General features: G+C 43.3%; 2 protein-coding genes across 2 annotated transcripts; one reads left to right on the top strand and one right to left on the bottom strand.

Moving 5' to 3' along the window:
• The first annotated feature begins 21482 nt into the window (after window positions 1–21482).
• EFNA5 (ephrin A5) lies at window positions 21483–249537 on the top strand. The gene is made up of 5 exons (XM_088521865.1): window positions 21483–21607; window positions 215278–215570; window positions 242563–242628; window positions 243027–243107; window positions 247897–249537. Exons 1-5 carry the CDS (start codon window positions 21483–21485, stop codon window positions 248016–248018), a joined length of 687 nt encoding a protein of 228 aa, XP_088377991.1. The 3' UTR covers window positions 248019–249537.
• LOC148595237 (uncharacterized) lies at window positions 180085–181614 on the bottom strand. Its single transcript, XM_088521864.1, has 2 exons — window positions 180901–181614; window positions 180085–180168 (listed from the first exon to the last, which is right to left on the bottom strand). The coding sequence occupies exons 1-2, from the start codon at window positions 181612–181614 to the stop codon at window positions 180085–180087; spliced, it is 798 nt and encodes a 265-aa protein (XP_088377990.1).
• Window positions 249538–257067: the final 7530 nt, after the last annotated feature.

Raw genomic sequence — 257067 nt, 5'->3', positions numbered from 1 at the left:
TCCTTCCTCCCTTCCTTCCTTCCTTCCCTCCTTCCCTCCTCCCTTCCTTCCTCCCTCCCTCCCTTCCTCCCTTCCTTCCTCCCTCCCTCCCTTCCTCCCTTCCCCCCTTCCTCCCTCCCTTCCCTCTGTTGGGTCCAGTATCCGAATTGACAGGGAGAGAGGCAACCACCATAGATATATATTGTCTTTTATGAATAGAAGAAAGATAATAAGTATTACCAGCCATCTGGGGTCCACACTTTCCCACGCAGGTGTCACACCACGGACCCCGACCACTTCGGGCGCCCCTCTTTTATACCGTTCTTACCCAAGAGTGTTCCCCCTCCCGTTTTCCTGTTTTGCATTCTTGTTAATGTTATCTATTTTGCTGAATTAAAACATCTGGATAAGCAGCCCCTCTATCATCCTGATTCAGGGCAGGGCATCCTAACCCCGCCACCTATCAAGGGTCCAGTCCTTGCCATGAGCAGGACATCCTGACTCTGCCATCTATCAAGGGTTCTGCCCCTGCCATGAGCAGGACATCCGGACTCTGCCAGTTATCATGGGTCTTTGTACTCTAAGACTCAGCATATTCTACATTAGCTATTTAACCCCTACATTCCCCCCTTTTTCTTTTGCTAATATCAGAGAATCCTTTCTCGATCCTTCTGAGTTTGTTGCATGAACATTATGTGCATAGAATTAACTCGATTTGTAGCTTTTTCCATTACCCCCATTACACATTTCCACATTATACAGATACACAGTAACAGTAATAACAGAATTACAAATACGCGTAATCCTTCTTTTATCAGTCCTGATATCCACCCAGGTAACCCTCCAAACAATGACTCTAGCCATCCGTCCATCAGTCCTTCTTCCCGTGTTATCTTCTGAGTGTGTTCCTTGAGCCAGCACAATTGTTGTTGAATCGATTGGCTATGGTCCGACAGGTTAAAACAACATAGTCCTTCAAACTCTTCACATCCATGTTCATGCGCGAGGAGCAAGAAGTCTATAGCCGCTCTGTCCTGTAGTAATGCATGTCGCAGGCTGTTCTGATCGAGCAGGAGTTGTTCCAATACTTCGGTTGTCACATTTGCTTGCTTCTCACTCCAACAGGAGTAAATCTGTACTCTTATGTACCTGTCCTGATGGATCCCCCCCATATGCTCCTAAGGGTAATCCCATAGGGAACTGTTGTTGTAACCCGCCGACTGTCCCATTTATCCCACAGAATGTCCCGTTTGCATATATTGGACTGCTACCACCTGGGCTGTTTCTTGCTTAATGGAAAAGGCCTCCACCCACCCTGAAGAGGTGTCTACTAATACCAACAGATATCTATATCCGTATTTACCTGGTTTTATTTCCGTAAAATCTACTTCCCAATGCCTTCCAGGTTCACCACCTCTTTCCCTTATACCTTCATGCACCTTTCTGACCCTCGATGGCTTCATTTCCTGACATGCTTGACACCCTTCTATTATGCCTCTTAATATTTTCCTCTGATCTTGGAATCTCAACCTGAACTTTTCTATTAACAGTCCCATTTTTCTTTCCCCCAAGTGTGTGGTACTGTGTAACTGTTGCACCATCTTCTGTCCCAACCGCTTAGGAATTAACATTCTTCCTTCTGTATCGTAATGTCCTTCTCCTGCACTTTGCTTTTCTGCAACCTTTTGAATCCACTCCCTCTCCTCCGGGGTGTATTCATCCTCTCCAATTTCCTCTTCTTCTCCTAAAGTGTTGTGAGTCAGGGCTAGTACCCTTTGTATTTGTCCTTCTAACGCAGCTCGCCGGGCTGCACTATCTGCAGCTGCATTTCCTCTACTTATCGTATCGGTTTTCTTCTGATGTCCTAAGGTATGCACAATTGCCACTGCTTTTGGTTTCTGCAAAGCTGACAGCAAGTGCAAAACCTCTTCTTTGTTTCGGATTTCTTTTCCTGCGGAGGTAAGAAATCCCCTTTCTCTGTATATTGCTCCGTGCATATGCACTGTCCCATATGCGTAGCGACTATCTGTATAAATCGTCACTCGCTCTCCTTCTGCCATTTCTAGTGCCTTAGCCAAGGCTATCAGTTCCGCTCTCTGAGCCGAAGTGCCGTCTGGTAAACGCTGGCTCCAAACTATTTCTCCGTTCTGATTTACCACTGCAGCTCCCGCCCTTCTTTTTCCTTGCTCGACCAAGCTACTTCCATCTGTAAACCACACTTTTCCCCCTTGCAGCGGCCCATCCTTTAAATCTTCCCGCACTGTTGTAGTTTCAGCTAACACCTCCTGACAATTATGCACAGGTGTTTCATATTCTGGGTTAGGCAGGAGAGTGGGTGGATTTAAAGTCGTTGGGGACGTATACATAATCCTTTCTGGGTTTAAAAGTAAGGCTTGGTAATCAGTCAGCCTAGCATTTGTTATCCATCTTTCAGGCGGTTGTTTGAGTAATGCCTCTACGTAATGAGGAGTCGTTACATACAGCTTTTGCCCAAACGTGAGTTTGTCCGCGTCCTTAACCATCATTGCCACGGCTGCAATAATTCTAAGGCACGAGGGCCACCCTGTGGCGACTGGGTCTAATTTCTTTGATAAGTACGCCACTATCCTTTTCCAAGGTCCTTGCTTCTGAGTTAGCACTCCCTTAGCAATTCCCGCTCTTTTGCTCACATATAAATGGAAATCCTTGGCTGGGTCCAGGAGTGCAAGTGCAGGGGCCTCTAGCAGGGCTAATCTCAGTTCCTCAAAGGATTTTCTCATAGCTTCTGTCCACTGCCAGTCTGGCTTCTCTCCACTCGCCTCATACAGAGGTATCCCATACAGAGGCAAACCCAGGTATCCACAAACGGCAGTATCCTACTGTCCCCAAGAATTCTCGAACCTCCCTTGGAGATCTAGGTTCCTGAATCCGAAGAACAGTCTCTTTCATGGCATCAGTTAGCCATCTCCTACCATCTCGTATCTTATATCCCAGATATGTTACTTCCGGATTACATAGCTGAGCTTTCTTAGCACTTACTCGGTAGCCTAGTTTATTTAATTCTTGCAACAACTTCCTCGTACCTTCCTCGCACTCCTCTTTCATTCTTGCTGCTAGCAGCAGATCATCCACATACTGAAGCAATTTCACACTAGGATTCTGTCTCCTGAATTCACTCAAATCTTCCTGCAGTATTTCATTAAATAAAGTCGGTGAATTTTTGAACCCTTGTGGTAATCGGGTCCAAGTTAACTGACCCTTGTATCCGCTCTCGGGATCTTCCCATTCAAAAGCAAACATTTCCTGGCTCTGTTTTGTCAGGGGGATGGTAAAGAAAGCATCCTTTAAGTCTAAAACTGTATACCATCCCATATCTGGTGGCATCGTACTTAACAGAGTATATGGATTCGGGACCGTAGGATGCACATCCTCCACTCTTTTATTAACTTCTCTCAGATCCTGGACCGGCCTGAAATCTCCTCCGGGCTTCTTTACTGGCAGTAGAGGAGTATTCCACGGAGATTTGCATTTATGCAGAATGCCAGCTTTCAGTAGCCTTTTAATGTTTTTCACTATCCCTTGTCGGGCTTCAGGGGTCATTGGGTCAATACACACACATATATATATTTATATTACAAAACAATAAACCTGAGCTTATTATATTACAATTGTAATATATACCAAAATTAAATTTGCTTGAACAAGGGGGAAAAAATGAACTCTCGAGGCAAACTCTTGTTACTGAAGGAATTACCCATTCAGGATGGGCTCAGCTGCTTAACTCCTCATTAATTATTTATCAATTCCTTGGACGGAAAAATATGCTATACAGTAAATTCCCATCAATACTTAATATAGCAGTGCCTGGAGCGCTGGACTGAGTTTCTCACTTGCGCCAATGGCATAAGCAAAGTGTATGCTGCCACATCCCAGTGTAAGCATAATGGGGCAAATCTCAGATAAATCCCAAGGTTTCTTTCTTTCGCTAAGGTTTACTACTCTATATACATCTTAGATTCATTAATGGCCTGTTGCTGAGCATTTCTGCAGGGCTCATGTCAGTCCTACATTCAGAGCAAGTGCATTTATTGATCATCAAGCATTTTCATCTGAAAGTCAGGAATGCACCATATTGACTTAATGCTACCGTCTTCTGGTTTGGACACTACCTTTGCCATCTTCATTGGTTGTCCGTTTGTTTGGATTTTGTTGTGTGATAAAACTGTCACATCTGAGGTTTTTGGTCTTACTGCCCTGGTTTTGGTCCCCAATATATGAAACAGACTGTAGAAAAGTAATTGAGACATCTTCATTAATGTTGTTTCCTTTCAGTTTTATAACCATCCATCACAGTCAGAAAACTTCAGCAAAAGTTTGCTAGCTCTTTTTCTATTTCTATATTGTCTGCCTGCCTGTCCAGTTCCTAATTTTAGGCATTCTGCCATCCCTGTTAAATTTACAGCTGCCAGATTACAGCTAAATTGGTTTTCCAAGCCTCACTTCTCAAACTCTTCCATTTTTCAGTGTCCAGGACAAAACTATTAAAATAATCCAGAATCAGGAATGTTTCCCAGAGGAATTCTGTGTATTTACTTTGAGATCTTTGCCTGCAAGGAGTTAAAATAAACCTAAGCCTGATCTTAAGCATATCAGTCATCTCCACTATTTACAGAAGTTCAAGAGAAGGGGCCATAATCCATCTAAAGAGTGTAGGAAATTTTTTTTCTAATTTTTGGACTAAAAGGTTTCACATGTCGCACAGATGCTACAGTCAGTGGCCCTGCGGATGTTCCTGTTGCATTAAGAACATGAGAGCAGCTGCACTGGGTCAGAGCAAAGGTTTGCCTTGTCCACTAACCTGTCGTGAGTGTCCTCGGGGTCACTTAGAAAAAAAGGTGTCCAAGCAGGATAAGCATAAACAAGTCTTGGATGGCAAATGAGCACTGTCTTCACTGTTAGAGGTACTCAGTCTAATGTATACATCTCTACTGTATTTTTAGTATGCTTTCTGCTTCTTCAGGATGATGTGACACGGGCATAACAGCCTGTGCCATCTCTGCTGTTTTCTTTCCTGATGACCTCACTGATGCATTAGCTAAAGTGTATGTATCTTAACATAATTTTTTCTCTCTCTCTGTGGAAATAACTGCAAAATCGCTATGGGTCAGGTTGCAGCAACCTGGTCCAATAAGAGAGTCACAACTAGTTTTGATCATTTTGATTTGAAACTTCTTCTAATTAAATTCAAACACATGTATTGAAAGAGTGTAAACCCTGTGAAGGGAGAAGAATTCTTTAGGGATATAGCTAACAAGGATGGCAAAAGATTAAATTAAGAGGAAATGTAGTTTGAATGTCAGAGTAAAAATCTTTATGGTTAGAGCTATAAGATTACGGAACAGCCTCTGAAGAGAAGGTGAGGATTCAACACCTGGCATTTGAAAATCCACCAGTAAAACCACTAGAGAATATACCAGAGGGAGCTTTTCTTTTTCTGTTTTCTACAGCGTATAAATTATTTATTTTAAATCTACTGTATTTGTTTATAATACTGTTTCTACCTAACTCTGGGAGTCTTTGTTTTTCTTGTCTCTGATGTCTTTACCATTATCTTAAAAACAAGACAAAATTATCAAGAATACCATTTATGTTATTAAATATGAAATATATTTCCAGGTGGAAAATATGGCTAACCAATGCAAGGTAAAGAAAACTGAATCAAATGCAGCTTATTGTTTGGATGAGCATGAAGATGGCAGTCCCAAAGGAATAGATGCCACTGGAAAAGAAGGAGATCACGTTCCTAAGGAAAAGTGACAAAGCAGGGTGAGGGGGAGAGGACTGTTCTAGTAAGCTTGAAACAACACAAGAAGCAGGAAAGGAGTAGAGGAAAAAGAAAATGTCAGGGGAAAAAAAATCTTGTGAAAGAAAACCTTGCAAGATGCAGACACCCAAGGCACAGGATCAAAAAAAGAGCTAAAGCATATAAATCTACAAAAATATGGTGCAGAGAGAACAAGGCTACTTACTCATGTGTTTAGCATCCCCAAACATTCAATATATATATATATTTCTGGGATAGGGCAATATCTCTGGATTGTCACATGCTGCTGCTGTGAATGAAGAGTCTGGTATTACTATTTACAGTGCCTGAGGGGATTAAAAAGGGGCAAAGTATTAATCTATGCTACTATTAAAAGCATAACATATATGCAACAAAATGTTGGTCATTTTGACAGACTGAGAGGTTGTGTATCTCTTTAAAGAAGAGCAGTGGCTTTTAGGAAATGGGGAATCACAATGAATAATCAAGCAATTATTAAACTTTTTATTTGCTTATCTATTTGTTTTCATTTGCTTATTTGCTTATCTATTATCATAGAGGTAATGCAGTAGTCAGAAGCATAAGTAGGGAAATGCATATTTGTGAGAAGCAAGACTGAGTCCATTTGCATTTAGTTTTAATAGCCACAAAAAAAAAAAAAAAAAAAAAAGGAAATGTTCAGTGAAGAACTTCAGGAATGAATGGGAAATAGAAAAGCAAGTTATTACTGACCTCCCATAGTTGCACTTTTGGTTCAGTTTATTAGAGAAGTTTTAGTAAGAGGGAATCAAAAGCATCACCTAGTGGAGAAGACACTGGATTATAAAAGAATACTTTTTTATTTTGTAGCTGACAAAAGCTAAATGAAATCAAAAGGGATAAAAGCTGAAGCACAGCAAATTTGATCCAGCTGTGTAACAAATAGTTTTATTGTATTACCAAGTTCCAGCTGCCCAGGGATATCACATTGTCCATCCTCGAACTTTTTAACCTAAGATTGGACATAATTTTAGGAGAGAAACTTTTGTGCAATCACATGATCCATATGAAGAGGAATTTGTATGTGATATGCAATATCAGACAGATTATTGCAATGGTCCTTTCTGGTATTTAAAAATATGAGTTTATTTTTTTTTTAATTTGGTGCCTTTCATCTGAGGGTTTTAAGTGCTTAACGAACACTAATGAACCACTCAACACTTGTGAGAAGTAGGTAATTATTATTATATCTACTTTGCAGATATATAAACTGTGGTTCAGAGGCTAAGTGATTTGCCCAGGATTGTGAAACAAGCAAGAATCAGATAAAGGGCTGTTGGAAAAAGTAGGCTCTGAGTACTGCACTGGAAGTACAGTAACTACACTATCCTGGGCAGAACAACTTTCGTCTTCTAATTTCTTAATGGCCAGGTGGCATTAACTAAGTATTTACAATGGTAAAGGAATACATCTGAAATTAGGAGGTGAGGGGCTGAAAGGTGGATCTGCATATCTGAGAGATTAGTGACAAAATATCAGCTAGAGAACAGAGTTTAATAAACCAAAAAAAAAGTGATATTAATAGTTTGAGGTGCAGTGTTTTCTTTTCTAAAGAAGATGGTGGAACACATTTATAAAGTCTCTAAAAGGCACTATTTATTGAAGCTACTCACCACCGACAAGCACTCTCTGACTCTCCACTCCCAATCTGATTAAATACAGCTTTGTGCGCTCTGATATCACTATGCAGGGTGTCCATAAATCCTGGCCTGGACTATGTGTCATTAAAATTTTGGGGCAAAATTCTGATTTCACCACAGTCTGTGGCAGTCAGTCTGTGCAGTCAGTCTTTTAATCTTGTGTTGCTCCCAAGCCTCAGTCCAAATTAGAGTTTTCACTGCTTATTACATTTTATTTCTCCCCTTATGCTTGTCTGGGGAGTAATTTCTCCCTCAGCATCCTGTTAAATTGGCCCACTGAGAGCCCTGGGAGAGTACAATGAAAGCTCCGTGGCATGCCTACTGCAGTGTTTTCTGTCCAGCGTAATTCCTGATTCCAGGAGCTTGGTCTTAATACAGCTCGTGGTGGAAGGATATTTTGGGTACCCCCAGGGAACGAAGCTGGTACAGCTTCCACTGCTCTGCTTTCTTAATGGGATGGGTCCTCCAGGACCCATGATAGCCCCAAGCAAGCCCACCACAGGCCACCCAAGAACAACAGAGGAAAAGTCACAAAAAAAGAATCATAGTTTTCAGAGTGACACTATTGTAATGCCGTGTTTGTGGGTGACAACTGGCTGAGCTGGCAGAGATCGGTGATCCAGAGCCATCCCTACCTCTGGGAACCTACAGAGCTGGCACAGCTGCAGATGTGAAACAGATGCTCTGAGAAAAGTACCAAACTCAAATGCCTCTGAGCTTCCAACAAAAGGAGGAATATAACACTGTTTATGATCTTCCTTTTTAAAATGCATTTAAATTGATGAGTATCTAAATGTGACACTTAATAATTTTTGTTCCTGTGAGGCCATGGAGTCAGTTTGTAGTCCAGTAGTTATTTTAGAAACTAAGAACATGTAAGAGGAAAGGATCTCCTAGCACTGAGGCCACGAATCCAATGCTGCCATAGGTAACCATGTCACATAACCACCTTTACAGATTTGCTTCCCAATATTGCTTGAATAACCATAGGCTAATTTATCACTGCTAGATTGCTATGACTTCTGTGCCTCTTTGAATCATCCTCTGTTTGCATATAACGTCGAGTAAAACTGCTAATATAAAACTAAATATAATGCATTATTTCATTCCGATTCACGTTCAGCCTCATATATTTCCCCTTGTCTACAACAGTTATATTTTCCATGTATTCTACTGCATACTTCTTGACTAACCAAGGTCTATTTTTGATACCTGTAGCGTGCAACAAATCAAAGAATTTTCTCCTCTGGACTAAAAATGTCAAGCTTCTGATATCCATTAAAATGTATACATTTTTTAGGCTAGTTGTGAATAAAACATATTTACGTTAGGTGATCTGGCACAGTATTCTGAGATGCAATGACATTTAGCTGCACACGACAGATATTCTCTCTGGTGCTGTTAGGTTACTTACTCTGAGTGAAATCCAGATTTACTGAAGTCCAGGAGGAATTTTGCCTCTGTCTTTCTGAGCAGACCAAATCTAAACCTCCAACTGTAAAAGGTCTAGTCCCATATACATGACGGAGAAGTTCCTGGCAAGGAAAGCCAAATACTTTCAACCAATTGTTATGAATATGCCATGCAAATAATCACATATTGTGTATGTAGAAACTCTGTGCAAGTCTGAGAGCTTTTCCTATCTTTTGATGTTAAACTGCCACTCCTTTTAAATGTACGCTACCAAATTACAGTCAGCTCTTATAAACCAGCAACAAAAGCAAAAAGAAACTAGAAGCTATCAGAGAAAAAAAAAAAAAGAAGCTATCAGAGTAATACAAGCGCAGCTATAGCTGTCAAATGTAACCTGACTTTTTTTAAGTGCAGTTCCTTACATGAGTATAAAAAAAAAGATAAATACAGTAGATGAGGAAAAGGAGAAAGAACAGTAGAAATATCTTGGGAAACAATACAACAAAGCATCTGAGTTTCTTTAATTCTCTAAAGGGCTGTCATGCAGGGGTCCTATTCTTTCCCAACCTTTTTTTTTTTCTTTTTAAATACTTCCAAATAGTCTTAATATATTCCATCTATGCTCAGAGGAAATAATGAACTGACAAGTAGATTATACTTTGAAGGGGTTAACTGACTGCTGCAGAACAAACTAGATCAGCTGCAAACTAAACCAAAAACTTATTATTTATAGTTCCTTTCTGATAGAAAAGCAATATAACCAAAATTAAGTTTTTTTTTGTTTTTTGGTTTTTTTTTTTTTTTTTGCAAATTGTAGCTATTTTGATAAACAGTGCTGTCAAAGCAACAAATATGAATGCCACAAACTCTAGATCATTCACTTTCCTGTAAGGTTTACAAGGGTTCTTATGAGAACACTTCATAGTTAAAATATGCCTTCCCTTGGGGATCACACAAGCATTTAATTTTTGTTTTGGCATTGGGCCCATTGTGTTCATGAGGTTCTTTGGAGAAGGGGAATTGATGACCACAAAGCAAAATTTGAGTTACTTATTTTAAACCATGATTGTAACTTTTCAAGATTTTCAGGAGAAAAAAAAAACACACACCCAAAAAACCCTTTCTTCCAGATATATACATATATAAAAAAGAAATTTAGTTACCAAAAGGGTTTGGAGTTTCATATTTAGCCTACCAATATAAAGAGTCATATCAGGCTTTATTCCAAAGGTTTATTTATTGTGCTGTAATGATACTCTTTGCTGTCTTGCGCAGTAATTTTAAAATGCCATGTACTACACTTTCTTGATCTACAACACACATTTCTGTTGGCAAGCACAAATTTGCAGGTAAAACTTCAGCTCAGTTGATTATTCCTGGATTTTTCCATGTAACCTTTGGGCTATGAATGGCGACTTATTGTATATTTTATCAATCTTGAGTTCTCTTTTATACCAGATTTCAATTGAAAATTGCTGGCATTCCCTCCTAGGCCCTGTGCTGCAAGACATGATCTTAGAGGCAAGCGCTGTGCAAAATAAATCCTGCTGTGGCAGGTCTGCAGGACACTGCCCAGGCTCTGCTAAATTCACTGCTATAGCTTTTCTTGTAAGCCGCTTTTCTGATATTTTGCACGGAGTCTGGGCTCAGGTAGGCATGTTTTCTAATGCACCCCTTTCCTTCCAGCATAACTCGCGGAAGATTTAGGTGCTGTGGGCCTAATCTTGTTGAATTTGGTTCGTAAAACTCTAGGCATCCTTAGCTGCTCTGGAGGTTAATAAGAAATGAATGTATTCAGCGGGCAAGGGGCTCCCCCAGTGCCTTCCAGAGACTGAGGTTTGAGTGCACACGGATGCAGGGCGCTTGCAGTGCTGGAAGCAACATCCCTTCGGCTGCTTCGTAGGCCACGCAGACAAAGGCGGAATTTAACCTTGCAAATTTGCTAAATGAGAAGATGTGGCACTAAGTTACCTGGCAAATTTCTGACGTTAAAGTTCTGACAGAAGTCACCTTCTTGTACACGTTAAAGAAATGCCAAGCTGGTGAAATCTTAGGTAACTTACATTAAAAAAAAGTGATTTTTGACCTCCACTGTCATATTCTGGTTTGATTTAGTATTTTTTTCTCTTGCTTTCCTTTTTTATTTCCTGAATTAAAGTTTAATAGTTGTGCAAAATTAATTGTTAATCCTGTTTCCTGGCTCAGAGAAAATGTAGCAATATTTGCACAGTAGACAACATCAGTTGTCAGCCAAAATGAAAATCTCTTTACTGTCATCACTGATATCAAATTAGTTGCAACCTTTACAGTTACATGATTTTTCACTCTGTTTCTGCTGTATTCCTGTTGACAAAGGATTTCAGAAGTATAAAACAATTAGAGTTTGTTTTCTCTTGTTTATGCAAAAATACTAAATTCTCTGGCATAAAGAATACATAGCGGATTTTACAAGTGGGTTTACAACAACCCCTTCTCACTAAGAGATCTACTTAGGAATTCTTTTTGTGATCTACCCTTTTATGATTTATCAGTAATTACTCAATTCTTGACTTTGGCACAGACCTCTACAGTTGTAAGATAGTCTTATATTTCAGAAGTGTTCTTTATTCTTCTACTAGCTAGAGTCCACAATCTTTTCTGTTTTTTCTTTCCTAACTTTGAAATGCAAGTTTGATATAATTAGTTCCTGAGCACACCCTTCCAATGCCAAATATGAGGTGCATGTCTTTGGAGTGCAAGTACAAGTTTTCTATAACTTCAGTTGCAAAAACATTTTCATGAACTGTTTGCACTAAGCAGCACAAAAGCAGTGCAAAAAGTACACTGGTATGGACCACATATTTAAAAAAAAAAAAAAAAAAAAAAGCATAATAAAACCAGAGGGATTATAAGTGCCCAAAAAAGTACCTTCACTCTCTCTCTAAGTCCACCATGTGGCCTCATGCCTCTTGACTTTATGGCATAGGAATATTCTCACAGATAATTTCTTTTCTAATGGTAAAATTATCTTTGGAACAACCGACAATAAGGATAACATGCACTCAGAACTGATACAAAGCAGACTACATTATTCAAACTTTTGCAATGTTTTCATAAGTTCATTCTGCATGACATCCACAGCAGTTTCACTGACCATGAGACTATAATCAAAGTCTATCCTTAAAAAAAAAAGTAAAGCTTATTTCTTTTCTGTGTCTGGCTTTCCATGACCATTATCAGACTGGCATTTTTCAAACTGAAGTCTGTTTTGTTGGCACAGATCGTGCAGGGAAGCTATCTGCTGTGCTCTTGTTTGGTGTCGTTCCATCTCTTGGAATCGAAGAGTTGGTCACACTCAGCACTCTGTATGTGGAGGGAAGACTGCATGAAGAAGCCACAAGGCTATGTGCGACACTAGTGGCTCTTCCTGATTTAGGAATAAAGAGGATGAACAAAAATGGTTTCCTAGTCACTTCTCTCAGGCCTCAGTCCTGAAAGGTGGGGTTTAGTTGTCTTCGAGAGTTTATTTAATAACTCTCCTCTTTCTATTTTATATTGCTATTGACACAAGCACAGGACTGCAAACCCTACCCAATTATGAATTGTGGTCTTACATATTTGCCTTAATATTTAAGAATGTTAGGTATTTAAGAAGGCATTTAAGAACACTCACTCTTCACACTCATAGAATCATAGAATCATAGAATGCTTAGGGTTGGAAGGGACCTCTAGAGATCATCTAGTCCAACCCCCCTGCATACGCAGGGACACCTAAAGCACGTGGCATCCAGGACTGCATCAGCTCTGCAAGAGGCACAAAGTGCATTTTTTAAATGAAAGGGTGGATTTTCTCTTAGTCAAATGATTCTGAGAATCAGCTCTTCAAGAGAAAATGCTCTTGTAATACAGTCAGAATAGTTGAAACCATTGCAAACGCACTGCCTAAAGGAAATACAACTTCAGTATTTCATCATTGAAACCTCTGAGATTTCTCTCCTCCAACTAACACTTACATTCCTGGGTGTGTAGCAGCACACAGACTTCTCTAGAATTTACTTTCTAATTGATTGCATTAATATATACCAGTCTAGTTTCTGTTTGCTCTTTTAACCAGATAAGATTTTCTCTGCAACATAAAGAATCTTGTCCATTTGCTGCTGTACTGTTGGAACTGTTGTGTCTACAAAACCAGAAACTATGGCCGATATCCACAGAGGTAACTTTTATTCCTTGCTGACAGGCATCTCAAAGACCACTGCTGGCACAACGGAGCCAATCAAGGCGCATGCAGCTCAGTAATACCTTGCTGTCTCTGTTAAGAAAGCAGCTCCTCTGCAAACAGCTCTGTGCAAACACACTGCACACAAAGCTTGCACTGCCAAAAGAGCTCTAAAGTCTCCTAAACAGAAGGGCTAATTTTTTCCCTTTACCTAGCTTCGTGTACAACTTTGTAGAGCAGTCTTTGGATTTTAAAATACCACCTAGTATTGCTTGTGCTACCTACCGGGGCAGCCAGAGTTGTGGCCTGACCTGTAATAACCCACATTGCATCTCTTTGTTTTCTTTCTGTTGCTTCATTATCACTAATGTGAGTAATGTTAGTTGACGGGTGCTGCTGCATAAGCGGGGGATGGTGTCAGAGCCTGAGAGTTTGCTCTGCACTGAGAGTTGCGCACAAGCAAGCACAGAGTTTTGCAGCAGTTTGCAAATTGTTTATGATTTGATGGCTTGTGATTCATATGTGAAATGGGCCTGCAGGCAAAACTGTAGCACTTCTGCAAACTTAAACTGGAAAAGTTCCTGAATGTTATTTTCATTCCGAAGAGCATTAAAGGGCATCTTGAAAATGTTTTTAACTCTTCCAGTAGGTGCTATTAAAATTTACAACATAGTGCTTGAGCCAGGCAAATACAGGGTTTCCATTCTACTAGGTACTACACAAACTGTAATAGTCCATGTCTGCCTTGACCTTCTAATACTTTTCTTTCTTCCCTTTTCTGGACAACGAAGGAAAAAGAAAATGCTAATTCTTCATCCCAAGCAACAAGAACCAAACCAGCAAGGGATAAAAGATGGCACGCTCATTATCAAGGTAACACTGATTAACATACTACTACAAGAACAGGTACCTCAGTTATCTAAAAACATCTATTTCTTTTCACGTGCTATTGCTTCATCTTCCTCTTTTTTTTTTTTCTTTAATCTGCTCTGACTATTTTGAAAAAGACTGCTTAAAAACAGAACAAAACCCAGAAACAACCATTGATGTTCTAGTCTGGAGCAGCTGCAGTTACTCGCTGCACAGAAAGCATCCTGAAATGCTAACTTTCACCATGTGGTGAATTCTTGAAAAACACAGTCTCAGCATGGGCCTTTGGACAGCATGTACCACAAAATACCACTTAAAAATATCACAAGGTCAAACAGGGCGTTTGTTTGCCTTAACTGGTCTCAATTCTGCCGTGTCATCATAGGAGAACACTGGATCTGCACAGATGCTGAAATAAGAGCCCGCTCCTGTAACACAATCTACCTAATGTGGTTAGTGTTTCTGCTCAGTAGAGAGGTTTTTGCACAAGTGATCCGGAATCTTTGGGATGACAATATTGTATAGGATATCCTGTATCTATTTGCTCTTTTCCCCTTAAACTATAGCTTTACATTATGATATAAACTCTTCTTTGTACCTAACAGCCATAAGTACTTATTTCTAGAGCAGTAATATCTAAATTGGAGTTTTTCCGAGATACTGTCTTCCTGTAATACTTTACAATCAAGCAGTATCTTTGAAAAGTCTCTTTAAAAGATCTTTTAATTAATATTTTTAATTTGGAAAGTGTGGAAAAAGTAGAGTGGGTATAAAAGAAGGAAGACATATGCTTGCCCTGGAACTATGGATTCTCTAGCTTTGGCACTACCCCAGGCTATTTCAGTTATTCCCACTGACTCACTATTAATGACCAATCAGCATAATGAACTTTTCTTTCTGTAAAGCCAGAAACTGTCCTGAGAATCTTGACTGGACAGAAACAAATGCTTTTACTTGGGCTTCCAGAATGTCAGTATTCAAAATATTTTCATTTCATACAGATATAAGCTTAATGTTCTTATAAATGTATCAACGAACTAATTCCTCAGAATTAGAAATCTAGCAAATGTGAAAAAGCATTTGGAAAGACAAACAAACATAAAAATTGAATGACAAGATGCAATATCTAAGTTTTTAGCCATTCATATATTTTTCTCTTGTCTCAAAGGGCAGCTAAGTACTCTGCTCCCATTTGCACTTTTGAAAATCTCCTGATTTGTGATTCTTTTTACACCAAAGTTCAAAACGGTTAATAAAATGTCATTTTATTAGCCAGAAATCTCCCGCTTTCTTCTCAAAGCCTTCCCCAAAATATTAATCTTCCAAAGTTTCCAGACTAACAGCCAAATAGCTATGTGCTGATGTCTTGTGCAATTTGTGAGCTCGTTTTGAGCGCTGAGACAGACATGCAGATTTTGAACTGACAACTTGATATGGAAACAAGGCTGATAGTTCTAGATGATTTTCATTAAAAACAGGAATAAATTCTAAGAACCATCTGCAAAAAGAAATATATATGTTTTCTGGATGCAATAACAAGCTTTAAAATGTTCCTGGATAATCTTCCCCAAAAAAGTGGCCCAGAATTCCTCATGGTACTTTGTGTTAGGGCAATTTCTCTCTCAAACAAGGATCTCAATTTTACCTATTTGAACATCTAAAAACAGTAAGGGATTGACTGAGTCTGAGTCTATCATAGTGAAGTAGGCATATATGTTATCTCTGATTGGTAGAGTGGAAAATGGGGCTTAGTGAAGTGAGAAAGTTGCCAGACAGTTTAATAAGTAGATCCAGAATCTTCATATAATTCCTCCACTCTAGACAGCAGAAAATAATCAGAAACACAATTAAATAGTGAATGGAATTCATCTGCACTCTTTTCTTCTGTTCTCTTCTGTAAAATTGTCTCTTTCTCTCTCTCTCTTTCAAAAAAAGTCCCTGTATACAACACACACACATATACAGTCAAAGAGGCGGGGGAAAAAAATATTCTTAAGTCAGAAAGAAACCTCTTATCTGACTATTTGTCTACACTGTAATGAAATGATAAATATATACATCTGTAAAGAATGCACTGGTTCCTTTTAACATTATTATTTATGCTCTTGGAACCTCCTCCTCTCATATGAAAATCAGTCTGAGACTTTGTTCTGTTATACTCTTTGACAGCTTATGGTAAGGAATTACAGTAAAAGATGGGAGGATATATAATTTTTAAGCATTTGGTTCAATTATTAGTTTACAAAACTTGCAGCTGAGATTGCTTCTAAGTCTTTAGCAACAGATTTACGGGATCAGAAAGGGATTATAAAATATAAGAAAACCTGATGTTTTCAGGTCCTGAAAACTACATTTCTGTGGATACTACAGGTAAAGAAAAGTTAACTTTGTACAGTTCTTTTAACGAAAATAAAGTCAAAGACAATTTAAACAGAGAACAACCATAGGCTTATATATTTTCTATTAATCTAACTTCAATGAAATTCTATTGAAATGGAAATATATAATTTTTAAAAAACACATTTTTATAAAATGTTGACAACTTTTAAGAAATGCAGCTACATTATCACCAGATTGCATTCATTTTTTCCAAAAAGTTCTTCCTTTAATTCCTTGTATTTTTACAAAAGGTAAAATCAAAAAACAAAAAAACAGAGGTTATTTATTCAAATCGCTTCAAATCATTGGGTTAACTTCTGAAAAAGAAACAGGATTGGGCCCTACCAGTTAGTTTTATTTCTAAAGCATGCAGTCAAATTTCTAAAAAATAAAAACTATACATAAAAGTTAGAGGGAAAATGTGTCTTTTTATTTTATTTTATTTTATTTTATTTTATTTTATTTTATTTTATTTTATTTTATTTTATTTTATTTTTTGCATTTCATAGGTGCTAAACTTTGAATGGAAATTGGGAAATAAGCAAAACAAGTCACCTTAACAATGCTGTTTATACGAGTAACACAAATGAGCTTTGCTTCCAGAAGTCGTTTCTATCTGTTTAAGAGAGCGAGTATTCCCTCTACTCAGCCCTGGTGAGGCCACATCTGGAATATTGTGTCCAGTTCTGGGCCCCACAGTACAGGAGGGATGTGGAACTGCTGGAGAGAGTCCAGCGCAGGGCCACAAGGATGATCAGGGGCCTGGAACATCTGCCCTATGGGGAGAGGCGGAGGGAGCTGGGCCTGTTCAGCCTGGAGAAGAGAAGGCTGAGAGGGGATCTAATCAGTGTCTATAAGTACCTCAAGGGAGGCAGTGAGGAGGATGGTGCTCGCCTCTCTTCACTGGTGGCCACCAACAGAACTAGAGGTAATGGCCTCAAACTGAAGCACCAAAAGTTCCACAGGAACTTAAGGAAAAATTTCTTAACAATGAGGGTGACGGAGCACTGGAACAGGCTGCCCATAGAGGTTGTGGAGTCTCCTTCTCTGGAGATCTCCAAAACCCGCTTGGATGCAGTCCTGTGCCCCGTGCTCTAGGTGACCCTGCGTGTGCAGGGGGGTTGGACTAGATGACCTCTAGAGGTCCCTTCCAACCTTAAGCATTCTATGATTCTATTCTATGATTCTATTATGAACAGTGATGGGAAAACTATAGAAATGCCATGTGTATTTTTAAGGGAAATCACCAAACAAATAAAACTTACAGATTTATCACTTTGAATGCCTTCTGTCTGAAAGAAAACCTTAAGAAAAGCTTAGTTAAACTGTTTTGAGGTATGTGATGGGTTAATGGAGTATCAGCAGCACAGCACATGCAATCCATTGAAAGTCTATGCAACTAACATAAAATACATGCTGGAAAGAATATACTTATCCCTGATTAACGCTACAAAGCTAAAGATGGAGGGGCAGCTACTGAGGATTATCAGAGGAAGACTGAGACAGGTTTTGTGCCTGTGTGTTATTATTTTTTTCTAAATATTTAAAATAGTTTAATTCATGTTAAACTGTTAAACATCTTCTGTTTCTGCTAAAAGAAGGCTGTGGTCAGACACTCCTTGCAGACAGAAGCAGCTTATACCTCTGATATCAGTAATTGCTTAAACATTTAATCACAAAAATGGACAGCAGAGAGGAGGTTGCCATGTTCTTTGATGCTGGATATTTGATGTGCGAAGTATGTTATGATCTAACAAAAGGCTCACTTTTTGTTCATTAAAGTATTATGTTTTTACACACAGAATTAATTTATTTTTATTTCAGGTCCAAAGGGTTTATGTCCCTGTATTGTCTATAAACTAATAAGATACAGCCACCTACAGCTTGCTAAGTAAAGCAGGAAAAAACACATCTTCCTGTTTCAACTTAGTCCTTTTGGAGGAGAGTTTTTTTCAGTTAGTGAGAGCTTGGCTCCTTTTCAGTGCTTCATCCTGTTAAACAAGAAAACAAATACTATATTCATGGAAGGATGTTTTGTATGCAAGATAAAGCTTGAACTCTGCTATTAAAAAGTATTTTAAGTTAAACAAGACCTTCGCTTCTTCCACGTGATGCTTCTCAGGAGACATGAGCAGAGAGAGAAAAAAAAATCATTACCTCTCTCTTACAAACTTAGCTGAGGGGATTCTTTGAAACAAGTTTGCTATTAAAATGCTATGTTTCCTGTAAAGACAGTGATTTCAGTATGTCAATATTAGAAAAATATGAAGGAGAGTTAACATTGGATGTTAAATTCTTATTCAAATAAATCAGTTTGGATGGCACAAAATGGCATTTTTGAAATGAAAAAATAAGAAAAAAAAGTGATTTTTTTTCATAAAAGTGACTTTTGTTGTCTCTTACGTCTTCTGGCTTTGGCTATTTTTTTGCATGTCCTACTTAACCTTTAGACTGTAGAATTAAAAAATGAAACTGTATATATATATAACAAAATGGTAAATCTTAAAGCCCTTGGATAACAAAGTTCTTAAAATTATGCATATTCTGTTAAAAAAAAAAAGTGTACAAACATTGGAGTGTTTCTTTTTAACATCATTCTCTTTTTAATATTTTTTATTTTCGTTTTTTGGGGAGAAAGGAGAGACGCAGGTCCCTTTCCCCCGGCAAAGCAGCAGCTCCGTGAGTGCGCGCGGGTGACACGGCCTCCCCTGCTCTCCCCTTCACCCCGCGGGTCCCCTGCAACGAGGGGGCTCCCTTCCCTATCCCCTGCCCAGGCACCGCACGGCGCGGGCCGCCCGCGCCGGGGACCCGCCGAGTGCCGCCCCCGGCACTCCGCCCCCTTGCGGAGCCGCCACTGGAAGGAGTCTGGGCGCTTTCAAACGGCTGCGAGGCGGGCGCTGAGCCTGGGCCTCCCCCTGCCCCACTCCGCCGGGCTGCGGGCCGCGGCGGAGGCGCCATCGCGGGTGTAACGCGGGCGCCGAGGGACCGGGCGCAGCCCCCGCCGCTCACCGAACCCCAATGGTTGCCGCCAACGGCCCCTCGGCGGGAGCGGCTCACCTGGCCGCGGACGGCCGGGCGCTCGCGTGGGCGGCCCACGGCGGCCCTATCACCGCCTCCCGGCGAGGGGAGGCGGGAACGCGCGGTGGGCTTTGCCGCATTGGCAGCAGCGCCGGGCGCGCCTGGCCAGAGCCGCGCTGAGGGAGCCGGGGATGGGATGCAGCGCAGAGGGGAGCGCGGAGCTCCTTGCGGGCTCGGATCGGTTACGCAACCCAGGAGTGGAGCTGCAGTGTGCAGGCGGATTCCTCTGCTCCAGCCGGCTGCCCTCCGCTCGCAGCCGAAGCCGCGCATCACCCGGGGCGTACACACCGCACATTCGGGCTTAACACTGGGGAGAAATAATTTTTTTAAAAAATGATTTTTCTTATTGCAGTTGAATTACCCTGCGCGCGGCTCCCCTTGGCAGATGGGAGATCGTGGCCACACCGCGGGCGCGCAAGCGGCTGGGGCGAGCAGCCGCGCCGCCTCGGAGCCGCGGTGAGCTCCCCCTCATTCCATTAGCCAGGTTTCGGCAAGATGGGGCTGGGCGGGCGGGCGGGCGTTTTGTGGCATGGAGGAGGAGAAGCCGAGGAGGACGGACACCTTCCCCGCGCTGCAAACCAATCCGACCGAGGTGTAAAAGGAAGGGCGGGGGGGGGGGGGGGGGGCGGAAAGGCCATCTGTAAGCAAACAGTAGGCTGTCCCCTGATTGGCTGCGCCAGCGAAGCGCCCCCCCCCTCTTCCCAAGTAAACTGCACGCAAAAAAAAAAAAAAAAAAAAAAAGGAAACATCCCACATGATCGAGCAGCCGCCGCGCTGCCCGTCCGCCCGCGACGCCTCCTCCTCGCCGCTGCCGGGGCCCGCGTGTGCCCCGCGGCCGTGGGATTTACGCGCGGCGAAGGAGACGCTCACTGCGAGAGGGGGCGTGACTGTTTAAAGGCTTTTTTTTTTCCTCCCATAAAGTTTTTTTTCTTTTTTTTGGCAAAACTGACTTTTGCCCCTCCAATCCTCGTCGCTCTTTACGATCCCTCCCTGCCTGCCGCTGCATTCAAGTTTATTTATTTGCCTGCTGGCGTGGTATATTTTTCCTTGCTGCTCTCGCTGCCGCTGCTGCTTCGGAGAGGAGGGGAGCAGCTGCCGGGCAAGACCGAGGAGGAGGAGGCGGCGAAGGCGCAGACGAAGTGGGGATTATTTTTTCAGGGCTCCTTATGTAGTCATCGGAGGGGTGGATTCCTTTTTCCTCCCTCCCCTTGGCTGCTCCTCCGAACACTTTTGTGCTTCCGCAGAAGTTGGTGGTGCCGGCGCGCAGGCGGCTCCCGCGCAGACCCGCTCTGGGAGGCCGGCGCCGCGCGCACGAGCCGCGAGCGGAGCCCGCCGCGCTCCGCGCCTGCAGAGCGCTGCCTTCCCCCGCCTCGCCTGGGTGTCCACGCCGCAGCATCGCTTGGATTGGCCTCTTTTTTTGTGTTGTTGTTGCTTTTTATTATTACTATTTTTTCCGCCTTTGCTGTTGCTCAGTCCATGGTGCATCCACCGCCCAGGAACAGGAAGGACAAGAAAACCACTCCACAAAGTCTCCTTCAAGACACTCCGCGTGCTGCAGAACAGGCTCCCCAACTCCGCCAGTGCAGCAAACAAACTCCTCAGGGTTTTTGCTTCTCCCCATTTTTTTTTTTTGCTTTTTTTCCTTTTTTTTTCTTTTTTTTTTTTTTACAGGGGGCGGCGGGCGAGGCAGGAGGACACAAACTTTGCGCTCCTCTTCCCGCGCCCTCCGCCGGGCGCTTGCCGCACGTGGATCGCGGGGGCGGCCGGGGGGCGCCCCGGTGCATATCTCGCCGCGGGCTCCGCACGGCCCTCGCGGTGAATGAGTGCCGCCCGCCGCCGCCCCGCGCCTCGCCCGCCGCCGCCCCGGCCCGGGCTGAGGCTCCCTGAGGGCCGCGCATCGCTCCGATCCGCGCCGCTCCGCGCCCGGGGAGGCGGCTCGGCTCGCTGCGGCACCGGCGGCAGCAGCCCACCCTCCTCGCCGCCCACCCGCCCGCGCGCGGGATCTCAGCCACCCCGGCTCCGTCCCGCCCACTTTTTTATCCCTGTCAGTTTTCGCTGCCGCGCGGGCGGGCGCCGCGGCGCGATGCTGCACGTGGAGCTGCTGGTGGCGGCGGCCGCGGCGCTGTGGGTGTGCGCGCGCGGGCAGGAGCCCGGCGCCAAGGCGGTGGTCGACCGCTACGCCGTCTACTGGAACAGCAGCAACCCCAGGTACGCGCCGCGCGGGGTCGGCCTCTCCTGCGCTTGCTCCCCCTCCTCGCTCGCTCGCTTGAGGCGGCGGCCGCGCTTCGCTGCCGCGGCACGCGGGCAGGAGCAGGTAGGTCGCGCCGAGCCTGGCTGAGCCGCCTGGCGCGGGACTGAGGCGCCGCTGCGCCCCGCGTCGCCGCCGGCTTCGTCCCTTTGCCCGGCATCGCTTCCTGCTCCAGCGGAACGCGCCGGCCCCACGGATGGCGGCCGGGTGGTGGGGAAGAGTCACCTGGGCATTGTGCGTCCTCCCTTTTCTCCCGTGTTAAAGTGCCTGCGAGCAGACCCTCATTACCCCCCCCCCCCGCTTCCTTTTTTTTTTTTTTTTAAACCTGTCAAGCCACTCTTAAGTAAATTTGAGGATATTTTATCTTTAGGTTCTCTCTGCTCTGTGCTCCCGATACCGCTGTTTGGGCCGAGATTAGCGCATCGATTTTGTCACGGGTCATGTTTTTTAATGGACTCGCGCTGCCCGCAGCCGCCTGCCCTGCCCGGCATTCCCGGTTGGCCTTGGGAAAGGGGCGACCGAGGCAGCATCTCCAAGCGGCCCGGGCTCAGTCAGGCTGCCCGGCGCTCGCTGCGCTCACGCGCTTGGCGCAAAGCCTTGGCGCAAGAAACAAAACAACAACAACAACAAAAACTCCAAAACACTTCTTCACCCAAAATACGATGTTCGGGAATGACAAAACTTTATAGGCTTAAATGTCTTTCTCTACATTTTCACTTGGAAAAAAAATAGTGTTCAGCATAAACAAGAGGAAAAGTTACATCACGTGTCAAAGAACATACCCCTCTCAAACTGCTTGTTTCTCCAAGCAGAGATTTTCATTTAGTTATTTATATATTTCTCTTGTTGTTAGACAAGCTGAAACATAGCTGCCGGGAAAAAAAAATAAAGTAGTACTTGCAAATCCCACTGTGCAGAAGGAGGACGGTTGAAAGAGTTTTTTTAGATGGTTTCCACGTGTTGTTAGCGTAGCAGTTAAAAATGCTTCAGAAAATAACCTTCCATTCAAGAGTTTAACTTCTGCTCTGTGTGATGCGGTTGTGCATCAGCTGCGTGCACGTAGAAAAGGTAGTCGAAGGCACAAGCAGTGTGTATTTAGGTAGAAGGTATGAGGCGTTGAACGGATTTGTAAGGATTTTAGTAAATTTAATGCTATTTTATTTCAGTAAGTGAAACCTTCCGTAGTCAAATATCAAGCATCAGCAGAATGAAAAGAAAACTTAGCTTTGTCATTTCTCCAAACACTAGAGGAAGAATTAATTAAAATATTTTTTAAAAAAAATCTCCTTCAAAAACAAACACTTTCAGTGTCTTAAAATAGGCAGTGTGCTCTCACAATGAAAGTGTCTATTTGGACATGTCATATTTATCCATGAGTTACAAATATGAGAAAGAGCAGAGCACAGACATATTTCTCCTTTGGTTTTGTACAGTTTGCCAACTTTTGTGTGCCTTTCAAGTTAGGTGATCGATGCTGATAGTGATAAATGCTGATAATGATCAAAGGCGATCTAAAATTAAGTTTCTTAAAATCTTTGAAGAATTTAACAATGATTATATTTCTCTCAGATGTGATGATGTGTATAATTTTTTTAGGTACTGAGCGGAATGCTCAAGTTTCTGTATTCATCAATAAGGGGGTTTCTCCACAGTTTGGCTGAAGAGCAGGACAAAGGGAGGGGAGACTGAGTGGAGCCATGAGCCCAGAAGGACAAAAAGAGCCATCTGCAAGGAGATGGGGCCTTTACAAAGGAGGGAAATAGGGGAATTCCCCCACATTCTTTAGCAAGGGGGACAAAGGAGTTGGTGACCTTAGATGAGAACAGATGGCGGGAGGCCGGAGTTCGGTGTAGGCGGGCCGGGAAGGCTGTAACTTCTGAGTACCTTGGCCAATGGGGAAAAGGAGAGGGCGTCCCTCGGTCGGGAAATTAGGATAAAAGGGGGGCTGCGTCCCCCAGCAATTTGAGAGACCCCACAGGGATATGCCCGGAGGACTCTCCCTTTATTCGAATAAAGTTTTAGGACTCCTCTGTCTCCTTTTGGACATTCAGTTCTTGACAGCGAGATTTTCCGCACAGTACGGAACTTCAGGGACTTATTGAAATATATATATACTGCTCATCCTTATTAAAAGGCATATTAACAGATTGATGAGTGGCCTAATTTGATAAGTGTTCCTGTGTGAAGAACATTTCCTTAAATAAAAAAAAAGTCTGTTAGCAGAGTTTATATTACATTTCTTGAATAGTCGCCAAAGTTCTGCTAGAATAATTAAAAAGTGTCCTGTGTTCATTATTGTTCCTATGCATGAGTGACAGAAACAGCCATATACATTTAGTCCCTAAATTTATTTTGTGAAATGTTTTAAGTATTCTTGTGCCTTCTTTCTCTTACGCTTTTAATAATCTACACACAAGACTATAAGTGCCGTAGTCTACATCCAGATGAGCTACATGTAGGTATTGAGCTTTTGAGATGGCATAAAATAAGTTTGTTTTATCCCTTTTTGTGGATTGACAGTTATTCATCAAGTAAGCTTGGAAATGTGTTCTGATAAATTTTGTTTATGTAGCCGTAGCACTGAGTGCTGATAAATTCTGATTATGACCTTAAAGTGCATTAGTCTTTCATCACTGTCCGCATGCGCGTCCTTACACGGGAGAGCAAAATGTTCTTGTCATAGCGCTGCTTCTGAATCCAGCATCTAGACATGCTCAGAGGGCTTGTTTGGTCAGACAGCACATGCTTTTGATCCTGACTACTGGTGTCCTTGTAATTAGAATTAAGTCAAAATGTCTCCTATCTGGGCCAGATTGGAAAGCTCTGCACTTCCTTACCGCTTGCTACTGTTCGTAATCTTGTCAAAGTTCAGCTTGAACTGCTTTTGTGGTAATTATTATTGCATTTTACGGCTTGAGGGATTGTGCTCTGAGATTGCAGTCTGTAACCCCTGTAAGTTATTTCAATGGCAGGTTATGTAGCTTCAGAAATCATTATTGGTTTCAAGGCACTTGCATTTCAAGTCTGATTTTTGGTCATAGGTAGAGGCCAAACCTTGTGCCTTCACAAAGACAAATATTTTTTTCATTAGGAGTACTGTTGGGTTTAGCTGTATCATATACGAGATAAAAAAATACATCCCCAAGAGAATGATGGCAAAGACATAGGATGCTGATACATTTTTGCATGTCTACATTTATGTGGAGAGTAACATCAATAAATCTGCTGGTAATTAGGGAATTTAACGCAGCAAAATCATTTCTAATTCTGCTGGTTAGTTTCCATTATTAAGTCAGACACCATAATTTCATCAGCTTGGCTGGAGTTCTTGCTAAGATAGATACTTGAGTTTGGAGCCGCAGGTTGAAAAATAATTTGAGGCTGCTGAAAGTTCTGTGCATAGGCCAGAATTTTGCAGCCTGGACATGTATAAACTTGGGTGAATTCTGAGGTAGAGGATGTTCTGGCTCGAAAAAGCACCTCTCTTCACTAAAGGACGAAGCGACATGCCCAAGTTGTAGTTGTGCTAGATCCCACTATTTAATAGGCATTCGATAAATTCACCATGTCATGTTGCTTGCATGTGCTCAGGCCAGGTGGCTGTTTTTTGTTTGGTTTTGATCTTGAAATAGTTCTGCCTATGAGCAACGATCAAGGAATTCACGTAGAAATGACTGGAATGGGAAGAAGGCAGTTGCCTATGTTAAAAACAGTGAAGGAATTGAAATTAGCTGGGGGCAAATTGTGACAAAGTCAAGGCACTTTGTTTTTGCCTTCCATATAATCTTTAAATGTCAAGGGAAGCAATAATTCCTTAAGTACATGGGTATTTTTTTACTTTTGGATATCTTGCATTTTGAGAGAGTTGTATCTGGCAACTTGCTCAGAGAACAAAAAATCTCTGACTTTATATATGTATCTTGTAATTAAAGATCAGGCACTGAGCCTTCAGTTTGCTGCACCTACTTGCTGGGGTTTTAATAGTTTCTCTAACACCTTGAGTCTCCAAAGGGTTATTGGTGTTTATTTTAAAAGTGAATTTTTGAAGCATTTTGAAATGTTCTATGGAAAAAAAAGAAAAAAAAACACTATACAAAGCACAGTAGTTTCATTGGCTTCCACCTTCATATGAAAGGCACCTTGTAAAGCAGTAAATGGTCCTCCTAGAATTCTTATTAAATCTTTTCCAAAAGCGCCCGGTGAATTCTCTTCCCTGCGTTCTTCCCACTTGCCCTCTGTCTTTTTGGAGTGGGGCAGGTGAAGATGAGCCTGCCTTTCTCTCCTCTGTTGCTGTGATCCCACCAATCTACCCACTCCGGGCTGGGCTGAGAGAGTGAATGACTGCAATTAGTCTGTCAGGAGTCTGGTCTCTGCAGGCTTACTGAGAGGCATATGTAATACACACGTGTATATATATATATCTATGTGCATGTGTGTGTACACATTGGAATGGGTCATTAGAAGGTGGTGTGGAGCAGAGTAAATCATAAGTGGGTAAAAAAAAAATTCAAAAATGATTTTTTTAAAAAATAACTGAAGTCTTACAAATCTCCAAAATGCATAGCCCAGCACCCTTCTCTCACAAAATTTGTAATCAAAAACTGAAAAAGACACGTTTGTAGAATCTGTGTTTTAGTCTTTGTGCTGTTTCTTCACATGCTAGTGGTCCCCAGGTAGGTGGATAGGGAGGTGTGCAGGCCTGCAAATGTGAAGGGAAAGGGAAACGATTGCAGGCGTGTGTTTTGAGAACTCTTTGTGCTAATTAGAGTACCTCGTTCCTGCTTATTCCCAAAACAGTCTGTCACTGGGCATGGGGATGCACTCCTGAAATACTCGACTTGTAGAGAGCACGGGAAGTAGGCTGGTCATCGGGCATCTGCAGTGCTGTGAAGCTGCGCATCGCCTTCGAGAAAAAGACACAGCTTTTCTGTGTCTTTTTCTGGAGGAACATAAGTAGCCTGTAGTTCCTCCATGAATGTGAAATGCACTTCTCTCGCTTTGGCCCCGCGTTTGCCTTTTATATTTTTTAGTGCAAAAAGAAACTGGGATTTTCTTCCTATAATTGCTTTTTGCTCTGCTTCTCAGTTCTGAGCATTGTTTTAAAAAAAGGTCTTTAGTCTCATGATTAATCTAATCTTCCAGTGTTTCCGAATGGTGTAATTCACTGTTGAGAACAAGGGGTTCTGTTTTGTTTGAGTTTTCTTTGAACTTGCACTTAAAATGTAGGCAGTCAGCAGCACACCAACATAATGAAATTGAAATGTTTGGTTTAAAATAAACAGACAAGTTATTGAAACTGCTTTCTGGTGATATTGCAGTTCTTGTGAGCAAACCCTACTGTAACGTACTTGGACCACCCTGCTGGGAAGCATAGGCTCCCTCACGTCTTGGAAGTCTTCTTAGTGTTTTTGCCTTCTCCCTATTCCTTGCTCTCTCTACAGGTGAGATGAGAGTTGCACTTGCTTAAAATGGTGGGTAGCGTTTCATAGTGTGCAAACATAGATTGGCTCAAAGTCCTTGTTTTTAAGACGCTGAACAAAGATTGCTATGTTAACAAAACCCCAAGCTCCCGCGCAATTTTAAAAAATGTGTTCAAATGGAGTATTTAAAAATTATAAAAGGGATGCTGTTCAGCGAAGACTGAGCTTTTATTTTGCTCCTATAGGATGCTATGGTTTCCAATAGAGGAAAAATAACCATCTCTTTTTTCATTTATGTGGGCTTATCCCTCATATTTTAATATTGGCAGGTTGATAAAAACACAATGTTAGATCCCAGCTTCATCAAAAAATGAATTTGTTTATTTCTGCTGCAAAACGTAGAGAAAGTATTTTTTTTGATGCACAAGTTCTGTTAACTGGCACGCTAAGAGTTTCGTGGCCTGTTTTGTTTAAATGAATGACCATTAAAAATGGTATCAAAAGAAATCAACTAACAATAAGATAGCAGGAGCCCTGTTAATTCGCTAGATCTGCTTGAATTGCTAATCCCAACTCCTTATAGCAAATTCTTCAAGTTAGCTGTTTTTGCTCGAAAAGCCTTGAAGATTATAATTCTTACTCTATCACTTGTGCTGAAATCTGGTAGAAGAATTTATCTCTGTGCTGGTATAAGGTGTAGAAGAACACTTTTAGTCTGGCAAAACCCATCAGTATGGTATTAGTTAAATTTTACCTTTTATATTTTCTTTTCTGAAATCTGCATATTAATCCAATAAGGAACTGTTCAATAATAATTACTACAATAAAAACCTTTACTGCATGTTTATCACTGAGTCACTTGTCTATGTTTTGTTGTTGTTTTCATCAGACACTTGAAGAGCCGTTTTATTTGCTAGGCACCATATTTAGTTTATGATGACAATAATGAAATGATGCAGAAGTGGAGAGAGGAAATTATTTGCTCGGGAATCATCTGTTGAGGTAAAAAAAATGGAATGGGAGATATGTCTGCTTTGTGTCTCTGATGGGTCTCTGCTTAAATGTCTTTGTTCCAGTCTCATAGTTAATATCTGTCCTCACGATTATTAAAAAGATGCATATTTTAATAGAAAGTGTTTTCATGCCATGATTAATCTTCACTGTGTAGCACTGGTAGTCTTTATTCATTAAAATAATGTAACTTTTTCTCCCCAGATTATTTGGGATTTGCTTGTTGAGTGCATCTTGGCCAGAGGCGAGCATAGGCACATTGTGTGCGAGTTGTTGTTGGTCGGGACTAGCCTTTTCCTAGAGAGTAGCAATGAAACAGGGCACTTGTGCTTCTGTGGGCATCAAAAAAGTATTTCTCATACTCAGATTATGGTTTAGAGGAGCTTCTTCCTTCTACAAACATTCTTTATACCACAAAATTCTTTTATATAATCATACAGGGACCTATTAAGAACTATATATTATTTTTTATTATGATACTGTTATCCTACACAGAGTTTTTATTTAATTTTTGGTTTGAATTTGTTTTTATGTTATAAGTAAATCTGAATATTTTATTTCAGTCTCTGCCTTTGGAAGTGGAACTGAAAATATTCTAAGTCATTGCATCAAAATTAAACAAAACAAATCCCTGATCTCTCTGTTGTTATGTATTTTATTTTATTTTATTTTATTTTATTTTATTTTATTTTATTTTATTTTATTTTATTTTATTGTGGTGTTGTGTAAATAAAATATAGACTTTTTGTGAGGAGAAAATAACTATTTCATCTACTCGTTCATCTGATGATTTTATCTTTGTGATACAGCCGTTGGGTTAATAGGCTAGATCACCAGTATAAGGACTGCTAAGCAGGTTTAGTAATAGTGATGTTGCTTTCTCTGGAGTTGTAAAAAATGTTCTAAAGAAATTCACTAATTTCGTTGATAAACAGAAAAAAAAACAGCTGCATTTTTTAAATTGATGTTTGATCAGTTTTTAAAAAGTTATGTATTCATACAGGCGGCTCATTTATTTTCACGTTTGGTGAGCAGGAGTTAACAAAGTAGGAGCTATCAATCCTACTCTCTTTCCTATTGTTTCCAGCAAAGAAGGAAATAAAGAGAGACTCTGGAATTTGAAAGTATTGACCTTCTGACACACACACAGCATGGTCACTGCACTGGCACATAAAGTGCCTTAAGCCACCATAATGGCAAAGAGCATTTCTGAAGTTACTGATACGAGAGACAGCTAGCTGGGGGATGGAGAGCCAACATTGACTCTGCAGCTATTTGCAAGTTTTCACTTTAGAGTCAGACGGCTCTACTTCTAAATTCCCAAACTTGCCATTTAGGAATAATGTTGCTTTGTTTGCCTTAGCCAGGGATTTGTGACTGCTACATAGACTTAGTATCGTTTTGTCCCGAGTTCCACAGTCTTTCTTCATAGAGATCTGCTTCACAGGGCAATGTCATTCATCTGCTGATGGGGGAGGGATGAGGAACAGCAAAAGGACATTTAAATATAGCATTCTTCAAGGAAAAGGCACATACACATTAGTGAGTTATTAAAGCTTTTAAAAGATGAAGGCCAAGATTTGGATCAAGTAGTTAAGAGCCAGTTCAGAACCCTGCCTCCAGACTATGTGCGATCTCCTGGATGGGCTCTCCAGGGAAAGATCTGGAAAAGACCTCATATTTTATGTACTCCAACATCTCTTCCCCCCCCGTCCCCCGCCTTTTTTTGGTTGTTTGCAGTTATTGCTTCAATACACTTATACATATTTTTATAGTTCTCTTGGGGCTTAGTTTATTAAAAATTAGTGATCCATCACTAAGCGGGGTACAGTACAATGTATAATGGTATAATGGTATAATGGTGCTCCTGTGCGGAAAATCTCGCTGTCAAGAACTGAATGTCCAAAAAGGAGACAGAGGAGTTACCGGGCATATCCCAGTGGGGTCTCTCAAATTGCTGGAGGACACAGACCCCCTTTTATCCTAATTTCCCGACAGAGGGACGCCCTCTCCTTTTCCCCATTGGCCAAGGTACTCAGAAGTTACAGCCTTCTCGGCCCGCCTATACCAAACTCCTGCCTCCTGCCATCTGTCCTCACCTAAGGTCACCTGACTCCTTTGTCCCCCTTGCTGAAGAATGTGAGGGAATTCCCCTATTTCCCTCCTTTGTAAAGGCCCCCACCTCTTGGCAGATGGCTCTTTTTGTCCCACTCACTCATGGCTCCACTCAGTCTCCCCTCCCTTTGTCCTGCTCTTCAGCCAAACTGTGGGGAAATCCCCTTATTGATGAATACAGAAACTTGAGCATTCCGCTCAATCCCTCCTCTCTTTTTTTTTTTTTTTCCTTCCTCCTTTGGACAATATTTGTTTTTACAAACCCCTATGCCCATCTGCCTTTTTGGCTCAGATCTCGAAGGGAAGGGCTCTGGAGCGGACGCTCGTCCCGGAGCTCCTTGTCTAGAGGCGAACAACAGAGCGAGAGGCAGCCCCAGCACCGACCCCCGTGCGGGCAGTGCTGAGCTCCCGGCCAGAGGCGGCTCTAACTCAGCGGGGGCGGAGCCGGCAGGGCAGGCGGGAATTTAAAAGCTGCCCCCAGGGAGCGTGGTGACCAGGAGTGTGGTGTGGCAGTTAGTGCAGGCAGGAGGTGTGGGCAGGGGTCAGGGAGTCTCCCAACGGTGTGGAAAAGAATCTTTTTCCTGGACTCTTCTAGCTGCGGGAGATCAGGTAAAGACATGGTCTCCACTCGGCAGAGAGCTTCTGCCAGGAAGACTGTGGCGACCCAGACTGAACCGCCACAGAAACATGCAGCGGTCCAGGTTTCTGGCTGCGGGGAATGCCTGAGCCTCTCCACGTTACCGGGGAGTGGCGAAAACACCGTTTGCCTTAGGTGTGAGCAGGTGGATGACCTGCTCAGCCTGGTGGTGGAGCTAAAGGAGGAAGTAGGATGACTGAGGGCCATCAGGGAATGCGAAAGAGAAATAGACTGGTGGAGCTGCATCCTGCAGTCTTCCCAGGAAAGCCATCCTGAGAACCCCCCAATTCAGTCAGGAAATCCAGTGCTCTCTTGCCCTAGGGTAGAGGGGGTGGAATTAACAGTATCCAGGGATGACCAACAATGGAAACGGGTCCCCACTCGAGGTGGCAGAAGAGCCCCTCCACGGCCCACCTCACCTCCACCGGTGACCACGTTCAACAGGTACAAGGTCCTGGAACATGTGAATCAGATAGAGGAGGCCTTGAACCAAGGCCCGTCTAGGGGGCTCTCTCCTGAGAGGCAGTCTAATCCATGCTGCAAGGCTGCTTCCCCCTAAAGTGAAAAGGAGCACCCGGAAGAAGCGGCGGGTGATCGTTGTGGGTGACTCCACGCTGCAGGGCACGGAGGCACCGATATGTAGACCGGACCCCTCATCCAGAGAGGTCTGCTGCTTGCCAGGGGCCAAAATAAAGGATGTCACAGAAAGGCTCCCAAGAATTGTTCAGGAGTCGGACTATTATCCTCTAGTATTGTTTCATGTGGGTGCTAATGATGCCATGGGGAAAATGAGGGACGTCAAGCAAGACTTCAGAGCCCTAGGGATGGCCATCAAAGGTACAGGTGCCCAGGTAGTATTCTCCTCTATTCTGCCAACGAGGGGAATGGACTCAAGGAGGAGAAGGCGGATATGGCAGCTTAACAACTGGCTGCGCCGCTGGGCTTGGCAACAGGGTTTTGGCTTCTATGACCATGGGACTCTGTTTGATGACCACCAGCTAGTGGGGAATGATGGGACCCATCTTAGCAAGAGGGGCACACGTCTCTTTGCCAAAAGTCTGGCCAACCTGGTTAGGAGGGCTTTAAACTAGGCAAGAAGGGGGAAGGGGAGTGGCACACTGACACGGCAAGCAGTACCGCACAGCCCAGGTCAGATGGCGTCCAGCGGGAGTATGCTAGTGGGGAAGTGAGGATAGGAAATGATCACGGAGGGTCCTCTTTCACCCCTCCTGGGAAACCTGTGGCCTCTGTTGCTTCCCTGAAATGCCTGTATACCAATGCGCGAAGCATGGGGAATAAGCAGGATGAACTGGAGATCTGTGTGCGGTCCCAGCGTCATGATCTCATTGGAATCACAGAGACGTGGTGGGATAGCTCGCACGACTGGAGCGCTGCCATGGAAGGCTATGTGCTCTTTAGGAAGAACAGGCTGGGAAGGCGAGGTGGTGGAGTTGCTCTTTATGTGAGAGAGCAACTGGAATGCATGGAGCTCAACCTGGGAGTGGAGGATGAGCGAGTTGAGAGCTTGTGGGTAAGGATTAGAGGGCAGGCTAATGTGGGAGACACTGTGGTGGGTGTCTGCTACAGGCCACCTGACCAAGACGAGGAGGTTGATGAGGCCTTCTATAGGCAGCTGGATATTGCCTCACAGTCACAGGCCCTGGTTCTCATGGGGGACTTCAACTACCCCGACATCAACTGGGAGGACAACACAGCCAGGCATAAGCAGTCCTGGAGGTTCCTGCAGAGCATCGACGATAACTTTTTGATGCAGGTTGTGGAGGAGCCGACGAGGAGAGGTGGGCTACTGGACCTCGTGCTATCAAATAGGGAGGGCCTAGTAGGAGATGTGAAGGTGGGGGGTAGCCTCGGCTGCAGTGACCATGAGTTGGTGGAGTTCAGGATTCAACGAGGAGGAGGCAGGGCTGTAAGTAGCCTTGCGACGATGGACTTCAGGAGGGCCAACTTTAGCCTCTTCAGAGACCTCCTTGGTAGAATCCCATGGGCTAGTGCTCTAGAAGGCAGGGGGGTCCAAGAGAGCTGGTTAGTTTTCAAGCAGCACTTCCTCCACGCCCAGCAGCAGTGCATCCCTGTGTGTAGGAAGGCAGGCAGAGGGGGCAGGCGACCTGCGTGGATGAGCCGGGAGCTTGTGGCAATGCTCAAGCAGAAGGCAGCGGTATACAAAAGGTGGAAAAAAGGACAGGTCCCCTGGGAGAAATACAGGAACGTAGTCAGGGAATGCAGAGATGTGACAAGGAAAGCTAAGGCACGTCTGGAAGGCAAGCTGGCAAGGGACGTTAAAAATAACAAAAAAAAATTCTTCAAATACATTAACAGCAAAAGGAAGATCAGGGAAAACGTGGGTCTGCTGGCGGACGGGATGGGCACCCTCGTTACAAATAACACAGAAAAAGCAGAGTTGCTCAATGCCTTCTTTGCTTCGGTGTTTACCAAGGGCAGCCCTTTAGAGCCCCAGGCCCTAGAGACAGGAGAAGAAGCGAGTGGAGAGGAAGACTTGCCCTGGGTAGAGGAAGATTGGGTCAGAGAGCACCTAAGGAAACTCGATACCCACAAATCCATGGGCCCTGATGGGATGCACCCCAGAGTGCTGCGTGAGCTGGCAGATGCCATAGCTAAGCCGCTCTCCATCATCTTTGAAAGATCCTGGAGAACGGGGGAGGTGCCGGAAGACTGGAAGAAGGCCAATGTCACGCCAGTCTTCAAAAAAGGCAAGAAGGAGGACCCAGGCAACTACAGGCCAGCCAGCCTCACCTCCGTCCCCGGAAAAGTGATGGAATGGCTCATGCTGGCCGTTGTCTCCAAGCACATGGAGGACAAGAAGGTGCTCAAGAGTAGTCAGCATGGATTCACCAAGGGGAAATCTTGCCTGACTAACCTGATAGCCTTCTATGATGGAAATGACCAGCTGGATAGATGAGGGGAGAGCGGTGGATGTCGTCTATCTCGACTTCACCAAGGCTTTTGACACCGTCCCTCACAACATCCTCCTGGGCAAGCTCCGGAAGTGTGGGATAGATGAGTGGACAGTGAGGTGGATTAGGAACTGGCTGGATGGCAGGGTCCAGAGGGTGGTGATCAGCGGTGCAGAGTCTAGTTGGAGGCCTGTAGCTAGCGGGGTCCCCCAGGGGTCAGTCCTTGGTCCAGTCCTGTTCAATTTATTCATCAATGACCTGGATGAAGGCACAGAGTGCTCCCTCAGCAAGTTTGCTGATGATACCAAACTGGGAGGAGTAGCCGATACCCCAGAGGGCTGCGCTGCCATCCAGAGGGACCTGGACAGACTGGACAACTGGGCGGTGAAAAACCTCATGCAATTCAACAAGGCCAAGTGCAAGGTCCTGCACCTGGGGAGGAATAACCCTAGACACCAGTACAGGCTGGGGACTGACCTTCTGGAGAGCAGCTCTGCAGAGAAAGACCTGGGTGTCATGGTGGATGACAAGTTGACCATGAGGCAGCAGTGTACCCTCGTGGCCAAGAAGGCCAATGGGATCCTGGGGTGCATTAAGAAGAGCATCTCCAGCAGGTCGAGGGAGGTGATCCTGCCCTTCTACTCAGCCCTGGTGAGGCCGCATCTGGAGTATTGTGTCCAGTTCTGGGCTCCACAGGACAAGAGGGATGTGGAGCTTCTGGAGAGAGTCCAGCGCAGGGCCACAAGGATGATCAGGGGCCTGGAACATCTGCCCTATGAGGAGAGGCTGAGGGAGCTGGGCCTGTTCAGCCTGGAGAAGAGAAGGCTGGGAGGGGATCTAATCAGTGTCTATAAGTACCTCAAGGGAGGGAGTGCAGAGGATGGTGATGGTCTCTTTTCAGTGGTGGCCACTGATAGGACTAGAGGAAATGGCCACAAACTGAAACACCAAAAATTCCATAGGAACTTAAGGAAAAATTTCTTGACAGTGAGGGTGACAGAGCACTGGAACAGGCTGCCCAGAGAGGTTGTGGAGTCTCCTTCTCTGGAGATCTTCAAAACCCGCTTGGATGCAGTCCTGTGCCACGTGCTCTAGGTGTCCCTGCGTATGCAGGGGGGTTGGACTAGATGATCTCTAGAGGTCCCTTCCAACCCTAAGCATTCTATGATTCTATGATCTCTAGAAGCATAACGGACTCTGCATAGGTTATTAACTAACAACCTGCGTTCAGTAGGTCTAGTACCCATGGGTAGTCTTCATATCCTCCTGGACACCCACAGACCCAGCAACCCAGCATTTATTCTCCGGAACCACTCCCAGCCAGCGGTACAGATCTACGGAGAGTTAGCCGGGGCTTTCCATCCTCTTCCTTCAACTGAGAAGTCCAGACTTCTGGAGTCTTGGAAATCTTAACTCTGGTATGATGAGTCCATCCATGCTCAGCTGTCTTGATTGATGTTTCTGTGGTTAGTAATACCTGATAAGGTCCACGCCACTTTGCTAGCAGTGGTGCTTCTTTCCATTCTTTGACCAAGACCCAATCCCCTGGTTGGATATCATGGACTGCAAAATCCAAGGGGAGGGTCTGTGCCAGGTGGGCTTCCTGTCGGAGAGACTTCACAAGAGAATGTATTGCTTTAAATATATATCACTTATCTCTACCTCCTTGCCAGGTTGGGTGTTAGCAGGATAGGGAATCCCAAACATTATTTCAAAGGGGGACAGCTGAATGTCTCCCCTCGGTTTTGCTCTTATTCTTGCTAAAGCTCATGGTAGAAGTTGTGTCCACAGCATCTTAGTTTCTAACACCAATTTCAAAAGATGCTTTTTAATGTTCCCATTCGTCCTTTCCACTCTACCAGAGCTCTGGGGATGCCAAGGGGTATGCAAGTCCCATTGAATCCCTAGGGCAGTCATGACACCTTGAAGGACCTTTCCTGTAAAATGAGTGCCTCTGTCTGAATCTATTGCCTCTACCAACCCATATCTTGGAATTATTTGTTCTAAGAACACCTTAATTACAGATCCAGTTGTTGCTGAGGCAGTTGGAAATGCCTCAGGCCATCCCGTCAACTGACATACTATTACCAGAAGATACTTAAGTCTCCCTACACGGGGCATCTCAGTAAAGTCTGCTTGGCATTGTTGGAATGGGCCTACAGCCCAGAGTCGTCCTCCACTTGCAACTTCTCTTGTGGCTCGGCCGTTGGCCTTAGCACAAATCAGACAGCCCTCAATAGCCCATTTTGCCAAAATGGCTGGACTACCGGGAAGAGAGGGAGGATCTTAGATACTTCTGGTAGGCTGGTAGGAGTGCTGCTTTTTGAGCTTCCTCATCAGCCAATCGATTGCCTACCTCCTGCTCTGAGTGTCCCGTCTGATGTCCCCTGATATGAATTATTGAGACCTTTTTGGGGAGGTTCACCACCTCCAGCAGGCGAGCAATCAGATCCTTATGCACCGATGCCTTTCCTCGGCAAGTTAATAAACCTCTTTCTTCCCACAGTTTTCCAAACACGTGTGCCACCCCATATGCATATTTAGAATCTGTAAAGATATTCACTAGCTTGCCTTGATGTAATTCACAGGCTCTTATTAGAGAATACAATTCTGCGGTTTGGGCTGACCAGGTAGACGGCAGCTTTCCTCCTTCTAGCAGCTCCCTTCCCTTAATAATAGCATATCCTGTGGCCCGTTTCCCTTCTATTACTCTTGAAGATCCATCAATAAACACATTGTCCCCATCTGGCCAAGGAATATCTCTCAAATCTTCCCTAGGTCGAGTCTGGAGATCCACCACCCTCCGTGCTTCTCCCCTGGGGCCAGTCAGGCAAGAAGCTGGGTTAAACCCTCCCCCGCTTCTTAATTTTAAATCTCGTCATCCATTCAGAAGCCCCTTCAGGTAGCAAGGTCCCGACCAGGTATGGGACCTTGACAACATGGGATCCCCCTGTGGTCAGTTTTCGGACCTCAGTTACCATTAGGGTCGTACCTGCGCAATTCTGCAGACAATAAGGCCACCCCTTAGCCACTGGGTCTAACATTTTAGAAAAATAAGCTATTGGTATTCGCATGCCTCCATGCTTTTGCACTAAAATTCCCTTGCCATGGCCCTGTTTGACATCCACATATAATTCAAATTCTTTCTCTGTGTCCCGAAGAGCTAAAGCCAAAGACTTGGTCAATTTATCTTCTAATTTTCTAAAGCTCTGTTCTCCTTCTCATGTCCATACCACAACATTGGGGCTGTTTTGGGTTAAACCTGCCAAAATATGCCCCAAATATATATATAATACACATATATATATTTTCCCGACACCCTAAACCCTTTTTGGGCCAAGAAATTCAGTAACTTCACAGCAGTTTCCTTCACCACCCTCTCTTGTTCACCTGATAGAGGCAAGTCATACTGCAATAACCTGGCTCCTGGGAGTGGGATAAATTCCTTCAGTATTTTCTGCAAGGCTTGTCCAAATAGGACCGGTGCCTTGGTATATCCTTGCGGGAGGACTGTCCATGTCAATTGCTGTTTTATCATTTTTCCTGGAACCGCCCACACTTCTGAGTTCACCTCAGCCTAGCTTTATCAGACACTTTGCACAAAGTTACAGTAGTGTTAACTTCTTTATCATCCCCCACAATATCAATTGACATTCCCAATCCAGCCATCAACTCCAACCCCTCAGCAGATTGCAATCACAGTTTGGGCGAAAGGGACAAAATGTCCCATTCCTCCTTTTCTTCACTGTCGCTACAAGCAGGAGGTAGAGAGAGGACAGGAGCTGTGGCTCCTGATAGATTTTGGTGATAAAATGGGGGAGGGTACTGGAGGACATCCCACACCTCCCTGTTTTTTTTTTTTTTCCCCTTTCTTCAGATTCCTGCTTCCCTTTTTCTCCTCTCTCTTTTGTTACATAGATTCCTCTAGATGTTGCCCTTAACCATATTGACGCACATTCTTTCTCGATGAGACCCCTCTCAGTATCACTGAGATACTGGCACAAAACCTGACAAAGACTAGGATCGTCGTCCGACCCTACAGGGGGCCACCTAAATCCCCCTGGTAACTTATATTCTGGCCAAACAAAACAATATTTTATCATTAGTTCCTTGGTTATTTCTGGGGGAATGCACAGGTTATCCCAAACCCTCAAAAGTCTTCCCAAGGGACTATATGGGGATAAGTCGAGGTTGTCATTCCTTTTCCCAGCACCCTCTTTTGACTTCCCTTTGCTGCTCTCCCTGGATGTCCGTGTCGGGGTCGTCACCCCTTTTGTTCCTCACTGTCCCATAGTACTCGCCAGTGAGATTTCAATGGTCCTTTCCGTCAGACCTGGTCCTTTCCGTCGGACTTAGCGCTGCCTGGAGGTCCTTTGCATCGGACCTAGTCCTTTCCATCGGACTACTTGAGGACCCCCTCCCGGTCCTACCTGCAGATCCCTCTGATCCGCTTCTTGTCTGTCTCTGGACAGTCTCGGGAACCCAATCAGTCGTCCGGTGCAGGCTGCCGTCGAAGGGAGTCGATCACCAAAAGCTTTGGTGAGGCACGCCATCGACTCTAATCGCCGTCTGCCGTTCCCAGAAGGTGGAAGGATCCCAGACGAGCCCCCAGTTGTGCGGAAAATCTCGCTGTCAAGAACTGAATGTCCAAAAAGGAGACAGAGGAGTCCTAAAACTTTATTCGAATAAAGGGAGAGTCCGACAGGCATATCCCTGTGGGGTCTCTCAAATTGCTGGGGGACGCAGCCCCCCTTTTATCCTAATTTCCCGACAGAGGGACGCCCTCTCCTTTTCCCCATTAGCCAAGGTACTCAGAAGTTACAGCCTTCCCGGCCCGCCTACACCCAACTCCTGCCTCCTGCCATCTGTTCTCACCTAAGGTCACCTGACTCCTTTGTCCCCCTTGCTGAAGAATGTGGGGGAATTCCCCTATTTCCCTCCTTTGTAAAGGCCCCCACCTCTTGGCAGATGGCTCTTTTTGTCCCACTCACTCATGGCTCTGCTCAGTCTCCCCTCCCTTTGTCCTGCTCTTCAGCCAGACTGTGGGGAAATCCCCTTATTGGTGAATACACAAACTTGAGCATTCCACTCCCAAAAGAGTGTTTTTGTGCCAAACCAGAAGAAATAAGTGGGATGCAAAAGCTGCCAAAAAGCGTGTCTCCCAGTTGCTAATTAATCAGGCAAAAAAGCAGCTCAGCAGCTATAGTTGAATGTGGGACAGTTTATTGTAAATATTGAGAGAGGATATGTTAAGGGGACATAATATCTTTTCGTTCGCACCTGTGTATGTTTCTTTTGAAAAAGGAAGCAAATAAAAATATCCAATATGTGCCCGCACTGGTTGGAGTTTCGTTTACATTGATGGCATTGTCAGTGGATAGAGCCCTTTCAAAAAACTCTTGTCTACTTTTAAGGTATTGGCTGTTAATAATTATTAATAATAATTAATTGGTTATTAATAATAAGATCTATTGCCAATAAACCAAGCTTTAGAAAAAAAATGCTTTAAAAGCCAATCTCGTCAATAATTTGGTTTACAAGGTATGGGAGAGAAAGAATCATTGCTGTGAATATCTGGTATCCAAAGCTTCCACTCACTTCTGGCACAGCTCCTATCATGGTTGCTGTGTCCATAATTAAATGCCTGTCATTAGTGTATTTTTACATAACATTTACAATGGAAAAGGCAAGGGATCCTTGCAGAGCTATGGCTGTCAGAGGAACAATAAAAACTAATTACACACTCTGCTGTCACCATTGTCAGCTCTGCTTTTGGGGGGAAAGAACATGGAAAGTGTGTGTCTAATAATTATATATATATATAATTATATATATACAATACCCATTTGGGGAAACTCAGTCACAGTGAAGTGACATTTACTTGCGAGTTTATTATTCCTGCCTTCAAAAGGTCTTAATTCTAGGGTTTTATTTTTCCTTTCACTTATGCCGGCGATGCTCACACTTTTCCTTTTGCGTTTCACTCACTTTTCCCTTTCTCTCTCCTTTGCACACTTTCTGGTGAACTGAGCTTCCCAAGAAAATTGCCAGGATCAAAGCTGGGATTTGCCTGCATTTATTAAGTGGGTGCATATCATCCCATCCTTTGTATGCTTTTGCCTATGCCCTGCATAGTAGACTTGATGAGGAAGCTGCATGGGAGCAGCCAGCTCCTTCAGATTAGTGTGCGTGTACACCTTTGTTTCTGCTTTCTGCTTAAATTCGCTGACATTGAGAGGAATTAGTAGGTGCTAAACAGTGATGTTTGGGGCTATTTTGGAGGAGTGGAAGTGGAAAAAGGAAATGGCTTTTGCCATCAGCAGGCTCAAGAGTGATACTGCTATACATGATAGCAGAGATTATCAAGAATGTGTGTGCACCATAAACTGTTTATGAAAATTTTAGATATACTGAAAAAAAAATCATAGATTTGAGATATTGAAAGTGAAGTTCATCAGATATAGTAGTACAAAGGCTAGAATAACCAATATGTATTTTCCAGAGCATTATACTGCTCTGTCCCTTATAATATATATTTTAAGGACCAGATGGATCATGTGAATGTCTAATTGCGATAAAGCTGCTTCTTCATGGTAATAATTAAAACACTATATTCAGGAAAATGTGGGTTTCTGCTTTGTCACAGAACACTACTTCTTGCAAATAGAAACTGTTTAATGTGCAAATGAGGATATTTGTTACCTGTTTATTAAAATGGTAAGCAAGGATTCTTGTCTTGTGGTCTGTATAGTATATTTTGAGAGTGCTAGAAAAATTGCTAAGAAAGCAATTTGTCTTTAAGCATTTCATTTAATGGTGTTTCAGGTACTAAATTGTTGCTGATTTCCAATGGACTTGCTAATGCCTAGTGGTTATGAGATATAATGTAATGAGAGGAAGATGCAACTTTCAGGGTATTGTTCCAGATGGGCTCAGGATTCGGCAATAATCACGCCAGAACGAGGTGACTACATCAAGCATTTATTCAGGAGAAAGCACATAAAAGAAACAAAGTATGGATAACTACTCACGAGGTGACACCTGCTGGTGGGATACTGGACCAGAACATCCTCTCGAGCTGACAGATCAGAGAGAGAGAGAGAGACCGGCTCCTGCGGAGACAGCGTAGGCCTCAGAGTTAGCAGTTTCTCCTTCCCGCCTCCCCCCGCTCTCTCCGCACTGTCCTCTCTATGCCCGGTGCATCCTGGCATGTAGGGTCAGTACGTAGGGGTCAGTAGTAGTACGTGGGTCAGTACGTAGGTCAGTACGTCAGTAGGGTCCTGCCTTCCTCCTCTTCTTCCTCATTTCCGAGTGTTTGGCCTCCAAAGCTAGTTTGGAGGACGTCTGCGGTTAAGTTGGCTACAAGCCCGGCCGAGCGGCCGGCTTCAACAGGTTTCCGGAGGGGGCTGCCTGTGAACCGGGCTGAGCTGCTGCATCCCTGCTCCTTATCACTCAGCCTAGGCAGGCAAACATTTTTTTTCTCAAGGTCTGGCCTCTGCTTCCCATGGGAGATTTTTATGACTTTACAGATCACAGAAATTTCCATCTCCAATACAGGTATAGAGTGTGTGTTTAATTTGAAAAGACAGATGTTCATTACATAAATCTGTTTTTTCTTAAAATTTGAGCATGATAAAAAGATGTAATTCTTAATTCTAATTCTTAAACCATGTCCATTGTGCATATGTTTGAAGTCTCATCATGCTTTGCAGCCTTTGTGTTGGTAGATGCAATTGCAGAATAGTGGGCCTAATTTAATGTTATTTGTATGTATTTGTAGCTAATTGTCTTAAAGTTCCCAGAAATCTCTGAAAATGTTATTTGAAGTTGATTTTTTTTTCAAAAAGTTCTGTAAATTTTCAATAGCCTCACTATGTTGATGTGCGGAAAATCTCGCTGTCAAGAACTGAATGTCCAAAAGGAGACAGAGGAGTCCTAAAACTTTATTCGAATAAAGGGAGAGTCCTCCGGGCATATCCCTGTGGGGTCTCTCAAATTGCTGGGGGACACAGCCCCTCTTTTATCCTAATTTCCCAACCGAGGGACGCCCTCTCCTTTTCCCCATTGGCCAAGGTCCTCAGAAGTTACAGCCTTCTCGGCCCGCCTATACCAAACTCCTGCCTCCTGCCATCTGTCCTCACCTAAGGTCACCTGACTCCTTTGTCCCCCTTGCTGAAGAATGTGGGGGAATTGCCCTATTTCCCTCCTTTGTAAAGGCCCCCATATCCTTGCAGATGGCTCTTTTTGTCCTTCTCGGCTCATGGCTCCACTCAGTCTCCCCTCCCTTTGTCCTGCTCTTCAGCCAAACTGGAGAAACCCCCTTATTGATGAATACAGAAACTTGAGCATTCCGCTCATTGAGTTCATGAACCTTTTTAAAAGATGCATGCATAGTGTTATTGTAGAGCATATGTAGGCTCCAGACAAGCTCCATTTACAAAAGTAGCAGGAACGCTTCCTGCAGAGAACATTGTTTTGTAACATGCTTAATAGCATGATTCTCATTTAAAAACATGAAATAAAATCAGTCTCTTAACACATGCTACAGAAGTTGTATTGCAGATAGGTTATTTCCTTCACTAACAAAGTTCTGTATGTTTACTGAGGGTTTTGAGAGTGTAGTGAAACTCTTCATCAAAATAAAGCAAAATAAAAACAATGTTGGTACTTCCAGTATCTTTAATTAAGGTTAAGATGGACATTAGCATAACAAGAGACAGTGTAGGTGAAGAAGAAAAATTAATTAGAGAGGTAGATCATGCTTGTTTTTTATCATATCATAGCTGGTTATTCACTGCATTTGAATGCAGTGCAAACCCTTTCTCTGTATCTGAATTATACAAAACTTACTTGCTGGGAGCACTTGAAGCGAATCTCCATATTTGCTGTTTACAGGGCAAAGCATGATAGTTTGCCTTTTTTTTTCTTTTTTTTTTTAAAAAAAAATGTTTTGTGATTTACAGCAACCCTTAAATGTTACTTTTTCAGACCCTGTCTCTGACTGAATGACATTTTATAGCTTACTGTAAAAAGAAATCTCCGTTTTTCATTTTTCATATTAGCTGTCTTGATTTACTGCTGATAAAATGGTTGCTTTTAGAACAAAACATTTGGAAGAGTTTCATAAGCACTTTATTTTAGGTGTAGAGTTTTAGAGTTTTTATTGACCAAAGTACTTTTGCCTTAGTAAGTTCTTTGAGTAAATCAGACTGTTGCAGTGCCCAGTGAGGACTTGTGTGGTGCTCTTTGGTTCTCATTTGGGAAAAGAGGAAAGATTGCATCTGCTTTGATTTTGTGTGGTTATTTTCTTCAGAAAACTAGTGCAGTGGATACCTACAAGGCTGGATTTTTAGATTAGAATCAGTATTAAAGAGATTTAACCTAATCTTGAATTATTTGTTTTCTTTCATATTTGAGAAGATGTGCTCTTAAGACAAAATGTCTTCAACTTTGCACATGTTAATCAAAATGACAGGGAAAAAGCAAGTCTTGGGAGTTTCACAGTCCCCAAAGTGTGATGATGTACCTGCTTGAAGTCATTCTTTGGTTTTAAATTATGTGTACTGGAGATTGGTGCTATTTCCTGCGATTTCTGTTAGGACTTAGTGCTCTAAATACTTTTGACTTGAGAAATGATCCCAATTCAAATTTATCAGTTTGGAAGATAACCTCTCCTGCACTATCTACTCCTTGGTCCCTATCACTGCAGTAATATTATTATTTAAATAATATATCAGAAGCAAAAGTAGCATTTACACAAATCTATCCTGTCAATTGAGAAAATATTCAGGTATACAGAATATTCTGATATGTGATAACATGGGATCAATAGTTATAAAAATAAGGAATAATTTATTATTCCTTAGTGAATGTAAATAGACTGCAAATGGTATCTGCAATATTTAATCTAAAGCACAGAAGGTAAAAGGGATAGTGTGTTAACAGATATTCTGGACAGATGCTGTGATGCATGTTTGCATGAAGTCCCCATTGAGTTTAGTGGATCTTGGAGGAGGGCCTAATCTTTATTTTTGAAGTTCAAAAGGGATTGAGGTAAGTATCAACTGTTAAAGTGGATGATTCTTCATTGTACCTCATTCTCTTCTATCCCTTTCTGAACTTCAAAAACATTATTAGCAATGCTAACCTATTTTAAAAAACTAAAACATGATTAAAGCTCTCCAGAGAGGTTTACCATCTACTTGTCATTTACCACTTTGCAAAGTCTTTTATCTTCTCTTTCTATTGCTATTTACTGTGTTTTTTTTCCTGCTTAAAATTTTGATTCCATCTTAGCTATGTTTTGGATTACCTATTTATTAAATTTTATATATCCACTTGCTTATTAAGATTTGATGTAACACTTCCTTAAAATCCTCATGCAGAATATGGACTTGGCAGACTGCAATATGAAAAGTGTGTAGGAGAAGTTTTTTATAAGCTGATTCTGATGTAAAGGAGTCTCCACTTCTTTGCTGAGGACTGGGAAGTCTCATGGCTTTCTTCTTTTGAACTCCGTTAGAAAAGCTGTTCGCTTGCAGCATTTCTCAAGAATTCTCAGTCTTATCTGTTACAGATGTATTTGTGTTTTCCTTTAATTATACTGATTAATTATGGCTTTTTTTTTTTTTTTTTTTGGAGGTACTTACAAGCCTTTGTTTTTCCTTTAAAATGAGAAGACTGGAATGAAAGGCAACGAGGAATCCCGTTTATTAGCAAATTTTAAAAATCAGATGCCGTAAGTAAAAAAGTTCAACATTCTCAAACAAACCTGTTGCAGCTTGGAGCGGGTCAGGAATGCCAGACAGCAACTTCATAGAAGCTGGAACTGGCTTCGTTTATTTACTTACATGCAGTACATTTATATGATTCTTAACAATTAGTGATGTAATTACACAGGCTCCTAATTGGTAGACAATGATCTAACTCAGACCCTTACAGCCCCCCTTACTTGTTTAGCTCATCCTTTTAGTTCAACAGCTCTTTTATTCCCTCTGACCTTGGTCTACTTCCTCATCTCCTAGTTAGCAGTCCCTTTGTTCTTTCACTGAAACCTGAAAGCCCGGATTGAGCAGGCCGCCTGGGCAGCCACATCTGTGGCTCTCTAACCATTCCTCTACAGTTCCCCCTGCCGAGGCCCACCCCGCAAGCTGGAGTGAACAACACTTCAATATGAAGCAGGTTCAACTCACTCTGCTGTCATCTGCAACAGAGCTTTATACCAGTACACATGGTCATGCGCTAAGCAGCAGCATTCTCATTGGTCGGTCTACAAGCTCGCAGCTGATTGGTGCTCTTCATGCTTGGTTGCTAGGTCTCCCAGGTGTCTATCTGGCAAGTCCAGTCCCCTTGAATTGCTCATGAACACGTTCTTCTTCTCTGGGTGACCTTGAATCCCATTACCCCAATTCTTATATTCTTCCAAAAGTACTAAGGCCCCAACGAGGCCCCAACATTTCCCCCTCTTTTTTTCAAAAACAGAATTAGCAATATCATGCATCAAAACATTACAAACAAAAAACAAGCAACATAGCTGCAAACACAAGTATAATCATTCTGGTCACTCATAAGTGGTACAAAATTTCTGTAATCCGTGGTCCATTAACTGTTCCTGTCCTTCTGCAACCACGGTCGTACCCACTTGGCTGGTACCCAGGTCGCTCCGTCTCCTGCAAGTACGCAAGCATAACCCCGTCCCCACGTAACTAACTCGACTGGACCTTCCCAGATCTGTTTCTGTGGCCAGAAAACTTCTACCTGCACCTTCTTTCCTGAAGGATCAGCTGAATTTTTAGAAAAAATGGGTGAAAATAGGTATGTTACCATTATTTCGAGGGTTAAGCCAATTCAAAACATAGCATGCTTTACTGGTTAATTCGTAGGGACCCATCTCCCCCTCTTTTTTCAAAGCAAACAATAACTGTTTTAAATTTTGATGGTGACGCTCAATAATGGCCTGACCACCAGAATTATAAGGGATACCCATCTGATAGATTATTCCCCATTGCTGGAAAATGGTTTTACAGGTGTTACTCTTATACGCAGGTGCATTATCTGTTTTTATGATGTCCGGCTTTCCTACAACAGCAATTACCCGAGTCCAATGTTTGCAGGCCGACTTGGCATTTGTAGAAGTGGCTGAGGTCGCCCAGAGAGCCTTCGAGCAGGTATCCACAGTAACATGTAAATACTTTAGTCGCCCAAAGGGTGCAAATTCTGTAACATCTGACTGCCATATCTGCCTTGGTTGTAACCCTCTCGGGTTGATACCCATTTCCTGTAAAGGGGTCAATCTTGCACAATCAGGACAGGCAGCAATGATAGCGCGAGCTGTTGCTCAGGAAATTTTAAATTTGCGTTGTAACGCTCGAGCAGATTGATGGAAAAATGAATGAGAAGTTGATGCCTGCTGTTCCACCGAACAAGGAATACCTGCTGCCGACACGGCACTATATGACTGTATTACCTTCTGTTAAAGGGCCAGGGAGTGCAGTATGACTACGGATATGTGACACCCAAAAGGCATGCTTCCTTTGTTGGATAATGTTCCAAAGCTGAACAAACAAAGCTTGAAGACTATGGTTGCTTACATGCCCTATAATTGCCCTATGAATTCGTTGAACAATGCCTACCACATATAGGGAATCGATAATTATATTCATGGGTCGATCATGAAAAGTTAGAAATGCCCAAACTACAGCTTTTAGTTCTAGGACCTGCACGGATGCAGTCTCCCTCCAAATTTGAGTTTTCCAAAGATCTGACTCCCGGAAAGCATACCTGTATTTTCCAGTTTTGCTACTAGCATCCGTGAATACAGTAATCGCATTTGACAATGGTCTTGAGCTCTGGATTTCTTGTTCTTCCAGCTCCAAAGAGGTGTGGAAGAGAGGATGCTTAGGATAGTGATTGTCCACTCTAATTCCCTGAACGGCTAAGGCAAATTCTACGCTTTTCAAGCACCATTCTTCAACTAGCTCCAGAGCCTTTAGAGGCAGGATAATACTGTCAGGCTCTCTGCCGGCAATTGTTCATACGCGTTGCCGGGCTTTCAAAATTCCCATCCCAATTGCTTCATGCCTCCGAGTTAAGGTGCGTCGTAGGTGACTTGGGAGAAAAACCCATTCGAGTACAAACAAGATCCCCTTCTCGTCTATCTGGGCGATGATAATCGCCACCTCCCTTTCCCGGAGGTAGACCACCAGGGATATTGGTAACCCTTCCTGGAATTTGTAGGCAGCTGTTTTGCCTATCTTTTCCTCAATTCGTTCTAGGGCTGCGGCAGCCTTTGGAGTTAAGCTCCGCTTTTCCACAGGCTCTTTAGCTCCCCTGAGCAGTTGAAACAACGGCTCCATTTCCGCATTCGTAATGCCGTAAAAATTCCTAATCCATTGGATGTCTCCCACTAATTTTTGTACACAGTTAACAGTGTCAATTTTTGTCTGCAATTTAAGCTTCTGGGGTCTAATTCTAGCCTCTGTGATAACCATACCCAAATAATTCCAAGGAGCTTGCCTTTGAACCTTTTCAGGGGCAATGACCAGGCCAAATTCCTTTAAACAGTTAATTAACTCCTCTTCCTGCTTGGCTGGTAAAACTTCAGGGCTTGCTATTAGGATATCATCCATATAGTGGTACGTAATCAAATCTGGGTGCTTTTCCCTTCCAGGGTTTCAGGGCCAAATTCACAAACCATTGACAGATGGTTGGCGAATTTTTCATTCCCTGAGGAAGAACTACCCACTGGTATCGCTCTGATGGGCCTTCCCTGTTGAAGGTAGGAACCGTAAAGGCAAATTTTTCACTGTCCCCTGGGTCGAGGGGTATTGTAAAGAAGCAATCTTTTAGATCAATTACTAGCAAATTCCGTGCCTGTGGGAGCATAACAGGTGAGGGCAACCCTGGCTGTAGAGCTCCTATGTTTTCCATGCATGCGTTAACAGCTCTGAGATCATGTAACAACCTCCACTTTCCTGATTTTTTCCTAATGGTGAAAATAGGAGTGTTCCAAGGACTCGTTGATGGTTTAATATGACCTCAGTCTAACTGTTCTTTAACTAGTTCCTTTAGGTGATGCAGCTTTTCCTCTGGCAGCGACCATTGGTCCACCCACACAGGGTCCTTCGTGGTCCATGTTAACTTTAAAGTAGGGCGGAAGCTGCCCCTAATGGCCGCTAGAGAAAATGTGTCTGCAAGATGACTCCCCACTGGGCCAGAACATCCCTTCCCAGCAGCCACAGTGACGTGCACATCACATAAGGCTTTATCATAGCTCTGTTTCCCTCTTCATCCATAACTGTTACAAAACATTGACTAACCTGTGTAGGAGATTGCCCCCCGATACCTGTCACAGGAGCATCAATCTCTTGCAGATCCCACTGTGGTGGCCACGCAAATTTGGGAACGATAGTGATATCTGACCCTGTGTCAATCATCATAGCAACATCAGTAAGACAAATACCATCTGGTCCCACCATACTCACAAGTCTTGTCGGACGCTGAGCAGTTATCTTTTCACAAAAGGCAACCTGGGGGGGGGGGGGGGGGGGGGGGGCAGAAAATCCAAAGCCCTTATTTCCACACTGGGCCTGTCCGGGATTAGGAACTATGGCTCAAAAAGGTATTAATTGGGCTATCCTGCTCAATGCTGGAATAGTAATAGGAGGGTTGAAAATTTTTACCATTATACCAATATTTCCAGAGTAATCAGCATCAATACACCCTGGTAGAACAAAAATGCCCATTTTTGAAGTTGAAGAACAGCCAATCACCAAAGCAGATAGGCCCCTCCCCAGGGGACCAGTGCACATAGACTCTAATATGTGCACATCAATCTCTAATTATTGTGGATTTTGCCACGGCCAAATCGACTCCTGCACTCCCGCAAGTTGCGGAGGAGAGTTCGCAGAGGCAGCCATCGTTTGGGGATATTTGTTCGCTGCGTCCCTCATAACGCGGCGGCTCCCGTTTCCCTGCAACGGTGTACCGTTCTTACAAAATCGTGACCGACACTCCGCTGCCTTATGCCCAAACTTTTGGCATTTTGCACAGTTCCCATTAAATCCTTTTGGGCCCATACCTTCAATCCTAAATTTGTTAAGACACTTCCTTTTCATATGTCCTAGTTGGCCACATAGAAAACATGCTCCGTGAAATCCCTTATCCCCCTTTCCAGACATTCTCCCCTCTTTGAAGGCTGCGGCCAAAGCCATGGCATGTATTTTAGCCTTCTGCTCTTCCTCAACCATTGGTGCTCGGGAACATACTTCTATCATTTGAAGAATTGAGGCCCCTGGTGGCAGGGTAGCCAGTAGTTGTTTACAGGATTGATTCGTGTTTTGAATTGCCAATTCTTTAGCCAATATCGCTTTCATCTCTGGAGGCACATTAGGTGCCATATCCAGGGCATCCTTTAGCCGGTCGACAAAGCCAAAAAAAGGCTCGTTTGGCTTTTGTACTATTTTGGTATATGGTAATTGAGGTGTCCCTATCTGTGGCAGGGCAAGAAAGGTTGCTAAAGCTGCATTTTTCAACTGTTGTAATATTCTAGGATGAAGCGCTGCTTGGGCCTCGGGTGCCCGATAACGCCCATTTCCCATCAGTTGGTCGAGAGTGGCGATCCTTAATGGATCATCCATACTACAATTTAAATTTTCCAATTGCTTTTCTTCCAACCTTTCTTGCCACTTTGCTAGCCAGAGCATATAAGCAGTGGAGGAAAGCAGAAGTTCCATTATAGCCCTGCTGTCCGCAGGAACCATATTAGAATATCTAAACAAAGCAGAGATTTGGTTTCGAACTAACTTATTATCATGTCCATATTGCATCACTGTTTTTTGTAAACCTTGCACCAATTTCCAATCTAAAGGTTCCCACTTGGAGCCCTGGGCTCCCACTACTACAGGGGCTGCTAGTGGAGTTAATACAAATTCCCCCTGTAACCGAGCATTCTCTATCAACCCCTTATAGCATGCTCCCGCATTAAAGGTTGGATCAACAGGTGGTGCCACACCCTTACACTTTCCCCCACCATCATCACTTCCACCTGCAGTGGCTCGGAGCCACGACAACAATCCTTCTTCAGCTGGGTCGCTTCCTCCAGCTGCTTCCCCTTTCTTTTGAATCTCCCATAACTCCTCTACCTCCCTGCCCAAAAGGCAGCCCTCCAGGCCAAGCTTTGCCTGTAGATAACTTTTTGCTTTATCAACTGTCATATTCCCTTCTTTGACCATTTGCAGTACCCATTCTTTTTTCTGTTTCAAAACCTCTTCATTCGCCTTAAAGCTAGAAGTACCTTTTCACGCCTCCCACTGCCCCAATTGTTTATCCACATTCTCCAACCCCTCTATTATAGCCCTATGGGCAGCCTTATATGCTGCCTTCACATCTCTTGCCCTGGACCCGCTGTCTAACTGCCGCATCTGTTCCAATAACTCGGTCATCCTCTCCGCTTGCTCCTGAAGTTCTCGTCGCATTCCTTGGACAATGGTGTCATCGCCGTCCGATCCATCCGGGAACGGTGCTTTAATAGGATCCACATCCATCTCGGGCGCTGTGGGGGGTGGTCGCTCCTCCCCCTCCCACTGTGGAAGATACTCATCCACTCCCCCATACTTCACATTCAGCTAAAGTTACTGGGCACGCCTGCCGAGATGAAGCCCCTTTTTCCTTATCGTCCATTTCCCCACATAGACTCAGCTCAGTAATTTCAGTCCACTCAGAGCTTCCTGAATCATTCTCCCCTGCTTTTCCTCCGCAGAATGCTTCCCGCAAAGCGGCAGCGACTTGAGCCTCCCTGTGCAACCGTTCAAACATTAGCCGTACAGGACGATATATTTTCACGAGTCGCCGAGCTTCCTCTGAACCTATTTGCACACTATCCCACAGTTCCTTTCCCACTCGCTCCCATGACTCAAGCTTATATACCTGGGAAGTTTCTTCTATGAGTTTTTTCTGCTTACAAAACAGCAGTAAGTCGATTAAATCAGCTTTTGAGATCTCAGTCTCAGTTTTTTGAGCGAGCCTTAATAAACATTCTACAGTAGCACGCTCCGTTGCTGATGCAGCAATTTCCATTCTAATTGCTGATGCAGCAATTCCCATCCTGCTCCCTGACTCACCAGGTCAGTCCTGACTCACTAGGTCAGCCGTGGCCACAATCCGCCTTTCTTCGGGCGCCCAGCTCCTTCTCCGCTGGCTGCAGGATCCCTCGCGTTCTCGGCTCCACTTTATCCACAATCACGTCGGGGTCAGCAGATGCCGAGGCCCACCCCACAAGACAGAGCAAACAACACTTCAATATGAAGCAGGTTCAATTCACTCTGCTGTCATCTGCAACAGAGCTTTATACCAGTACACGTGGTCATGCGCTAAGAAGCCGCATTCTCATTGGTCGGTCTACAAGCTCGCAGCTGATTGGTGCTCTTCTTGGTGCTTGGTTGCTAGGTCTCCCAGGTGTCTATCTGGCAAGTCAGTCCCCTTGAATTGCTCATGAACACGTTCTTCTTCTCTGGGTGACCTTGAATCCCATTACCCCAATTTCTTATATTCTTACAAAAGTACTAAGGCCCCAACGAGGCCCCAACATCCCCCTTTTTCTTTAGATTAGGTGACCCCGGGAAGCAAGCCAGCCTTGAGGTGTCAGATTCGGATTGCGTGAAAAAGCAGTTAACAAACGTGACATTAAAGCGCGCAAACAGGTACAAGCAATCATTAAGCCAATTACAAGCAACAGTCCCCATTGTAACAACATTAACAGCGATTTCATCAACGATTTTATCCATCCCCCAATTCCTAACTAGTCCGTTATTCCGTCTAGACCGAAAAATCCCACATCCTTTGTTACTTTCTCCGTATGCTTGATCAAGTCGTGGATCTGGCGGTGTATGGCTGCCGAATGATCCTTCAAGTCCATGCAGCACATGCCGTCAAAGTCCTGACACCCATGTCCGTGAGCAAGAAGCAGGAAATCAATAGCGGCACGGTTTTGCAGTACAGCGTGTTGTACCTGGGTTAAATCATCTGACAACTCACTAAGCACCACACTGGTTGCATTCGCCTGCTTGACTGCCTAGCATGCAAGACGTTCAATATTCCTGTGAGCTCGGGCGGCTGATACTCCAGGACTGAAGAAAGACGCCACTATCACTTCCCAATCACTCCATAAATCAACATCATCAATGCAATCACTACTTATAGTAACCTTTGTACTTCTTTGTCGCCTAACTGCTATTTTCCGGCTCCCAGGAGGCCCATGTGGCCATATCATACTAAGGCGACCGATTGTGCAAGGTCCTCCCATAGGCTGGGCTGGAATGCCGGCCCAGGCTCGATTTCCACATATAAGAAAATATCCGGAAGGAAGTTTACGAGGCAGGCATTACCTTTAACCTCAGGGACGGACCCGGCACACCAGTTTTCCCAACTTAAACTATTGCCAATCGGATCTACGGGGGTGGTATGATTAGATAAACGCATTGGCCAAGGCAGTGGCACTGCCTCAGCGCTGGTATCCAAGAAAGCGCAAGCAGTAGCATTAAGAGAATCTAGCAACTCTAACTCCTGTGGCGGGTTATCCATATCCAGCTGGCCGTTAACCCACCACTCGAACTGCGACATCACGACAGACGTTCTTATAGTCACACCATTTGCTATTTGCGTTCTTACAATTGTCATCATAGTGAGCCGCAAAAACCGCAGCTTCACTGTCATCAAGTGGGACCCCTACCAAACAGGTCACAAAGGGTGTGCTGGGTGTCACCAAGCTAGCACAAAATTGTGTAGTATTTAGCTCTCTGGCTAATGTTACCCATATATTTTGACATGATTGGCCCGCACACAGTCCTCTATCCTGCACTGATAAGCTTGTTTACCGGTTCTTCCTCTCCTACTTCTGGTGGTGACTTTCCCACGATCTTTTCGCCTTGGTCTTAGTCCAGCTCATTGTATCCATCTTCTAGCGGGAAGCCTCGGTTACTTAGATATGCTCCCACTATTCCCCCCCCCCTTTTTTTTTTTTTTTTTTTTTTACACTGATATGATGTATTGAGTAGGCTATAAGGATTCAGGTCTGTCCAGTTGCTTAGAGGAATACCTAACACCAGTGCATCAAATTGGTCTGCTGTCCCACAAAACCAACAACTCTTAATTTGGGTATAATTAACAATATGCCTAAGAAGCATAACATATCCATTAGTGTTAAAAGTAGCATCAGCTTCTATAATAGCATTAAAAGTAACATTACCTCCTAACAGCCACAATATACAGCTAATAATAACAGTAACACCTCTTCCTCCCATGTTGTTGTTCTGCAGGCTCACACTTTCCACAGCTAGGGTACCGGCTGCTTGCCTGCTACGTCTGATGTATGTGAGTCTGCTTCCAGCCAAGGTCTCACCCATTTTTTCTGGCACCCATCTGGTTCCAGCATCTGTAATGATACAAGCATACCCTTTTCCCCAGGTTATCAAGTCCAAAGGTCCCCTCCCTTTTCCCGTGTCCCAGTCTCTCAGCATCATCTTACACGGACCCGACTTTACTTCTGTCAGGGCTCCCTGTAGCCCAGCCCTGTGTTTGACCATCAGAGGGGCTAGGCTGTCCTGGGGTAATCTCAAAAATTTAAAACATATTCTGCTCTTGCCAATTTTTCTGCAGGCATAATTCCCAATTCTCCTCCTTTTTTTTTTTTTTTTTTTTTTTTTGTAGCTGGCATTTCAGCGTTTGGTTCATATGTTCCACTATGTCATGGTCCTCAGGATGCAATAGTATGGTGAAAAAACAATCTTTTAAATCAATTATTAAGATGCACCAATCATTTTGAAAGGTTCTCGATTTCCATTTCTATTTATGTTTGCATAGCTTCAATTTGGTTTCCTCCCCAGAAATTGCTTGGGATTTCTATATATTAAGGAGGCCCCCGCTCCAGTAGCATTGAGGCTTTTACAATTTGTAAGGACTGTTGCAGGTCCTTCCGTGCCAGTTGCACTGGAGCTTGGCCGTCACTTCATTCTTGTTTCCCATGCTGAAGTACCTCCCTCGTCTCTTTCCAAGGATACAAGTCAGAGTACGGCTCCCAGTCCTCCACTGGTTGGGGGTGGGGGGGGGGACGTCATAGTCTGAGTTATTCCTGGCTTTCCCGCTTTCAAATTCTGCACTTTCCTGTTGTGCTTATTCAGCCCTCTCTGCTGATATATAAATTACACAATAAAGATCTAAAGACCACACAAACAAACAGCACAAACACAATTTCTATCCAGTGGCACGACCCCACGTAGCTGTGCACTCCACTAGTGAGTTCCACTGTCTCAATTGCCTAACCCCATCCTCGTTGCCAATTAGGTTGCGAATGGGTTTGAGATTCGGCAATAATCACACAGAACAAAGTGGCTACGGCTATTCAGGTGAAAGCACGTTAAAGAAGCAAAGTGTGAATAATTACTCGTGAGGTAATACTTGCCGGCAGGACACTGAGACTGAACATTCTCTCGAGTTGGCAGATTAGAGGGTTGCTGACAGGCTCCTAACGCGGCGGGCGTCCCCGCAGAGACAACATGGGTCTCAGTGCTAGGAGTCTCACCCCTCCCTTTCTCTCCGCACTGTCTGTTTATGCCCGGTGCATCCTGCCACGTAGGGCCAGTACGTGCCAGCAGGCAGACCAGGGGGCGGACAAACTCCGCCTTCAGTCACATAACCTTCCCTCCTGGGTGCACAAGTGCGCATGCCAGTAAGTGGTCCCAGCCGTCAGTCCGAGGGTCCTGCCTTTCTCATCTCCCTCCCTCTCGGATGTTTTACCTTCAAATTAATTTAGAGGATGTTTGCAGTTAAGTTGGCTACAAGCCCGGTCGAGCAGCCGCCTTCAGCTGCTTTTGGAGGAGGTCGGCTCTGAGCCTGGCTGAGCAGCCGCCTCCATGCTCCTTATCACTCAGCCCGGGCAGGCAAACATCTTCTTTCTCAAGGTCTTGGATTCTATTTCGCACAACAATTTTATGACTCTACAGATCATACAAATTTCCACCTTTCAACCATACCTCGTGTCGGCATCAATATACAAAGGATACAACACATAATAGAGATGAACATAGCAAACAGAAATAATAGCCCTAATAACGGTTTCTGTCCTCACTTAAAGCATTACAATTCTTCAACCCCCACTTTAAAAGACAGATCAAATCCCCCTGCACCTCCCCCCTGGCTGTTGTCAAGCCCTCAGCAACATAAGTCTCCTTGATCTCATTCGCCTTTTCTTCCCCGGCCCCCCTTATCCTTTTTTCAAGGTGATCTAACAAGTCCTGGACCCAGCCGGGCCGTTCTTAGGCACGATGGGGCAGTCCGGGAGTGGGGGCACAGACAGTGCAGGCGCCACAGGCACACATGAGGACGCGGGCGGGGGGGTTGGCAATGGATCTCCAGACACCAGCGGTTTTCGGTGGCGTGGCGGTCCCGATCCTGAAGTGCTCGCAAAGGCTTTTACAGGTACACTGCTCGCAGCTTCGGGAGGCTCATGATCCGGCGGTGGCCCTGTGATGTCCTTTGGGCGATGGTGGGGCTCAGAACCCCCTCGCTTCAGCTTGGGTCTTTGCAAGTGTCCCTTGTCTCTAGCCCATTTATACAGCTCATACAGCTTCTTCATGCTCACTGCTGCCTCCCTCTTTGCTAATAAGTCCGGCAGCAATTGTACAGCAGCTTCTCACTCCATTTTGTACGTACACCGGGGTCTCTGCTTCTAGCCCTTCCCTGACGCTGTCTTTCCATCCCGGGCCCCAGCTTCTTGTCCCCCAACGCCGTCTTTTCCATGTGCGCAATCACGGCCGGCTTACCCGCTCCGGTCCCCGTCTTGGTCGGATCACTCGGCTGCACCCGTACGTCATCCTCCGGAATCCCGCACCGTTGTGCCAAGTCCCTGTACCGGTCCCTGTTCGGAATCTTGTCTCTGTTCGGAATCTTGTCCCTGTTCGGGCACCACTTGTTGCAGCTTGGAGCGGGTCAGGAATGCCAGACAGCAACTTCATAGAAGCTGGAACTGACTTCGTTTATTCGCTTACATGCAGTACATTTATATGATTCTAGCAGTTAGTGATGTAATTACACAGGATCCTAATTGGTAGACAATGATCTAACTAAGACCCTTACAGCCCCCCTTACTTGTTTAGCTCATCCTTTTAGTTCAACAGCTCTTTTATTCCCTCTGACCTTGGTCTACTTCCTTATCTCCTAGTTAGCAGTCCCTTTGTTCTTTCACTGAAACCTGAAAGCCCGGATTGAGCAGGCCGCCTGGGCAGCCACATCCGCGGCTCTCTAACCATTCCTCTACACAAACCAACCCAAAAAATTAAACCACTGTGCATTTAAAACTGAACAAGTAAGGGGAAAGGTAGTGATTTGCTGTTGTACACCCTTTTACTCCAGGGCTGACATAAACTACAGTTTTCAAAAGATCCCAACACGTCTGAAGTTAAAGCTGTAATTTCTCCTGTTTAATCAGTGGCTTGTCAGATTCTTTGACTCAAAACTTTCAGTAAAAGGCAAACATAGGAAAACATGTTCAGACAAGATGCCAGCCATTCTAACAACAACAAAAAATCATACAGCTGTCTTCCAGTTTGAGCAGGCAAATGATTGTTGTCAATCTGGTTGTACTTCACCCTCAAAAATGTTAGTTTTTTTGTTTTGTTTTGTTTTGTTTTGTTTTGTTTTGTTTTGTTTTTGTTTTTAAGTAAGAAGGGGTACTTGCTTGCTTTTTTAAGTAAGAAGGGGTGAGCTTGTATAAATGACAATCTGATTTTTTCACTAGCACGTTTCATTTGGTCGTGTTATTTTTATTGCAGTTCTGCAAATTTCTGGAAATGGATGAGTTCTTCAACAGAAGAATGATTGGAGTATTAAAAAACCCTCAGTACTTACAAAAATGCTTATTTAAAAACATTTAATTGTACTTCTGTTATGTGTGAAGTTAAACGTTTTTGTGCTGGTGATACCCAAGTCAAATGTAAGAAGTTATTTAATGTGAAAAATGTGCATTCCTCACCCTTTCTCTGTCTTCTCTTGATGACCTGAAAGTGTGTTTTCACTTGTGCTTTTTATACACCAGAAAGTTGTATCTCTCCGTGCTGTGAGTGGTCATGCTGTAACCTGGGTGCTGCAAAGAGAACAGCAGCTTTAGATGGTTGATGGGGTGAACGTTGTTGCATATTTCATTTACTTTGGTCACTTTAATTGGATTTGCATATAGTAGATTTGCTGTCTGATGCATGATTGTCAAACTTGGATAGTTTTAGGGGAAAGATGACTTTCTTAGCTATAAATGGCTACTTATTCTATAGGGTTATTTCTCAAGGGTTCCCTACTGGTGAGTCCCGCTTGGAAGGAGCCCTAAGCTGGTGGCTCCAAAGAGCAGTAAATACTGACTGAGTCTCTGGGGTGAGCCTGGCTCTAAGCTGCTCCGCTGACCCAAAAGGCTCCTTTTGTTCCTCCCGTAGTGCTCCATGGGCAGGGCTGAGGCTATGCAGGCCGTAGGGAGAGGAGAAGGGCAGGGGGGAGGAAACAGGAGCACGGCTGAACGCCCAACTGCTCCCTGTAGAGACCCCAGCAAAAAAGGGGTGAGAGCTCGTTGGGCATTATAGAAAGCTTCGCAAAGCGCACTGGACCACACAGTCGCCCTCGCTCCATGTGGGATGTTGGATGTGTGTTGCTGGGTAGGAGCTGGGCAAGGTGATAAGATGGGATACCCGCCTTTGCCTTCGGGGAGCAGCTCCTGCTGAGGGTGCTCTAACACCCTATGAACAGCTCAGCAGTGAGCGTGGATCCTGGACAGCTCCCTTCCCCTCAGTGGAGATCTATGAAGTATTTTGGAGAGTTCAACTGCTGCTGTTTTGCTGCATGTAGCTATTGCCTTGGCTGTGCAGGAAGGAGGGTGAGGTGCAGGGGATGCAGTTTAATTAGGCCATGGCTTTTTATTAACTCATTTGGGAACACTGCTTGGCAATAAAGCACAACCTGCAGATCACTGAGCTTTCCTAGGCCAGTCCTCCCTCACTAGGGAAGATTCTGCCAAATGGTGCTGGAGGGAACTGAGGGCAGTGAAGGAGTCCCCTCTAAGGCCAGGTGGGGAGCTGGTTCAGCTGTTAAGACCCTCCTGTTCCTTTCTGTTTTCCTTAAGTTTTCAGGATATATCAATTCTTTATAGGATTAGCACCTGCATTGGATGGATGAGTAATGTTGCCAATTACATTAAGCTCACCTGAATATAATCTCTCTGCATATAGATTGCTGACCTGCTGTGATGAAAATGGAATTCATCTCACCAGGTTTCCTAACTCTCTCCTTCCCCCCAGGGTAAAAAAGCCTTCAAAGAAAAACATGATTAGTATTGTACCTGATGCCAGTCTTAAAAATCACTCCTGCTTTGATTCATTTCTGCTTCTAGATAAGAGCTTCCCAAATGCGGTGAGAGAGATCTGTTGCCTTCATTTCACACAGGTCAGCTGTCCTCATCCCTTTCACTTGCATTTTGTCTCAGTTATGTTCTTCATTCCCTCCTGTCCTTCAACCCAGATGACATAAGGAAACTTCAAAGGAGCCATGACCTCCTTTACTTCCTATTGGTGAGACAAAGCTATCCCCTCTGTGTTTAAGATTAGGGAAATGGCAGTGTATCTATCTCATTATTGTAGAGCATATTGGGATCTTTAGAATACGAAAGGAGCTGTATGAAAGCAAATTCTATTTACACCCCGCAGATGAGAATAGGATTCAGCTTGTTTCTGCACTAGCCCTTTATTTGGGAAGAAGTGCTTGACACCACGCTGATAGAAATGAGTTTGCGCTGTGCTTTGCTTGTGCTCTCTGGCAGCACAGGAGCAGCAAGCTCGCGCTTCAGAGTGGGGCGAGAGAATTAGCTAAAGAGGGACAGGAATTAGCTAAAATACTAGAGTACTGTTGATAGGAAACTTCAAGTACGGTACTGTATTTCAAAGCCAGAAAAAAATGGACTTTTGATAAATAAGTAGCTAGCACATTGTTGTAAATTACTGTGGAGGGATGTGATCAAATTTTAGTTAACCAGGATTTTGGTTCCACTAGAGATAACTATTTTGGTGTGTAGAATACTTAGGGATATAAAAACTGCTTTTTAGGTTTAACCATGTAGGATTTTTCTTTGCTCACATTTTTTTTTAATGTAAAACTAACACTATGTAAATATTATGTATTCTGGTTTCTAGATCTTGTTCAAGTTTCTTTTTCTGTTCTGAGCTCAGAATACATAAATGAGGCATCTGTAGATAGGATACAAAATAGGGGAGTTTGTTTTTTTTTCTATCTTGGAGTTTAAACCAATGTCTGGAAATATGTTTTACTGAAAACCATTACATCACAAAGATCAACTTGCATCATTAGAAATAATTTTGTGTCTGCCTCAAATGCAGAGTGACTTTCAATAAAACTAGTATGAGGAAACAAAGTAACCAGACTCTAGACCATTATTTACATTTGCATTTTTATTTATATTTAATACACACATATATATAACGAGGGAGTTATACACACACACACACACACACACACACAAATAAATGATAAGGATATATATGCAGTTATATATTCTTTCCAGTTGTTTGCTTGCTTCTTTGTTTTTCACCTAACACGAATTTAATGTTATGATTGATGTCTTGCAGGAAAATTCAAGAAAATCAGAGTTACTGCTTTGGCAACAAAAAGCACGAAGCATAACATTTTCTTTTAACCTTAAGCATTTGTATATGGAATAACTTTTCTTTCTACAGTGCAATATGCCGTGTGGCCAAGCTACGACTGCTGTGAAATTGTATAATTTAAGATCTTTGGTTTTGTGCAGGTATAGTATCAAACAAATGTCTCCCACTGCACTTATATGTATGAGTTTTCTCTTCAGCTGTTTTCTTGATTAGGAAGAGTGTTTTTTGACACCTTTATTGCAGTGTTCTAGTATCCCGGTGCCATCACTCATTATAGATAAGATATTTGGTATATGTTGTATTTCACATGAAGGCAACATCACTTGCTTGCTTGTGCAGGTATTGATTTACAGATGTGTGTGTACACACTTATTTGTGGCAAATTTTGTGCAACTTCAGGGCCTGATTGAAGGGAGTGGAAATTTTTAGGAAATTTTGAGAGGGAGAACACATAGGTCCTACTCAGTCAGCAGTGGAGTAAATGTGCACTTGTCCTTCCCTTTGATAAAGGATCATTTGGATTGGAAAACAACATATTGTCAGACAGTGGTGCTCAGGGCAATATTTTTTTTTCTTGACAACCTGATACTGATTTTTCATAGCTATATTTCAGGCACAAAGAGAGGATAATTTAGGAGAAATATAGCACAATATGCAGGTGTATTTTTAAATTATGATATGTTTCAATTATTCTTGAGGGATTACTGGAATTACTGCTTTTACCCATACTGAGGAGATGTACGTGGTGACTTAAACCAATGGAAAAAAAAACAATTCTTACCAAAGTTTTCTGCATGCCCATGAGAGTGCCTGTTACCTAGCTGGTTCATAAGGGTCCATTATAGTCTATAGCTGCTTACCTGCATTACGAGTTAAGAATATTGTAATTTTTGTAAACAGAATACGATGTTAGTTACAAGTCCAAACCCTCCTTAAAATATAAATGTGTAGAGCAGAATGGTCACCGATTCGATACAAGCTTTTATTCCTATAAGCTGTAGTAGTTCTGTCTCATGGAATAGCAGAATTGGGCCCGTCTTAAAATTAGGTTTCTCCTTGTGGTGCTCTATGCAAATTTCTGTAGATACAATTCATCAGCAGTCTGACTTAATAAAAATGATGTGCCCTGAAATCTTTACATTTGTATGTGAGAGCTGCACATAAATTTTGGTCATATATAAAAAAAAAAAAAAGAAGTTTTGAAATTCCAATCTAATATTTGTAAAAAAAAAATTGTTCAAAGCACACATGCACTGTAGCAGTTTCTTTAGAAAAGTGTAAAATGGTAGAGGGCTGCTTTTATTTATCTTAATTAAGATACTGTGATTTCGTAAATACAAAACCACCTCAGCATACAATAAAATACAATTTCCAGGTAGAGAGATGGAAAGTGATTTTATCTTTCGGGCTTTAGGTGGTGAGTTAACATTCACAGTAGTTGAAAAATAAATAAACATAATGTTGTTCAACTTTATTATGCAGAATTTTTAAATTCTGAGCTGTAGATTTCTTTTTTCTTGCAAACCCTGTGTAAACTATTGTCATTTTTGAAGATCCTCAAAATACACCAGCAATTTCAGTTCTGAGTGTGTTTCTTGCACTAAACCTAGAGTAATTGACCTATGAATATCCAACTATTCATTTTTTTCTGAGCCTCTGCTTTTCAGGTAGGTAATTCACTAATGTCTTTTCAACAGCTTATCTAAATAATTGTTGAAATGAGAGAAAGCCTTCACTTGGTGAATTATAAAACACACACAAAAATCCCTGCACTTTGGAAGGGTTAATGCTTTTCACGAAGGTTAATAGAAAATAAAGAAGTGTAGCAATGTAGTGTTTGTCTGAAGAATTTGCGTCAAGGTGTCTATTTATCTCTAATGGAGGATGACAACGAAGGACTTAAGAAGTCACCCCGCTTATTGTTTTCAGCACAAAAACTTTCTGCCCGCATCTTTCAACTTGTTTCACCACTTCTGAGGGAGTCATGGGCAAACTGCTGAATTTTTATTAATCAGCTTAACCTAATGAGATGAAAAGACCCTTTTGAAATTACAGGGAGACAGACATGCACATACAGCAAAAACCGTTTTTCAAATGCTTTCACGTCTAGAAATTTTCCTTACACCGTTTGGGAAAAGACCCACCTCCGTGTGGTGTCTGGCTTCCTCATGTACCTTCTTCCTTTGTCTTTCCTGATTTTAGCCTTTCTGCGAGCATCTGTTTGTGAGGTGTCTTCCCCCTCGCTCCCCCCATGCCAGGAGCCAGCATAAAGGAGACTTAATGAGGGTTTGGGGTGGAAATACCTTTGGGAATTGAGGCAGGAAAGACTAAGCTTCTTGCTAAAACAGGACTCTTCTGATGGGGGCCTTTTTTGGATAACTTTTCTCTTCTAGATTTTTCTTCCCTTGCCTCCCTCCCCCCAGCTCCCTCTGCTTTTCTCTCTCTTGTCAAGCCCACTTCATAAACGGTAGCAACTGGAGATCTTTTTAGTGGCATTCAGGGATTACTGCCCTTCAGGATTTTAATAAGCTTTACTGCCTGAAATGCCTGTGCAGATGCTCTCCGAGACAATTACCATTCAGGGCCGGGATTGAGGACCCTTCATGGCCCAGATGGCCCCGGCCCAGGGCGTGGGCAGATAGCATTCCCCCAACCAATGGATCACTGGAGCAAAGAGAGGAATCGGGCACTTTGGTTTGCTTCTGCCCGCAGTATGACATGGTTTCTAGAAGTGTGTTGGAATGAAGTGCTGGGCTTCTGAAGAAACGTACTGCTTGGCTGAGCTTTGAGACCCTGAAATGAGAAATGCAGAGTTCATGGGAGAAAGTTTTGGATTGCCTTTGCCATGAGCATTCCTTTGTGACCAAGTGGAAGAGGCTTGTAGAGCTAATTTCACCAAAGCTGGAGCTTTTTGGTCCTGCAATCCTGTGCAAAGGATGGGAAACGTTGGCTTATTAGTTGAACAGCTGTTCTCTGTCTGGATGGACAGACATTATTTTTTTAATCCTTGCACCCCCCCCCCTCCCCCCGATGGCAGAAAAACTCATTTGTGCCTCTTCAGATTAAGGTTAATATTTGTGATTACAGAGCTCATTTACTGCCCGCTTGCTTTTGACTTGGGCAATGAATACTTCATTCTTTTAAATCACATTTAATAGGAAAATAAAATGCATCATGTCATAAAGGAGAGAAATTGCCTTAAATAGAAAGCATACAGATGGACTGTCTTATGGCTGAACAGTTTGGATGAATGGGACTAATTCTGTAGTTATTGATCTTGAGGCTTCTCCCATACCCCAGGAAGCTGTAGCAAGTTAATTTGTGGAGCTGCTGAAACTCTGAAGTCTAAAAAGATTAGTTGATTGCTTTTCTAGGAAAATAATAAATATGAATTGGTGGTAGGATTTTGCATGGCTGATGATGTATATGTAAATAGCTTTACTTCATAAATGGTTGGTTTAAAAGAATTACTCCAAAAGGAAAACAGAATGGTAATTTCTTACTTTTGAGGGCATGGAGCTGGCTGTGGCAAGGAGAGAGGACCTACTGTATGTATTGACAATACTGAATTTGTCCTCCTTCCCCTCTATATTCAGCTGTAGTTGTTTATTAAAGTAGTTATACTGAGCTCTGTTGAGGTGGCTAAGAACTCATTTATAACAGGAATAGCAATACAGGAAGACAGTCAGCTCACCTCAGGACACTGATGTTTCATAAGCCGTTTTCAAACTGCTAAGCATGGTTGCTTGAATATACTCCCCTTTAGAAAGTGAATGAACAGTTTTGTTCTCTCCTGAAGTCCTGTCAGAGGGTTTTTTTTTTTTTACTGAAATTCTGCTTGCCATGCTTTTGTAAGTAGAATCGCTGAAGTGATTGCAGTGATGATTAAACCGTATAAGGTGAGTAAACTTTGGCCAGTGTTAGGAAATACTTATTTATCACATATTATATTTGATGAGATCTTAGATGAGATACAGCATTGTAAATTAGGATAACTTACATTGAAGCTTGAGTCTTCCGTTCCATTTGGATTGATAAAACTGCAGCTATGGGTTGTGGGAGTATCATTTCTTAATGGAATATCTAGGCTTTTTATTTTGTAATAGAGTTGCTTAATCTTACGTATATTGGAAATTATACTCTTTAGGCGAATTGGTACATTGAACAGATTGTTTTAGAGTTGGGTGAATACGAGACTATATTAATAGTGTCATGCTGAATCAGGCTAAAACTTTGGGTAGGATGTACAGAAATATTTATAACATCAGTGCAGTGTTTGTTTACAGAAAGACATTAGACTTGTGTTACGGGCTCTTGTTTTTGATCAACATGTTGAATCATTTCACAGTGTTCTAGTATGCGTGATACATCAGGAATGCTGTATTTTCACAATGGCTTCTGGTCTGTAAGTTCATTTAAGTGCCATGTTCGTCTCCTCGTCAGTTAATTAGAATTTGTGCATTTTTCCTAATTAATAATATATGCCCTGAGATACATGATTGGATCCAAATGTCATAAAGATATGATAAAAACTAGTTTTCTTTCATTTAACAGCAACGTTGATTGTCCTTCTGTGTGTTTTGTGCTCCTGAATAGTTGCAGAAATCAGCGTGAAAATATTTGCAGTAGGTTGAGATCATCTGGATAAAATAAAAATTGAAAAAAAAAAGGTGTTGATAAGCATTGCCGGAATCTGTAGATAATATTTATGAAATTTAAGCAGCAATTTTGAATTTTCTTTTGGAGGAGGTAATAGCTTAATATTCAAATAAAAAATTATTTAAAATGTTTTTCCTTCAACCATTGTTCTGTTAACTACACAATGACATTGCGTAAGTACTAAAATATTATTAGGTAATTTTACTTCAGAACTTATAAAATTTTGGACTTTTGTGTCTTTAATAAGGTCTATAGTTTTTATCTTTCTGATAGCAGAGAAGGGTTTTGCTATCTGTCTCAGTGAGCATGTTCAGACCATGCTGTTCAAAGTGCTGTCCTGCAACATAATCCGATATGCTGTAAATGACTGATATATTTCGGTGTTCTTTAGCGAAATGAGATGATAATGTTAGTCTCAGTATGTGGGAAAATTAAGGGGATCCTAAAAATACAGTAGAATTTAGTAAAGTGGCAATCTTTTTCAAAGCCCTTTAGAGATGTAGTTCTCTATTTTTAAATTACAGTGGATTTGTGCGAATAACAGTGTTTTTCCATTTTATGAATGAAATCCATTTTCCTCATTAAAAAAAATAACATGTAGAAAGGTAGAGGGGAAAACTATTTCAAAGACTTCAGAAGAGCAGAGGTTCCCTGATATAACCAGTTTAGGCCCTTGATATTGGACTTGGTTTTATGCATCCTTGAACAAAAGGCTCTTAATTGGTGTTTGTTCAGTCCAAGCGTCCCAAATAGTAAAGAGGAATAAAAGTGTTCAGAAGTGTCTGCACTTCATTTCCTCACAACTTGCCATGACTCCCTGGTGCTTCTGGTTTTGTCGGATTATTAGTCTGCGAAGGAAGAGATAAAGCATTTCCTTTCCTTGTATTGAATTTGAGCACGCTCTGTGCTTTGGGCTGAATGAAATATTAAAGGCTGTTTGCAATCTCACAGATCATAGAATCATAGAATGCTTAAGGTTGGAAGGGACCTCTAGAGGTCATCTAGTCCAACCCGCCCGCACACACAGGGTCACCTAGAGCATGTGGCACAGGACTGCATCCAAGCAGGTTTTGAAGATCTCCAGAGAAGGAGACTCCACAACCTCTCTGGGCCTGCATCCAAGCAGGTTTTGAAGATCGCCAGAGAAGGAGACTCCACAACCTCTCTGGGCAGCCTGTTCCAGGCCTCTGTCACCCTCACTGTCAAGAAATTTTTCCTTAAGTTCCTGTGGAACTTTTGGTGTTTCAGTTTGTGGCCATTACCTCTAGTTCTGTCGGTGGCCACCAGTGAAAAGAGGCCAGCACCATCCTCCTCACTGCCTCCCTTGAGGTACTTATAGACACCGATTAGATCCCCTCTCAGCCTTCTCTTCTCCAGGCTGAACAGGCCCAGCTCCCTCAGCCTCTCCTCATAGGGCAGACGTTCCAGGCCCCTGATCATCCTTGTGGCCCTGCGCTGGACTCTCTCCAGAAGCTCCACATCCCTCTTGTACTGTGGGGCCCAGAACTGGACACAATACTCCAGATGTGGCCTCACCAGGGCTGAGTAGAAGGGCAGGATCACCTCCCTCGACCTGCTGGAGACGCTCTTCTTAATGCACCCCAGGATCCCATTGGCCTTCTTGGCCACGAGGGCACACTGTTGCCTCATGGTCAACTTGTCGTCCACCATGACGCCCAGGTCCCTCTCCGCAGAGCTGGGCAGGCAAAGTTTCACACACGCACGGCAAGGGGAGCAGGGGGAATGAGGTCGAGACATCATAGATTCCTGAATTTAGGTGATTTGTTCATTGTTGCTGGTAGTATATCCCTTCTACATACAAGGAGGTTCCATCCGCCTTGTTTTAAGTAACTAATTTTAATTGTTTTCATAAGCATCTGTAAACCATAGAATGTAATCCCTCCATTAATTACAGCTGCTTAAACCATTAAGTACAGTAAACTTAGTAATGGTGATGAACTCTCCCCATGCAGCATTGCTGACATGGGAGAGCCTGCAAGAGGTTCTCTGCGGAGAAGAGGACATGGGCATTTTCCTCCCGCTACATCGATTGAGCAGCCTAATTGCAGTTAGGAAGGAAGGCAATCAATGATGGAGTGAACTAGGGGAAGCAAAACGGGTTGGGATACCATGAGGTGGATAAAACATAAAGGGTTGAGTGCATCATCTTCCCTTATTTTTCATTTTTGTAAATATGTGTGCTTTTTATACATGCTTACATAATAACCTATTGCCATGACATACACCCACATGTGGCCGGTTTAAGAAGGATTTCCGTAGTGTTGACTAACCCATTTAATACTGTATAATACTTTGCAAATGATAATTGTCCTGTAGAGATATTTTGTCCGTGGCAGTCCTTCCTGATGAAAATTACCTTGCACACTGCCTCACTGCTGAGACCTTCCATTCCATGGATGGCTGGTTTCGTGAGTTTGGCCTTATCTGTCAGTCTGTGTGCAACTGAACTGAAATGTATCTATATTGCTTAATGAGAAACTTTGTCTTAAGTATAGGGAAGTCTCTCACTGTATGGCTGTCAGTTACCTAAGGCTTAATAATCCATGATAATTGCCACGTCTATAAAACGCCCCTCATTATGGCACATAAAATGCCTGGCTGCAAAGAACTGCTGTGTGAACATTGTTTGCTGCATAAAATAAAACTCATGGGTAAAAAATAACTAAATGGGCATTATACTCAGTTTCATTTCCATGTTTTTTGATGAAGGATATATCCAAGTTGCCCGGCTGTGGTACAGCTGCATTTTAATGCTTTTAGTCTTCACCGCAGAGGAACTATTGCAGTCTTACAGGCCCTTCCAGTCTATTACAAATAAATGGGCTGGCCCTGGGGAAAGCAGTACACAAGGAGTTAAGCCAGGCTGTTTGTAGTAGATCAATACTGGGAAAACATGCAGTAAGAACCTAGTAACCTTCCAGAGAAGTTGGCTTCGAAATGTTCATACAACAATAAAGGTGCAAATCTCCCTTTTTATTTGAAGAGAACTTAGCAAGGATGCACCTAACAGGAGGAAATATGAAAATGCTTTTCCTCAATTACCAAAGGTTAGCTGAAAGCAAGTAATGAAATCATTTCAGAAAATAGCTGCAAGATTATTTATTGACTTTGGCCATATTGATTTGCTAAATCATATGGATGCTATTAAGGGTTGCTGTTTTAAGCAACAACACTCCCTGCCCGCCCTTCACCCTTTTCTTTAAATTGACATGGTCAAATCCCAGTACATTTTTGAAACCACACTTAAAGAGCGTGCATTTCAGTATTACGTGTAACGGTTTCTTATTTCTTACTCCTATCCCTTTGGCCTTCCCCACCCTTTGCATTTGGAGTATGTCTGTGCAGCATGACCCCCATCTCACTTGCGAAACCATGAGCTCTATTATTGTATATGTGCTTTTTGTTCAAAACTCATTTAACTGGAGCATGGACTATGTTTTTCAAGTGGAAACATTCCATGTATCCTGTATTACAATGTCAAATTATTAGTGGATTTTCAAAGCAAACAAAAATGTAGTTTAAAGCTATCTCTCTCAATTGCATGTTATTATAAAGATTCCCTGGTTGTTTTATAACAACATGTGCTGGAGATATCCCACATCTTATTACCTTGAACAACTGGTGACAGAAATGCTGAATCATGCAAGTGATATTTTAGCAAACATGAGGCATACCTAAGGTAATCCAGTATTTGACTCGTTCCTTAGCTGGCCCTCAGCTTCTCTGAGCAAGGGCCTTTCTTGAGCTTTACCTGTTGTGAAAATGTTGCAGTTTGAAAGCCGTAGTGGTAGTGGTGGTGGGGGGGAAAGGAGATATCAAATCAGTATCAGATTCACAAACAGTCTGTGGACTGTAGGTCCGATCGCCTTCCCAGGAGCGAATCGAGTCCCCAAATAGTATAATCAACTATAAGCTCGACCCTGGCAGTATCGGATTCACGAACAGTCCGTGGACTGTAGGTCCAATCGCCTTCCCGGGAGCGAATCGAGTTCCCAAATAGTGTGATCAACTATAAGCTCGACCCTGGCAGTATCGGATTCACGAACAGTCTGTCAACTGTAGGTCCGATCGCCTTCCCCCAAACAAGTAGTCGAGTTCACAAACAGTATGATTTATTCAAATGCAACATTTACAAAGCAGGTTTCAGGTGTCAGTACAGGAAATTCTCTACTAGAGCGTGGGGTTTTTAGCTAGCTCTGATGTACAAATGTGCAATCATCACTCACCCCAGAAGATGGGAGAGGACTCTCAGTCTCGAGTCTCCTCAGGCGGCATCCTGACGCAAGAGGAGGAAAGGGGGGATCAGCGCATTAACTGATCCAGAATTTATGATGGATTCTTCCCTCTCACTTCTTAGTCTCTTCAGGCAGCGTCCCAGCGCGAGGGGAAGGAAGGGGGCTCAGCCTGTCGACTGACCCAGGAGTTACGATGGTTTCTTCCCCTCCAGACTTTTCATCCTTAGTTCACCTTTTATACTTTTCTTTACATTCAGGTGGAGCTTGAGTGACTAGAGTCATACTTAATATTGTTATTGATTGGTGAAAAAGTTTCTCGCTTTCATTTAAAGGTACAGTCATCCGAAAATCTAGAGCACATGCTCAGTGAGGGGTGGTCGTACCTCGGAGGCGGGTAACTTTTGGGATGGAGGTATGGTTTTCACATTATAATGAGCAAAGTTCAAGCAAAGTTCATCATTTGCCACCTTTGCTGGCTCAGCACCTGTTGCAGCTTGGAGCGGGTCAGGAATGCCAGACATCAACTTCATAGAAGCTGGAACTGACTTCCTTTATTAGCTTTTCATGCAGTACATTTATATGATTCTTAACAATTAGTGATGTAATTACACAGGCTCCTAATTGGTAGACAATGATCTAACTCAGACCCTTACAGCCCCCCTTACTTGTTTAGCTCATCCTTTTAGTTCAACAGCTCTTTTATTCCCTCTGACCTTGGTCTACTTCCTTATCTCCTAGTTAGCAGTCCCTTTGTTCTTTCACTGAAACCTGAAGGCTGGAATTGAGCAGGCCTGCTGGGCAGCCATGTCCGCGCCTCTAACCATTCCTCTACAATTCCCCCTTTTTCTTTAGATTAGGTGACCCCGGGAAGCAAGCCAGCCTTGAGGTGTCAGATTCGGATTGCGTGAAAAAGCAGTTAACAAACGTGACATTAAAGCGCGCAAACAGGTACAACCAATCATTAAGCTAATTACAAGCAACAGTCCCCATAGTAACAACATTAACAGCGATTTCATCAACGATTTTATCCATTCCCCAATTCCTAACCAGTCCGTTAGTCCGTCTAGATGGAAAAATCCCGCATCCTTTGTTACTTTCTCCGTATGCTTGGTCAAGTCGTGGAGTTGTCCATGTATTGCCAAGTTGTCAAGTGATCTTGCAAGTCCATGCAGCACATTCCGTCGAAGTCCTGACACCCATGTCCATGAGCAAGAAGCAGGAAATCAATAGTGGCACAGTTTTGCAGTACAGCGTGTTGTACCTGGGTTAAATCATCTGACAGCTCACTAAGCACAGTACTGGTTGCATTCGCTTGTTTCAAGGCCTAGCAGGCAAGGAGCTCAATATTTCAGTGTGCCCGCGTGGCTGATACCCCAGGGACGAAGACCCCCAAGTGCTCCAGAGATCAACACTATCCTCACATTCTGAGCTAAAAGAGTTCGCTGCTCTTTTTGATCACCTTAACAGGGTCTTGCTGTTCCCCGGAGGGCCGTGTGGCCAAATCATACCAAGGCGACCAAATGTGCAAGGCCCACCCATAGGCTGGGGCAGAATGCCAGCCCAAGCTCGGTTCCCACATATCAAAAACCACCCGGTGGGAACCTTCCTAAGCCGGATAGTTCCCGTATTGTGGGTAACATTTCTGTTACACCATTCCTTTTCCCCTCTTGCCTCCTCAAGGGTTTTTGCATACTCATCTTTGAGACCTTCCAGTTCAACCTTGTATCTACTGTTCTCATTTTCCATTTTCTTCAGTCTGTTTCTCTCCCCTTCTAGTTGAGCCTGGAGACGAGCATTTTCTTGCCTTAAAAGACTATTCTGGGATTCAGTAGAAGACATCTGAACTTTAGTAGAAAGAAGTTCTTCTGTTGCAGCCCATTCTCTTTCGGCAGCTGCTGCCAAAAGGGCTTGAGATTCACCAAGTCTGTTGGAAAGATTCTTTTCCAATTTTTCCCACAAGGAGGTTTGCGCTCCCAGCATGGCTTGCAAATTTTCTATCTGCCGAAGCAGTGGCCGTGTAGCAGATGTAACACTTTGACTCGGTTCTTGGTTCCGACTCTCCTCTTCTTGCAGTCTCTGTTGTAGTTCACTGATTCCTTGCCGTAAGTAGTCCTCTCTTCTTGCTGCCTGTTGTTCTGCACGTTGCAGCGCTAGCCGCAGGTCTGCCACCTGAATCGCCAAAGCTTCTTGTTGCTGCCGTGCCTCACCCTGGGCCTTCTCCAAAGTTAAACCAAGTTCTTCCTTTGCCTTCATTTCCCGACTTAGGGCTGCCTCTTGTGCCTCACTGTCCTTTGTGGCATTAGCTTTATGAAGATCTGCAAGTTCCTTGTAAGCACTGTCAAGTGCTGCCTGGACACCTTTGTTCCTTTCTTCAAGATCTTCCACCTCTGCCTGGAGCTTATTAAGATCCTTTTCTTGTCACTCTACAACACTGTTCAGTTGTTTAAAGGAATACCTAACACCAGTACATCAAATTGGTCTGCTGTCCCAACAAAACCAACAACTCTTAATTTGGGTATAATTAACAATATGCCCAAGAAGCATAACATATCCATTAGTGTTAAAAGTAGCATCAGCTTCTATAATAGCATTAAAAGTAACATTACCTCCTAACAGCCACAATATACAGCTAATAATAACAGTAACACTTCTTCCTCTCATGTTGTTGTTCTGCAGACTCACACTTTCCACAGCTAGGGTACCGGCTGCTTGCCTGCTACATCTGATGTATGCAAGTTTGCTTCCAGCCAAGGTTTTACCCATTTTGCTGGCACCCATCTGGTTCCAGCATCTGTAACGATACAAGCATACCCTTTTCCCCAGGTTATCAAGACCAAAGGTCCCGTCACTTTTCCCGTGTTCCAGTCTCTCAGCATCACCTTACACGGACCCGACTTTACTTCTGTCAGGGCTCCCTTTAGCCCAGCCCTGTGTTTGACCATCAGAGAGACTAGGCTGTCCTGGGGTAATCTCAAAAATTTTAAAACATATTCTGCTCTTGCCAATTTTTCTGCAGGCATAATTCCCAATTCTCCTCTTTCTTTTTTTTTTCTTTTTTTTTCTTTTTTTTTTTTCCTTTTTTTTTCCTTTTTTCCCCTTTTTTTTCTTTTTTTTTTCCTTCTTTCCTTTTTTTTCTTTTTTTTTTTCCTTTTTTTTTTCTTTTTTTTTTTTCTTTTTTTTTTTTCTTATAGCTGGCATTTCAGCGTTTGGTTCATATGTTCCACTATGTCATGGTCCTCAGGATGCAATAGTATGGTGAAAAAACAATCTTTCAAATCGATTATTAAGATGTCCCAATCATTTTGAAAGGTCCTCGATTTCCATTTCTATTTATGTTTGCATAGCTTCAATTTGGTTTCCTCCCCAGAAATTGCTTGGGATTTCCATATATTAAGGAGGCCCCCACTCCAGTAGCATTGAGGCTTTTACAATTTGTAAGGACTGTTGCCGGTCCTTCCATGCCAGTTGCACTGGAGCTTGGCCGTCGCTTCATTCTTGTTTCCCATGCTAAAGTACTCCCTAGTCTCTTTCGAAGGGTACAAGTCAGAGTACGGCTCCCAGTCCTCCACTGGTTGTGGGGGGGGAACGCCATAGTCTGAGTTATTCCTGGCTTTCCCTCTTTCAAATTCTGTACTTTCCTGTTGTGCTTATTCAGCCCTCTCTGCTGATATATATATTACACAATAAAGATCTAAAACCACACACACAAACAGCACAAACACAGTTTCTATCCAGTGGCACGACCTCACGTAGCTGTGCACTCCACTAGTGAGTTCCACTGTTTCAATTGCCAAGTCCCATCCTCGTTGCCAATTAGGTTGCGAATGGGTTTGGGATTCGGCAATAATCACACAGAACAAAGTGGCTATGACTATTCAGGTGAAAGCACGTTAAAGAAGCAAAGTATGCCTAATTACTCGTGAGGTAATACTTGTCGGCAGAACACTGAGACTGAACATTCCCTCGAGTTGGCAGATTAGAGGGTTGCTGACAGGCTCCTAATGCAGCGGGCGCCCCCGCAGAGACAACGTGGGTCTCAGTGTTAGGAGTCTCACCCCTCCTCTTTCTGCACTGTCTTGTTTATGCCTGGTGCATCCTGCCACGTAGGGCCAGTACGTGCCAGCAGGCAGACCAGGGGGCGGACAAACCCGCCTTCAGTCACATAACCTTCCCTCCTGGTCGTGCAGGTGCGCATACCAGTAAGTGGTCCCAGCCGTCAGTCCGAGGGTCCTGCCTTTCTCATCTCCCTCCCTCTCGGATGTTTTGACCTTCAAATTAGTTTAGAGGATGTTTGCAGTTAAGTTGGCTACAAGCCCGGTCGAGCAGCCGCCTTCAGCTGCTTTCGGAGGAGGTCGGCTGTGAGCCTGGCTGAGCAGCCGCCTCCATGCTCCTTATCACTCAGACCGGGCAGGCAAACATCTTCTTTCTCAAGGTCTTGGATTCTACTTCGCACAACAATTTTATGACTCTACAGATCATACAAATTTCCACCTTTCAACCATACCTCGTGTCGGCATCAATATACAAAGGATACAACACATAATAGAGATGAACATAGCAAACAGAAACAATAGCCCTAATAACGGTTTCTGTCCTCACTTAAAGCATTACAATTCTCCAACCCCCACTTTAAAAGACGGATCAAATCCCCCTGCACCTCCCTCCTGGCTGTTGTCAAGCTCTCAGCAACGTAAGTCTCCTTGATCTCATTCGCCTTTTCTTCCCTGGCCCTCCTTCTCCTTTTTTCAAGGTGATCTAACAAGTCCTGGACCCAGCCGGGCCGTTCTTAGGCACGTTGGGGTGGTCCGGGAGTGGGGGCACAGACAGTGCAGGCGCCACAGGCACAGATGAGGACGCGGGCGGGGGGGGTTGGCAATGGATCTCCAGACACCAGCGGTTTTCGGTGGCGTGGCGGTCCCGTTCCTGAAGTGCTCGCAAAGGCTTTTACAGGTACACTGCTCGCAGCTTCGGGAGGCTCACGATCCGGCGGTGGCCCTGTGATGTCCTTTGGGCGATGGTGGGGCTCAGAACCCCCTCGCTTCAGCTTGGGTCTTTGCAAGTGTCCCTTGTCTCTAGCCCATTTATACAGCTCATACAGCTTCTTCATGCTCACTGCTGCCTCCCTCTTTGCTAATAAGTCCCGCAGCAATTGTACAGCAGCTTCTCGCTCCATTTTGTACGTACACCGGGGTCTCTGCTTCTAGCCCTTCCCTGACGACGTCTTTCCGTCACGGGCCCCAGCTTCTTGCCCCCCAACGCCGTCTTCTCCGTGTGCGCAATCACGGCCGGCTTACCCGCTCCGGTCCCCGTCTTGGTCGGATCACTCGGCTGCACCCGTATGTCGTCCTCCGGAATCCCGCACCGTTGTGCCAGGTCCCTGTTCGGAATCTTGTCCCTGTTCGGAATCTTGTCCCTGTTCGGAATCTGGTCCCTGTTCGGGCGCCACTTGTTGCAGCTTGGAGCGGGTCAGGAATGCCAGACATCAACTTCATAGAAGCTGGAACTGACTTCCTTTATTAGCTTTTCATGCAGTACATTTATATGATTCTTAACAATTAGTGATGTAATTACACAGGCTCCTAATTGGTAGACAATGATCTAACTCAGACCCTTACAGCCCCCCTTACTTGTTTAGCTCATCCTTTTAGTTCAACAGCTCTTTTATTCCCTCTGACCTTGGTCTACTTCCTTATCTCCTAGTTAGCAGTCCCTTTGTTCTTTCACTGAAACCTGAAGGCTGGAATTGAGCAGGCCTGCTGGGCAGCCATGTCCGCGCCTCTAACCATTCCTCTACAAGCACCAGACTTGTTATCGTATATCTCCCATTAGACAGCCACTGTGCGGCTTATCAGCAGCCCAGCACAGGGAGTGCAACAGAGTTTGGCCGCGGTGTCTTCACTCCGCTCCATCCTCCATTACTCCCCTTTGCAGCTGCGAGGAGGGCAGATTGCGTTGCCTAGGGAACCGTGGAGGAGCGGAGTCCGTGCGTACCAGCCATCCTGGAAGTGGCAACTGTGTATCACCCCAAGCAGGCCTCTGTAATGCCAAAACTTCAGTTAGGCCCTAGTTTTCCTCTCAGTTCCTGCTTTCAAACAATTCTTCCACAAACACTTCTTCCACACCTGTGCATTTTCAAGGCGGTATCAGGGGCTGTGGCTGTTTGGGAGGTAGCTCAGACTTGCATATTGCAAACAAAAGGAAGGCAGTCTGCCGAACAGAAGTTGGAAAATGTGGTACATGTGGCTAAGTGACGACAGAAATGTACCGAAAGGTCTAGCAGAGGAAAATGGGCTTTGCATTGTTAATAGTACAAAATCAATTTTTCCAATATGCTGCTCCTTACAGAAGGGGCAGGGCCTAGCATGGCTGGGCTGCAGCACAGGCCTCGCTCTCCAGGAGCGGAGCTTGGGACTTGTAAAGGGTTCAGTGCTGCAGGTTTCTTCAGCAAGCCATGTCGACCAGCAAGGACTTGAAACCTGTAGCAAGACCACGCCAGAAAGCTTTCAGAGGAATCAGAAGTCAGGATTTCCAGAAAGCCGTAGTTGGCAGTGAATTATGCAGATGGAGTGCTGACTGGTGTCAGGGCATTTTACGGCAAAAAGGCCTTAATGCTGTGCTCATTCTAACACAGGGAATTACATAGGCTGGTATATTCTATAGAGGCTACAGACCTTCCCAAGTTTTGATGATTTTATGTTACACAAGAATCTCTGACACACAAAAATAATGCACAGGCTGTCAGATTTTGGAATGACATTTGTTATATTTCGGTTCCCACAGGTGGGAATTAGTACAATACAAGCTGCATCCAAGTACTTAAAATTACAATTTATGGTATTTTCAAATGTTCCTACTAATGTGTAAGAAATGTAATATCTTCTTTCAGATATAAATATCAAGATCTTTCCTAAGGAATTTGATTGACTTACAAATACGGAGTCATAAAAATTCCTTTCTGTCCTTCTTCCCCCACTTTTTTTTTGATTTTTATTGTAAGGCAGCAGTTTTATTTTTCCAACTCTCAAGCATGCTACATGTATGTTTTTTACAGTAATGCTCCTCACAACAAGATCTGATAGAGTAGGAAGTATTACTTTTCCAACATGAAAAAAACCCACCATTTTCACTAAAAGCAATAATATGATAGTTGTTTTGCACTTTGGCCTGTATCTAATAAAGTCCATAAAAGTTTGGTACTAAATTATTTTGGAACAGCAACAATTCCTTTGTTGCTAGTTTTTCTGTATGAATTGCCAAAGAACTGGCGTTGCTTCATTGTTACCATCAGGAAAAAAGTGGAAATGTTTCTGAATTTTTTTTTTTCTTCCTATTTCACTAACGAAACAAGGAGGCTGATCAGACTAATAGCCTAAAGGTTAGTCAGGAAGTTATTGTCATTTCTATTATTGGTCCCTAGATACTTTGAAATTCTTCACCAGCAGTATGTGTCATTGAGGAAAACTGCAGTACTTGCAAGCAGAGTTCTTGTGTAAACGGCAATGAATAGCACTAGTGAATGGGACTTTCTCCACCACTGTGAAAATATGGACTGCAGCTTGTGTAAGCACTCGTAGTGCAACTGTAGTGAAGATACAGGACCTGGGATAGGTGACTGGAGTTGTGAAACATTTTGGTTTTGAATGGAAATGGCTTCACTTTGAAGAGTTGGAGCCCCTGAAACAACCATGGTGTTTTAATCCATTGAACTAATTATACATTTTCATACTAAGCAACACCCGCTTTCTGTGTTCATGTTGTAAATGACCACACACTCTTTAACTAAACCTCTGCTTATATTATCTTCATACACAGAGGTAGTGCTAATCCAGGCATTTGCATGCTAAATGCTCCCTCTGTGACAATTCTTCAGGTGATAAAGTGGCTAATAACTTTTATTACTATTTCGAAGCAGAGAAAACAAATGTTTCCTCCCCATTCATTGGTAAAGAATAGTGCAGAAATGCCAAATCAATTCATCCCCGTGCTTTAATAACCTTGTCTCATTAATACTTCCTATATTAATTCTGCCAAACAAACAAACCAAAAGCAAGGAAAGAAAAAAAGAAAAGAAATCATACAAAGATTATTATGACAATAAAAGTGAGAAAAAGGGTACAAAATGATGTTTCATATAGAAAAGGCAGCCTTGTAAAATTTAATGAAGCAACACAAATCCTTACAGCTTCTTTAATGATGACACTATAAAATACCCTAATAAGCTATAAAGAGAGAGACCTATGTCTTGTTCATAGAATCATAGAATGCTTAAGGTTGGAAGGGACCTCTAGAGGTCACCTAGTCCAACCCCCCCGCACACGCAGGGTCACCTAGAGCACATGGCACAGGACTGTGTCCAAGCGGGTTTTGAAGATCTCCAGAGAAGGAGACTCCACAACCTCTCTGGGCAGCCTGTTCCAGTGCTCTGTCACCCTCACTGTCAAGAAATTTTTCCTTAAGTTCCTGTGGAACTTTTAATGCTTCAGTTTCCGGCCATTTCCTCTAGTTCTGTCGGTGACCACCAGTGAAAAGAGGCCAGCACCATCCTCCTCACTGCCTCCCTTGAGGTACTTATAGACACCGATTAGATCCCCTCTCAGCCTTCTCTTCTCCAGGCTGAACAGGCCCAGCTCCCTCAGTCTCTCCTCATAGGGCAGACGTTCCAGGCCCCTGATCATCCTTGTGGCCCTGCGCTGGACTCTCTCCAGAAGCTCCACATCCCTCTTGTCCTGTGGAGCCCAGAACTGGACACAATACTCCAGATGCGGCCTCACCAGGGCTGAGTAGAGGGGCAGGATCACCTCCCTCGAACTGCTGGAGACGCTGTTCTTAATGCACCCCAGGATCCCAATTGCCTTCTTGGCCACGAGGGCACACTGCTGCCTCATGGTCAACTTGTCGTCCACCATGACACCCAGGTCTTTCTCTGTAGAGCTGCCCTCCAGAAGGACGGTTCCCAGCCTGTACTGGTGTCTGGGGTTATTCCCCGCCAGGTGCAGGACCTTGCGCTTGGCCTTGTTGAATTTCATGAGGTTTTTCACCGCCCAGTTGTCCAGTCTGTCCAGGTCCCTCTGGATGGAAGCGCAGCCCTCTGGGGTATCGGCTACTTCTCCCAGTTTTGTATCATCAGCAAACTTGCTGAGGGAGCACTCTGTGCCCTCATCCAGGTCATTGATTGAACAGGACTGGACCGAGGACTGACCCCTGGGGGACACCGCTAGCTACAGGCCTCCAGCTAGACTCTACACCACTGATCACCACCCTCTGAGCTCTGCCATCCAGCCAGTTCCTAATCCACCTCACTGTCCACTCATCTATCCCACACTTCCGGAGCTTGCCCAGGAGGATGTTGTGAGGGACGGTGTCAAAAGCCTTGGTGAAGTCGAGATAGATGACATCCACCGCTCTCCCCTCATCTATCCAGCCGGTCATTCCATCATAAAAGGCTATCAGGTTAGTCAAGCATGATTTCCCCTTGGTGAATCCATGCTGACTACTCTTGAGCACCTTCTTGTCCTCCACGTGCCTGGAGACAACAGCCAGTATGAGCCGTTCCATTGCTTTTCTGGGGACGGAGGTGAGGCTGGCTGGCCTGTAGTTGCCTGGGTCCTCCTTCTTGCCTTTTTTGAAGACTGGCATGACATTGGCCTTCTTCCAGTCCTCCGGCACCTCCCCCATTCTCCAGGATCTTTCAAAGATGATGGAGAACGGCTTAGCTATGACATCTGCCAGCTCACGCAGCACTCTGGGGTGCATCCCATCACGACCCATGGATTTGTGGGTATCGAGTTTCCTTAGGTGCTCTCTGAGCCAATCTTCCTCTACCCAGGGTGAGTCTTCCTCTCTCCAGGCTTCTTCTCTTGTCCCTAGGGCCTGGGACTTTAAAGGGCTGCCCTTGGTAAACACCAAAGCAAAGAAGGCATTCAGCAACTCTGCTTTTTCTGTGTTATTCGTAACCAGGGTGCCTATCCCATTCACCAGCGGACCCACGTTTTCCCTGATCTTCCTTTTGCTGTTCATATATTTGAAGAAGTTTTTCTTGTTATTTTTAACATCCCTTGCCAGATTGCGTTCCAAACACGCCTTAGCTTTCCTTGTCGCATCTCTGCATTCCCTGACTACGTTTCTGTATTTCTCCCAGGGGGGCTGTCCTTTTTTCCACATTCTGTATACCGCCTTCTTCTGCTTGAGCATTGCCACAAGCTCCTTGCTCATCCACACAGGTCTCCTGCCCCCTCTGCCTGACTTCTTACCCACAGGGATGCACTGTTGCTGGGCGTGGAAGAAGTGCCGCTTGAAAACTAACCAGCTCTCTTGGGCCCCCCTTCCTTCTAGAGCTCTAGCCCATGGGATTCTTCCGAGGAGGTCCCTGAAGAGGCTAAAGTTGGCCCTCCTGAAATCCATGGTTGCAAGGCTACTTACAGCCCTGCCACCTCCTTGTTGGATCCTGAACTCCACCAACTCATGGTCACTGCAGCCGAGGCTACCCCCCACCTTCACATCTCCTACAAGTCCCTCTCTATTTTTTAGCACCAGGTCCAGTAGACGACCTTTCCTCCTCGGCTCCTCCACAACCTGCGTCAAAAAGTTATCGTCAATGCTCTGCAGGAACCTCCAGGACTGTTTGTGCCTGGCTGTGTTGTCCTTCCAGTTGATGTCAGGGTGATTGAAGTCCCCCATGAGAACCAGGGCCTGTGACTGTGAGGCAACATCCAGCTGCCTATAGAAGGCCTCATCAACCTCCTCGTCCTGGTCAGGTGGCCTGTAGCAGACACACACCACAGTGTCTCCCACATTAGCCTGCCCTTTAACCCTTACCCACAAGCTCTCAACTCGCTCATCATCCACTCCCAGGTTGAGCTCCATGCATTCCGGCTGCTCTCTCACATAAAGAGCAACTCCACCACCTCGCCTTCCCAGCCTGTCCTTCCTAAAGAGCACACAGCCTTCCATGGCAGTGCTCCAGTCGTGTGAGCTATCCCTCCATGTCTCTGTGATTCCAATGAGATCATGATGCTGGGATCGCACAGAGATCTCCATTTCGTCCTGCTTATTCCCCATGCTTTGCGCATTGGTGTACAGGCATTTCAGGGAAGTAATCGAGCCTGCAGGTTCCCCAGGAAGGGTGAAAGAGGGCCCTCTATAATCATTTCCTATCCTCACTTCCCCACTACCATACTCCCACTGGAAGCCATCTGACCTTGGCTGTGTGGTACTGTTCGCCGTGTCTGTGTGACACTCCCCTTCCCCCTTATCTGTTGAAAATAATGACTTTTGCGGAGTCCTGTGCCATAACATTAAGGAGGCAAAACCAGAGAGAAGAGTAATTGGACATTGAAAGAAAAGAATTTCTAGCACCTGATTTGCCTAAGTGTTGCATTAAGCAAGAACTATAACAAAATAGTATTAAGAAGCACATTTACTCAATTAAAACACATTTTGAAGGACTTGCTTATGTTAAGTTGGCACACTGAAAATTACTTTTATTGGCGTGTTTTGTGATTCTGTGTTCTAAAATAAGGAAATTGTTTTTTAAGAAAGGTAAATACAGTTTGTGTGTGTATAGGTATCTAGATACAAGAGCATATGTTTGTGTGTATATAGTTATTATACAAACTTAACATTTTTATACACTCTTTCTGTAACACAAATACATGAAGATCAATGTCTAAATCAACACTTCATCCACATTTGATATTGGGAAAGAAAAGGGAAGACAAGATTCCACTTTGACACAAGATCAGCTCTCAACTTGCACCTTTTAATTTATTACTGAAAATATCTATTTAAAAAAAAAGAATTGCAGTCTTCTAGGTGAGTGAGTGAAGCATTGGTATTAATTTGTATATGAGTTGAGCAACTGCAATGGTAAGGTGTGTTATGTCAGGCTAAGTTATAAAGGTTGTATCAGGTTGTATCGTTTTTCTGGTATTCCAGTGTTTTAAAAATACAGATGTGTAGTCTGTTTTGATAACTCAAAATCCAGTTGCAGTTCATACCACACCTTAGCGAGTCACCAAATATGACTAATTGTAGTTTAAACAGCTTAGTATTCGATGAAAAGTTCTTAGAATAGGCTGTGCCAGTCTATAAAACCTCTTCAAATATGGACTGCCAAGAGGCGTGATTTCTCTAATTCGTAGCGTAGGTCAGAGGTCTTCAGTAGTCCAAAATTTGGTTTTGTCCCTAATTCATTATCTCTATGTCAGTTAGTCAGTCTTGGTAAACTTGCCTGTAAAATATGAGCTACCTTATGAAATGTTTGTAAATCCTTTGAAAATGCTATAGAAATTTTGTGAACTAAAACTACTGAGTAAAATACTGTAAAATAAAGGCCTGCAAGTTTGGACTGTATCCATCAGTCTTTGTTTGCAGAAACATTGCGAAGTTTGGTAGTGATTCTGGAAATCAGCATACTTCAGCTTTTCAGATTCACAGGTGAGAGTCATCTTTATCCTTTGATGTTTATAGAAGGTTTTAGGATAGCAGATATGCCACTTGCTACAGACATGGGCAAACTGGCTTACTGGCTTCTGTTTTTCAAAGAGAAACAGCAATGATGATACACATGCTTAGAAAATTAAATTGGAATCTTTTATACCCTGGTGTATTTAGTGTTTTGTTTTGTTTGTTTTTGGTAAGTGTCGCAATACAGGATAGTGTAGATAAATAGATTAAATAGAATCGGTTGAGTGGAATCAGTAACATTAGTGAGGTTTTGAAATGGGTTGGTAATGGAAAGGGAAGTTTGAGTTGTCTTGTGTTTCAGTGACATTTTTTATATTTGTAAAATCTTCAGTCATTACAAATATGTAAGGATGTGAAATTAGAAAGGCTCCTTTCTACTTCCCAAGCAATTGAAGTGGGACTGTTTTCTCAGGTTTCTCTAGCTGTATTCCTTATTGCATTGTGAGGAGATTGCTCTGATCCTTTAATTCTTTGTAATAACTGTTAATTAGCACAGAATTAAAGTGAATTTGTCTCATAGAGTTCTTTCTTATTAGAGTTCATTTATGAATTCATAAATGAACTCTAGAGTTCATTTCTTATTGATCCAAATTAAACAGTCAATCATATTTACTACTCAGTATCCGGTATTTATGAGAGCGTTGTGAAAACTGCCTTTTGTGGCTCGGCTGAGGAGAAGCGCATTGGGCCAGCCCGTGAGAGTCCAGCCTGGGAGATGGTGCCTGGTGGCTGCTGAGCTCTCTGCCCCAGGGATGGCACTTGGCTCTCAGCATCCCTAGACAGAGCCTTCAGGCTGGAAGCACCTCCAGAGGTCTAGAGCACAAGACCCTGCTCCCAGCGGGGTCACCTCTGAGGGAGCACCAGCCTGGTGCGGGCTTTGTCCAGCCAGATCCTGAAACCCTCCAAGGGTGGAAAAGATGGGACACCCTCCCTGTGCTACTGTGCCACTGCTGGGCTCTACTGGCGACAGAGAAGCTTCTCCGTGATACCCTGTTGGGGCCTTAGTAAGAATATATAAGAAACTGGAGTTTGTGGGGAACTGGACCGACGCCTAGCAACCAAGCACCTGGAGGAGCACTAACCAGCTGGGAATCTGTAGCTGGCCAATGAGAACGCTGCTCCTTAGCGCATGCCCACCTGCACTGGTATAAAGCTCTGCTGCAGAGAACAGCAGAGGGGAGTTGACTTCACTTCCCATAGAGGTGTTGTTCACTCTGGCTTGTGGAGAAGGCTTTGGCACTTGCCACGAGTTAAACCCCCTTCGTATTGAAGTGTTGCTCACTCTGATTTGTGGAGTGAGCCTCAACATTCGAGTGACCCTCGACATCTGGTGACCCTGACATGATCGTGCGAGAATGCGAGGGATCTTACTGGAGAAAAGCGGATTGTGACCATGACCTGGTGAGTCAGAATGGGAATTGGCGCATCTAGAGTGGAAGTTGCTGCAACAGCAATGGAACATGATACTGTTGAACACTTCGTAAGGCTTGCTCAAAAAACTAAGATTGAGGTCTCAAAAACTGAGTTAACTGATTTATTGCTATTTTGTAAGAAGAGAAAAATCATAGAAGAAGCCTCCCAGGCATATAAGTTTGAGTCATGGGAGCGAGTAGGAAAAGAACTATGGGACAGTGTACAATTAGGCTCAGAGGAAGCGTGGCGCCTCACAAAAACATATCGTCTCATATGGCCTATGTTTGAGCGGTTAGTCGCTACTGCTTTCTGGGAAGCGCTCCATGGAGAAGAAGAGGAAAATGGGTCTGAAAGTTCTGAGTGTACTAACAATACTGAGCCAAATCAGTGTGAGAAAATAGATAATAAGAAAAAGGTAACCTCATCTAAACAGGCGTGTCTAGTAATGATAGCCGAACAAGAAGTATGGGGGGGAGTGGATGAGTATCTCCCCCCATGGGAGGGGGAGGAGCGACCACCCTCCACAGCACCCGAATGGGAGGGGGAAAAGCGACCAACCCCCACAGCGCCCAAAATGGAAGTGGACCCAATTAAAGCACCGATCCCAGATGGATCGGACGATGATAATGCTGTGGTTCAAAAAATGCAACAAGAACTTTGGGGACAAGCAGAGAGAATGACAGAATTATTAGAACAAATGTGGCGATTAGACAGCGGGTCCAAGGCCAGAGATGTGAAGGCAGCCTATAAGGCTGCCCATAGGGCTATAGTGGAAGGGTTGGAAAATGTAGATAAACAATTGGAGCAGTGGGAGGCATGAAAAGATACTCCTAAAATCCAAAAGAAAGCAGCTGGAGGAAGTGACCCAGCTGAAGAAGGATTGTTGCTGGAGCTCCCAGCCACTACAGGTGGAAGTAATGATGAGGGAATGCCACCTGTTGATCCAACATGTAATGCGGGAGCACGGTATAAAGGACTCATAGAGAATGCTCAACTACAAGGAGAATTTGTATTAACACCACTAGCAGCTCCTGTAGTAATGGGAGCCCAGGGCCCTAGGTGGGAACCTCTCGATTGGAAACTGGTTCAAGGCTTACAAAAAACAATAATGCAATATGGGCATGACAATAAGTTGGTGAGAAATCAAGTCTCTGCTCTGTTTAAGGAAACAGGGCCAAGGTAAAACCATATGTGATGTGTACCTCACTGTGGTTGCTGGGCAGGGATGTTTTAGCCCAGTGGGGTGTCACTTTGCAGTCACATTTTCCCTAGCGGCCATTGGGGGCAGCTTCCGCCCTAATTTAAAGCTAAAATGGATTACAAAGGACCCTGTATGGGTGGACCAATGGCCGCTACAGGAGGAAAAGCTGCATCATCTAAGGGAATTAGTTAAAGAACAGTTAGATCAGGGTCATATTAAGCTGTCAATGAGTCCCTGGAACACTCCGATTTTCACCATCAGGAAAAAATCTGGAAAGTGGAGGTTGTTACAGGATCTCAGAGCTGTTAACGCATGCATGGAAAACATGGGAGCTCTACAACCAGGGCTGCCCTCACCTGTTATGCTCCCACAGGGATGGAATTTGTTAGTAATCGATCTAAAAGATTGTTTCTTTAATATACCCTTTGACCCAGAAGACAGTGAAATTTGCATTTACGGTTCCTACAATTAACAGGGAAGGCCCATCGGAGCGATACCAGTGGGTAGTTCTTCCTCAGGGAATGAAAAATTCGCCAACCATCTGTCAATGGTTTGTGAATTTGGCCCTGAAACCCTGGAAGGGAAAAGCACCCAGATTTGATTACGTACCACTATATGGATGATATCCTAATAGCAAGCCCTGAAGTTTTACCAGCCAAGCAGGAAGAGGAGTTAATTAACTGTTTAAAGGAATTTGGCCTGGTCATTGCCCCTGAAAAGGTTCAAAGGCAAGCTCCTTGGAATTATTTGGGTATGGTTATCACAGAGGCTAGAATTAGACCCCAGAAGCTTAAATTGCAGACAAAAATTGACACTGTTAACTGTGTACAAAAATTAGTGGGAGACATCCAATGGATTAGGAATTTTTGCGGCATTACAAATGCGGAAATGGAGCCGTTGCTTCAACTGCTTAGGGGAGCTAAAGAGCCTGCAGAAAAGCGGAGCTTAACCCCAAAGGCTGCCGCAGCCCTAGAACGAATCGAGGAAAAGATAGCTGAAACAGCGGCCTACAGGTTCCAGGAAAGATTACCAATATCCCTGGTGGTCTATAATCGGGAAAGGGAGGTGGTGATAATTATCGCCCAGATAGATGAAAAAGGAATCCTGTTTGTACTTGAAAGGGTGCGTCGCAAGTGGCTTGGGAGAAAAACCCAAACTGAAAGGCATGAAGCAATTGGAATGGGAATTTTGAAAGCCTGGCAATGTGTATGAACAATTGCCGGCAGAGAGCCTGATAGTATTATCCTGCCTCTAAAGACTCTGGAGTTAGTTGAAGAATGGTGTTTGAAAAGCGCAGAATTTGCTTTAGCTATTCAGGGCATTAGAGTGGACAATCATTATCCTAAGCATCCTCTCTTCCACACCTCTTTGGAGCTGGAAGAACGAGAAATCCAGAGTTCAAGACCATTATCGAACGCGATTACTGTATTCACGGATGCTAGCAGCAAAACTGGGAAATATGGGTATGCTTTCTGGGAGTCAGATCTTTGGAAAACTCAGATTCGAAGGGAAACCGCATCCGTGCAGGTTCTAGAATTAAAAGCGGTAATTTGGGCATTTCTAACTTTTCACGATCAGCCCATGAATATAGTTATTGACTCCCTATATGTAGTAGGCATTGTTCAACGAATTCATAGGGCAATTATAGGACATGTAAATAACCATAGTCTTCAAGCTTTGTTCGTTCAGCTGTGGAACATCATTCAACAAAGAAAGCATGCCTTTTGGGTATCGCATATTTGTAGTCATACTGCATTACCGGGCCCTTTAACAGAAGGTAATGCAGTCATAGATAGTGCCGTGTCAGCAGCGGGTATGTCTTGTTCGGCGGAACAACAGGCATCAACGTCTCATTCATTTTTCCACCAATCTGCTCGAGCGTTACAACGTGAATTTAAAATTTCCCGAGCAGCAGCTCGTGCTATCATAGCTGCCTGTCTGGATTGCGCAAGACTGACCCCTTTACAGGAAATGGGTACCAATCCAAGAGGACTACAACCGAGGCAGATATGGCAGACAGATGTTACGTAATTCGCTCCCTTTGGCCGACTAAAATATCTACATGTTACGGTGGATACCTGTTCAAAGGCTCTCTGGGCGACCCCAGCCACTTCTACAAATGCTAAGTCAGCCTGCAAACATTGGGCTCAGGTAATTGCTGTCCTAGGAAAGCCGGACATCATAAAAACAGATAATGCACCAGCGTATAAGAGCAACATCTGTAAAACCTTTTTTCAGCAATGGGGAATAATCTATCAGATGGGTATCCCGTATAATTCTGGTGGTCAGGCCATTATCGAGCGACACCATCAACATTTAAAACAATTATTGTCTCTTTTGAAAAAAGAAGGGGAGATGGGTCCCTATGAGTTAACCAGTAAAGCATGCTATGTTTCGAATTGGCTCAACCCTAGAAATGATGACAACGTACCTATTTTCACTCATTTTTCAAAAAATTCAGCTGACCTTTTGGGAAAGAAGGTACAGGTGGAAGTCTTTTGTCCACAGAAACAGATCTGGGAAGGTCCAGTTGAGTTAGTTACATGGGGATGAGGATATGCGTGCGTACTTGCAGGAGACGGAGCGACCTGGGTACCAGCCAAGTGGGTACGACTGCGGTTGCGAAAGGACAGAAACAATTAATGGACCATGAATTATAGAAATTGTTACTCATGCGTAACCAGAATGATTATATTTGTGCTTGCAACTATGTTACTTTGTTTTTGTTTGTAATATTTTGATGCATGATATTGCCAATTTTTTTTTTTGTAAAAAGAGGGGAAATGCTGAGGATTACAGCCATGTTACTTTGTTTTTTGTAAATGTTGCAATGTTTATTGCTAATTTTTCCTTTTTGGAAAAAAGAGGGGGAGATGTTGGGGCCTTAGTAAGAATATATAAGAAACTGGAGTTTGTGGGGAACTGGACCGATGCCTAGCAACCAAGCACCTGGAGGAGCACTAACCAGCTGGGAATCTGTAGCTGGCCAATGAGAACGCTGCTCCTTAGCGCATGCCCACCTGCACCGGTATAAAGCTCTGCTGCAGAGGACAGCAGAGCGGAGTTGACTTCACTTTGCCTAGAGGTGTTGTTCACTCTGGCTTGTGGAGAAGGCTTTGGCACTTGCCACGAGTTAAACCCCCTTCGTATTGAAGTGTTGCTCACTCTGATTCGTGGAGTGAGACTCAACATTCGAGTGACCCTCGACAATACCCCACTGGGACCTGCCTTGTTCCAGCTTGTGTTCCACCTGGGCAGTAATATACAAGAGGATATGTAATATACAAAGCAGTGCATGCTACACACAACCTTGTAGTGCTGTGTCCAGGTGGGGCCACACCGGAAAGTCCAACCCATCCATGGGAGTGAGTTAGTAGGCTTTGAGGGTGTGCTTCTAAGATGGTGCCTCCACCTCCCGACTGCCATTCCCACTGCGGCAGCTCCCTCCAGCAGCAGCAGATCCTACCAGGAGTGCGGCCTTGCCTTCCGCACACTATCTGTGCGGGCAGGTGCCCTGCTGATGTGGCAGGAAGAGTTAACTCGGCATTGCCTGGCCCGCCATCAGCCACAAGGCATTTGCTTCCAAAATTGTGTTTTGTTCTCTTTCCGTCAACTTAAATAGAATTATTTTAATCCTTCGGGTTCTTTCCTGTCTCTTATGAATTTGTCATATTCTTCCTGCCATACTGTTTCATGTTATCCCCTCTCAGGTGTAAATCTCCAAACATCTAGGAATCAAGAGTTGGTGTTTTTATTTATTTAATTTCATTTTTTGGTGCTTTTTAGGTCAAAAATTGAGATTTTTATAGGCATTCTGAATTACAAAAGTTGCCAGTTGCCTCCTTGGCGGCTTTTAAAATTATTCTATTTTATCTCTTAAACTTACATCTAAGGTGTGCATTTAAATAGGTACTTTCTGCCACAGGGAATTTTCCTCTCTTCTTTTCTTGGTCCTTGCATTTTTTTTCCTTTTGTGCCCAACAGTCTAGTTCTGTGCTCAGTTTTGTAGAGAGGTGAGAGAGAGGCATCTTAAGTGGGAGGATTAATAAACTGCAAAGACTCTTTCTAGGGAATCACATATCTGCATGGACAGGGTAGCTCTGTGGTATTTACTGGAATTTTTACTGGCCTTATTTTATTACTTGTGCTACAGGAGAAGACCATAAATAGCTGGGGAGAAAAACATGCAGGGAATACTATCCTGCAGATGAAAGGAGGTGGTGCATTTCAGTATTTAGCTTATTTTTTTTCTGCTGGAGAAGGAAGAATTAGGGACATAAAGGATTTTTCTGCCAGAGTAATTTATAGTGTTGACTAAGTATTTTTTTGTGTCTGCCAAGTGCTCTTTTTTATGTTTTTGGAAATAATAAGGCAGGATTACAAACTATAAATTACTATAGTGGTAGCTGCTCCCAAGCTTGCCCACCCATTCATTCTGCATAGTACTTTATGGAAAATTATGTTTAATGGCATTTAATGAGTACTTAGGACTGAGTCTTCTCAAATGCTTTGATGGGCTGTTAAATTTACAAATGTCCTGCACCTATATATTCCCATTAAAGATTAGTAGAAAAGAGTGCATTGCTGTATATTTCAAATGATTTACTTAATGTCAGAGTCATGTTTTTCCCCCTCTCCATGGGGTAGAGGCCCTCAAATACTGGGGCAGGGTTTGCCAACCATCTGTGATGATTCTTACTTCTGCGTTAAACTTTAACTGCTCTTCAGCGTTTTGGATTTTTTCAGTGAGTAACGAGAAGTATGTTCCTGTGTGTGTACTTATTAACCCAAGGACAGCAAGTGAAAATACTGTAATTCCTGTAATTAATAAAATGATAGAATCATATATCTGGATAAGAATACCTTGTATCAATGAAATGAGACTAGATAATATTTCTTATTCTTAAAATTTGTTGAATATTGCTTTCAAAAATAAAACATACTAACCAAACTTAGTTAAGGGCTTAGTCCTGAATAAACATCTTTGTATTCAAACAGCCATTATTCTTTGACTTTGCTGATATTTCTGAAGTGAAAAAGGACTATTTTTACTAGGTTAGGGATTTTTAGAGCTTGTGATCCCAATTTTTTTTTTGCTCTGATCTTTAAGTTAAGAGAAAATGTGCCTTGCACCATTTTGGATAGACAGGAGATGAAATAATTCCATTTCTTTTCTCCTGAGTATTTCCCCAAATTATATAAAATAGCTGTCAAGCTCTAGCATGACTTGTTCTCCTTATGTTTTTAAATTTCAGTTGAGTTTTCGATAAATAAATTCGGCTGCTCTGAATAATTTTTATCTTGAACATGTCATGTTGTCCTTCCTTCTGCTAGAAATAATCTTTCACTGCACTTTTTAAAATAAGCCGTGGGTAATAGTTTACTCCTAAAAATGGTATTGATTGATAATGGCACATGACCAGCTCACCGAAGGAATAATAAATGTGCATACTTACCTAACTGTATTTTAAATGTTTTTTTCTAAAATAATGTTGCTGATTATTGTCTGTAAATGTGTATTTGAAAAGCAGCGATAGCTCTGGGGTTGTGACTGAGATGGTTCTTTCAGAGGGGCAAGAGTGTTGGGGTGTGGTGCTTTCAGAGTGTGCACGCTCACAGCGTACCTTGAGCGCTCCTAAATCATCCCTAGTGCCTTTTGTAGGTCAGAGAAATTTGTTAAAACAGTGTGAGGGCTCTTAGAATAATTTTCTTTTTTCAGACGGGATGTGTATTAAAACAGGGGTACTAGTGTCTGGATCTGACTTGCATTTACTTCTGTGGTCCTATTTATACCCTGGAAAGACAATAAAAGTTATAGACAGAATTTAAATTTCCACGGCAAGATCATATGGGAGATAAATGCTTTGTTGATCACAGGTTATGTGACAAAAATAATAGTGGAGTCTTAAAACAGGGGCTAGGTGATTAATATGCAGTAGCTGCCATCTGGCATGTTCATAATTGTTGTGAAATTAAAATGCTTTCTGACTTCTGGCTGTTAGCTGTCAGCTGTCTGAAGGAACATTTTTAAAGCCATTATACAAGGTAAACCAAACAAGAATATAGATCCCCTTGTTACTCTGGGTCTGAAGAAGATAATACGAAACTCTAAAAAAAGATAGGAAAGTTTGGAAACTTAGTGATCTATTAGTGCATACGCTGATTTGAAAGTTATCACATGTACGCTTCATTCTGCTTCATTTGAACTATTTCTGGTTTAAAGAACTGTTCTGGAAAGGTGGCATGTAATTTTTTCCAAGTGGTTGCATGACACAGTTTTCACTTTATATGGCAAACGCTGCAAAATGCTGCAATCCTCTCTTTAAAATAACCCATTGGCATTTGTTCCTTAGGAGGGAATATTTCTTGTATCTGATGTTCATATAATAGTTTTAACACCAAGATGTGGGATGTATCCCAGATAGATCACAAAGTTTACTCAAAGACTTAATTCTTTTCTTGTGACTGGCTGGAGGACAATAGGTTGTGTTACTGTTCATGTAGGCTTGCTGCTGGGGAGTAGGGCTATACAGCATGTCCTAGGATACCCAGCTTTGGTTGGAAACTGAAAGGACATTTAAAATGTACTGTAAGAAACCCCAGAAAGGGCAGAATTTAAAAGCATTAGCAGGTCCATCTATTAGAATTGCTAACCAGTTAATGAGATTGTTGCCCTGTGAGCATTGCCAGATGCTCTGGTGAATAACTTGCTGAGTAAACTAGTGCATGTTGCTGGTGCTTCTGTCTGCCAGGAGGCTCAGCATTAATAAACTGATGCAAAAAGCAGGGCTTTACACACTTCTTTGAGAGATGCTGACACATACTGATTTTTAAATTCTGCATTTGTTTTCCGATACCAGTAAAAGAAGGTTAAATAGATGGTAGAGGAGATGGGTGACACTGCAGAACTCTCTGTTAAGGGCAATCTGAATATGGTAGATTTTTGCCAAGTAATTCTTCTTCAAAGGCTGTTAATACAAACAAGGTGAACTAATACCAACTCTCCTGGAATTTTCAAAGTAAGAGAGTGGAATTTGGCCCTTGATTTAGTGAAGTAAACTACCCCCCCCCCCCCCCCCCCCCCCCCCAGCTTTTTGACATTCATTTTCGGAGGGAGAGAATCTAAGGATAGTGCTCACTTTATTTTCTCCTTCTTAAGGATGTGAAGTATTACATTTAATGAAGTTCTACTCTGTCATTTTTGACAACTATACTCTGCAGCTATCAGTCATTTCTGAAAGAGGGCAATTGAACATTAATTAAGATACCATAAATATCTTTAAGATTCAGTTTTATTTTTTATATCATGAGCTGTAGGTTTTACTTGATGACAAACATTCTTTTGCCCTGTAGATAGTTTTGCTCTTAAAAAAAAAAAAAAAAAAAAAAACACCTTGAAGCCTCCACACATTTTTATTTTATTTTATTTCCTGATCTAATTTAGCAACAGGAGGCTGCTATTAGTAGGAAGGAACCAACCAAGGAGAAGGCGCACTTGTTATTGATTGCACCTGATGGAAAGTGAGGCTTTAAATGATAGATGCTGTTAGTCACAAGGGTAATCTTTAAGGTCTAAGGGCTGTGCTTGCTGAGGACTCTTAGCACCCTTGGAAATATGGGAAGAATGCTAGAGAGTGGTTTGGTAAAGATCTAATCTTTATGAATTCATTGCTTGCCAGTTATTATTTCTAATCACATGCTTGATTGACTCTAGCTAAAGGGCTCTGCTGCCCTGCCTGGAAAAGGCAGGAAGTTGAATCTAAAACTGTAAGTATGTATTTTAACTGAAAATAGGGATCATTGTGGAATGTGCTCTCATCAGTCCTGGGCACCCAGCTAAATGTGATGCTTAAAAGAATACAGAGATGGGAAAGAGCATGAGCACTGTGCTGTCCTTGGGCAGGAGAGGTGGCTGAGCTTGGAGGATGAAGATGGAAGCCCTGGAGGGGCTGTGCAAATGATTAAAAACTGAGCTGCTTGGTGGTGATGTGCTGAGTATGACTGATGCTGCATCTGTACCATGAGAGCAGAATCAGGCAACCCTTTGAACTCCCTCCTGAGATTACCAAGTCATTTTGAAGTTTCAGGAAAATACCTATAAATGAGTTAACAAAGGAATTGTGGTTTTGAATAAAATGAGACTCTTTGTAGATAGTGTCTGTGTTTGGATGACACATGATTTGGTCTTGCCAAATCTTTTCTTGGACAAAAAGATCCTAGATGTGATTTCTCATTTGCGCCCCATAAGAGAAAATCTTGAGGAGGCTCTTTTCAATTGATCCTAAATTTTATTTTCCTCTTAAGAGTTAGAGAGCATGATGCTAGAATAGAAAAAGTGTAAATTATTTTCAGGGGAAAAAAATGTGCAGCAGATTTTTTTTTTTTTTAAGTAAGGGAAAAAAAATGCTACTTGCAGATTCTAGTTTTACATCTATTCCACAGCTTTATATTTTCCTGTCCTTCAGACATTTAATTTGGTAGTTCTTGTTTTGTCTCATAATGCAGGTGGAGCCTGAGGTTTTTCAGATATTGCAGGAGCGGCGAGTGCGAGCTGTGGTGCCTGTGTCCTGAACACTGCTGATAGTCCTGGCACTGAGGCTGTCAGAGCAGCCGCGGGCCCCTTGGACACCTGCAGGTTACACAGGCTGCCCCTTGGATCTAAACGGGGTGGTGGTTTCATGTCAGCCTCATCCTCCAGTTTTGTGAGGCAGGCGCTCGAGTGGTCTGGAAATATTAAGAAACTGGTGGCTTTCATGGCGTCGAGGGCAAAGTTCCAGTTGGGTTTGTCTGGAAATTGTTCTCTTTGCAATGGTCTTAACGTGGTGCCAGGCTGCTGGGACCACGAGGTATGCTCAGCGCTGGTGCAAGATCTAACTGAGATGCTGCCATGTAGTGGGAAATGCCTTTCAGAAGAAAATTGTTAGGGTTATATAATCTAAGGCATCATGGAAATTTTTCTCTACCTGTTTTATATTCTTTTATGGCTCGCTCAAGAAAACAAGGCTTGTTTTGCAGCTTGTGAACAAGGAAAATGTGTCTTCTAAGCAACTTCATTTGGGTAACTGTTGGGTTCCTTGTTGTCTTTTGCTTGTTGGTGTGTGCTTGAAGGCTCACTTCTTTAGCAAGGTCCTGGGATCCTAGTGCAGATTTTATAGTCTACTAACCAGAAAGCATTTCCTTTTAGCAGCTCTCTCCTTTTAGCACCCGCTCAGTAAGCGAGTTCCTCTGCGTTAATGTGGTGACCGATAGGGACACCCGAAGCTGCACCTTGGCATGTGGTGCCCAGCCAGCCCTACAATGGCGCATGCTGCTGCTGCTACCTTGGTGGCTTTTGTCATGCGTGCCTGCAAAAACGTTTGGATCCTCTTTTGTGTTAGGTGTGTTGGGTGTGTTGGGTTTCCTCTCTTTATGAAAGAGAGATCTGTCCGGATGTGAAGTATGCTGAGGATGTGAAAAGTCTTCAATCTAATAGAAATGCTGAAGCACATCTTAAAAGTACATTGATCTAATGAAGGCTTAGAGAAGCCTTTTCTGCTGTACCATATGCCTTTCTTTGGTTTATTTGGATTGCTGCCTTGTAATATGTGCTTTCTAGTAACACAAAACCTCCTAATCTCAACAAACAGTCTGGGAACAGACCACATAATTTGGAAAGAGAGCATAAGGGTTGTTCAGTAATAGCTAGTATGATGTTGTTGATGTATAATCCTTTTATTTTAGGATGTATTGCATTATTCCAGGTGTGTTTTCTCCATTTTTTTTGCATTCATTTGCATTCATTATGCAGTGCATTTATTAACTTTGTGACACTTAAAGCTCAGTAAATATCAGACAATAAAATGAATGCAAGACAAGCAGAAATGCATATAAAGTGCTCTAGTGAAGTTTATGTATTATAAAAAAAGTCAATGTGGAGCATGGTATTTGAGTGGCTTGAAATTTCTTTTCAAATTTCTGTACATATGTGTGTGTGTCGGTCTCTTGCCTTGTGTGCATGTATTTTCTGAAACAATTTTAATGATATATTGATAACTTATTTGTATAGAAACATATGAATTGTGTAAAACAAATTTTCACTGTGTACACAGTGGGATTTTAGAGGGAGGAAGAGGAGGAGCTCTGATGGCTTTGATGCCCCTTGCTTTGCTTTTATTCTGCTCCTCGTGGTGGGTATAATCTGGAGGCCACATTTGTGTAGAAGAGGGGGACTAAACCTTCATGAAGGGGCAGGTGTGTGGTTTTTTTACCATCTTCTATCCATCAAAATGGGGTATCCTGGACAAAGGCCTGCTTGGTATGAGCGAGCCATCAAGCTGGGATGATTTCCTCTCTGTGTACTGCTGAGCAAGCTAGGGGTTTCCCCCCAACTCAATCTGTGCAGATTGATGCCAGTATTGTCCATGTTGTCCTGCGCTGGTGTGATTTGTGGCCTCAGCCATCCTGCTCCCCTGTCCTGCCTCGCTTTGTGCATGTGTAGCCTGTGCCAGGAAGGGGTTAACTTCCCATGGTGGCCAGACAGGAGGCTCCTGGCAGCATTTCCTGCTAGGTTTGGTGTCTGTCACTGCCCCTCTTTCATGCTCCTCTGAGGATGGAAACAATTTGAGACAGTGTTGCTGGAGGGAGCAGGCAGAGGTGTTGGTGATACACAGGGCTTAGAGGGGCCACAGCCGGTGCCTCAGCATGACACCGGCACCGTGGGGCGCTTCCTGAAGGTTCCATGTGCTCCCCTCCAGCTGCTCTCTCCTGGCAGGGTGCCCATATGGTGCTTGCCTGCATGGCCCTCAGACATGGCCCCATGAGTGCTTGGTCTTGTAACTGCCTGCAGCGGATGTGGGTTTTCATAGCCCTGGGTTTGCTGCCCCAAACGCATGCTGTCTAAAAGATGGTGGCCACCTACCTCCTCATATGTGTTCTCCTTTGCTGCCATGCAGGGCTGAGCTTTGCCCCCTCTGCCCCCCCTTCAGCAAAGTAAAGCCAAAAGAAAATGGAGAACAAGCACCCGTGAAACAAGGAGAAAAGAGGATAGTGCAGAGTTTCTGGGACTACTAAATGGAGGGTAATACCCTCAGCAGTTCTAAGGGATCATTACGTTTTCTACCTCTGTTGGTATGACCTTGCTGCAGAAAGTGTCTTGTATGAAAGCTGGTTTGTGTTCTGCAGTGTTTAGGTCTTCAGAGCCTCTCTTTGCTGTGAAATACAGAAATGTGGGTGATGTGATATTTACTAGCTGCTCTGAGATGGATATTGTAACCTCCAAACCTAGAAAAATAGGTCATGCTCCTCCACACAGCTGTGTTCAGCAGACATATACTGTGTTGGGTGTTCAGAAATGGGAGACTCTAATAGCAGTATTGTAATGAAACGGAGAATGCTCCAAATGTTTATAGCTGGCACAAAAAATCATTTCCCCCTATCCCTTAGTGTTGTTTCAGCTCTATTAAAAACGTAGTGCTATGTGTGGTGTTCTGTACCCTTATCAATCTGTATATTTAAGTCTAGAAATAAAAGATACAGTGTAAGACTATTCTGAACATTTTTTTTCTTGCGGTATTTTTTGGGGGGAGTTAGAGCTGTGTAGGAATTTTTCTAAGAACTGGTCACCTTACAGTTTTTAATTGTTATTTGCTCCTATTCATGTTGTTTCACTTTATATACACACACACATGTATATATATAATAATTATATATTTTTTTTTAAAAAAGTAGTTGCCTTTACTGCTACAACCTTTTGGATGTTCAGCTTGATTATCTTTTTTTAAATAATAAGAGGCCAGCACTGTCCTCCTCACTGCATTTTAAAAAAAAAAAAAAAAAAAAAAGATGCTAAGGGCTGAACAAAAAGCACCTCTCACTTTGTAGGGATTAAATAGTTAATGTAGAGTATACTAATCGACTAGTCTATACTTAGTCTTATCTGCAAGGACTCCTGATAAATGGCATGTCAGGATGTTCTGCATGGAGGGGTTGCTTATCCAGATGTTCCAGTCAGCAATAAAATATAGATACCATTGACATGAAAGCAGAACAGGAAAAGGAGAGGGGGAACATTCTTGGGGTAGGAAGGGTATAAAAGCACGGAGTGCGAGGTGGTTGGGGTCTGTGGTGTAACCCCTGCGTGGGATGAGTCCGGACCCCAGCTAGCTGGTAATACTTATTATCTTTCTCCTATCATTAAAAGCATAACATATCGATGGTGTTTGCCTCTTTCTCCCTTGATTCGAAAAACGGACCCAACATTTGGGGGCTCGTCCGGGATTCGAATACGAGAAAGAAGGAAGAAATAGAGAAAGACAATAAGTCAAGGGAGGAAGGGAGGCCTCATGGGGAGGGCCGACAGTAATCCAGGTGGACGCACCGAAGGATAGTCGGCTGGAGTCCGGGGGAGATGTCCCTCAGACTCCCAGGAAAGGGAAGGGTGGTTGGTTGGGAATATCATTTCTCCTTGACGAAGGGAAACCGGTTTGGGAAGGGCGAATTCCGTTAATAATCGCCCTTACTGGTTTACTGGCAGTTGTATTAATTTTGGTTTTAAGCAACGAGCTTGATACAATGGGACAAGGGGAATCCACCCCTTTGTCATTAACGTTAAAGCATTTTGGATACGTTAAGCATCGGGCACGTGATTTATCTGTAGAAATGTATAAAAACCGATGGGAGATATTTTGTACAAGTGAATGGCCAAGTTTTGATGTAGGCTGGCCGAGAGAGGGAAGTTTAGATTTAGAATTGGTACGGAAAGTAAAAGAGATAATAATGAGACCTGGGTTGGAAGGGCACCCAAAATGGACCCAACAACTTCTTTGAAAAGAAATAACTGTGTGTTTAATCATAGACCGTCAAAGGTATGGGGCTTACTGTGGATCATGGGTTCACCCACGGCTTGTTGGGAAGCTGCGTTCAGAGCTTTCTGCTGGTGCCCCCATGGGACCAAGCCCCATCTCTGCTGTTTGTGCAGCTTGGAGCCATGTTCACAGTAGTTGCGGCCTTGCTTCTGAGTGGCTGCTGGTGTGCAGGAAGGCTGGGGTCATTGTCACGGCACAGGCTTGTTGGCGTCGCCTGTTGACGCTTGTTGGGCAGTAACATGTTTGCAAACTAGGACCAAAGTGAATCATTTCACAGAAAATGCGGCCTGTGAAAGACACATGCCTGCTGTTTAATGTATCTCTGATTCATTTGGCCAGCAGGGAAAGCCAAGTGGTTTGAAGTGTTGAAAAAAGAAAAGAAAAATCTTAATTGCTTCTGCCAGCTTTGGCAGGGCAATTACATTCTGGAGTTTTTTGTAACTGCATTTATTAAAAGCTTTTATGTGCCTTTGCCTCTAAATAGGTTGGTAGTCCATGGAGTCAGATCAGTTTTTCTGATGTACTTTGCTTTCTCCATCCTTATTTTGAAGAAGGACAGAGAGTGAACATAACTTTTTTTTCTTCTTCTTCTCGTGATTCAGTTTCTGTGAATTCTGAGTTCTCTGGAAGTGTAAAATCCAGATAGTGCCATTTTAGTTAATGGCTTCAGAGAAGGAGTAATGATGGAGGAGAAAAAGCAGGCAGAGGAAAGGTGGTGAGGGAGTTGGGGAGAGAGGGAGAACCCTCTCTGGAAGAGTTGGGGCATCATCAGCTCTCTAGTGGTTTGGAACAAGCAGACTGTGCTGCATCTCACTCCTTCCTTCTGGCTCCTCTTTGATTATCTCTGATGTTTCTCCCACCTGGAAATGACCTGAATTCTCATGAAGATGAGGGCTGGGATAAGGGGTTTGGGGGGGGTGGGTGATACCTGCAGGAGAACTGGTTTAGTTGTTGGGTAACAACAGCTATTTGAAGCTGTTCTCCTTGAGTCTTATGCGGTGGCAGAAAGCATCATGGTAAGTATATAGGAAGTCATGAGGAGATATGAAAAGGAAGATTTTTAGGTAATACTGTTGAAGTTAAAAATCAAACTCTTTTTCCTTTTTTGTCTGAGCAACACTTCTGTACATGGCCATATGCCATGTTAACAGTTGGTATTTTGGAGTCTGGTGGTAGAGGGAATACAAGGAAAGTTTGATCCAGCTGCCATGCACAGAACCAAAGTGGAGCCGGGATTCTGCTATTCCAAACTGCAGCTTGCTTAATTATTATGGCTGATCCTCTAAAACTGCAAATTTGTAGCATGTTATGCTACTTGCATGAGCAAAGGTTATTTTTTTTCTTAAGGAAGTGGCTCTCCCTGTTCTTAGATTTCTGACCAAGTTGTTATACTGCTGATACTCTGATGCCTTCTGCCTGGAGGAGAAGGCCCAAGTGTTGCATGTTTGCTCTCTTGTGCATGCATGCACATACACACACTGACTTTCTCTCCTAACACCCATAATGGGCTTAAGGGAGGGAAGGAGAGGAATATAAACAGAAAAACCACATCCTGACAGCTGCCTCCAGTTAGTCCTGTTTTTCCCCCTGACTTTTAAATCTTACAGTGGCTCCTAATTTGTCCAACATGAGTCTTCTCCAAATGGGGCTGTTGTCTGTTTCCTCTCTGTTTGCTTTGGATCAAATGAAAGCAGTTAACAAAGAATATCTCAATTCAGGTAGCTGTCAATGGGCTGTCAGCTTTTGCTGTCCAGTGTCGTGGACAGGAAGAAGAGGGTGTATTATTTTGGAGGTAAGTAAAGAAAATGGGATTGAAACTTAATGCCTGTGTGGAACAGGAAAGTATTTCCAGGTCAGGACTGCCTAAGACAGCAGGGTTGCAGTTTGTCCAGGAGATGCAAAATAAAATCAGCAGTTTCCAAATGTTAATATATGTGCTAGAGTCATATTGTAAAAAGTCTTTTAGAGTAAAAGTATATGGGGTGCATGGTTCAAATAGTTCCATGTATCTAGGGAAAGGGATCCCAATATGAGTACTTTGTGAGATCTCAGGCCATGTGCCAGGGAGCTGAGCTGGAGCAGCAGGCATTGTGGCCACTACATGCAGTGGTGTTGCTTTTGTTTGCCCTTATTTTTAGGGGTGGGCAGGGGAAAGGAGGGCTAGGGGAAGATTCTTTTCTTTTTAAGATGAGGTCATTTGTTCCTGAAAGGTATGGCTGTATGTTGCCTCTTATACACAGGAGTGTTGGGAAGAGGGATAACCTACCTTACTCTTAGACATCTGTAGAGCAGTTGGAGCAGCTTTCTCCTGCCTGTCTGGCTAGGTTATTCTCTTCTAAGTGCAAATTGTTCATCAAATCTGTAAAACTCAACGAAGTCATTTATCATGTCACTTAAATTCTCTAGTCTATGTTTAAAAAGGAGCTAAAAGATTGCAGTGGCATTTCCTTCCCCACCAAAAAAAAAAAAAAAAAAAAACCCCAAGAACTCGGGTCATTGCAGTGACTTTCAGGCAAGTCGTTATTGCCTCTGCCATACAATATTAGAGTAAAACCCATCTATCTTGCCAGTTATCCAGGTCTGTTTGAGAGAACCTATCACTGTATTACTGCAGCTCTGCTCCCACTGACATTTGCAGATATGTCTACACAGACTCTCTTCCTGTCACTTCCTAGCTTTGGTGGCTCATTTTATGAGGGGATGAGGAGAAGGGCGAAGGAGGACTAATTAAGAATTTTTCCTTCTTGTCTGCAGTTAGCAGGAGAAGAATTTTTAGCGAGTTGCTTCCTGCTGTAATGACCTGCCTTGTGGTGTGGTGGTGTACTGCAGCTCTCTGGGCTTGGCGTCGTGTTTGACAGGTTCTCTCATGTCTTGGAGCCATTCATTAAAAGAAAGTGGGCTGTGTTTCTTAATTCTGATTTTTGTGTTTTTCCATGAGGTTAATATAACTTGTATCATTCTCTAATGCAATTGTCTTTGATCCCTTAAATGTTTCTCAAGCAAATAAGCTGGTTGGCTCCACCTGAAGTCTGCAGGAGAATTGGGATCTGGAAGAGACTCAGGTTCCTGAAGGGCAAAATAAACTCCAGTCTTTGTAGTAGTGTTGCAGGAAGCAACATAGCGAGGGTTAGCTGGAGCTGAATATGTCTGTCAGGAAAAGCTAGCTCTGCTGGAAGTCAGGAAATGTAGGGTGGAAACAGACCCTGAGATCAGGGAGACCTCATGAGAGAACATGCAGGTGAGAGGGAGGGCTGGGACCAGGAGAGCTGGGAAGATTGTGGGGAGTGAGGGGATGTCAGGCTTTTGAACAGGCCGACATGGAGAGACAAGGTGAAGTGAATAGGCAGTGTTGGGGAGAGGGAGCAGTAAAGCCTGTAGGTGGCATAAGGTGCCTGATGTGCAGCTCTTGGTGCAGTTGTGTGCCTGCCTGGAGAGACAGCTCAGGAACAGAGGTCTGCGTGCTGGGGATGCTGCTGGGAAACAGGGAGAAATTGGGCCTGGGAGACAGCACCTGTGTCTAGGGAAGGTGACAGCCCTGTTGCCTCTACGCTGCTCGCTGCTACAGGACCAGCTTTTATTTTTGGCTGGTTGTTTTGAAGCAAGGAGTTTGGGCTTTTTCTCAGTCTGGCTGGCAGAGCGAATGTCTCGTAGCATTTACCATGAGACTTTCTGTTACTGTGTTGCTGGGGCATCTGCCTGTCTAAATTTTTCTCTAAGTAGAAATACCCCAAATTCCTCCCTGCCCTCCTGGTATTTTGCCAGTGCCTTTGTGAATGTTTCGGTAAAGTACAGCTCTGATCATTAAATTTTTAGGGTTACTTTTCTTCTTTGCAAATTATATAAAGGAAAAAAGTTCCATGTTAGGAAATGTGTATTTACACTCATGTTAGGATTTTTTTTCCATAGTTTGGACATTTCATTAAAAATTCTGTTGCGGCATGAACTGTCAGTGCCTTATCAGAAACTCAGGATAGTGTTTTTGCTGCTTTACCAGTTGTTTTTTTTTTAAAAAAAAAAAAATTCATTTCAACAAATGTTAAACAAAAGATACTCTATAGGATAAGAAGTTTTTTTTATCTGATCTATATCTTGTGGGCAAGCAACAAGGGAACTTTAGGTCCAGAGTTGTTTTCCCTGGGGTTTTGTTTCCAGTGTAAGTGCTGACCTATTTTTTTCCTTTTGTTTTCCCATTTTATTGTCAAAATCGAGTATCTGTGTATGCTCTGGTTTGGTTTCTCCCTTTGGAGAGAGGATATGGCATATTGTTTTAATAAGTACTTCAGTGTGCACACAGTAGAGATGAGCCCAGTTCTGTAAAAATCAAAATCAGGAGTTAGAAAAAAAAAAAACTTATATAATCAAATGGCTAAGCTGAAGAAACAATTTTTTGTTGGAGGCTTATCTCTAAGTGAACAGCAATGTAGATTTTGGATTGTGGATTTAATTTCCCTCATTCATTTTCTTTTCTCTAAATAATGAAAGAAAGCACATATGCAAGTTTGAGAGGGCCATGCGAAGCTGGGAGAGGACTGGGGAGGAGCTGAGGTGGCTTTTGGAGGAGCTGGGGGTTGAAATAGAAGGAAGAGGGCAGACTTGCTGTGGGTGCTGGGCTTAGATTTTTTTTTCTTCTTTGAAATATCTTAATATTTTTGCATGTGTGCACACACAGAACCCCCTGCAGAGGTTTTGTGAAGGTAAATGAAATAAAGCTGAAGGAAGTAAAACTTTCAATGTGGTCTTATTGTCCGCTTACTGAAGTGGAGGGTGCAGTTGGATTACAGCTGTAATATATGGTAAAAGATATGGCCACTCCTTTGTGTTATTTTTGCTTCTGTCTGCTCAGTTGCTTAAGCCACAAGTTACACCTCACACTGGAAGCCAAGATCTGTATCTATTTCTGAACAAGTCCCTGGTCTAGTTAGTTGTTTCTGCATTTATTAAATGATACAGAGGACTTCCCTTTGCAAAGAGCCGTTGCCTTTCCCACTCCTTATGAAGATAAATTAATATTTTTTTCTTTTAATTAGGTTCCATCTGCTGTTCCTGTCTTGAATTCTAAAGGTTATCACTATTACCATATTCATAAAATCACCCAACTGTGTAAGAGAACTTTAACAACGATTTTAAAGCCGAGTTCCTCTATTATGCCTCATTCTGTGTCCTTTTTGCAGTCGCTCATAGGAAAGCTCATTGCATGGGGCAAGTGCTGCAATTTTTTTTTTTCCATTGTCCATAACAGAAATGTGCCACACTGGAAAGAAATATATCTGTACATGGTGTGTTATGTCCATTTTTCGAATTTACTGAGAAGGAATCAATCACCATTGAGACGAGAATCTCTTTAAGTGACTTTAATAAAAACAGAGAATAACTAAAAGATAATAAGCCTACCAGCTAGCTGGGGTCCGGGCTCATCCCACACAGGGGTTCTGCCAACGGACCCCGTACAATGCAGTCACCGTCATTTTATTTCCACCGAGTCCCCCTCCAACCCCCCTATTTCCTCCCCTCCTGCATCCTGTTTATTGTCCTTCTTGCATCTTATCTCTCCGTTCCATATGAAGGGGATCCCAATTGTTCTGTCGAGACGTTCCGCTCTTTCAATCTTGTGATCTCTGCTTACGTGATTTCGACATCCACAATTCTTTGTTGAGCAGTCCAGCTTCTAAGCACAATGTTAACTCTTCGTACTCCTCAGGTGCTTGAGTGAAGTTTCCTTTTCCTCTGAAGGTGAAAGAGTGCTGGGAATCTGCTCTTAATGTGGATGCTGCTTTAGGAGGGAGACCTGTGGCTATGGGAAGATAATTGCATCATTAGTGTTTGGCATAGGCTGTAATTTTCCCTTTATCTCGCTAGACATGCATGTACCTCCTCTTACCTTTCCCTGCTCTTCTCTTATGTTTGCACTGAGACCTTACCAAGGCAGGAAGTCAAAGTTTTCCCTTGGCTGCTTCCCAGCTATCTATTCTTCCCAGCTGAGGCTTGCGCAGTTCACCTTCTAGGTGATAGTATGTTTACAAGAGGAAATAAATTTAAGTGATGTCTGGATTGCTTTCCTGACTGATTCCCTTTCTTCAAGGAACACCTGTCTGCTCTGCTGCTGTAAAAATAATGGGGTTGCTGCCTGAAATCAACTTTTAGAAATGGGTTCCTCATTCTGTGGGTGATTCCTCATTTTATCCTGTGAGTGGCTGTCTGTTCCTGCCCATGTTCTTTTCCATCACAGTTGGCAGCACTGTGCTGTGTTTCCAGATCGATGTGAGCAAACAGGCCTCGTGAAGGGGGGTCTTTGGTAGGTGCTTCAGACAATGCTTGCCAAAGTCAGAGATCTGGGGCTCTGAGGGTTAAGGTCTAGTGGTTGTTCCCTGGTCAGTTGTTAGAGCTCGGTCCCCCAGCTGTCTGCTCTAGCCCTTTCCTCAAAACTGCTGCCTGCACAGTGTGATACATTCACTTAACCCTCCTCCAGAGGAGAGCAGCCCTGTGGCGAGTGGGAAGTGTGTGCCTGTTGCTGCAGGGCACTGAGGAGAGTGCAGGTGAGGGCTGTGCCGGCTGCAGCAGAGGGAAAGCAGTGTGGCCACTGTTGGGCCACCTCAGCGTGGCTGGCCGTGGACATCTGTCGGGGCCCTTGGTGCTCCTGGTAATCAAGGTGGTGATTTCTCATGAGCATACAGCAGCAAATTACAGTGCACTGCTCCACATGTGTTCTTGCTTGGCTTGACTTCAGAGACTTTGTGTTTGTACTGTGAGAGTGTGGCAAGGGAGTTCTCCCTTGTGAAGAGGGTTGCCTAGCTTGTTAACCACTGTTACCACTGTCATGGCCAAAAACAATGTACGCTTGTTTTCATCTACCCTTCTTGGTTGGTTCCCTGCAGCGGTGTCTGCCATGTTCCTGGCAGAGATGCATGCAGTTCAGACTGGCTTTCAGGGAAGTTTGTGTGATGTGCAGCCTGGGTTGGCTTGCGTGCTAGAAGTGATAGTCTGCTCCAGTACTATGGAGAAATGCAGAGTTGCTAGCTAGGAAAGGGCGAGTGACTGGGGCATTTGCATGCTTACACTTATTTCAGAAAATAGCTATGTGCTATGGGGAACAAAAATGAAACCCTATTTCAGTTTTTGGTGATAGTTACTTCAGTCTGTTGCTAATAATAAAAGGAACTCCAGGCACCACCTCATTAGATTTGTGTAGAATAAATGGTACTCATGCTTGTGAAAAGAGCTCTGGGACATGGATACAAATTTGACACTGAGCTCTAATTTTATTTTATCTAACAGATATTTGAATGTGCTTTAAGCATTTCAAGAATCCCATCCTTCTCAGTGCTGCTGTTCAAGTTTAGGGTTTAGGAAAAGAAATGCTCCCCAGGAGAAAAGTCAAACTATTTGGATTTTGAAGCTCAAGTATATATTTAGTGATTGATTAAAATTTTACAGTATAAGTTTATCTCTTTTTAACTAAAAAAATTATGATTTTTGCCAAAGACACTTTCACCCTTCAGCGCCCCCCCCCTCCCCCCATGGATAATATCTGTCTCTCTCTGCCCACGGGGAACAGAATACATTTGGATCCTTTCCTGTTTAGATGAAGATCCCCTGCTGCTGACCTCTTGCTCAGCCTGTCACCACTGCAGCTGTTTAGCAATGCAGTAATTTTAAGAAATACCTTTCCTATTTTGGAGAAGAAAATAGGAAGTGCATCAGCTTCCCTATATCACTCTAGTTGTACAACTATTCTATTCTTGATTTGTATTTTGCCATGTCTCTCAACTTGCATCTCTTGTTGGTTTGAAGTTAACTAGTCTGGACAGTGGTTTGCCACATGTGTACATGGGTGGCTGGCTTTGTATTTCTCTCCTGTTATAAGAGACAATTACAGCAACTACAGACTTCTTGATTTTTTTGGATTGGATTAGTAGCTATGTAGGTTGTAAGGCTGAAAAGCTGTTGAACTCCTACAAGAACATACACACTTTTTAATTATACATTAAACCTTTTGACATTGAAAGTGATTGCTGTTTGTATGTTACTTACCACTAATCTGATGTATGGCTGATGACTTTTTTTTTTGTAAAAGGAGGAATAATACAATAAAACTCTTTGAGCGTGGATCAGGAAATAAAAATTTAGGAATTAGCAACTTGAAGAAAATGTATCATTTTTGGCTTACTCTACTAGATGAGCTATGGTGTGGATGGCCCAAAGCAAACATGACTTGGTTTGTCCCAGTCCTGCTCTCTTAGGGTTAATAGCAGTTGGAGGAAAAAGTAGCAGAAACAAAGATTTAAAATGTTTTTTTATGAATATGTGATTGTGAACATAAACAGCTGGGGATTAGGACTTGAGCACAAAGTTGCCTCAAAGAAGAATACACATGAAAGGTATTTTTGTGGGTTAATTTATGTATTTCTCCACAGACCATCAATAGTAAGCAGTGCTCTGGCTGCTTTGTGACTGTACTAAGCTGTTGTATGCAATGTCTGCAGTGCTAAATGCGCTTTCCTGCAGCTTCAAAAACATAATTACATGGCCTGACTAATATGATATCTATATGATGGAACCAAGTTACTGCTACAGTCCATGTCCAAAGCGCCCCAAGTCAGTTTGTGTGTCCTATATAATGAGTGATGTATTTCAAACTCATGCTAGCTGGGCTGGCAGAGATGGCAGGAGTGAGTATGCTGTGCTAATTGGCTAGGCCCTCTCCTGCTCACGAGCTACTGCTGCTACGAGCAGAGAAAAGAGTAAGAACACCTACCAAATCAAATTACTGAATGAAACAGAAAGACAACTTAATGCAATCTTACATGTATGTGTTTTAAGCCGGGTAGAGAGCAGCTGGTATTCTGCAGCATCCCGGGGCTTCCTCTTGCTCCTTTTCAGTTTCCCCTGGTCCAGGGTGGATTTGAAGGACTCTTGCAGCTCACTGCAGGGATCTTGCAGAGATATGCATGGGAGCAGCTGAGCCATTTGAGCACAGAGAAAGCTTGAAAATGAGCTGACCTTGGACAGAACCCTTTGCTTTGGTTAGCCTCCAACCTTTTCAGCTTTATCTGTTGCTTTGTGCCAGACAGCTTGTCTATCAAAGCTAGGGCCTTAGCTGAACTTCCCTGCGGATTAGTCACGAAGCTAATGTTTTGAGCACGCAGCTCCAGTATAGGTACAGGTCTGTACTTAGTGGTGCAAAAATCAGTTTGCTTCTTCCTAATGGGAAGATTTTTCTTTTATTTTTTTTTTTCCTTTGGCCTGACGAAAGCTGTATGAAACGCCTAGCAAAGACTTCAGCAAAGGCAAGTGCAGCCCACTCTTTCCTTTTAAAGTGAGCTTTTGTAAGTACAAGGGGAATAGTGCTTTTCTAATCCAAGACGTGTTAAACCCCAAAGTCAGACAAGTGTCCCCACCCTCTGCTCTGGCCAAATGCCAACTGACAGGCATAACCCGTAGGTGTGAAAAGGGGTCCGTAGATTGTTTCAAGCTCCAGCATGCCAAGGAGATTTGTGTTTAAAGCAGGTGAAGGACACATTTTGCGTTTAAAGTTTACCCCACTAATCTTTCCTTTTAGGTCTCTACAAAAGCAGCTTTTTTTGGAGCTCAGCAGTATAAAATAAAATCATCCTTGCCTCCCCAAAACTTGGCAAAATGCTATGGCCAGGTTTCTCCCAAATAGGGAGAAGCCAGCCTGATCTCTTTCTATATTTTATAATGATATTCTTTCTCATTCTGTCTAGGACAAGTGGATTTTGGCTGCAGTCCATCTGGAATATTAGGTGCATTGTAAAAACATCCCACCGTTGCGAAGATCTGCTCTAATTTCCAAGTGCTAATAGGCAAATTAACTGATTCTGTCTACATTCTCTCTCGGGACTTTGTCTGCAGTGATGTGATCTGTCTCTCCCAAAGGTAGATGTGCTTTCTGCCCCATGCAGAAAGCACTGCTGTATAGGCAGCAGCTGTTAAAATAATTAAAAAATACAGACCCTTCCCCTGAGTTCCAGGGGTACAGGGTTTGTGTGTTTTGGATTCATTTGTTCAAGACAACAATAAGCAAGGATCAATAATGGCTTCAGATGAACTCTGAAGGACACGAGAAACTATAATGCCGCCTGGTTCTTTGAAAGTGAGGGTCTTGGCTTAAGCCTTCTGACCTGAAAAGAAGCGCTGTCAGTGAAAGGTGAAAACCTGTTTGATTGGCCTGTGGTCTTTTTGATCTGTGAGCACAATTTAGCATACTGTCTGGGGAAAATGTCTCCTGGCACAGAAGGGAAGCTAGCAACCCAAGAACAGCATCCAAAATGCACTTTAATTTCTGTTGCTCTTGAGTTTCAGTGTGGATTTTGACTAAGGGACTAGAATTCCACATCTGCGAGATACACTGTACAGCTATCCCAGCCACTGGAAACTAGATTACAAGGATGCATTTCATCTTATTCCTGTTATAATCTATTACTGGGACTTTAAAAATGAGAGGCATAAAATTAAAAGTGTGGTGTTTGGGGTTTTTTGAGGGCTAAGCTCTATTGCCTAGTAAAGAAACAGCAGTAGCAACCTCAATGTTTATTTTACTTAGCAGAGCACACGCTATCAATAACCACTATCTAAATTGTACAGGACTTGTGTTTGAATCTTGCATGGATTACATGGCTGCCTGAGTTGAGTTGCTTTGACTGTGCTGTACTGCTGCTTTTATGTAGGACTCAAGTTTGGGTTTGTTTGCTTTTCTGACAAACAATTCTGTGGGTCTCCCCATCAAAAATGAGCCTTGTAATTTATTGCTAAGGCAGACAGGCTTTTTAGAACTAAAAAGCAAATATGTCTAAGGCATTTCCACTTGTCCCCTCATCTCAACAGAGGCTTGACTCTGGAATCTACTGCACTGTCAGTCTAATACCAAGTCTTTTCTCCCTAGTGTAGGGTGCATTAGCCAGGAAGGTAAATAACTTCAAGGGGTTCAAATAACTTCAAGGGGTTAAATAGCTAATGTCTGGTAGCTAATGGCTGGTAGGGGTTAAATAGCTAATGTAGAATAAACTGAGTCTTAGAGCACAAGGACCCATGATAACTGGCAGAGTCCGGATGTCTTACTCATGGCAGGGGCAGAACCCTTGATAGATGGCAGGGTCAGGATGTCCTGCTCATGGCAAGGTCTGGACCCTTGATAGGTGGTGGGGTTAGGGTGCCCTGCCCTCAATCAGGATGATAGGGGGGCTGCTTATCCAGATGTTTTAATTCAGCAAAATAGATAACATTAACAAGAATGCAAAACAGGAAAACGGGAGGGGGAACACTCTTGGGTAAGAACGATATAAAAGAGGGGCGCCCGAAGTGGTCGGGGTCCGTGGTGTGACCCCTGCGTGGGAAAGTCCAGACCCTAGCTAGCTGGTAATACTTATTATCTTTCTCCTATTATTAAAAAGCACAATATATCACTGGTGTTTGCCTCTTTCTCCGTCGATTCAAAAACCGGACCTAACACTAGAAAGTTTGTTATAGACAGTTATTTGGAATTTTTCATCTGTTTCTGTACTACTTTGCTGAGTAGACCGGGGGGGGGAAACTGTGAAAGAAGTATTAGAGTGGTGTAGGAATGTTGTATGGTGTAACTAAAGAGGAAACAAAACTGGATGTACAGAAACTAAGGGATATATGAGAAGGAAAAAGAAAATAGCTTAAAGAGCACTTAAGTTGGGAGGGAGCCAAGTTGTCATGATGATCAGGAGAGATCTGTCATGTCAGAGGTCATTTTAAATATTGGGCAGATGATATGTTGCTGAAAGCAGAAAAAGAAGCTGCACGTGTAATCTGAACATTAAATGGCAGTTAGATATATCTGGCTTTTGTCCCTTCCTCTACTGTGCTGAATTAACCTTCTTCTAGATTTTCTTTATTTGTTAAACAAATCAAATTCCCTTTGAAGGAATTGAGGGACTTAAGAAATGTCCTGTCTTGTCTTTTTGCTAAAGCTGAGCAAGATGGAGCAGTTGGTTTCACTGTTGCTCTTTACCACTTTAATGCTTATAAAAGGATAAATGGTTCCGCAGACTTTTTAAAACAAATGCATATGCTAGGGCTTCAGTCATGATAGCCTAGGATTAAATATATATATATATACACACATATACACACACACACACACACAAACTAATAAATGCATATAGATCTGCCCTGACTTTTGGGCTGTCCCCTAGATGCTGGGGATCCTGTCCTGAAGTGTGCTACTCATGGAGCAGCCTTAGAGAACTTGAGGGCTGTGAGAGCTTATCTTTGAGAAATCGTGGAAGTGATTTATCCCTGTTACTTTGTGCTGAGTGAGGAGGTTGGGAATTTGGGGGGAATTCACGGTCCCTACCTGCTGGATCGGGAACACTGGAGCTGCTGGCCAAGGGTGGGACTGAAGAGAAACACAGTTTAGGAATATCAGAGCCATCTGGAATCTCCTTTTGTGACTATTAAAGGAAAGAAAACAGAGCCAGTTCAAAATGGTAAAAGGCCCTGGAACAAAGCTCCTTCTTTCCAGAAGAGACCACTTTAGCACAGACGTTATTTTCCCATTTTGGATGCGTACTACTAATAATTCCCTCAATTATTTTACAAATGCAACTGCAAGGCTTTGCTCTTCTCTGAGTGGGGCCTATAAAATGACCCCTTGATAAAACTGTTCTAGCTTTGTTGCTGTTGCAGCTCCTTTGGGCAGTCAGTTGGAGCAAAGGTGATGCTCTGATGTAATGCTCTTAGTTCACTTCCTCAGCTCAGGCCCGAGCTGCTTGCGTGAGTGCCAGCCTTGTGCCAGGCCACAGGCCTCAGCGTGCTGCTTGTTGCAGGGAAGCTGGTGTAAACTGAACCTTTCTGCTTTGTGTGTTTAGGAATGAAAAGTGATAATGTGCAGTGTGATTTACCCAAGGGGGGAATGGGAGCCAAGAGTGAAAACAGCATCATGGCAACAGTGATTCCATTTCGCTGTTCCTTGAACAGAGCCCAAATGTTGGTGGCTTCAAAGCCTGCTCCGGGTGGAGCATTAGTTAAGCTGGCGCTTGAGGATGGGCCTTTAACGGCTGATATCTGGTGAGCGTTAAACGCTTGGATTTACTGCAGGTCTTTGGGGACAAGGCAATTTATGCGACGCGTGAGGTGTGGAGGGTATGTGCTGAAAGGAGAGCGCCCCCTGGGATGCTTCTTGCGAGGGGAAGGTTACTGTGGTGATGCCAGCAAAGCAAAAGATGAGGTAAGAGTTTGTGGTGGCTGGAGAGGGACGTGAGCAGCTCCTCAAGATGGCTGCTCTTGATACCATGGGCACTAAAGAATGCATTTTTGATTTTTTTTAATAATTTCTTTAAATTTATTTTTCATCATGTTTAATCAGATTAATCAACTGTGAATTTCTGTCCATGAGAGTTGCACTTCGCATGGTGAGTTTTCACCTTATGATCCATTTGATCAGCAGAGGCATTATGTGAAATCCTCATGAAGGGGAGAATTTTCGCAAGTGACTTTTGCAGCTAATTACCTTGGAATGAAGCTGGAGACAACTGTTGGGTGCATTGAGGTGGCCTGACATATGCCACAATATACAATTCCAGTGCTGCAAATCTCTGGATGCATGCCAGGCCCCAATATGGTAGTTATTTGCAGATGACTCACTACAGCCTTAAGCAAATTTAATCAAATTAAGGTGTTTTTGTCCCCTCTGGAGGATTTAGTGTTGTTTTTGTTGCTGCTTTTGCAGGTTGGGGAAAGTGAGGCTGTCATCGCATCGCGCTCCCATTCTTTGCACTGGCGGCACACGTGTATTGCTGACAGCTCCTGCCGCTTGCCACAGCCAGGCAGAGTGTGTGCGGGTGGCACAAACAAGGAATGGATGTTTATAATCATTATTTTTTTTTAGCCTAGAAAGGTAACTACTCTCTCTGGAAATGGACCCGCAAGCTCTTGGATGTATTGACAGCCCTATTCAAAGAAGGGACATCTGCCAGCAGCTGCTGTTACCAAAGTTGAGGTGTATTGATTTCTGCCCCTGCCCGCCCCTCCCCCCCCCCCCCCCCCCTACACACACACTCTTTTATGAAACTTTTCATGACTTCCCTCCCATCCCCCAAATAAAAGAGAAACCATTAACTCTGATTTCTCCTTTTGATGGCAAAAGGCTAAACAATATAAAGTGCACCATTAAATCCCTTGAAGGCTTGTTATTGCAGAAAGCAGACTTTAATGTTGCATGCTGAAAATAATGGCCAGTAGAAGGAAACTATAATGTTTTATTGTCAGATGTTTCATATCCAGGATATTTTGCCAGAAGGTAAGACGTGTTTGGGAACGAACAGCATATTTGTTTCTGTCAGTACTTTCTTCTGCCCTCTCTCCCTTCCCTCATGATAGTGTCTTATCTAAACTCAGATAGCAAACAAGACCAAGGTAGAGGTTATTGATGAGTTTTGTCTCTGCGAAGTCTGTACCCATTCCTAGATCCCCCTTCAAGTGCGAGTGCAGAGATGGGAGCAGGCAGGAGACTGGTCCCTGGAGCCCAAGCTTGGCTGGGGCAGGAGGTTCTGCCTTGCAGAGTTGGTTCAGGAGGCATTGGGAAGGTACATGTGAAGTAGGACAGGAAGGAGAGGAGGATCTTGGAGGGGCAGGGAGAACCCTTGCTGGCTTGCTTGAAATTGAGGCAGAGCTGAGGGAAATGTGTTGGCAGATATTCCTAAGGAAGCATTTCCAATGGATGATGGTGGGAATGTGCTTAGACAAGCTCCTTGCCTGTGTTACATGGTTTTTTTTTTTTTTTTTTTTTTTTTTTTTGTCAAAACCACGAGGTGCTACAGGGGCGCTGATTAAAGGGGGAACCCGTGGTGGTGGCACAGAAAACTTTATCCAAAGTATCTGTGTGTTTCTGTTGAAGAGGTATTGCCTAGCAGTTTGGACAGGCAGGGCTGAGCTCTGTGCCCATTGCATGAAGAACCATGGGGAGGAGGATTGCAAGGCTCTTGCATCCTTCTATATATGGAGCTTGTTTTTTGTTTCACAGTAACTTTAGGCAGTGTACCCTTGTGGGGTATAGTGGGATTTTAAATTAGTAGCATTTCAAATTTGTTTTAGGACAGTGTCTCATGAATACCCATTTATAAAATATCAGCATTTACTTGACACAGCACATTGCCTTTGAAGAGGCCTGGGCCTGGAAAAGTGCTGTGGCTGAAGAGCTGTAGTTCAGCAAACTCACCTGCTTTCCCTTCTGTGCCTTGGTAAGAGCCTGCCCTGGCGTGGCTGCTCAGGGCGTAGCTGAGGTGGTGGAGTTGTCGACTTTGCAGATCTTCCAAACCTGCCTGGATGTGTCCCTGAGCCACGTGTTCTAGGTGTCCCTGCTTGAGCAGGGGGTTGGACTAGATGATCACAGAATCACAGAATGGTTAAGGTTGGAAGGGACCTCTAGTGATCTCTAGTGATGATCTCTAAAGGTCCCTTCCAACCTCAACCATTCTGGGATTCTGCAAGGAGGTTGAGGCCATGTGTGGCATGGGACGCAGCCCTGTGGAGCGGAATGGCAACGGGTGCCCTCAGCAGTTACACACAGATGCAGGGAGGCTATAGGATCAGCTGAGGCGGGGAGGGACCTGCAATCTTAATGTCTCCCCTTTTCCTGCGTTAGCCTTCACTACGGCAATTTCAGGTTCCTTTCCTATATCCTCCCCATCCCCCCCTTGTCTTAAATATACTGTTTCCCTTGGACAGCAGTGTGGGAATTGTACCTCCTTTGTAATATGTAGGATCCTGTCTGCTCAAAATACATTTTGGTGGGAAGGCTCTCTATTGTACTCCTCTCACAGAGATTTCACTGGGCTGTGGGGAGATTGTGGTGTGTGAATAATAAACCTCATCTTTAGGGACCAACCAACACTTTTCAGACAGTAATATTCCCAAGTTCTGTTGTGTAGTTGCTAAAATATGTCAAGCTTTTCATCTCTCAGGAGTGAGGAAAACTTGTTTCTCTGTTATGTATTCCCCCACATACAAGGGTGTGCGTGTGCTGCCTTGTCAGTATGGGAACCATTCGCTGCTCTTTGATTTGAAAAGCACTAGAAATTCCAGGAGAAAAAACGCCCTGAATTCTCCTCGCAACCCAGACTTTCTCCTCCAGGCTATCTGCAGCGAAGCTGTTTCACTCAGGAAGCAGAATGCTGATGTCGCTCCACTTGCTTTTATTTTTTAATTGGCAAATGTGTGGTGAGTGTGTGTGTGGTTTTTTTTTTCTTTTTTTCTACTGTTCTTAAAGTGTGTTGGGGATTTAGCGTCATCAAATGCAACTAACTTCTAAAAATAATAACAATAACTTTGTGGAAATTCCCATCTTTAGTTTTTAGATGTGCCGCATGTTCTCCTTAACTGGGAATAGTCCCCTCTAACAGCTGCTACCGAGTCTACTATTAGTCACTCAGTTTCACTTGCAGACAAGTCCCATCCAGAAGGGTTATGTTAGTTAAAGTTACACTTTGGTGAAGCATGTTGAAATTACATTCTCAAGACCACTGGTTACTCTTGCAGTGGTTTTCTTTTTGTATTTTTTTCAAATATTGCTAATGCAAATTTCTTTTTCTTTGATTTTTAATTGTTTGTCTTTGGAAATAAAATTGTGTGCACACCATTAAATCTGGGTAAGGTTCACACCTATTGCTCTGTAATGTGCATACAGTGAAGTTACTTGTTGAAATTCCCCATTACACAAGATTTTATTGTTCACAAATTATTGTCATGAATCCATTTGGACACCAACCAGGAACTTGTTATAATTGCTGACACATAAGTAAAGGCTTTCCCTATGCTTTAATTAGTTGATACAAGGGTTTAAGATGATTATGTGGAAGGCAGTGCAGTTTCTCTCTTAATAAAACAGGCAGTGTGGGTGCCAAGTAAGCCCTTGATCCCATTTGGGCAGAGTGTTTTGATAAAGGCACAAATCAGACCACTAAGGCTTCCTGTGGTAGCAGCAATGTAGATCATTTAGGTTTGCTGATACCATTGATGGGCAATGTGGAATATTAGTCAAGATTAATTATACACAGTGGCTATGAAACAAATTCAAGGCCAGTGCAGGGCATGCTTCTGTATGTAATTACTGACTTTAAGGTACTGGGTTAATTGATAGAAATTAAAGGACCTTCCATTTACAGACAGCACACTTCAGAACATCAGCTCAGTACACGGGCTCTTTCTTTACGATTTTGGTCCAGTTAGTTTTAAGCACAGGCCAGTTTTGTGCTGGTGTTTTACACTTACCCAGCTTTTTCCTTTCCTGTTCTGTGCTTTTCTCTTTCTCTTGAACCCTACCAGAGGCAGCAAATAATGAAATACTTCAGATAATGACAGGCAGCGTGCTCCGAGACTGCTGTGTAGGATGTCAATAGCTTGTGTTAGGCATGCAGAGAATTGCAAAAACTGCTTTGTGAATAATGCTGAGGACTGTTTGATGCAGATCAGTGTGTGCATGTTTACCATATGCATCTAATAAAGTGCATCCAGTTTACTGTTATACAAGCAAATGTATATGTATAGAACCTAAAAATCTCATAATATTGCTATCTATATTGTTGCATTTTATATATATATATATTTATAAATTTACATGTGTGTTGGCATGTATGTCTGCTGAGGAACACAATTTGGGAGCAAATAAGCTCCCAAATGAGCTTATTTGGGAAGGGTGTGAAGGGATCATCAGCACCGCTTGCCTGTAGTGACAGAAAGGAAACTGGAGTAAAGGGAGTTGGAGTATTCACTAGGGAGTTGATTGTAGGTGCTTCAATTTTTTCCTATCTTAAATTATCAGATTGATTACAGAACAGGGTAGGACTCAGGGCTGTAGCTAGAATAGTATACTGAGAGAAGGAAATTCAATAAATATTCCTCTTGCTGTTAACTTTATGCTTCTTTCTTTCTTTATGCTTCTTTCTTTCTTTATGCTTCTTTCTTTCTTTATGCTTCTTTCTTTCTTTATGCTTCTTTCTTTCTTTATGCTTCTTTCTTTCTTTATGCTTCTTTCTTTCTTTATGCTTCTTTCTTTCTTTATGCTTCTTTCTTTCTTTATGCTTCTTTCTTTCTTTATGCTTCTTTCTTTCTTTATGCTTCTTTCTTTCTTTATGCTTCTTTCTTTCTTTATGCTTCTTTCTTTCTTTATGCTTCTTTCTTTCTTTATGCTTCTTTCTTTCTTTATGCTTCTTTCTTTCTTTATGCTTCTTTCTTTCTTTATGCTTCTTTCTTTCTTTATGCTTCTTTCTTTCTTTATGCTTCTTTCTTTCTTTATGCTTCTTTCTTTCTTTATGCTTCTTTCTTTCTTTATGCTTCTTTCTTTCTTTATGCTTCTTTCTTTCTTTATGCTTCTTTCTTTCTTTATGCTTCTTTCTTTCTTTATGCTTCTTTCTTTCTTTATGCTTCTTTCTTTCTTTATGCTTCTTTCTTTCTTTATGCTTCTTTCTTTCTTTATGCTTCTTTCTTTCTTTATGCTTCTTTCTTTCTTTATGCTTCTTTCTTTCTTTATGCTTCTTTCTTTCTTTATGCTTCTTTCTTTCTTTATGCTTCTTTCTTTCTTTATGCTTCTTTCTTTCTTTATGCTTCTTTCTTTCTTTATGCTTCTTTCTTTCTTTATGCTTCTTTCTTTCTTTATGCTTCTTTCTTTCTTTATGCTTTTGCAAGTGTAATTCTAAATGGAAGAAGGAGGGCTGAGTATCTGAGCTGAGAGGCATTTCTGTCGGGGTTTTGTATCCCTGCTTTTGTAGTGAGTGTTGATTGGATGAACCAAGGGAGATGTAAGTTTTTTGTTTTGTTTTCCCCTTTTTAACTTACTGTGATCTGTATAGCTATGAAAAAGATGTTCTTTTGTCCCTATAATGCCTCTTTTAAAAATAATTGGTGCTAATTACCATTAGCACCATCTTTTAACAGAAATATTTGACTGCTGTTCATTCCATGCCATCCTTAACAAGCAGCAAACTGTTGCTGTTGTCAAAGCCCTTTTTTCATGAGGTCTGAACTTCCCTGGCATGAAAGCTGCTTGTAGGTGGGGTACAAGCCAGCCTGTTTGCATTGTCTGTGCAGAGCTGGACATGTGAGGGCCATGAATTAAGTGTCTCCTGTGCAACAACAGAAAGCTGACATGTCTGCGAGAGCAGATCTCAGTGCTGGGAGGGGACTTCTCAAACGCATGTGAAAAACAGTGCCCAGTGAGGGCCGGGCACTGTGCAGCTCATCTGGGCCCGGGTGCAGGGGAGGCTGCCGGCCTAGCAGGTTTCTACTAAGTGATCTTCTTCCAGGACAGAGGCCAGGCTTGTAAGCGAGCTGCTGTACAGCGGTGGTGCCTTTTCCCAGTGAGAAAAGAGCACCTAGGCATAATGTTTTTATTAGGCTGCGCTCTAACCTTTCCTGCTGCAAGCCTTAGGAGTTTTAGATGGGACTTGCACAGTGTCGTTTGTAATGAACCTTTTTTTTTTCCTCCATTCCCATTTGTACTTAAGTATTCCTTAAAAAGTATCCATGAATACCCTGCATTAAACATTGAGATCTTATCTCTCTTTTACATATCCTATCTGAAAACTGAGGTGAGCTTGAGTCGTTCTTGTAATTTGGGGGTGGGTGGATCGGGAGAATAATTGCTCTATTTCTTGGGGCAGACTGGTAACATTGAGCCTGAAGGGAAAGATTTTTGTTGTTGCTTCACTCCCTTCTCCTGAATTCCTGTGGACATAAGTGTTTGATGGATGGAGAACTGCGAGCACCTTTATTTTGCAACATTCTTGTATAAATTCTTTGGAATAGAAACAGTTTCTATTTAGGTACATGTATGAAACTAGACATGTACCAGCTGCTGTTAGAACATAAACTATAAATATAATGATTGTGTATATGATAACAAGGCTGTATATGAACCAAAGCTGGAGCCAAAGGAAGACTTTTGAATGGTGCATTAATGTACGGCGTTGACCTCATGAAGCAGCAGTAGCTGAATGCCATTTTCCCTAGTCTTCTGTTTAAACATTTACCCTGAGATGCTAAAAATCTTGTCCGACTGAAAAAGTGTACTTCTGACAAATACAGACTTGAGGGTGGAAGGCCAAGAATCATGTTAGCAAAGGCAATAAAAGATACCATGGCATTTACATAAAGATTATAATAAACACAAAGCATTAAGTGTGTGTACTTTTTTCCCCACAAAAATCTTGCGAACACTGATTAAACTGCAAGTCTTCACTAATATAGCGCCTGGAGGTTCGTGGTCAGCAGGCTCTGTATTATTTCCTTTTAACACTGGCCTAAGGCTAGCATGTTTTTCTTGCTTTCTACACTTACACAGGGGAAGAACCATATGCATGTGAGACACTGTCCTCTATTGCCCACTTCCTGTATGGTGTCAGTCCCCCTGTAGACTTTTTGTGGTTTTCCCAGGAACTGTTCTTGCACCCTGCTACCTCGCAGCTGTGTTGCAGCATCTGTCCTTTCCTAGCCTCAAGTCATGCTGAAGGTCACGTTGCATCTAACCCCAAGGAGCACAACACAAAGCAAAGGGTATTTGGTTTCACGAAGGGGTGACCCCACTGCACTCTGCCTCGACGAAGCTCTAATGTAATGGTAGAGCTTAATGGCCTGTGCAAGTACCCGTGGCTTGGGGTTAGTGCTGTTAAACAAATGGCAGGTTCACATTACTCACTGTCCTTGTTGTATTCATAGCTTGATACCCAGAAGAGCCCTTTAGGAAGTTATGAAGAGGCAGCAGATAGAATTGCAGAGGCTCTGTGCTTCATTACTCAGGGATGTCATTTAGAAATTTGTCTATGTGTATCTTTTTAGGCTGTGCCTGGAAATAGCTGTGGAAATTCCCACATAATAAAGCGAGCAGCACTGTTTGAAATGTGAGTAATGCTGAAATGGCTGGAAAAGCTTGCCTTACAACTGCCCCAGAACTATTGGAAAGGTACAGGTTTCTGAAATTAGGTCAGCCCTCTAATACCTTCTTTGGAGGTACAGAACTTTTATGTCCAAGTCTTACCCCCCCACCCCCAAATCCAGTAGCATTTTAGGAGGAATCTGAGTTGAAGGGAGGAAAAGCTGCGTTTGTTGCTGACTGAGACAGAGTTAACAGGAAGGCTGCAACTACCCCTAGATGCCCTTGTCACAAGGGCGAGCTCTGCACTGTAAGCGTCTTCAGGGCTATTGACAGCTGATGCTTGCTTTCTATCCATAAATGATCATGGACCACTTGTATTACCACAAGCTCTTAAGTCTCCTTATCACTTCTTGCTTGAGAAATCCTAGTATTCAGAAACCTAGCAAAAGCCTTGTGAGGAAGCCTCAGTGCTGCTATGAGGGCATGAAATGCTAGCTTGGTCACTGGTGAACTGTAATTCCTGTTCCCCCAATAGACTAATAAATCTAGAAACTGGTGCCAGTCCCTTTTTCAGTATCTAAAGGACCTGTTAAACCTTGGCAGGCCAGAAACACCACTGATGGGCAAATATCCGCTCCCTGTACTTTTGGGGATACCTGTGAAGGAAAGTATTTGACCGACACTTGTTACATCATTCATGTTATCTCCTGTTAGGAATTTTGTGCAGTCTGGTGGAGCATAGGATGCGGTGAAATAATGCTCTAGTTTCCCGCTAAGTTTAAAGCAGTCATGAACATATATTGTAAGTCACGTTGTCTCCATAAAGATGTAAACGGCTCCTGACTAGCGTGGACCCAAAAACAGAAGGGAAAAAATGTTTATTGTTTCAAAACTCCTGTTTAAACTTAGTGCTAGTTCACCTACTGTGAAAGATTTGTTAAGTATTTTTTGATATGGGAAAAGTGTACTAGATACTTAACAGCTGCATAGCTGGTAAAGAACAAAGTAGACTTTTGTAGCCTGAGTGTTGATTTATTGCTGTATTTTTTTTCTTTTTTAAAATGTAGTTAAGTGTGGACTGCCCTTTCACAATGACCTGCATTTGTGTGGTCATACTTATTTCTATATTGCATTTTGGGTAACTATAGGTGTTTTCTAGCATTTATGAAAGTAAGTTTGTCCCTTGTGGATCGCTTGGATGCTGGTGTCTTGCGGATCTGCAAGGTGTAGTGAATGCAGTGAAGTGCTGCAAAACAACAGGACTTGGACATGCTGCTGGATGGCTGTATGTGGGCCTTGCACAGCGTGCAGACTAGCTACCTTCACTTTTCTCTTGTTGCCTTTAGGCAAATATGTCTTGTTTCAGGACTCTGTTAATAGATAGATTTGTACTGTAGTTAATTTTGTAATATTTTAAAAAATGGATTTCCCAGCTATTTGGCAACTCTGGTGTTTATGTCTGCATTGTAACAATGTCACTGACGTTCTCCCTCACTAATTCCACTCATGCTGCAGAGATGATGACTGAGGCGGCCTCCTTGAGCAAGGCAGAGAGTTGTTTTAAAAACTTCTTTTCAACAATTCATTTTCCCCACTTTGAGAGAAGATATTCCATCTACCCTTTATGTTATTTAACTGAATGTACATGCTGATGAAAATGTTAAGGCAATTGCTCTGCATTTAGCCGCAGATGGATCAGCAGCGCCACAGATTATTATGAGGTTTCTCACTAAGGAATTGAAGAATTCACTGTACACATTTCTTCCGAAAAGGACATATGCTGCTGGAACTCGTGTTATCCTCCTTTTTTCCCCCTGTTTGGACAGGAGGGCAACCCATGGAGGGTTGACCACACCTGGAATATTGTGTGCAATTCTGGGCTCCCCAGTACAAGAGGGATGTGGAACTTCTAGAGAGGATCCAGTGTAGAGCCACGAAGATGATTAAGGCACTGTAGCATCTATCTTATGAGGAAAGACTTAGTGAGCTGGGCCTAGAGAAGAGAAGACGGAGAGGAGATCTGATCAACATGTATAAGTACCTGAGGGGAGAATGTAAAGAAGATGGGCCCAAACTCTTCTCGGTGGTGGCCATTAAGAGGATAAGGGGTAATGGGTGCAAGCCGAAACACAGGAAGTTGTACCTCCATGTGAGGAAGAACGTCTTTCCTGTGAGGGTGACAGAGCCCTGGAACAGGCTGCCCAGAGAGGTTGTGGAGTCTCCTTCTCTGGAGATCTTCAAAAACCCCCCTGGATGTGACCCTGTGCCCCGTGCTCTAGGTGTCCCTGCTTGAGCAGGGGGACTAGAAGATCTCTAGAGGTCCCTTCCAACCTCAACCATTCTGGGATTCTGTGTAAGGGATGGGGAGGTATACACAGACTAAGCTAAGCTTGATATATGTGTATTCCAGTTTCTTAGTCATTATTTTTCATCCCGGTCCCAGAGTTTCGGGAGGGAGGAGGGTGGTTCTCGCCTTTGGCGGTCACTCCGCAGAGTCCCTTGGTGCTGCTCTGACGTCCCCTCCCCATGTGTAGCCCGCATTGCTGTTGAAGTTCCTCGCTGCCCTACGCAGCATGCTTTTCAGGGAGAAGTTATATACCTGCTTGCTATTGCTCACGTTGTGTATCCCCGGTTAGACTAATGCACATGTCCAGGGTCTGCTTTAGTCTGCTCTCACCCTTCCTTTGTGTAAAGAGGGTGAGTGGCTATAAGCCTTTTACCCTAACATTAACTGTTAGGAGTAATCAGAATATAACACAGATTTTTTCCTTCTTTCTTCCTCTTTAAATAGAAAAATAAAGGGAGGTGAGGGAATGTTTTAACTTGATTAGCGTCAGGGCCATGATCTTGGTCTTGCAGATTATAGGGGGAGGGGAGGCTTTTCCTGACCATTAGTCTTAGCTGGAATTTAGTGCCATCTTGTCCACAGTGTAAAGACATGTCTGTCCTTGCTTCGCAGCTGTCAAGTACAAAATATGTAGTATCTATGCCTGTATATATTTCTCACCCGACCCTTAGTAGTTCTTTGTACATACTCCCGTTCATTAGCAGACGGAAACTATGGACAATTTTCATCAGTTTGTACAATACTTAGTCAAAATACCCTGACTGAGCTTGAAATAATGAGGCTGAAAGCCCTTAAGCAGCTGATACTTTAAATGTAACGTCACAATAAAGCCGTGAGTAGCAACATTGTTTAGACGGTGAGCACGGAAAGGAGTGAAGTGCGGCAGCTCCTCTGACTGAAGTTGGGCTTACTGTGGGGTGGGGCAGATGAAAATATGTCACAGTAAAACCAGACAGAAAGGAGGGAAAGGGGGCCAGGCTTGTGTGAGCACCTGGGGCTGCGGCTGGGTGAGGGGAGCGCAGCTGCCTGGCGCCTCTGCAGGCATTGGTGGGGCAGAGCAGGGGCCCAGGCCAGTTGTGTCCGTGCCCTAGTGCCCGTTGCCATACTGGTGTCTGCTAAGCCTTGTCATGACCCAGCATGTTCTTGTTCAACTACCTGAGGCCTTGCAGGAGAGCCCTGCTCGCTGCCCTCGTGTCTCTGCCTGTCCTGTTGCTTTCCCTGGAGATTTAAAAAAAAAAAAAATCTGAATTAGAAACTGAGTTTTAGGTTTTCTCTGTGTATGCGTATGTAACTTGGTCCTCTTTTAATTGCATCTGATATTGTGGATAAGCTTTTGCATTTCTAAAGTGCTGCACCTTTTTGTGAGTGTGTGGAGGGGGGACTGCTGTGCTTTGATAGGCCCGTGCTTTGTATGTATAAGCATGATAATATTAGTTCGATGTGTCAGTGATTCGTTACAGACACAAAGTGGAGAGCAGTTATTTATACTTGCAAAATGTAAGGGCTGGATGAGTCCCAGTTGGGATCCAGGCATTTAATTGCCTGTGTCCTTGCTCCCTCTTTAAATTCATCTCCTGTTGCTCAGGAATTAATTCTTCGTGTCCTATCCGAAGGATTAAAACAGTGTTCACTCTCAGTGATATTTCTTTTTAATGTGACATGGGTGACGTTTTCCTGCTCTACTAGAGAGCAGCGTAGCCAATAGAGGGAGCACAAATTCTGTCGTGTTCCTGCTCTCGCACTCTGGTGACAGCCCCAGCGCTGGGGCAGCCGGGTCTCAAAACAGATGTGGCACCCAGAGCATTCCCTGCCACAGCACTGCGTCTGGGCAGCGGCCCTTGAGCATGCACAGAGCTGTGTTATATTTCACAGGGAAAATCTACTTGGTTTTGGCTGTTTTCTATTTGGATGAATCATTCATAAGGCCCACAATACGGCTGAGGAAATACCGCTTGAAAAAACGTTCATGGAAGTATAAAAAGCGCATACGCTTGGTACTGAGCCTTGCTACTGCCATTGCGCGGGCCTGATCAGGTAAAACACATAATATGCAAGTTGTTTATTAAATAACTCGATTCAAGACTCAGGAGGAAGGGAGTGAAAGGATAGTATCTGTGCATAGTTTGAGCACATGATTTAAGGCCAGAAACTCCATTAATTTTTCTGCACAGTATGTTGGAAAAAAATGGAAAGTAAATACTCTAACAATGATAAGAATAATGCTAATGCATTACAAAATCATTTTTCCTTGAGTGGCTTTCTTTTTTAAAGCGTTAGGTTTTCCCTTTGACTTTACATCTGGTTGCATGCAATGTTTATGCCCTTGAGTTTTAAATTATTTTTGACAGTCTGTTTCAGACTGGCTCATTTTGCCCTCATATACAAATGTCTAAGCAGGGGTATAACTGTACTTACATGAGTGGCTTCACTGAAAGAAGCTGTTGGGACTGCTCATATGGGGAAAACTTTGGGTCTGTGAAAGGAACTGAAGGAGGAGAATTGTGGAATGCTTTGCAGAGGCAGAGAAGACAGGTTTATTGACTTTAATTTAAAATGTACATTTCCCCATAGACAGTTTTTTAACCCCTGAATTTACAGGATGAACATAGTGATGAGTTTGTACGGCAGAGTTGGAAAAGAGGCTTGCCAAACTAATCTCTCATATTAAGAGAGCAACTGCTAAGTATAGAAGCAGCTGAGCTGGGCTGGATTCAAACTGGGAAAATCCCCAGATGTCAAAGTCTTTGTAGCTTGTTAGTAATGCGCCGAGACACTCAGCCACCCAGTGACTGCTAATGTTAAATCTTTGAGAATGGAGCCTGCTTTCTTGACAGAGAATTTATTAAATCAAATGCTGACCTTTCTTAAAGACAGCGAAGACAGGAGGCTCCTCTAGCTGGATATGCACACACAACTTCCAGCATCCCTGTCTTGCAAGCATACTGCCCAACCTGCTGCTCTGCCCTTTGTAAAATGGGTGCCATGGAGGGACAACACAAACAAAAATCAAAATCCTGTGCTCCCAGGGGTCTCGAGACCAAAGACTTTGCTATCCCTAGCATGCTTTTAATTTGCACTGGATGAGCAACTGTTGGCTTTGCAGTAGACAGAGGAAGACATAGCAGGTAATAGTGTGAGTTGCTGCTAGTTAAAGGGAGAGATGGCGGTAATGTCTGGCACGAGCCGTGGGCTCTGCACATGTGCGCAGCGTGGGTGAAGCTGTGCTTGGCACGATTGGTTTGGCAGGTTTACTCTGCAAGGGTAGTGGGCACCTCTGTTGGTCCTGTCCTGAAAGAAGTGAGGGTCTTCCTGAAGGAAACTGGAGCAATGCATTAAATCCATTGCTTGTGGGAGAAATGCCACTTTTTTTTGCCTCTTTGGACCCCTGTGTAAATGTTACCAGGGGAATGGGGATAGTGACTGCATGATGATTTGCAAAGCAGACAGGAACTGTGCAGTGTGGATCTGAGAAGCAAGTACCTTCATATTTTTTAACCGTTGCAGCATTTCGCTTTTACCCCTTTATTTCTAAAGCGAAGAGGGAACTCCGTACAGCTGCAGCAGGTGTAAAAGAAATGCATTCTGTACTCGTAAATCATCTTGTTCCTTAAGGTCAAATTTTACTCCTCCGACTTGCGTGAGCAATGTTAAGCGCGACAAGCCACCTTGCTTAAATATGATGCTTAGGATGTTAGGATATTTGACTTTTAAGTACTTTCCCATATCTGCAGGCACTGGAAAGCAATAGAAGCAATTAGGAACAAGCAGTACAGAAGTATCATGGACCCGGATAATGTCCGCAAGGGTAATTTGGGTTTAGAAACAAGTGGCAGCTTTACCTTTAAGTTAGTTTATAAGGAGGACATTTTATATTTCATCTTTCAGCACTCAGATCATTTCTTTCCCCCCAAGCAATATGAGGCTGTAATGTGAAAAGGTTCTGGCCCTTCTTCCCTACCTGTATTAGAGATTAACAGAGTAATTACTTCAGGTGCCTTTGTGGCCCAGCGATCGCGGCAACATAATCCCACTGTACTGAAATATGGTAACAAACCTAGTGAGGTAGGATAAAGGCAAAGTAATATTTGTTTCACTTTTTACTAGTATTTTGTGTACAGACAAAGCACAAATAGTATCTATGCCCTTTTTTTCTTCACTAAAAAACAGTGGTTCCCTAAATCTGTGGAGGTGTTATTTTTCTTTTTAAATCTTGTACTTTCTTGTTTTAGAAAGGAAAGCAGCTGAAAATCATCCAAGGATTCTCAAGACCTTTAATTATTGACTTGTTCAGCAAATGTGTTATTTTTTCCTCTGCAAGATTTTTTTTTTTAATTTTGAAAAACTTGTTGCAAGAAGCTATCTGAGGAGGCTGCGTATTAACCTCATGCAAGGGGAATGCAAAAGCAAAACTGCAAGCATTTTATTTGGTGACTGATAATAGGGTTGAGGTTAGGGAGAAGGCAGTAAAGAAAAGCAGGGTAAAAATGATATAAAAGCTCAGTAAAGCATCACCTGTGTAATGGGAATTCCAGCTGTAATCAGATCTCTGCAACTGTGCAACAGTACACACATCTGCTTTAATACCTTTGAACTAACTCACTCCAGTAAGTCATGTTCAAATTGCTGGGGAAGAGCATTAAAACAATGTGTTTGGCACTCGGTGCTAAAACACACAAGCAGACCGTGACGAATGTCACAGCTTCCTGGTGTGCTGCGCTCTGGTAGTAAACACACCTAATTGTCTGGCCAGCTCAAGCCCGTTTCCCGATTAGGTTCTTGGGACTCAGGCCTGTTTGTGCCTCACTTGCAGCCGTGACTTCTGCTGGATTGTGTCACTACAGGATGTGAAATGTTGCAGTTTGAAAGCCGTAGTGGTGGTGGTGGGGGGAAGGAGATATCAAATCAATATCGGATTCACAGTCTGTGGACCGTAGGTCCGATCACCTTCCTAGGAGCGAATCGGGTTCCCAAATAGTGTGATCAACTATAAGCTCGACCCTGGCGGTATCGGATTCACGAACAGTCTGTGGACCGTAGGTCCGATCGCCTCCCTCCAAACAAGTAGTCGAGTTCACAAACAGTATGATTTATTCAAATGCAACATTTACAAAGCAGGTTTCAGGTGTCAGTACAGGAAATTCTCTACTAGAGCGTGGGGTTTTTAGCTAGCTCTGATGTACAAATGTGCAATCATCACTCACCCCAGAAGATGGGAGAGGGCTCTCAGTCTCGAGTCTCCTCAGGCGGCGTCCTGATGCAAGGGGAGGAAAGGGGGGATCAGCGCATCAACTGATCCAGAATTTATGATGGATTCTTCCCTCTCACTTCTTAGTCTCTTCAGGCAGCGTCCCAGCGCGAGGGGAGGGAAGGGGGCTCAGCCTGTCGACTGACCCAGGAGTTACGATGGTTTCTTCCCCTCCAGACTTTTCATCCTTAGTTCACCTTTTATACTTTTCTTTACATTCAGGTGGAGCTTGAGTGACTAGAGTCATACTTAATATTGTTATTGATTGGTGAAAAAGTTTCTCGCTTTCATTTAAAGGTGCAGTCAACCGAAAATCTAGAGCGCACGCTCAGTGAGGGGTGGTCGTACCTCGGAGGCAGGTAACTTTTGGGATGGAGGTATGGTTTTCACATTATAATGAGCAAAGTTCAAGCAAAGTTCATCATTTGCCACCTTTGCTGGCTCAGCACCGGACTTGTTATCGTATATCTCTCATTAGACAGCCACTGTGCAGCTTATCAGCAGCCCAGCACAGGGAGTGCAACAGAGTTTGGCCGCGGAGCCTTCACCCCGCTCCATCCTCCATTACTCCCCTTTGAAGCTGCGAGGAGGGCAGATTGTGTTGCCCAGGGAACCGTGGAGGAGCTGAGTCCGTGCATACCAACCATCCTGAAAGTGGCAACTGTGTATCACCCCAAGCAAGCTTTTGTAATGCCAAAACTTCAGTTAGGCCCTAGTTTTCCTCTCAGTTCCTGCTTTCAAACAATTCTTCCACACAGGAGAAACTATTTGCACATTTATGTAGGTTGAGTGTTAAAAGCTGCCAATTTGCGTGTTTCTAGAACAGTAGATTTCAATAAAAATATATTATGTTCTTATGAGAAGAATGCACTTACACCACTCTTGGGCATTATCAGTCTTTAGTCCTTCTGCCCAAGAACAACCTTGGAAAAGTTCATTAATTTTGTTAATTCATGTAAATGTGCATACCTACGTATTTGTAAGTGTGGTGGTGCTCTGCCTTACCACTTACTGCTCTTCTTACTGTGTCTTCCTTGCCTGGCAAAGCTGATGTGTGTGCGTGCCAGCTAGTGCCATTGCTCGAGCTGTTTGCTTCTGTGCCATGGGCTCAGCTTCCTACCCATGGGAATGTGGTGGAAAGCACCAGTAAATTCCATAATGGCCAGTAGCCAATATTCGTTGTCATGCTTATTTGGTTATCGGCAACCAGGGCTGCCCTAAGATCAGCTTCTTGGAGGTGACTCCATCTCTGAGACCTTCTGCAGCACAGATGGTTTTTGTTTGCTCAGATTTAGCATGTGTCCAGCTACAAGGATCAATGAATGCAGAGTTCATTGATACCTGCACGGTAATTAAATTTTCCAGAACCATATCCATGGCAGCTAAGACCTTCCCTTACCTGCTCTGATCCCTCCTTTAGGACTTCTCTCCTCTTTTGGAGAACTCTGCTAAAACTCAGAGTGAGAATCATGTTGCTGCCCTGAAGGTCATCTCACTAGTGTGGAGTAGCTACAATGCTTAAGTTACAAAAAGTACAGCTCTCTATTCTGCTCCTCGTCCTCCCTGCCGAGCGTGTGCTTGGGAGAACACAGGATGGAGGGAGTTTTAACCACAGCAGAAACTTGCCCATCTGCCTCGAGCTAAGAGGTGCTGACAGGATTTTATCCTCTGACCTTGTAGGACAGGCTAAGCCAAAGAGAGGGAACTTTGCCCCATCGTCCCTCAGGGGAGCCCCGTCTGAGAGGCCCATCTGCGCAGCAGGGATATGGGACGGAGGCAGATCGCTTTGGGCTGCTGAGCGGCGAGGAACCTCTCTGCTGTCCCCTCTCCTAGCCCTGCTGTCAGAGCCCCTGTTAGACCTGCAGTGCTGCCTGCTTGTAGGGAAATGGCTAACTGGCTTTTGTTAAGTATTTGTATTAAATCCCTGAAAACTTGCATATCTGGTAATTGCTTTCTATTCTTCACTACCTGTGCGTAAATATTATGGTGTAGAGTATATGTGGTATAGGCATTAGATGGTAAGGAGTAAGTCATCCAGCTAGTCTAGAAGATGTAAATAGTTCTTTGCACCAAAAAAAATGTTGAATCTGCATATAATATACTCTTGCATCTTCTCTAGCACTGCAGGCAGAATGCAGCTCATAACTTGGAGTTTAGATGAAGTTGCCTTTCTAAAAATAGTCATTTTTTGTGTGTCTAGGGGGTGCGTGTGGGGATAACCATTTGTATTTTCAATGAGTTCCAGTCTGCAGACACAGAAATATGGTGTAGTATTTCTGTGCTCTATGTTTGCAATAACAGTGCAAGAGTAGGAGAATAAAACAGAGCTACTTTTTCTCACAACTTGAATAAAACAATCCTGCTTAGATCTGCTACATTGTCAGCTCAGGCTTGTCTCTGACTTTTCCTGCTTTGTTTTTCCATCCATCATCACAGAGAGCACAGGAGGAGGAATATAGTGCTCTGTGCTTGCTTAGGCCTTGGCAAATAACAATTCATCAACATCCCGGCTTTAAAAAAGACCATTCTTTGCCCTGGTGTGGAGCATTACAATTTACCTGGTCTTCCCTGGTGGTGTCAGGAAAGAAACAAAAAACAACACGTGACCAGATCTAAAACCAAAGTGAATTCCACAATATATTCTGGGCGATATTAATAATAAAAATGGCTGTGCGCAAGGGAAAGTGCCTGTGAAAGCCTTTGTTGTGTGACCTTATTATTGCATGGGATGTTTCTTGGAGGAAAGCGTTCCAAATAATGACACCCCCCCCCCCCCGCCCCAAGAAAGCCAGGGAGGGAAAAAAGGAAAACAACAACAGAATGTTGTTAGAGGACCTTTCTGCAGCAGCTCTTTTATTATTACAGTTTCAGTGCTGTTGCACTGGGGCAGAGTAATGTAATCAGAGCCCCTGGCTGCCAGAGGTCTCTTTGAATGCCCTTCTCTGGACACAGTACATATGCTCGGTAGATAAATACAGCATTCGCATTCCTCTTGGAAGTGTCGGCGAAGCCGAGCAGTCTGTCTTCCTTGTGTAAGGTGCGTGTATCTTCCTCTGGTCGCTGTTTATCAGGCTGCTGTGCTCCTGCTCATGGGCTCAGAGGCAGCATTCGCCACGCGTCGCTGCGAGTGGACGTAGCCCAGGCCAGGGGATGGATGTGGGGCCGAGCCAAATGGCAGCACCAGCGCTGTTGGTGTTTTATGAAGCTGTTGCCACGATGGTTTCTTCTAACTGCTGTTTGCCTCGCGTATGTATCAGCATCGATGCTGATGGCGAGTGAGAGCGAACGTGTCACTTGACAAAACTGACTTTGCAAAGTTTGCCTCGCTCTTAGCCGGCGTTCAAAAAAACGTCTGGAGCTGGGTTGATTACACAGCCATTAAAGGCCTTTCTTGCCCAAAAAAAACCTCCTTTTGCCCTTGTAGGCTGGTGCCAGAGGATTGAAGAGCTAAACACATGCTGTTGAAAAGCTGCATGTGGCTTTCAAACCACAGGTTTCTGACCCCAGCCTTAATTACTTAATGGCAGTCTCTGCAATTATGCTGTACATGAGGAAAAATTGCTGCAAATAAATATCTGTCCTTCCTCAAAACAATGGAGAGGTTTGAAAGCAGGCATGCCTTTTTTTTTTTTTCTTACTCAAAGCCGAGGGCAGAAATGGAGGTCTGTGTTAGTAACCCTTGTGAGGGGACCTGGGGGAGTGGAGGGTTGTCTGATGCCCTGGCTAGGGTGGTGGAGGGGGGAGCATGTTGTGCGCGGGGCCCTGCCCACGGGATCAGTGCAAGAAACCAGCTTCTATAAAGCTAATTTTTATTTTTAATCGGCGGAAAAGCTAATTTGCAGCGGCAAACTTTACACACGTTTTCTCCAGCATGGGCTTTTTATTTCAAAATCCTTTGCAAGCCAGGAGAGAAAGCCCCTTACTCCTCTTCCTATCAGTGACGTTTTGAGTTCCTCAGAGAAGCATTCCTTGGCTGGGCGGGGGCGAGTACATGTGGCCAGTACGGGCTGGTATCTTGACTTGACGGACACGTAACGTCTGTGAAACATGGGGGTTTAATGTGTGGGTTTTCTGAAACGAACAAATGTACAATTAGGTGTGTCTGAGGTTGTGTGTGTTTTTTTTATGGTTTTTTGTTTGCAAGACCCAGCTCTGCTTCCAGCTCGTGTATTGGCAGCAACTGCTCCAAAACAAAAACTCGTTACTTTTGATCATAGAATCATAGAATGCTTAAGGTTGGAAGGGACCTCTAGAGGTCATCTAGTCCAACCCCCCGGCACACGCAGGGTCACCTAGAGCACGTGGCACAGGACTGCATCCAAGCGGGTCTTGAAGATCTCCAGAGAAGGAGACTCCACAACCTCTCTGGGCAGCCTGTTCCAGTCACCCTCACTGTCAAGAAATTTTTCCTTAAGTTCCTGTGGAACTTTTGGTGCTTCAGTTTGTGGCCATTACCTCTAGTTATGTCGGTGGCCACCACTAAAAAGAGGCCAGCACCATCCTCCTCACTGCCTCCCTTGAGGTACTTATAGACACTGATTAGATCCCCTCTCAGCCTTCTCTTCTCCAGGCTGAACAAGGCCCAGCTCTCTCAGTCTTTCCTCATAGGGCAGATGTTCCAGGCCCCTGATCATCCTCGTAGCCCTGCGCTGGACTCTCTCCAGCAGCTCCACATCCCTCTTGTACTGTGGGGCCCAGAACTGGACACAATACTCCAGATGCGGCCTCACCAGGCCTGAGTAGAGGGGCAGGATCACATCCCTCGACCTGCTGGAGACGCTTTTCTTAATGCACCCCAGGATCCCATTGGTCTTCTTGGCCACGAGGGCACGCTGCTGCCTCATGGTCAACTTGTCCTCCATGACACCCAGGTCCCTCTCTGCAGAGCTGCTCTCCAGAAGGTCAGTCCCCAGCCTGTACTGGTGTCTGGGGTTATTTCTCCCCAGGTGCAGAACCTTGCACTTGGCCTTGTTGAATTTCATGAGGTTTTTTCACCGCCCAGTTGTCCAGTCTGTCCAGGTCCCTCTGGATGGCAGCGCAGCCCTCTGGGGTATCAGTTACTCCTCCCAGTTTGGTATCATCAGCAAACTTGCTGAGGGAGCACTTTGTGCCCTCATCCAGGTCATTGATGAATAAATTGAACAGGACTGGACCAAGGACTGACCCCTGGGGGACACCGCTAGCCACAGGCCTCCAACTAGACTCTACACCGCTGATCACCACCCTCTGAGCTCTGCCATCCAGCCAGTTCCTAATCCACCTCACTGTGCACTCATCTATCCCACACTTCTGGAGTTTGCCCAGGAGGATGTTGTGAGGGACGGTGTCAAAAGCCTTGGTGAAGTCGAGATAGACGACATCCACCGCTCTCCCCTCATCTATCCAGTTGGCCATTCCATCATAGAAGGCTATCAGGTTAGTCAGGCAAGATTTCCCCTTGGTGAATCCATGCTGACTACTCTTGAGCACCTTCTTGTCCTCCATGTGCCCGGAGACAACGGCCAGTATGAGCCGTTCCATTGCTTTTCCGGGGACGGAGGTGAGGCTCACTGGCCTGTAGTTGCCTGGGTCCTCCTTCTTGCCTTTTTTGAAGACTGGCGTGACATTGGCTTTCTTCCAGTCCTCCGGCACCTCCCCCGTTCTCCAGGATCTTTCAAAGATGATGGAGAGCGGCTTAGCTATGACATCCGCCAGCTCCCGCAGCACTCTGGGGTGCATCCCATCAGGGCCCATGGATTTGTGGGTATCAAGTTTCCTTAGGTGCTCTCTGACCCAATCTTCCTCTACCCAGGGCAAGTCTTCCTCTCTCCAGGCTTCTCTTGTCCCTAGGGCCTGGGGCTCTAAAGGGCTGCCCTTGGTAAACACCGAAGCAAAGGCGGCATTCAGCAACTCTGCTTTTTCTGTGTTATTCGCAACCAGGGTGCCCACCCCGTTCACCAGCAGACCCACGTTTTCCCTGATCTTCCTTCTGCTGTTAATATATTTCAAGAAGTTTTTCTTGTTATTTTTAACATCCCTTGCCAGATTGCCTTCCAACTGCGCCTTTGCTTTCCTTGTCGCATCTCTGCATTCCCTGACTACGTTCCCGTAGTTCTCCCAGGGGGTCTGTCCTTTTTTCCGCATTCTGTATACTGCCACCTTCTGATTGAACATTGCCACAAGCTCCTTGCTCATCCACACAGGATGTTTTTATGATGTTTTTATGTTTTTATTTTCAAAATTTGTTTTTTTTTGAGGCTCCTCCCCCCCCTTTAATGCCTGACCCTGGCTTTCTGAGGAGCTGAGGTTCCTCAGAATATCTTCTGGCCTCCTTTTCAGTCTCTCAGGTTGGGCACTCCAAACTGACGCATGGAATTAATGGACATTGTGGAAATAAGACTTTTCATCTGCCTGCCCTAGTTTTCTCCTGTAAAATGCAGGTTTATACTTGATTGCATCATTTGGAAATACGGGGTTGTGAGGATTAATTAGTTAATTTTTAAAGTGGTTTACCGGTGTGAAGTGCCATATAAATGCTGATAGTGGATCTTGCTTTTTTTTTTTTTTTTTTTTTTTTTTTTTCCCTTCTACCTCCTGCTTTGTGTTAGTTTGACCTGGTTAAAGAAAAAAAGAAATTAGTCATGCAACCAATTTCTCTCTGTGCCTTTTTCCTATAGAATAGTATAGAATAGTTGATTCTTATTTTTGTTCATTACCCTACTATTTAAAATTTTTTTACACAAAGTTAATAGTCATGGTTCAGTGCCCAGGGCTTCATGAAGGATTCCTGAGTTCCCTCTCTTTCAAAGTAAAAGCACTGCTTGGGTTAGAAAATGTTGGAGGTGGTGGTGTTATTATCATTATTTTATTTTATTAGGGTTTTTTTAAAAGGTGAAAGAGTTGCAGCAGCATTGGGCCAAGTGACCTGGATTGTGTAGGCATCCTTCTGGAAGTCGGAATGCCTTTGGAATTGGGTTTGACATGAAAATGTGCCACAATGTTTTTGATAAGTAGAAATTTTTATGATTATCCAAAGGGCATTGAGTGTGCAGGCAGGGGTACCCCTCTAAACCTAAAGTGTTAGCTCTCAGAAATTGCATTGAGATGATTATTATAATACTGCTAGTATTTAAATACTATAACAGTATTATAATACTGTTAGTAAATATTATAATGCTATTATTTCAGAGCTAGCAGATATCACAATTAAATGGATTGGGGTGGGCTTTAATTAATCCTTTGGATTATTGCAGTGGCTACATTTTATTATGTGATGACAAACCATTTAATCCAGTGGGCCTGTGTTTTAGACAGTGCTCAGAATGAAACAAGTATAGGAGGAATCCAGTTTATTTGTTGAAGTAAGCTTGTTTTTGTAGCACCACAAATTGATATGCTTTAAAAATTGAGAAGGCCTTCATGCATAAGGTCAAGTAATGCCACCCTGAAGAACAGCATTCAATCCCTGCCTGTGTGAGAGTTTGTGTGGTTTTAGGGTAGTGGCTTAACCTAGACTTCTTAAAAATGATTGCTAACCCCATGTTCCTCGTTTTTGGGGTGCCTGGCTCGAAACTCTGGGGTCTGACTGGGGAAAGTGCTGCTCTTCCCCAGTTGCAACTGCAGTCCTGACTGCCCTGAACCATCACAAATCGGGGACCCCATATTGTTGGTTACTCTGACACTTCACTTTGCCTCAATCCCCTTCAGCTGACGAGTTGTTGTAATGAAAGGTTTGCCAGTATTTGCAACCCAAGTAGCTAGTGGAGTAAGTGGCACCTGGAAGTTTCTGGCACTTTTTGTCAAAATATTTTTTTTCTTAATTTTTCCCTTGAACAAAATTAACTGCTCCGTGAAAAGTTACTCTTCAGTCTGCAGACTGAATGATGCTGAGGCCCCACAGAAGAAATATTATGACCACATAGCTCAAGACTATTGTGATAGATGCAAACTGGGACCTAGGCAAAATGTTGACTTTGCGGGCATTTCCTCACTTTGAAACACTCCACTTGCAACCTGACAAATGCTTTTAACACACTTTTGAGTAAGTGCTTCTTTTTCATAACAAATCAAATTGGGGGGGGGATCATTGGGAATGCTGGAATTTGTAATTCACTCCCTAGCTCTCTGCTCTGTGAGCTAAATAAATGGTAACAGCAGCAGGTTGTCATCTTCGGCAGCATAGCACTGTGTAGGCAGGGATTTGCCAAGGGGCTTTGATATTTGCTGACAGCAGGGTAGTGGTAGGAGTTGGGAATTTCCATGCCAGGCTCTATAGGGAAGCATTTTCTAATGGGCACAGATTCATCTATCCTTCCTTCTGCCTTCTCATCTGTGCTGTCTTTTTTCAATTTTTTACCTGTTTAAAATACCCAGTAGAAATATTCCAGTTGTTTGAAGTTTAGCAAAATTAGAGGGAAATGAAAAATGGAGGTTTTATAATGGAAATGCTGGATTATCTCAAGAATACATGTTGCCACCAGTGCTACTTTGGACGCTTTAAATGTCTTTGCTGAAGCATCTGCTATATTTGCCTGTTGCAGTTCATTCTGTATTTCATTGTTTACTCCTGGTATCAGGATTATAGTAATGATAATGAGGAACAAATGAATAAAGAAATGAATGGAAATCCCAGATGTCACGCTCCCATCTCCAGAATAGTAGCTGACTTACCATTAGGAAGGTAAATGTATCCACTCTGGTATTTAACTTCTTGGTCTGGTGCTTGAGCTGCTCGGAAGACTCAAAAGTGCATATTCCTGAATTTGGAAAAATAAGCAGATTAATATCTCTAGCAATTAATATCTCGGAAGACCATGTCCATTTCCCAAAATGGTTTTGTGTTCAGCGGGAGGCTGAGAGCACCTGTGTTTAGGAGGCCCTTTTGCCAGCACACGCGGGATGTTCTCTTCAGAACCCCAGCTATTCTCATCCTGGGCCTTCTCCTGAGAAGAAGCTGCCAGCCATGGGCTTGCTGCTGCTTTCAGAGACTATTTTTGAAGTTACTGCATGGAATTCCTGATTTCTTGTTGCATTAATATGTGAAGCGTGTTGGATTCTGAGGCTTGGACTCCACTTCCTTGGCCAAGGGAGCATCGGGGCGGTGGAGATTATCTCCTCCCACGTGGCAGGAGGTTCCCAACGCATCCTGGGTGAGCCTTCCCATCTTCCCTGTGCCAGGACTGGGAACCCACATGGTCCTTTTTTCCCTGCTTTAGGCATGGAGACTCCTGGTCCTCTGCACAACAGGCTCTTGATGGGCCTACAGGACTAGATCAGAAAGAATATTTTTTTATTCTGTTCTCTCTGTCAGTGCCAGGGTACTATTTTTTCTGGGTATTTTTTAGTTATTTCCTGAGGCCCTTTAGACTTTATTGCTTCCCACAAGCCTTTTCAGGGAGTAAACCAAAAATATAGAGCAGCCGAAGCGGTTCTTTGAGAGGCAAGTGGTTAAGAAAATTGAAGAATTCAGGTAGGAAATGCAGTTTCCTCCTGCACTTCTTTCTCTCCTTCCTTCTTTCACTGAGACTTTGTAGTCCAGGCCCTCAGACTAATGCCTGGTTGAGGCCGTATCCTGTGGAGATGTGGGCAAAAGGATGGCAGACTGGGATCACTAACCAAGGTGGGAAGTTTAGCATGGCTATGATAAAGTAAAATTAACTCAAAGCCCTGACCATGTTGGACATAAACTCTACTGCTCTGCACGTGCCCAATCCATGTCTGTAATTTGCCTAACGAATTCCTGCAAGAGGCTGGCACACGGAGACGTCACCTTGAACAGATTGACATAACCACGCTGTTGTCATCAAAAATGTGATGATAATAGAGTGAAACTGCCACAAAATCCCAAATCTCAAATAAGCCTCCTGTTTGAATGCATTTATTGTGTTTATGTGCTTTGTACACCTGTGAAGTTGGGGGCTGTTATGGAAAGACTAGTTTGATACCTTGTGGCTGTAGCTCTGCTTCTCTTCACATGTGTGGGAACTGTACTGCAGCACAGGCAATGTTTTATACTGTAAGAAGTAGCTATATTTTTTGGCTTTCTTGAAATTTCCTCATTTCTGTGGTTTCATCTCAGTCTGTCAGGCCATCTGTCTCTGCGCACTGGATTTTTCAGCTCTCCTAAAATAGTCTGGAACAAATAGTCACAGCCATAGGATGGCTAATGAGTCTTTTAGTGTGAAATGCCCTGTAATAGCTGTGGCTGGTACCTGTTGTAAGTGCAGTGAGTGACAAGAGCCACAGGCTAATGTATCTTATTTTTATTTATGTATTTATTTTATTTAAATCTGTGATTTAAGGTTATTTTGAAAATGTATGGCACAAAGCTATTCAAATAGCAAAACAGCAGCAGCATTGCCTGTGGTAATATACCTGTACTCACTATGGGTTTGTCTAATTATTTGGAGTATAAATGGTCTGAATCTTTTCAAGATTTTTATGAAGCCCGAGAGGATTTTTTTCCCCCCCCCTTAAATCCCTTTGGTGTCTGGGAGTCATTTCTTTGCAGGATGGTGCCCGGCGCTGCCGGGGAGCGGAGCTACCTGTCACTGCTGGCTCCTGCAGGCACTGCTGCCACCAGCTCTTCACGGACAGGTGGCATCCTCTGTGTGTGCTGTGCCAGCCACAGCCCCCGGCCCCCCTCTGCAAAAGCTGCAGCTCCCCTAAGTAAAAACCAAACCCGCCTATTAAGTTAGCATGTGTTACGCTCTTAAACAGCCCAGCCGTGTAAAACGCTTAGTTATCTTGCAGAGCAAGCGATCATGGTTCAGAGCCCAGTGTCTCCCTGCAATCTCCCAAGGACATCTCCGTGTGGTATGACCTTTCCGGGAGAAAGGGGCTTTTAAATCCAGCCTTTTCATCAGTGTCCTCTACCTGCTTTATGCCTCACAAGTTGGAGTGGGCTTTGAAGCTGTGACTGTTGTGACAGGGGCTGTTGTTCTTTCTTAATTGGAATAGCAGGAAACCATATCAAAACAGCCCCAAGGAGGGGAATCCTGGAGGAAGCGAACTTCAAAGAGGATGTAAATAAAAAGATGCAAAAGTTGTAACTATGCTATAGAGGAATAAAACACCATATAGAGGAACCGAGTGCTATTTGTTGTTGTTTTTTTCTTTTTCTTTTTTTCTCTCCCCCCGCCCCTCCCCTTTCCCTGTATGAGGAATATGAAAGTGTTGGCAGCCGAACCACCTTCGTTCCTACAATGTGCTTTGCTTTCAGGAAGTATTTAATTCTCTGTGAAGAGCAAGAGAAGAGCAAGGCGCTGATAGCAATAAGGTGCAGTGCAGCGGCTTGAATGCTGGCAAAATGCACCATGCGTATCCGAAACGGCACGTTCCTCTCGGCGCTGCATGGTGCATAGCTGACACCAGGCATGTTTTGTAGCTAAAACAAGCAAGGAAAGCATGAATCTTAAAGTGTCTGCTTGGAACAGGCCACTGGCCTTTCTACTCACCATGCATTTGGCTAAAAAGAGGTGCTAATCCAGGAATGACCTCCCTGATTCAAGTGAACCAAGCTGAGGAGCAAAGCAGACTAAGAGTAAAGCATGATGATGCAGAAATCGGGCTGATACAGACAGCAGTGGCACTATTGCTTGGCTAAGGATGATCAGTAAGTCAAATAGGAGATACTTGAGTAAAAGTAGATTTTAAAGAATGAACTAAAAACACTTGGAAATACTTAAATCCATGATACCAAGTGGTCAAGTTGCAGCTTGAAGGCAGCATGCATTTGCTGCTAACAGAGTTCCAGTGAGTTCTTTGACTTGTATCTGCTCAGTGAGGAGCTCGTTGTGCTCCTCCAAGACTGTAAAGAGGTTGCAAGAGCAGATGAGTGAGATCTTAAGCATGATCTTTGAGCAATGTAATTGGTTTTGAAAGTAATTCGCATTTGTATTTTTAAGGCCAACTATAACATCCTCAATATCTGTATTTTTATCCCTTCATTTATTTGAGTTATACTCAGGGAGTGTGAGGAAGCGAAGCGGAACTTAAGGAATGCAACAGATGCTCATGTGGCCAGGCTTAGACGTACACAGTCTTTAATAAAGACTTATGCAAAAGTTAGGAGGAAGGTTTGCTTGTTTTCTGGTTGTTCTTTTTGATTTATAAGTGAAGTGTTTGCAAGGGTGGCTGTGAAAGGGGAGGAAAAAAAATATGCTTTTTAATGTGAGCGAGCTTCATCTGAAATGGATTGAAAGAATATATAAAAATAGTTTACGTAATGTCATTTTTGTGTATTCATTTTTCAAGGGTAAATAATATGAAAAAGTTAAATAATGTTACAGCAATGCCATGTAAATAAAGGGTAAGAACCAGAAGGATGAGCAAATTGAGTGGGAGACTCCATTCTGCTTCTCATTCTGGCATCAATCTGTTTTTCTGTGGAAAGTGCTTAGACTGGACCTTTGTACACTGTGAAATCATGTATGGTTAAATGCTAAGGGTTTTCCACTGCTCAGCTCAGATGAGATGTGATGTCTTCTGATGACATTTCAATTATAATATCTAACTTGAGGGGAAAACTGTGGAAAACAAGGTGCTTTTAAGCATGTTGCTGTTTTAGCAACATGTCCATGATTCATTTAATATGTCCATGATTAATTTAACCAGACTCTTTTCTGTATTAGCACTAGTTCCTCACAGTCCCTTATGGTTTTGCCATCTGGTATCCATTGGGGTCAACTGGATCTCAACCCTCCCTCTTTGCTCTATTCCTGTATTCCTGCCTCTTCCTGACAAATGAAGAAAATTGTATATGCGTACCAATAATTTATTTGCTGTCCCAAGATGTGCAACATCTCTGTATTCCTTAGTTGTTAAGTGTGTGTGGGAGGAAAGAAATATATATATATATATATATATATATATATATATCAGAATTTATAGCTTGCAGCCTCATCTGAGGGCTTTGGCAGCCACACTGAGAGATAAATCACGAAGTAGGTGAGGGTATGAGCAATACCAGAGAGAGATGCTGGTGAAATTGCATGAACTGCAAAGGCAAAGTAGTTCCTTAGATGTGAGACGTAAGACAGGTGCATGCACCGCAGTTCTCTTGGAATATCCGTGCTGCTGGCTGAAACTGTAAACATCCTAAAGCTAAAACAAACCTCTCTGCTGTGTTTTCCGCTTGTGCCTATGAAACCATATTTATGGGGAAAGTCAGGGCCTCGATATGCTCCCTCTTCCCAGTTTTAATTGATTTTATCTGCTGCTATCGTAGCATCCTTATCTCTGTAGACAGTTGCATGGATAATATTTGGAGATCAGAATTCAAGCCCAGGCACCCAGCGTCGGCCAGCAATTAAGCATTATTTGATAGTTCTGCCTGTGGCTCAGGTGCTGAGCAGCTCCTGTCTCTGGCTGATGGTCTTTAGAGCATTGTAAAGCACTTCTCCAGGGAAATCTGGATGTGGAAGGCTCTCCGAATGGAAATGGCTAGGAAAGCCTGAGCATGGTTCAGCCTCTAGCAGTGGTTCAGATCATTTACTGTGATTGTTAATGACTGTGTAGTTAATGACAGTTAATGAGTGTGTAGTTCAGCTCTGGAATATGCTTAATTATTTCTATTATTGCATTTTGTGAAAGAATTAAAAGGCCCCAGTCGCCCTGACATGGATGCTCGTGTGTACTATGAGGAAGAACTTTAAATGTTTCAGTATTGCTTTTCTCATGGTTGATTTAATCTTTTGTATGAGAACCGTATAAAAGCATACTATGTGTATGGGAATACTGTCTGACTGCTGTCGAGCTGCATAAATCCAATTAATTGCAATTGGGTCTCCCTGAGTGATTCACTGGTTGATTAGTCTCTGTTGTTTTAGTGGATTTTTTCCTGCTATATTTTGAGGCAAACAAAAGCATTTCATAAAGAAGCTGTGGAGCGAATGTGCCACTTGATGTAACTGCAGTTTGCAGTTCCTGTAGCAGCTTTTTGTGAGAGTGTCTCTCAATTTCCTCTATCAGTTGTGAGGGAGCGTGTAGAGAAACCCCATGTATTTTGTTTCTGGGGTAGATGTGCTAACAGTTCTGTGCATTGGGTGTTTTTAATTGTTCAGTTGTGCCTTATGGGTGGATTAACTATTGTAGCATCTCATTAATTTCCTTCTTTTTGTCTCGCGCGGATGAGGGCAGAGGTAAAAGGATGACAAATGGGATTGCTAAGTGGAGCCCTGATCAATAGAGAGTGCTGTCCGTTTGGGTAATGGACATCTCTGTCATATCAGCTGCTAAAGAATTTAGTTGAGATGGGTTCCCATATATCTACAAGCCATAAATCATCCAATACTAGAGCCATTACTCTGCATCCCTAATATATAGAGGTAAAAATCTTCGGATTTCAAGCTTTGAGATGCTAGAAGCACTAATTTGCTGAATTTATTAGCGCTTTTTTTTAAAGCAATCCTCTATTTTCTTCAAAGAGAAGACTGAATATTCACATTCACGTTGTGAAGATCATTGAGCTTATTTTATATTAAGGGAAGCAATAACTCTCCACTTGAAACCATTCCCCTGTAGCCTTAGAAAAGTCAGTCTTCTTTGGGAAGACTGATAAATAGCTTTGTCCCAGAGCACACGCAAATAAATTATCGGACAGATTCCAGCTGCTGTTCAGGAGTCCTATTTGGCCCAAAGGTGCCTGCATTCCTGCTGAGTTTTGCCAGTCAGGATATTGTGGCCACCATATAAACAACGCAGGGACATTGAGATTGGCTCTAGAAGTGTGTTCTGATGATCATGGCATAAATCCTCGCAGATACCCGGATTTTCTGGAGACGTGCTTGCTGGGGCTCCTTGGCATGGAGCAGGCTGGCAGGAGGAAGGCGCTACTCCCTTTCCCTCAAAGTGAAATGCTACTTTTGGCCCCAGATCTTTTCCCCTACGTCCCGTGTATTTCCATTCCGCTGGCTCCTGCTTCTCCATCCTCATTTGATTCTTCAAGCTATCTCCATCACTGCCTTTCCTATAGTTACTCCCTTGCAGCAGGGAAGGGAACATCTAGGAAGATCCTGCTGCCCAGCTCTTACAAAGCAGAGCACATGGTAGAAGTCCCTCCTGCTGCACAGAGTAGGGCATCTGGATGTAGTTTATTGTTTCTAAATCTGGTAGCAAGTTTGCAACAATCCCAAAGATTTGCTAGGAGAATGTCCTGTAGCACATAAGATAAAAAGTAAAGCGCTTGAAAAATCCAAAGGCAAAAAGGTTAAAATGTATAGAAAATGGTTTTAAAACATCCCCATTTTAAAATAAAATGGGCCATGTAACACTGAAGGGCCAATACCCCTTTTCTTCCTTTTCTTCTCCTGACTTCTTCATTTATTTCTGTTCTTTTTCTTTCATCCTTCACTGTTGTCACTCAGCTTTTTCTGGCAGAGGCCCTGTTAGCCCCAGACTAACTGTCTTTGACTATAAAAAGCTACGCAAGTAATGACCCCCAAGGCAGGGGCGACCTTCTCACAGTGCTGCAAGAAATGATGCTGGTACCAATTAAGGAAAATGGGAGAGAAGGAGTTAAGGGAAGGACTGAGCCATTTCTGCTGCTTTTTGAAACTATGGGCTAAATGTTAGCTTGTCTAATTGCATTCAGTGGGATAAAATTTATAAAATAGTTGAATAGACTTTTATAGAGCAAATAGTTGAATAGACTTTATTTTTGCCAAGCTGTTTTGCTACCAGTATTTTTTTCTGAATCAACTAATGCAAGCAGAAATTTCTGTGTGACTTTGCTACTGCTTTTTATCAACTTGAAAATTGTGGTTAGAGGGGTTAACTGAAGCAAAGGTAAGTTAGTAGTCCAAGTAAGCGTTGAGTACAATTAGAGAAAAATAATTCTACAGCGATTGTATTTTTCAAAATGATACTTTGAGCTAATTTTACGGTTATATTAAAGTGTGGCAGTAGGTCAGTAACTATGTGGTACCTTTGCATCTTAAGCAACTTAAATAGTTTTCTGTCAGCATAATAAGGAAAAAAATCAGGATTTTTGCTAAATGTAATATGTTGGTATCATATTCCTTATGCTTTCTGGTGGCTTTTGCTGTAAAGACTGCATTTTCTGTCCCTTTTGCTGCTGCATGTGTTTTTGTTCATTTGGGGTGGGTGATGCATATTACACTTTAATTTTAAAAGCTTCTTTCCTCTCAGAAGGGAATGAAAGGGTGGTGGTGGGTCCCATGTGAGAACAGTGCTGAAAATCCCTTGCTTTGCTTTGTGGTTCTCTGCTAGCGGATTTGCTGCATAACCGTGGATAAGTCACTTAATTCTTCTGCTCCTCGGTTCTCCAGCTACTAAAATAAAAGTGGTTTTACTTATTTTTCTCCATCGATTGTGTGGGACAGTTTATAGATGCTCGTGGTACTTGAATGCTAAGCAGACATTGGAGCTGTTGAAATGCTTAAATGATCTTAAAGACTTTAGAAAAGGAGCTCTCAACTGAACAGGTCCCCCTCCTCATAGTAGTCCACAGTTACAAAGTAGAGCTTTTGAATTTCAAATCGTGACAAGTTTTTATTTTAAAAAATAAAATAAAAATGGTCTCACAGGATTGGCTGGACTCTGTACAAACGAATTGATTCCTCATATAAAAGGAGAAGGCAAGTTTTGGGGTAAACTCGTCTTGGAGTTCGAGCCCCTGCCATGATGCTACAGTGAATAGAAGGATGATGCTAAAGATGCACTAAAATCCTTACATTGAGATTCCTCATTAAAAACATGCATATGCAGTAAATACTGGCTCCCCTTATGGTTAAGAATACATATTCAGTGAAGTATAAAGAGAGTAATCAAAATGAGGTATTTGTGTATGTGGACTTGGCCTGCTTTTTGTTTTGTGCTTTTTTTCCAGTTGCACCACTGTATGTTTTTCAGCTGTATACATTACTGTTTTCCCCCAGTTCTGTTAATTTACACCCACTTCAGCAATATTGCACTTATAAGTATGCATGATAGAGATTGTCCATGAGAAAAATCATTGGCACACACAGGCATTGCTATCTGGAAAATGTAAGAACATCCACATATTGAAAGTAAGGATTTCACATGTAGGCAGTATATACATATGTTTAAGTCATTTTGTGTAGCAGTGTCTTGTGTATAATTTTAGATTACAGGAAAGGTGTTTCTTATATATTTATGGCAATATTAAACTATTGTAATTACCGTTGTTATTGTGGAGGCCATTACTGATCCCAGTATGGATTTCTGAATTTCTTTTTTTTTAAAGACTGTTAACAAATAGAAATGGAACCCTCCATTTGTATTTCTAGGATCTATTTATACAACTGAAAAGAGATATGGCAAAAGAGGAAACGAAAATAGGGTTAATGAAAGCATAGAATCTCAAACTAGGATTTCAGACTTCATTTTTCCCTGTGAATTTCCAAAGGAATCCTGAATTCAAGTATTTAAAAATTCAGTTTAGATTTATGTGCCTATATTTCAGCTCTCCTTAGCTCAACTGCAAGATGAAACCGTTGTTACAGTTTTATTACAGCTAAGCATTTTGGAGGCAAGCTTTCCTAGTGCTCGTGTGATGTTCCTCTGCAAGTGCACTTAGACCAGGCTGCAGATAAATTCACTTAATGATGACTGCAGTGCAAAATGGAGAAAAAAAAAGCAAGCACCTAAGTTTTTTGTTTACCTTGCAGAGTACACTTCTACTTCTTGCTCCATGCAGTGTAGAGTATGAAAATTATGGCATGTCAGTGCTTTTGCCTTGCCACAATGTTCAGTATTTTCTGTAATTTATAGAATGCTGCAGTACTTTTTTTCTTTTCTGTTTATATGTAGTTTTGCATATAAAATGTTGGAGTTTGGTGACCAGCAAGGAAAGATTCTCTTTGAAATTCAGGACTATCCGGTGACAGACCTTGTGTTACCTTCTTTCAAAGCACTCGCCCCTGAGTAATGCTGTGACATAAGCAGCTTAGGGGGCAGTATTTGCTTGCAAGAATTGTATTTTTCAAAATAAAGTAGCCCTGATGATGATCCTTGAAAATACATGCCTTGCACAAACTGGGGCTTGCTTTAAGAAATCCCCATTTCCATTCCAGTATGTTTATTCCTTTTTTATATACTTTTCCCACATATTTCTGTTCCCCTGAAAAATTGCACTTCTCTATTTACCTTATGTGAGTTTTTAACCTGGATTTTCTTGTTTTCAAAGAAAACAAATGTAAAGGGCTGCCTGCACATCTAGTTTGACAGTTGAGGGCTGTTCCGGGGGGGTCCACGTAGGACAGAGGAGCAGCACAAGCACCTTGGCAAGGGCGATGCAGGTGGGTGGGAGGCTCGATGGTGGCAGTGAGTGCGACACCTCGTGAGCATGGCAAGTGGGTAGGAGACGCGACTGTTGCTGGGAGGATGGGCACCTTGCTGGTGGAAGTGAGCGAGGGGCTCTCCAGCATCTCCCGGGCCCTTTCCCTGATGCCTGCTGTCTGGGCATGGGGCTCAGGGCAGTGGTGTTGGCTTGAGACTCTAGGTGAGAGCTGTGACCTGACCCGTTCGTCTCTGGGATAACGCAAGTAATTGTGAGGCCTACTGTGCAAAAGCAGAAGGAGGTGGCTTTAGGGAGGCAAGATTATCAATTTGGAGGTTAACATGCTGTAAAATGGTACAATTTAAAATACGAAGCCTGTGAGTATTCAGTAAAAACCTATTCCATAACAGCACAAGCTCAGTGGCTTGCATGCCTGAGCTTTTAAAAAGTAAAATTCCAGGGCAAACAAGCCCTAAACAGTCTGTGAAATAACCTCACATTTGAATGAGATGTTTCCACTCTAGAAACATAGAGTAGTTTTTAAGATGTACTCTTTAGCATAACAAATGATCTGTCTGTTACTTGGAGACTAAGGCTATGAGCCTAATTCACCTCCTGTATAAACATATGAATTTTTACAACATGAACAATATGAGTTTGATTAAAGACAATGAGCCCAATTCTCAGACATGCTATTAAATCTGTGCGTTAGAATATTGTAATTGAGGTGATCCACAGTAATATGCATTTCTTGGATAGATATCCTCCTGCAGACTGTAAGCACTGAACAGTTAAAGAGTTATTCAAAAAATCATTAGGAAAAAAACATGTAAAGACTCAATCTCCCATTTGAGTAATAGTGATAAAATTAATTTCTGTGGCAGACTTGCTGAGATTTCTAGTCCACAGGGTTTGGTTTTATTTTCAAGAGATAAATGTTACTGGTAAGGAATAGTATTTTATTCTAGTGAGAATGGCTAGGAATATCTTTGAAGTCGCTCTGTGTGCATCAATGATTTAGACAAAATCATTTTTATAATTTCTGCAGAGCAAAAGAAGTGTCTGGAGAAGGAGGTACTTGTTGGGTGCACATATCAAAATACTGATGCTAAGGGCAGTTGTCTGTTACTTGTGTGCTCCGCAGTCTGGTAAGGTGTCAGAACAGACCCCAGAATTTCTTTCTAATGCTGATTTGTAAGCTAGTAAGAGCGTTATCATTTTGGAAAGGTTCGAGGCTGTGCTAGGTGTTAAATAATTATGCTCATGAGCATTTTCATCAAATCGTAATTTATCTTGATCCCAGGGAAAAATGATCACCAGCGTAGTCCTCTAAGCCCCTTCCAGGTGCAGTATGTTCAGTATTTGAGCAGTCCACTCTTACCTGTAAGCATGAATGTCAAAGCATGGGATGTAAAATGTGATCGATTGGGACTTCCGCGGCACTCACAGACGTACGGAAAGAAGGAAGCACATTAATGCATCAAGCTCCACACAGGCGGAGGGTGGCTTAGAGGGGTCATGCGGTAGGGGGCTGAGGTCCCAGCTGGAAGTGGAGGCTCAAAGGAAGTGTTGTCCTCATTCCTCGTTGGAGCCTGCCCTTAGTCAAGTCACAGCAGCAAACTCACACTTGCGTAACTGTGCAGCTCCAGTTTAGGCAAGTGGAAGAAGGTCGTATACAGGTAGGTTCAAGTTAGTGGCTATCATAGTAATCTTTAATTCAACCCTCCTAATGATAATATAGATCCCTCTTAATGATATACCCTCTTAATAATATAAAGGACCCTCTTTTTTCATAAAATTAAAGACAACTTTTAGGGTTTTGAAAAACTTCCATGTTTGGAATAAGAAATATATTTTTCCCTGTATCTTGTTGGTGCTGTGTTTAAAAATGGTGGGGCAGTGGATATCTGTGGCATGCAGCACGGTGCTGTGAGCTTAGAGCAGTGGAAATAAACAGTTCAGGGACTTCTAACTTGACTGTTACTTTGCTGTTTATGGGAAAAGCCCCGTAACTCCCCCAAAGCTGTTACGGCTTGCCAGGCACAGAGAAAGGAGTGCAGGCTGTCAGTGCTGCTCTGAGGATATCTCCATGTCCTAGATGGGTTTGCAAACTGTATTGACAGGTTTTTATATAAATTTTAGCTCGGAGAAAATGAGTGGGCACAGTAACCCATTACTGGACCAGATTGTGAGTCTCATGTTAAGACTTCCCATGTTAGGCTAGATAAAACCCCATCTGTTTACATTGCACCTTATCTAATTAAGCAGTGTTTTGTTGCTTCAAGATTTAAACATGTTTAGTTTCAGTGTTATGCTAGAAAAGAGGATCTTAAAGCTCCATTATATTGCACTTTTTTAAGATGGGTAAGTACAGAGGAACAGGTTTAGTGACTGAAGGTACTTTCCAATCATGACATAAGAGTAATCATCTTTAAAATACTTTTATTGCCTCTCATCTCCTTTTAGGAATGAGTTCTACTCACAACTGCACTGAAGGACAGATTAGGAAATCCAGCAAGAAAGCATGGAGAATAAATTAAAATTATGTTTTTATTATTACAGAGATATGGTAATAAGCAAACTTATGATGCAGCAGCAGGAGGGAGTGGAAAGAAGTTCAAAACTTTTTTAGCTGGCCTATATAAACTCCTATCTTAAATTTTCTAGACAATGTGTATAAGAAGAATCCACGTTGCAGCTTTGTGAGGGTGTGTGTTTGTTTTTCTAAGCATTTCCAGGGGTCATCTTTCTGGGTCTTCTAAAGGTCTTTCTGGAGCCTTTACTGACTCATTTATGATTCATGTGAATGGACCTGTGTTTCAAATTTAAATTATTTGTCTGCAAGCTTCTTGAACATGGCTTTGACTTCCTTCTGTCAAGCATTTATGTATTCAATTTATGTATTTTTGGTTAGTAACTGTACTTTTGAGGATATTTAGTTCTGAGCATGTATAGACTATGTGCAGAGTGACTTACTGATTTTGAGTTGTTGGCGTGTAAAGCATTAAGGCTTTTAAATTGCAGGGGAAAGTTGTATAATTTGCTTTATAATGGACAATTCAGCATTTGGGAACAAATCCTTTATCATCTTTATTCATGTTAATGTCCTCATTGTCTTCAAGCCCCACTTGATAGAAATCACAGATGCAGTCAAGACCTCCGTGCCCTTGCAAAATGAAATCTCAGGCTATTTCTGTAACTTTAAAAGTATTTTAAAATGGTTCCAAAGGTATTTTTTTATAACTTTATAATTTCTGCATTTGCTGAGAAACGTATCACTCATAAACAACTAGCTGAGGAATATGTAAATATAGTCAGGAAAACTTTTCGCTTTAGATCTTTTTTTTCCCTCTTCCCGCCCCCCCCCCCCCCCCCCGCCAATAGCTACAATGAACATCTGTATTGCTATTCACATCCCACTTTTAAAAGCATTCCTAAGCTGCCAAACTGCAGGGTTTCCTGAACTGTGTAGCTGACTTGTGCCTTTGAAAGCCTGAGGCAAGACTGCAGGCTTTGGCCCTGGATAAATAATCAGAAACCGCTCCTCTTCTGCCCATTTAAGAGTCCAGGAAGGTGCTCCTAAGATCCCTATTTAAAAATAAACTCTTGCACTTGTAAAATTGCAGGCACCAAAATGAAGTAGAAAATTGCTGTTCGCAATTAGTGTGCATTGGAATTACTTTATTATGTTAGGAGGGATCAAAGAGCTTACTCTGGGGAAAGGGGGGGAACAGGGAGATCTATTTAGCTGTGTCTTTAATCCCCCAGAAGTTCACGCCACCTGTATCGATTGCCTTTTGCCACCCAGATGCAAAAGCCGCTCTGTCCCTCCTCATCTGCATAGGGGCTAAGTAGGGGCTCTCGTTTGTTATTACGAAGGGATTTGTTTCGATGGAGAAATAAGGCAGGAGGATGGCAGAAAAGCGCGCTTAAGCCCCTTGAGCATCACAGCAGACTGGAACATGGTGGCCCCTAGTGCCACGGGCTGTGCGCCCTCCCTCGGCGAGAGCACCTTGTGCCGCAGAGCGCAGTGGCCCCTGGCAGGCTCCCTCGCAAAGCTTCTCCGGGAGAATCGCGCCTGCTCTGCAGGTTTGCTTCTGAGATCTTCCCTTGCTAACCCCTGGAAACAAGTACATGCTGTTTCCCGTGGCACAGTCCACGCTGTGTGCTCTACATGCATACATGCACATGTAAGTACCTGAGCTTTTACCCTTCCTCTCAGTTTGGGCCTTGGAGGAGATTCACCAGTGGCAGAGATCTCTGTGTGGTGAATAGGTTTAGATGGCTGATTAAGGTATGCAACAGCTTGATCCTCGGGGAAAAATGAAAGGTCACATGATGCTGCAGTTGGCCTCTGGAAAAAGACTTTCCCTATTGCTTACATAATAGGATGAGCGTAGCTACAACAAAAATTGTGGTTTGAGCTCCAAGAAAGATAACTATGTTTCAGCTTTTCTTGCTTTTGTGCCACACGGCACAGAAATTAAGTTTTCCTTCTTGGAGATTGCAGAAGGAAACAATGTGATGTTGCTTTTGTGAAGAGATGATGTGGATCTAAAGTTTTGTCTGCATCCTCCGAGTGGAAGACAGGATGCCGGTGGGATGGCAGGTCAGAAGCTGATATTAAGCTAATTTATGCACCAACTTGCTTATCCGTTCGTTCACTCAGTTTTTGGAAGTTTAGTGAGTCCATAAGCTGTTTGCTTGCTGGAATTTGTTCCCGTAAGCAAACCAGAAGAGGTGGCTCCAGGAGTGGAGTTCCAGGAGCTCCCTCCAGGCTTGTGCCAGGCAGCGGAAGGTTGCCCAGCCAGAGGGTGGCAGGTTCGGTGCCGGGTCTTCAGTGTTGGCCACGCACTATTGCAAGGCATGGCAGTTGGGCTAAGGAATTAAAATGCTATGTAAACTGTCTTCCACTGGCACTTTAAAGGGTAGAAAGGATATGACCATATATTTATACACCTAGCATATTTCCTAAAGACACTAAGAAAAAGAGCCTCTCTGGGATTTGCAAAAACACATGAAATCAAAGTGCTTTGTGCTATTCCAGAGTTCATTTAGACCTTTACCACATTTGCTAAAAATATTTGTGCATATATACTCTACTGTAAGGGTTTGTTCAGTCTGGAAATGATGACAGGTTGTTTTTTTGGGGGGTTGTGCTTATTTTTAGGTTCTTAGACAAACATCTGTTAAGTGATATGAGCAGATGATGATAAAGGATTGTGTGGCTTGGTGGCCCATGTTTGGCTTGGCGGCCCATGTTTTTCAGGATTTATTTTCATGGTAATAGGTCATCTCTGAAGATGATCTGTTTGTACCTTACTTCAGCTGGTCAACCTGCTTTAAGTACCCAAGAAAATGAATGTGTGGATACTTCTTAGTATGTGTAGAACTATGCATGCACATAGTATAGCATAATATCTGAATGTACTCTGTATGTGAAGGCAGGAGTCACTTGGTAATGGCAAAAAATATGAAGCATTAATACATAATTTCACTCTCTCATTTGTCCTCGAATATAGCTTGGTTTGTTTAAACAGGTATGCTTAAATACACACACACACACACACACACACTATTTAAATATTTTTGTCATATTTACCAGCTACTTCAATACCAGGACAGTTCCTCTAAATCAAGGAATGTGACTCTTAGCTAGTAAATTTTATTTTATGGATGCAAATAATGAATTTTTAAAACACTGCATAGAAAAATGAAAAGAGGTGAATTTCCGTATTAGAAAGTGAACGTAGTTCTGGGTGTGGGGTCATGGGGTAACTTCAGATAATGGACAAGCCGTCATTTTTAGCTGCCTTTTTTTTTTAACATAACTTTATAAGTTTAATGGTTTCTCAAGAGCTTACTGTAATTGGGTTTATGATAACTGAAGACCCATGACAGTTCAATCTAAAATGGGCTCTCTGCATCTTAAAAAAAAAAATCACCTCCGTATCTTTGAATTAACCAAGGATTGGAAGATGATATTTTTCCCATATGACAGAAACTTCTAGCTGTGAAGGGTTACAAGAAATCAGACCTTTAAATCTGTCACTTGTCCAGGACCAATTTGTGCTGGGCTCCACAGTAGAGTAATGGAGAAGGGAATTTTTTACATTCGGAAGTGAGGAAGAATTTCTCTGGTAGCTTGAAGCTACTCAGACTTGAAAATTCGGGAAGGACATAACCGCTGGAACTAGTTGGTTGGCTGAAAAATGAAATGCTCAGAAGTGAGTACAGTACAGTACCAAATACGTGTGCGAATAACCAGAGTTCATGGAGCAGTGGCAGTGTAGTAGAAACGCACGGAGGATGTTGGCGTATCCAGAGTCAAGGAATCCCTCTCCTGAAGGCATGGGGGCTTATACCCTTCACAGCACTTCACTAAGTGAAGGAGCCAGCCGTGGGATTTGCAAACTGTATCACCCAACCCGGGTAAAGAGGGACAACCTGGAGTGCCTTATGTGAAAACAGTTATTGTTATACTGAAGTGACACTGATTTATGGGTTGTCAGACAGGTGCCTCTGAAGGAGCCTGCTGTTTAGAGCTGTCTTATCTGCCTGCTTGGGTTGTCCTAGTGACACACTGTCCCTCTGGGCTCCTAGCATGGGCCTGTGGCCCAGTTGGAAGACAATGGAAGGGCCCTTGTTCTTTCTAAACATGAAAAACAAAGCTGTGAATGAGGAATTGGGAGAGAATGGGGAAGCCGGTGGCTGTGCTTAGTCACAGCAATGCTCATGTTATTGCACCTGACCGGAGCTGAGCAGTATGTAGCAGTTCAAAGGAGAAAACCAGGCCTTACTCTGGTGTTGCTTAGTTCTAGTTCCAGAGCTGCTGAAATACTAAAATGCCTCTCAAATGTGCACAAGGACTTGTTGTTGTTGTTCTTGTTTTTAAAGAAAATAGCCAGATGAAGCTGTTTAAGCAAGACTCCTTTTTTTTTTCTTTTTTTTTTCTTTAACCCCAAGCAGTCTGTGAAATAACTGTGGCACTTAATGGTCTTAATTTCACTTTTAAGCAGTAGGCCCATATTTCATGCTTCTGTGTTACAAGCTTCTCAAGGAATGTCTATGTTTTGCCAAAAATAATCACCCAGCCGAGCTTTCTAACATCTTTTTTTTTTTTTTTTTTTCCTGGCATCTGTTTTCTTGAAGTGCATAGTGTAATATATTTTTCCTTGGGACTTTGTTGCTCCGCTTATCTCTCTCATTTCTGTACTGCTTTCACATCACTCAGGGCCATGCAATAGATGGGGCACTGCTGAGCCCAGGGGCACAATTCGGAGGCAGGAGAGGGAAGAGCAGTGGTGGTGGTGCTTCAGTTTTGTGCAGTAGGTTTCAAAGAAGATGCATGAGGAAAATGAACAGTAGTTCTTGGTTCGGAAGTGGAACCCCTACCTAAGTGGCAATACTGACTTTCTTTGTAAAGCACTTTAGCGTTTCACTAGTGAAAAGTGGTAAGATCAAAGTATTATTCTTATTATGCACTTAGCACCTAAGGTGATGTTAGTAAAATACATTTTTTTTTCCCTTGCCACCTGCTGTTGAGGAAATTTTAATTGCATTTGCATTACTATTCCTCTAGCCTATGTGGAGGTTCAGTAAAGATTGAAAAGCATAGTCAATATTACCAGTTAATAGTTCTGTTCGCTGGCGGTACATATTTAAACATTGAATAGGGCTATTTTTCCTTTGTTGAACAGACACAACTGCCTTGCAGATGCCAGCTGAATGCAACTTGAGCAACAAACTAATGGGTCACACCATGCCTTCCAAGCAACGAGGAAAACAAAGTAGACTTGCACATGCACTAAGGGACAAACTCCCTCTGTGGAGTCACATCGTAAGCCAGCGCTAGGAATGTGCCTGGGGAAGCAGGTTGCTCCCTTTAAACCAAAGCGTGATGAGACCTGGTTTATACAAAGTCAGAAACGGGGGCGAATGGCCGTCTGCTTCCCCATGGTGTTTCTTCCCCTCCGAGCTGTGCCGGCTGCCAGTGGGAGGACGAGCGCCCATTTAGCAAACCCTTGGCAGTGGCTTGCGGCCGGCGGCTCAGCGGGAGCGACGGCACGAGGGTCGCCGTGCACGTCGGGGGCAGCTTCGTGTGGCTTGAGGCTGTGCTTTCCTGTCTCCATCACGCTTTGTGAAAGCCCCACCTTTGCACTTAGGTTATGGTGGGTTATAGAAACTCAAGCCTGCGCACCCTGGCTCAAATTGCTTTTCTAAACAACTCCACTGCTGTAGTGACCTGTAGAGCAAATCCTCTCATGGGAGCCCAGGCGTGTGTATGTAGCAGTAAGGTGCATGGGGAACAAGTGCTAACAAAGGTAGCTTTATGCATGAGAGCCTTGGAACGCATGTGTGGGGATCTCTACTTGCATGGGATGCCATCCCCTCCTGCTTCCTAATTGCTGCTAATTGAGGGAGAAGGCAATTTGCAGCCTCTCAGCCCAGGTGGTGTGTAGGGCCCTGCTTGATGCATTGTTCAGCCTCCTGGTTGCCCTTTGCTTATTAAGCGTGGTCAGCATTCGGAGCTCACCTCTCTGGAGACGTGTTCGTATTATCAGCCCTCCTCCAGGCACCAAAGGCTTGTCAGTCACGGTGACCTCCAGAGCCCTCTAACAAGCCCAGCAAACAAGGCATTGAGGTCTGCAGTAGGGTTTTTTTTAATATTATTATTATTCAGGCAGGCTTTTTGGAGTGGAGTTCTCTAATTATTTGCAAGTGTATGCAAACACTGAAGGAGAATTAGGAGCATCAAGTGGGGCCTGTGCTTTTATTAGGATACTCTTTCTTTTCTAAATAGATGTCAAACATATTCTTTACTCTTTAGACAGTTAACCTTTCATCCCTCCTGTAGCAGAAATTCCGCTCTCGGAGGTATGCTAATTTGCTATTTGCAGTATTCTAAAGTAGAGGGAAAATTTCATTTATGGTGCCTTCATTAAAAAGTCCTTTATCCAGATTGTACATATTTTCTACACTCCAATTGCATTTTATTTAATAGAATGAATCTGTCTATTCCCCTTCTCCTGAAAAGGATACAGCAAAACAGTTAAAGTTGAGTCTTAGCCTTAGATGACTCTTTCCCAGGCTTGCATTCAGCGTAAACTCTTCACATTTGCTAAGAGGTAAGGATGCAAAAGTCCCCTGTCATCTCTGGTGTCCTTCTATCCTTATTCTAGGCTGGAACAAGGACGCCAACTTGACCTTCTTTCAACATGTCTATTACTGCTATTAAACGTCTTTTATGCAAGCATGGATACTGAAAGGGATGAAATGGGAAAGTAAAAGACAATGTAAGGTAGTACTTGAGAAAAAGAAGTCAAACTGTTATCGCCACTCTCCCTGAAGTGACCATCTTGGTGGGCTGATCTGTGCAATATGGTAATGTATTTGAGGCAGCCCTGACTGTCCAAGTGCTCTACAGAGAGGAAGAGATCTGTCCTCTGATACGTGGCGCACTACAAGTAGCTTGATTGTCTCTCTGCAGCGCTCTGCACTCAGTGACACTGGCGTCCTGCGGTGAGTCACGGAGCAGAGTGCGAGCTTCATCGGCACGTGTTACTTTCTTGGAGCGTCTCCAAGCCCCCCTGGTCTCTCTGGAAGTTTGTAAAGGGTGCCTGCCTCCCTTCTGGGTGAGGTTTCAGCTGGCTACAGGGAGAAAACTCTCCTGGTGCTTGTCAGCGTTGGGCAAACGCGCTGCGGTTGCTCTCGTGTTAGCACATGTGGCCACAGAAGATCACTAGGCCTCTCTGCATCTCTGAGGGTATCCATCGAGGGATAAGGTAGCAGGACTTGCTTACTTTTTATGCTTGTCCCATTACCCCTTTCCCTACTCCTTACAAGAGAAGGGGTGTTTGGGGCAGCTGTGAACTACCCAGGGTTGTTTGTACCAACTTTGGAGCCCAGGATTCTGAATCGGAAGAATAAATAAATACTCGTTCTCCCAAGCCACTATGTGTGTGAGTAACTCTTCCACCCCACCCCCAGAAACTCAGAAATGAAAATACCTCTTCTCTTTGTCCAAAGTCATGCAAGGCTGTTACTTTATTCCTAGTACATTCTTCTCTTATCCACTTACTGTTTTATAGAGAGCAACACATTTTTCATACTTTTCAAACAGCTTTTTGTTGGGAAGCTAAGCCAGACTTGTGTTTTAAGGATGTACTTGTGTAGGAATCCTTTTATTTTTGCTAGACTCAAGCCACTGGGATGTTGTTTTTTTTAATAAATACTTATTCATGGATTTTGTGATACTCCTAGATAAGGTAAATCTTTTCTATAGAAAGACAGTAAAGGAAGGCAGTAGCTATTGCATGGTGGGAAGAAGTAATAAAAAATCAAATTAGTTTTGAAATCCAAGTAGTTCAAACAAATATTGTGACCATTAAACAGCAGTAAACAAGTTGGAAAACATCACATTTATTAAAACGGTTTGAAGTATCTTTAGGGCATGTACTTTGTTACATTTCATTTTTGAACTCTTTCCCTAATAAGTTAAGGGAGGCTCCGTTGTTGGGGTTATGTCTTTGTAAGCTGCCAAAGGTGTTTGCAGGCAAATGAATTTAGCCCTTTGCATGTGAATGGTCACTCCACAGTACCTTGGCTTTGTACGGGGCTGAGTGAAAAATTAGAGCTTTGTGAGGGAGTTAAGTTAGAGGTGCCGCTACCATGTTTTGTCTGCCTGCCCTGGGAAAAGGGAGGATGAAAGGAGGAGGAGAAATAATTATGGGCAGAACAGTAACCTTTTCTTCTCCCAGACATTCACATGGGCAAAGAAAAACGCACAAATGTTTCCTTGCCTATCGTGCACTTAGGCATTTTGTGAAGATGGATCTTTGTGGATTCCTAGGAGGAGGCTCCAATTTGTATTTAGTCTGAAGTAGTTTAGGGGGAAGAAAAATAAGCCAGGAACCCCGTGCAGCGCTAATCTTTTGTTTAGGTCTGGAGCACTGGCTCGGCTAAGGTCTTAACGGGGAAAGATTTCCAAACAGTTTCGGAGCAGGCAGAGAGATGATTATTTTTTTTAATGATGTGGCAAAACACACAGCTTAAACCAGGAAATTAGGAGCAGAATGGCCAGTGAATGTGATGGTCACGGAAATAACATTTTTGGCCTTGGTTTTATTTTGTTGGTTGGCTGCCTTCATGCAACACGAGATACATTATTTTTTTTTCCCTCCCTCCTTGGTATTGGCTGTTGTGGTTTGTTTTTTTTTGTTTGTTTTCTTTGCTGCATATGTTCAGGAAACCAGCTCTGAAGTTTGCACCTGAGTGACGCTGACCTAGGTGCTCCTGGCCATGTCCTGCTTTGCCGCTGCTGTGCAGATGAGTTTGCGGCTCCTTCCCCAGCCCCCTCTCTGCAGACCCATCTGTTGAGCCCTCGCTTCTGCTGGGGGCCCACTCCCTTTTGCAGGTCGAGGCTATTTGGGCAGAGGAGCGGGGGCCAGATTTCTGTCACGTCAAGGTGCCATCTATTAAGACTGTGCTCGCAGTTTCATTATGAGACCCTGTTGGAGGGGTAACATTCTGTAAAAATTTTACTTAGGGCTGAGCTTGTTGTACAGATCTGTGTTAGTGTAGAGCTTGTTGCTGGTCTTGCATGTGCATGCTCTTCTACCCCCACCGGAAGATGGGGTTGCTGGAGAGGATCTTTGTGTTGTTCTTACTTTTTTTTGGAGCATCCATGGGGTCCCAGATGCGCATGTAGATGTAGATGCACTACAAGTACAGAAGACTTGTAGTGAGGACTGTGTTTTGGCAGGCGCTCACAGGCTTTCTGAAGCCTGAAGTCAGGCTGCTGCTGCCAGCTTCCTCCTTGGGTTTTTATTCGCGTTGCTTATAACCTGTGTCTAAATTACCTTTATTTTGGATTAACGGTCAGGGTAATATTATACAATGTCAGTTTTACTTAATATTTATATTTAAGTTTTTATAAATATTTATAAATATTTGTTTATAAAAAAATAAGCATTCCTACAGTAAGCATTCCTACTCTTTTCTAGTTCCTTTTCATTTGTTTAGCCACCTTTGCCATTGGCTGCCAGGATCCCAGCTCTTCAATGAAATGCATGGAGGACTTTTCCACAGAGCTGACATTGCCTGCGACCCTATGCGTGCATGTGCCGCTCATAGCAGGTGACCACCCCGTGGCTCTGGAGCAGCCTGAGAGCGGCTCCCTTGCTGGGGTCACACCTCATCAGCTGCGGTGCGACACAAGGAATGATGCCCGCTCCTGGCTGTGGGGCAAGGGAAACCTGCGCTGGTTCCTGCGCTGCGTGGTGCCCCGGCCCGCCACAGCCTGTGGGGAGGCGACCAGGACGGTGGTGCTGCGCTCGGCAGGAGAGATGGGGCCGTGTGGCCCTGTGCCGTGCGGCAGCCCAGGCTGTGCGACAGGCTTGGCGTGCGGCTCCCCTCGCCCGCCGCCCTGCATGGGGGCTGGCGCTGGGACTTCCCCTTGCAGACTGGGAAACAGTTGTTAGCAGCTAAACTGCAGCTCTTGGGTCTTGCTTGAAGGATAAGCATTTATATCTGTTAAAAAAACCCTTCTGTCTTATGAGAGGAGAACCCCTCACATTAGATATCTTTTTATTTTAAAAATATTTCTGAACATTGATAACTATGTAGATCAAAGCAAATATTTGTATTATAACTAAACTGAAAAAGAACACAGCTGTGATCTTGACAAGGATTAAAAATCATCTATGTAGGTTGCAGTCTTTTTTTTTCCTTCTAATCCATATCTGTAATCATTTGCAGCACACAGTGATAGCGCACAGGCACGTGTACCAACCAGATGTAATAGATTGTAATTACTCTGGAGGAGAGTTTGGGGTCTATCAGGGCAGTAAGCTCTGACCTAAAGTTTTACATGACAGAAATGATAACTGCTGTGAAGGAGCTCTTGATGGCAAGGCAAGCATTCACTTGTTAAAGAGCGCTTCAAGCGTGCTTGAACCACTCATCCTGCTAACTTCAAGGGTGATACTGTGATGTAGCATCTGATCCTGCAAGTTCCTTAAGCCGCTGCTCTGTGGGATGAGTGGTTTGGCAAATCTGCTGGGTTTAGGTCTTGTTTCTTACCCTGCTGTGGAGATCCATCTGTGTGCTGGGCATTTGTGTCCTCTCAGTTGTGCTGATGGTTTGAAAGCTATGGGATGGATCAAGGGATTGATCAAGATCAAAAGTAATTCTGCAATATGACACCTGTTGTTTTAACCAGGCAAGTTCTTATCTGGGTCCCCATCATGCTCCCCCATCCCTCCCAGGTGGCTGTTTTGGTGCAATTCAGGGGGCATTGCCCCTGGGTCAGGAGTTCCTTTAGTTGAAGACAGTGCCAAAAACCTTGTATTGTAGAAATGCAGGGAGAAGCCTTGAGAGATGTTTATTAGCAATTGTGCAAATAGCTTGACTTCTCCAAGGTAAATAATTTCTTCAAAACATCATTGTTTTTACCATTTATTGGGCTTTTATTGCTAATTTAGACTATGCTTTCTGAAGAAATTGGGATCATAGGTAATGGAGCAATGCTGCATTTGTCCTTCAAGTGATAAAATTTATACACAAAAAGGTGGGTGTTTTTTGCTGTTACAATGGTTGAAATCTCTCTGATCGCTGACACATGAGCACAGTTATTTTGCATGCACCTACCATATGAAATCCATGGGCCAGGCTAGATTGGAGGGTGCACCAGTTGCAACCTACTTGCCCACAAGCTTTTCTGTTATGTATATAATGCCAGGCTATAGGATAGTGATTTTGCTTTGCTGAAGCTCATTAAAGGATCCTCTTGCAGCAGATGAGACATTTTTTTTTCTTCCCCTAATCCTTTTATATTCAATGGAACTACTAGAAGTTAGTATCTCTAAAAACTTATTTCTGTCATTAGAATTAGCAGATGAGCCTTAACATCTCTAGCAAGATACAGGGTCTAATAAGGCGATACTGTAGTAAAAACTTGTTTTAAAAGGAAACGCTTTGTGCAGAGTGAATGTGAATTTGAATATTAACTCTCGCTACAGACCCGGCGTTTGAGATTAATCTTTCTTTTTTTTTCCTTTGCTTCTGCTTGGAATTGCTATTAAATTGTAACAGGGCATGATTCCAGACTTAAACGTTGCATTCAACAAAACAGCAAATAACTTCAAGGTAATGATGCTTTCAAGGCATAGGCATATAGGCATCCAATCCTATGTTATAACACAGTTTTCCGTCTCGGTAAAGGCTTTTTCAATTTTAATTGTAGTTTTTTATTTTCTTAATGGACTAAAAAGTTGACACAAATGAAATACAAGTTTATGGTGATGAAAGCATAGCTCTCGCATTTAAAATATTTTTAGCAGAGTATATCCTGAGGGGGAAAGAGGACCGTAGGAGGTAAATGACTTAATTAGGATGCAGCTAAAAATTCTCTCAAAATAAGCATCTATTGGAGGACCCGAGGCCATACGCAGCAGCAGGAGTGTGTAGATGCAGCTTGAGGGCAGAGCCGCTTTTCACTGTAGCTTCAGACTATGGCTGCGGCCTGTGCTCATGCTAACGCTCTCTGCACCACCCAAGTTCCCGCTTGAGTTTGGATTCAGCAAAAACCTGTAATTGTGTATGTGTTTGGGGTAAATTTAGCAAGCTGCTGCTGATTGCACCTTAGCTCGGGACCACCTGTTGCAGGTGAGGCTCTCGGTGGAGTGTTTCTGGAGGCAGTGAGGGGGCAGGGGAGTGCGGTGCCATGGTTGTTGAAGGCAGATGCACTGTCCCAGGGAACGGCCTCTCGGCTGCCCACTCGCTGTACTGATGGAGTGTCGGATGCCTGCAAGCCATTGCAGCCCAAGGCAAGGAAAAGTGCTCTCCCAGGGCCCATTCATCAAGTGTTTCTGCTGGGGCTTGATGGAAAGGAATTTGGAAGACGCAGCTTTGCGTGCGAGCAGCGGGAGGGTTGGATTCTCCTGTGCTCTTACCCAGGAACACGTGTGTGTTTTCCAGTGGAGCCCCATAAAAAAGCTTTGCATCACAAATAACAGAATACAGCTGCTCTTTGTAACAAAACGAGTAATCGTGAAGTGTCAGGGTTAGGTTGTTTTTAATTCCATTTTTACTGCGGAGGTTTCTGTTAGCTAACTCAGGTGCTGCATGAAAAATACCATTTTAGGGGAACTTGTTTAGGAAATATGACCTAGGCGTGCTGGAGAATTTATAAACTCTTATGACTGGTAGTAGCAGTATTAAAGGTGCTGGGCTGAAGTGTGGTGCTAGTGCTGTGAGGATATGGTGGCTGTTTTGGGCTCCCCAGGTCTCTAAGCAGCAGCCTCCTTTTGCAGGGAGACGCAAAGGGCAGTGCATATAGGATGGCGTAAGCTGCTTCATGCTGGGTCTCAAAGCAGCTAGGGAAGAGAGGCCGACGGGGCAGCAGGATGGACTGGGCAATGAGGTGTCTGCTCAACCCTGGGAAACCCCAATGAGATCAGTGACATGAAGTGGCTGGTTTACAGTTAGATGCTATGTGGTGTATAGTAGCTCGCCTTCCATAACCAGCCCTTTGCTGCTCATTAGAGTTAGCAGCTTCATTCCGATCCCCTTTCTAAGTCGACAAGGGTGGAAAAAGAATTTTCCAGTCCAGATATCGTTAATCCTATTTGGGCAGGAGGATAGGTTTGTTGCGTAGACTTCACTTGATCTGTGGGTTTTCTTGGTGAACGATACAATATCAACACTTACATTAGCCCTCTCAAGTTTTGTGAGCCAGAAAAGGTAAAAGTGAAATAAAGTTGTGCATCCATCAAAATCTTCTTGAATCATACCTACCGCATAGGTTTAAAATCCCCATATCCTCGTTCAAGGAGGAGTAGATAATGAGTCACTAAAGCTTACAGTGTTCCTGATGTTCTGAATTAATAGCTTAATGATTGTGTGTTTGATTTAGTTTCGTGATAAGATGTTACAACTCCGCATTTTACATGAAAGAGGTGATAGAGGACCTCAGATGGCTAAACTGTCCTTAATTTCTTGTCAGTAGTTCAGTATTAAGTATTTCCCTTCCTGCAGAGGAAAGGAAAGTACCAGTAGTTTCTGGTTAGCCTGAGACAGTCCTATTTATAATGCCGGAATTCAGCAAAACCCCAGCGTGCTCTTGAGGGCACTAATCCAGTAAATAGGTGCAATTTCTGACAGTACATCAAGGGGTAAGATATACTTCCATATGTGTCTATATATAGTGCACAGGAGAAGTGAGGTGAGAGTTAAATGTGGGGGTTGGAATTGATGCTTTGATAGCTTTTTCTTTATTTAGAAAAATCAAATCTTACATTTACTTATAGTAACCAGTGATTCTAAAAGCAAATGTCAAGCTTCAAGTATTTCTACAAGCTACAGGAATTATTTGGTAACAGAAGCATTTGGCGTGGGGAGCTAGGACAGATTTATTTGTGGTAAGCGTGCTGTACCCAAGTGAGGACTGCATAGCGGGCAGAACATTTTCCAGGATCATAGGGCATGTTGGACTGGGATGTTGGATATAAACTGCTGTACTGACTCCATTTGCTAGATCGTGCTTCTTTCCTATCAGCTTGTACCTTAGGCAAATAATCAAAATCTCAGTAATACAGCTTTTCTTCTTGCTCATTTGGGCACTTTTTACAGCTGCTCACTGGCTCCAAAACAGGGCATTTATAGGTGGGCCTAGTAGTTGTGTTCATGTCCCCTCTCAGCCCCATCTGCTTCCATTGAAGTCCACAAAAAAAAAAAAAAAAAAAAAAAAAACATCCCCCTGGCTTTTGGATGGAGCTGGGCTTGAGCCCTTTGTAGATTTAACTCTGGGATTGCAGGTCAGGTCTCATGAAATGGTGCTCAGTAACTTCTTTGAAGGCTTCCATAGGTGATAGCCTAAATCATAAAACCATCTGAATAAATTTGTGCACTAGAGAGTGCTTGAAAAGTCTCTTAGCTTCATCAAAAGGAATTATTTTTTCCAGATCGTGGCAGCTGGCTGTTCATAAGGGCACTAACGCTGTCATCCTGTGCTGCATCTGGCTTGGTGATGCACGAGGAGCAGTTCAGCCTTCATGTCTGATATGATAACGTCAAGGTTACGTGGTACAACGTGGCACTTTCCTTGACGTATTTGAAGACTGTAGTTACAACACAAGATTGCTTCACAAATTCTTGACTGCTCAAGACAGTGTAAAGCTATAAACAACCAATGCATGCGGTGTTGACCTGAAACATAGCTGAGGGTTCGAGATGTTTGATTGCAGCTTTTATGGCTGCTGATATGATACAAAAGAGAAAAAAGAGACACTTAAACCTCACCTAGCAGACCAACAGTAACACAAATTCACTGTTTTCAGGTGTTTCTGAAGGTGCCTCTTTGAATGAAAGAGCAAAATACAGCAGAACAGTAAGGCACTTGGTCAGCTAGGAAATCACAGGTTCCTGACATCCCGTTGTTATCATCGTAATGGAAATATGTAATACAAGGCAAATATCCCTTCCGTACTGAGTTACAAATTATAATCTTCTCTTCTTTTCCTCCTCTCTTCCCCAATGTGGCCATTTTTGAAAGAACCCAAACCAACCTCAAAGAGCAGAATACTTGCTGCTGAGCTGTTACGAGCAGGAGGAGATAATGTCAACAGCTGCTGATGGGACCCTGCAGGCCAGGTCAGGCCGCCCAAGGCTGCCATTTGGATTTAAAAGCAGAGGGGCAGGAAGAAAAGCTCTATTCAATAGACTGTTAGAGAGCCCAGGCCCAGCTGCCTTCAAGCTATTGATCAGGAGGATTTCGACAGGCAAAATGAGCCCTGCCAGAGGGCCATAGGGTGCCCTGGGGCTGCGTCACAACTCTGGTGCTGCTTATGGAGCTTTCGCTGGCTACTCCAGCTGAGCTGCCCTGCCACCAGGTGCTGCTCTGTGCAGGGTCCATCTTTGGCAGCAATGCTACCGCCTCAGGGCGCTCATAGCCCTTCTCCCATGTGGCAGGAAAGTGTTACAATAAAAAATGACTTACCCCGGTGGGGAGAGAAGGAGCTTGGGAGTAATAAATTCTCTGTTACGGCAGTTTTAATTAAAAACAGAGGGAAAAAAATGGTTTATTCTGGTGTAGTCGTTAGCTGATACCTCTATATTTAGTGTACATCTGGGCTAAGGCTTCGCCAGGCATGTGCTTCAAGTGTTAGGGTTTATGGTTTTTTTCATCATTGTCTGTCCCTATGAGTTTCAAAATAGTTGCAAGCTATTTCAAAATGAGTTTCAAACAGTTTTAAAAATCACTTCAGAGCCAGTTTCAGCTGTCAAATGCACCTGTGCTTTGACAGCAAAGAGCAGTAAAAATGCACAGGTGTTTTGATGGCTAAGGTTTCATTTGCCCAGTTATTTCGTGCTATGGGTGATGACTGAGATGTAACATCACCTTTTCCCTCCTAATTAAAGGACTGGCTCCTAGAAGAAATATCTTTTCAGTATGTATGCTGCTCAAAGACATAGAAAAACACACAAAAAGAAAAAAAAATAGAATTTTGCAAAGTTTTTTTTTTTTTTAAGCTGACTCATATACTAAGCGACAATACTCTTTGTACCTTTAGAATATCTGAGTCAAATAGTCTGGATAATTGGAAAGGTAACTTGGAATAACTCAGAACAGGTACAACCCAGTTTCATTTCCAAGCATAACATGCATATTAGGTGCTTAAAAAAAAAATCAGCTCCCTGTTACGTATGAGATATGGTTCAAATTCAATCATGTGAAATACCAAGAGAGAGAATATTAGAGCTGAGCTGAATTGCTCCAGTTCATATTGCGATGCAGAGCAAGTGAGAGATTGGCATCCCCAGTAAATCAAAAGGATCTGTACTAGCAGCAGGTTCATATATGAAGAGATGTGGGTTGATTGATTTTGGTAGTGCTTAAGAAAGGAGAAAAAATGGAGAACAGTCTACTGCTGGTGTAGTTGATGTATCATGAAAGAAATTCACATTGTTTTTTTTTCTGATTAAATATTTATATACAGAATTAGCAACTTTCAGGGTGCCTGCTCTCATCTATCATTTCAGTTAACCTAGTTAAATTTAAAAGTATATTTGACATTCACTTTTATGGAGGGTGGAGGGGAGAAGGAGATTGAATACGAGAAGATATATATTTAGATTTGAATGTACTCCAAATCTAAATTTCATTTATAATATTTACCTTATAGATTATTAAGGTAGAAATATTTTTGATCATTGGTGTCATTAACCAAAGCTATAGCTAATAGGTCATTAAGTATATTATGAGTATTCTTGTTACTGTCTAAATAAGAACCTATAGCAAGATTTTCCTATGTTACTGCAATAGACTATTAAATTTATATTATCAGTCATTTCAAACAAAGAAAATGCTAAATCTCTTTGCATTCTTAAAGATCTTAAATACTTTTAAAAATGTGTCCTTGTTCACACGAATACAAATATGACAGTGTTTGACATGTAATGGTTTAGTATTTTACTTTTGGAGAAACTTTATTTGTGTCTCAACATTTTAGCTTATGTTCCCTCTACTCATGAGACCTGCAGTATGCTTTCAGCTGCAGTAATTACTGCGTGAGTTGGTAAAAGTACTCAGGTTCATGCGTTAAATCCTACATTAACCAGCGCTGGGGTTATGAACTAACAGGGTTCTGCAGAGATAGAAAGGGTATGAGGCATTACTTACTTGGAATAGCGTGTAAAATCTCAGAGCATCAGCGTAGCCAGAAATACAATTCACACAAACATAATTAGTCTAATTTACTGTCTTTTTATACCGGCTCTCTGCTTTGGGGAAGTGAACTTGAAGTGAGCTTCGCAGTTTCGAGTCTTTATACGTGTGAATAAAGTCCTTTTTTTCTCTATGGTAATATTTTCAACAGAGGGACTCACTGGAAAAGAAAAGAAGGTGCTTTATTGGCAGTGCAAATGCGATGGATTTGATAATGTTTTTAAAAGATGAAAATATACTTGTGAAGAAATGAGCCCTATTGTAGGAGTGCTGTTCTTCTATTAATACAAAGCAAATGGTTTTCCAACCTGAAGTAAAAAGCCGAAATGAGGCTATAAGAGCTAGATTACAAACAGCAGTAGACAGGAAGTTTAATTTGAAAGTTCAGATTAAATAACTTTATTTGAAAAGCAATGCTTACTTCCCTGATTCTTTGGAGGAAATGTGCTGCATACATTTTTTTTTTCCTTGCAAGCAAAACTGCAGTAAACCAGAGACTCTTAGGAGTGAGAGCTTTATTAGTGTTCAGCAAACACCTTTGCGCCTAATACTTGTTGTAAACCAGCTTGATTAGCAATGAATAGCCTGGTGCCCATAAACACCAAGTACAAACCCCAGTGGCACAGCCTTGGGATAAAGCTGTGCCAGGAGAGGACAAGAAACACTTCCTTGTAGTCTTTCTCAGTTATTTCTCTACTATTCTCCCCCCGCCCCCTTTTTTCTTCTTCTTTTTTTTTTTTTTAATGATGAATCTGAGGGCCTGAGTTTAGTAAAACCCCAGTTTGGCTGGGGATTTACTGATATGCACATAAATCTCGGGTCACGCAGCAGCTCCTGCTTGGACGGAGGCTGGCTCCCAGGAAGGGCAGGGGGCGCTGGAGGTGTTGGGGCACCTGTGTGCGGAGGGGGAGCAGGAATGCCCTTGGGAAAAGGCAGCTATTACGCAACATCTGCAGTAAAGCTGGGTAAAGGATTTTTTTTTTTTTTTCCCCTTAAGGGAAGAGCTGATTTTTCAAGTGTGACAGAGGCTGAAGTCTCTCCTACTGCTAGGTGTGGTCTACATCGTTCGGTTGCAGCTGTAAGTGCCTCTGACAGTAACTCCTGCTTTTAGGAATGTCATTTTGGGGCTTAGCCTTTCTTACCAGGTCTCTGTTACTAATTTTTACCAGCATCAGTCCTGAAACAGAGTGCTGTCAGGCAAGTGAGGAAGCCTTAACAGAGACTGCTTGATCTAACGAATGCTGGCCTGGGAGAGTTGCAGGTGGAGGGCATGTAGTTTAAAACTGCAGTTTATGAACAATCGTAGCAAGGGCAGCCAGAGTAAGCAGCCACTGGGTGTACAATTTGTGCTTTGAAAACATCATAAGGTGGAAAAAGCCTCCAAGAGAAGATAGTGAGAGATCGCACACCTGAAATCCAGCCAGGCTTTGACTAGAGAGGAAAAAGCGTGGAGGTGGGCCAAATATCAATTGGTTTTGGGGGAGATGCTCACAAAGTAGGTAGGTAGAAGTGCTGTGTTTAGTAGGAATGTGTTTGATGGATTTCTGTCATAGGGCAAGTTGGTGAGAGGTTCATAGTGTTTTAAGTGAAGGAAGAAGTTCTAGGTGTGCATGCGTGTTTTGCAGCTACTGTGAATTATGTAGCTATTTACTCTTGAAATAAAATTCTTCTCAAGAATGATAGGGTGAAGATGAGAAATAAAGCAAAGCATGAAACATTGTGTAGGAATATTTCATCCCCATGAATGTGTTTAAATGTGACACTTCATAAACTTTTGTCAGTCATGCTAATAGGTTAGAAAAATTGACACAACAACAAGCTAAAAGACTCATCCCTGAAGATGAGCCTATGGAGACTTGACTTTTCTGCTGGAAAATGAATTTTGATGCTACTGAGAAGAGTGGTGGTGGAAATACCTGCTTGTCAAACTGGTCTTTTCCAGCCTTAGTTGATGTAGTTCCTCTGAGAAGTATTACAAGCATCTGAACCTCACGTACTTCAGTTCCTCCCATGGGTCACAAATGCTTTCGTTACCGCGGTTGCTCCTAAGCAACAAATGATGATGATCATCCTGCTACTGTATGGAGGTGGAATAAATGAATTAGTGCAGTGCAACACCCCGAAGACAGGCTAGCAGGTGGATCCATCAGAAAAGTAATGTATCTGTTCTGTATAAGCTTTGTAGGATCTGATGAACCTCGATGTCCTGTGGGTGCTACAAAGAGAGAGAAAAAGCTTTCTGGACAGAAAACTCCGTTCACTTGTGAGCTAACAGGTAAAACAGTATGTTGGAATACACTGATGGTTATATTAGGAGCAGAAACAGTTCCACTTCAAACAGTACTAAGTATTTGAAAAAAATATATGCTTTTTCACTCTTAGGAGAGAAAGGAAATAGGAAGAATCAGACATTCTCCATTCCTCCCCAATCTTTATTAAACCAGTCTGAACCAAATCCATAAAATGAGGACAGAAATGGAGAAGCATGCAGAGTTGTCTTGTGAATAATGGGTTAAAGATTTATGTGTTTATATAACTTTGTCATTTCTAATTTTCCAATTCTCCTGGTCTGTTTGCTAGTATGAGTCAGTGTTGAATAGAAAAGCGTGTGTATGTTTAACATTAGACAGCCCTGGGATTGCATGTATTCTTAGAATATTTCTAAGCAAAACTTCAATCTGTAAAGTTGTAATCTATCAGTTTAGGGTATAAATTGAAGGTTAATGAAAGTTAATACTTTCACTAATATTTCCTCACACTTTTCACTCATTTACCAAGTTTTATCCTGTATCCTTTCATGCTTTCAGAAATATGCAAGCTGTCTGCAGCCACTGTGAAATCCCTGCGTAGCTGCAAGACTTGAGGCATCTCCAGTGAAACAGCCTAGGGATCTGGCCGCTCTCAGGGGAGTTGTGAGCATTAACCTTGGGGAGAGCAGCGCGGTCCCCTGAGCAGCGTGGGAGAGAACGCACGATGGTGTTCGTGGGTCGCGAAGTCACAGCGGCACTGCCTCGTTCTGCACTAATTGAGAGTTGCAATGAATCTTCTTGACAAGAGAGGACAAAATAAACTTCAATGTAAATAAGCGTGTGGGGACAGTAAACAGTTCCAAAGCAAGCAAAGGATCAGAAAGAAAAATCGTGCTGACACTACAGACTTTAACAACGTGCATGAAATAGGCTAATAAATGTCAAAGTTGAGTACTTGATCACTGTTCACAAATGAAGCATCATCAGGAGAGAGTTACCAAGGAAAAGGCTCAGGTACTTCTCAGTTAAACACTGCGATGCCTGATACCTTCCTTAGAAGTGAGAGTCCTGAATAGATGCAAGGGATTTTATTTATTTCCCCCTGTTATCTAGTGGCTAGGAGATTCTGGTTGGAGGATAAGGTCCTATGTTCTGTTCCTTGTTTCGCATGTTTTGGCTTGAAAAGCTAACAAGCTGCCTGGGCAAATCTCATCTCTTCGAGTACAGGTTTACTTAACCCTCCTCTTTGGTACCTGCCTGTCTTGGCATGAGCACGGTGCAGCACACGCGGTTTTCCATTTTGCATAGGGCATGGGAAGCAGGAGAGGCGGAGCAGCCACGTGGAGCCCCAAACACACTGCCCTCCTTCAGGGTGTTTTACTGAGAGTCTTACGGGATCAAGCTCCTTGAAGCCCTCGCCTCTGGTATTAGGGGGTTTGCATCCTGGTGGGAAATGGGGAGAGAAGCAGCCCTTTCCTTTTCGGAGAAGGGCACAAAGTTGCATTCCAACAGTCGTGTACGGAGAGCTAGCTAAAAGTGAGAAACAGAAATTAAAAGAACTGGATTTAGTTTGTAGTTTAGTTTCTAGGTTTACAAAAAAAGGAAGAAAAAGAATAAATTAATCTTGAAGATCTTTCAAAACTAAATGAATTGGTGCTGTTTATATTGTTCTCCCTGAGAAGAAAAAATACGGTGGGGGAGTAGGGTGGTTTGATGTCTAAATGAAGTAATTTGCAGAAGAAAAAGATTATATTTGTTAAATTGTATAAGAAAAAAACAGAAGATAATATGGCTTTGTTCACAGCATTACATAAAGAAGATTAAAGATGGGAAACAAGCTGCTTAAACACTGTAAACTAATTAGTTCAATGAATTGTTTTCCTGAGGTTCATGAGATATGAAACATTGGCACCAGTGCGTGAAATACTCTGCCTCAGTACTCTTTTCAATTTATTTTTCTGTTAGTATCATATGTGTATATAAAAAAAAGAGCAGCCAGAAAAAAAGAGGTTATGGAGGGAGACCAAAGCCTGTTGGATGATTGAAACTGACATTTTGTCATCTTAAGCCTGGTATGGTAGGGCCTCCTCCTAATATCCCTGTATAAAGGTGGGGCATCCGGGGCAGCCGCAGTGGCCAGGGTGCTTTTCTGCTGGCCCCTTGCTGGCACCTTGCATGCCACTGTGCACCATCAGGCCTTGTGCCCCCACTCGCCCTTTCGTTTTGCAGGTGCCGAGGTCAGTGCGTTAGTTCCTAATAAAAATGGGAGCATAGCCTGGAAATGTTGGTGGCCTGGGTGCTGCTCAATTAGGACTTCTAAGGAGGCAAATCAGATTCTAATTAGCACCACAGTCAGAACAAAAGTGCTGCTTTTATTACCTGTAGCCATGAGCTTGCTTGAACGCTACCCTGCAGTTTTAGACACTTTGTTGTTTTTGCTGGCCACAAAGGTAGCATTTGTTACTGCTGGTTTTTGAAGTTACCAACTAGAGCAACACTATAAAATTATTGTTCGCAAGGACATGAACAAGCAGCGCTTGTCAATTTTATGTCAGGCCCGATGAACTAAAAATCTGCCTAGTAAGGAGGACGATTGCCTCCTTGCAAAGGTGACAGTACAGTCCTGTCTTTCTCTCCTCTGGCAATGTGATTTAAAAAAAAAATGTTTCTGTACTTTGCAGAAAGGTAGAAATTTAGAAGTGAAAGCTGTTGATTTTAAACAGACATTTTCCTCAAAATTCAGAGCTACTTTATGGCCCAGTGCCATTGTTGATTTTATGTACTTTTCCTAAGAAATACATTTTGTGCAACTGCCATTAAGGTGTGATGTTTAATATGGCTTAGGAATACTCCCTTGGAAGAACATATGGTACATAGTAATGTATCATGTCAATAAGAAACAAACCCCAGCCTCTTAAAAGGAGCATATTTCATTTTAAAATGGTATCTAATGAAGAATGAGCTAATCTAGTGAGGAATAGGAGGGAATAAAACCTCAAACTTTTTTCAGAAATAATTTGATATTCAGGCACCTTTATGGGTTCCAGAAGTAAATCTGTGTGACCCTGTCCTATTTATTAAGACTGATGAACTCTTGTTAGTGTGTTTACTATTTCCCTCCTGCATTACCATTTTTTTACAAACTGTCTAGTAGTTTGCAACTTTTATGCTATATATTTTTTTGCCATCTGACTTTTATGACTTTTTCCATAAAATTTATTGGCTGCGGGAGCCTTACAAATTCTGAACCGCTCCAAGGTGCTGGCTGCATCCATTCCATAGCCGCTGCTTTTTTGCTTTATTTTTTTCTTTTACAGCCATCTGCGTAGGCCCCTACCTGAAAATTGCAGAACCTTTGCGCCTAATCCTGGCTGCTGCCCCGCACACGGAGAGCTGCCCCCTGCTTGTTGCTGCTAATTATTCCGGGTAGACCTGGGGGAATCAGGCCCTTTCTTAATGAGTTTGGGAAAGCAACTGAAAACCTCCTTTAATGGGGCCAGACTTACCTCCTGCGTTGGGTTGGTGTCTGTTAAGCCCTGGTGTCATTTGCTTCTTGGTTAATTTAGGGTGAGGGAGAGGCAAACAGAAAGGGGGCTGTTTGGCACTGCAGTGTAACAAAAACAGCTGTGTAATGTGGCACAAGTGGGTTATTAGGCCATTTTTTCCTGAGTTTGAAATCCTTCTCACATATTTTCAGAGGGTATCAGTTTAAATGTCCAGAAATCCCTCTGCAATCAATCAGTTTTGCTTCCCCTAAATATCTGCCGCTGATTGATGGCTTGTTAGAGGGAGTGAGGGCACCATGGGGAGCTCAGCCCACGCTGAGTGGACGCAGCCATAACTCCATATGCAGAGTATTGATTTGGGAAGACTTAGGCAGCGTGGCTATGTCTATGTAATGTTTTCATGATTAGAGATCTGGGTAATTGAGGACCTGACGGATTTTTAGTTCCTCTTTTGGTCAGGAATATGTGCTGTACTTATGTGCTTGGAAAATGTTATGTATGCATACTTTTTTAATGACTCTTCAAGAGAAAACACATTAACAGTTCCTCTTCCACAGTTGCGCAGGCACTTGCTTTTGAAAGCAGTTGAAGCAGCCAGCAGCTTGTGGTGATGTGGAAGAAAAGAGACTTTCGTTCTATAGGGAACACTTCCCCTCCCCCAAGGAAGTTTTTTTTTTTAAAAAAAAAAATCGAAAGATCTCTTCCTACTTTTGCATATATTTGCTTTAAGAAGTCTGTGTATCAGCAAGTGTCTTGTATAAGTACCTTATTAAGTCATGCACTAATATGCTTGCTGGTTTATGTATTTCTGCATTGGTGTATGATACAGACATTCCAGATCAGCAAAAAGGTGGGGGGGGAAAGTGTTTATTCCATTTCTGCCTGGGTTATTGGATGCCTTCCAGGGACATCGCTTATATGTAATAGAACATTAAGGGAGTGTCCAAATACTAAGATCTGCCTTGGCTTCCTGACAGGGATTTTAGGGCCACGCATTCAGTATCTGCATAAACCGGCTAAATTTTACCAGCGTGGGCTACTGATGGCGTTTCTTAGATGAAACACTGAGAGTGATAATCTTCACGTTGTGCTTACCCATACCAAAGCCATGTGTTGCTGCAGGCTGCGCTCGAGAGGGCTACAACATCTGTGCTCGCAGTTATCAGTGACCAAAGCGGGTAAATCTTTGCGCTCTTGAGTTACTACTTCCGTGCTTTACTATCACTGATGTGGGCGCTTCCAGTTGTTATTTCATGCAGCTCTCTATATTGTTCTTAAGCGCTGAGAGCTTTTTTTCCCCATAAAAAAAAACCCTCTTCTGTAAAATATATACATGTCAAAATCTGATAATTAGTTGTTTAAGTGCCACTATTATAAATTGCTCCTTGGCAATGTGATAATACAAACCTTTCTAAGCTCCAAGTGGTTAAACAGAAGAGGTTGGGATTGTAAGAGAAAGGATGAGGATGTGAGGGGTAAGTGTCATTGGTAGGAACTGGAGTGTCTTTGGGCTTGCAAGGTGGAGACTACATGTAGAGAGTGGAAGTGCAGGACAGGAGAGGGAAGGAGGAAGAGCCCTTGATTTCTAATGGGGATATAGGATGATGCAGTTGCGTCAAGGCAGAGCTATCCAAATATCTCCATGTTGTATTTGTGCATGCACTTGCCTCTACCAAGTTCTCTTCTAGCCATTCGATCATTTTGCCCCATAGTGTAGTGTGATGTGTTGAGTAGACTGAAAAAAGATCAGGACTTTTGGAATGGGAGAAATAAAAATTCCAGTTCACCTGTAAGAGATTTTCCCCAAAGTGTATCTGGTTTTGGGAGGGAGGGAGGAAAGGATTCACAGTTAAAAGGATTTGCCTGCTGTAAACTGTAGCAGCATGACCTATGATTAAACAAATCAGTATTTTTAGCTTGTCCCAAAGCCCTTAGTAAAAATATAAGGTGAAGGCTGTGTAGCTGATTTTGCAAGGGCACACGTGGAGCAGCCTAAACTATAATGCCTAGCCAGATGAATGGCATTTTGCATGTTTTTCAAGATTTCTTTTTACTGTTAAGATCCCAGTAAATCAGTTTGCTGACATTGCGATTTAACTCTCTTCATCAGCTCTACATTTATGTTACCTGAGTAGCTTTATTTCAAGGAGAGCATGTAGCTCAGATAACTCACCGGGTTCATGTAACTGATCTGTATCTGTTTGTGCTTCTACCCCTTTTACCTCCCACATGACTTGTACCTTTCTTGTGCAAATAAGCTGCTGCTCTCTCTCCATGCTGCAGATGTTTCTAATTAACTGCGCTGTGACAGGCCAGGAGGCTATGGTTACAGAGGCTGACAGGTCCCAGCATCTGTGGAGGTGCACTCCTGTTGCCCATCGCATTCCTCATGCTAACGTCCTTTTGGCAAGATCTCATACTCATTGCAGCCAAGCGGGACTGCTGCGTTTAATATGGAGAATGTGGAGTGATAGCTTCTCAAAGCCAGGGCAGGGTGCAGCCTTCCAAGGTCTTTTCTGCGGTTAAAGATCCGTGCAGTGCCATTGCACCCACATTGGGGTTTCCCTGTGTTCTGCTTTGCACCAAGGTTCTATTCAGCATTTCTTTTTTCTTATTTTTTTTTCAATTTCTTTAAAGTCTCGAATGAGATTCCTCTCTTCCCTGTGATTCAGCAAACAACCCGTGTGAGAGACTGCAAGGCCGGTGCTTTCTGGGGCTGCTCAGATGGCGAAGGTGGCCAAGCGTCAGCACCCAAGTTGCTATGCACCAGCCTCTGGGCAGTGCAGGCTCGAATGGCCACGTGCTGCATGATGCTTTTGCCTGTGCTACCCGTGGGGCTTTCCTGGCTGGGAGAGCCTGCCCACGGCTGGCGAGGACGGTGTCACCTGTGCGTGACGAGCCTCAGTACCCTCCCTTCAGCACGAGCTCAGCCTCAGGAGGCTCCTGGAAGAGGTGAACGGTGTGCAAGAGGAGGATATTGCACCCAGGGCTGGATGCCTATCCTCAGAACGTTGTCTTGAGCTTGCTGCTCGGTATTATCGAAGAAAAGTGAAGACGGATGCACGTTTCAATAATGAAAGATGGGAGATACTGTTCCTGTAAAGAAAGTCTGGTTCTGTGTTAGGCTAGGAAATGAGAGCGGCCCATCTAACGAATTTAAGAGTGGGAATCTCATTCTCTCAGAACTATCACTTGAGAATAAGAGTAATTATTTCCTATAGCTCTTCATGGAATACAGTTATAATTGCATTGCTGTAACAGTGTTCACATTAGCACTTAATTGTTAATGTCCTCCTAATCTGTAGGAAATCCATCACCTCTTCATATTTCATTGCTAGAGAAGGTTGTTAAATTGGAGGAAGAGCATTTGAAACCACGGAATAAAGAAAAACTGTGTATGACATATTTAGCTTGAGAAGTAGAATTTAGATATATATATCCTTATTTTCTTGGTATCCATTTCTGTTGTCTTTCAAGGGACTCAAGCTTCTTTTAGACACTAAACGGAGCTGATTGATAAAATTGTTTACCGTAGAGAAATGGAAGTCCCACACAGTATAAAGACTATAGCGATGCTCCCTGCAAGAGGAGGGCAGGAATTTTCTTGAGCTCATTTGTACCTTCTGCATTGCGCTGCAAGACCCGTTAGCAAAGATGGGAAGATACCCCTGTGGCAAGGTCGGGTTGCCCATGGTGGACTGCATTTTCCCCCTTCCAGATGCCTGCAGCTTGTCCCTTTGTCCCACACTCAAGTTCTTTAAGAAAACAACCCTTAGGCATGAATTTGACTGTCCACCGAGCAGCAGTGTTTGCATTCAGAGGTACCGGAGAAGTATAAGAAAATGGTCACGATGTCTCTCCGGTTTATCAAAACAAGCAGATATTTGCCTCGAAGGTACTGAAGGATTACTATCCTGGGTGATTAAAGCAGTTTGAAGCAGTAAGAGGATCTCAAGAACATTAGCAATGACTTTCACGTGTTTATGGTATTGTTTTGCCTAGTGAGACTCAGCAGAAAGAAAGGAGGACAGGGGTATAAAAACCTTTATGTAAGTAGCTACACAGCAATATAGGAAGCGGACTGTGTTTAATGTCTAAGCATGGAAGAGAGAAAATTCCTAAAGATGGAGTTGGAATAGCATATTCTGGATGCTCGAGCCATTCACTGTGTTGCTTTTTGAGCCGACAGGGATGGAGGATTTGTGCTTAACTAGTACCCGGTACACATGGGTGACAACTTGCCAGAGGTTTCGCTGTTCTGTTAGCTCTTCTCAAAGAAAACCTTTCAAAAAATATAGTTTGATTCTTCCTCTCTTGAGTGACAGAGGCCAGTAGGAAGCTGAAAAGGAAAGGAAATAAGTTGACCTGGACAGACTGGACAACTGGGCGGTGAAAAACCTCATGAAATTCAACAAGGCCAAGCACAAGGTCCTGCACCTGGCGGGGAATAACCCCAGACACCAGTACAGGCTGGGAACCGTCCTTCTGGAGGGTAGCTCTACAAAGAAAGACCTGGGTGTCATGGTGGACGACAAGTTGACCATGAGGCAGCAGTGTGCCCTCGTGGCCAAGAAGGCAATTGGGATCCTGGGGTGCATTAAGACGAGCATCTCCAGCAGTTCGAGGGAGGTGATCCTGCCCCTCTACTCAGCCCTGGTGAGGCCGCATCTGGAGTATTGTGTCCAGTTCTGGGCTCCACAGGACAAGAGGGATGTGGAGCTTCTGGAGAGAGTCCAGCGCAGGGCCACAAGGATGATCAGGGGCCTGGAACGTCTGCCCTATGAGGAGAGGCTGAGGGAGCTGGGCCTGTTCAGCGTGGAGAAGAGAAGGCTGAGAGGGGATCTAATCAGTGTCTATAAGTACCTCAAGGGAGGCAGTGAGGAGGATGGTGCTGGCCTCTTTTCAGTGGTGGCTACCGACAGAACTAGAGGAAACTGCCGGAAACTGAAGCATCAAAAGTTCCACAGGAACTTAAGGAAAAATTTCTTGACAGTGAGGGTGACAGAGCACTGGAACAGGCTGCCCAGAGAGGTTGTGGAGTCTCCTTCTCTGGAGATCTTCAAAACCCGCTTGGACGCAGTCCTGTGCCACGTGCTCTAGGTGACCCTGCGTGTGCAGGGGGATTGGACTAGATGACCTCTAGAGGTCCCTTCCAACCTTAAGCATTCTATGATTCTAAAGATTAATAGGTGATTTCTTGACTGGAGAACTCTTCCTTTCCCCTTCAGGTTGCCATAGATATTGGCCAGAAAGGTTTCCCAAACTAGAGCATCTTTTTTTATGCTGCTGTTTTAGAGTTCCTTGACTAGGAAGCACTCACAGCTGGGTTCCCTTGCACGGGAGCGCAACACCAGCTTTTTGCATGTAATTTTAGTTCTTAAGGTCTGTTGTAGCTGCTGATTCAAACGTTGTTCCTGTGTTGAAAATGTTGCAGTTTGAAAGCCGTAGTGGTAGTGGTGGTGGTGGGGGGAAGGAGATATCAAAAAAAAGTATCGGATTCACAAACAGTCTGTGAACCGTAGGTCCGATCGCCTTCCTAGGAGCAAATCGAGTTCCCAAATAATGTGATCCACTATAAGCTCGACCCTGGCAGTATCGGATTCACGAACAGTCCGTGGACCGTAGGTCCGATCGCCTTCCTAGGAGCGAATCGAGTTCCCAAATAGTGTAATCAACTATAAGCTCGACTCTGGCAGTATCGGATTCACGAACAGTCTGTCAACTGTAGGTCCAATCGCCTTCCCCCAAACAAGTAGTCGAGTTCACAAACAGTATGATTTATTCAAATGCAACATTTACAAAGCAGGTTTCAGGTGTCAGTACAGGAAATTCTCTACTAGAGCGTGGGGTTTTTAGCTAGCTCTGATGTACAAATGTGCAATCATCACTCACCCCAGAAGATGGGAGAGGGCTCTCAGTCTCGAGTCTCCTCAGGCGGCGTCCTGACGCAAGGGGAGGAAAGGGGGGATCAGCGCATCAACTGATCCAGAATTTATGATGGATTCTTCCCTCTCACTTCTTAGTCTCTTCAGGCAGCGTCCCAGCGCGAGGGGAGGGAAGGGGGCTCAGCCTGTCGACTGACCCAGGAGTTACGATGGTTTCTTCCCCTCCAGACTTTTCATCCTTAGTTCACCTTTTATACTTTTCTTTACATTCAGGTGGAGCTTGAGTGACTAGAGTCATACTTAATATTGTTATTGATTGGTGAAAAAGTTTCTCGCTTTCATTTAAAGGTACAGTGAACCGAAAATCTAGAGCGCACGCTCAGTGAGGGGTGGTCGTACCTCGGAGGCAGGTAACTTTTGGGATGGAGGTATGGTTTTCACATTATAATGAGCAAAGTTCAAGCAAAGTTCATCATTTGCCACCTTTGCTGGCTCAGCACCGGACTTGTTATCGTATATCTCTCATTAGACAGCCACTGTGCAGCTTATCAGCAGCCCAGCACAGGGAGTGCAACAGAGTTTGGCCGCGGAGCCTTCACCCCGCTCCATCCTCCATTACTCCCTTTTGCAGCTGCGAGGAGGGCAGATTGCGTTGCCCAGGGAACCGTGGAGGAGCAGAGTCCGTGCCTACCAACCATCCTGGAAGTGGCAACTGTGTATCACCCCAAGCAGGCCTCTGCAATGCCAGAGCTGTGTTAGGCCCTAGTTTTCCTCTCAGTTCCTGCTTTCAAACAATTCTTCCACAAACACTCCTTCCACACTATCCACCCCGTGACTATAGTCACTCAAGCTTCACATGAAGTTGTTTAGGTGTTAATATTACATGCCCTAAACATGATGCAGTTAAGCGAGTGATTGCACATTGGTACATTAGACGGGGGAAGTTACAGGAAAGGCAGGGAGTCTAGTTCTACAAGAATATATATATATATACAGAAAATATTGCAGTTACAATAGTAAGTAATGCTTATAACAAACTTTGTATCCACCCCGTGACTCCAGTTACCATTGTATATTGAAATTTAGTCTCAAATTAGAGTCTTAGTACTTGGGACATCAATTGGGTCATCCACCTGTAAAGGGGTATAAGCGGTGAACTGAATCATCTTTACGTTAATAGCTTTCATTATAGTAGATTTTACACAGGATATTGCTATACTTAGGATAATTATCATCACAATGAACATCACCACATATTCTATCAAACTTTGGATCCAACCAGTGACACCAAATCCAAACCAACTAAACACCTTTGCCAGCCAGGTAGTGTTCATTGATTCCCGGAGTTCATGGGTGTCTTTCGTCACCTGTCGTATCTTCTCTAATTGGATATCGAGGTCCTGTGTAACATTAGGGATATAAATGCAGCAGTCGGTACTGGAGAGGTTTAGGTAGCCACAAAGTCCATTTTGGCGTAACAGCATCAAGTCCAGTGCCATCCGGTTCTGAAGAGTCATTTTTGATGTGGCTTGTAATTGTTGATTGAGCAACTGTATACTAGTATCGGTGGCATTAGCTAATTTTTCTACTTGATAGGCTAGCTTACTTAACCATAATCGCGTTTGCACGGTAGCACGACCAAATCCAAAAAATCCTTCCATTCCCCAGGCTATGCGGGTGGCTGCTCCTGGGTCCTGCCATCCTTCTACATGTCCTGACAGTTCTATTTTTGCCCGTTTTGCTCGAGCCATCCAGTGGGGTCGGAGAGGAGTCCTCCTCCACATGGGGCACAATGTTGGAAGGCCCAAGGTACACTGGAGTTCAGGTAATCCAGCCCATAAAGAGGTATACATATTGCCATCACTGCAGGCCCAGATCAAACCAGCCGGAGCGTCACCAGAAGCTATACAGCAATCATTACGAGGCACAAAGTCTTCACTTACTGATTTATATTTTATGCTGTGATTATGGCACAGACAGCCTATTTTTAGGGAAATGTAAACTGGCCAATAGTGTCTGACCCAATCGTGTTGTTCCCAATTGGAGCAATTTATCACATTTTGGCAATACCACAACGCTGACTTGTTTGATACTGAGCCAAAGGAAAATCCTGGGCCAAATGGTGTACAACCCCTGAAGTCACGGAATTCTCCAAACCAAGAGCAATCTAATTTATGTTTATGTTGAGGGGGACAATCTTGCCCTCTTTTCCACTGTATACACCAGGATGCATTTATAGGTTGACTATATTGCAGAGTGGCGGTTGCTCGTCCCCAAGGTTTTAAATCTGTTGCTCCCCATAAAACCCAGTCACAGGGAAGAGTTGCAGTATTATTGTCTTCATAATAAGTGCAAATTGTCTTATCAATGGTAGAAAAATTAAATGGCTGACTAAACTGCACAGCAACTCGCTCTCTCTTTGGAGAGTAAGGATTCACTATATGGAGAGTACCTGGTGTACTCCATAACCTCAGCAAGCTCCCTGCTATGTCAGTGGGAAGGATACCCATAGGAAGGGGGTCTTCTACAGATTTGGGTAGAGGCAAGCAAGCGGTAATACTAGATTCATTGAGAGCAGTTGCAAACCCCTTTAATAAAGTTAGGACAAAGTTAGCCTGCAAACCATGGGTGGCAGAGTCAGGGACGGATAAGGTTTGTGCGTTGTCACTATGAGTATCTCCTTGATTCCAGTGCACTAAACATATCAAGCCAAAGCATATCTTCCCAATGCAAGTTGTAAATATCATATTTGCTAATCCTAACTACAGCTCTATAACCCTATTACAAATATCTGATTTACAAATATCAAAACAACACTATGCAGGAAACTAACAATCCCGATGGATACTCAAGATCAGTATAGGAGAGTCCTTGGTTCCAGGTACAATTGTCCAGCATTCCAGGTTTTTGACATCCTGGAAAACAAAAGGAAGAATGCTCGGTCTCTGCCTTGACCGGCACAAATTGGATTGTTATTGATTTTGCAAGCATAAACAAGCAATTATATTTGGTCAGAAGTCGGGACTGATCCACCGACTGCTTATGCGGTGTATCTTCCCACTAGCATCAGTGGCTTCCCAGGCACATAGTCCTCGAGGTTTAGCCAAAATTAAAGGAACAACACCAATAGAGGGCAATTTTGCCATTACGGGCTGTCCCACCTGCATTTGAATAGGTGTATGCTTTTGTGACTCTGAGGGCTCTGATAAGGTGGGAGCAGGTGGTCCTGTGGGACAGAAAGCTTGTATTTTGGGGCTTCCATAAGTTCCCCATCTGTTATTTACTGTGTAGACTGCTTGGGATAGCCGCAGATCCCAGTTAGGCTGTGACACTTTTGCATGTTTCTTAATCATGCCATTGACTCTTTCCACTATACCATTAGCTTGGGGATAATAGGGAGTGTGAAACACCCATTTTATTCCTTCTTGTTTTGCCCAATCTTGCACTACAGTAGCAGTGAAGTGACTGCCATTATCACTTTGTATGCACTCTGGTGCTGGGAGGCTACTAAACCAGTCCTGCAGGATTTTCACGGTATTCTCACCAGTGGCTGCACTTACTGCCGTAGCCATGGTTAGTCTGGATACTATTTCCACGCCTACCAGGATGTATTTTCGACCACGAGCAGGTCTTAATGGTCCTACATAATCAATTTGCCAGGTGCTCCATAAGACTTTGTTTCTTTGAATGTGCTGAGGGGGAGCTTGATTAGGATGATTCATTTTCAGTCGGAGTTGGCATTGAGGACAAGCTGATATGATTTCACTAATTAATGCTCCTGACACAGGCCATCCCTGTGCCACACATTCGTGATATAGGTCATTTTTCCCTGAATGTCCCCTTTTTACATGCAACCATTCGATTAGCCTTTGCCACTCACCTCCTTCAGCAGCTACTGTTTGCACTTGTGCTAACCTATCGACTTCCTCATTCCACTTAGTTGCTGGTGCACTAGTTTTTGCATGTGCCTTTACCCATCCTATTTCTAAAGGTCGGTGTCTGCTTACTTCCAAAAGTCTCTGCCAGTCACTTGTCCTCCACACTGGTACACGATTTACCTCCCAATTATTTGCTTCCCATTGACATATCCATTCTGTTGCTCCCTTAAATGTGGCATAGGTATCAGTATAAATTACCTCAGCTCCATTTTCCACAGCTAACAGCAGGGCTCGGAGTTCCCCGACCTGGGCACTACCATCACCCTCCTCAGTTACTGACCGTCCTGAGCTTATTTCCAGGGCTGCTGCCTTATAATTCCACCCCGTGCTTGTTCTTCGGGCAGAGGCATCAGTAAACCACACTCCATCCTTTTTAGAGGATATAGTGAATTCTGGAGCTACCTTAATAGGTGAAGGCTTATAAGGAAGACATAATGTTGTAATGTCTGAGCTTACTCGCTGTTGTAATTTGGAGAATTTGGAAGTCTTAGTTGGTCCTTCTTTTAGTGCTAGCAAGTGGCTTATTCCTTCTAGATAAGCATACCATTTGCGGATCGTTCCCTTCTGTGCGACACCTTCAGGAGGGGGGGGCGCCTTTTAGAATAGGGCTTAACAATGGAAAAGGCCCCTGAACGATGATATCCTGTGAGGTTCGCAGTTTTTCTGCCTCTTTCACTGCACGAACTAAGGAGAGAAGTCCCTTTTCCCACTCAGAATAACGCTGCTCTGTCTCTTTAAAGGAGGTAGACGAGAAAAGCAGGGGTCGTGAAGGACCTGAAGCTCCTTTTTGAAAGATGCCGCAATAGGAGGCATGTTCAGAGAAACCCCATTCAGCCCGAAAAGGGTCCACTGGATTTAGGGGGCCTAACCTCTGATTGATAACTAATTCATCCTTTAGGGTTTTAATAGCTTCTGCATGGATCGGAGTCCAATCCCACGGTTTGTTCTTTCTCAGCAAATCATACAGAGGACGGGCAATTACAGAGAACCCAGGAACATGTTTCCTCCAATATCCTAGTGTTCCCATTAGTTGTTGTAGTTCCTTCTTGTTTTGGGGTAGGCGTCCCTTTTCAATCTCTGTTAATGTATCATCGGGCACAGCTACAGCTCCTGATACCCACAAAGCCCCCAGGAATTTAACTTCTTGTGCTGGACCTTGACATTTGGATGGTGGTACCTCCATGTCATGGTCTGTTAATAGTTGCCAAACAGTTTGAGCAGTTTCTCGTACATACTCTTTGTTGTTCCCACCTATTAGTATATCATCTATATATTGATAAATGCATATTTCAGGGGGTTTCTTTACTGTGGCTAGAAGCTTTGCGAGCGCATTATGTGCAATAGTGGGTGAGTGTTTATATCCCTGTGGCAATCGATTAAAGGTGTATTGTACACCATCCCATGTAAATGCAAACTGTGGCTTATCTTTATCATCTAAGGGTACCATAAAGAACATATCTTTGATATCCAGGGTGGCCATCCAGGGGTGTGCAGCTGATCGTATAGCCATGACAATCTCAGCTATGCTAGGGACTGCCGCTGTTAGTGGGCCGGTGTTATGATTAAGTTTTCGGTAATCAATTGTCATTCTCCACTTGCCATCCGGCTTCTTGACAGGCCACACCGGGGAGTTATACGGAGAATGTGTTCGGCCAATTATGCCTCGCTTTTCTAAGTCCACAATTACTTCAGTTATTCCCTTCTTTGCAGCTGCAGGCAAAGGGTACTGGGGAACATTGGTCACATGAGATGGGGGCAGGGCATGTGTTACTTCCAGCACTCCTACCGTTATGCTTTCATGCTCCTTTCCTCCAAAATTCCAAACACTACCATTAGGCAGGTACCATCGTTTTCCTCTAAGTACATCGTATCCTAGAATGTTCCCAGGGTGTGAACTTAGTACCACATCCACAGCTGTCATCCTCTTTTCCCCAGGCAACCATAATTGTGTCCTAGCAAGTGGGCATTTTTCTTTAGCACCTGTTACTCCACTAATCACAATAAATTTTTGAGAGGGTTTAATTCCTAATGATTCTGCTTGCAACTTGTTCAGAACACTAATCTGTGCTCCAGTATCAATCAAAAATTCTAGACTAAGTTTTTTTGGACCAACAGGGATTGATATATAGGGTTCTTTGTTTTTGGACCATTGAAAAATATGTATCATGCGGGTTGGGCGGCCCGAATCCCAATCCGCATTGCTTAGTTTTTTGATCTCCTAAACTCTTCACTTAGAGGCGCAAAGGGATTGTTTGTTCTGTCAGAGGCGGGGGCAGAGGGGGAGTTCTTTTCTTGTCTGCTTGGAGGAGGAAATTCAGTTGCTCTGCGTTCCAGGATTTCAACCAATTTTCTGATGCAGCTAGTGGATTGCCCCTGCAGCATAGCGCGGGGCACTCCTAAAGCTAATGCTTGTCGCCATAAATCATTGCGCAGAGTGCTGTTAATTTGATTTACTGATGCTGGCAGACCCTGAACGGGTTCCAGTTCATGTTTTGGGTATGGTCGACCCTCCAATTTTCTTGTGTGAAATACCTTCCTACCTCTCCCTGATTGTTCTGATAGAGGCTCAGGGTCTGACCATGCCATCTCTCGTCCATAACTCACCATGTCATGTAACAGCTCTGCCCAAGTAGGGACGTGTGCAGCGGGGGCGTGAAGGTTCTGATCATTATGCTGTTGGGCCCGAATGACCCTTTCCTTTAAATTTTGCATATATATCTTTGCTGTGTCAGGCAGACCCTTAATAAGGGGCCTTAGGTGGACTGGGTCTACCGGAGCCATTAACGGAACATCAAAGCGTCCTCGGTCATACATTGCCTGAATACAAGCAGCTTTCTGCATTGCCTCTGATAAGCCAGACAGTCCCCTAACTTTGATTATTAGTGGCTCGCCTCTTTCTCTGGGGTCTATTCCCCCTGCCCAGTAAGCAACTCGAGCAGTAATAGATCGATTATCATCTGGGAACCCCTCATCTAGAAACACTCCTGGTCCCCAGAAGCCTAAAGATTCTTCTCTGTCTAACAATATTCTGTCGCCACCTGAAAGGGAAACTCTCCACAAGTATTCAGTTTCGGTTTCCCCAGGCTTTCTTGAAAATTTAGTCTGCAGTTCTAATTCTGAACCTGAATAAGGAGTAGTCCGAACTGTGGTGCGGGGATTCCGACCTCGGGGTCCTTCAGATGTTTCGGTCTTTATCAGAGGCCGAACAGCCACTAATTGTGAGGATTCTTCTTGTATCTCTTCATCTGGCTCTCCCCATATGTCCCCGTCCCAGTCCTCAGGCTCAGTGTTAGTAATTAACTTTCTAATTTGCCGCATATTAGGGGGTCGGGGTGCCTGCATCAGCATTGTTTCAATTCGCTGCTCCAGTAACTGGGTACGTCTCTTTTCCTTCTCTAATTCATACTTCAAATGTTGAATTTCTGAATTCTTACCTTGATAATCTAATTTCAATTTCTCAAATATTTTATAGTCCTTCTGCGCCTGAATTAAGCAACCGCCCAGGATAGCACAAATAACACCCTTGCCTTTGCCGTCCTTAAACTTAGCATGGCATTCCTCCATTCTTTGCAAAACCTTTTCAGGATCTGACCAATTATCTCTGGCCCAATCTTCCCCACCTTCTGAGGGACCACATTTCTGTCTCCGTAGGAATTCCTTTATCGACATCCTGCCGACTACGCCAATTTTGTGTTGAAAATGTTGCAGTTTGAAAGCCGTAGTGGTAGTGGTGGTGGTGGGGGGAAGGAGATATCAAAAAAAAGTATCGGAAGTATCGGATTCACAAACAGTCTGTGGACTGTAGGTCCGATCGCCTTCCTAGGAGCGAATCGAGTTCCCAAATAGTGTGATCCACTATAAGCTCGACCCTGGCAGTATCGGATTCACGAACAGTCCGTGGACCGTAGGTCCGATCGCCTTCCTAGGAGCGAATCGAGTTCCCAAATAGCGTAATCAACTATAAGCTCGACTCTGGCAGTATCGGATTCACGAACAGTCTGTCAACTGTAGGTCCAATCGCCTCCCCCCAAACAAGTAGTCGAGTTCACAAACAGTATGATTTATTCAAATGCAACATTTACAAAGCAGGTTTCAGGTGTCAGTACAGGAAATTCTCTACTAGAGCGTGGGGTTTTTAGCTAGCTCTGATGTACAAATGTGCAATCATCACTCACCCCAGAAGATGGGAGAGGGCTCTCAGTCTCGAGTCTCCTCAGGCGGCATCCTGACGCAAGGGGAGGAAAGGGGGGATCAGCGCATCAACTGATCCAGAATTTATGATGGATTCTTCCCTCTCACTTCTTAGTCTCTTCAGGCAGCGTCCCAGCGCGAGGGGAGGGAAGGGGGCTCAGCCTGTCGACTGACCCAGGAGTTACGATGGTTTCTTCCCCTCCAGACTTTTCATCCTTAGTTCACCTTTTATACTTTTCTTTACATTCAGGTGGAGCTTGAGTGACTAGAGTCATACTTAATATTGTTATTGATTGGTGAAAAAGTTTCTCGCTTTCATTTAAAGGTACAGTCAACCGAAAATCTAGAGCGCACGCTCAGTGAGGGGTGGTCGTACCTCGGAGGCAGGTAACTTTTGGGATGGAGGTATGGTTTTCACATTATAATGAGCAAAGTTCAAGCAAAGTTCATCATTTGCCACCTTTGCTGGCTCAGCACCGGACTTGTTATCGTATATCTCTCATTAGACAGCCACTGTGCAGCTTATCAGCAGCCCAGCACAGGGAGTGCAACAGAGTTTGGCCGCGGAGCCTTCACCCCGCTCCATCCTCCATTACTCCCTTTTGCAGCTGCGAGGAGGGCAGATTGCGTTGCCCAGGGAACCGTGGAGGAGCAGAGTCCGTACCTACCAACCATCCTGGAAGTGGCAACTGTGTATCACCCCAAGCAGGCCTCTGCAATGCCAGAGCTGTGTTAGGCCCTAGTTTTCCTCTCAGTTCCTGCTTTCAAACAATTCTTCCACAAACACTCCTTCCACAGTTCCTAAAAACAATATGTGTGTGTGTTTGTGTGAAGGAGTGGGGAGGAGAGGTTTTATTGTTGGACCCAAGGGAACTCCTTATATTGTAGGAGTATGATAGCTGGAAACTGGAATATTTCAAGAACACCTTCGGGAAGGGAGCCTGCTCCTCTAACGCTGATTGGCACGGTTATGATGCAGGAATGCCTGCAGAAGGCGGGCGTCCAGCCCGAGCTGGTTTCTTATCGACATGTTTGCTGACAAGTGAGAAACTGTAGGATTCATTTCCTACTGCTCTGTGATTCATTAGTTTCATTCCTCATAAACACCTTCCTCTCCCTCCTCTCTTTGCCTTGTAAGTACGAACTAAAAATACAGTAGAGATTTTGTTTTCTCTACAGAAATAAGATTGTTTAAAATGAAACATGCTCATGCTTGATGATATGGGTCTTGTTTGTTTAAATCTGTAATGTAATTCCTTTTTATTTGGTGCTAAACTTGTTTGCAACTTCCAAGCTTTGGGAAAAAAGATTTTCAAGAGTTGTCTATTTAAATAAGTAAGTATCTGTGATTTAATATTGCTTTAAATAGCATTCAGGAGTGATTTTATGTAGATATATTTGTTCTATCTAATCTATACTGGCTATGCACTTGACATGCCTGCTATTTTTTATTTTGAGCCAAACTCAACTGGAATTCTGCAGAGACCAAAGAGAAATAGGGAAATTGATCATTCCTTCCCCTCAAAAAAGCCAGGCAAAGCAAAGAATCCCAAATCAACAATCTTAGCAAACCCATCCATTCAGAAATACATGCAAAAGAAGCTAAGAAATAGGTGCTAACCACATAAGATATGAAATGAGAATTTAAGTAATGGGCATGATAGATTTTCCAACTTCAGTCCTCTAGTAGCATGAACTTTTTATTGCAATATGTTCAGTGTAGGAACAAGATCTGCTGCTATATAACAAGTACTTTTTTTTTTCCTCCTCCTAATTCTCTCTGATTTGTGCTGAACTGTTGCATTTGCTGCAACGTTATTTTATAACATCCATGCAAATTATGATTTGCATTGGCTTCAAAGCTATGCAGGTGAATGTCACAGCAACTGCTAGATGAACATGTGTATCCTAGCCCATATATCCTCATATATCCTCACCCATATAAATGCGAAGTAACCCCCACTATAAAAAAAAGCATCAATATGTGCGTATTTTGGCTTTCCACATTTGAGTTAGCAGATCTGAAGAGGGTACTGAGCGAGGCTATGCTTGATCTTGCTCCATAGCCCCTGACAGCATGCTCACCTTAACAACCAGAGGTGCAACCTGCGCTCCTTCTGCCATGGTGCGCCGGTGCAGACACATAACGTTTGCTTTTTTTTTTTTTTTTTGACATTTTATTTTTGCGGGCCCTAGTCCCAGTCTCTCAAGCATTGCCCTATAGCCTGAGCTGCGCGATGGGTCCCTGCGAGCTTAGGGAGCTGGCGGAGGTGAGGGAGCCTTTGCTGCAGCCTTGCTCTGCATCCTAGCTGCTGCCTATACTGTCCCCAAGCTGTGAGGCGCGTTTGTTTGCACAAACTCATTTTGTTGAGTGGAAATCCCCTTAGAAAAAAAGGAATGGAAATTGATGGGAACTTTATGTGATTAAGTGTCTAGTGATTTTTTTTTTTTCTGTAGCCTATGATGAATTTACTAAGCGCAAAGCCTCATAATTGTTTAGATTCTCTGCTGCTTATGCTTTCAGATGGACTGGTCTAAAATCCTCTTGTAGTCTTTATGACATGACAATTAACAAACTGGTTTGGCCAAGATGTGAGGCCAAGTCTGTGGAGAGGTAGCCTCAGCGGCCTGGCTTTGCCAGGAGCTTTGCTCTCGGCCCCAGGACCACGTCGTAAGCGAGGCTGTCGTTTGCTGCCCGCTCTGCCTCCTCCTGGAGCGGGCAGAGAAGCCCCCGAAGGTTTCATGGCAACAGGGAGAGGGATAGAGGGAAGTGCTCAAGCCCGGTGAAGGCCGTGCTGGCCTGTGGGAGCCATGTAACAGAGAGAAGGGAGCGCTGGCTTTCCCAAAAATGTGCTCTCCCAAAAACATGCTCACATGTTCAGGGGCACATGTGGTCACCGTGAAATGCTGTCTCACCCGTGTTAAAGCAAGGAGCTCACCAAGGGAAGTGGTCAGCTCTTCTCCAGATAACTCTCACTGTTTTTTTTTGCATTCCCTCTTTTGTGCAGGAGGTGATTACCCACTGTATACTGTGTTTGACTGAATGTCAGACTGTGCTGTGGCGGGTTGGGCAATTGAGGATGGCCCCCTTGTGAAAGGACAAGAGGAAATGGCCTCAAGTTGTGCCGGGGAGGTTCAGATTAGACATTAAGAAGAAATTCTACACGGAAAGAGTGGTGAAACCTTGGAACAGGCTGCCTAGGGAAGTGGTGGAGTCACCATCCCTGGCAGTGCTCAAGAAACGTGTAGATGAGGTGCTTGGGGACATGATTTGGCAGACAAGGGTGGTGATGGATTTATGGTTGGATCTGATGATCTTGAAGGTCTTTTCTGACCATAATGATTCTCTGAAAGGGCGAGCATGGCTGGCTTGGAGGCCATGCGGGAGGTGTGAGCTGCAGCATCTGTCACGCTGAGTGTGACGCAGGACTCCTTGCAGAGGTCTCAGCCAGCGTGTGGGACTGGTGCCAGGCAGAGGGATGAGCAGCCAGAGCGTTTTGAGGAAGGCTCTGTGGCCAAAAGTCTTTGTGGTACCTCACTCTGGGAGGAGAATGCCTCTTATTTGTGTCTCAGCGAAAATATGTGTAATAAATTTCCTCTGTGCTGTATCAGCAAGTAATTACTTTTACTGTATCTTAAAAGCTTTCTGTACTTTTAAGTTCTCTGGTGCTCTTTAAATTTTATGCATCGCTTTGAATAACTTTCCTTCGCACTTAAAACCCCTCCTGCTTCCAGCCTTTCTGAGAGTGGACCCTGCATAAGAAAATTACTGCTGTACTTAGAAGAGGCCCTGCCAGCTAAATGCTTCATTCCCAAATATATAGCTCAATAATGGCATCTTTATACCTTTAAAACAGATCATGAGTCATGTAAGATCGTAGCTGTTTGGGATGAAAGAATATAAGAATATCTCTTCCTTTCCTCCTCCTTGTTCCTGCTCTCCCCCTTGCCTAAAAGAAATGAGAAAATATGATGTGGGATGGTTTGTGGGTTTATTTGAAACCGTTTAAAAATAATTTTCAGCTGCTGTGTCCAGCTGTATTATTCAGAGATCAGTTCTGGCAAGAGAGATTTTTTTCCAACCAAGTACCCTAAATCCAGTCTTTCCATTGGGTACCATGCCATTTTATATTTGTACTATTTTCTTACTCTGCCTGTGGTATTATTAATCCCCAGTGATTTTATTTCTGTATGGTTTTTCAGAAAGTATGTTTTTAGCTTAATCTAGTTTCTTGCTATATAGTAATCTAAGAGGTATTCAGTACTTTAATTTTCTTTTTGGCTAGGAAGAGGCTGCTAGGCTTGTTCAGAGAAAGGTCATGATGTTCAAAGCAGCAATCAGCCTCATGAAGTCAAAAAGAGAGTGTCACTCCTTAAGGGAAGCATTTCAGTCTATGTACTTCCTCATATTTGTTTTATTTATTTATTTTTAAGTAGTAGTGTTACAGTGAGTCCAGCTGTTTAGAACAAACTGATTCAGGCATTTTTCCAATATGCCTTAGAAGAAATAGCAAAGTTTTTTCTACCTTCCAGAGTGATCAGAGTACACCCATAAGCATCACTCAGAGAGCTCTAAAGGCACCTATGAGATCCCTCAGAAAATCCCAAGTAAAATACTAGCCACCCAGGTGCTGTTATATATATATATATTTAATTTAATGTGCAGGCTAAAAGGAGAGGTTTTGTGTAATCTTATTTAGGATAGCAGTACAATTCCCAGTGACATTAATGGGAACAGGTTCAGACCTTCTATATTAAATTATTGTCTCTTACTCAGCATTGTGGGTGGCTTGCTTGGAACAAAGTTTGCAATTGAACTGCAAGTACTAACACCAGATCAGCAGTGGAACAGATGTTTTACTTTCTGTTTTTTACTGTTTTTTACTTTCTGTTTATTTGCCACATTTTTCAGTGCAAGCCCCAGTACTTTGGCCAAAAGCTTACTTTGTGCATATAAAATGCTTGTGCATCAGTCTGACAAATAACTGCATATGGAGTAAGGTCTTCCCCTCGCGGTCACCATGCCGAGGGACAAAGCTGACGTGGCCCAGGTAGCTCCTGCCCCTGGCATTTGCCCACCTTTCCGCGAGCTCTGGCTGCAGAGAGCACAGGATTTCTGGGGCACAGAGGTGGCATGAAGACTCCTGTCCTGTATTCTGGTCTCCCTAATGTGTAAGGGGGCCTAAGCTCTAAGACACTGATATAACAGCTAAGGACTCCCAGAGCCAGCACAGGGCTGGCAGGGCCATGCTGATATACCAAGGGTAGGAATTCACAAACCCCAATGAGTATATTGAATTTCCTGTGATATGTTTCCTGTTTTTTTTTTTTTTTTTTTTTTTTTTTTGTGTGTGTGTGTGTGTGTGTGTGTGTGTGTGTATCGAAGTGTTCATTTTCCTCTTACTTTAAGTCATTTGGAGGTGATAATTGTTGTCCGGTTGCATTGAACATCTGAAATGGTTAGCAAGAGGAAAACGCTGTCGGGGGGGGGGGGGGGGGTATGGAAAAAGGACTCTGTTACTGACCCCAGATACCTTTGAGCGGAATGCTCAAGTTTATCTATTCACCAATAAGGGGATTTCCCCACAGGTTGGCTGAAGAGGCAGGACAAAGGGAGGGGAGACTGAGTGGAGCCATGAGCGAGTGGGACAAAAAGAGCCATCTGCAACGAGATGGGGGCCTTTACAAAGGAGGGAAATAGGGGAATTCCCTCACATTCTTCAGCAAGGGGGACAAAGGAGTCAGGTGACCTTAGGTGAGAACAGATGGCAGGAGGCAGGAGTTGGGTGTAGGCGGGCCGGAAAGGCTGTAACTTCTGAGTACCTTGGCCAATGGGGAAAAGGAGAGGGTGTCCCTCGGTCAGGAAATTAGGATAAAAGGGAGGCTGCGTCCTCCAGCAATTTGAGAGACCCCACAGGGATATGCCTGGCGGACTCTCCCTTTATTCGAATAAAGTTTTAGGACTCCTCTGTCTCCTTTTTGGACATTCAGTTCTTGACAGCGAGATTTCCCGCACATACTGAATGGCTACTGAAAGATCTGGGATGCGTCTTTTGGCTGAAGCTGTCATTGCAGGGTGCTACCTTTGCAAACGTTGAAAGTACCGCAGCCTTGTGCTCTTTGTGGACCCCCAGCTGCCTCACTTCTAGCCATGGCCTGGCTCTGTGGGAGGGTGCACGGGGTCTGTGATTACCATGCTCAATCACATCATTGTCAACCAGCAGGCACCAGCAAAAGAAATAAATGGAAAAGGCAGTGCAATCAAAAGCTGGTTTAATTATATATTGGCTCTACTGAGTGTTATTGAGTGCCTTACTTGATTTCATATTGAAAGAGTGGATTCTTGCAATATACCTATTTGTACATGCAGCTCATACATATATGCATTAAAAATGGTCTAAAAATCCTACAAGCAAAGTAAGGTGATGCGGGTGAAGTTTATACACGTAAGACCTTCAAAACCAGAGGCTGTGCCTCACTAAGCCAGTGTGGTCACCTGCCCTGGTGCTTGTGATGCTGCTCTTAAGTGAACCAAATTGTTGGTTTTGCAGCTCATTAGCGCTCCTGCTGGAAAGAGCAGCTTGCATGGAGCCCTCTGCAAGAGTTTGTTTCTAGAGTGCTGCGAGCCCTAACTGCAAACTTGGGGAGGCACAGCAGGACTTTGCAGTCCGGATTTGTTAAAGTGGAGGGAGAGGGGCATGAAACCAGGTGTTTTTTTCTTCTAAGTATTTAGACAGTGTTCTGAGGGAATAAGTGTGCTGAGTATTTAATTTTATTAATGTGGATGTTTTTAAAGGGAAGACTTCAGACGATCAGATGTTTGAGACTTTTTTTCCCCCCATCAGCACTGTGGCCATATCCATAGATTTCCTGGTATGACTTAAGCACTGAGAGCTGCTCTTAAGGCTTTCCTCCTATGTGTGTGCTAGCTAGATTATGAAAAGAGTTTGCCCTCTTGCTTTTAGGCTCTTTGCGTGTGATCAGCTTTCAGTTTTGGAAGACGTGATATAAACTAATCTGCCACGGTGCCAAAGCAGTGCAAAATGCGCTTCTTAAAATTACTAGCCTGGAAACGTAATTGTCAATGCACATTACTGTGCTTTCAAAGGGATATTCACCACTTTTTTTCCCACTAGCAAACAACTAATGAATGGATGAAATTATTATAGTCAGAAACCCAAAGTGGCAGAATGCAGAAGAGCAGTATAGAGAAAATATGATGTGAAATCTGTTTTGAATATCTCTGGCTTGACATGTTTCTGGGTGACTAGGAAAGTAAATCCAGTAGTGAAAAAATCAGGAGAGATGTACTTAATTACAGGAAGGAAGATAGACCTTCTGCTGGGGAGGGCCGCATTTAGATAAAATCAGGCAAAACGCCACTAACAAGAATTCAAAGTAAATGGTGTTGCATGCTGTTAGCTCTTAAATTAATTTAAGGTTGGATTCCATGCACTGGTTTAACATTAGTAGGTAACCTTTGCTGATCCAGGGAGCATCTGGGATTTCACAGCTCTTGTTTTTCAGTGTGATGGGCTCTTGAAGCCCAAGCAGATGGGGAGGTGGGCGCTGGAGGAGGTTAGTGTGTGTGAAAGCAGCCTCAAAATGGCAGGAGGAGAGGTGGAGGCAGTTACAATGGGAATTGTTGGCTTCGTTCGGGAAAGAGCCCCTTTAATGTTTGGAAGAGTGGGTTAATGATGTGATCTGGCATTCATTTGCTGTGTATCCTCATCAACAAAGCCAAAAATAATTTAAAAAAAGGCCTTGGTTGGCTTTTTTGCCTACGGGCTGCTGTGAGCTGATTATTTTTCTAATCAGTCATCCCAATCAAGGGAGACAATTAGCTGGGCTAGGTCTCTGCTGATTTCTGCCATGGCCCTCAGCATCAGATGGCCCTGAGCGCTCCTCCATGCCATCAACAAGTGTATGGGTAGTCCTTGCTTTGCTCCACCTGTTGCCATTAAGACCCTCTTTTCTTCTACTGAAGTGCCTGGCTTCAGGCCTGCTTATTTAAATTGCATGGGTACCTTCCAGCGGGAAAGCTTGCCACACCAGACAACAGCCGCAGAGCCTAAGCCGGAACGTCCTGTAAAACCGCAGGTGTTATTTTGAGCTACCCAAGTGGTCTACTTGATATCTAAATGAATGAAATATTATAGTTAGGAGGCCCGTATATTTATGTGCTGAAACTGGGGAGTTGCTCCTGATTTACCCCAGCATAACAGAAGGTGAAACTGGATCCAGTAGACTTCATGGGATGGACCTTTTTTGCCTATAGATTGTAACCGAAGTAAAGCACAAGCTGTCATAATAACTTAATTGGTTCCTTTCTCTGCTATGTAAAATCCTTAATTGACTTAATTGACTGCCTTTTTTCCTCTCTCTCTCTTCCAGTCTGTTTTTTATAGCGTGTGGTTTGCTAATACTAAAAAATGAAATAAGCCCAATGTATGTAAAAGCAGCACAGAAGATGGTTGAACTTAGAAGCAAAATCACCAAGACGCTCTCTGCACTCACAGGGACTACTTCAGCTATTCCTGAATGTAAGAATTGCTTATTAGGACAATCTGGCAGTTCCACACCATATTTAATCCGTTCTTAAGAGTAATTGTTCCTGTCAGAATAGTTCTTTTTCTGTCCTTGTTGATGGAAAAACTCAGCTTGCTAAGCTTGCTGTATTTTTAGCGATGTGGTCTGGTTACTATTGTGATGGAAAGTTGGGGAACAAGATCTGGTTTCTGTAGTGATAGATAAAAATATGTAGATTCTTGGATTTTAGCTACTTGGAAGAATTTAAATAAAAATGTCAATATTCCACTCAGCAGATAGAAGTCCAATTTTAAGGACATAAAAATGAGTGAAACAATGTTTAGCTAATCAACCCCAGCATATTAAGCAGTTATCCTCTGCACTGTGCTGTGGTGGAAAATGATTCTGCGTTTCGGGTTGAGAAGTTTAAAATAATTGATTTGAGGAGAGGAGGAACATGTTCAATTGGCCTTCCTGCAGTGTAGGCGTGTGCAGAGCGGCACAGCACGTGGAGGGCAGCGCACGTTGGAACGGGCTGGGTATCTCCATGCGGCTCACGCGTGCGTCACTGCTGCTCTAGTCCCGCATTCTGCAGGTGCTCGGTCCAGAACACCGTCTCTGCACGTGAAAGTGGGAGTATTTCATGGGTGAAGTGAATTAGGCTTTCATGTTTGAACACGCTGACTTGTGCTGCCACCTATGTTCAGGTTGCTGGTGAGATCAGTGGTGGCATGTTAGTAAGGTCTTGTATTTTTTATTTTTTATCTTGCCCACTGTGATGCTATCAGTGGTGCAATGCCATGACCTTTTAGCAGACTAAAGAACCATATTTAAAATGTTAATCCTGGTAGGACTTTTTTTTTTTTCTTTGATGCTAGAAAAGGTATTTTCTCATTAAAGTAAAAGCTTTCTAACCCTTTCTCTTTGCGGATTGAGAGTCAAATATTGAGCATGAAGATACCTGTAGTTCAGTTTCCCAGAGATAGAATAATTAAATGAAAGTCAGAAGATTTACTGTAATAATATTGATAATGAATGATTCTCAGTATGAAGTTATTTGTTACTGTATTTCATATTGTAAAATGCTATGTTCACACATTCTTCTTTAGCTGAGGTAGTTTTCCTCTGACATCAGCATAATAATGAATAATTTTAGAACATGTTACAGTCCATGCAGGTTCAGTGTTTTAATGCTCTATTGAATGCTTTCTGCATGCTAGGCCCCAGTTCAGGAAAGCATTTAGCCATTTACCCAGTCCTTTGGCTTAAGTATGTGCTTAATGTTAAATATCAGCTTAATTGTTGTCTTGAACAGAGCCACTTATCAGAACAGGGTACCTTAATAGTCACATATCGGTAACCTTTTAGGAACTTTAGAGCTAATGTGTCAAAATGTATTTTTTACATCAGTTATAACTGTGGTTTTAAATAGAGAATGAATATTCATGTGCTGTTACCGTTCTTTAATCTAGCAAAATGTCCCTTAACCTTTATTTAAACACATTTAAATGACTGAGTTGAAACATGGCAAGGTGTGAGTAAAGAGGAAACCCCCCCCAGAAACAAATGATGCTTGCTAATAAACAGAACTGATTCATAAGGAACGTGAAGAGCAAAAAGGAAAAACAGTTAAATACCTGAATTCAGCAACTCCAGAAACAAATCTAATACCTTAGCTAAAGGCAGTAATTTTCCATTGGACATTTTTTTTCCCATAATCCAAAGAATTGTTTCTGCTTTGTTTCTTTATGGCAAAAACTAAGTTGGAGTTATGTTATACTCCATCCTTACACTTAGATTACTATCTTATAAATCCATATTTATTGATAATATATTTAAAGCACAGAATTGGCCTTTCAGTTGACATCTCTCATGCATAATAATTAAGTTTTTTTTTTTTTTCCCCTTTAGCTACTAAGGGACAAGTTAGGGAAACAAAGCGAATGACCTCCAGCTGTTCAGCATATTGTCTGCAGGTTTGGCGAATGCCAGAGCCTTAAATTACCTTTTGCTCTTGGGAGTTTGGAAGGCATAATTATCCTCCAAAAGAATTTAGGCTAGGAAAAGATTTATCATTCAGGGGGTGGAGGTGGAGAGCTCTGCAACTGTTTCTTGCCTCGTGTTCTTCTTGTGGGAGGAAAAAGCAGGTTCGATTATGCTTGCTTTGCTGTAAAAATTCCTGCCGTACCTCTTTGGGCAGAGGTAACCTCTCAAAAACTGTGGAAATTTAGGGAGTCGGTTTAAGCATTAGAAGAATGTTCCTAAAATGTTCGGCACCTGATAACAAAGCACGCACTCCAGCACGGAGAGGATAAGCTGAGCAGGAGACTAGGCCGAGCTGTGTTTGAAGTGCAAACCAGTGCATTGCTGCTGTTACGAGCCAGAGAAAAAAAAATCGATGGCAAATCTGGAGGTCTGTGTTCTGTTTCCATCAGTTTTTAGCACAACTGGCACTGCAGTCTATTGGAAACTTGGAAGCCTCCATTTATCCCGACTTGTTTATGTGGCACCCTCCCTAGAGCGCTGGTGATGCCCATTTAAACCCAGCTTGCAGTATGTTCTTTGGGATAAGTGTGGGATAAGTTACCAACTGGGATTATGGACAGCAAGATTTATTTTTTTCCCGAAGAGTGAATCTCCAATATAGCAAGGGTGGAAATGTCCCATCCACGTGTTCTTTAGGCTTCTGAGTGGTACCACATCCAGTTAGACGCTGCTCTAATTGTCTGCAATTCTTACCATTCTCCTCCTCAATAATGCAGAATCAAAGACTATACGGTACTTTAACTATGAAATTCACGGTGTATAAATTACTTTTCTGGCAGAAATAGTTGGGTTTCAGGCTCAAAGAAATGGAAGGGAGCAGGTATTTTTGCACGTGAGGCAGTACAGCGGAAGGGCCTTGCCGCCAGTAACGCTCTCCCCGCTTGGCACGTTGAAGACGCCCTGCAGGCTCCGTCCAAGCTGTGTGCATGCTCTCTCTTTAACCTCAGATTAGCCATTTAAGCCCCAACTATGTGTTTAGCCTTGCAAACACTTTGCCCTTGAATTTTATGTTTGGAGGAGAGGCTTTGTGCAGGGCGCTCTGCAAGACGCTTTACATGGCAAGAATTTAAAGTGAGCAGCAGGCTGCAGTGACCGAGAGCCAGGTGCTACTTTTATGGACAGCAGAAGAGATACAGGAGTGTTATTAGGTCAGATGCAAGCAGGAAAAATAAAATACTGCTGGGCAATACCAAAAGGCATCCACTGAAATCAGGACAGAAGAGTTGGGTTTTGAACTGGTTTGTATTTGGATGTACCAAAAAAACAGAATCAAAAACAGACCGGTAGTAATGGAAGGGGATATTCTATCCCTGGAAAAAATATGTTACAAATAGGCAAGGTCTGCTTTGTAATAAAATTTTATTTCCTTCTGTTTTATTTTGTTTTATTTCAATTTATTTTGTTTCCGCAAAGCTAGACTAATATTTTAGAGAAATAATAAAAGGCAGAAGAGGTGCATATGTTCAGTAGTTCATTTTAACATCTGTGGAACAATGTTAAAGGTTCCCAACACAGTCACGGTCTTGTGAGAGCTGTGCAGTCTCTTCCCTGGTCCCTGCCTTGCGCCACCTTTATCTCAGGTGGGAAGAAGAAGGGAGGGCAGGGAAAGAAACCCATGCTTTAATTTGTCTGAGATGGTCTCTGCTGCTGATCCTGAGCCTTGGTGCCTGTACCGTTAGAATAGTGGCTATGTTTTATGCAAACAAGGCCATCGTTCAGTGGTGAATGAAGTGATCCCATGCCGGGCCGGAGATTGGAATTCATTTAAGATTAATTTAGAAACACTTTTAGGAAAGATGCAATAGAGAAATTAAGGGAGTAGCTTCAGCTTGAGCGCTTAGAAAGTTCTGATTGATCTAAGAGCAGGGCATTTTATTTTCTCTCCTTTTTTTTTTTCTCTCTTCTACATGAATATTTTATACACACATAAAACTGAGTGATCAGGTTTTGCACCTTTTATCAATGAGAGCTGTATTCATACGTATTGAAAGTTTTTTTTTTTTTCTGTTATTCTTGCAAAAATAAGAGTTGCAAAGCCTGGAATGGGAACATAATTTGAAAAGGTGAAAAATAGTATAAAGGCTATACTGAATTCCATCATTTATTGATTGCGTTCTGTTTAAAAATGTAATCATTGCCCATTGGATTGTACGTAATCTTTGGAATGTCTTAGTTGCTTTACGAACTCATTGGCAGTTTCCAATGCAAAGCTATTCAAATCATAAGCAAGGCTAGAAGCCTTTTTGGATCAGTACATACCTTGTTCAAACAAACAGAAAGCTTAAGATAAACTTCTCCTGAGGAAGGAAAATAGGCTTTAAGTGCTATTGTTTAGAGACCACGTGCACCAGCATTGAGCCTGAAGGAATGTTTCTTAGTCTGTGCTGTAGGTCTTCAGAAAACAATGCGGGATTGAAGAGAAAATATTTCTAACATTAACAGTTGCACTACTTGCTGCTGCTGCTGTGATCCATAATCTAAAACTCTGGTGGTTTGTTTTTCTTTTAAAGTCCATTTTTGCCTAGCATAGGAGAGAAAATAATATAGAAAGGTGAAAGGAAGAAGGCAAAATTATTAAACTTTCTCTAAAATGCAGCTGCAATGTCAATAAAAGACGTATTTTCCCTTAAATAAACACAAGGCAATTGTGTAGCAAGAAGTATATTCATCGATCTGATCACAGCCCACTTTACTGATAGCAGATAGTCTGCAAGTATATTTATGTATTTGTTAGTTATTCTGACTTTTCTTTAGCTACTCTTATTTTGGGTCTGGTTTTGTTTTGTTTTGTTTTGTTTGTTTGTTTCTAATTTCTTTTACTTGAATACGTTCAAATAGCTTTTTATAGGATCTGTTTGAATGAGTGGGTTATTGATTATTCCTGAACTTTTCATAGCAAATGGTTGGTTTGATACTGGAATTTCTTGTTACATTTCTAGGTCTGTTTTTGATGTGAGATGGTGGCAGGGGAGGCTCTGACATTTTACTCTCACTACTTTATATTACATCTGTGTGGAACTGTGACCATAGTGATAGAGTTTATTAAATCCACAGATACTATGAAATACCTTGAAGATCTTAGGTGTTTTTGTTGCAGATAGTTAGGGTCCGGCGGCCAGAAGATATCGTGCTGTACGGAAAGATAGGGCCCCTAATAACCAATAGTGTTTAGTTTATGGTGTAAGCAGACGGATGTGACGTTGTAAACCAAGCTATATAACACCTTGTTACCCATCAATAAAGGCCATTTGCCGTCCACCACATTGGTGTCAGCGAGCTGATGGTCCGAGCGGCCTGGGGGTGGTCGCTGTGCCGTCCCTGAACCAGGTCACCGCGCCCTTTGAACTGCAACAAGTGGTGCCGAAACCCGGGAAGTCATCGCCTGGACGGGTGAACGGCAGCCGGAGTGAGTGGACCAGCCCAGCGGAGAGGACGCTACCAGAGCAACAAGGAGGATGGAAGCCCTCGTGAAGGTCGTATCGCAATTACATAAGCATTGGGGGATTGATTGTAAGCCAAAAGATTTTACTCTCACTGTTGCGAGGCTTTTAAAAATTAAGGTTATAGACCAGCCGGTGGATATTCTGAAGTCCCTGAAGCGTGTCCCTGAAGTGTGGGACAAATGTACTAAGGCGTTAGCCGAGGAGATGATGTCTTCGGGTTGTGGGAAAAACCTTAAGGCTTGGGGAAAAGTTGTACAAGCCTTGCAGAAAGCTAGAAAAGAGCAGGAGACCTGGGTGGCAGTAAGGGACTGTTTGTTGGCCACCCCGAAAATGGGAGTCGGGGCAGCCGCACAGACTTTGCACCCCCCAGATGATGGCAATTCTGCTGAGCCTAAAGGTCTGCAAGAGGGTGATACATCCCCTCCATCCCCGAACCCCGTCCCGCTTACAGAGGAGCAGAAACAGCTGAAATCTGTTTGGAGCGAGCTAGCCGAGGAAGCTAGGAACATTGAAAAGAAGTCAGAGCATGGTGACGTCTGGGCCAGGTCACCACCCTATGCCCCTCAAAATGGCGCCGAGCCGCAAGGGGAAGGGCGGGGCGAGGGTGCCCCTGGCGCGAGTGAGGCGCCGAGAACCAATGGGAGTGACCAGACAGGTGAGGGACGCGCGAGTGAGGCGCTGAGAACCAATGAGCCTGACCGGACAGCTGAGGGAGGCCCGAGTGAGGGGCGGAGAGCAAGCCTGAGTGAGGGGCCGAGAGGAAGCCCGAGTGAGGGGCCAAGAACTAATCAGAGAAGCCCGAGTGAGGGGCCGAGAGGAAGCCCGAGTGAGGGGCCGAGAACCGATCAGAGCGGTCATTTCAAAAAACGCGCCTCCACGGGTAGAAGGTGGGGCGACCCAGGAGGGGGAGAACAGCCCACCCGCAACGGAAGTAGGCAGGGCCAGAGCCCAATGAAAAAGTACCGGAGCCCGGAAGTGACCAGTCAGTCGAGTTCTGACTCCGGATCAGATGCTAGTCAGGACGAGTGGCTCACAATTGATTCAAACTTAAGGAAGGAGAAAAAGAAGGTAAACAGAACTAAGAGCCAAAATATTCCCATCCGAATTAAAGAAAAACCGGCGAGGGCAGACATGATTAAGCATGTTGCAAAGGAAGAGCATCTGACCCCAATTCAGGTGGCTGTTACCTTCAAAATAAAACTAATGAAAATTGTGAGTTTCTGTTCACAGGACCGGATCATCGGACACCCCCATAACCCGTACGCCCCGGTGACAAGCGTCCCGCCCGAGCCTGTGAGTTCCACGCCGACCGAATCCGGGAAACAACAAAACAGCCTTCGCAAGAGGGGGCCGCGATGCCTTTGCGTGATCTTAATTTTGCAGCTTGTCACTATAGGACAGGTAGAGTCACACCAGCCCTTTAAATGGGGTACTTGAACAGATCGAACGATCTCGAGCAATTAGTACAAAAATAACTACAGGGTCACCAGTTTTCAGTGCCACGCCTTGCCAACCAGCACCCATTGAACCCTATTCCAAACGCAACTGGTACGAAAATTGGTTCACCGGTTCGCTGTGGTTAACCACCCTGATATCCACCTTGATAGGGCCGATAGCAATGATCATGATGACACTGATCTTTGGACCCTGTATGTTGAATAAGCTCATGCCGTTTGTCAAGAGTCGGCTAGAGAAGGTTAACATCATGTTAGTAGAACACCGACAACTGCTTTAAGAATATATCCACTCAGTATTACCCCCAAGTTATCCCAAGGTACACCCTATTCCTACACCGCAGTATTACCTGTCATCCCCTACCTTCCACGCGCCTTCTTCTTTGTGCCTTAGGTTTTATGTCAAGTTTATGATATATAATTTTAAGATTGGTATAAACTATAAGAATAGAATAAGATAGTAATAAGAATAAGTAAGAATAAGATAGTTGTATTTTAGCTAGTTTTGTTATGCATAGGGAGGGGGGAAATGTTGCAGATAGTTAGGGTCCGGCGACCGGAAGATATCGTGCTGTACGGAAAGATAGGGTCCCTAATAGCCAATGGTGTTTAGTTTATGGTGTAAGCAGACGGATGTGACGTTGTAAACCAAGCTATATAACACCTTGTTACCCATCAATAAAGGCCATTTGCCGTCCACCACATTGGTGTCAGCGAGCTGATGGTCCGAGCGGCTTGGGGGTGGTCGCTGTGCCGTCCCTGAACCAGGTCACCGCGCCCTTTGAACTGCAACAGTTTTGTACGTTTATGTATTGGGAAACTAAGAGCTACATTTTACCAGTTACAAGTTATCATGCTCTCTGATTTTTAAAATTCTAAGCTGATCACAAAGCAGTTGAATTAAATAACTTGAGCGATTGAGGGATTCATTGTAAACTGATAGAGCTTAATGTTGAAGAAAAGCATTTCAGCATGGATTCACCAAGGGGAAATCTAGCTTGACTAACCTGATAGCCTTCTATGATGGAATGACCAGCTGGATAGATGAGGGGAGAGCGGTGGATGTCGTCTATCTCGACTTCACCAAGGCTTTTGACACCATCCCTCACAACATCCTCCTGGGCAAGCTCCGGAAGTGTGGGATAGATGAGTGGACAGTGAGGTGGATTAGGAAATGGCTGGATGGCAGAGCTCAGAGGGTGGTGATGAGTGGTGCAGAGTCTAGTTGGAGACCTGTAGCTAGCGGGGTCCCCCAGGGGTCAGTCCTTGGTCCAGTCCTGTTCAATTTATTCATCAATGACCTGGATGAAGGCACAGAGTGCTCCCTCAGCAAGTTTTCTGATGATACCAAACTGGGAGGAGTAGCTGATACCCCAGAGGGCTGCGCTGCCATCCAGAGGGACCTGGACAGACTGGACAACTGGGCGGTGAAAAACCTCATGAAATTCAACAAGGCCAAATGCAAGGTCCTGCACCTGGGGAGGAATAACCCCAGACACCAGTACAGGCTGGGGACCGTCCTTCTGGAGAGCAGCTCTGCAGAGAGGGGCCTGGGTGTCATGGTGGATGACAAGTTGACCATGAGGCAGCAGCGTGCTCTTGTGGCCAAGAAGGCCAATGGGATCCTGGGGTGCATTAAGAAGAGCGTCTCCAGCGGGTCGAGGGAGGTGATCCTGCCCCTCTACTCAGCCCTGGTGAGGCCACATTTGGAGTATTGTGTCCAGTTCTGGGCTCCACAGTACAAGAGGGATGTGGAGCTGCTGGAGAGAGTCCAGCGCAGGGCTACGAGGATGATCAGGGGCCTGGAACATCTGCCCTATGAGGAGAGGCTGAGGGAGCTGGGCCTGTTCAGCCTGGAGAAGAGAAGGCTGTGAGGGGATCTGATCAGTGTCTATTAAGTACCTCAAGGGAGGCAGTGAGGAGGATGGGGCTGGTCTCTTTTCAGTGGTGGCCACCGACAGAACTAGAGGTAATGGCCACAAACTGAAGCACCAAAAGTTCCACAGGAACTTAAGGAAAAATTTCTTGACAGTGAGGGTGACAGAGCACTGGAACAGGCTGCCCAGAGAGGTTGTGGAGTCTTGTTGCCATTCAAACGGCACGGCGACCTCCCCTAGGCAGCTCGGGCCATCAGCTCGCTGACACCAATGTGGTGGATGGCAAATGGCGTTTATTGATGGGTAACAAGGTGTTATATATCTAGGTTTACAACGTCACATCCGTCTGCTTACATCATAAACTAACACTATTGGCTATTAGGGGCCCTACCTTTCCGTACAGCACGATATCTTCCGGCCGCCGGACCCTAACTATCTGCAACATTTCCCCCCTCCCTATGCATAACAAAACTAGCTAAAATACAACTATCTTATTCTTACTTATTCTTATCTTATTCTAATTACTTATTCTCATTATTATCTTATTCTTATTACTATCTTATTATTATCTTATTGTGATCACTTATTCTTATTATTATCTTACTCTTACTTATTGTCATTATTACCTTATCCTTATTAGTTACTCTTATTATTATATTACTCTTACTTATTCTTATTCTTATATTATTCTATTCTTATAGTTTATAACAATCTTAAAATTATGTATCATAAACTTGACATAAAAACATAAGGCACAAAGTGTAGAAGGTAGGGGATGACAGGTAATACCGCGGTGTAGGAATAGGGTGTACCTTGGGATAACTTGGGGATAATACTGAGTGGATATATTCTTAAAGCCATTGTCGGCGTTCCACTAACATGATGTTAACCTTCTCTAGCCGACTCTTGACAAACGGCATGAGCTTATTCAACATACAGGGTCCAAAGATCAGTGTCATCATGATCATTGCTATCGGCCCTATCAAGGTGGATATCAGGGTGGTTAACCACAGCGAACCGGTGAACCAATTTTCGTACCAGTTGCGTTTGGAATAGGGTTCAATGGGTGCTGGTTGGCAAGGCGTGGCACTGAAAACTGGTGACCCTGTAGTTACTTTTGTACTAATTGCTCGAGATTGTTCCATCTGTTCAAGTACCCATTTAAAGGGCTGATGTGATTCTACCTGTCCTATAGTGACAAGCTGCAAAATTAAGATCACGCAAAGGCATCGCGGCCCCCTCTTGCGAAGGCTGTTTTGTTGTTTCCCGGATTCGGTCGGCGTGGAACTCACAGGCTCGGGCGGGACGCCTGTTACCGGGGCGTCCGATGATCCGGTCCTGTGAACAGAAACTCACAATTTTCATTAGTTTTATTTTGAAGGTCTGGTTTAATAGACTTAAGCGGGCACCACTTGACTCTGCCATCTTTCCTGACAGTGACCTTTGGGTCGATCTTGGCATGGGGGGAGCGCTGCCAGCGAGTCCCCCAGCCAAGGGCAGTTTACTGCAACATGGCCTGCCTGGCCACATTTAGAACATGCCATTACGTTGGCTATTGCGGTGTGAACAGCCACCTGAATTGGGGTCAGATGCTCTTCCTTTGCAACATGCTTAATCATGTGTGCGATACTTGCCCCCGCCGGCAATGATCGCAAGATTTCTTTGGTTGCCGAATTGCATTGTTGGCGTAAACATTCCGCTACGACCGGGCTTTTTGCCTCCGCAGGCAGGGCCGAAGAGTCGACCGCTGCTTGGAGACGATCTACAAATTGTGTAAAGCTCTCACTTTCACTTTGCTTTATTGAGGACCATGGCGATGGTCTGGCAACAACTCTACAGGCTGTGCGAATAGCTTCTCTGGCCGCACGAGTAGTTGTCATAACTTCATGGGCCCGCATGCCATGGGCCTGTGCCTGGGGGGTGATCATTGTTGGATCTGTACCCATTAACCGCTGCAGGCTGGAGCCGTGTAATGGATGATCTGCCCCAGTTACTTGGGCTAAACACTTCGTACAGTTGTCTTCCCATTCTTGTTTGAAAACGATCATCCCTGCTCCATCAAAGATTAGCCTACAAGTTTGTTTTATATCGAACGGGAGCATATCGTCCCCCCCGAAGATACCATCTATGAGGGTTGAGACCATGGCAGAATTAATCCCTTTATCCGCAATTGCTTTAACAATCGCTTGTACGTCCTTAGATTTTATCGGCGAGTAGACCCTCTGTCCCGCCTCCGTCACCCGGACTGGGAACGCTAGTGCGGCCGATGGGGCCCACTCGGCACATGCGATCTTTATTTCCTTCCAGTCCGTGAGAGGGGTTTCTTCCTTTCGCGGTTTTTCTTTAATTCGAATGGGAATATTTTGGCTCTTAGTTCTGTTTACCTTCTTTTTCTCCTTCCTTAAGTTTGAATCAGTTGTGAGCCATTCATCCTGACTAGTGTCTGATCCGGAGCCGGAGCCGAAACTCGACTGACTGGTTACTTCCGGGCTCCGGTACTTTTTCGTTGGGCTCCGGCCCCGCCTACTTCCGTTGCGGGTGGGCTGTTCCCCCCTCCTTGGCTCGCCCCGCCTCCTACTCACGGAAGCGCATTTTTTCAAATGGCTGCTCTGATTGGTTCTCAGCGCCTCACTCGGGCCTCCCTCACCTGTCCGGTCACCCCCACCACCTTTCTCCTTCTTGTTGTCCTCCCCCTCTTGTTTATCTAACGGTTCCCATCTGTTCTTGTTCTCCTCCCCCTTTTGTTTATCTAATGGTTCCCGTCTGTTCCCCCCGGTTCTCCTTGTGGCTCAGCGCCATTTTGGGGGGCATAGGGCGGTGGCCTGATCCAGACTTCCCCAAGGTATGACTTCTTTTCAATGTTCCTAGCTTCCTCGGCTAGCTCGCTCCAAACAGATTTCGGCTGTTTCTGCTCCTCTGTAAGCGGGACGGGGTTCGGGGATTGGGGGGATGTATCACCCTCTTGCAGATCTTTAGGCTCAGCAGAATCGTCATCATCTGGGGGGTGCAAAGGCTGTGTGGCTGCCCCGACTCCCATTTTCGGGGTGGCCAACAAACAGTCCTTTACCGCCACCCAGATCTCCTGCTCTTTTATAGCTTTCTGCAAGGCTTGTACAACTTTTCCCCAAGCCTCAAGGTTTTTCCCACAACCCGAAGACATCATCTCCTCGGCTAACGCCTTAGTACATTTGTCCCACACTTCAGGGTGAAGAATATCCACCGGCTGGTCTATAACCTTAATTTTTAAAAGCCTCGCAACAGCGAGAGTAAAATCTTTTGGCTTACAATCAATCCCCCAATATTTATGTAATTGCGATACAACCTTCACGAGGGCTTCCATCCTCCTTGTTGGTCCGGGAGCGTCCTCCCCGCTGGGCTGGTCCAGCCGCTCCGGCCGCCGTTCACCCGTCCAGGCGATGGTTCCCGGGTTTCGGCACCACTTGTTGCCGTTCAAACGGCACGGCGACCTGGTTCAGGAACGGCACGGCGACCACCCCCAGGCCGCTTGGGCCATCAGCTCGCTGACACCAATGTGGTGGACGGCAAATGGCCTTTATTGATGGGTAACAAGGTGTTATATAGCTAAGGTTTACAACGTCACATTCGTCTGCTTACATCATAAACTAACACTATTGGCTATTAGGGGCCCTACCTTTCCATACAGCACGATATCTTCTGGCCACTGGACCCTAACTATCTGCAACAAGTCTCCTTCTCTGGAGATCTTCAAAACCCGCTTGGATGCAGTCCTGTGCCACGTGCTCTAGGTGACCCTGCATGTGCAGGGGGGTTGGACTAGATGACCTCTAGAGATCCCTTCCAACCTTAAACATTCTATGATTCTATGTTTCTATTATTTCTTAATGTAACAGCCATTACCCCTGTATGTGCAACAGATGAAGATATCCAAATGTTCATCTCCTCCCCAGAACTTCCCGTGTGTTCTCGGGTGCAAATTGATGCCACATTTCTCTTGAGCAGCATTCAAGACGGGGGGGTTTCAGTCTATCTGTGCTGGCCATCGCTCCACAATCTGCTTTTAATCTGCCCGTGAGGAAGGCAGTTTGCCGCGACAGTTGCGTCACGCACACCTCGGTGTGGCCGTGGCCCGGAGTGCACGTCACGAGCAGGGGAGGTCACAGGTGGGTTTGCGAGCGTGAGAGCGAGACCTTGCTGAGGCCAGGAATGGCTGTCACAGCACCGTGGGCAGCGGGGCGGCTGCCCAGATGCCAGAATCCCATCCTGGGGGGGTCTGGTGGATGGTGCCTGTTGGGTTACACACATGGCCCACACATGTTAGCCCAGTTCTCGGCTCTTTAGGGGAAACTTAGCATTACACCTGGTTCTTTTTTTTTTTTTTTTCTTACTTTAAAGTCTTTAAACTCTGAATGGAACTGATAGTAAAGCCTGGGGTAGTGCTACAGAAATTGGGTGAGACTTTCTTGCTTATTTACAAGAGGGGATTGTCAAACTACCCATTTTCTGGCGCAGGGCAGAGGTAACTGAGGTACACTCAGTATTTTCAAGCAGTGACCCGGAGTAAAGGAAGCAGCTCACAGCTTGTGTGGTGCTAGTGTCTCAAGCGGGTAAGTGGAGAGTCATGTGTGGATGGTGTGGATGACCATGTTTTAGAAATTTGGGAGCAGTAATTACCAGCTCTCCTCTTTCCACCTGAGATAAAGCAGGATAAATGTTTCAAGTGAACTCCAGGATGCCGTTCCTGGCGAGAGCTAGTGTGAACACAAGTAATGAGCTTGCGTCCATAAATCAAATTAGCAAAGAGATTGCCCCAGACATTAGGGACTCGGTTTGGATAGAGGCTGCAAATAGCAAACCCAGGCTGCCCTTGGTAATGGCTTGGATATGGTACCTTTCGGATTATGGTTTTCAACGCTGAAGTCCAGCCTGTAAGTCAAAGTGATGCCTCTGACAGAGTAATAACTCTTCCTTTACCCTCCTCTCCCCCTTTGTTTGTTTTGTCAGTCAGTGTTTTGCTTCCTCCGTGGTCTTTTCTCATGATATTTTGAACTTGCTTTAACTTGTGAAACTGTAACCTATAGGGCTAAAACTTTGCAGGCAACTCCTTTACGTTCCTTTTTTTGTTGTTTTATTTGCTTGTTCAGGGTAATATCCTGTTAGAGATCCGAAATGTCACTGGTTTGCTACTCTTAGCAAACCTGCTTCACTTAGCACTTTCCTTGGGTTTGAATAGGGCTAAATATAAAATAGCTTTTTGATTACTTCATTGTTTGTGCATCAGAATCGGTGGTGACGTCAGCAGAGCGATGGGAGACGGGTTTATTAAGTGTTGTGGCAAAGCCAGTGAAAAAGATCCGAAAAGCACTAAAGGGGTTATTTTGGGGTAGCACAGAAATAGCGTCTTTAAAATTGTCCGCAGCGGAACGGGGCACTTAATCCCACACCCCCTAGGATAATTAGCGACCGCACGATTTCTGCACGGCACTGCGTGAGGCGAGAGCCCAGGGCCGGCACGGGCAGCGGCGCTTGGCGAGGCTCGAGGTGCCCTGCTTCGTCATGGCGGCAGCAACGCGGCCTGCTCCTGCTCCCGCTCCAGCCGAGGTGGCCCTCAGGGCGGCCGGCTCGGAGTATGCAGGTCGGGATGAGCAGCCTCATTGCAGCCTACGAGCCGCCAAAATAGATTGCCTTCGAAGGGTGGTGGCGTTTTCCAGAAAACACTGGGGTTTCTTTGCTCACGTTATCTCCTGTCCTGCAGGTTCAGCCTTTGCTGGGGCACTTAAGGGATCTTCTCTGTGAGTTGATCCCTGAGATGTCTCTGTCTCCATTCAATTTAGTTGAAACTGGCTTAGTTGCCTTAAATGGTGCATGGAGGGCAGCAACCTCGGGGCCGTTTGCACCTGATGGCTTCTGAGGCTAGGATGAAGATCAGAACTTCCTAATTCATAGTTAAAGCGGTTATTTGGTGTCTTCTGTGGTTCGTATGGAAGCCTTGCCCCACATGTTCAGCATAACAGACTCCAAATGAAGAAAGGTTGACATAGGAAGAGCAAAATTTTCTAGTACATTTTTCTTGAAGTAGAGCAGCCGGCATGTCTATTCTATAGGAAGGGCAATGGAATATAACTAATAAGATTTGTATGGGAAGCAACAAGCAGAAGCTATGGTAATTTTTTTATCTATCTAAATGATAATGGGCAATTAGTGCTATTTGTGCTGTTTTTAAACTGGCTTTTTATAGTGTTTATTTCATGAAGGAAAGGAAGAAAGAAACAAAGAGCAGTGAGCAAACTTGTTGCATTCTAAGTATCTGTTTAAATCAATCATCACTCAGTGACCAGCAAAGTTATTAAATTCAAGATGAGCCAGATATGCTTCAGAAATTATAGTTATGAAGAGATGCGTGCACACAGTCTATGCACTTACTTGTGCTTGCATTAATGGATAAACAGAATAGAGAGGATAAAATTACTTAGAAAATGGTCTTATGTTTTGCCTCTCAAAATAGCCATGATTTTTCTTTTTTCTTTTTCTTTTTTTTTTTTTTCTTCTGTGTCCTGAATATCTAGATGGTTGGGCAGTGGCATTTGAGCAGAGAAATGTCTGCATGATTGTCAGTGCTGGAAGCACTGTGCAAGTGTTGTGCCACAAGCTACTGTTTGTTGGTTATGGAAATGTTCAGGTTCAGAAACTACTTAAGGTCTGTCTCTGTCTTGGTTGTCTTTTATAGCTCTACTGCCTAATAGCCAGCCTTGTAGTATGCAAGTTTCTGGGGCCCTGTTTGAATGCCACCTGACAGAAAACAAAGATTAATTATGCTTGAAGAATAGCTGTGCTTTGCTACCTGCAAGCCAGGTTGTAGCGAGATGAATGGCATTGCTTGCAAGAAGATCCTGCCCGAATGTGGGGGAAGCTTTTTGCGCTTGGTTTTCTACTGCACTACTATGTTCTGCTTTGCAAAAGGTAGATATGGCTGATTTCTCCCTCGTGAAGGAGTTTATAAGGATCCTGAGCAGTGTGTAGTTGTTGTAGGAGGATGCTGGGGTCCGGGCAAGCATCCCCTGTCACAGAGTTGAAGGCTTGTGTGAGGAAGCTGGAGAGCATCAGTAGCTGGGGGCTGTAGGAAAGCCAGGTTTCCACCCAGTATTGAAAGGGATGGCAAAGGAGAAATGGGTTATGCCTAAAGTACAGAGCTGTTTTTCCTATCTTCTCTCAAATGATATTTATAAATGAACTCCAACTCCTCTTTGCATGTTGTGCTCCTGAACACGTGCCACGTTGATAAATCCCTTAGTTTGAAGTGGAACTTCTTTAAAGCATTACAGGAGGGGAAATAAATACTCGCTTTGTGCTTCATCGTTGGCTGATAACCATCGTGTGTCCTTTCAGTATTGCTGTTGCTATATTTATGGAGTGAGGAGGCTTCACTCAGAGCTATTTGATAAAATACCTTGGTACGTGTTTCCCCTGGAGCAGGGTCCCTGCTGTGGCAGCAGTATCAGCTGAAGGCCAACTTAGATCACTTTACATATTGAAGGACCCAGTGAAAAGTGGGACCTTGTAAAGTGTGGGATTTCTGAAGGCCAGTGGTCATGTTGTGAGTAAGCCAGATAAGGACGGAAGGACTGCTAACTAAGAGATAAGGAGTGCGGCTGAGAGTCAGATAAGGAGTTAATGAGCTGAGAAGTTGTTAAATGTAAGGACACGTGGGCACTGTTAGTTAGCCTCTGTTAGTTAGCCTATCACACTGTATAGTTAGATGCATAGACGCGGGGTCTTAACCAATCATTGTAAAGAAGCACTCGCGTGTAAGGGGAAGTCTTGCATATAAGCACGATTGGAACCCTAAATAAACTGGCACTGCTTGATCACATTGATCGTGTCCGTGGTGTCCGAGACCCCCGCGTCCACAGTAAAGGGTTAACCAAGCAGCGACTAGGGGTTAACCTGCTATCTGCTTCTGCTGAAAACCATGTGAGGAAGATTAAGATAAGAATAGGCAAGAATTGTGAAAGGAACATTCCAAGCTTGCAAAACAAGAGAATTGTGAGAGAGGAACCAACTGTGAATGTCATGAAGACACAATAGGCAGATAAGGAAGTTAAGACTGTCTATATAAACGCGGGTGTCTTTCCAGAGCGGCGCGGATCTTGGGCCAACTGCAAGAGGTCCGCCGCTGGCCAGCTAATAAATGCTTGCTTTTTAACCCAGCAGGTTGAGTGTGTGGGTGATTGCTGGGATTACAGATTAACATTTTGGGGGCTCATCTGGGAGTTCCGTAATGGCCAGGCCCTCCCTGGTTGGGAAGGGCCGCCCGACTTCTCCGGGGGAACGCTTCCAGGGGGAGCGCTACCTGACGACATTCCAGGTCCCCGGATCTTGATAAACCTCGAGGTAAGGGATTGTACAATTCAGGAGTTTAAGAGGCGCCCCGATTTTTTGTGTGGTGGACTGTGGGAGGTCTGACGAAACAATAACTCCCCGCCACTGGCACGCATTGGGATGCCACTGCGTTGCCTTGGGAATAGGTTCGATTTTCGCGAGGTTCGCATTGTTGGGGATAATAGGTTTTCCGTGACTTGCGTTCATTGTGTCGTGTCTGCTGTGTTGTATTTGTTGTGTTTTGTTTGCTTTATTTGTCCTTTGAATCCAGACGGAATGGAACAAACATGTTCAATTCCCAAGGGACCGCTTCATTGTTTCCTGTCTAACTATCCAAAATTTAGGAGATGGATTCTCCTAAATTATGGGTTTAATATAAAAGCCAATAAATTGAAAAAAGTTTTTGTAGTATGGAATGGCCAACATTTGGAGTAGGATGGCCCCCCGAGGGGTCGTTTGATCCCGAGATAGTTCAAAAGGCGTTCTTCATCGTTCTGAGGGAGCCGGGCCACCCTGATCAGGTTCCGTATATTGTCCTCTGGAACGATATCTTAAAAGAACCTCCTATGTGTTTGCAGCAATGCATGGTAAAATGTGGAAATGGGTGTAAAACACTGGCAACACAATTAGGACAAAATAAGGCCCCCACTTCATCCGCACCACCTGTACCTAAATTCCCTGTCCTCCAGGAGCCACCCGAGGATCGGATTTTACTACTCTATAGCCCCCAGGGTAACTTTGAAGGTTTGGGGGCAACCCATGTCGTTCCTTATTGACACTGGAGCGTCACACTCGGTACTTAAAGAACCATTAGGCCCCCTGTCCCAAGAAACAACTAGAGTACAAGGTGCCACCGGATGGATGGAGGCCTGTAAATGGACCACATCCCGAACGGTGCATTTAGGAAAGCAAACCGTAACTCATGCGTTTATAGGGAGGGACCTTCTCCATAAGCTGAAAGCCACTCCCAAGAAGAAGAGGCATTTCAACAAGTTAAGCAAGCTCTTATAGAAGCACCTGCCTTAGCTCTGCCTGACATATCCAAACCTTTTTGTCTGTACATACACGAAAGGGCAGGAGTGGTGAAAGGGGTAATTACTCAGACCCTGGGTCCTTGGAAAAGACCAGTAGCCTATCTAGCTAAGAAACTAGACCCTGTGGCAGCTGGGTGGCCACCCTGCCTGCGAGCAGTGGCCGCCACAGCGGAACTTGTAAAGGAAGCAGATAAGCTTATGATGGGGCAAGAACTTACTGTCATAGCCCCCCACACGGTCGAAACCCTCCTAAGAGAAGGCACTTTACAATGGATGACAAACAACAGACTGGCAAAGTATCAAGCCCAGCTACTTGACTCTAGGATAAGATTCTCGAGGACCACCGCCCTGAACCCAGCAACTTTACTACCGGACAAACAGCTTGAGCCAGTCGAGCACAACTGCACAGAAATTCTCTACGAACTCTACAGCCTCCGACCAGACTTAACTGATGTACCGCTTACCTCTCCGGAGGAAACCCTATTCACCGATGGCAGCAGTTATGTGAAGGACAGAGTCCGATATGCTGGGGCTGCGGTGGTAACTCAAGATGGTCAGGTAATATGGGCCCAGTCTTTGCCGCGTGGCAGCTCAGCACAAAAGGCTGAACTAATTGCTTTGACCCAGGCACTTTGATGGGCAAAGGGAAAGGCAGTGAACATCTACACCGACAGCAGGTACACTTTCGCCACCATCCATGTTCATGGACAAATCTACAAGGAAAGGGGACTGTTAACCTCCGAAGGAAAAGGAATAAAGAATAAAGAAGAAATTTTAGCCCTGCTGGAAGCTGTATGGGCTCCCCAAATGGTGGTGATCATTCATTGGCCAGCACACCAGAAGGGAAACAGCCCCCAGGTACAAGGCAACGTTCTGGCCGATAGAACAGCAAAACAGGTGGCCCAACAGCCAGTGGGGCCAATGCAAATATTGGCATTAATGCCTCAAACCCAGCTGCCTGAGATGTCCCCTAAATATACTGAAACTGAGAAAGATTATATGAAGGAACAAAAAGGAGAAGGGGATACAGGATGGTGGTATCTGCCCGGGGGAATACTATGCCTGCCCGAACAGATGGCCGAAACCTGGCTGCAGAACCTCCACTCCAGCATGCATTCTAAGAAGACACTCAAACTAGTAAGGCCTCATATCTGGACGCTGAATCTACGTCAGAAGCTGGAGAGGATCTCTACGCAATGTAGTACCTGTGCCCAGGTGAACCCAAAGATATCCTCACCCATTCAAGGGACTAAGGAAGTGGGGAACGCACCAGGGGTATACTGGGAGTTGGACTTTATGGAGATAAAACCCGGAAAGCAGGGGTATAAGTATCTCTTAGTATTTGTGGACACGTATTCGGGATGGGTAGAGGCCTTCCCAACAAGAACAGAAACTGCCTCTATAACTGCGAAGAAACTCGTGCAAGAAATAATTCCTCGGTTTGGTTTACCTACTTACTTAGAGTCTGACAATGGCCCTGCATTCATAGCCTCAGCTACTCAGTAGCAAAAGCCTTAGAAATCACCTGGAAATTGAGGTATATCTACCACCCCCAGAGCTCAGGAAAGGTAGAAAGAATGAACCATACCTTAAAGGAAACACTCACTAAATGGAATATTGAAACAGGGACTAACTGGGTCAATTTACTCCCAATGGTGCTTTTACGAGCACAGTGCACCGCATATAAGATAGGGCTATCCCCCTATGAAATACTCTATGGGAGACCCCCGCCTTTGTTCCCCAAAACTGTGAGCATTACTAACAGCTCTCCAGTGTTCCTCCAGGCATTACAAAAGGTATGAGAGCAGATACACCGAGGCTTGCGAGACCACCACGAGAGCCGGAAGCCTATACAAGAGCCAGCTCACCCATACCAACCGAGGGACTTGGTGTACATCAAAAGGTTCTGGACGGCATCACTGGAACCACGGTGGATGGGGCTGTACCAGGTGATACTATGCACTCCAACAGCAGTAAAGGTTGCTGGAAAACCTGCATGGATCCATCACTCCCACGTGAAACCGGCTCCTCCATAAACCGATCGGGATACAGATAAGTGGACTGTTTCCAACGACCCTGACAATCCCCTAAAGGTCACTCTATGAAGGGAGTGAGTGGGCAGATGTGGGTGATTTTAACCAGGATGGGTCCAGGCACGGTGTGTGCGACCCACATTGCAGTCACTGTCCTCCTCTTCCTTGGAATAAGTGGGGGAAGGGCCTGGGTTCCAGCCCCTCCCCGAGGAACTGTCGACAATGTCTGGGTAACCCTAGCCAACGCTATCAATCAAAACACCATATGTCTAGCCACCAGTGATCCTTGAAACCCCTTTTCTACTTGTCTAGTAGGAATTCCAGCGGAGAAAGATGACTGGTGGCGGGTATCTGCGTGGGCTGTATACAAGGGTTTCAATTGCTGTACTATATGCCGACAATGGGTTAATAAGACCAGAGATCCGAATAGGCCAGGTAATCATTACTCATGGGTTAACTGTAGTCAACAATCAACATGTGACGTCATAGACTTGGGGTGCTCAGGAGCTGTGAGTCATGGAACGGTTCCAGAACTGAAATAGATCTGGTTGAATGGCACTGGTGACCTCTACCTGGTACCTCAGGAGATGGATCTCCTTGGTTCAATTCAGATGGACTGGTGCATCATGTTCAATTATACCGGTCAAAAGCCAAAGCATAGGGACATGGGAACAGAACCACTGCCTTATCAGGATGTATCTCCAATCGGGCACATCTATAAAAACATGTCCTATTGGTGTAATAACACAGGCAGCAATTTCACGATAATTAACTTTAATAGCTCTACCCCAAAGACACTTCCGAGGGGAGTGTTCTTGATTTGTGGAGATCAAGCATGGCCTGGGATCCCATCTCGACCTCATGGAGGTCTGTGCTCAATCGGGAGGCTGACCTTATTAACTCCTAACTTAACCATGATCTCGAACCATACTAGGGAAAACTGACAACAGTGAAGCATTCATAAATTCCAGGAAGGATGTGATGACCAGGTGCATTTCTGGAACCCCGGGGAAATAATTGCTGCGTCCTTCTTGGCCTCATGGGTTTCTGCTGCTGCTGCCCATGCAAAACTCACAAAGCTTGGATTCTGGCTAGTGAAACAGACTAACGCGACAACGCTTGCATTAGCAGGGCTTCTAGCTGATGTTGATTCAATTCGCAAGGCTACTTTACAAAATAAAGTGGCAATAGATTTTTTGCTTTTAGCACATTGACATGGTTGACAGGACTTTGATGGGCTGTGTTGCATGAATCTATCTGATCACAGCAAGTCCATACACAGAAATATTCAGATGTTGGAAGATGGAATACGCAAGTTGCAGATAGATGATGGATGGGAATGGTCGAATCAATTATTTAGTAATTGGGGTCTGTCTGGGTGGTTGCTATCTCTGGTAAAAACAGGGTTGCTAATTCTGGTGATTGTTGTAATTGTGTTGCTGGTAGCACCTTGCCTTCTGAGGCGCATCACTACCCACATCACCAACCTTGTTGCTGATGCAAGAATAATGGTTATGAGGACTCATTATGATTCATTGAGGGAAAATGATGGGTTTAGCCTACCTCAAAGGTTTGAGGTAGGGTCAACAGCCAGTGGGAATGAAGGACCCAATGAAAAGTGGGACCTTGTAAAGGGTTAACCAAGCAGCGACTAGGGGTTAACCTGCTATCTGCTTCTGCTGAAAACCAGGTGAGGAAGATTAAGATAAGAATAGGCAGGAATTGTGAAAGGAACATTCCAAAACAAGAAGAGAATTGTGAGAGAGGAACCAACTGTGAATGTCATGAAGACACAATAGGCAGATAAGGAAGTTAAGACTGTCTATATAAACGTGGGTCTCTTTCCAGAGCGGCGTGGATCTCCGGCTAACTGCAAGAGGTCTGCTGCTGGCCAGCTAATAAATGCTTGCTTTTTAACCCACCGGGTTGAGTGTGTGGGTGATTGCTGGGATTACGGAGTAGCAATATGCACCTTCTCTCTTTTTAGACCCCTACATGTAAATGCATCTTGGCTACAGCAAATGCCTGTGGAGTGTGGGGAAAAGGGGAAGAGGGAGGGAAAGGTCATCCCTTCAAATTTAGCTATTTACAGTGCAGAATGTCTGTGAAATTTCTGTCTAGATTCTCCTTTCAGTTCAAGGAGAGAAATAGCCACTCCTGGAGCACGATTCCTCTCCTCCCAGTGCACCTTGGGCCTAAGCAGGTCAGATAAATTAGGCTCTAGAAGTGCCTATTTCTCTTCATTGCCTTAAAGGAAACCCAGAGAAGCAGTTCACATAAGGGCATCTGTATTGTGAAAGTCTAAAGTTAAGGAGAGTGGTCTCATCCCGGCTGTCTGCAGTTGTTTAAGTGTAGCTCTGAAAGCAGATAGTTTCTGTCACAAAACCGCGACTGGGTGTTATTGTGAAGGCACAGCATTGTACCAGAGGGAGCCTTGAGAACAACAGCACAGAAAACTTTGCATTGTCCATCACCTGTATTTTATATATATATATATATATATATATATATATATATAGTGTGTGTGTGTCATTTTTACTTACTTAAAAATACAATGTATGAAAAAAAAAAGATCACTTCCAGAATTAGACTTTCCTCTTCAGAACTTAAAAGGTGCCCCATTTCATTACCTGTAAGAAATGACATGCTGTTAACTGATATGATAAAAAAAGACCAATTTAAAAACAATACAGCTTTGCAAATGTTTTAAGACAGTAGCTGTTAAGGTGACAGGCTCTGTAAGCACTGGAGTACAAAAATATATCTCTGGCTAATGATTTAGATAAATGTGAGTTCTGCTGAAATGACTGTGGTTTAGAAAGACTTTTCCATGTTGCAGAATGGAGTCATGAGGCTGTGCACTGTCTGAAATTATACGGATATATCATGCTTTGATGCGTGTTCAGTTTTTTTTCCCCCTTTAAAAAGCTATTTTATTGAAGCTAAATTATTGCAGGGATATGAAAAGGTACAATTTGCTCTGAATTTATCCTTGGAGGGCCGGCAGATCATTGCTTTTTCTCAGAAATTAGATAGAAAGATCCAGATAGCAGATTTCAAGCCCATCAGGTGTTTAAAATATGCCCCTCAGCTAAAATGAAGTATTATAGTCAGGGTCTTGTTATTGCTCTGTGATCCACTTGACAAGTGCAGCCGTGGAGGAGGGAAGCTGCAAGGAGTGCAGGCGGTCAGAAGTGGAGCAGGTCAGGGCTGGTTTCGCCTGCTGCCCCAGGGACTTGGCTGCACGTACAGACCTGCTCTATGGTCTCATTAAATCCATCACAGTGTGGGCTCCTGCCGAGGCGGCGAATCCCTTCCTGCAGTTCCTCGCGGATACCATGCCAGCTGTAGAGAAGTCATGAAAGTGACGCTTGGAAGGGGGGAAGTGGGGTGTCCCCCATGCCAGCCACCCCCAAAATAAACTCTGTGTCCCGATGCGTAACAGAGAGGGGAAACCTATGTGTGCTGCTGTAGTCTGGAGAAGTCCTTGCAGGCTGATCAGCTTCAGCAAAGGAGTGGTTGCTGCCCGATTCTGAGGAGAGGATGGCATCAGCTTATTTACTTTTGCACGTTTGTAGGTGTTCAGAGAGACGCCGATTTGGGGAGGCTGATGGAGTTTTGGCTTCCTTGCTTCTCCTTGCTTCTTTCTCCAATTAAAATAAATAAATAAATAAATAAAAATAAAAGGGATAAAGAAGACACTTTCTTCCTTTGCCTGTTCAATAAGTCAGAGGGAAAAACAGCCTGTGGCCAGAGATTCATCCTGTAAGACAAAAGGGCAAAACCTATATCCAGAAGACCCTTTGACCACAGTCCTGCATGAGCTGTCTCTGATGACTCTGGTGAGCTGTGAGGGTTGTTTTTTAAGAGTGAAGGTATATGGCTGGAGTGAAATGAATGATGCCATTAATGATGCCCCTTGTACGAACACATGATCCTACAGGACGCTTATCCTGACTTCCAACCAATAACTGTTTTTTTTTTTTTTTTTCTCTGAATTCTTCCTTTCATTTTAGATTCCAGAGCGGCGACTACCACATCGACGTGTGCATCAACGACTATCTGGATGTGTTCTGCCCTCACTATGAAGATTCAGTGCCAGAAGATAAGACCGAACGCTATGTTCTTTACATGGTGAACTTTGATGGGTACAGCTCCTGCGATCATACCTCCAAAGGATTCAAGAGGTGGGAGTGTAACCAGCCACACTCCCCAAATGGACCGTTGAAGTTCTCAGAAAAATTTCAGCTCTTCACTCCCTTCTCACTAGGATTTGAGTTCAGGCCAGGCCGGGAATATTTCTACATCTGTGAGTATACAGAGATTTATCATTTTTGCATAGCAGGTGCAAGCAACACAGCTACTTTTTCACCTATGCTCTGTGGAAACACAGAGGGGCCAAACTGTGTGTGATGCAGATGTCTTATAGCGAATGCAGGCTTAACCATCCCCAGATACATTAGTGAGGAATCTAGAGTGAAAATGAGATTAAAAGCACAGCTTCTTTTCTCACATGAAATAACATGTCAGCCTATTCACTGAACCACGGCTGACTCTTAAAGGAAAACACACACTTATGTTTATTCCAATGGGCTGAAGTGGGGGAAGGAGGAAGAAGGGATGGTTGGAAGTCCACCCCAAGTCCAAGGAAAAAAAAATGCTTCTTTTAGATGCGAAATTCCTGGATTTTGTTATTTATTTGCTCAAATTAAATTTTTTTTGTTACTGTAGTACTTGTCATCCAGAGCGAAGAGAGCAAAGGCTGTTCCATTTGTAAGCACTGTAGCTGCTAATATCAGTAGTCCAACAATATTTAAAGTCATGCTTTCTGAGGCTAAATAGGCATTGAGCCATGGGGCTCTTTTTTACCTTTTTTTTTCTCATTCTCCTCCCCCTCCCCTTAGAGCAGCTGTTTCTGTAAGTGTAGGGGGACGTGAAATGCAGTGGGAGCAGATTCCAAGTGAATTAGTGTGAATGAGCCTGGGTAAATGATGGGGAACACAGTTGGCTCGGAGCCCTTCTCCAAGGAGCTCCACGTCGGGCTTGCTCTGGGCACCACAAATGGGGTGGAAATCTCGAGGAGGCGCCATGCAACACCTGGGGCTAAAGAAATAAAAGCATCAGGGGGTTAAGAACCAACGGGTTGAGCTATCTGGTTCATGCAAACCTGCTATGTAGCTGTTGCTGCTTCAGTTGTCTGGTTAGGCTAATCCTCCAACAAGGATCTTAGTTTGTTTCATACCTGAATCCTCCACTTCCCCACATGTTTTGATTGTTCCAACTAAATCTTCTTTGTGTGTGTTTTTAGTGTTAGACTGGAGAGCTAAAAGCTTTAGACAGGCGGTAGATCCCAAGAAATATTGCCTTGGTGCCTGTAGTTGGCCTTTCTACTGTGAAACAGTCATTCCACTTCATTTCACTGCAGAAGCTGAATACATATGATCCTTTGGCCTCATTTCTTCAACATTAAGATTTTTCTTTTCCCTCTCTAAATATACAGTGAAATACAGTCCTGGGGGATTGTTTTCAATTCATTTCTTTTTCTTCCAGCAAATAAAGTTCTCTAAAAAGTGGCATTTCAGCATCAGAAGAACAGTGCCTTGTTCTCGTGCTGGAGTGTAATATCAATAATCAGAAAAAGAATAATTAAACTCTAATATTACTTCAGACCTATTTTTACTATGCTAATGAGAAATGGCACAGAACCCTAGTGCTGTTTCAGATCACACAGAAAATAAGAAATCTGAGTGATGTGGAGAGTGTTGCAGGATAAATAACACTGTGCTGCATTTGCCTAGCCCTAGCTCTCCAAAGCTCCCCCTTAACTTCAACAGGAGTTTTGCTTCTCTCCAAACTGTTGTCCCAGACTCCCTGGGGACACTGGGTTTTGCTTTGGGTGAGTTCAGTTCCTGAGCATTGTGGCTGTAACAAGCAGCAGTACTTTGGCTATGCAGCACAATCTCTTTAGCATCTTGGGTCCGCAATAAAGTGCAGCCCAGGCATGGCACCAGTAGCTGCAGGCATCAAAATTTCCTTACTGCTTTTCTACATTAAAAAAAAAAAAAGAGAAACCTTTAATAAATGTGAAAAGCAAACAAGGAAGTAAAGAAAGAGTGGGGGCTCTAGACAGCTTATGGCTGGTTTTCCTCATTTGTGGTTAAATTCAATATTTCACTAAAAACATTTCACTAAATGTATCTTCTGTAACATTCATTTAACAGAGTCATTTAGCTGTCAAGGGCTCCCTTCAAAATAATTGTTCCAAAGTTCTTTAAAATATGAAGGGTTTTATGGTGTTCAACTGAGTTTAGATGGAATTATTATTTTTTTTTTAATGAAAGGTAAAATAGAAGGAAAAAAAAAAGCAGAGAGCTGTTCATTTGCTAGATGCTTATTGACCTGATATTCACTGAAATTAAATGCTCAGTTATGTTTTAGATGCACAAAACATTTTTGTTCCTTTTCCATAGCTGAGATATTTCTTCCCCTTCATCTTTTGCTCTGCCGAGGCCGAGAGCAAGGTGGGTTATGCAGGCGTTGCAGAGAGGCACAGCACGCTCTGGCAACAAGTAAATGCAGAGCTTCTCAGGGGAAGGGTTGTCCGTCCTGCTCTGTTTTTCCTCCTACTTTTTGCCAAAGAAACAAGAGGGTGAAACATAGTGCCTTGTTTCCTCATGAAGATTGTGAGCCGGCTCTAGTGCGGCTGCGGAGCCTGCTCCCTTGGCCTTTCCTGGCTGAATATCAGAGAAATGGCCGCCTAGCATTTCCTCATTGCCTCAGCACTTCTGCAACCTTTGCCTGCGCTGCACATGGGCTGGCTCTGGCATCGGCCTGGGGTGGCCTGAGAGAGGGCACAAAATCTTGTGGCTCAGTCTAGACCTCTGCAAAGATGGGAATACCACGTGTCTGGTTAGGTATTTAACGTAAATAACCATCTCTTTGGTGTTGTTTGGGGAAAAGATTAGTAGTTTGCAAAGCTCCTTGCTTTGCCTTTCAAGGATGTTACTTTCCCCCCCTGCTTCTCTTGTTTTGAGGGAGTTTGTTTGTAAAATTGCCCCCGTTCTCTGTGTCCTTCCTTTACTGCCCATGGGAAGTTGGGTCTCCTGTCTTTGCGTGTTCATTTTAGGAAAATAAAGAAAAAAAAATTTCTAGTATCAAATTTCCATCGAAGAAACGAATTCAGCATTGCAGATATGAAATCAACAGGTACTAACAGAGTTTTAAGAGGAAAAGGTTATTAAATATTTGCATGGAAAATAACTTTTAAAAGATGGTTTTAATTAGGGAGGGCTTATAGTTGGGAGGCAGGAAAAACAAATAATAAATCATCATAACCTGAAGATTCAATTTTTATTTAGTTCCTAGCAGATTCTCAGCTAATCCCAGACAAAATAATATTATTACTGAAACAGAAGCAAGTGGAATATAGAAAAAAAGAAAGCAGAATTTAAATATTTCATGCCATAATTGTGGTTTTAATCTCTTGGAAGCAAGGAAAAACTTGGGCTTGTAGGTTAAGATGAGATACTGCACAGGGATGATAAACAGTCTCCTCCTAAAAGTGTACGCAGGTGATTGGTTTAATCATTTAAATGTTTCATCATTTCACTGTTGACTTCTATATACGTTTTTCCGCTTTTTCTAAAGAGACCAGATAGGTTTGCTCTGCTTCTCAGTGCTCTGGCTGCGCTCCTGATCTTGAAGATGGTTGCTAGTGGCTAACAGGCATTATATGTAACGTACCTAATTATAACATAGTGGTTCTTTCTCTTTTCTTATAGAGAAAAGAATTCCTTTTTCAGTTTAAAAATCTCATGGCTTTACCCTTGGCTTGTGTGACCTTTTTAATTAATGCTTGTTTCCAGTTTGAGCCCGTGTCTTTGTCTTTTTGATTCTGTTTCAAGATGCTTATGATGCTTATGCTGTTTCTTTTTATCATCTCTGATGGTGTGCCCTTGTCATCATTTCTTGTATGAAGCTTCTGATCATTGAATCAGGAAGCTTTTGGTGTGACCATGTTGTCCCTGAGCACATCAATGTGCTCTTAAAATTTGGATTTAGCTACAGTGTTAAATAATTTATATATATATATATGTTTAATTGTGATTAAAAATTATAGTTTGTAAAATTGTACTTAGTTTTACATACAGTTCTTTTTAATTTCCTGCCCTCCTGTATTCCTTTTCCCCTTACAATTTATCTTCAGGGGAACTGGTGCTACCTATTTCCTTGTTTTTTTTTTTTTTTTTTCCTTAAAATTTATCTTTGTTCCCCATTATCTTTGTTTCTATGCACTAATTCCTTTTTTTTTTTTTTTTCTTTCCTCTCTGAAATTTCTGACTCTTCCCTCCTGAGGACTTTTATTCAGATTTAATTCTGTTCAGTTCTGAGCTGCTTCTCTAGCAGGGAATTTGTGATTTCCAGAATCTCAAGCAGCAAGTTGTGTCTCTCATTAAATCCTCCCATGGCTGGGACTGAAAGTTGTGGGACTGTGGGAATCCTGCTGTCGTTTTCCTCTAGCAGCTGCCTGCGTGGCTAGACTATCTCCTTGCAGCCTCTGGAGGCTCCTGTGACTCAAAAGATCTTAAGGAAAATGCAGTAATAGAAAAGAACACTTTTAATGGCTCCGTTTCTTTCTCTCTTAACCTCAGCTACTAATGTAGTAGTTAATCATTACCTTATTAATAAGGTCTGTAGTTGGACTCTTTTTGAGACAGTCACAGCTCTGACTCAAAAAGAGGCAGAAATGTTTTTGATGCCAGTTAAGCTCTATTTGCTCTTCTCCCACATTTTGCAATCTAGTGGTTAGGAATTCAGCATCTGTTTTCCCTATTACTTTTCCTTTAGTGTCTTCTACGATAGTTTCTCTGTCCCCTGCAATTTCAGGGTATCATATTTTGGGGAGAGTTTGCTTGTTTTGTGTCCCAACACTGTAAACACTCTTTAACACCCATATTGTCAAGCTGCCTATTCCTGTTCCCTTCTTTTTTACTGGAAATCTTTGCGGTAGGATCTGAGCAGCAATACCTGGTCAGCTGGAGGACACAAAGCCAGCACTGCTTTGTGGTGGCAGTAGGGTTTTTCATTTATTAGCAAAAAAATATTGCTGAAGCACCTGCTTAGTAGTAGTAGTTATCAGTGTTTTGCACGAAAAGGCACAACTCATCGAGAAAGGCTTGTTCAGTTTAGGGATCTCCACATGTTCAGTCAGAGAATTGGATTGATGTAATAGGAACACAAAACAGAAGGACTATGAACTTTCTTATCAGAAAAGTCAAGTATGATTACCCCTCCCATTACATGCTGGCCTTTCAATAAAAACTCTTGACTTGATAAAAATAATTGAATTGAGACAAGTAAAATAAATAAATAAATAAAGTTTTGTCCTCATATAGACCAGGAAACACTTTTCAGAACCAGTCGGTGTTGTCAGCACAACTGTCCCTACCCCTGACTAAAGTCTGCTGATACGAGGTGCTATCTGAGGGCATGGGTGCAGAATTTCTCAAGATTTGTGTCTGATTCATGTGAGGAACTTCCTCTGCTGGAAAAGGAGATACTGTAAAGAAGCTAGTGCCAAGTCTGTTGCATTTTGGAGGATATTAGTGTCAACCAAATGTTAGGGTAGATGATTAGGTTACTTCTTGTGCATGATGATTAGGTTGGTTACTTTTCTTTGAGGAAGTCAGCTGTTACTAGTATAAGTACTGATAGTATCATAGTCATTAACATTATAGTGCATGAGTAGCACAGTAATAATTAACTAGTAATATTCTTGAAACACATTCTCCTGCATTCAGCACTTGGAACCTATGTTTTTTTCTGCAAGCTGTTATTCTTGTGAAGTCAAATCTTTTAGCAAAACAATTGACATTGGCATAAATTAATTTATACCATCTGGAAGTTCAAAAGAAACACACTGACAAACTTTTTTTTCCTCATAGGAATATTTCTTTACATTGCTGGTCTGGTGCAAAGTTGCTTTTATGAAAATAAAAGTTGCTCCTTTATGTTCACTGATGGAGCTGATGCTGATTCTTCTTCAGAGTGGCCTTAGAGTTGTGGGGGCGAAATGAATTTCCATTTTGATGGTTATACTCTGTTTCTGGGGGATTTGTGTCCTGTTTGTCCTTATGAGAAAATATCATCTCTTGTAAACGCCTCTTGTACACCTGGTATATCTCTTTGTTAGGGAAGCCGAACATTCACTGACCACTGCTGCTACTTGTCTCGCAGTGTCTTGCGACACTTGTCACGCTGCTGCTACTTGTCTCGCAGTGTCTTGCGACCTTTCTATCCATCCCCTGACTACTTCTTCTGCAGGACAAAACTAGACTATCCATACATGAAAATGGATTATTCTTTCCCAACTGACCACAATTCACAGCTGTAGGAGAGTAACTTCAACAAAGCCCCTAATTGTATCAAAAAAAAAAAAAAAAAAAAAAGAGGTGTGAGAGGCATAATTGGGGATCTTTTTTTTTTTTCCCTCTTGATCCTGTCAGTCCTGAGATTCAGAATCTAATGTTTAGCTTGGGGCAAATTTGGCCTTTAGCTTTAGAAAGTGCGAGCACTGGAGGAATGCAGAGAGAAGATTGATAGCAAGTGTGTGCCATGACATATTAAGCTTATATTGGGGACAGCTGAGTCACTGTCATTACTCTGCAGGCTAAGCTTTTATTAAAATTCATTTCTACCAGTGGGAATGGTTAACTTAAGTAGCAGATATTTCGCTTGGAAAGGCTGGATTTATCTTTAGGTGAGTGGAAAAAAAAAAAAAAAGGCAGCCTGTCTTCAATTCCACAGGTCTTGGTTAAAGCAGAATATGGCTGATGTTTGTGTTTCCCTCATTTCTTTTAGGAGACGAAGGGGTCAGAAGATGCCTTCTGGAACTCTCTCCAGGTACCTTGGCTTGCACCAAGAGCTAAAAAATGAAGGTTAACTAAAGAACATTTATTAAGGGATGCCGAGGGAATTGCAGGCTTTTTTAACATGTTAATTGTGCTTTTCTTTGGGGGACCATCGTTTATTAGCAGGTCCCCCATTAACCTTTCAGTCAAGCTCTGGTCAGCCTAAACATTGATGCTGCTTTTGGCAGCATGGCTCAGACATGCCGCTCTCATATGAGTCCTGCTTTGATAGCTGCTTTACCTGAATCACCTGAGATGTTTAGAATGAAATCAAAGCAATTGAAAGGGTTTGATAAATGTATACTTAAAAAAATATTTTTGTGTGATAACATTAGACAGACAAGGAAGGTGACCTTTAGAAGGGAATTCATGGTTAGCCTCGTGTATACATTAAAGGAGTGGTTTCTATTAGAAAGCATCAGAAGAATTAAGTGCTGGTCCTCCTTAAAAGAAAGCAGGCGTGTTTAAAATCCTCAAAGGGAATGTTAAAAGCCATTGAATAATTTGGGACTTGGGAGAAATCCACATAAGAAAATGAAGTGTGAACCCACAGAAGTGCTGGTCCCTATTGCTGAAGCTTTTCAAAGAGAATGTCTTTCAGATAACAAGCTGGAAGAGGATGGTTTGGATTCGTGTTCTTCAAAAGTTTCAGTGCCATTAAGATCCTGATAACAGCAGAAATATAGAAGAGGGGACCATATGCTACACATTTGTAACTTGGAAAGCACTTTCATTGGCATGTAGTATAAGGCCTTACCCCTTGTAGGAAGACCACTCTCTTGGGTTGTTTTCTGCCGGCGTTGGGGGCTAGAAGAATGAGGGAGCACCAAAGAGAGGAAGTGTGAGGGGCAGGTTTTTGTCCTCTGTTCTTTTTCCTTCTCATCTAATGTGCTAGAAGAAAACCAGTTCATTTTGCAGGGGTATAAAGTATATGTTGAATGTTTTTGTGAGATTCTACCAAATTGCAGAAGTTAAGAAGAAGGTAGATTGGTTGCAGTTTGGATAAAAGACCACCACAGAGCTTACTAAGTCCATAAGCACATACTTGCCTTAGAGGGGATGGTAACTGAGCATTCCAGACTGCTGGCTATGGGTTGCTGTTGTTTTTAACATTTTCATTTTTATTTGTAAAAATCCAGTCGTGACCTTCTTAGAAGTTAGCATGCAAATTCCAGTGTACTCTGAAAATGCAATTGAATGAACTCAGCACAGCCCTTCAGATCCCTTGTACAGATGGACCATTCATCATTGCCTGCTTTGAATCAGATCTGATGTTCAACAGCTACTGCTTCCCATCTCAGAGATGGCTGCCCTTCAGTGGTGGATGAGGCTCTTTTGCACTAGTTCTTCATCAAATGTTATGAGATGAATAAGGTGAAGCACGTAGATTCCCCGGATGAAAGGACTCACGGAAGTGGAGAGTATTATTAATAATTATCTGAGGACTTATAACTCTGTAACGTTATTGTAATTTGATTTCTGAGCAAACTGAAACCTGTTTAATGAGTTGCTGTATTGGAAGTATTCGTTTTGTAACATGGAGCAGATGCTAGCAGAAATGGAAATAACTTACCAGTGACATTTGGAATAACAGTGTTGTACTTCATTGCCTCCACATCATCAGCACATTAGTCTCCCTGGCAGTGCTTTCTCTGCTGATACCATCCGCATGTCACCATCTGAATGAGATGTATGCATGTCTGCAGCCTGCAGATCAAAACTACATCTCAGTGAATTAAATCTTCAACGTTAGGACTGTGATGACCAACTGCGTGATGGCCTTTCTCTTTCACAAGTCAATATCAAACACCGAACTCCATATTTTCATAAATGCTTACATTTAAAATAAGCAGACTTGTTTCTAAGCTACCAATAATGCAAGATGCTGTAAAGAGGAGAATATTATAGAGTTCTCAAGTGATTTTTTTTCTCCCCTAAAAATGTGAAATTTTCAGACAAGACGGCCAAGACTCTGGGCTTGAAATGGCCATATGCAGTTAATACTGTTATCTCTCAAGATTCTTCACAAGCCAATATAAACCATGCAAAAATTGTCCAGTCAGAGTATTTAGAAATGCATAAAAGAGCTTAATTGTAAAAAAAAAAAAAAAAAAAAAAAAAAAAAATCACAGAAAAATCTCTCCAGGTTTCCAAACCACTTCCCTCAGGAAAAGATGGTAGGTCATCCTCAAATCCACCTTTTGTCCAAATGAGATTTTTACCCCATCTAAAATCTCTCTGGCTTTCTTTTTGCATTGTGGATATTTAAAATTCAAAGTATCAGGTGGTATAGCCAGCTAGATACAGCACTGCTTTGGGGAATTAAGAATGGCTTGAAGGTGTATCAGAATCTCACTCATGCCAAACCTCTATGCACAAAAGTAACCAAGCTCCTGATGATGGATATGGGGAATAACATTGCTGTTGCTGATCTTCTGGGGGTGAAATGATTTTAATTATTTGAAGGATAATCAGAATGACAGTATATTAATCAATTAAAAGAGCCCTGACAATTCAGACATAGGGGCGTTCAAAATATATTCGGGGAAAAATACATAGGAATGGCTCAGATTTATGTTTTAAGAGCTCTAGATGGAGATATTTTGAAGATGGGAGCTTGATTTTGGGCTGAAAAATAAAAAAAAAAAACATTTTTTGCATGGTTTGGCACCCAGGCGACTGTAAAAGAATGCAACCCTTTTTTTTCTTCTTGAAGAAGGCTGAGTATGAACATCCCTGTGGTGCTGGCCGCTCTCCTGCCGCTGAAGCGGGGTGAGGAGCGTGGGTAGGAGCTGCAGACAGAGCCGGATCCCCTGCTCCTCAATGCAGCCACGGCAAGGGTGCTGGGTTCCCAGCCCCCGTGGGAGCTCGTGCGCGACTCTGTAGATCACTCACTGTCCTGTGTAGGCGTTAAAAGTGGAATCAATAATTTATATTAATCGCAAATGTTTCTCCAGGTTTTATTAACAAGCGGATTGTCTGCCCAAGCACTTTCTGGAAGACATTTTTTTTCCCCCTCCAAATGGCCACAGAGAAGAACATAGTTATTATGAGCATTTAGATAAACGGCTTCAGCAATTCATTTGAAAACCATATGGAAAACTGTATTTTACTATATGCTCCCCTTCAGTCTGGGCCGTCGCTGCTGGCGTGATTTGTCACCCTTTTGATAAAATTGTACAGTGGAGGCACAAGATGCTGTAGTTCATCTTAAGAGCAGAAATAGGTTAATCAGGAAAGCAGCCTGAGGTTAAATAATCAAACTGGACCCACATTTCTTCATTTTTTGGCAAGTCCACATTTCCAGTAACAGCAGTGGGGCATCTGTCTAGCTGCTGTTTTAGCACATTTGGGGTCATTTTGTCCTCATCCTTCATGGCTTCCTCCTTCACCCACATCATGCCTTTTTCTTCTCAAGATGTTTTTTTGTGCACTACTTAGATCTCCAGGAAAAAAAAAATAGCTGAAGTGACCACTAAATAGTCCCTGCATGTGCAAGTAGTTCTGTGGAATAGTGTAGGAACTGTTCATGAGCTTCATGCAGCCTGCGAGGACCTGCCTGGCATGATAAGAAAGATGTCAAAATGAATATTGCGGGGTTGAGGAGCAGTACAGGGCAGGCTGTCAATATGACCTTCACACCTGCACGTCTTCTGTACAGGCAAAATCAATTTCCTAGCATACTGCTTATGGAGCTCATCATGTTCCAACAAATTAACAGGCATGCTCTATTTTATTCAGTTTTGACTAACTCCCTTTTTTTTTTTTTTCTTCACTTTTGTGTTTGAAGGTGGTAGAAAGTGAAGAAAATCCACGCACACATGAAAAATCAGCTGTTTGCTACAGAGGAGACAAGAGTTGAAGGAGAAGGAAGCTCATTATAAAGAGATTAGAAAATTAATTGATCAGTGGCTCTGATAGTTCCCATTGGGTGTCTGAGGACCCTGTGAAAAGAAAGTTATAGTCTCAAACATAACATTTCTTCCTATTATTTTTTCCCATGTAGAGACTCTTCTGAAGCATCATTAATTCCAATTATTTTCAGTGAAATATCTCCCAAGAAAAGGGCATGATAAAATCAGTAAGAGGTAGTGTTATTCCAGCGAGAGACTGACTATGTCTAATAGTCAAACTGCAATAGAGAGGGCTTCTGTTGAGCATAAAACTTAAAAGATTTCAGCGGGGAGAATTCTGTTTCAGAGGGGTTTGGGGACTCAAGTGACAAGGAGTTGAGCAACCCCCTCCATCTCTCTTAGGACCGGGCAGTTGCTGAATTCAGTAACAGAGAGGTCTAAGAACTTGATGAGATCTGTGGCTTAGTAGTCACGCATAAAATTCACAGCAAAGAAGCTGTTATTAAATTATTTTTTCTGAGGCAGAGTGTGGGGTTCGAAGTTATGTTCTTCTAAAAAAAAACAATTTGCAGAGATGTTTGCTGCTTTACTCATTGACCGTTTTTCCCTGTATTTCTCAAGGAACTGTTTAGCAACAGTGTGCATATGGATTGTATGGGTTTGTATGGGCATGTATAGAGGTAATATAAAAATGTTAAGTGTTGGTTACGTTTTTAATTTAAAAAAATATTTGGGTGTTAAAGGGTTTAGTTGTCGTGATTTAAAACAAAATCAAACAAAACAAAAAAAAACACTAATTTTGTCCAGCTAAAAATCACCGTAATTTTAACTGCACTGAACAATAAAACGTTTGTATTATAAAATGCCCAAGAATTAGCTCCTGGGCATCACATTATGCTCTCATTAGATGACACTTCTCCTCCATGGGCTGAGCAGCCCGAGGGTCTCTCTGCTCCTCGTTACGAAGCACCGCGGATGCCTGCCCAGTGGAGATTGAGCTTCAGGATCAATTCCACCCTGCTTTAGACCCGGGCGGCTGGGATGCTATGTGGAGCCGAGCTGTGGACACGGGGCCTCTAACGTTTTCCTCCCCACCGTGCTTGGTTCCCTCCCCTGCTTCCCGGGAAATAGGTATGGACTGTGCCAGAGGTGCACAGCTTCTCTTCTAGGTTTTACACAGGTCTAAGACCTCTACATTAGAGTTGTCTTGGGAAAAGCCCTTAGAAACTAGTGCCCAAAGCAGATATTTCTTAAGTCTCTCTTGAAACAGATATTTCTGCCCAGGACTTTTTCATTTTAGTAAGCTAAAGAATATGTTGAGTGAAAAAATAGGCTTATGTCAGAAATAAATCTGTGGGGAATGTGATGCCAGACTTAAGTGACCAGGAGAAAAGGAGGAGAAAATTTTCCAAACTTAGATTATAAGGATGAGGAAGATTGTTGCTTTTGAAAGGTGAAATGGTGCTTTTGGTGCTTGCACGCGTACAGCTGGATTCTCACAAGGGTGCATGGCGTTTCTGGATGCCAAGTGCTTGTGAACAGCATATGGTAAAATATGCATGCAAATCTGCCTCACACCTCTATATAAAGAGGTGAAATTAGAAGCACATACAGCCAAGCAAGCCATGCACGTATGAAACGGCCACAGAAAGTCCTGTGAAGTGCTTTAGCTCCTCAGCAACTATACCTTAGGCTGAGGGGAGAGGATCCTTATACGACTTAATAATGTTCTCTGAGGGGAAAAGAATGATAGAAAAAAAAAGCAGTATTTTTTTTCCATGCTATTTCATAAAGGAACAGGATTTTTTTTATTTATGTGTTTATAGGCACAGATATTCTCAAGATTCTGTTTCAGATTTGAAGAGTAAATAGAGACTGTGTATGCATGTTGAGCACTAAAAATTTTAATTTTTGATTTTTAATTTCAATTTTTTTTCTGGATTATGTTTGTCAAAATAGAGGGCCAAACTTGATAGCTGACAGTGAGAAAGGGTAAACTTGAGTCTTTGCGACTTTGACAAAGTTCTTTAACCGTCTCTTAAAGAAATGCCCTTAAATATGATACTGGAAAAAAAAATTCTTATGACTGTGCACACAGATTATTGTGTTCTTTTTTTGGCTTAAGCACCAATGAAAATGAGTTTGATTTGAGGATATTTGCATTTGGATTGAATCTTTGTTTAGGCTTTAGGGGGCTGATCTGAAATGTGCCTGAATATGTAAGTTCTCAAAACTGAGGGGAAAAAATAACCCCCCAAACCTAAAAGCAGAGTAGATGCGAATGAAATTATGCTGTGCCTAAATTGGAATCTGCTGCTTTGAGCCTATTCTTCCTTAGTCCCTGTCCAAAAGAGATAAAATTAAAAGATTGTCTCTCACATGCCGTATGTCAGAAGTGCTTAACATTCCCAATTAAAGCCATAATTTCCAAAGCGCTTTGCTGTCACTTAGCTACCCAAATAACTGGCCAGCCTTCTGCAGCACTTTGCAAGTGAAGCACCGAGTCCTTCTGCAAAGGGGATCTCTGTTGTGGGTTGCAAACATCTCCAAAGCCTGTCAGGAGGTGGTTTTGAATCGCTTGTTTGTGTTTTACTAGTTGTTTCTTTTTTTAAGTGCAAATACAATACTCTCGTCAACTTGAACTCTCCTGTGAGCAAGGGCTAAGTTAATATAGTATTGTTAGCTGTTCTCTCCTTTTAACATGAAGTGCAGTCGGTAGCTTAGAAATGCATGAGAGAGTGACGGTAGTGTTGGCGTCACAGCAAAGTGCCTTCAGAGGAGTATCTTGCGCTGCATTTAACTGGTGCTGTAAAGAGCTCTCTGAGCGAGCGCCCGTCTCGGGCAGCTAATGCCTTGGGGATGTGGGGACGGGCAAAAGGGGCTGTGTGCTCAGTGCCTGAGGCCGGTGCCACCTTGGAGCAGCTGCCCGGGGCAGCGGTCGACACCAAAAGGCCTAGTGAAAACACCGCGCGTGTCTCGAGCTACACAGGCCTTGGCGCAGCCTGGGTGCCGTGCTGCGCGCCGCGCTGACCCTTGGCTGGAGAGTTCACGTTGCACGCTGCAAGCAATTGAGATGGTTGGACAGACAGGGGAATCGTTTTATTTGCGGGAGCCTGTGCATCCCTAGACTCCGCTTTGGCATCAAACATCTGCTTCATGATCTGTTTCGGGGCCCCTTCCCATCCACCAGCAAAGGATGTGACTTGAGGCGAGCTGTGTCCCCGCTGCCGGGGGGAGTTTGCCCCGAGACTTGGTTTAGTCTGAACCCAAGCATCCTGCCACGGAGATCCTTTTATTTATTTATTTATTTTCAATTACTTGTGAAAAGGCAGCCAGATGGTAAGTGCATTAACATATTAACTAGGGAGTGGAGGAGCCACTGACTTCTGTCATATGGGCTGTTGTACAAAGTTGATATAAACAGTATCTGCCTGTGGCTGGGCATGAGCACTCACCCTTAGTCTGGTAGCAAGAGCTGTGATAACTGCTTAGCAAGTGAGCCAAGTCAGCAAGTGCAGCTCTTGTTTTTCGCTGTAGCTCATGCATGTTTGCACTTTGTAAAGTGAGTGAATTTTTGTTAAATTTTCACGAACTAAGCCCTGCGTGGTGCAATGTTTGGAAATAACCTGATGCATTATATCACCTGTGTGTTCATAGTGGAGACCTAATTTTGGAGTGGTTTTTGTCTCCACTTTTTTTTTTTTTTAATTTCTTTGCTGGAGTGTCATCCTGATCCATACTGACATATGTACAAATGAAATCCACATTCCTTCTTGCAATAACATGGTTAAATTCGGCCTTTATTAGTGAGTAGCATATTATCAGCTACATGCTTCCCTGCCATTGATTCACAGGCTTTGCAACATATGGCTATTTCTCCTCCTCCTCCGAAAAAAGAAATCCTTTTTCTAGCTTAAGAAAAAAATATAATTGAATATTTGCATATCTCCAAGGAGCCATGTGAGTTAAACTCTGCATTCATCTTTGGTAGTTCTTAGGCTGCTTTGTTTTAAGAGTAAGAACTATTGCTTTTATGAAGTGCCTTTTTCTATCAAGTCAAAACCTCACAGCAGTGCACAGAAAAGGAGCTAAAGTATAAAGGAGCTAAGTAGAGTCTTTAATAGAGAGCACTAAGTTGTAAGTGTTTTTGTTCCTACAGAGCAGATAGATTTGGTTCCATCTGTTCCATATTCATAATAAAGGAGCTCGCTTGCAGGAGGACTGACTTCCTGGAAGTAGCACGGTAATGATCTTTTCACCACGGAATGAAAAGATCTGAAAATGGTCACTTTGGCTCCGCAGAAAGCAGCTGGCACCGATAGCACTTTAGACCTGCTCTTTTCCCATAACTCAGTTTCAAGGTGCATGTTTGTTTGAAATATCTTTAAAAAAAATAATACTAAAAAAAAAAAGATGTAAACCTTAAGCTCTTCTTCCCCCCTACCCTGGTCAATCCTCCTTCTGAGGAATTGAGGATTTGGGCTCAGACAAAAATGGAATGACATGTTACATACAAAGGGTCAATTTTTCTTTATTTGATCTTGGTATTAAAGGCAGAAATTAAAAGTGATTTGCTGCCACTCTTGGTTCTGTTCCCTGAACTTTTTGCACCGTCCCCAGTCCCTCGGCGAGAGGACTCTATGGATGGGCAATGTGAAGCACACAAAGCGTGTGCAGAAGTCCCTTGCTGTGTTTCATAATTAGGGTGCTCCAGTGCCAGCTTTGATTACACACCTCGTGGGCTTTCAAAAAAAAAAAAACCCCAAAACATATCCAGCTTGAGCCAAGAAAAAAATATTCCTGTCTCCACAGGGTATTTCACAAAGGGAGAACCAAAAAACACTCTTGCTTGGTTAAAGAACACATTATGCAGTGACCTCTTGAAGGTCACCTTAAGGCTTTTCAGAGACTTCAGAAATTAAGTGGAACCACAGAATTCGAAGGAGCCTTCAGTGTCGTGGAAAAGGGAGTGATAACGGGCCCCTTCAAATAAGGGATTTGATTTCAGAGGGGGTTTCTGTTTGGGTGACATTTGGTGGTGGTGGTTTTTTTTTGTTTTGTTTTTGAGTTCTATATGTTTTGCCATAGTAGTTCAAGGAGAAAATACATTGATTTCACATGGCTGTCTTCTTTAAGGTAATTGGGGAGTATATCCAGGCTTCTTTGGAGAAACCTGGTTCAGAAACACTGAAGCTTCTTAGGAGTGTGAGGGGAAGGAGGTGTCCGATGCCTGCTGGCACTCAAAAGCTACCAGAATTGTATCAAGTGCAGATGTTAATGAGAGGTTTTTGAGCCAGGAGCAGAGATTCATCTGTAAGCAGATCTGCACGATCCCAGAATCATGTGGGACCATATGCTTGGCTAGCAGGGTTGCTTTAATGTGGCCGGCCCTTGGGTCTTTAGCCAGAGAAGATTGGAGACATCTACATGTGGCAGTGATGGATACCGTGTGGTTGAAAAGAGCTGATTTGGTGGTGATTTTGTCCATATCTTTTTGAAGTGAAGTGTGTGTCAGCAAGGAGGTGTAAATTAATGGATTTGTGTTATCCCATGTTGTTGTCCATATTTATATTTGGAGATACCTGTGGGAGGCATCATTAAAAATTGCTCACAGCCTGGCTTAGAGAGCTTCCTGGGCTGCTTAGCAGGTGAAGTGCCAGCTTGCTTGCTTGGGTCAGGAAGCATCCGAAGATGCTGTCTGCATCTCATGCTGCAGAGAGCGTGCTTGAGAAGACTGGGTCAAACAGTGTCTTTCTGCAAGAATAGCAGGAAAACATGCCTGTTTTTGAGAGAGGGAGGCATTGGTACAGCATTGGATTTTTCTCCTGCATTTGTGGAGAAGATCAGGAGATACCTATATGGCTCAGCAGTCCAATGAGGTATTTTATGCTTTTAAGAAATGTTCTCCAAACCACCAGGGGCTTTGAGCCCCGCTTGGGGAATACCATACACACATGCCTACCTGGTTTTGAGTTCAGCTGAGAGTGATCACTGGAAATAGAGATGAACATCCTGTGCTCTACGTTAATTTAAAAAAATCGAGCAGCGTGGAAGGCAATAATTAGTGGCAGAGTTGCGACGAATTGTTAGTGCTCCCGTGGGTGTTTCAGGCTTTCCCACACTCCTCATTAGGACAGCCTGCAGTCTTTTCGGGGCTAGGTGAGATGTGTCATGCTGCTGACAAGGCCGCGGCTCTCCTTAAAGTGGCTGCCGTGATGGAGTGACGCTCACCAAGACTGGCTTTGGTTCACATCCGCCTTCCCAGGAATGTGTGACCTGCAGCACTTGCACGCAAACCAGACGGGTGAAACAAAGAAGCAGGGAGCTGGGAAGCTTAAAGAAATCTGCTGTGGCCTGAGGTACACCAGACAAATCTCAGAGGGAAGATGTCAGCTTAATGGGTTCCAGAATTCTTCTTGGGAAGGGTGACAAGTTGAAGGGTTAAGAAAATACTTTTAAGGACTGGAAGAAAAAATTCTGGCTCATATGGCAGAGTGATTGAAGGTTCAATGGTCCCCCTCCAGGACTTGAACAAACTGGGAATTCACCTGATGAAGATGTACTGTTATTAATATGGTGCTGGCATCTGTTATTTAATTCGTAGTGTACTTGGTCATGGGCTGGGACCCCATTATAGTCAGTGTAATGAAACAGAAGGTTTCTGCCCCGAGAATCTTTCCTTACTTGTCAGAAACAGCTTGAATTACAGAGGACTACTGTGTGTTTTACAGACTTCAGCCTTTCTATTCCTTATCTGATTTTCATTCTGCCCAGCTTGGATTTATTTGGAGAGAAGGTAACTCTGTGCATAAAGGCGTTTTTTGTAAAAGCAGTGCTGAGTTGCTGGTGGACTCTCCTGAAGGGAAAGGCCTTTCTGAAAGCCATTGGGCAATGGATTCCCTCAAAGCAATGCGCTTGCATACTTGGGGACATGGGCGCACGCTCACACACATTGAGGCTTGCATTATGCTCACCATTTGCCTCTATGTTAGCAACAAACACATGTGCCCCCCTGTTTCTGCCTTTTTTTTTCCTAAATTTTCCTTGTTCTTAAGGCAGCTTCTTGCAGATCACTTCCTACCTTTACTTCTTTTTCCTCAAGAGAGAGAGGCATAAATACAAGGTTTTGCTCCTTTGCTTGGGTGAATCAGTAGAAGCAACTTTTCATGTCTGGCTGCCTGTCACACTCCCTACACAATACAGCATTTACATTTTTTTTTAATTATTTTTAGGAACTGACAGAATTTACATGTGTAGCATAGGAAGCTAGAAATGTTTCCAATTATTTCAAAGAAAGTAGCTAAGCACATGAAAATAGCACAGATTGGAATCCTCCTCTTGGTTTTAATTATAGTGTCAATAGTGATAGAGCCAGACATGGGTAAAATGAAGTCCATTAAAGTATATGAGGTTTAGTAACACCCACAAATTCCATGCGGGTGAACATGTTGCTTTAAAGATCAAAAAGAGAAGGTCATTAATAACAAGACTATAATGTCTCTTCAAATGATTTACTTATGTCTAGTTCTTAGAGATGGAAATTAGTAAAATAGCCCGCTTGAAGAAAAACATGTTATTTCTAGTGATACCAAGGGAAAATCAAAGTATAAAAGTGCTTATGAAAAGTATGAAGAGGATATATTTTTCCCTAAGTACTCTATTTGATAGTATTAACTTGTTTTATTAGCAATTTACCCTAATACAGTCTTAATGTTGTACAATAACTGTATTTGTTTCTGTTAATGTCACTGAAACCAGAAATGAGATCTGTGGCTGTTACTTCTTTCTAGTTAAAAATGTTACTTTGATAGAATAGTGCGACATCAGTAATTTATATGGTGCCACCATAGTGATGTTAGCCCTTATTTTGTGATATGTAGTAGAGTTTGCGTTTATAGGAGAGAGGCCCGTGAATATTCCACGTGGGAGCCAATGTGGGAGCCCTTCTTCATCCCTCCCTCCTTGCATTTCTCAGGAGCTTACATGCAGCGAGAAGACCATTCAGAGTAGTGTATGACTTTCATTTATTTCCATCTGAGCTTTGTTTGTTTTTTAAGAAGCAGCAGAACTGCAGAGGCAAGACAGATTCGCAGGGAAGCTCAGGCTGCAGTCCGATGACAGCTTTGCCCCAGCTCATAACCGAGCATGACTTAAAAAAATGCCTCTGTGCAGCACAGCTGAGCTAGGTTGTCACATGGGTGGGCTTGTTTGGGGGGAAATGCTCAGAATGGGGTGTTTTCTGCAGCCGAAGCGTCTGTGGTGATGTTCTGCAGAAGGTTTGAAGGACACAGGCTGCCCCACATGGAGGTGACATTGTGTCCACTGGTCCCTTAGGAGGACGGATCATGTGCTATGCTGAGGAGTCTCAGTGCAGCAGCCTGGCCAGGCGAGCAGGAATCTGGTGGCAGAGAAGTCTTGCTTTAAATCACCTTCTAGCGCAGGTAATGGGCCTTCCTGAGACAGACAGGCCACACCAAGTCCCCCAGTAGAGGAAATACTGAACAAATGGCTTAATTAAAGTGGAAATCCATGGTTTAAGTCTCTTACCACAGAGGGTCTGATTTTATTTGAAAGGGCTTTCAGTATGAAACCTAATTTCAATCCGTGCAGCCTTCAACCAGCTATATAATGTAGGGGGACGTTGTACAGGGGGGTGCCTTTGACCGTCCTTAACCTGAACTGAAAAGGCTGACGTGCAGAATCACTGAATTTCAGTAAACAACTTTTAAGGAAGTACCTCCTGTACTTGAGGAAGTTCCTAGGGCTGAGATACTGTTTTTAAATCTTACGGTTAGACGCTTGGATATGGCTTAGCAACCTATGATATGTTAGCAGGTTAATGCTTGTAACCAATTACTGATGCTCTACCGAGATGTTGCTATGCGAATTGCTATATACTGTGATACGTAACGCGAAATAAACGAAGTCAGTTCCAGCTTCTATGAAGTTGCTGTCTGGCATTCCTGACCTGCTCCAAGCTGCAACAATATAAGGTTCAATGGATTAGGAACTGCAAGAGAATTTATATCTTCCTGGCCAAGCAGTGGAAGTGGGACAGTTGAGTCAACATGAAGTGCTAACGCACAAAGAGTAACTGCATATTACTTTCTTCCAAGAACTCTCACTAAAATAGCATTTGTTCTCGCATGTGTCTGGCAAGTCATTTACATTTCCTAGGCTATTTTTAGCAGGCTTGAGAATTAGTCAATTACAATGTAGGCCATAATAATCCCGTGTTTTTACACTAGGGCAAAGCAAGTGTAAATTAGGTATGTTAGGAAATAAAAGCAGTTTTTCATATTCTATTTGTTGTGCACATGATTTTAACAGGTCTTTTCCTCCGTCGCTGGGCACTTTGTGCAGTGATTTATACTTTGCATAAGCTGCAGAATACTGTTCTGTGCATGTGTGTATGTACACACACCATTATGAGTGGAGGAATATGACATGGTTACTTTTGCCTTCGCTTCGTAGGTGTATAGTTGAGGATGCAGGAGTAAAGCAAAGAGTGCATTTGTGTGTATACATATATATATATATATATTTTCACTTGAAGTATTTTTCCCTACTTTTCAAGGGTTATTTGATAGTCCTAGATCAGGTTCTTTTCTATCAGAGATGCTCTCTTTCTGCCTGATGACTTGAGAATTCTCACTCTTTAATTTGTGCTGTCAGTTTATACGTGCTCTCGTCCTGGTGTCAAATATAGAATGGGCAACAGCAAAGGTGCAAATAAGGTTAGTCAGAATTTACTCCAGAAGCATTATGAAGAATGAGCAAGTCATGAACAGTCAGTATTTTAAATTTCCTAGAATGTAATCATGTTCATACTACCACAGCAAAACTCAACTTTTTTTTTTTTTTTTTTTCTGGTGTATTGATATAAAAGAACAGACATAAACAGACATGTGAAGACCTTTTTTTTTTTTTTTTTTTTTTTCCCTCTAATTAAGCCCACAGACTGGTGACAGTTGGGATTTCCTTAGGACCAGGTTTGATCTGTTTTTAATTTTAGATTTTTAACACTTATAAGGAGAAGATCATCTCTAAATCCTTTCAGGGAGTCCTTTTTTTTTTTTTTAATTAATAATGTTAAAAACTCTTTCGTTGTCCGTAGATTCGGTCCTCACTGTATATACACACAAAGGAGTGTTTTATTGATTCATTAAATTCTAGCTGTCTTTTTCAGTCATACCATTTATGCAGATTGGTAACTTTTTCAATCTACATTGTGAGGGGAATATTAATAACTAATTCTGCATTTACCTGGCTAATTTGCATACATTTGTGTTGTATAGTAAATTGCACAAAAACCTACAGGGGAAAGGCTCAGCTCTTCTAACAACTAATAGGCTATTTTTTATTTTGACTTGCACAGATGGAGAAATATTGCCTGTGCCAAACATAATGACAAACTGTATTTTTAATGATCGCACACATACTCATTTCTTTACCAAGAAAGGAGCAGATGAGGGTTCTTAAAAATAAAACTTTCAAAAGCTTTGTAGCTGACGCAAGGTATGGGATGCTAAAATACCTCTGCTCAGTGGAGCGACGTCTTGCAGGTTCCCTGAGGTTCCCTGGATATCGGGTTGGACTAATGGTAGCAGCATTGCGCCTCAGAGGGCCAGAGGCAAATCTCAGCTCTAAATTTTTTTTCCCGGAGAGGTCATGTGTAACGTGCAGGACTAAGGGAGGGGAAGAATTGCCTAAACATGAGTTTCTGATTTACAGCACACATCACGCTGTGTATTTGATTGCTGCAGCTTTCCCTTTTTGGATGTATTTCTGCGTGATTGCTATAGTGCAATCCTTTGGAGTGGATTGGAAGCGTCATACATACTCCAGCTGTATGTATGTGGCCTATCAACCTCCTTAGAAGGGAGAGGATAAGCTCAAAAATAATCCTCTATAGGCTTCCCAGTACCAACCAATGCTTCTAGGCTGGGCTTGTGGTCTAGAAGCAGCCGTCACCTACAGGATTTTATGCAACACACAGAAGATGCTGCTGGGAGCATCTCCGCAATGAACTGAGATCTGGGTTCATACCCAAAAAATGACCCTGATTAGCCATGTTAGCAGGGCACAGAAGAAAACTTTCATGGAAAGGTTAAGTGGGAGAAATCACAGTTCTCGAAAATACATTGAGGAATAAATGGACTTGTCCCTGTAGACCTGTATCATAGACACCAGTTTATAATTCTGCCAAGAATATTCCAAGCAAACTGGTACTAGAAGCTTGAGCTAGGAAATAGTAGGGGGAATTACCATGCAGCACGTGTGTGCAGCGTGTGGTACGGGGGCTATGAGGACGCACGGGAAGAGTTTTGTTCTGCTGGGGAAGGGAAGCTCCTCTGTCAGCGTCCCCCCGCGCTGGAGAGAAGGTGCCGTTCGAATTACTTAGAAAAATGGGACACTTTGTTTACTGAATGAGTTCAATTTTGCTGTCTAATAGGGTCCACAGTGGATTGTGACTTGAATAATAAATATATTTGTAATGCTAAATGAGTATTTGCATGGTGTTCACAATTTCTTTTCTTTTTTGCATCCATCTGTTCCCTGCTTTTCCTTTTAGCAAAAGGTGCAATGTTACAACTAGAAGGCTAAGAATGAATTAGGAGACAAGCAGAGGAAACTGCTGATCGCCTGTGAATATCAGCAGAGGAGATGGTTGAGATGCTTTCTATAGGCAGCCTCCAAATAACATGCTCTTCTTGCTCAAGAAACTGAGCCTCAAATAGTTGCCAGTCCAACTACTGCCTATCTCGGAAAGGGAAATATTTAACTGCAGCTCCTGACTAGTGGGTCTTGATAACCAATTTACTTTGGAAATTTTCTTACCTTTTCCTCAATGTTTTGCTTTTTAATTAGCCCGTTTCATGACTTGATGGGGCCATTCTTCACAACTCCCTTAAGGAGATTTGGGGATTTAATGTAATGGCTCAACTGCAGATCTGTTGTGAGGGAAAAACTGTTTCTGTGTATGTTACATCTTGTTTTCTCTCTATGGCTCCCTAGTAGTTATTGAAAAACTCTGCTAAGCCTTATCCTGTCTGATTAAGAGCTTAAGCTGTTATGTATAATGTATTAATAATATCTAATGTGTTTTCTAGAAGAGAACTGCTTGAGAGTGGGGTGGAGGGAGCAGGACTGTTATTTCCCTATTTAAATATAGCTCACAAATACTGAAATATCAATGGTTTGGCTCTAGATGAGGAGAGAGTAATTTTCTTTACTCTTTTTCCTTTCCTTACAGGGTATAAAAATGGTAGCCAGAAGTAGTTCAGAGAAGATAAATTTTGTTATCCAATTTGTCTTTATGTGCCATTTTTTGGATCCAAGTTGGATCTAGGCCTGTGTGCAGAAGTAGTTTTTTGCATGTTCTTTTTTTGTTTCTAGTTCAGCTGAATGAAGACAGAATTTTCACCTCAAGAATGCTGAAATCATGACCTGAATTTCTCCTGAATGATGGAAATCTCTGTTTTTTTTAAGGGAAGAAACTGAAACATTTTTTTATAACTGTTGAATTGGTATATCTTGTGATTTCAAAGGGATTTAATATTTTTCCTTCTAGACCCAAGTCTTTATGTAATGATGAAGCCAAAAACGTGCTCTTTAAAACAGACCCAGGAGATTCTCATGAGGTTGCTGGTGATGGGGCACAGGGGTTGGTGGGAATAGTGTTGGAATTGTAATAAAATCATAGGAATTTGCAACATTGTAAAATTCCCTTTCTGTTTTTCATTCTGAGCCTCGCTGCCTGATTCCTTTCTGTTCTCTTATCATTCACGGAAGAAAAAGAAAAAAAAAGGGGTCTAACCTCTTTTGTTCCTTATAGGGGATCTTTTATCAAAGGCTTCTTTTTGTTGTTGCAACAAGATTTCCATCACCCTTTTATTTTTCCCTGGGAATTTTGCCTTTTGAAAAGGAAAATGTTGCTTGGGACAGGTTCTATTAGCATCAGAGGCTTCCTGCTCTCAGAACTGGCTTCTATTTTACAGCTAATATCACCTTTAAAAAGGAGCAAACAGAAGAGCCGTAGAGCAAAGCCTCAAAGGCTAACTTGGTTCTACGCAGGCGGAAAATGAGGTTTCCCTTTGTACTGCCTCGGGAGGACATCTTTTCTTATAGCAGAGCTAGTTTCTGCAGAATACAGCTACAGCGGCAGGAGTTCAGTGGGGAAGGAGCTCGAGCAGGGGGCAGGCTGGTCAAAACCGTTTCTTTTTCTCCTTTCCAGAGTTCAGAGGTGGTGCTGTCTGACAGGTGAGGAGTTTGTCAGATTCTGCTGCATTGGAAAGTTGCTTCTCTTGGAAAGCAGAAGAGCTGAAGACCTCTGATCTTTCTGTTACCACTTTGCTCTTTCCTACCCTTAAGTGTAGAAGTCAAGGTTTGAACTTTTCCAGGCACTATCAATTTGATAGGAGGCTTTTGGTTCCAAAAACCAAGCTGAGCCCAGAATTTTTCATGTGATCCTCTGTTTTTGATGGCTCACAGCTGATGAGTTATTTTCCCTCCAGAAAAAGCACTCTCAGTGTTTATTGCCAGAAATACATACATTTTACCCTCACCGTTGTTTTTGGTCATTTAGGGTTTTTTTTTTTTTTTTTGTAGTTACTACTTAAAACTCCCTTGTATAAGTCACCCTGATACAGCTCTGAAACAAAAGGTTGTCATTAAGACTGCTTTCCTAGGGAAGAACAAGATTTAAACCTTCAGCTTGAGTTCAAACTTCAAGGCATTGATGTATGGAAAAAAAAAAAAAAAAAAGATTTAATGAACAGTGTTGGCTTTGCCTAGTCAAAAGCAAGTCTGGTATTCCTAGTGTTGAACATTCAGGAAAAAAAAGATCTTGGGGTTTTCCAGGATAGCTGTTACCAGTTGTTGCCAGCTTATCCTGGATATCTTAATTCGAAAGTCAGGGTTTTCACAGATTAATGGTGAAAACATTGCAGAATAAAGAGGAGAGGGAAGACAGCAGAACAGTCCTGACAAACTCACTGCAATGTGTGTGTGTGAGGAGGAGGAGAGATGACAGGAGCCATCCTGGCTGTGCTCTTTGGGTGACACATCTGGACTTAGAGTGAACACTACAACTCCTCAGTGTTTTTGTTCATAGATGAAAAGGAAAAGGGGGAGGGAAGGAGGAGAGAAGAAGGGAAGAAATGAAAATTGATTGCAGGCATCCAGCTAGACAAACAATTTCTTAATTTCTCAGGAAGGCCAGAGAGATTGCAGTGTTTCCCTTCATCACCTGGTTCCTGCTGGTTGATCAGATGTGAGCAGAATAGAAACTCACTTTTAAAAATTATTATTCATATTATTCCTTCCTGAAGGAGTAAAGCACTGCGGTGAAAGAGGAATCCTCCTAATTTTATTGCAAGCATGAGTGTGTAATTTCCTTGGAAAGGAAAAAAAGCACTTTTTCATACTTATCACTAAAACTGTGTCAGTTCCTAGGATGATGAATTAAATGTACCTGCTGTATTGCAACCTGAAGACGATCTAACATTTAATATGCAAAGTCTGGTAAGGGCTGGTAGGAAAAGGAGCTTTAAACAGGGAGCAGATTTTAATATTTTTCTCCCAAATAAATTTGCATCTGGATGCATTTCTAAAATAATTTCTGAGCAGCAAAAAGCCCTTCAGTGGAGACATGACAATACGGTCTCTGATTTGGCTGGCATTGGAAACATTATTCCCACCTTTGCATTAACAATGTGGTAATAGGTGTCCAATGTTGCTCTTGGGAGCAGTCCCCGCGCCTGTTTGGTCCGAGCTGAGCAGTGAGCCAGTTGCATGTACTCAGCCAGGGCCACAGGGAGGGCCCAGTTTCCCGGCTATAATCATGCAGTGCAAATATTGTGCCCTAAAGAACACACTGGTTACTGCAAACGTCAGCGGAGGGAGATTTCTCTGCCTTTGATTTAGTAAGAGCCTCCAGTAAAGGCAGCTGCTGGCACTTCGGAGATGCCCGGGCCTGCGGAGGGGGGAGCATCCTCCCAGCACACTTTTCTCCATTTTAATCCAAAGGAGGAAACCATCTCTCAAGGGCTTCCCAGCAGGTGCAGAGCTGCAGCGCTAGCTCTATTCCACACTGACATTATTCCGTTTTCCTTTTGTGTGTGCGCATACTGAGATTGCCAGGCCTTCCTAGGAAAAAGAGCTGATGCTTGTCCTGGGAGCACAGCATCTCGGAGTGAGGGGAACTGATTGCCAGGATGCTGAGGAGCCTGAGAGCACGAGTTAATGTGGCTGTACATAAATGATGTTCGTTAATTGTCACAAACAGGGACAGGCTTAATAAGAACGGATGATAAGCAAAGCAGACTTCCTGCCAGTCCCAGCAGCTTTTTGCAAATCCAGGCAGCTTCCAGGAGTTGCCATTTTCAAGAAAAAGCATCTCTTGCTCTGCCTTAGTTCGTAGCTTTTTGAATGGCGGAGGCGGCTGTGTAATGGAATAAAATGACTTTGCAGTGTGCTTCAGGCAATATCTTCAGCTATTGCTTCTGAGACTTTTTGCAAGGGTGAAAAAAAAAAGAAAAAATATATTTGCAGATGATCTTTCACAGGTGAAAATTTGTATGCCCAAATGGAGTAGCTCGGTTGCCAGCGTGTGTGTTTCACTTTGGGCCAAAGTACAACTTAAAAATTGCAAACGTTGATGGAAGTTGCCAAGGTGACTTCGAGTTGGCAGAAAATCCGGTCCATAGTGACAGGCAGGGGGATTTCACTTTAATTGCACTTTTTGAGGCCAGTTTTGATAAGTAAGGAAATATTTGTAGCAGCACTTGGTCCTAGGGAAATAAGCAGATGCTGGCCATAGTGGTCTGTGCATGTGCTAGACGTGTCCTTTCCTCCTCTTCATTTGCTGCTTGGACAGTAAGTGCTCTTGTAATGAAACACACAGAATGGCGAATGCCAGGGAATGAACTGAGTTTAGGTTTAGCCTATTACATAACACAGGGAATTGTGTTTTTGCTGTAGCAAGGTAAGTGTTTTTGCAACAACGATCGATTATGGAACGTGGGTGCTGACTTTGCCTGTAGGATTTACCTGTACATATTTCTGTTAATTTGGAGGTAGATACATACTTAAATTTTTGGAAGTCACTGTCATTTTTTCTGTTTCTTTTTTTTTTCCATCCCTTTTTGGTTTAACATTTCAAGACTAGCTTTTCTGTAAGTAATTCTAAGTATTACAAAGCATAAATTTTCAGAGTATTCACCTTCATTATGGCAGAAACCATATTAAACAGCCTCTTGTGGAAAGGTGAAAGGCGATAATGCAACTTTTGCAAATATGATGTGCTTCATTCTTCATGCAAAATACTCAAGAGAGGGATTATAACAAGATCAGATGTGAAGTTCTTCTCGTGTTTTTGTATGAGCAAGATACTTTCACTCCTTGAAATCCATAAATTCAGAGGCTGAAATGTGTTTATCCCTTCAGATGAAAGGAAATTAAAGGATATTTTCTTGCAAGACAAAGGCTAATTCTCTCTCTCTCCATCTTCTCTTTCATTCTTCCCCATATCCAGCTTCTGTGATCCCCGATAATGGAAGGAGATCCTGTCTAAAGCTTAAGGTCTTTGTGCGACCAGCAAGTAAGTTCTTTACATTAAGCTTTTAAGGGTGGCTCTGTAGTGCATGCTTTACTGTGTGGTCTGGTAAACAGCAATGAAACTTTTTTTTTTACTGTTAAATCTTATGTATCTGTTCTGTACAGAAACATTTGTGTTATGATTTTCATCATATTTTCTTATCATTCTTCATAAAGCTTTGTTTTAATTACATGGCAATTGCTAACTTGTTGTTTCTTAAACTGTTGTACGAATGGAAGGCTACTGGACTCTGGACAAGTGCCACAGACTTTAATATATAAATATACTTACTTTTATATAATAAGCAGAGAGAAAAAAAGATAGAGAGAAAAAAAAGGAAAGTGGGGGGTTTAAGGGTGTCTCACTAACATATTTGGCTGTTATCTCTATTTTTGTTATAGACAGCTGTATGAAAACTATAGGTGTTCATGATCGTGTTTTCGATGTTAACGACAAAGTAGAAAATTCATTAGAACCAGCAGGTTAGTATGCTTAGAGAATCTCTTTTAACAAATGCTTCTATCCTTCTGGTGCTTCAGTACTTTTTTTCCTCTTCTCTCTGCATGCTTTGCATGATATAATTGCTCTGCTTTTGCTCATTTCTAGCAGTGCTAATATCACTTACAATCTATTTCCTGTATCCTCCATTAACGTGGGGGAGCAAAAACGTTGCTCTGTTTGTGTTTTTTTTTGGGGGGGAGGGATTATAAAAATCTGGGGTGTGCCAGCGTTACATTTAGAGCAGCCTCCTGAGGTCACTGACCCTTGCAGACCGAGCACGCGGCGTGCTAGGAAAGCCCCTGTTTCCTAACAGGGCCCCGAAGGGCAGGGAGTGAGTTGGTGCGTGTGATGTTTGGCATGTGATTTCCAAAGGCTCCCAGGAACAGCAGGACCACTGTTTGTTTGGTGGGAGTGCATGACACGGGCATGCAGCAGATAGCATTTAAGAAAGAACATTAGTCCTTTAAAAAATATATATTTTAATGTACATTTGGTTAGGTTCAGTATTAGATTTTACCCACACATGCACACACATATATGTAACTTCCCATCTAGATTTTACTGGAGCAAACTTAGGCTCATGTTTGAGGCTATTTCTCTCCTCTCCCTTTCTCTCTCCCCTCTATCTTCTCAAGAAATAAGTTTAGCATGTTTAAGTCTAGGGGGGTGTGAGCAATCCCACCAACTTCGATGGCATGGCTCATGGCATTAAAATTAGGTGGGTCTACAGGAAAATTATTTGCAGGAATGTTTACATGTCTGATTTATGTGTACCTAGACACTGCTCGCACAGTGTTTGTATTCAAGCCTCAAAAATTCGAGAATGCAGTTAAATAAACAAATTATACCAGAAAAAAAAAATACACATATGTACCAGTTAGTACATACCCTGAAGAACAGATTATCAAGATCTTTCTCTCTTTTAGGCTATTTGAAAGGGGACTTTCCCTTTAGTATGAAGCAACAGATTATTACATCTTGCTCTTTGATACCCTGGATTATGCTTGCTGATCCTTTAAATAGAAACTATTATTTAAGCAGGAATATAAATAAGACTTTTAACAAGTCATCCAGTTTGAATGATTTACCTATGAATATACAGTGGATTCCATTATTTTTCTTGAAGAGGATTTTGAAAACTCATACAAGTATTCTGACTTTGAGAATATAGGATGTTCTCTAAGCAAATCTAAATGTAAGCAAAGCATATTCATGGAAGAGATACATTTATGCTTTTAATTGTAGTATTATCCTTCCAGAGCAGAAATTGGGGACAATCATTCCCTATCTCTAGGTAACCTATGAGTCTAGAAACTCTTTTGCATTTTGTGGTTTGGTGAATATAGGCTGAGATATGTTTATCCCTCCTGTTCATTGCCTTGCAAGGGAGATGTTTACCAGAGTTATAAACATATGATTTTAGGGAACTTCCTGAGTGATTTTATTTTATTTTGTCATCACTGCTGATCGCTTCCCAACTGAGCGATAATACCTCACTAGCCCTGTCACAAAAACATACCAGTAGAAAGCATCAGGCCAAAGAGGCAACCAAAACCACACAAGGAACAGTCTGCAGCAGTGAAACAACATGTGTGCTTGCAGAGGAAATACTAACCTTACTAAGGCAGCAGAATGTTCCCGTTGGCAAGGTGACGAGTAGCGTCCCCAGACCTGCAGGCCACTGCCGCCCTGTCCTGCGAGGCGGCTGCAGAGCCCTGCGGCTGCCCTGGCCCTGCTGCCTGCAGTGCGTGCTGTGCCATTGACACATGGCCCCAGCCCACTCCCATTCCCGGGCAGCATGCAGGGATGTGGGAGGCACAAGGGGCGCGGGCTGCGCGGCGCTCCCTTCAGCCGGCCTTCCGCACGCACTGCTTGCCTCGCGTTGCAACCTCTGAAACTCCGCTGCTTCTGCTCAGGGAACTGCAGGAAACACCCTTATCTCAGAAGTCGGGAAAGCAACTAGCCCTTTCCCTGTCCTCCCTTTCTTTTCTTCCTTAATAATAATAATAAAAGTCCCTACTATAAAAAATGTACCTATCTGGGAAAATCATACTTGAAGTTTATGATGTAAAGCTATGTGATCTGGAAAATTCAGGACTGTCAAAATATATATTTTTTTCTAATTCCTGCTAGCATTCCCTCTCTTTAGCAGTGACCTTCCAGACTTTACTAGTGAATTTTGTCTTCTTCATCTCTTGCCTTCAGCATTAAAATAAGCTAAAACCCTCTAAGTATTTAAGATTGTGCAGTGTTATAACTGTGCACCTCCAAGGAAAATCATATTTGTAAAGCGAGTTTGAGAACTACACATGAAAAGTGTGCTCTAATATACAAGTGCCAAGAGACCTTGGGACTGCCTTGATAGAAAAGCCAGATGGTTCCTTAAAAAGAATCACTTTAAAGTTTCATGAAAATGAATTTTGCTGTGAAGAATGACTTTATAAAAACGGCAGCGCAGAAGATCTCCACATTTTTTATTTAAGAAGTAGTCTTCTAAATTTAGAGGGCTCTTGGTTCTGCTTTTCTTAGCAGTAGCCAGAGTTCAAGGAGCAGAATTTCTCACTGCTCTATGCTATTTCTGACCCACGAATGTCTCAGTGGTGGCTCAGGCATGTAATTGGGACAGAACTGTTGACATCTGGTGTTGTAAATTGGAACAAGACCAATAATTCACACTTACTTGCAGTTTCATTAATGATGCGAGAGGTGGACGATAACTTGCATCGTTCCCCCCGTTTAGTTTTGGTCCATCAGTAGCGAGAAAATGTTTCCAATCTGAGTGGACCTCACTCTGAGGATATTGAAGAAGGTAGGGCCGAGAGTTAAGGTAGCCTAGGAAATTTCCTTCAGAAAAATAAATAAATAAGTAAATAATGCTATGATTTAGTTGGGAAGCTGCTCTCACAAGTTATTGCATTCTGACTGTAGTGTCACCAGGGTACAAGTGTGCAGCCAGCAAGTGAAGTGTGATGCACCTTTTGCTTCTGACAACCACTGCGTCTAGCGCAGTTTTAAATATTATTATTTATTGAAAGTTTTAGGCCCCTTTGGAATTGTTCTGGAGGAAAGATGTAATATGGCCTATTCAGGGCCTAAGTCTTGGGGAGATTTTCCCTGCCAGGCATTCCTAAGGAACTGTGACTTGAGGAATTCCCATCAGTTTTTTTTTTTTTTCCCCTGATTTTAGGGAGATCTGGTGAATGCTTTTGTCCCTTTCTTACGGGGTAAAAATCCTCACGAGCGATCACAGCTAGCTTGTCATCCGTCTGCCTTGAGCAGTGCAGAAGACGCGGTGGATAAGTCTGATATAACTGCACTCCCCAGTTAATGCTGCCAAGCATGAGGTAGATTGCTAAGCCTATTTACTGCGCACTTGCCAGCCATACTAGACTGATGCTTGAAAGCCAATTAGCCTAAATTATCCCGAGAGCGCTACCTGCTCGGCAGCAGAGACGTTGAGGGGGGCTTGTTTCTAGCTAGAGGTGAGTAACTTAAAAGGTGCCATTTCTGGCAGCCCTTAATTGCAGTTGCAGAGCTCTCGCCTGGTGTAGTCCTGCTCACGTAATGTGCTGAGATGGGAACTGCGAGGCAAGGGCATCATAGGTGTGAGGGCACCTCCCCAAAACATGGAGCTTACTACACTAGGTAGCGAGATAATGTTAATTTCCCTGGAAACGTAGACACTTAAAGATAATTTAGGAATACATGTTGAGGCCACTTTGCGCTCCCTAAAATTGTTTGGCTGGTTTCCTTCATTTAGGATGAAGAAAATTCAAACTCAGAGCTGACTTTTTATGGCAAGCTTCAGACAGATAACAGTTAAAATAGTCAAATTAGATAACTGGGGATATGGAGGGTTTTATAAAGGAAAATCACTCTACCTTTAACAACAGTTAACAACTGCATTTGACTTCCCTGTTTTTTATTTGACTAACAATGACTCTAGTGTTGATCTTTTTAATTTAGAAAACTAAACAGAGCTTTATTCAGTATCAGAAACTTAGGGGAATATTTTCTACTATTTTCTCCTCTGCTACTAACATATAAGCATGTTTTTCCAACAAAACTGGTTCTCTTTTTCATTAGTTTTAGCAGCATATGTGTAAATTTGTTCTTGTGTAGCCTAAAACTTAAGCTGTTACCTACGAGACTTTTTTTCAGATTGTGTATGTCTTCTGTAAAATCATAGAATGCTATGTGTTAGCTTTTAAAGTTTCCAGAGAGAGGCTAGTATCACATCCCCTGGGTATCTCAAAATGCAGTATACTTTGGTGGAAGTTTTGTGTGTGGAAGAGGATTGTATGCGCAGCCTTACGGACTATCATTTCAAAATCAGGAGGTAAAATCTGTAACTCAGAGAATTCACTTGGAAATTCATCCTGAGCATGTGCAACTCCTCTTCAAGCCCTTTTGAAAAGCAGATATTTTTATTTAGCTGTCTAGCTATTGACTTTGCTATCTAATGAGCCATCCAAAGCCAGAGCTGCACTATTTGATAAGTGGAGGAATTCTTCATTCCTCAGTCCGTTGAAATCGGCATTCCTTTTTGCTCCTCTGGTCTTCAGTGGGAGTTTTGCCAGCAAGAAACGCAGGACTTGGCCCCAAGTTGGTTACATAATGAGATATTACATGGTTGTGAAAGTCAATGACAGCACAAGATTCATTGCCCTATTTCATAAAGGCCCTGAAATCTCCTTACAGTTGTTGGCTCAGCGAGAGTTTATTAAGGATGCACAGTCTCACTGGAATGTGTGCTTTCTGTTTGAACAGATGACACCGTACATGAGTCAGCCGAGCGATCCCGTGGCGAGAACGCGGCACAGACACCAAGGATACCCAGCTGGCTCTTGGCAACTCTCTTGTTCCTCCTGGCAATGCTTTTGATATTATAGCACAGCATGCGCCAGCAACCTGCCACAGAAAATACCAGGGTCTTGGAACATCAAAGATCCACCTGAATGCTCATCCCGATAAAGGGACTTTGTATTAGTTTTGCAGATGACAAATTGTTATTTTTTTCTTTTTCTTTTCCTTTTTTTTTTTTCCCTTTCAGCTTGAACTCTGAGCTAGAATTTGAGGGGAATAACTAGTTTCAGCACCCATCCCTACCCTGTGACTTTCTTAACCCCTCCCAACAAATGAACTCCAAATGAAAATGCCAAATTATATTAGTGACACTAGTGATTCTTATTTTCCTCTGCATTCTCCTTTAAGAAGCCACCTCTGTAGGCTCACTGTGTCATCTCTATGTGGACAAGGAAGAATAGTGGCAGATGTGGTCAGTGAAGGCTAAGGAAATTCCGTGAACGCCTGAGAGGGACTTGCTCTTAGATACAATATTTATGCCTTCTTATTCAGCACTGTAAGATGATCATGCAAGGCGCCATGTCACCATGTCAGGACTGAAGGGGAGATATTAACAATAGATACAATATAACACCATTTCCTCTAGGAGTTTCTAAATGAGCGGACTTCTAAAAGGAAAAGACAATGTTTCTTAGGGGACTGTCTTGAAATATCTTTGACAGTGATACTTGTGCTTACCGGTAGAAATGCTGTCTTTGGTGAGAGGAAGAAGTTAATACTTAGGAATGTTAGTAGCAGGCAAGGTCAGATTTAGAAAACTTCACTGGGGATGTGAGTGCCTTTGTTATTTCTGTTTAAGTGGATAGTGCACACCAGATTATTTTATTTCAAAGCAGATCACCATGGTGCTACAATCTTTTTTTTTTTTCTTGAAATGCAAAGAGGCATTTTTGAGAATAAAGTGACCTTCCCCAGCGCTGACTAAGTAGCTGATAGCCTTGGATGCTGCTCTGGGTGTTGATACATGCCAAGAGAGGACATCAGTGACCAGAAGAAACCTGTTTGGGACACAGGATCTTCAGTGTGCCCTTGATTTGTCTCCCCTGCAAGTTCCTCAGTCATGGGAATAAAACACAAGTAGAAGAAGCCAGGACAGTCTAGTAGCGTTTGGTGGGGGAAAGAAGTGTGGAATATGAATTCAAGTGTTGACCAAGTGTGTCTTTTTCCCCTTCCAGTGCAATTTCAAGAGTAGAGGAAATGTGTTTATCAGCAGGAGATAAACTAGATGGGCTCCCAAAGAATTAACAAAATATTTTTTTAAAATCCACTAGAATAGAAAATATATTATTTAGATATGCTTTATGCTGAGAGTGAGTATATATGCTTGTCCTATTTAGACTTCTGAGAGAAGTGGTAGCACTTGATGCAATTAGGATATGGGACTGTCTTGTTTGATGGAATTGAGAGGGACCCTGCTGAAGGAACCTGAACCATGGTGAAGGTTGGGCTTGAAGAAGTCCCCTGCCAGGAAATGCAAGCCTGGGGGTATTTTTTTGGCAAGGCTGCCATGAAATGTGAACTGCAAAGTGTAGAATCAGGGAAATATCAGACCAACATTGAAACAAAGCTTTTCTAGCAGCAACTGGGGTAATTATGTTAGATGTGAAACGAAATACGGAATGCATTCAAGCAAAGCAAAGATTTTATATTAATTATGAAGAAAATGTCTGGTGTAACAAAATTGAGCGATACCATCAACGGACAGCATTTGGGGACTTTTTGTCTTTAAATGAAGAAAAGCTTTCCTGAAGTTGTAAGCAGCCTGTTAATAGAGAAAGGAGGAAAGGGATATTAAGCTGCTGAGATGCAAGGGAGGTTATATGCCTGTTAACGTAAAGCCTGGGCTTGTCTGGTGCCATTCAGTATGGCGATTGATGCGAGGCCTGCTCTTGGGGTGGGAATCTAGGAACCTGCCTCTTGTATCAAGCACACACACCCAGGAGAGACCGTGCAAACCCTGATGGGAGTTGTGGTCAAATTGCAGCCTCCCTGGTCCTCTTCTGTAGTAGTGCATGTGCTCGGTGCACACACAACTGCTGCTTGCAGGTAGGAGTTGAACTCTGGAAGAGATGAGCTGGAGGATCAAAATGCGCCCGACCGAGTGGGTTATTAACCAGGGTACGGATAGTGCTGCATGATAGATACCCATGTTAAAATGATTCATAACGGCTAGAGGCACGTCGTCATGCCCACAGTGCCAATCTCATTCAGAAATGGTGATCTTGCCTGTTTGACCTTCATCTCTCTGTGATGTTGGGCGCTGAGCGTTGGGTGTTTGTGCCCAGCCAGCTTTCTGCACTTGTGCTGCTCATGGTGCAGTGCAGCCCTTTGCTTCATCCGCTAGCTGTGCAGGTTGGACGAGGGGCAGCAGGAGCGCTGCAGGCCGTGGGCAGGGACAGGCTGGCCAGATGTCATGTTGGTACTTGGTGGCATCAGGCAACTCCACTTGCACCATGTTGATAAGGTGGGCTTTGTGCTGAGTCGCAAACCTCAGGGTCCTTTGAAGGCTGTTGGTATGAACCCTAAGCAAATTTCCACCCCCTGCCCCTTGTCGACCCCACGCAAGGGGCTGGCGCGCTCACAGTCTATGCTAGGTCACCCCTACGAGCTGCACTCCTGGTTGCCAAGGGCAGTACAACGTGAAGCAGGGAAACACAGATCAGTCAGTTTAGTGGATACTGTGTATCTTTTAATAGACAAGGTAACATTTTGTGTTAGTTTAGAATATTGTTTTGTACTGTACTTTCTTGGATGGCAAAGACAATTAAAACTTAAAGTTTTGTTCTTTAAATTCTGTATTATTAGCAACCTCTGTTGTATATAGTGTTTGATAATAAAGTATTAATTTGATTCTTATGTCTTTTGTAAGTGAGAACAATAGACTTTCAGGATATTAAAATCACACATTGATTACAAGACAGAGCTTTGAAGCATCAAGCATGATCATGGCTGAGAACTGAGAGATGAGTGGCCATGACACTGCAGCATATAGGACTCATCTATGGAAATCGTTCCTCTATTGCAAGACTTCACAATGTCAAGACCTGGAACATGACTTTCGATGATCAATGTTTTGTCCTCAGTGTTAAAGGTCTGATGTTGGAGCCCTGTGGTTTCTGTGTTGGTTTTTTGTTCTTTTTTGTTTGTTTGTTTTTAATCATGTTTGTTTCTAAAAAGGCTTTGGGGACCTAGCAACTCTTCTTTTGTTTCTCTCTTTCCTTTTTTAAAACTTTTCTTTCTCCTATTTTCCTTCTGGTTTTGTTTTCATGAATAGTTTTTACAGAAGGATCTTGTCAGTGTCACGTGCGATATGTGTACGTACTTGATTCCAAAATGACTAGAGACAGCTTGGGGAGGGATCAAATGTAGATTATTTGCTTTCCCATATAATTACGGAAAGAAAAGGGTTGCATTTGTACCTGTTGATTCCTCACCCCAGCTCTTAAAACTGAACCTCACCCATTGCCTTGTGAGAGCAATGGTTCAGTTGCTTTCAGAGACTTAGAAAAGAGCGTCCACACCTTGCTTCCTTTCATCACACTTGGATTTTCTACTCTCCACTTTTACTTGACATCCCTCCACACTCCTCTCCCCCTCTTCCTGCCCTTCCTCCTCCTCCTCCTCTTCCTGCCTTCCCCTCACTGCCCTCCTTTTTTAATTTGGAGCTCTGAATGGGCAGATCTGTTTCTGTTCTGGCATCAGTGAGTTTTTCCCATGCATTCACCCCCGAGCTTCTCGGGTGTGAGAGAAATCTCCCTACAATAGGCTTGCTGCCATTGTCTGTATAGTTTAATAGATGCTGGCATGTTGGAGGTTACCCATGAGTCTGCAAAATCTGCTTTCCATGCTTACTCCTGACACCCCATTGAAGCCACTCATTGTGTGTGCATCTGGGTATGAAAGTCCAGCTCAGTGTGGTCCTGTGCTTGTACTGCCCTGCTTTGCAGTTTCTTTGCACTTATTCATCGAGTGCTGTTTTGGAAATGCTTACATTATATGAACTTAAAATGTAAAAAAGAAAAAGAAAAAAAAAGAAAGAAAACACCCCCCGCCCCATAAGATCTGTATTTGTATATACACGTGTCCGTACAATTATACTTAAATAAAAGTAAAGATTTTTCATCATTTTAATTGGTTCTCTTAAGCTACATTTTTGTTCGATGATTATGCCTTTATTTTTAGGGGCTCTTTGTGCCTACCTTACGTACCTGTGGCAATGGAAAGCAGGTGTGAAGAAGGCTTTGGGGTATGATGACTGGCTACCTAGGGCTGTAATTGCCAATATCTGGCTGCTCTGCTTCTTCACTGCCTTTTTATGCATTTGTAGCCTTTACAAATACTTGGGCGACTAAGGAATGGTGTTGAGCAGGTGTCGGAGAGTTGCGTGGTTTCCACCATTGCTTCTGGGTTTCCAGGGCGGTTTTCATGACTCCACCGGGTGACTGGTGTCTGGTAACCGATCCTAGAGCTCTGCAAACAGGGCAGTTGCACACGGTGCCCCTTACTCAGGATGCCCCTCTGACTGACAAAGACCTGGGGTTGGAAGCGGCTTAGAAATCTCCGTCGTGTTTTAGTTCAAGACGAGGAAGGGATGCAGCGAAAGCGGTGGGAACCTCGTGACTGGGAGGCCTTGGGCAACGGTGCCTGCTGAGGGGCACTGAGGATGGAAGGCACCAACAGGATGCCTCCTGCTCCCGGCTTCCAGCCCTGCCCTGGCAGCTCCCATGGGGCCATTGGAGAGGCTCCAGCCTGGATCAACCTCAACTTGCATTTAGGTCGGAAGCGGTTGTCTTTGATGGTGCCCTTTCACTAATCACACCATAGCTATGGTGGCTTAACTGGAGAAATTGCATCATCGGAGGTAGGGGAACACATACTGAAACCTGTAATACATGCACCACGCATGCAAAACACAGCTTTAATTACACCGTGTTAGCATTAAACTCACTGAAAGCTTTTTATTGCATTTAATTACTTGAGACAGGGCAGCAAGTCCTAATTATTACTTATACAAGCGAGGAGTGACAGCTTGGTGAGAAGAGAACTGCTTGTGAGGATTTGACGGAAAGAACCGATGCCCCAGACTTTTTCCTCTGGAGCTGTGATGTTGCAAGCGGGGCAGGATTATAAGTGACACGTTCAGTATGTCTTAACATAACAGCCATGTCCAGAAAATATCCTACAGTTTGACACGCTTAATAACCTTTGCTCAGAAGACACTCCGCTGCTGCTGAGTGTGGCATTGGATTTCACTGTGTGTCATTAGCGTGCCCAAAGGGCCTCTGTGCTTCCCGCTCTGCCCTTGTCGAGGCCATGCCGCTCGCAGGGCACCTCTGAGGGCATCCTGAGAGGAAGGGGCGAGCCCCACGCTGCAGCTCTGAGCCAACGTGCGGGTATCAGTGCAAAGCAAAACTCTTTACATTAGCCATGAGGCAGCCAACTGGGATGCTCGAAGAGTCTTTTCCAGACTTTAACAGAAAAGGGTTAAAAAGCGTCTCCCTCCATGCAAGTCTTCTTTCCACTAGCAATTGCCCTTGTTAGGAGGCTTAGTTTCAAACATGATCTCTGTTGAACTTTGTATGGTAAGTGCATGCCAGAGAGTCCAGGCCAAGACTCGGGTCTTTGTTGCAAAAGCCGCCTTTAAGATCATTTTGATTCGCTGCTTTGAACTAAGGCGAGCTGGCATGCTATATCAATTTAAATTTGGGCTTCAGATTTTCTTCTAGCCCAGATGGGAGCTTGCAAAACAACGTATTGCTTAGATGCTAAGCAGCCCTTTAAAGAAAAAAAAAATCAAAGTACAAGTGATATTGCAGAAATGCAGAAGATCTAAGGAGGGTTTTTTGCTTGACTGCCCTCCGTGGTAAAGCTACTGGCTCACTGATGCCATCAGTCATGGTTAATGCAGAAGAATGCAGAATATGGGATGACTCCAGCAGTTGCTAGCACATCACAAAATACTCATTTTTACTCTGATGGTTTTTTAGTCAAGTTCTCATGTTATTTGGTTATGCGAGGATGAAAGTAAATACAAGAAATGGGAAGGAGACAAACTAGATGCCTATCTCAGGTGGAAAGAGGAGGCGTTTCCTGTTTTGTCTAGTTCTATATGTACATGGGGTTCAAGGTCGGCCTTCCAGAGCACCCCCTATTCGCTTGCCCAGTGGAATTCCTGAAGCAAAGGGAGGAAACTTCATTTTTCTTTCTGCATATGCAATCCCACATGCCGCCTTTTCGCACAGTCATCCAGCAGTTGCCACGATCCAAGTGCGCTCTATCCAAACACTGTTTTCTGCAACACGCTTTCTCACTTAGTGGTTTATATTTTCCTGGAGCCACGTTAACATTTAAACGTGCTTTGTTATCTACAGACAAAGCTGCTGTTGGAAAAAATGAAGTTTTTGTCTGGATGGTATTTGTGATAGGAAAGGTCAAGTAAATCAATAGGATACTGTAGATATAAGCATCCCTCTGCTAATTGCACTGCTGAGAACCAATAGCGCCTGTTGTTCTTGTGTACTGTAACTTGGAGTATCTTAACTAGCAGTTCAGCTAATCACTAGCCACCTAATCAGAAGCAGGAGGTGAGATGTAGAGAAATGGTTAGAGAGCCGCGGATGTGGCTGCCCAGGCCTGCTCAATCCGGGCTTTCAGGTTTCAGTGAAAGAACAAAGGGACTGCTAACTAGGAGATAAGGAAGTAGACCAAGGTCAGAGGGAATAAAAGAGCTGTTGAACTAAAAGGATGAGCTAAACAAGTAAGGGGGGCTGTAAGGGTCTTAGTTAGATCATTGTCTACTGTTGGGGCCTTAGTAAGAATATATAAGAAAGTGGAGTTTGTGGGGAACTGGACCGACGCCTAGCAACCGAACACCTGGAGGAGAACCAATCAGTTGGGAGCCTGTAGCCAATGAGTGCTGCTCCTCAGCGCATGCCCACCTGCATGGGTATAAAGCCCTGCTACAGACAACAGCAGGGGGGAGTTGATCTCATGTTGTGTGGAGGTGTTGTTTGCTCTGGCTTGTGGAGAGGGCCCTGGCACTTGGCGCAAGAGTGACCCTCGACATCTGGTGACCCCGACGTGATCGTGCGAGAACGCAAGGGATCTTACTGGAAGCGGATTGTGATCACGACCTGGTGAGTCAGAATGGGAATTGGCGCATCTAGAGTGAAAGTTGCTGCAACAGCAATGGAACATGATACTGTTGAACGCTTCGTAAGGCTTGCTCAAAAAACTAAGATTGAGGTCTCGAAAACCGAGCTAACTGATTTATTACTATTTTGTAAGAAGAGAAAAATCATAGAAGAAGCTTCCCAAGCATATAAATTTGAATCATGGGAGCGAGTAGGAAGAGAACTATGGGATGGTGTACAATTAGGCTCGGAGGAAGCGTGGCGCCTCACAAAGACATTTCGTCTAATATGGCCTATGTTTGAGCGGTTAGTTGCTATTGCGTTTTGGGAAGCGCTCCAGGGAGAAGAAAAGGAAAACGGGTCTGAAAGTTCTGAATGTAGCAACAATACTGAGCCAGTTCAGTGTAAGAAAATAGATAATAAGAGAAAGGTAACCTCACCTAAACAGGCATGTCCGGTAACTTTGGCGGAACGAGAAGTATGGGGGGGAGTGGATGAGTATCTCCCCCCGTGGGAGGGGGAGGAGCGACCACCTCCCACAGCACCCGAATGGGAGAAGCGACCACCTCCCACAGCGCCCGAATGGGAGGGGGAAAAGCGACCAACCCCCACAGCGCCCGAAATGGAAGTGGACCCAGTTAAAGTACCGATCCCAGATGGATCGGATGATGATAATGCCGTGGTTCAAAAAATGCGACAAGAACTTCGGGGACAGGCAGAGAGAATGACAGAATTATTAGAACAAATGCGGCGACTAGACAGTGGGTCCAAGGCCAGAGATGTGAAGGCAGCCTATAAGGCTGCCCATAGGGCTATAGTCGAAGGGTTGGAAAATGTAGACAAACAATTAGAGCAGTGGGAGGCATGAAAAGATGCTCCTAAGATTCAAAAGAAAGCAGCTGGAAGAAGTGATCCAGCTGAAGAAGGATTGTTGCCGGAGCTCCCAGCCACTTCTACTGCAGGTGGAAGTAATGATGAGGAAATGCCACCTGTTAATCCAACATTTAATGCGGGAGCACGGTATAAAGGGCTCATAGAGAATGCTCAGTTACAAGGAGAATTTGTATTAACACCACTAGCAGCTCCTGTAGTAACGGGAGCCCAGGGCCCCAGGTGGGAACCTCTCGATTGGAAATTTGTTCAAGGCATACAAAAAACAGTAATGCAGTATGGGCACGACAATAAGTTGGTGAGAAATCAGGTCTCTGCCCTGTTTAAATATTCCCATATGGTACCTGCGGATAGCAGAGCGATAATGGAGCTCCTGCTTTCCTCTACCGCTTACATGCTTTGGTTAGCAAAATGGCAGGAAAGATTAGAGGAAAAACAATTGGAGAATCTAAATCGCAGTATGGACGATCCATTAAGGGTTGCCACCCTTGATCAACTGATGGGCAATGGGCGTTACCGGGCAACCGAGGCCCAGGCAGCGCTCCACCCCAGGATACTACAGCAATCGAAAAATGCAGCGCTAGCCACTTTTCTTGCACTACCACAAATAGGAACGCCACAGTTGCCATACACCAAAATAACGCAAAAGCCGAATGAGTCTTTCAACTTTGTTGATCGACTGAAGGAAGCCTTGGATATGGCACCTAATGTGCCTGCGGAAATGAAAGCAATATTGGCAAAGGATCTTGCAGTTCAAAACGCAAACCAAACTTGCAAGCAACTGTTAGCTACTTTGCCACCAGGAGCTTCAATTGTCCAAATGATAGAGACCTGTGCCCGAGCGCCATTGATGGAGGAAGAACAAAAGGCAAAAATACATGGTGCGGCTTTGGCCGCAGCAATTAAAGGAGAAAGAATGTCTAGAAAGGAAGACAAGAGATTCCATGGGACATGTTTCCTATGTGGTCGATTAGGACACATGAGGAGGAAGTGTCCTAACAGATTCAGGATGGAGGATATGGGCCCGAGAGGATTCAATGGGACCTGTGCC

The sequence above is a fragment of the Tinamus guttatus genome, unplaced genomic scaffold (genome assembly GCF_059628265.1).
Source record: "Tinamus guttatus ecotype Peru unplaced genomic scaffold, ASM5962826v1 Tinamus_guttatus_pri_ptg000137l, whole genome shotgun sequence".
Lineage (NCBI taxonomy): Eukaryota > Metazoa > Chordata > Aves > Tinamiformes > Tinamidae > Tinamus > Tinamus guttatus.
Note: the sequence above shows the minus strand (reverse complement) of the source record. Positions and strands in the feature narration are given on the sequence as shown.

What these genes read in the sequence shown, in the direction of transcription:
- EFNA5 (XM_088521865.1), top strand. Translation starts at nt 21,483, where the DNA reads ATGCTGCACGTGGAGCTGCTGGTGGCGGCGGCCGCGGCGCTGTGGGTG. An exon ending in CCGGGAATATTTCTACATCT is followed by an intron (nt 215,571 to 242,562) that starts GTGAGTATACAG and finishes CCCCATATCCAG; the next exon opens with CTTCTGTGATCCCCGATAAT. An exon ending in GGTCTTTGTGCGACCAGCAA is followed by an intron (nt 242,629 to 243,026) that starts GTAAGTTCTTTA and finishes TTTTTGTTATAG; the next exon opens with ACAGCTGTATGAAAACTATA.
- LOC148595237 (XM_088521864.1), bottom strand. Translation starts at nt 181,614, where the DNA reads ATGCGGCAAATTAGAAAGTTAATTACTAACACTGAGCCTGAGGACTGG. An exon ending in CAGAGCTGTTACATGACATG is followed by an intron (nt 180,169 to 180,900) that starts GTGAGTTATGGA and finishes GGAACATTCTAG; the next exon opens with GATACGATGTACTTAGAGGA.